Source organism: Corapipo altera, unplaced genomic scaffold (assembly GCF_003945725.1).
Source record: "Corapipo altera isolate COAL_440 unplaced genomic scaffold, ASM394572v1 64, whole genome shotgun sequence".
NCBI lineage: Eukaryota > Metazoa > Chordata > Aves > Passeriformes > Pipridae > Corapipo > Corapipo altera.
The window spans coordinates 1,676,990-1,961,667 of NW_020884893.1; the positions used below are offsets into that span (position 1 = coordinate 1,676,990).

Consider the following 284,678-nt stretch of genomic DNA (forward strand, 5'->3'; position numbering starts at 1 on the left):
ACCTTGAAACTCTAGGACAATGTAAGTAATGGTGACAACACTGATCCTGTCTGAATGAGCTCTCTATAATGCACAGCACCTCTCCAAGGAGACCCTCTAAAAAGCAGTTCATTCATGGAAATGGGAACAAATGATCACTGAAGAGTGTGAACATGAGCCCTCAGCCCTGACTCAGAGAATGAGACAGCACCAGGTTTGTGTGAATCCTCTGGTTTTCTAGGAAAAAAGAAACCACCTGCAAATGCACAGCCTGATGTGCCTGGGACCTGGGGCATGCAAAGAGGGGGGAGTGAAAATTAGGGGAATTTGTAAGGTCCTTTATGAGCCCCTTCTGAAGCTTGTCTGCATGTGATGGTCTCCAGGGAGACCAAGTTATTATTAAACCAGAGTGTGGCCTCCTTCCTCCAGAATGCCCATGCTGCTTTCAGCTGGTTTAGCAGTGCTGCACAAAGCCAGGCTCTGGATATCACCACACATCCCACAGGGAACCAGGTCCCTGAGCCCAGAGTTTCCCCAGCTCCCAGACAGGGGCAAACAGGGAGAAGTACCAGGAGGCACAAGCTGGAAGGAGGAACAGCTATGAGAAGTCTTTAACAAATAACAAATAACTTGTGTCTGCAGAGGGTTGTGTTTCCCAGATTTAATGTGCCTTGTACCCAGACAATTGCTGTGAGTTCCTCTGTCAGGCAGTGCAGAGGACATCAACGTGGCAATCACAAATTGGGAGCCATGGAAGCTCCATCCTTAACCAGTAAGAGATGGAGAGAACACTGAAGCTTTCTGGGCTGGCACCTTCCAAATTTGTCAACTCCCTTACAGGATGGGGACAGATTCCTGCCAGCCAGACCTACCTGATCCAGCCTCCCTGAGGAGAGACTGGCTGGATCCTTCCTGGGACCTCCTTCACTCCACATTTCTATACTTGCTAATTCATTTATATTTTCCAGTAGTTTTCAGTTGGCAATAGCAGATATTCAGCTGTCTCATCCAGACCTTTACTCAGGAGGTGAACAGAATATCAGGCACTTATGAATGTGGGTAGGAAATTACAACTCTGGCTACTCCTGAAGGCTAATTTGGGGGGTTGCTAAAAGCTGGTCGAGAGATGTGGTTCTCTGACAGAGAGTTTCTGGGGCAACCACAATGATTAATCAGCAGCTAGGAAAGAATTGGCCAAGTCCTTCAGGTGAGCTACATCCCTGCAATGCCTTAGGGAGACCTGTACTAGGGAGGCTGAGGTGTCTTCTGATTGTGTGTGGAAGGGCTGGAACTGGAGAAGTGCAGGAGATCTGTGGGATCATGGAGGAAAGGCTGTAAGGCAGGAGTTGCCCTTGACATCACACAGATGGAGGATGATGGGCACTGGTGGAGTGGTGGGACTCAGGGGAGATGCAATGGATGCTCCATGAGAGATGTGTCTCTCCCCAGGAGTGACAGATGGACAGAGGCTTTCATCCAGCAGCTCTTCCCCCCAGATGACTGTTCTGCCCCATCTGCCTGGATCTGCTGGAGCACAAGGAGGAAAAGGTCCACCTTCTCCTCCTGGCTGCTCCCACTGCCTGGGCAGGGGTCGTATGCATGAAGAGGAGGAGAAGAAGGGCTAATTTCAGTCCAAAAACAAGTTAGAAAGCACTGGAATGGCATTTTCTGAAAATGCTCATGTTATTATTTAGCAAATGCAGAAGCAATGAAATCAAGAAAACCAAAAGCTCCAATTAAAACAGGCTTTGATGTTGAAATGAGATTTTCTGAGTGGCAGCAAAAAGGTACTGCGGGAAGGGGCACATGGCAGTGTCAGCCTCTGCTGCCCCTTCCCCTCCTCAGGATTCCTGCTTTTACCCCTGCCTGGCTACTGCAAAGGGCTCCAGCTTTACTCAGAGCTCGCTGTCAAAGTGCTTCTTGTGGTGGCTCAGCTCTGCTTCATCTTCATTATTGTTTTTCCCTCTTCCTTCCCCATTCCCCGCTTTGCCTCTCCCCGTTTCATATCATTCTTTCATACAATTCTTCATATAATTCTTCCCCCTATTTTCTAAAAAATGCATGAGCCTAATTTCCCTCAGATGCCCTCTTTGTATCACTTCAACATCTCCTATTAGGCATTCAGCATCATGTGTGCCTCAGGTTTGCTCCAGAGCTGCCCTCCCCTGGCATTCCCAGCAGCTGCTCTGTCTAGATACCTGTTTCCAAGGCGAGACACTTGCTGGGTGGGCTGGTCTTCTGTCTGTTGTGGTGTTGGGGTTTTTTATCACAGTTTATGAAACATCTGCTGTTTATAAATTATTTCTTTTGAATGCTGTAATTTCTCCGGGTGTGTGAGCCAACAGGCCGCTCTGAGCAGCAGAAGGGAGTTGCCAGCACTTGGAATTGGCTGTTACTGCAGACGGACGAGATGTGCAGATCCCTGTCCTCAAGCACACGTGTGCAGGCACATGTAGAGGGTTGTGAGGCCCTGGCACAGGTTGACCAGAGAAGCTGTGGATGCCCCATCCTTGGAAATGTTCAAGGCCAGGGTTGGACAGGGCTGGGCTAGTGGTGCCATCCCTGCCTGCTGTGAGGGTGGTGCGAAGAGATGAGTCCTTTCCAACCTTTCCAACCCAAACCATTCCATGGTTCTATGTACACACACAGCCCTTATCTATGCCATGGGGAACTTTTCAGAGTTACCTCCAAACCATAAGAAGCCCCAGAGGCAACCATCATGTGGGCACGAACTCCAGCCTTCACCAACCCTGACACCCAAGTCCAGCATGGCCACACACAATGAGCCAAGGTGCAAACACACACCTGTATTTTGGGAATTCATCAAAATACAGCTAAAACCTTATCAGACAGACTTGTCCCAGAAGAATGACCCCCAAAGCAGACCCCCAAAAGCCTCTGAGACAAAACCCACCCATGCCCAGCCTGGCATGAGCTCCACCGTGCAGGGCTAGAGATGCTGATGGACTGTGGTGCTGAAATCCTGCTTATGAAAAGTTAGGAAAGTACAGGAAAATCACAGGGAAAAGAACCAAACCAAGTAACTGATGCATTTGAACATCAAAGTGCTCTCAGCCAGCTCTACCCCGTTATTTATGGTTTACTCAAGGGTTTAATTTTTCTGCTTTGTTTTTTGTTCATTTGTTGTTATTTCCTTGAGAGAACATGAGAACCCTCTGGGGGATCAGAAGATTTTCTTGTTCTGCTTAGTGAAAATTCTCAAATGATTGTAAAAACAAGGCAAAATCAATAGAGGATTATTATCTGCAGGGATTCAGCTGCTTTCTGCCTGAGTGATGGCAGAGCTTTGCCAGACTGTCCCACTGACATTGGCTCCCCCTCTAGTACCAAAGTGGAGAGAAAAGAGCACACGCTCCTTTTTCACCAAGGAAGGCATATTTTAGCTCTCTTTTAACTCTGGACATAACCAGGGGTATTTCAGCCCCCAAACAAAATCTAGGCCAGCTCCCTGAACATCATTGCAGGTGAAAGATGTAAAAGCCAGGTGGAGCTTACCTGGAGCTAACTGGTTGGAGCTTACACCAGCTAGTAAGACCAGGGCATGAAAGTCCTGCAGAGGACTCAGCAATTTGTCTCCTTCTTTAAAGGACCTAAGTCCCCCTGCAAAGGCAGCTGGAATAGGGGAAGGAGAATCCACCCCTGCACTTCCAAATATATCCATTCACAGTCACAAAAGGCTGCTCTGGGGGTGATTTTGGTTTGGGTTTTTGTTTTGAAAAGGGTGGGGTTGGGGGTGACCCTTTGTCCCCTGTAAATAAAGACCAAGGTGTTGACACACAATCACTTCCTGGAGGCAGGAGCAGATCCTGCACATACAGGGAGATTCTTTGGAGGCAAGGACAAACTCAATGAGTTAAATACCCATTGACAGAGAAAATCACATTTGTCCCCTAACCCTAAAGCTCCTGTCAAGGTGTTCTAGTCCAGCAGCTTCTCCAGAGTCACATTCCTTCTGTGTGTGACATTGTCTCAGAAGCCAGTCAGGCAAGGTGAACACAAGGACAAAAATGGATTAGAGGCCTTTCATGTAGACAGGGGGGAGGTGACCCACCCTAAGTGCCAAACCTCCTAGTTTTTCCTCTCAGGGAGGCTGAGGAGAGGTTTGGCTCAGGAAGGACTTTTCAGAAATGAAATGCAGGGGAAAAAAATACACCACAAAATAAATTTCTTGAATGTCTTCAAATAAAAGAGACTAAAGATATTTTACAAATAAAGAAACCAAGCAATGAATGAGGAGAGGGAGGAAAGGCAGTGTAACAAATAATTAGACAATTAGGTTAATCCTCAGGAAATTAGCTAATTCCCAGGTAGACAGCAGCCAGAGACTGATTAATTGTTCTGCCCCAGGAGGTACCATGCAGGGGACAAGACCTACTTTGGATCTTCAGGAAATGAGCAGGGAAAAATACGTTCTGGGGGCTTCTTCTCTCCTCTCCCTCCTTGTTCTGGGTCCTGCCAGGGCTCAGTCCCTCCATCAGCATAGGGATGATGCTGCAGGAGGTCACTGTTTTGGAGACAACAGGAGCAGGAACTTGGCTTCTATTAATATTCCATACAGGAGGGGTGAGCTGAGCTTTGGCTGAGTGCAGTAGAAGCTTTAGGGACAGAAAGCAGGGATGAGGCAGTGCTTCCCATGGACCAACAGCCAGGAGAAACAGCAGGAGCACCATTGTGCCTACAGGCATTATTTTTATCTCCTCAAGATTAAGATGAAATATTATAAACATATTTATCTTGCTTCAATGGAGATATATTAGGGATATAACAAAAGTGGAGTCTGACATTCAGATATGAATTCCCCACGTCAGGTCTGTGTCGTGTTATTCTTTATCAGCTGCTTGTATGACATGATTAAGAAACATTATTTTAGTCTTTTACCCTGAACATCCTGTCTGGGATGGACTCTTTGAGCTCTGGTGATGTTTTTCAGCTAATTTCTGTGGGTCAGCACAGGCACACAAGGAACAGGCTGCCCCAGTCTCTGGGAGTTCTGGCAGCCGGGTCTTTTTCTCAATTAGCCAGGTCATGAAGGTACTGATTAAGGTCCCAGCCACCCAGTCAGTTATCTTGGATAAACAAAGAGATGGCCAAGCATCTAGAACAATTCCTGCTGGAGCTGACAGAACTACTCTTTTCCCAAGGGGAGGTACCAAAGCACATGAGGAAACAGCAAAATGTATAGTACGAGCACCAGGATGAGGTTTTCTGTCCCTTCAGGTAACCAACAGCTGCCAGTTGATGTGGCTCCCCATTAAATCCCTCATTAACACACCAGGTCTGGGCACTGCTCTGACTCCTGCTCATACTGGGGCTGTACCAGCCTCTGTTCCTGCTCCAGCGAGACCACCTGACTCTGCACACCTGGACAGCAAAGTTTAACCTGTTTTTAACTTACCCCGTGCTACTTTTCTCAGCAGATGAATTTGCCTGTAAGCAAATTGAAGTTCCTGACGGTGATTCTGCTTTGCTGTAGCCCTCAGCACGCTCAGGTCAGAGAAGGAGCTCTAAACCAAAGCTCAGGAGCCATGGTGATGGTTTGTTGGGACACTGATGCCTGATGCCACCACGATGTCCCCATGTCAAAAGACACAGCCAACAGCTTGGCCAAGGCTGATCCTGCAGCTGCAGCAGACAAACCCCAGTGTGGCAAGATGTGCTCATTGCAAACTCATCCCCTACAGGAGCTGCCAACACTTCAGCTCCTCACTGATGCTCAGGAGAAAGGGATAACATTTCTTTGCCTGATTGTGAGGCTGAGGATTAATCCTAACTCTGATATAAACTACCAAAACAAATGTAAATCGGCATTTGGAAGAGGGGAAAGGATAAGGCCAAAGACAGATTTTCTTAGTGCACCTGCTCTGGGTGTCTGGCCACGGGCACAAGCACCCCAGAGTGAGCTCTTGTGTTTGATACAGCGATCTGAGAGGTAACGAACACATCTCTGCCAGGAAACAGGTTCCTACATATTTGATAGTGATGTTGTAACATTGCTTGTTCTCCATTTTTTCCCCTCTCTCCCATTTGAACAGTTTTGCCCTGCACAGCTGCAGAAAGAAACTTTGGACATTTTTGTTTTGGAAATCTGCAGACATTGTGTGTCGAGAGGAGCGATGGAAATGTTTGAGCTGACGCCCAGCAGAGCAACCAACCCCTTCATTATGTTGGTGGGGTGGGTCCTGTTGTATTTACACCCATTTGCACAATGCTGAGTGTGGGGAAGTGTTTTGTCACCCCCCAAACGCAGCAGCAGCCAGCTGGAAGCCCCCAAACGCAGGTACCACACTGTGGATGTTTTGGGAGCTGCATGAGCAAGGCTGCCCTGGATCAGCGAGCAGGAGGCCAAAATGCTCCCTGTGCCACCACTGCAGGGTCACACCACTGCAGGGTCACACCACTGCAGGGTCACACCACTGCAGGGTCACACCTCTGTGAAAACCACTATGGTGGCTGCTGATGGGTGAGGAGCTGATGCAGGGAGGGTGTTCACAGACTCAGCCAGCTTTGGGAAGGAGCTGGGATGGAAGGATGCCGGACTGGGAGAAGGATCTGGGATTTTGACACGCTCGCTGGTGGAACTTTCACTGTAGGCAGCTCTTCCACTTTGCATTCAAGTCCAGAAATAGTCTTTGCTGAGCTTTTCTGCCTCAAATCAAACTACATCCAGGCTCATGACACAAACAAGGCATTTCCGAGCCCTTCAGCGGGATCCAGGGACCCCCAAACTCACCTGTGTGTGGTCTCAGCTTGACAAGAGCCAACACAGTGCTGAGAAGGGAACATCAGTTTGTTCTTTAGATATGCAAAGGCACCAACATGTGCTCTCCAGCAGCACCAGCTGTACCACTTGGGGCCATTATAGGTAACACTTTGATTAAGAATTTATATGTGGTTTACTTTGTTTCTATTGCTACTGCAGCAGCAGCCCTCAGCTGAAAGCTGAAGCCTCACAGCAGAGAGAATTCAGGTTTTAGCTAAAAGTAAACTCACTTTTGTTGGAAATCCCTTCAGGACAAAGTTTCTGGATTGCCTTTCCAACGGAAAGTGAGGCCCATGGTGTAGGCTATGAGAACACCTTGATCTATCACACTGGTGTGGGGACAGAAAAGCCTCTCATAGGACATTTGCTTTAGTGTTCCAGGTGGGCAGCAGAGGTGAAATGTCCCTCTTGAAGGGCTGTTTGGGATCCAAGAGGTCAAAACCTCCCTGTTTTCCTCCCCAGACAAGAGAAAACCTGACCTAACCTGTGCCTGGATGCAGCAAGGATTCAACTGGAGAGTCAAGAAGCCAAAGAGGAGGTTTGACAGTGCACTTTGTCTTGCCAAAATGAAAAATAAAAATAACAACAACAAACACCAAAAAAAACCCCAACAACAAACCCAGATACATGCATAAGAAAATTCAATATTTTTTTTTCTAATGAACGCCGGTGGGGTTGCTCTTTTTTGGTACTTTGGGCATTAACATATAAATTGCTCTGTAATGGCTCTGCCCTCCTTCTCTTCAGTCTGTTGTTAATGAGCTGTAGGAAAGGTCAGGGGGCTGAGCGAATGCTGTTGCGGTGAGGGGGTGGTGTGATCCCGTCCTCCTTTCCCTACCACGCTTCCCGCTGGCCTCCCAGCCTCCCAGGCACCCAAAAAAACAAGCAGTGACCTCAAAGATGCGAGAGGAGTGCTGTCCCAGTAGCGATGCACTTTGCATCCCATTCCCAGTGAGATTCGGTCCATCATGAAGATGACGGTGGGTTACGGTGGCGCTGCTGGCAAAGGGTGACAGGGGGAGTGACAGGGGATTAACTCAGTTTCTAACAAGCCCCGTCCAGCTCAGCGTGGTCGTGGCTGTCAGCCTGGTGAACCCCATCCTGACAGCGTGGCAAGAGCCCAGTGTCACCCCAAATGAGGACGTTTGTCCCAAAACATCCTGGGGACACCCTGAGATAAAAGGGAAAGAGCCTCCAGTGGGGTTCAGTGCAGGAGGGTGCAGGAGGCAGCAAGGGCAGGCTGCTGAGTGGAGGACAGGCTGCTCACCTGGCAGGAGGGCTGGGGGCACCCGGGTGCCTTCAAGCACAGCTCTGGCCCGGGGGGTCCCTGAAGGCAGGAGGAGGGCAGACAGCAGCACCCCACGGCAGGGGAGGCAGGAGGAGCCCAGTGTGCCCAAGTGTCACTGAGCTGACCTAATTCCTGTCATTCCCGGGATGCACTTGTCTCTGGGACTGGATAAGGCTTCCTCTTATCAAAGGAGACCTGTGCTAAAGTCAGCTTTTGTCCATAAAGAACGGCGGGTGCAGAAGGAAGGGGACCACACCCAACGGGAGAGACAGGCAGGAACTGGCTGGAGAGAAATGCCATTGTGGGCAACAGGATCTGAAGGGACAGAGCCAGAAGGCCCATGACACTCCCCAGATTGCCTCTGAGGTCAAGGAAAAAAGAAATAAAAGGGAAAGAAATAAAAAGCAGAGGAACTTCATCCTGAAGTCTAAGCTGGGGTGTGGCTGCATCTGCAGGAGTAGGGTCCCTGCTTCACTGGCATCTCCTCAGCGAAGATGAGCTGGTGTCTGCAGCACGTGAAAGCACCACATGTGTGCTTTCCACATCTTTTAAACCTGTCCAGGGATGGTGACTCCACCACTCCCATGGGCAGCCTGTTCTAGGGCTTGACAACCCTTTTGGTGAAGAGATTTTTCCTAATGTGCAGTGTAAATCTGCCCTGGCACAACTCGAGGATGTTTCCTCTCATCCCGCCACTGGTTACTTGAGAGAAGAGACCCACCCCCGTCTGGCTGCACCCTCCTGTCAGGTAGAGAGCAATGAGGTCCCCCCTGAACCTCCTTTTCTCCAGGCTGAGCCCCCCCAGTTCCCTCAGCCTCTCCTCATGTGACTTGTTCTTTAGGACCTTCCCCAGCTCCGTGGCTCTTCTTCGGACAAAAATCTAGTCATCTTTATCTTTTTTTTTATCTTTTACCCAACAAGTCCATGAAATGAGTCAACCAGGAGGTTGGTTAAAAAGTCTGAAAAAGTTAATTGCTGCAGTATTTAAACCAAGTGGCGCCAAGATGTATCTCAGAGCCGTGGTGCTTCCTGCAGTGCTCATGGAGCACTTTGGTAACCCAACTATGGGTAATTATGAGTTTAGAAAAATAGAACAAGCACGTAGCAAAAGTAAGATAACTTTAGAGAGATACCTGCTCCTCCTTCCTTGCAAATAAACTGGAGGTGACAGAAGCAGCAGTTCCTCCAGACTTGCCAAGGATCTGAAGGCACTAGGAAGGAACAAAGGGACAGTGGAGGTCCCAGGAGCCACCTCGGGGTGCAGAGCTGTGGCTCTGGGGTTGCCCTGGTCCCTTCAGGACTGCTCAGACACCGAGCTGAGCACCCTCAAAAGTGATTTCTGTCAGGACAATCTGTAAAGAGCGAATCACTATTGTGTGAAGGAAAAAAAAATTACATAAATTACCACTAATTTAGTATAATTTAGAGGACAACCTTGTCCAAGGAGACAATTAAATATTTCTCAGAACAAAAAGGGAGGTAAACAGCCTGAACAATGGATTTCTAAAGCCGGAGAGAGTGTGAAATCCCTCTTTTTATTAGTAGTATCACAGTGCTGCAATTAAAATAGTTGCCTGAAGGAAGGAAAGGGAAGTTTTAACCCAGCCTGTCAGATGATCCCACTGCAGTGCTGTCAGGGCATGGTTCCACTGCAAATCCAGACCCTCAGAAAGGCACTGAGGGACACAAGTGATGGTTATTTCTGTGGTGACCACAGCAACCTGGCCAAGGTGGCTACAGAGAACCCCGGGAGAAGCAGCCTCTGATGGCCACGGACACCTCAGCCCTTCCCAGCAGGGTTAAGGGCCAGCTGTGGGCCATGAGTATGAACCAGAGCAGAAGCACCCAAGAAAAAGGGATGTTCCTGGGTGACTGAAGATGTGCAAGTTCCAGGCTGAGGAGGGAAGGTCACGCCCCACTCACTACCAGTCCCTGGAGCCCTCCCATCCCAGCTGATCAGCAGAAAGATCCTTTAGAGGATCAGGGCTTCTCCCTGCCTCACCTTCCCCTGTCATCCTTGCAGGAAGCAAACCCTCTTTGCTAAAATTGATGGACACAATTCACTGCAATTAGTACTTCAGCAGCAGGTGGTTAACCCTCAGGGCAGAGCTGGTTGTCTCTATTTGGCTTGCTCTGCCTGGACATGAATTTAGAGAAGGTTCTTCAGATTCCTGTTTGCTTGCTGACCCACCAGAGCAGGCAGCATCCATCCAAAGAAAGTTCATTGCTCAGGGCAGCAACATGGTCCCTCAATCCCTCATGGATGCAGAACCCATCCCAAAAGAACCCCTGAGCCACAACAACAGCCTGCTCCAGTTGCAAGGCTGAGGTCCCTTTCCTGCTGGAGTGAACTAGTACAGGTCATAAATGCAGACACTAGTGTAAAATGATCCCAGAAGCCAGGCTGATATTTAGACAAAAAGTGATTTTTTTTTTGTCCATTTCATTCCAATTAATCTGCATTTATTGTAATTGGCACCCATGACAAGAGCATTTACAGGCAGCAGCTGGGAAGGTGTAATTATGTTACTGTCACAGGCACACACACAGCCTAAGGGGGTTCTGCTCACGGGCAAAAAGGGCAAAAGAAAACAAAACCAAAGAAAAGAAACAGCCATGAAGACATGGAACTGGTTGCCCAGAGAGGCTGTGGACTCCTTATCCCTGGAAGTGTCCAAAACCATGTGAACACTGTTCTTGTGGCAAAGCAAAACTACCCCCAGGGAACATCAGCTCACAGACACTGCACCTGCCACCACCACACTCTCCTCCCTGCAGGGGTATGCTGAGGGTTTTTTCCGGTTATTTGCCTGGAAAATAAAACTTCAAGCTTTCCAACTCATACTTTCTAAGACCTTCTGCACTGGGTGGATAGGGGTTGGACTTTTGGAGGTCTTTTCCAACCCAATCTATTCTATGATTCTATGATACCTGACAGCGTGCAAACACTTTACAGCCTTTCAGTGGGCTGCTCTTCATCAGTGGAATTCTCACTCTAAGTACAAGGTAAAATGTGTTGACTTTAAACTTCAGGGAAGGCAATTTAAGCCAACACCTTGAGTTTGCAGTTGGGTTGGTCTAGGAGGGTGCACAGACCCCATGGAGCTGCCGTTCCCCAAACCACATTCAATCATGTTCACACCTCCCATATTGTAATAAAAGCTTGGTTTTCTCTTCCCCTCTCAGGAAATAAATGGACAGTCTTTACCAGCTCAACTCTGTCCTAGAAAAATTTTGCCTGTGAATAATAGTTTATCTTCAGATTGTTTTGAGCAATATCACAACAGGACTCAACAGCTGTCTTAAGTCCTCTCTGTCCTGGGTATATTATCAAAACATCTGACAGCCAGCCTGGCCAGGATACTTGAAACTCAAATGGAAAAAAAAAAAGCCCAGGTTAACCATCAGTAAAATAATGACCACACTGGACCAAAAATAAACCACCACTTATCCAAATAAAGAGAAGCAAGTGCCAGAACACAAATGTGGGGGGGGATTACCTGCATGAATTTCCTCAGCCCCAGCATTATAAGGCAGAGGCAGCCCTGAGCTTGGGGCTGGCACAGAGCTGCACCAAATATTGGGGAGTCAAAGGTGATGCCCCCACTCCCAGCCTCACCCCCTCCCGGGCTCAGGCACCCTCCTGTCACCATCACACAGGAGCCGACTCCTAAAGTGTAATTTGTTATTCTGTTACGGTCATTCTCTGTATTAATTTTATGCAGCATCAAAAGCCCTTTCATATGTTAAACTCTAATTCATATGCTAATACCCAATTTATGGCAAGTTAATTATTTTTTTGTCCAATTTATTTCTCGGTGTTCACTGAGGAAGGGGGAGGCAGCAGCAGGTGAATTTTGGCACTCGGCTGGGTTGATGAGCAGGACTGAGCCAGGTAACACCCTTCTGCTTCCTGGGTGTGATCCAGAGCAAGCACACTATTGAAACCCACTCCTGTCTGACACAGCCATCCCAGTGCCATCTAGTTGTTTCCTTACTGGTGGCATCTCTGGCAGAGAGGTTGGAAAAGTCTGCTCCAAAGCTTTGCAGGGCACTGCTCAACCCACCAAAGCTGTTCCTCTCAGGGTTTGGGTTTGTCCAACTGCTCCAGAGCAGGTGCCAGGAAAGCAGGGATGGGTGATAACTGAGAGGATGGGATTTTCAAAGGATAAAGTGATGAGTAAGAGAACGATCCAGGCAGAAATCAGACAAAAATGGAACGGGCACCCACCTCTGTTCACAGCAGCCACATTCTGTCATGCCATTCTGTAATTTTTGCCCCATGCTGCTTTGCACAATGACCATGGAATAGTGGCTGCAGTTTCCCACAAACAGGTTCTTTTCTGCCCAGGACAGGCAGGAGGGGATGAGGACAGCCAAGGATGCTCCAGTCCCTGACCTGAGAGCACAACCTGAATGCAGCACATTATTTTACTCTCCCTTCCACGCCAGGAGGAGTTTTTCATGTCAGGAAGAGCACCCCACACCTCCACCACGGGCATATGATCAGGGCTACAATCAGCTGGACACGTGGGAGAGCAGAGCAGTCCCTTGGAGATGTGTTCCCATTCCCCAGCCCTCTGGCACCGTGACCTTCCCAGGCGGCATCACCCACCCGGCACCACGGCCAGGGGCTCACCAGAGCCGAGGGGGAAAACACACAGAGGGGGCACAGAGCAGGGATGGGGAGCATATGCTAGACATAAAAGAACACGAGAACAGTTTAGCCTTCACCATTTTTTTTTTTAACAGCCTATTTTCTGCTTGAGGAAGCAGGTGCATTTCCCATCCTTGCAGCATCACCAGCCGACAGGCTGTCGGAGGTGTGATGGCTCCAGGACAGTTGCACTGCCTCGGATTTCACATTCCTGACACATGCGATAATTATGCCAAATGAGCTCACCTCATCTCCAGCCTTCTGAGCTGCACGGATTAAATGAAGGGAAAGCTGTTACTGTGGCAGATGAGAAAGGCAGGAGGGGAGAGGCACCAGCCCGCCGTGCTGCGGGGATGGGACGGGGCTCGTGGGTCCCCACCACGGCTGCCTTGGCAGATGATGCACCTAAAAGAGTGAGGATCAACCTTCTGCTTCCCCCAGCTCAAACCTGTATCTCCCACCTCACATCTCCCAGCGCTGCCCGCGGGAGAGAACGGTGCAAACGCTGCTCTCCCCCTCCCCCGGAGCCAGGCATCGCTTCTCCCCATCTCCCCAGCTCTCTTTTCAATTAACCCTTTTTCTCAAGTCCTGCACTTAACATCCCTCCCCATCCAGGGGATTTTGCACATATATATTTTTGATTCTTCATCTTACATTTTAGCATTAAAAAAAAACCCCTACGATTTATCCCGACGATATGAAGGAGCTCCAGTAGGCAAAATGAAGCTGTAACTCCCTCAAGCTAAACTCCAAATTCATTTCATAATCCTTAGATAAAAGCTTAGAAGCCAGAATATTCATTACCATCCCGGGCTCCACGAGGAGATGGGGTAGTAATGGAATGAAGCAGACTTGACACAGAGGATGTTGCTACAGAAATTAGCCTGTCATAAGATTATGGGGACTAAGTGTTATTGGGTGATAAGGTGTGATGTGTTAATATTAAATTATCTTGCCAGTTTTAAAAAAAATAAATAAAAAAAGAAGAAGAAGAAGAAAAAAAAAGGCACTGATTAAACTCACATTTATTAAAAGCCCTGAATATGATATTAAAAGATCTCGGATAAACCAGTTTATTTCTGTGCTGGAGAGCAAATTGAAAGAATTATCCAGGAGGGATTCCTTTGAATGGAGCATTACAACAATAAAACAACCAAAAAAAAAGAGACTTTAATAAATGTTGGGACTAAAGAAGCCTTAAATATTCCGGACTAATCTCTCCAGGGAGAGTTCATTAACCCTTCATTCCCTCTCTTGTTGCATCAAAACAGGGATTAACTAGAGAGTGTATCCATCTGAAATAAAGCTCTGTACATCCCAAATTCTCTGGCTACAGCAAGAGGGGATTAACTCCCCTGCTCCATGTGACACGAGGCTGGGACAGGACGCTAACAAAGGTTTCTGGAAAAAAGAAATAATAAACCACAAGCACAAAGCTTAAGTGATTTGTCCAAGTCACCAGGACCAGCAAGATAAAAACAGGGCCATTGAGTATCTGGAGTTTGCTTAAAAATTTGATTTGTTGCCATCAGACAGCAACAAATAACACTGGGAAGGGAGGTGCATTTGTTCAGAGCCGCATGGTCACATCCATCACATCCGTCACACACCGGCCCTGCTCATCCTCTCACTGGTTTAGATCAACACAGAGAAGCCCAGAGCGAATTCATGGCTGAGTTCTTGGGGTGTTGGGAACAGGAGGGATATATGAGGTAGCCATGGAGCAGCTGGGCTGTGGCAGCCAGCCTGGACACACTCCAGAGAGCGCAGCCTTGACCCAGATAACCCATAAACACCCCCTGCAGTGAGAGCTGGGGGGCTCTGCAGGGGGACCCCAGCCCTGCAGGTCATTGCAAGGAGCTCCCCTGGGGGCTGGGGGACACCAGCTTTGCCTTGCTGTGGGGATTCAGCTGGACTAACACCGAGGTCAGAAATTAGAAGAGATTCTCTAATCTCTTGGTGCAATAGAGCAAGAAATATAATTAGCTTTGAAAGGCTGCTAAGTTCATTAAAGTAAAACATGAGCCAGTAGGTTCAAGTAGGAGAGATGGAAGCTCTGCTGGCCCACAGTCCCCATGGGTCTGTCTGTCTCTCTTCCTAACAGCAAGTTGTCATCCCCCAGGGCAATGAGGGATCTCAGTAAAGATGGTCTATAGTTCTAGACCCCCTGGCTTTCTAAAGGGCCATCTATATACTCCTGAAAAAGCACTTGTGGTGTTTTCTCAAATCCCAGCTGTTTCTTCTTTTCCCCTTAAAAAAACCCCAGCACCTTTTCCACTCGGTGCTGGAGGAGGAGGGGGATGGTGCTCAGCAGGGTGGAGGTTTTCCCTGTGAGGGGTGCTGGGAACAGCACCTTGCTTGGCAAGGGCAGAGGTGGGCAGGCAGACCACAGCTCCCTCCCTGCCCACCACAACCTGTTCCCACACAGAGGTGCCCAGAGGAAGCTGGTTTTCACATGTGGGTCCAAATTATTGCACCCACTTTGATTCCTGAACCTGTAAGTATTTTGTCCTGCTGTTCCACCACCACCCCATCCCGTCATGTTGCCCTCTCCTTGTTCAATCCCTTGCTGTTGTACAAACTCAAGGCACAGACTGCTCTGTCCAGAGAGCTAAAACCACCTCTGTGGCACCTCTCCCCTTGCCCACACCCCCTGCAAGTTGGCACTGGGGACCACATGTGCCAGCATCCCTCCACACAGCTCAAGGAAATCCAAGGACCTTCCCCTCCTCCTGCCCTGAGATGAATTGCAGCCCTCAGGCACTGACACAACTTCAGAGGTACCGCAAGTGGCACGTTCTGCCCATGACCCAGCCAACTAAATTATTCAAATCTTTCCATATCCAGCTGCATTACATCTCACTTCTCCTTGCTCTGATGCACTCGGTGCAGCTCCAGCTTCACACAAAGCAGAGGAGCTGCAGAGATGAACCTGCACTGGCCCTGTACTGACTCCTGACCCGCAGATTATGCCGTCCTGAGCTGCCTGAGAGCTGCCCTGAAATCAAACCACGAGGAAAAAAGAAGATAATTTTTCTCTCCCTAGTTACAGCAAATTCTAGAGCGGTGGGATGCCTCTGTTCTCTCTCTACAAAGGATTACACTTTTAAAAATATTCTTTCTTTGAAATCTTTTGTGACCCTTGAGCAGTATAAAAATGCATCTCGGGGGCGCCGAGCGAGGCTGTGGATCCATTGGGGGACTTGGAAGCGAACACAAGTGTCGGCACTTAACAAATAATAAATAACCATCGTTAATTATTGATCACAACCCCAGCTAATCAAGTTTCAATCCCCGTGGTTGCCATGATATCAGCAGCCCCCTTTGATAGAGCCTGAGAGCAGACTCCCCGCCCGGCACGGAGCTCTCCGGGAGCCCCGGGAGCCCAGAGGATGCTGGGCGGGGATTTGGGAAGATGATACCCCACCACACACACACAGCCCGTCCGCCGCCGGGCTCCCAGAGGATGTCTGCTCATCCAGAGCATGCCGAGTTTTTCCAGAGAAGCAGAGCTGCCTGTGATAACATCCCGGGGCACGGCAGGGCTGTGACGGGGTGGGCAAGTCTGGAGTGGGAGCGGAGCTAGGCAAAGAGACAGCATTACTACCACTGGCAGCTTGCAGGGGGTGTGGGCAGGAGAGGTGCCACCGAGGTGGTTTGAGCTCTCTGGACAGAGGGGTCTGTGCCTTGAGTTTGCACAACAGCAAGGGATTGAACAAGGAGAGGGCAACATGATGGGATGGGGTGGTGTTGTGACAGCAGAACAAAATACTTACAGGTTCAGGAATCGAAGTGGGTGCAATAATTTGGACCCACATGTGAAAAGCAGCTTCCTCTGGGAATGTCTGTTTTGTAGTTGTATAGTCTGGAAATGGGTCTGAGAGCAGCCCCAGGAGAGCAGCCCATGACCTCAAGGATGCACAGCCCAGACCCAGCGAGGCTCTGCCTCTTGGCTGGACCATTCCATGGAGCCCCAGCCCCACCAGCCAACACGCTGCTTGTGGGTCAGGGCAACTCCCCACAGTGGGGCCAGACAGGGACTGGGCCCCTCAGTGCCCACCATGCTCCCCTCTTGCTCTCAGCACATCCACAGCAGCGGGTCCCGCTCTGCCCAGGAAGCAGGAAGGGACAGCATCTCACTCCACCACTGCCTGCCCCTATTTCACAAGCAATCTGTGCACGTGCAATACAAGAAAACCCTGTCTTGTGATCCTGACAGGAGCTGCCTTCCTTCACAGGGACATTAAATCCTGCTGTTAAATGCAAGCCATTATTGGGATGTCAGCGGCGCCTCTTGATGAAGCCCTACACCTGTGCAGACAGCTAGCACCTCTTACCTTGTTTACTATTCATTATGAATGCTCTGGATTGATTTTCCTCATCCTAATCCCTCTGTGCCTGGAGGATTTGTTTTCCCTGTGTGAGTTCAGGGCACTAGACCTCGCTCCCTCCTCCTCAGGGATGTGCAGCAATCTGAGGCACATGGTAATGGCAAAGCTCTGCCATTATCAACCTGCCCCAAAACTGCCCAGTATGGGGAGGCAAGAAAAAAGGAAAATCTTGGGGGGGGGTTTTCCTCCTGAATTCTCACATCCATGAGTTTTTCTCTGAGAAGGAGAAAAACCTTGAAAAACATCATAGTTGGAAGTCAGGAGAGCAAACAGGATCTTATCAGGATCCAAACAGGGGACTTGAGCTCTATATTTCTGCAATAAGAGGTGCAGGAAGCACATTTCCTTTTCCTCTGAGCTTCCCAAGCAGGCCAATTACTTAGCAAACAAGAATAAAAGCCAAAAAGATTTGCTGAAGGAATGGTTAAATACATACTGCAAGTCCTAAAAACAATATTTCTGGAAGCTTTGATAACTCTGCAAACAGAAGATTTGTGCAAATATTTTACCCACATTCATATTTCCCAGAAGAAACACCCATCCCCCAGACAATCTGTGAGCCCTCATCCAAACCAAACATTCATCTTTCTTTCAAAGACATTATGACCCTTTCCAAAATCTCTTTGAAATGTGCATTTCAGTGACTCTTTCTTGCTGGAATCAATAATGGCAGTGCCAAGAGCTAAAAACCCACCAAGCCTTCCCAAAGTGCATGGGATGAGGTTAAAAATCAGGAGGCTTTCACATAATTTGCACAGGTCCTTCACTTCAGGACACCCTGGGATTGGCTGCAACCCATTCCCAAGGGAGGATTTAACTTGAAGGGCAGTGCTGGCTGCAGGTGCCCAGCAGGGAGATGGGAATGTGCTGCTCCTCATCCTCCCCCCTTACAGGGAAGGGCAAAGGCATCTTGCAAGCCACATAACCACTCTTTAACTCTCCTCTACTCATTTTTAAGCAGTCACTGCTTCTTCTTGCTCTGGGGAGTCCTCCCCACACAACACCAGCCCTGGGCATGGCCACAGGTTTAAATGTGCTTTTTGCTGGGCATGCTGGGGAAGCTGCTTCAGGGGCACATCCCAGAGAGGGACCCAGGCACTGAAATCAGGACAGCAAGTTCGGCAGCCCCTGGGAGAAGAGCTGCCTCCTGCCTTATGCAAGTTTCCCAATCACATTGTATTCCCTCCTGCTCAGGCAATATGCTTTTGCTAATTTGTGCTGGAAAGGAGGGAATTCAATATTCCTCTCCTTCGCTGCATGGGGAATAGCCCAAATTTTCCAGAAATCTCCCCTGACTTGTCCTTTAAATAAAGCTTAAATAATGCCACACTGTCCTTTAGGCATCTTATGGCAGAACACTGAGAAATGCAACTGTATACTCATACATAGAGAAATAGATATACAATATCCTCTTTCAAGCTGCCCAGCAAGCACAGCAGGCAAACACACGGGTCTTCAAATATGTACAGATGAATATTGTGGGACAGGCCATTAATCCTTCCTTGCCCCCACAGGATCCACAGGATCCCACTTCGGAGAGCTGCTCCACTGCAAGGCACTGGCCCTGAGCAGCCCCATCCCTGCTCTCCCTCTCCCCTTATTATCCACAAGGTCAGACAAAGCACTATGGAAAATGTTCTGATTATTTCCTAGGAGAGAGCATGAGGAGCCTTTCAGCCTGGGTGATGCTGGGGGCTTTATCTTCCATCAGATAAGTAATCCCTCCTGCTTGAGCTGGGGTCAGTTCCACAGGGAAGGGAAGCAGCAAGGGGCTGAGATCCTCCCCTGCCCCAAGGAGGGGCCCGGGCTGACCCCTCTGAGCTCCAGTTATTGCAGCCAATAACTGCAGTAGTCACTGGCTCTTAAAAGTTCCTGGAGCATCCCACACGTCTGGGTCTCTTTATAAAATCATCCCCAGCTTTTAACCCCGTGGTGGGAAAAGCACATCCCCATTCCCACGGGGAGGAGAAGGGTGCAGAGGGCATGGATGCCCCGGGGAGGAGACAGGATGGTGCTGCTCAGGGATCAAGCACCATTTGCACCCCATTCCCACCCAAGCTGGAGCATTTTCTCCTCCACAGGTGGCCAAGAAGGATTAGGAATTTCCCCCTCTCTCCTTCTCATGCCTTTGGTCCACGGAGCATCCTGGAGCTCCACAGATCTCAGGTTGCTCCAGGTTTTAAGGCAGATTCTCGCTGCCTGACTCAAGGGATGTGGAAATGGGCATAAAATGGGATTTAGAGAGCAAAGCTGTTACTGGGCATAACTGAGAGCAGAACAGGTAATGTCTGTCGAACCCAAGGACCCTGCCTGGATCCACACTGTGCTGCTGCCTTCCCACACCAGTGTAACAGGTATGCAGGGAAGGAAGAGAGCATCCAGGAAAGCAATTCCCCCTGCCCATGGAGCTGAGCATCCCTCCTGCTCTTCTCAGCTCACTCCTGGGGCACAGGAACAAGAACCCCGGCTCCTGCAGGAGGAGAGCAGGGAAGAACCTGCCCGGACAGGCTCTTTTCTCTCAATGGCATCGATTATTTCTGTAATCAGCGCCTCGTTGCCGAAACCGAACATCCATTATTACAGGATTCTAAAACAAAAATAACCCCGGGGAGGGAAAAAGATGGAATTCAGAAGCCGCTCCTGAAACGTGCGCGTTGGGTCAGTGCCATCTAGAGGCAGCAAACCACTCCAAAGCACCCAAAAGCACCCACATGCCAGGGTTCTCCCGGGGTCTGGATGCCGTGCGGCCGGGGAAGGGCGGTCAGGAGGGGATGCTGTGTCGCCTGGCGATGCAGAGCCACCAGTCCCACTAGCTGTCCCATGGTGGGAGCCACATCGCAGCCTGGCAGCCCTGGAGAGCAGGCAGCACTGCATCCTGAATCCCGGCACAGCATCCTGCATCCCAGAATGCCAGCGAGGGCAGCCACAGCCCCGTGGGACCGAGGCACAGCTACACGTGGTCCCTTCACAAGCAGCCACTATTAATATGCATGTACTGTATTAATAGATCTGGCTAAACACTGCCTCGGGCCACAGGAACAGTTCAGCCTTTCATTTTCATCCCAAATTAGACTGAAACAGCCAAACAGGAACATTATTTTTTTTTTCACTGATGGAAAGTTCAGGAAAAATATCGAATGATAAAATGAGAGAGGAGCAAGTACCACACCATTCCCGTTGGTGGGATCCAGGCTGGGGGTGTGAGGATGTGTCATCTGCCTGTGCTGCCCTGGCCCATGGGCACTGTTGGCTCCTGCCTTGTGCTCACACACCTTTAGGGCTGGTGCTCTTATTTCAGTGTGACTGATCCGCCCAGGGGACCAAACTGGCTCCCCCAGCCGGGAATCCCCCCGAAATGGGCGCAGCACCCCTGGAGTTTACAGCTGGTCTGTGCATAGGGCCAAGGCAAAGGTTGCACCAAACGCAGCTGCAGCTGGGAGGGGTGACACCAGCTTCCTGAGTGGGACCAAATCCTTGCCACCATCAAGCCCAGACACGCCCCCAGCACGACCCCCATGTCCCTGCCTCAATCCCCTGAGGAGCAGTGAGGGTCTCCAAAACCATCTCCACTGCACAAACCTTTTCTGTTCGCTTTTGTTCACTTCCTTTTTCCAAAACATACGAATTTCTCCTCCACATATTTAAAGGCAAGGAGCCTGCATAATGAAAGAATAAAATTGCCTCCTGTCCCTGGAAACCCTGTCCTATTTTGCAATGATTAACTCACTGTATTTGCATACTGCCCATTCCTGGCTAAAGACTCGGGGGGACAATTTCCAAACACTTTCTAATCTTGCACAGAGCCTGCACGTAGTGTTGTCATTTCCTGACAACCCCCAGCATGGCTGCATCTGGCAAGCTCCACTTTTGCTTCCTTCTATTGATATTATTTCATGTTTCTGCTGCTGGCTTGCCCACCCTGCCGTGCTGGGTGCTGCACTAATGAGAAGGATGATGCTTCCCTCACTGTGGAGCATCACTGCATAAATCAAGAGGTGTTCCCGTGAGCAGTGGGCTATTAAGACCCATGATGAGGACATCAAGGGTTTTACTGAGTTTTCATGCCCATACTCCCAGTTGGAGTACCAGGGTCCCTGGGAATTGCTGTTCCTTTTCTGCCCCTGGGCTTTGCAGGGAATGTTTCCTGGGAAAGGGTTTCCCCAGATCATCTCAACATCCCAAGATGGTATATATCTACTGGTACCTATCGATGAAGCAGCAATGGGTCAGCAAATACAACCCCAAATTATACAATATAAACTCTAGGTTGTCTCCCTGGGGAAACACAGGAACACTAGTGTCTTTGGGGCTGGGAATGCAATTGGAAATCAAAAGGGTTGGGGACTCAGTAATCGCTATAGCAGGGTTTTATTAAGCAAAATATTACTGAGCAAGTAAATAAAGCAGCAGGAGTCAAAGTGGTGATCGATAGCACAGTTTGATCCGGGGCAGCCTGAGCGTGGCCTCGTGCTGATCCCACAGTGCTGCCACAGCCAGTGACACTTCCAAGGGGGACAACCCAATGCACAGGTGCTTGAGGGGGAGCCAAGTGGGAATTAATAAAATAAACACCCCGAAAATGAGCTAGATGGATGCAGGTTGGGATAGGAGCTTTTCAGGGGTCTCCACTTTCTTTTACACCACACTTACACATTGGCCCCACTGCAGCCTTTCCCATTACATATCCCCCATGTCGAGGCAACAACACAGGGCAGCACACACACTGCAGGCCCTTTTTCTGCTCCCCAAAGCACCAGCAGCCCCCTTTAGCTGTCCTCTGCTGCAGCCCCCCTCAGCACAAAGGGAAGGAGCCACACTGAGAGCTTGCAATCTCCTGCAAAAGCTCCCCTGTTGCCCTTTCTCCTCCGTGCAGATGCAACAGCCAGCATGGAGCACTCAGAAAGCCTCCCACCATGGAGAAAAGCACCCTTCCAGCCCTCAGGGGAAAGCTTTTCATCTCTACGCTGAGCCAGTCCTTTTACCAAGTCAAACTGGACCACAGTATCCTTGTGTGGCCAGACTGTTTCATGGGGTCAGGTTCAGTGCTCTGCTCCCCTCCATGACTGGCTGCCCCACGAGCAAAGAGCATCCCACAGTCCCAGCCCAGTCCCAGTGACCTCAGGGCTGACAGAAATCCCCTCTGCTGATGTCAACACCAATGCAGCTCCCCTTGGCATGTATTTATGGGACTGAAGGTGATCAAATCCCTGATATTTGTTAATAAAGCCCAGCAGAAGTGAGAGCCGTCTCTGTGCCCCAGCAGGGATGAATCCCAGGCATCAGAGGGAGTGATTATATATGTGCTGGGTTTGCTCAGGCTGCATCACTCACCAGGGCAGCACAGAAGTCTGGCCAAGCCCAAGCACATCAATCTGCTGGCTCAGGAAGGCTGTATGGGACTGACTCATGCCCATGGGGAGCAGCCCTGGACAGGGACTTTGTCATGGCAGGGGAACGTGAGCGCTGTCTGTGGATGTGTTCACCCTCACAGCCACGTACCCACCATCAGCAGTGCTTTAGTGCTTTCAATCTCTTTTTTTTTTCATTCCTGTCTCCTTTCTCCCCTCACCTCCTTTGGCAAAGGAGACCTGCAGCCATGATCTCAAAGGGAAAGGATCACTATTTGTCCCCCTCCATGCAAACAGGGAGAAGAACCTTCCCGCCCCCAACACGCACAGATGGCCCAGCACAGCTTGATGCTGCTGGAAAGTGTCAGCGTCCAATATGTCCCGAATTTCCCACTGCACCAGCCCAGCTGTAATCAGCTTTGGATTACCATAGTCTTCTAAGATACCAGACTGATAACATCCCTTCTGTTACTGACTCTCTAAATCTCCCCAGTCACGCAGATGGCTTCCCCACAGCAACCCAGCACCAATTACCAGGAAGGGAAAAGGATCCCAAACTAGAAAAAAAAAAAAAAAAAAAAGGAGTTAATAATCAGGTGAAAGCCAGATGCTTTTGCAATGAGCAACTGGGGGCTGGTTTTTTTGCAGCAGCACAAAGACAAGAGGATATAAAGTGAAATCAGACGGCAGTGAATTTAAAAGTGACCACTTCCCACAACGTATCATTAACCTCTGGAAAATGCTGCCTCAAATTATCTCTGAGGTTTCAGCGGTGCAGGACTCAGGTTGATCTGATGCTCAGATTGATGGTGAGGAGAGCCAGGGCCACCTGAAGAACAGGATTAAAAATGCCATGTGGGTTACAAGGGTGTATTCCTCAGGACGTGGTCTGAGTACATGAAGAACTTTCCTTCTATTAACAGTCACCACTTTCTCCCATTCTTCCCTTGAAGCTGCAGGCACAAGGGGCAGCAGGAACATCCTCTGCAGCAGCTGGTCCTGCTCCAGTGTTTTGAGCTGCCTGGTGTGAACTTCTCATTTCTGATTGCCCAGCAAGTCCCCAGAGGCTCCTCATCTGAGCTCCTTCTACATCAGGATGCCCTTTGGTTTCCAGCTTCCAAAGAGGTGCTCTTTTCTAAGCAGGAACATGCTTTGGTGAGGAGCTGCACCCACACCAGCATAGCCCATGCACTGCAGGGTCACAGCACACCAGGGTCTGCTCTTCTCTCCATCACAGATTGGAAAGTGGAGATCCTGAAAATCAATGCTTTCCAACACTTCCCCTCATTCCTCTTAGTTTTGGGTTTAAACAACAATGCAAAAGGGTTTCCATCAACCCCATTGCCTCGAGGGGTAAAACTCAGGTCACATGGGAAAGACATGGGGTCCCAAAACAATTGCAGTAGCCACAAAAAAGAAAAAGGTTGATAAATAATTTTTTTAACTGTCTGTCTCGCTTGGTGCCTGGGGTACATCCCACACCACAGCCACGGGCACAGGGCAGTTCTGTGTGGGACAAACAGCCCCAGCACAGAGTGTCACAAGCAAAGCTGTCTCCTGCTCACTAAGGACAAGGGATGTTGTCCCCAGGGACCATAGTTTGAAGTACTCACTGCTATTTAAAATGCCTGAATCCCAGTGTGAAGAGCTGGGACAGCAGGTGCTCGTGGTGCTGGTACAGAACTGTCCCAGGGGGGCATTTGGTCTGTAAAAAAAGCTTCGTCCCCCACGTCACATCAATCACATCAGTGCCTGTGCAGCTCACAGCAAGCACCACAGGGGCACATGGCAAGGCCGTCACTAACAAAGCACTGCACATCCCAGGAATGCTCCTCTGGTGACCCTGCACTGGCCACTTGGCATCCTGGCTGAGCACCGAGGGCAGCCTGGAGCAAAGGGTTCACAGCCCAGACAGGCACAACGAAATAAAGGAGGAAAAAAGAACTGACAGAGAGTGGTGTGAGAAATTTTATAGGCTTTTGCTTTCATCCCACTGCACGGGGAGTGGGAAAGGACAAAGGGAAAAGCCGGGCTGCTCTGTGGGGACACGGTGCCTGTTCTCACCGTGACACTGGCATTGCTGTGCGCTGCATTTTCCTCCAGCTAAGTCAGCTGGGGGTTTTAAATTCTTTAACATTTTCAAAAGACCGATAAGGTAAATCCTCCAGGCCCTGAGCAAGGCTCCCACTGGACCCCACAGGAGTTTTGCCTGAATACCGCAGGATTATTAAAGCCCAAATGCTTCTGTGGATTCAAATCTGAGCCTTCTCATGCACAGCCTGTAGCTGCAATTTTTGTCAGTGAATGGTCCAAATAAAGCCTTCCTGATTTTCCCTCCATTTTAACATAATTCGTATTTCTCTCCCCATAATCCAGACAACTCCTTTTCTATGCCATTCCACACCAGCATTGAGGATTTACTGTTTGTCCTTCACAAAAGGAAAAAATCAGTTTCTCCACCCTGTGCCCCAAATGTTCCTTTTTCACCTCAGTAAACTGCAGGTGGCCCCTCTGAAGGTGCCAAGATGGACCCAGGAAGCAAAAACTGAGTGGGAAGAGAACAGAAATCTGAGTCCTATGGCATCACACCCACCTGCCTGGCTCCCAGTGGAAAGGGAAATGCAGCCAGAAAGTTTTGTATCCACCATCCATGTGTTAAGATGCCCATCAGAGTCTGACCACGTTGATGGAGGAACAGGGGCAGCCCTGGATGGGTTTGTGAGGCTGAGGTGACCCCAGGAGCTGCAGTGCTGGGTGAAGCACTGCATCCCCCAAGGCTTGGGGCCAGAACAGTGACAGCACTGGGGACAGGGGCTCACTGCAGGCAGTGATCACACTCTGCCCTAGCCGCTGTGGGTTTTCCAGCCAGCAGATTTAAGTCTGTCCATTCAGCTTAGTGCCCTGAGTGCTCAGCAGCTTCACCAGACCCTTCCGCAGGGCAAGGCGTGAGGACTGGGGGAATACCACCTGGAGAGAGATCCTGAAGCAGTGTCTGGAAGAAGGGATTTCTTCTTGGTGGTCTCTTTTAGGCCATCAGCATTCATAACACCTCCTCTTAGTGATGTCCTGAGAGATGCCATCACCTAGCAAAAAGGGGGAACATGGAAGTTTCTTTAAGAAAAGTGCTGCCTGCTCAAAATCCTTGCTTTCTCTGTGTATGACTCCAAGGTGATATTTTGGAGAGGTTTCAGCAGCTGTACTCTGCCTCCTGTGCATCACCACAGCAGAAAATTGAGCCTGAAAGGAGAGAAATTAATTTCCTTGCTGGGACAGTGCTATCCTGCCTGGGGGTCCATCAAGGAGCTTCGCTCTGAAGGTCTGAGCCTGGCCCAGGGGGATCAGGCTGCAGTCACGACTCAACTCCCCGTTCCAGGCAAGAAGGGAGCAGCTCCTGCCAACGTGTGGCAGCAGAGCCCCAAAGCAAATGGGAAGGAAGAGGAGTGAGGCTGCAAACCCCAGGTAATGTCTAAATCAATAGCATGGCAGCCCAACAGAGCTTCCCTCCACATCCAGGCAGCCACGCTTACAAACGCCTCCAGTCTGAGGGCAGGTTTCTCATCAGTTCATCAGCTCCTCAGGCACAGGCCTGTGCTGAATGGCCTCTGCCTGCCTGGGCTGGGAGAGAAATAGCAGCTGCAGAGATGAAGTGTCATCAGTACCCAAAGCCACCCAACACAAAGCTGGAGACAACCCCGACATTCCTGGCCATATGCATTTCGGTGCTTGGCCCTCCCTTCTCCCACATGGCACAGGGACATCTAGAGACCACCTACATCAGGTTTATGAAGAAAAAAGCAGAGTTATCCATAGAGGAATTAGCAGTTTTGCCAGCTGGGTGTTTGAGCCAGGCTGTGGCTCACCAAGGTGTGTCAGCCCAGACCCACGAGGCTGCACAGCATCCAGCCCCCAAACTCGGTTTGAAGCTGGATGAGATTCCACCCAGTATCACACCAAGTGGCACAGTACATCCCAGGGAGGGGAATTAACTGGCTTTGGTCCCTTGTGTGTGAGGCAAAGGGAGTTGTGGCCAATCCCTGCTCCTGGAGGCTGGTTCTCACCTGCTGGGGCAGCTGTCATCCCATCCTATCCCTCTTGGTAACTACTGTCCTTGCCTGCTATTCCCAGCTTGTTAAAAAAAGATGAAGATTCTGGGTTCAATTTAGTTTCAGTCCCTCTGTGCCTAGTGGTAAAAATACAGTGCTCCCCTTCCACCTGTAGAGATCAAACTCCAGCTATCCCTTGAATGTTTATATTCTTCTGCATTTCAGAAATGATATAATACAGCCACTGTGTACCAGTCCTCATGGCTGTGGGTGCCACAGCAGCATTCCTTTGCCCATGAGGGTGGCCATGTGGGTGCCCATGAGGCACCACCCCTCAGAGAGCCAGAGCCACGAACAAAGGCTCCTCAGACACAGCAACACCTTTCAGACTTAGACTTAACTACTCTATACTTTTACAGCAAAGAGGTGCTACAGAAGCAAAGGGTTGTGTGCTCAGGGCCCTGCCTCTCTGCCCAAAATCCCAGATCTCTGGTCTTCACCCAACTCCCACAGGACATCCCTACAGAAAAGCAATTGGAAATTACCAAGGACACTTGTTCCACAGCACTCTGGAGGCTGTACATGACCACCAGACCACAGGGTCCCCCCTCTGTGGACAAGTTTCCACCCTAGAGATGAGCTATGACCACCAAAACAATTGACCACATAATATCTAGAAAGGCTGTTTATTGGATGCAAAAGTACTCCACTCTGGTCCACAGAAGCTACACATAGCTTTGAACTCCTCAGCAGGATGGGAAAACTGTGGTTAATGACACCCTGTAGCAAAAGGTCCTTCCACTGATTCATCCTAAAACTGCCCACTCACTCACTCCGTTGAGGGATTGCACATCTGGAAGGGACCAGCAGGAGCAGCTATGGAGCTCTACCAAATTCTGGCTCCTTCCTGGCAGTTGGACAGGAGGGGAACAGATGCTGGTATTTGCTACACCTGTGAATGCACCTCCTGGCCTTGAAATCAGGGAATCCACACATGGAGCATGGAGCAGTTCTGCTCTGAGCAGCTCACTAGCACATCATCAGCAACCATCTCTGCTGAAGGGAATTAATTTTTTATTTGGTTTTATTAACCTTCACACATCTGGACCTGAGCCCTACACAGGGCTCACACACAGGAAAGTATGAGATCACCACATCTCCCTGTTTAAGGTATTTGCAATCGTGAAGTGTCCTGTTATTAAACACTGGTCCCAAATCCACTGACACGGGGGAATCAAAATCCTAGAAGGTGGGAGAGCCCAGCTAACCCTCCACTCCTGCATCCACCACACCACCCTGGGCCTGTTCCCAGCAGCTCCACACCTCATCCCACATTGCCATCTCCCCAGCCTGGGACAGCGTCTCATTCCTGATACAGGAAGCCATCGCATCTGATTTATTGCATTCAATAAGGAAAAGGAATTCAAAAGAGAAGGTCTATCCAGAGGCAAGTTTTGAAATGTTTTTGTACCTCCACCTTCATCCCATGAGGTAATTTGGGGCAGTTTGCAGCTATCCCTGGGGCACAGCAGAAGCCAAGAAGCTGCACTTAAGTGCACCTTAATGATGTGCCCTCGTGCATCCTTTCATATACCTGCATCTTAATTACTTCTGAGAACAAATTTCTGACGCTGGAAATGCAGCTAAACTAGCTGGGGTGTCTTTCATGCCTTCCTAGCTCATTTTGCCACTGGTTCCTTCAAAGCAAACCATAAAGCCAAAAACATTTCCTTTAATGCTCTTGATGGAGGTTTGATGTGAGTGGTGGGCTCTTTCATCTGCTGCTTCTTCAAAAAAGAGATGCAGATAAAAGGACAAAAGGAAAAGGAATCCTCGTGCACGTACATATTGCTCCCAGAGACTGGCTTGCTTGGCCCTGGCTCCATCAGCACGGCCCTCACACTCCCACATCACTGCTCCAGCTCCCAGCTCCCAGCAGCCTGTCCTGGTAGTCTTTGCCTCTGGGACAGGGATTCTCTGTCACAGCCACCTGGAACATCAAAAGCAAAGGAGTGTGCAGGTCAAGCCAACTTCTCCTGCTGGGACTGGTGCTCGAGCGTCTCTTGTTAATACAGTGGAGCCAGGTTGGGTTTTTTGGGCACTGTGGTCCCACTCCAAGCCAGCTCAGGCATTCCCACAGCCTGCCAGTGTCTCAGCTCACCTGGATGGTACCAGCACAGCCAGCAGGGCAGGACAGGGATGCCCAGTCTGTCATGCCCTCCACCTTTCTCCACAGTCTCCCAGTGACTCTCTCACTGTTTTTCTCCACTTCTGTCCTGGAAGGCTAAAGGCTCAGTCTTCCCAGCAGGAGAGAACAGCTGGGAGGGGAAGGGAGGCTCTTCCTTCCCCCTCCCTCTAAGGAGCTGAGTTAGCTGGGCCAAACAGCACAAGGAGATGGGCCAGGCTAGAGCAGGGCACCCTCCCTATCCCAAAGTCTTCTTGTCTCACACTCTTCATGGCAGCACAGGCTTGGATCATCTCCTTGTGCTTCCCTGAACCCAGGGGCAGCTTCCTCCCACTGCCACCATTCCCACCCTGGGCACCAGGCAGGACTGCAAGCATGCCCAGAGCAAATCCACCCTTGCACGCCTTTTGAACAACTCCCTGGGATGTGTATGTGCTACCTGAGCCCAGCACAGGTCACAGGGAAAAGGGCTGCTTGTTTGTTCTGGCCTGTCTGAGCATCACTCAGCAGCAGAGAGCAGCCACTCTTCCCACTGACCCTTGTGGGTACCACCTGTGCAACGAGAGCATCAGCCAGGGCCAGGTACCCACATTTCCTTCCCAGGAACACCAAGGGAGGGAACAAATAGAAGAGAAAAGATCAGGATGAGAAGATATGGGAGTTGACAGCACTCCCACCTCTCACCACAGGTCTCAGCCTCAGCGCTCATTAAAGCCCTGGGTCTTCAAGTCATGAGCTTAGAAGTGCTAAAAAAACACCCAAAACAACTGCTAATGGAATGGTTACTTGGAGAACAAAGAAGCAGCACTTCCAATGAAAAGTGAAAAAAATCTGGTTTGATTTGAAAATCTTTTGCTGTTTCAAGTGAAACAGAGAGGTAAATATGTTTCATTTAGGTTTTATCACTACAACTCATTCTGACATTTACATTGTATTAAAGTTTTAATATTAATATTGTGCTGCTACATATTATTTAATACAAAAATTAAATATATATCTTTAAGTTAATATTTCATATGCCAAAATCCAAATGGCAAAATCCTTTTGCTCCATCAAAGATAAAAGCACTCAGCACTAATTAAAAGTGATCTGATGCTTCTGAGGCTCAGCACCAAATAAATCCAATGGAAAGAAATAGAAATTATGCCAGTAATGTTTGTGAGAGTATCTCAAGGGCTCCTCACTGACCTGCACTGATGTGGGGACCAGGTAGAAAATGACCCTTGTTGCTCTTCACACCTCTCTGTGCATCACACTGTGGAGGCAGAGCAGGAGCTGTGATGAGCACGTAGAGAAGCAGGACAAGGAGGGATGGCTGACAGTACTTTGCAGGTAAAATGTCAGGTGTGTAAGCAAGTCATGTCCAGCCAAGGCTCAGCAGCTCTGGCCTGTCCACGCAGAGGATTGGGACCCCACTGCTGTCACTCTCTCCATCCTCTCTCCCAGGCTGACACTGAGATGTATTTCTTAACCCTTCCCATGAATAGGGTGAGTGTCCACACAAGAAATCCAGAGGAACTGTGCAATGCCACAGCAAAACCACCACCAGGTGCCCAGTCACCCAGTCTGCCCTGTGCACTGTCATGGACAGCAGAGAAGGAGCCTCGTGCTGGGAGTGGAGTTCTCAAGCACCCACAACACAGCCTCCAGCCACGCCATGCACAGCTCCTTTGGTCCTAGAAGGCAGGTGAGTGTCCCTATTTCCTTGTAATCCACAGTTTGTTGGACACCAAAACCCCTTAGCTCTACCCAGGATTTACCTCCCCATGCACAGAACCACACCACCTGCAGCACAGCCCTTGTTCCTCTCCAGGTCCAAAGACTCCAGATGTTACAGCCCCCAGAAAAAACTGAGGAGGACACAGAAATTCCCCCAATTCCTCAAGCCCCTGATCCAGTCAGAGGTGTTCCCTCAGCCCCCCGTTTTTCCTGTGAGCATCACCTCCAAAGCTCTCCTGAAGCCTCAAGAGCCTCTATCTTGACCAGCCTGGAGACCACCCTAACCACTTTCATGCTGAAGGATCTATTTGGGGTTACCCAGCATGTGCAGGCAGTACCACAAACATCCTGCCCATGGCTGGCCAGAGGCTCCTTCCCAGCAGGGAGGAACTGCAGACACACAGAACTGCTCCACAGGTCCCCCTCTCCCCTCAAGCTCCACATCTCCAACCGCCTCTGCTTAATTAGAGGCCAGCTTTGAACTGCCTGTGTGTAACCAGACCTAATCTTCAAACTGAATATATTTAATGGGGCCTGATCTCCATAATGGCTGTGTCTGAGGCCCCGGATTTCAAAGCAGCTCCACTTAACGGGACTTTGTCTGGAAGCTGCAACCATATAATAGGGCCTGGTTTTAAACCAGGAGTGTTTAATAGGATCTGATGTTTAAAGTGCACGTAACTAATTGCACCTAATCTTCACAATCCTCCTTTCCTCCCCCTTTCCTGGTGTTTCTTCTCCTCCTTTGCTGCTTTTTCTCCCTCTAGCATCAAGATTCCCCCATCCCTGCTGTGGCAGATCCCAGTCTCTGCCAGGAAGCCCACCAGAGGCACAAGCTGCTCTTGCAGGAACCATCCTGAAGCCTTTGAAAACCCTCCAGGGCTTCCCAGTCCAGCTCCTCATTCCCACTGCACTTATTCTGCTCTCACCATCTCCTCAAGAGCTCGCCAGGGACACAGGCCCAAGCCCTTAATTAAAGGCTTATTTTAACAGGAACATGAGGTGAGAAACACCTCAAAGGGGTGCTCTGAGGGGACAAGAACAGGAGGAATTTGTCCTTCATGGCCATGGTCCTGTAGGACCTTTCAGCAATACTCCTCAGGCCCAAGAGAAAAATACTCTTGACCCCAACTGACCAAAGAAGAGAGAAACCAGGGGGTGGTTCTCAGAGAAGCTGTGGCTGCCCCATCCCTGGAAGTATTCAAGGCCAGGCTAGATGGGGCCCTGAGCAACCTGGGCTAGTGAGAGGTGGCCCCATGGCAGGGGGATTGAAATGAAATGATCATTAAGATCCCTTCCAACCCAAATCATTCTATGGTCCAAAGGGCATGGAGTGAGCAGCTCCAGCATATGGCAGCTGTCCCCCAGCACCTGCACAGCCTGAGAGTGAGGACATTTCATATCTCCAGCCCCTTGGATGATGGATGAACCCTTCCCTTGGAACACTCTCCTACCTTCCTGTGCCAGCTCCAGCACCTTCCTGGACAGGACAGCTCAGCTTGAGCCACATCACGGGGTTAGAAATCCACATCTGCCCTGTGCTGCACCTCCACCACCATTCCCATCTCTGGGTACTCCTATGGAATTAATTCACTGTGTTTTATTTGCAGCTCTGGCACTGCCCTGAGATTTATGCTCCACACAAGCATTGACAGACAGCAGGGTTGGGAGGTTAAAGAAGCAGTATTTCCAGAATTTGCATAAAACAAGGGCATTTCATAATTTAGCTGATGCAGATTTGGATAAGATGAAATTGTTGGCCATTTTATAATTAGATGGCTAATCATAAAATAACCTTTGCGAGTCATCAAAAACCATTATTATACAAATGAATTCCTGCTTGGTACTAAACTTACTTTACCCTCGTCCTTGAGGATCAGAGACAGTAAAAGACGACCTTTTTTTGGTGGAATTCATTCTGCAGCAAGCCCCTTGGTTTTACTATGTTTTATGGATCACAACTGCCTAATCAATAATGCAGCGCTTTCGGGAATGATGTTCTTTCTCATGTCTCTCTGTCTGGAATTGTTTGGCTGGCTGCTCACAAATCTTCTGACGTGGATGCATGTTTTGAAGACACCCTTCTCTGCATCTCAGGGCAGATTCATCAGCTGAGATAGAAAGAGTGGGAATGTTTATTGGGGTAAAAAGAGATGTCGTGGCAAGCAGGTAGAATCATTGCTCTGGGTTTGCTGGTCGACTTGTCGGGTTAATGGATGGCCCTGGAAAGCCATTAAGTATGCAGCTGCTGGAAGATCCCTTCTCCAGCGAATAAAAACAAAGCTGAAGTGCCTCTTCCCACATGCCAGTGCTGTTTTTCTCAGAAAACAGGGATAAGAAAGGCAATTGCTTCAAAGGGACCCCCTCCAAGCCCAGGACCCCTGTGCATCTCCGTGCCTGCATGTGAAGGTGATGTTTGCCAGAAATTCAAGTTTGCCTCCCCAGGGGTTTCCCCACATTTGATTTCTGTCCCATTACAGAGGGACAGATGTGCTGCTCCTTGGTTAGAGCTCAAGAGGGGGATGTCCAGACTCCCCAGCACAGACCTCCACACCCATCTCCTCCCATATCACAGTATTTCTCTACCTCATAGTGTTGTTGTGAGATCTCCATTAAGCATCACACAAAAAGACCCTGCACCAGCACTGGGGACTTACCTTCAGGCCAGTTCTGACACAAAACTCCCACGAAGCTTCAGTAGCACCTTGGGCTCCTGCCACTACACTCATCCCTGCAACAACTTCTACAACTCAGACATTGCTGCAGGATCAGATCTTGAGGGAAGGAGGCACCTAGAACAGGCACAACTGCTTGGAGGGGGCAAAATCAACAAAAAAATGCTTGGACATCTGTACACCTGGAAGTAAAGGGGTACAGAACAGCCATGGTCTGCAGGACAGCTCCAGCCCAGCACAGGGGGTAAGAAGCTTCCCTAGGAATAGTTTCTGTAAAATAGAACCACCTAATTCCTGTCCTCTCTGTTTAAATTCCCATGTCCATTGTAAGAGGAATTATCTATTGTAGCTCTCCCTACCTTTTGTGCAGGTGTGCTGACCCTGTTTAACTTTGCCACCTGAGCAAATGTTGGATCTGCTCAGACCCCACGGACAGGCAAGAACAAGAGAAGGGTCTGTCGAGGTCTGGCTCAGTACACAAATCACCTGAGTCCACATTTCTCCTCCCATGATCTCAAAGCACTTTGGCAAACAGTGATTAACCCAAGGCCCACACACCTCCTCATGCAGGTGGGGGTGAGCAAAGCACCAGCTCACAGCAGGTACAGCAGGAGAGGCTCCTTGTCCCCACTGACTCACGCCCTGTCAGTGCTCCCCAAGGCAGGTGGGTCACCCCTAAATAAACAAGCAGCACATTTAGACACCATTTCGGTATAAACTGAACTAAGACCTTATCCCAGGCTTTGCTGCAGCCACTGGGATGAAGCAGGATGCTCAAAGACCACCAGGTCAGGGAGCCCCCAGCAGCAGAGCACCCCCAGGCTTCCATATGTGCAGCACAGAGTTTCTGTCGAGCATTAGCTGTCTCATCAGCTGTGCAAACAGAGCGTTTCAAGGTCCATCACACAAACCCCTTCTCACTGCAGTGCACTTATATTTTAATTAGCAGCTTAGGCACTGATTACCCTATTGTTACCCAGCACACTGCGGGCCGGGGTTGGCTGGCTCCCAGCAGGAAGGTAGGCTCCAGGCTGGCTCCAGGAAGGCAGGTAGGCTCCAGGCTGGCTCCCAGCAGGCAGGTAGGCTCCAGGCTGGCTCCCAGCAGGTAGGTGGGGAGCCCGTGCTCAGTGCCTGGCACTCCTACAGGGTGCTGTAACTGCACCGCTTGTCACCCATCGCTCTTTGCTCTGGGGCAGTTTCCTCAGGGATGAAGGAAAGCTGAGGTGGGAAAGGCAGAAAGGAGCTTTTCTAGCCGGGCTGAGCTGGCCCAGCTCCTGTCTGGAGGATTATCCTGCTGCTGCTGAGGTTAAGGATATTCAGAGGAAGAGGGAAGCGGCTGGGAAGGACAGGGATGATGAAGGGGGTAGGAGAGGTTTAATCATCACGGCAAGGGCTTCATGACACAGCTCTGCAGAGAGGGGCAGGGTCTCCCCATCCCTGTTCTGCCAGCAGGATTGCAGGGCAGCAATACAAGCACACCCACAGCTGCCCTTGCAAACCAGGATTCGTGGGTTTCCTGAACCACAGATCACATGTGGAGTTCCACTGACCTCCCAGTCACAACAACCCTCTGTTGGCCTGTTGGGACATGAGATGTCATCAGCACCTCAGCTGTAATTCACCCCTGCAGCACATCAGGGAGGCAATCCATAAAATAACATGAGGCTTTGGGGGCTGGGCCACCTCATCCAAAAATCAGCAGTTACCTGATCAAGCTAAAGTCTTATTTTTATCCTAAATAAGAGGGATTGAATGAATTGGGCCAGGTGGGGGAAGAAGAGGATTAAGTTCATAACTTTTTTTCTAAAAAAGCAAAAAACCCTACTTTAATATGTGGGTCAGATATCATTTACTGCAACCCACCTGCCTACATCTGTGCATTGCAGCTCAGACATGCACATGATCCTCCTCTAAACCTGGGGCTAATCCTGAAAGCCTAAAAACTGTTGACCCATCATTATTAATTAGCTTGCTGTTACCAAAACACACAGGAAAGATGATCCTGTTATTAATTTCTGTGCTACCTGCTGTGATCCCGTCTTGGGCAGGGGGAGCCTGACAGAAAGGCTATGAAAGGATTTCCCCAGGACTGATTCCCAGGGCAGAATTCCAGGTTGGCTGCAGTCTCCTCCACAGCACAGGATAGTGTGTCACCATAGCAAGTGTGTAATAAACATAATTATAGAAGAAACTTACGATTATTCAGAGGTGCATGTGGGCAGCAGCAAGCACTAAGTGATGTAAAAGGCCTTCAGTAACTGCAGCAGTGCGTTCCAAATCTCCCAGATCCATATTTTATGAGGAGAACAGATGGAGACCTCAGCAGAGGATCCAACAGACCTCCCTCTGTAACCTCAGTACTGCCACCAAAAGCTCAGGCTAAGCAGGGTTTACTCAGACCTTGCGCCATGGACGTGTCTGAGCATCACAGAGTTGGTGGCACTCCCAGGTTTGCTTCCAGAAATTTACTTTTCCCTGAGAAAAAGGTTCACTGATGCCTTCCCACTTTGCTTGGCCTCTCCCACCACCCAACGCGGGCGCCCCAGTGGGGAGCAGGATGAGCAGACCCACTGGCAGCAGCAGATGTGCTAGTAAAGCTCAGCTGGGAGGCTCTCCTGCCTGAGAGGACACCAGGCTCTGTCACACAGCCCCAGCCTTGGCTGGGAGCCCACCTGGGCACACTGGACCACATTTGGGCCCGTGGCCTGAGGCTGCCTACAAGCCCAGGCAGGCTGGTGTTGCATTTGATTCACATTATTTATGGCTTGGGTGACGTGAAGCGGTACCAGACACACTCTGCACCACCAAGAGCTGATGTGAATGCCTGGGGCATGTTTCCTAACAGAGCTATTATGGATTTAAATGATAGCATTTTCCAAGCACTTGCAGCAAGATGCTTTCAAAAGCCCCGTGTGCTAAGCCTTCGCTGAATAGCTGAATGATCTCTTGCAGAGATGGGGACAGAGAAGGGAGGAATTCAGTTGATGCCTTATCAGCAACAACCAAAATGACTTTTTTTTTTTTTTTCCAGGAGGAGGACTTATCCTTGGAAACAGCAGTTTTGCCTTCCTTGCCTTGGCTGGCTAATGCAGAGCTGGAGCTCTTTGTCCTCACTGAGTTATTCCTCGGTGTTCTCACCAGCCTCCCACCCCGACCTGGCTCCTGGTCATCTCCAGCCCCCAAAGTCAATCTGATGTCCTGGCCAAGCCTTGTACTAGGGCAGGAGGGGAAAGCAGCCAGGCCAGAGCCAGACATGCATCAGTATAACCCCCAACTGGAATCTTAAACAAAATGAGAGGGACTGGAAGGTTTTGCATTTCAATGTGACTTGTAATGATAACACAGAAAACTCAGCAGGTCTCCAGCCAGCCACAGAATACTCCAAAACACCCAGGACAGACACTTTTTATCAAACAGAAAAAGAGCTCACCTCCCTTCACCTTATCTCAAAAGACACTTCTTGAGGTCACTTACCCAGAGAATGCAACAGGAGGAATAGCACAAACACTTCATGCTTAAAGGTGCCTTTTCTAACGTAAATACCATGTGTGAGTCCCCTGCCTGACCCAAAACCAGGGCAAGTTGTGTGGGGACAACTGCCAGAGAGCATCCAGAGAGCACCTCCTGAGCCACTGACATTCACAGCCCAACATCTCCCAGCAAATCAAAGCCAGCCCAAGAGCAGTCAGTTGGCAGCTGCCCTGGCTTAAACCATCCTCCCTTGGGTCACAGCCTCTGCTTGGGCACAGGATCCAGCACAACACCAGATCAGGCCTTTCTCCCTGGGATTTCACTTTCCTCCCTCCTATGACCTGTGGGTGGGGAGAAGGAGGACAGGGAAGAAATGGGATCTCACTGCCTTCTCTTGTGCTTCACACAGAATAAATCCAAGATGGATTGGTGACCTGCTTCCTCTGAGAGGCAGTAAATAACACAGAGTGCAACCAAGTGCCTTTCAGACCTGCCAGCCACATGTAACAAACAGATAAATCTACCTGGGCAAAGGAAGGTTTCCCACAGCACAGCACTGCCAGAACACAGGCATGGTCTTGGAAAGCCCTAAAAAATGGACCCATGAGAGGTACATACCATAAAGGTGGAGATGCCCAGCAGGGCTGATGTTGACTGAGAGCTGGGAAAATGGGAAGGTGGGCTGGACAGAGGTATCTGCCACATCTGCCACACAGGCACAGAACCAGCTCACAGAGAAGCTCAGCTCAGCTGGCATTTAATGGCCTGCATAATTTCCTGACGGTTAAATAAGGTCTGTCTACACAAAAGAGCTTTTGATAGAGGGATCAGATCAGTCCCTTGTCATCTGCATGATTCTGCTTGAGCCACAGGACGTCTCTCCCTCCTATGGCCAGGAACTGGGATTATCCCAGCTCCCAGACCTGTGCTTCAGCAGTGCTCTGGTCTCTGGCTGCCTCTCCTGCCTGTCTAGGGCACAGACAGGAGCTGCTGCTTCTCCTCCCCCTCAGATACATCACATCCACGCTGAACTGCAGGTCCTGTCATTTTTTGCAGGGATGTGTGTGCATGGCAGGGGGAGATTTGGGTTCCAAAGCACAACAAACACGATTCAACCAGTTTTACATTCTGGGAAAGGCAGAGGGGCAGGGAGAGCCCTGGGCCCTTGGCAGATCAGCTGAGAGCGTCACTGAGCCCCACAAGCAAGACTTCTGGGGGTGGAGAATGAGAGGGGCTGGGCTACAGGACACTCACCAAGCTGCCAGATAAAATCCTTGTGCATAAACAGGTGTGGGCCCTCACCAAGTAACTTCCACAGACCCTTTCTTTGGCTTAACCTCAAGAGCTGGAGCAGCAGCACCTTCCTAAATAGAACTACATGGACAGGACCAAGGCTGAGGACTTCTCACTGCTGTTCACCATGACAGGGGCGGTTTGGATGCTCAAGTGTGGGATCTGGATGGGTTTGACCTGGAAAATACCAGTAATACCAGTCAGGAGGAAAGTGCTTTATAAGAGTATTTTTGATGTGATGGGATGAAACAAGAGCCATAAACACCCGTCTGGACACAGGTCAAGGGTTGGAAGTGATCAGCCCCAGGCCTTTGGCCAGGGGGTTCCCAGGCACTGTGAAGGGGGAGGCAAGCCAGAGAGCTGTGAAAAAGGCTCTGGGTGCACAGACCCAGGAGCAGATGCAACCAGTTAACCCAGAAACACCAGCAGCTCCAGGGCAAAGCCCAGCACAGAAACCCAACCACTGCTGAGCCCCCCCTTCACACAGAGCAGCAGTGACTTCGTCTTACACCAGCACCAAAGCAGCAGAAGGTTGTGCCTGGAGGCAGCAAGTGATGACAGCTCTTTCTCCCTCCTACTCCTGCTCCCTTCTCCTTCCCCAGGAGCGGGAGGTTTCTGCCGGTGCCACCACTCACATGCCTCAGCTTTGAGACAACCCCTGGCAGAGCTCACCTGTTCACTTTACACGGGGAGGAAGCAGCAGAAACGTGTTTCACAGAGAGCTGGCAGATTTTCCAACCTGCTGAGTTTTCCTGCCCCTGGGCTGTGCTCCCATCTCCCCACTCCCGAGGTGGATCCAGCAGCTCCTCCCCATGCAGACCCCCCGGCACAGTGGGAAGGGTTCTCGATTTCATGGACAAGTATTTATAAGATGCTCGTGCTGGAGCCTGTGCTTCACCTCCCTGTTTTATTTTTAATCTTCATTTCATAGAGCTCAGGCAATTCTTTCAAGGTTCCCATGAATGATCTTTATCCCTTTTGTAGCTCATTCCAATTCTGTGAATAAAATCCCTGGGTGGCCCTGAAAGAAGAAGAGAAAAAAGATGACATTTGAAGTGAAATAAGAAACTGAAAAGGGAACATACTCTTAAAGAAAACTCACAATTCTTACCCCAGCAAGCCATAAACAAGCGTGTTTGGCATCTGTAGATCCCAAAACCCTTTGCAGGTAGAGGTAAAAAAATTAAATGAGTGAGGTTATCTGCAGTTAATAGGCAAAGAAACAGGGGCACGAAGGACACGTACATATCATTCCCTCACAGGGCAGGGGAAGGACCTTGAGGACAAACTAAGCACATAAGTTATGACACAAGCATCAGACCACGTGAAAGCTGCCAAAACCAGAGATCCTGAACTGTCCTACTCCAATGAGTCCCTAAGACCCATTTTTAACTCTCTTCTCCAGGCAAGGAGGGACCCCTTCCATGGGCAGCTTTGGAGCATTTCTTCTCTTCTTGATCCAGTCCTTCCAGAAGCAGGAAAGCCTCCAGTCACCTTCCTTCCATCCTCATCAAGCCCTCCCCACTCTACACCAGCACTGTTATCCCGGAGCCCCAAGGCTCTCCGTGGATCAACAAGTGTCTCAGTCCACGTTGTAAAACCCACGTGGTTGCAAGGGGAGGATGATGCTTGCACTTATTGTCCAAGACAGGTCTGAAATTTGGGTCACTCCCCTCTTTTCTGTCGAACAGGAGGGTATTTGCCCTCCCCTGGGTGATGCTGTGACGAGCTCTCTGTCACTTCTGCCTTTCCCACCGCTCCAGGAGGGAGAAGCGGCTGCGAGGAGGGAAAGGATCTGCTGCCTCGGGCTCCTCCGGTCCCACAGCTGCTCCACCGCGTGGCAACACTCCCCCTTAGTGGCAGGAGCCGAGAACAATCCTTTAAAGCAGAAATAACTCTACAGGGGACAAAATGATCTCCTGGCTCAGCACGGGTCCGGCGTGTAGAGCTGGGTGTTAATCCAGCTGCACTTCCACAGCGTGGGATTTACCTCAGCCTTCTAAAAAAAGATGCCTGACATCCAGAGAGGGGAAAAAGAGTTTCTTCCTCCCAATGGAAGGATGCTGTGTGCTCCCCTGAAGGCACAGCAGGGTGGGCTTTTCAGGAGGGGTTCAGGCTGGGGGTAAGGCAGGGTCCTCACACCTTCCCTCAGCCACAGCAGCCCAGGATCACCAGCTGGGAGGGAGCAACAGGGTAGGATACAGCCCATGGCAGGGAGGGCTCTGGAGAACTGCAGGGATTATTAGGCAGAAATTAATCTGTAAAGAAGACTTAGCAACAGTTAGAACAAATATCGATTTTGTGTTTGTCTGCTTCTGCAGGGCCTGAGAAATGGCAGATTTAGACATTAACTGGGCTGTTTTGGCTTAATTCAAACCTCGATTTACACTGACCCTGGGAACAGGTGAGTACATCAGCAGAATTGAATCTAAAGTTATTATTTTATATTTTTCCTCTTATCTAGTCCCTTTCTGCAGATCTGACAGCAATTTTGGCACCTGTTACCTGCTGCACAATTACAGATAACAAGCTTTATTTTTACAAGGCTGCAGATTCTAATTTGATAACAGGTTTTGGAGCAGTGGCCTCCTCAGGTGGAGGCGTTTGGCAGCACCACAGGCTGTTGTTGAACATCCATGCAACACCCTGGAGCTTCTTCCCATCCAAAGCAAGACACTGCCCTGGGTCTTTGCCCAAAGCACAGCTGGGCACTGGGCTCTCCCTTCTCCAGGGGACAGACTGGGGGCTTTCAGCCCCTGGCTGAATTCAGGACTGGGCACAGCAAAACCCCAAATCACACCTTTAAAGGCATCACTGTTGTGCAAGGCCATCTCCTGGGCTGGCTGCCACACTCACAGTCAAGGCTTTGGGTGAGATTTCCAAAACCAAATCAATTTAAGGCACCTTCAGAGAATCAGGAATGCAATTCCTGTGTACTTTCCTACGACATCTATTTAGCATCTTGAAAAGAAAAACAAACCTATCTGATGCATTTACAAATAAAAACCTGCAATAAAGTATTAGATTTGCCTTTCACAAGCTATTAGGTCAGCAGGTCACATACAATCCAGGTGATGATTTTGGCCACTGCCAGGACACCTGTACATGCCAGGGGCTGCCAGTGGCCAGGAGAGATGTGTCTGTGCTTGTACCCCAGGTGGTTTGTCTGAGTCTTTTCACAACACGGGTTTTAACTCCCTGACATTTCTCATTTCTAACATTCTGAAAATGGAAACACTTCTTTCCTTACCCCAGACCCTTTGGTTTCCACAGCAAAATGCTTTTCCCTGACCCAGTACCATATTTTAATCTTTTATTATTATGTACATGCAGAGATGAAGAACTGTAGTTTCCTCACTCCAGAGACAGGGACAGGCAGGATTTTAAGTTTCCAAAGCACATTTGGTTTCCTGTCCAGCTCTTAACACGAGTTGTCTCCATCTCTTGGAAAACCCAGGAGCTGCTCAGCTAATCCTCAGCATGAATCTGCCCAGCTAAAATCATCCTTTTAAATTTCCTAAACCTCTAAACTCACAGGTTAGACTATCAAAAAAAAGCACATGGGAAATTTTACAAGGTTTTTGCTGAGCAACTACTCAATAAATGCCATAAGCAAAGGCAGGAGAGGAGGCACTTTGCTGTTTTCAGCAACCTCCAGAGTCAAAGCACTTTTTTGACAAAGCAGAACGAAAGTGGGACACCCATCATGACTTCAGCACCCCTTTGCACCCATGACAGGGTCCAACACAGGGCCTAATGGGCTGCATTGGGCTATGATAAAGCTCATGGAACATCACCAAGGTGTAACCAACTAATATGTAGCCACTAACGTGAAATAAATCTTTTTTCACCCCAGTGCAGCATACCCACACCCCAGAGGATGCAGAGTCTGGGCAAACCCCATTGCCCTGTGAGGAAAGGCAGGAGGAGCACAGGGATGGAGCAACACACCTGCACACTGCTGTAACCCAGGATCCCACAGGATCCTCCTGTTCCAGGAAGACAAACCCACTGGACACTTTCCCTGCACACTGCAGCCTCGCCGTGCTTTTGTGGGTACAGGTGATGCTAAAACTCAAACCTCTGTGTCACCACTAAGCAACTACTCATCCTGTCAGCCTCTGCAATTTACTCTGTGCCATCATATCAGTTACCAAGAAACCAGCAAGGTCAGTCTGGGTTGCAGCAGGAATTGCAGCTGGACCAGCAGGCGCCAGCCCAGCCACACACCTCCGGAACAGCTCTGGTGGGGAGCAGCAGAGCCCTGGAACCCAAACCATGGATCCCCTGCCCACAAAGCCATCACTCTGCCAGGGCTGGTGTTGTGGGTGAGCTGAGGAATGAGGTACATCAGTTGTGTGTTTCTTGTATTTCCTTTAATTACAGAAAATACACAGAACATGAAGAATTACTGTGCTCGCTGTTCACATCCCGCTGTGGTCGCACACAGGGATGGCTCTTCCCGTTGGGAGTGGAGCCAAATGGCCCCCTGTGAGCAACCTGCTGTTTGCACAGGCTTGAGCAGAATTAGCTGTGAAAACAAGATAAAAGGGCTGTGAAATCCCTGGGAGCAGCAGGAACAAGGCCAGCAGCAGAGAGCCCTTGGAGGGGCACAGCAGGTCCCACGATGCCAACCATGGAGCTGAGAGCTCAGCACTGCTCAGCCCCACCAGGCTCCATCCCAAAGGAAGTCTGACAATAGAAAACCCTGGATGTCCTTCTGTTTTTCTCCTTACTCTATTAGTTTCTCTCTTCACAGTGTCTCTAGGGGCTTATCCCAGCTGGAAGCTTTGCAGTCAGGGCACTGCCATGACCCAGGAGCTCCAGCTCTACTATTCCCCTCCAATCCCTGATAATAATCAATCCTTTTTCCACATCTGCATTCAAACAAGGAGTCATCTACTCTGTTGAGGAATGCAAAATACCAAAACCAAATACAAACTTTAAAATCAAGCAGCACCACAGGGTTTGTGCAGCTTTCCAGCAAGCATTCCTCTCCCACAACAGCCAAGGCTGCTGGAACTCTTTCAGCCTGGTCTTTCGTTTAAAGCTGAATTAAAGGTCCAGGTTTCTCTCTGTGAATGAAGGTTGTGCAGCCCAAGAGGGCTGTGTGTCTGTAGAGGCTTCAAAGGGACAACAGCCAGGGACATGGAGCCTCAGACTGAGAGGGGTCTCCAGCCCAGGAACTCCACAGCCAGTATGAAGTTCAAACCCCATGAGATTTTTACTGGATATAAAGCAGACCATCCAAACTAACAAGAAAAACAAAACAAGAGCAACCTTGCTTCCCCACCTGTAGAGCAATGCCTATTCCTGAGCCCCAGGACAGCCAAGCCAGGCTGGCAACATCCACACCAGAAAGAGCTCCATTTTCCAATTAAAGGCTAATTATCTTTTTACTCATTAACTGTGCTGGACCTTGCTCATTTTCCTTGGTATTTTTCTGCCCCTCAATCTTTCTCCATTAACACTCTGCAATGCAGGACACCCCTCACTGCCTGGATTTGCAGCATCAGAGCAGCAGTTGATATTCTCAGCCTCATCATTCTGTAATTTAGGAGCAACTCCCAAACACAGGTGCCAGGCCCACACCCTGATTTATTCTCCAGCAGCCCCTGCCAGCTCAGGGCTCCCAGCCCCTGCCAGTTCTAGGCTCGGATTTGTGAAGTCACCCAGCACAGGAACAGCTGAGCTCGCTAAAGCCTGAGCAGAGAGGGATGGTTTTATGACAGTTTCTCTTAAAATAACACCAGGATGGGAGCAGCCAAAGCCAGGCTTCCAGACAAGTGGTCCCAGCCGTCCTTCCAAAGCAAACACTGCAGCACTGAGAGACAGAAATAAAAATTACTTCATGGATTTGCTCTGGCCCCAAGCTTGTAAAAATGAAAAATGGGCTGGGTTTCTAAACCTCCCTTGTTTCCCAGGATCCAAGGTTTTATTAACAAGTTTGTCAGCAAGGATTTTTTTGACTCTGTTTCCAATGTAAGCCACAACCCGAAATGAAATTTATGCAGCTCTGCTCTGGTTTCCCCCCCTGCCAAGGCACTGGGGACAGGGTTAAGAGGCAGTGGGGTGAACAGACTCTCCCCACAATTTTGATGTTCAGTCATGCCCAGCCAGAGGCAGATCTGCCACGATGGCTTTGGCCAAGGCCAGCACAGCACAACTCACCCAAAAAAATCTCTTCCTGTGCACGTGTAACTGGCCAGCTGCTCTTCAGTTTCTTCATCACCCTTCCCAATCACGAAGAGTTAATATATTACTACAGTCCTCACACTTCATCCTTGGCTACATCAAAACAGGACACTGCTATTGTTTCCACACTGGAATAGCTACATGGACGTAGATTTGGCCTCCAAAGGAAGGGGAACAGAAAGAGGCGAGGGTTGCTCAAGCAATGCACAGCTCAGCAAGGGAGTTTAACAAACACCATCAGGGTTTGTGCACAGGGGAAATAAAACTCACTGGTTTTAATAGCCAAGATATCAGTGGAAGTTACTGGCTGGCTACAGCAGTGAGCTTCTTTTATCCTCCCCTATTTATGAATTTATGAGAAGAAGCAGTTTCAGGTGCCTTTTCCTTTGGAGCCCAGCCCCAAACTGGAAACTCTCTCGACTGCTCCTGCGGGAGGCAATTGGAACCGAGCGCTGGCTCACCTGCCCGAGCACCACCTCACTCCCTGCCTTGCATGTTCATATTGTGAGGTCCTGAAGCGTTGGCAATGTATTAAACGTGGCCAAAATCATAGAAAGACTTCTTGTCAAACTGCAAGGAAGCAACTACATGTCTGGCACCACTGAAGCCTGACCGGAATTTGGACTGGGAAGCGGGACTTGAGGTAAGACTGTTGTCTAATCATCTCAGGTCTGAGGAGAAGTAAACAAGGCCCAGGGGGTGGTGGAGGAGAAGGGTTTTGGGGGTGTGATGGTGCTTTCTTAAAGCACCTCCACACCAAACCAAAGGAGTAACACCCCCCCCTTCCAGGAAGGCCACTTACACATGAGACATTCACGTGAGAAGGGTCACAAACCACCAAAGACCCCCCAAAGCATCCCCCCAGCTCGTTTCTGAGGCCTTCATCCACCAGAGGACTGCACGTGATCCAAGGGAGGCAACAAATCCCAACCCTGCCTCAAGACACTGCAAAGCTTCCCTCCCACCCCCAGGGGAGGTGCCTGGAATGTCCTGAACAGATATTTATCCACTGGACTCTGTGTTTTGTGGGAACTTCACCACCAACAAGACCAGAACAGCCAGACCCACGGAACGCTGCCGGGTTCCATGGAGTGATGATCCATTTTCCACTGTAATCTCCCTCTGTCACTTCTTTTCTTCTCCCCCTCTCCTTTTCCTATTTCTCTCCATCTCTCTTTCTCTGCCTCACATTTACCATTAAATAAAACCCGTGCTACTGACTTTGGCATCTGGTCTCGTTTTGTACCTTAATTCGGGCAGAGGCATTTCCAATAATTTTAATAATCGTGTCAGCTCCAGGAAGGAATCGCAATTCTGGGCTCGGATTTTAATAACTTTAATCATTTCTAATAATCGTAACACATATCAATAAAAGAAACCTTGGTTGCGGCACCGCTTTCCGTCAGTAGGTGACACCAGCGAGTCCTTAAAACCAAATTTGCCTCTTTTTCGGGGGAGGGGGGAGACGCGAGTCCCAACCAAAATCTGAGACTTGGCGTGTTACCCTCCGAGGGGCCAGAAAAAACCCCTCCGGATACACAGCACTATTTCTAGTTCCCGCGTGTCGATCATATTTTCTCCCACTTTCAAGCCCCCTTTTATCGTTTAATTTAATTGGATAAAAAGGTTATATTTGTGTTTTCCGACCCTATATATTATATTCAGAATTTCTCCCGCTCCAAGATCCGATATATATAATACGGTTGATACAAGGTTTTATTTAGAAATCAATTTTTATATAATTTAGGATTATATTTCAATATATAGAAAACCGAGAAATGTTAGCATTTTATATTTTTTGCACCGCCCCCCCTATGAATTTTCAGACATTTTTGTGCTGTAACCTCCCTTTTTTGGGAAGACTCCACATCAAGCCCCTTAACGTATCAAGGATATTATGAAGAGGTCAAGAGCGACAACACACATAAAAATAAATTAAAAACATCTGTAAAAGTTTTTTCCCACATATAAAATAATTTTTGTTTTCTTGGGGGGGGGGATTTTCTTTTTTTTTTTTATTTGACGACCTGTAAAAAGATAAACTTTTCGCCAGAAGTTATTTTAAAAAGCTGTTTTTACAAGCAAAACCGGGAAGAACGGGGCAGTTCCGCCCGCTCCCCGCTCAGCCTCCGCTCGGCCCGCCCGCTCACTGCGCATGCGCAGCTTCCCTCGCTGTAGCGCCGCCTATTGACCAGCAGGAGGCGCCAGAGAGTCACCGGCGTCACTGCGCATGTGCAACTCTGTTGCCAAATTGCCCACACTTGACCGTGGGCATCAGTAAAAGTAACTGCGCATGCGTGACTTTGTCGCCGTGTTGCCAATATTTATCATGTGTTTAGCTACTTCGTTTTAGGCAGTGCGCATGCGTGCGTTCGTCGTTTTGTTGCCGTTACTTCCGCTGTGTTTTGCTGTTTGGTTTTTTGCAGTGCAAACAAACAACGCAGAAAGAATCGTGCCTTGCAGAATATACCACCTAAGGAGTCTTTCTGCTGTGCCTTTTGCAACCGGACGTGCCTATGTCGTATTGGCCTTTTTAGCCACCAGCGCGCTTGTAACAAACGTGGGCAGAGCCCTCCCCAAATCTTCGTTCGCGAAGCCTAGCCATGAGATTTTTGCAGTGCGCATAAGAGAGCTCGTCGCCTTGTTGCCAGAACTTCCCATGTGTCTGCTTTATTTTAGGCATCGCGCATGCGCAACTTCGTCGCTGGGTTGCCAGAACATACCACGTGCTCGGCTGCTTCGCTTTTGGCAGTGCGCATGCGCGACTGCTCTCCGCGTTACCAGAACTTCCCACGTGTTTTGCTGCTTCGTTTTAGGCAGTGCGCATGCGTTAGTTCGCCGCCATGTTGCCAGTACTTACCACGTGCTCCACTGTTTTGTTTTCTGGTCGCGCGCATGCGCGGCTGTCCCGGCCGCAGCACTGCTCTGTGCCCGCGCACGCGCAGTTCCCGCGGTCGCCGCCGGGCGGCGGCACCGGAACATCGATAACTCTCCGCTGCTGTTTCCTTCACATCCGTCACCTTCTCTCACGTTTGCCAGCCCTTTATCATTGAATTTATACGTACAAAGCTACAGTTTGTATTTTCAAACCCTAGAGATACACAGTAGGGATTTCCTATGCTCTAAGATGTGTGTATGATACGTAATGTATGTAAAACAAAGGATACCGGGCTGCATTTTGAAATTAATTTATACGTTAATTAACACTCATTTTCAATATATACAAAGATAAGAAGCTTTACAGTCTTTAATATTGTTTTGCACGCCCTCCCATGAATTTTTGGGGCTGTAACCTTTCTCTTTTTTTGGGGGGAGGACCCTCCACGAGCCCCCTTCATCTCCCCACTCACACGCTCCTGCACCGCGTCATCGCTCACCCGGTGACATCGGCGTGTCCCGAATGACATCACCCTCCCACGCCCCCTTTTCCCTTGGCCCCAGGGGAGGCACAGGATGAGTCCAACCGAACGAGACAGACCTTGTTCCAGAGACGCCCCCGGGGAGGCCTGTGGCGGGCCCCGGGACTACAAGTCCCGTGATGCCCCGCGCGCGGAGGCGGCACCGAGGACTACAAATCCCGTGATGCCCCGCGCGCGGAGGGAGGTGGGGCCTGCCCCGCCCCGCGCCGCCGGTGCCTCCGCTCGGGGCCCGATTTAAATCCAGGCAGCGAAGGAAAATGGCGGCGCGGGGCTGAGGGTGGCGGGGACGGCGAGAGGGAGCCGGGCTTTGGCTCCTTTCCCAGGTGAGCGGGGCTTGGAGGGAGGCGGGGAGGGAGTAACGAGTGGAGGGAGGAGGGTTCTCGTTCGTGTTCCCCCCGCTCCTGGCGCCGGGGTGGCAGCGGGATGGCGGAGGGAGCGCTGCCCGCTGGCCGGGGAAGGGAGCGGCTCGGGGCTCGCCCTCGGGGGCGGCTCTTTGCTGCCTCTCGTCCCCCTCCTCCGTACGGACGTGGCTCCCCGAGGGGAGCGGGGCGTCGATGGGCTGTGTGTGAGGAGCGTTCCCAGCGCTGGGGAGTGGGGGGTTCCCCGGGCGCTGCGTGGCCGCCGGTGCCTCGTTCATTGTAACTTTGGCGCCGGCTGAGTTGGGAAGGGGCATTCCCGGGGAAGGGGCATTCCCGGGGCGGTGTCGGGGGCCGGGGGTGTGGGGCGAGGGCTCCCCGTGCCGCCGTGTGATGCAGGTCTGAGCACGGTGATTTTGGGTGGAGGTTCCTCTTGTGGCGCTGGGAGACTGGAGGTCGCTGTGGGTTTGTCTTTGGAATCGCGGGTTTGTCTTTGGAACCGTCTCGCCCGCGGTTTCCCAGCCTGAGCACAGGGATGTGTGGGTGAAGCACTGGGGCTGGAACGGCCCCTCCGCTACCCATCGGGGTTTATCTGATGCCGAGACCTCGCTATCTCCCTCTGGTCATCCCGTAGCCTCGGTGAGTTTCAGAAGTGACTTCTTTTGTCTCCTTATCTCTGGTCATAAGGAAAGAGACGACAAACACTGCAAATGAAGGGTTGATTTCCACGCCTCTTATCCATTTCTGCCCCGTAGCTCTAACGAAACTCTGTTATTGAGGGATGGAGATAAGATTTGTCTCTTTTCCCCCCCCCCCCCCCGAGGTCACATACCATTGTAGGTTTTAGTGACTCTAGGGTATAAATGGGGTGAATACGAGTGGGGATGTTGTCTGAGGCTGACTTAATTCCCAGAATCCTCTTTGGTTCTAAAGTTGGTTCTGTCTGTGGCTTCTGCTCCCACTCATAAGCACAGCCAACTTTGCTTTTGAAAGAGAAGCTTCTCAGTTTGTCACCTCATATTCAGACAGCATCTCCTTCCTCTTTTAGATAAAAGTTAATAGAAGATACTGTGTTGGACTCTTATCTGGAATAATAGGACAAAACTACAGCAAATCTGGAAGTGTGAGGCTTGGTAGTGTCTAGCTGTATGGTATCTGTAATATAGTGATAGCAGACAGAAGAAGCCCAGTATTCAGCCTCACTTTAAGTACCTTTCCTGATTCCAGTGTGCTGTTTCCAGTCTGATTTTATTTGGCATGTGAGTTTTGGGCTTGTTAGTGGCTTTGGGTTTCTTTTGGCTCTTGCTTTGTAGCCCTTTGTACATCCTGGCTTTGGATTTATGAACTGGGAAATTTGCATTGTCTAGTTATCAATTTTTTTTTCCATAGTATCACTGAGACAAAATGCAGAGTAGGAAGGAGAAGCAAATCTGTTTTACAATGGAACCTTATATTTTGATGGTTTTTTTATTAATAACGGACAAGAAATCACAGTCAACCTTCAAGATTAATCTCTGTTACAGTTGCATAGAAAAAGAGGTGTGTGTGGTTTTATTTTTCAAGAACTCTGAGAAAGAAAAGGTGTCTTGATTATGTTTGTCTGCAAAATTAAGCCACTGGTAGCATGTAAAATGATATTGGACACTCCAGTCTGACACTGGAGGCTGCTTCAACTCTGCATTTAAATGAGCCTCCCTTGAAGAGGTGATCTTGAATGACTGTGTGATACAGGATATTCTGCATTTTATGTGCACAGAAGCTTTTTGAGTACTTAGAAATATCTTAAATATTCCCCTGACTTGTTTTTATAATTAAAGAAATGGAGGAGCAAGGGAGGGCAGAAATAATATTCTTTATACCAGGGGTATGAGAGGGTAGTGAAAAATATGTAATGTGAATCCTGGGGCAGCAGGATTTTTGTGGGAGGGTTTTGTTTGTTTTACCCCCCCTCCTCCCCAGCTAAACCTATTAATATTTCTAAAGGTAGTGTCTCAGGGAGGGGCAGTTGTGAAAGGATTTACCTGCTACTGATTGAAGTCTGCTATGAAATATGTTTCCACTCACTCTCATCTTTGTATGCTACATTTAGTTGGAAGAAGGTACATCAAGTTGGGTTTTGCCCCATATAAGTGGGAGGTATACTTGAGATGGGCCCTAATAATTTAATTGGTGACTTTTTTAATTGACAGTTATCAATAAAATGTGGGGTTTTTTTTGTAAAGTGGAACAAAATTACCTTGCTTTCAAACTTAATGCAGCGAGGGATTCTTAGTCTTTTGCATGCAGTGTGTGGCATTTTTGGTGGTGAGGTTTTATGGGTTTAGATGTAGATACACATCTTTCTTTCATGTTGTCTAGAGTCAGCCCTGTTTCTGACATTGTGAACAGGCAAGGAAAAGGTGGTTGCTTAAGAGTCATGAGAGGAAGGACATGGTAAGGTGGCCACCATTGGTTTTACTGCTCATTTTGCTTATATACTGGAAAGTCAGGTTTGTTACTGCAAATAACCTTGGGATATGGTAAAAGGCACTGACTTCTGAGGTTGTGACTGCTTTTGCAACACTAGAACAGTGGAGATGATAAGGTCAGATCTACAGGTGTCTGTCCACCTTTGAGCATTCCCTGACTGTCTGCTGTATGTGTGGGGAGGGTTGCTGCTTGTGTTTTTGTTTGGTTGGTGTTGGGGCTTTTGTTTTTTTTTACTGTGCTTTGGTTTTGGTGGTACACCCACATGCCCCACCTTTGTCACTTTTATCCTTAAATGTGAGCCTGTTCAGGTCAAGCATTCTTTGTTAGGTTATGGGTCATTGCCTTATTGGAAACTTGGTTTTAAAGGGTTGTTTTCCATCAGGTTAAATTCATTTTTGGTGATTAGAACATGGGTAGTGTCTTGACTGGAAGTCTAAAACTATTGTAGGTGCATTTAGTGGGTGAGATTGTTCTAGAAATCTAAAAACATTATAAAAGTTCTCCAGAAACCATTGTAATTGTTAGGAGGGGGTAAACAGTTTTTCATCAAGTTGTTGCACATGTGGAACTACAGAGGAGTTTTGCCCTGACTGACCAGGTGCACCTGAAGATGGGGGGTGAGGGAGAAGGGAGAGGCTGCAGAACAATTAAATTGCTGGATCACTGGCCAAAATGAGCAGCACCTGCAGCAGCCTTGGCTACCCCAGCCTGGGACATTCTGTCACAAAGACTGAACCCTTTACTGGCTCCACTGTTCCTGTGCATGTTGAGATGTGTCAGAGCCATGGAACGAGATAATTCAGTATCACAGGTACACCCAGGAGGCCTTTTAGGAGTGTATTTTCAAGGCAGGTTTGCATGTGTGGAATATTCTGCATGTGGCTGGTGAGTTATGATGATTTCTCCTCTTATCTGCTGCGTGGAAGTGAGAACTTTGCTGCTGTTCTAAACACAGCACTGAAACACATTGAATGGCAAAAAATGTCATCAATATTATGTGTTTCTCTTGGGTAGTTGTGTTGTAGACTAACACTTTGGGTTTTGGTGTGGCTGTATGGGTTTTTTCCTTCCCTTGGCAGTGGGAATAGAGCAGAAAGAAAAGGCAACATTGCCTCTTATCTCCCTGGTCAGGATGCCATTAAATAAAGCTATTTAATGTGTGGATGGAACTTGCTCTTTGAATCTCCAAAGGGCTTCATGTGTTTTTTCCCTATTAACTTGTAGGTGAGGTGGAATAAAATGTGATACCCTTTGTGGATCCAGTGGCTTTCCCTTAATGAAAACAAATGGTAAAGACTAATCTTGCTGGAGTATTTTATCATTAGGCAGCACAAGCATGTCTTTGAACAACACTACAGATAGAAAAGAATTAAGAATGGATGGTGCCCCCCTCAGCAAATACTGTTAGTTCTTAAATTGTTTCTGATGGGAATCCTTTCTAGTGGAGACTTCAGCCTGAGTGTTACTATAGGTAGAAATATGTGCCAAAGAGCAGTTAGTGAATGTGGGAAAGGAAACTAAAATTATTCTTGGGGAAGCTACCCAGGCTAGGAAAAAGCAAGCCAAAATCTGTTGTCTAGAGACTATTTGCCAGTTGTCTTTGCTGAAGGAAACAATTGGCAGAGGTGGTGTTTGTCTGCCACCTTGAGTGTACCAGTGTAGAATAAAGCAGATCAGTGTGTGTGTGTGTTCAAAACAAGTGTCTTAAGACTTTATTGAAGCTTACCCAATTAATTTTAAGCATTTCTTTCCAAATACCAGTGTCTGTCTGGGTCATGTGCTCAACAGAACTGTAATGCAGCACCTCTCTCTTCCTAATGCAACTATAGCAAGACTGTTAATTCACATATTGCACTCTTTAGGAGGATCTTAGAACACCCATTTATCTTTGCAGTTGGTCACAAGCTGGACAAGACCTCAGTTGTCACCATGCTGTGTCCAGGGAAGCATCTCTCTTCCTCTCACTGAACCAAGTCAGGCAGAGCTGTGTTGGTATGATGTGGTGCTGTATTAAATTGAGGTTTTCTTGGAGGTAGGAGGAGAGATGTGCTAAATGTCTTTCCTGCTCTATACTCATTAACAGGTAGTTTGGAACTTTAAAGGAATAATACCTCTGTATTCCAGATCATACAGTATGCTTTTATACACAATTTAAACAGTAACAAATGCTTGTTGTCTTTACCTAATGAAGAACAAGGGCAAGAGCTTTAATTGAGAGGATCTGTCATAATGCTTAATGGGAAACTCTTTCAAGTGATTATTAGTGGTTTTTTCTTCACACTGACAGCTTTATGTTAAATAAGTTAGCTGTTTGATAACATTAACACAACAGTTCCAGGTAATGCATTAAAATACAAACCCTGCTGTCCCTTCCAGGCTTTTGTAATACTAAGTCCTGACACATCAAGCTCCTGAGGAAGAGTTGGTGAAGATTTAAAAAATAACCCATCCCATACCCCTCTCCTTGGTTCTTTGAAAGCCTTGTTTTTCTAGAAATCTCAACTTTCATAACTGTTGTGACAAACTTGAGAATTAGTGCCTGTGAATATAACCTGCTGATAACTTTCCCTGTCTACAAGATGGTGCAATATTGAAACCTGTTTGCCATGGGCTGCATGGTAAAATCCAGCAGACTCTTCCTTATCCCCTGGTCTTCTGAACTACACAAAGTATTATAAATATACATCCTCCTTCCACAGGCACGATGCAGAGCTGGCTCACAGCACCAGCCACTGCAAAATTATTGTTCTAGTTCTCTTATGTGCTGTTTTGGAGACTTGTTTCTTTTTACAAAAAGACATGAAAGAATAAGAGCATAATCTTGGAAAGCAATGTGAAGAATAGCTGAAGTGTTTCTGATACTTCCCTGTGCCAAAGAGTGACTAAGCAATGGAAGCTCACAGCAGAGTTCTGTGTTTGGGGTTGGGGTTTTTTTTTTCCATTTTACTCATCTGAAAGCCTTTGAATTCTTGTTTTTCTGAGTCTTAAGCAGGCCTGTAACTACTCTGAGCTCTAACTGGAGAACAAGATATGAAATGTAGCATCATAAGACTAAGCAGCTATTTCTGCCTTATGTTGGAAACTCAAAGGGAACTATTTTACTATTTACTTTTTATCCAAATGTGTGAAGTGTAACTTTAAAAATCTCATGAGGACAAAAATCTCTGGTAATACAGTGAAGGTGCCTTCTTGACTTGCACAAACAATGGTTCATTTTCATTTAGACATCTTATTGTTGTTCTTAAAAGACAATAACTTAACTTATTGCTGTGGGTCTAGAAAGGAATCTTCCCAGACTGCATGGGTTTAATGTTTTTTAATTCCCATTGCTCAAATATTGATGAGCTGAGTCATTTACATCTAGACAATGGTATGAAGTCAAATCCAATTTCCAGTGCTGATTCAGCATGAAATATTTGGTTATAGAATCACTTATGAACCAACTTGCTCAAATTCCATCAAACAGCTTCTGGTTGACTTTTAGGATTTCCAGGATTGTTCATGTGTCTTTCAAATCACTTCTTAGTTACCATTAATCTGAAGAAATTATTACTCTGGGAAGTGTACAGCTGTGTGTGTGCATACAGCCAGGCTGTGGAAATGCTCTATTGTATTTTTGAAGCTTATGGAAGAAGTAGTAAACGTTCAAAAATTAATTTCCCTTACAACAATGACTTTTAGAAGTGTTTTCCATTCTTAGCAGGTTACATCTTAAGGAGATGACTTGAAACAAAAATTTGCAACTTCTTCATTGCCAGTGACTTGGATAGAGTTTTCAGACCTCTTCTCCTATAACAACTTTTTTCTATCCCCATAAAGGCTGGGCTAGAGAGGTTAGATGGAAATAGGGAATTATGACTTTTTCTTTGCACTTCCCTTTGTGCTCTGTTCATCTTTGCTGCAATGAACTGTAGCAGGCTTAGCAGCATCTTTTGTTGCATTATGCTCTTGGTTTTATCTTCTGTGTTCTATTGGTTTTATCTTCTGTTCTCTTGGTTTTATCTTTTTGATGTTCAGAGTGGAGATTCCTGGCTCAGTGGACAGCCCTCAGCACATGGCCTAACATTCTTAGGCAGTAATTGAGAGAAACTCCCCTTAATCAGAATTACAAGTATTTATCTAGTCATAGATTCATAGACAGGTTCATCATAGAAAGGCAACAAAAGCACAAGTACTTTATCTGCAAACTGTTCACTTGAATAAAATGGAACAAACCCAGCACCTCCTGTTAACCCAGAATGCCCATTTGATCTCCCCATAAAAGGCAGGCAGTTCTTCTCATCAGTGCACAGAAAACTGGAAAAATAAAACACCTGCACTGGGTGAAGAAGCTTTCAAAGGCTCCTGTGTTACACTTGTCAGGTTTGTGTTGGAACTCCTCATCCTTTGGTGCTGTGTGTTGGAGGCTCATCAGTCAGGCTGGAAGAGGGGCAGATCCAGTGCTGCCAAACCTGCCAGGCTTGGATGGGCTGTGCTAGAGAGCACAGGCAGGTAACAGGGATGGTGAGTGGGATCCAGTGCAATGGCAAATGAGTGCAAATCTGAGGAAATGGGAGGAGAGCCATCACTTGAGAGGAACAGAATTGTCATTCACTGTAATTTCTGTTCAGATGAACAGCAGCAAAGTAGCTTTATCCTCAGCTGCTTCATCTTCTCTTGCCCATCTGTCTGAACCTCAAGTGACCTCTACCAAGATTAACACACAGGATGATAATATTTCAGATTGGCCAAGCAGTGCTTTTGGTCCATGAGCAAAGGTTTTTTTCCTTCCCCCTCATCCTAGTTCTGCTTTATATCAATGAAATTTTTGCCTTAAACTAAAGAGTCTGTCTAGGCAGAAGTGGAAGGTTGTTTGAGCAGTACATTTGAGAAAGCTTTTTTAAAATCTTTTAAAAGCAGTGGAAATTTCCAGGCTTCGCAAAAGAAAAAGGAAAAAAAAAAAAGATTTTAAGTTCTGGTCTAATAACTGCTTTGCAAGAAGAGAAATATGGAAAGGAACCGCAGACATTCTGGATGTCAGCCTGCAAAATTTTCCACTATTTCCTTTAATAACATGCAGGCATGCTTATATTGCTGGAATTCCAGTTAGAAGTCCTGTTCTGACTGAGACTTCGAACTATTTGGTGAGCAAATGCTTGCTGAAAATCAACTATTGATTACATTAATCTTGTCTCCAGTTTCCTGTTTTACAGTTTGTGTTAACTGTTCCTATTGCTACGTGATCATTCCTGGGTGACAATCCATATTTTCATCCTTCTGATAGTAATTCTGGGCCAACCTTTCCAATAAAGACTGTTTGCTGCTAAACTAGACATTTTAATTGTCCTGTTTTTATATGTAAGGGAAGAAAGATGTTAGGAAACACACCTTGTTCTGACAGTATTCTTTTGTAAAAACAGTTAACTTTAAAGCCTATGTAATGGTTATTTTAAAAATCAACGTATCTTCAGATACAATGGTGAAAATCAAACTGAATGGTCCACAGGTTCAACCTCATTTGTCTACCTTGAAGCTCTTTTCTGTGTAAGTTCTTCTTGTTTACTAAAAAGCTCCCTGACCTTTCAGAGATTTAAAGAACTCTGTGTCCTGTCTTTCTGTCACTACAGATATTTATTATTAACTTGGGTTGTTTTGGGTTAGGGCCTAAAGAATCCTTCACATATTGGGTTGAGATTTTTTTTTTTTCTGGAATGCTGGGGTAGGAGCTAAGGGAGTGTATTGTGCAAAAAGCAAGCAACATCACAACTGATTGTCATCTTTCTAGTATTAACTGAAAATATAAATCCAGAACCCTTTAAATGCATTTTCATGGAATGCTGTCTGTCTAAGGCAGCACAGTCCACTCCCACAGTTCTCAAGCCAAGTCAGAGCTGTTGTGCTTCCTTTCTGTTCCCTCTCTTGCTCTGCAGTCAGCAAACAGGTTGAAATGCAAAATCATCCGTTCCCTCCCTCCTGCCAACAATAAAACCTGGACCCCAAAATCAGACTGCACCACCCTGACAGCTCCTGGCTGTCAGCTTGCTCCTGGTTGCACAAACACCAGTAGTAGGGCAAGGAAATGGGTGGGGTGGGACTGGAGCAGCCAGAGTGGAAACAAAATGGAACTGGATGGAGTTGCTGTAAGATTCTCTTTCTGAAACAAATGTGTTATAGAAGAGAGGCTCAAATGGTCCCTGGGGGTAGGACAAATTCAGCCCCCTCTACCCACCTGTACGAGGAAGAGTTGGATGAGGTACTCATGGTGTGTTACTGGTAGTTCCTTACCTATTGTATCTGCATTAGAAATGTAATGTTGCTGAAGTCAGGAGGGATGGAGTCGATATATTGTGTGCTGTTCTGAAAACTGATGTTGAGCAATATGAAAACATTTAATGTGTATTTTTTTTTCTACTGTAGCACAAATGTATTGCTAAGCAGAATAACCTGCTGAAAAGGATAAGTACTGCAATCATTTTATTTTGGAGTAGAATCATTCTGTTGAATGCATCACTTCTGTAAAGATTCAGATCAGCAATCCCATGCTATTGGGGTTAGGGTGAAAGATTTTTAACAGGACTGTAGAATAGAAATATATTGGCTTTTGTTATGAAAAACTTATTGCTTTTCTCCTATGGTGTTGTGATCAGTGGTGGTAAGAGACTTCCTGGTTTCTATGTTAAGGTTGAGGACTAAGAATAGTCAAGATCTTTAATAGCTGTGGTGTTTCTAAAGGAACCTGCAGAGCAGATTGACATAGCTGCCAGCACTGATACACTCAGGCCTTAATATTCTAGTGTTACTTAAATTCTAGTTTTCACTTCCACAAGATCAAGGTTAAATTTTTTTGTCTGGAAAGATTTTTTTTTTTATTTTTTTTTTTATATGGAGAAAAACAAAAGGGGAGGGAAGGACAGTACAGAATGTATTCTGTGTACAGCTGTTGTCTTACTATTACACCAAGAGTGCTTTTCATGTCTAGGTCTAGATAGTTTCCAAATTAACCTGTGCAGCTCAGCCAAAATAAACAACTACGTGCACAGCTGAAGACAAATCATTGTAGTTTGTTTATTGTAGGAAGCTATTGCTAAATATTCTATGTTTATATGAACACTTGTAGAAAAAGAATCTATGAGTGCCAGTAACAGAGATTTATAGGACACAGGGCAGTTTGGAGTACAGCCATCTTACCTGGAATTTCACAGGTGATGGAAGTGGGAAGAGTGACACAAAGCAGTAATGGACTTGTTGATAATTGTGCTATAATGCAGTTGCAAAAAATAATTTGATTTTTGGGGTGAGGGGGAGCTGGTTCATCTGCTTAATATTGTCTGTGAAGGTTTTTTTCGGTTTCCATCTCCCTTTTTGTTGCAGTTCTGGATGCAGGAGCTCGCCAGTCAGTTTGCAGGGCAGGTACTTGATTAACTATGGACCAAACTCTTTAGACTGGAGTGTCCAAAACCCTTGTTTTAAGTGTATGACTTGTAAATGGAATTAACTCTTAGCTGATGCACAGGTTTCACTGGTTTGGAAGTTCAACAAATGTTTTCTGTTCTGATAGGGCAAACTCTTGAAGTGAGCTGACTGCAGCAGAGGCAGAACAGTCCTAGCACTTGTTTCTGATTCGAATCCACAACTGTTTTACCTATAATAGGATCTCTTGAGGGTCTTGAAACTGCAGTTTAGTTTCAAAGTAAACTTTAACATCTGACTGCTAATTGCTATAATGAACTACATAAATCTGTTCATTAATCTTTTGTCTTTAAACAGAAGTGGTTCTACTTAATGTTTGTTACCTAGCACTCTTTAATTCTGTTTCATTTTTATTGACATTTCAATAATGAGTCACCTTTTTCATCCTCTCTCAGAGCTCACAAGAACTAGTAGGACACTAGAGATAAACCCTTTAAGGCAACACTATTCCTCAGTGCCAGGTTGGTCTGAAAGATTTTTCAAGGTGATGAAGTTGCACATGTGAGACTGGGAATATTCTGGCATGCAAAAATAATCCATTGTGCTTTCATTTTGCATGAAGTCTGACAGAGCAGGGTTCCAGAAACTTCATAGGTGTTAGAGAATCTGAAAGAAGATAACTAAGAAAATAAGTTCAAGTGCTATTGCAGGGTTTCTTCAGTAGATTCACTTCCTTGGCTGAGGACTCTCCTCTGCAGTAACACACTGAGTACCTTTAACTTTCAGTAGTACATTATTTTAGGGTGCTTTATTTCACACTGTGTGGCCTTGTGTGTATATATAGCCTCAGTCACTTGATATCATACACAGTGTCTACCACAGCACAAGATTTTTTTTTTAAATAATTCTAAAAAAAAAAAAATCCATTAACTTCCTCCTTTAACACTGAGACACTGATAGGGAGTAGATGTACTTATTATGGATCTGTTGCACCAGATTGGCGGTGTCAGCTGAGGATGCACCACATTTGTGGTGCTGTTACTATGGCAACTGCCTTCCAAGAGCTGTCTCAAGGTCACTCATCAGTTGTAGCCTGGAGTGTTTGCTGCTTAAGCAAAATATCTACACCAAACAATTCCGGAAAGGATCACCCTGCTTTGAAAAAGACACAATAGGGATACAGAACAGTATTTTATTTTTGAGTCAAGGGAAAGGAGATTCTCTTTAATTATCCTCTGTTATCATCCATTAGATATTTGAAGACTCTTAGGAACACTGAGGGCTCTATTTTAGTTCTAATGTGAGTCGTAAGTAATTTAGTCTCAATGACGTGAAAACTGTCATATTTAAAAGCAAATCAAAATATAGAACCCTTAGAAACTGAAGAACTTGAATCGATATTGGTGACCAAGCCTGAAGTTTTGGTGCAAAAATGACTGTTTGTGGTGATGAAAATTCAGACAAGACAGTGAAAACCTACATTGTATTGTGAATTCAGACCTTCATATACTTAAGGGCTTTTTTTAGGAGACATGCAGATGCATTCTGGCATCTAAATCCTTGTGTGTGTAGTCAGAGAATGTCAAATCCACTGAGCAGCATTTTCACTCTGATGCACAGTGATTCACAGCAAGGCTAGAGGAGGGGTGGTTCGTCAAGTTGCTCTTGTGTGTGAGGTTACAAGAGATTCTATTACACTGCATCCATAAGGCTGAACCCACTGGACTAAAACTTGGTTAGAATGACATTGAATGACAATTTTTACCTGACTGGTAAAAAACCCACGTGTTTTATGTGGCACTTTGTTTAGTTTTCCTTTTTGGATGTTAAGCTCGCCTTTCTTCTTTCTTGTTTGCTGTTTCATGGACTAAAATAACAGTAGGAGAGCAACAGAAACAGCCATTAGGTTCAGCAGTTGATATTATGGCTGACTACTTCTCAATCTTTTTTAGAAAAAGTGGTAAGCTTTTATTTTGAGTACTTAATGTATTCAGACAGCAGTTTAATCCCTCCTTTTGCTTTCTAGGCTAGGAGCTAGAAGTTATTCTCACTTCCTCTCAAATACATGTATTAATTGGTCTTCTCTCCCATCTGTTGTTTTTTAACTTCTCATTGGTTTGTAGGTTTGGGGATTATTATTTCCCAAGTGCTTGTCTTTTATATCTCCACAAGTAGTTGTCCAAAGAGCCCAGGGAGCTCCATTCTTGGAGTACTACTGGTACTACACAAAGATGATAGATGAGCTGATATTTTTGTTTCTAGATTAACAGGATATACCTAAATGTAAGGAGTGAATGAAAACATGAGAGAAGGATGTCAGGTTAGTAATCCAGTCTCCTTTCACCCCCAGTATAACAAGCCTAGACCTTAGGTAAGAAGGTGGAATCAAGTTGTACATTTAAACTGTTGGTTAAGGGGAGTAAAGACAAATCTCTGCTTTATTAAGGGTGATCTGTAAGAGGCATTAGTGATAAATGTGTCATTCTCACTAAAGTGAGCAGTCAGTTCCAATTTTAACACACATTGTGTATCCACATAACAAGAGAAGAACAATTGTCATCAGTGCCACTTAACAGATGTTTGCAGGGCATTTCCATGGGGTGTGATGTAGTGATATATAAAAGCACTGCCTTGTCTACAAAAAAAGCCTTACACAGGCAACTACAAATGGCACGTGGTGAAAGATGATTTAAGCCACAGAGCTGGGATCTTCATTAATTACTAGAGATGTGGTTATAGCCTGAGGTACAGGCTGATCTCCCAAAGCTCTCTGTGCAGTCCCCCACAGGATTGCTGCCTTCAGCTGGTCTGGGAGCCTGTGCTGACTTCCAGGCTGAGTTCATCCAGATGGTAAAGGAAGTTCTCACTGAATGTGACATCTTTGCTACACTGTGGGTGAAAGGTAACTTCAAAGCTACCCAAGGCACATTCATGCAAATTTTATTAAAATAAATCCTTGTAGAGCAGATGTTATTATCTGCTTAACCACAGAATCAGAGTTGTATTTCACATTATGTGCACTCAATATGGTTTTCCAAGAGCGAACAGGCTACACTTGTGGGTCAGCCTCACACCTGTGTTTTTCAGGGTATTTTACAGTATATTACTTCTACTTAAGAACTGTCCAAGAGTTCATGAGAGAAACAGTCTGGTATTCCACAGCTGTTACAGATTTCTTGAGGATGCAGCTAGTTGATATCTTTTAACAAAAGCAGGTCAGCTAAGATCCTAGACAGTGGCAGTGTTTTATTCCAATATATATGCACTGGCTATAGCCAAAATGGACTCAAGCTTAGGTACACTAATTGCCTTAGCAGCTTCAAAGGTTATTTTTTCTTTGCAGTAGCAAAGCTGGTTCCACTTTCTAATGTAATATTTTGAACAAAAGGTTGGATACTTTTGTGTAGTTGTATTCACTGCCCTGAAAGTTTTGAGTCTTGATATTTAGTAATTCTAATTCGGTCTGGTCTTGGGTTTTTTCTTCTGTAAAACTCTCAGGCTTTTCTTCCTCCCCAAATAGAGTTAGCAAGGCACTTCACCGCAGATTGATTCATTTAGAAAATATTTTCATGTACTGTTATTGTTAAAAACAAACAAACAAAGAAAGGCCTGTACGTGAAACGGAATGTTTCTTTTCTAGACTTACGCTGGCTCCATAGCATCAACAATGGAAAAAAATAAGTAACAGTCCTCCAGAGACTTTAGCTGTATCAGCCAGGGCTGTTGGTTAGTGTAAAACAAAAACAAAACCCCACCCACAAAAGCAAACAGCTGAAAAGGAGTTTAGCTTGCCTAATTTATTAAGGTAGCATTTTTGGCTAAATTAAAGGTCTCACCTCTGAGCCAGGGATTTCAGAAACTGCTCTGACTTTTCTCTGGATGCTTACCTAGGAAGTCCTCGTGCACTTCAGTATTACTTTCAAGAATCTGAGGCAGAGTGGAGCAGAACTAAACATTTCCTTAAGTTCTCATTCAAGATTTGCCACCATCACCGAATCCCTGAGAGGTTCAGCTTGGAAGGGGCCACACTGGGGCATGTGGACCAACCTCCCTGCTCAAGCAGGGTCATCCTAGACCACATGGCACAGGATGGTGTCCAGGCACTTCTTGAGTATCCCTCCAGTGAGGGAGACAATCAGTTAGTTTACAGCTGGTATTTCATAGCTGGAGGAATTTCCATTAAGATTTGCTAAATGAGACAGTGTGGTAGACGTGTTTTGCAGAACAGATGAAGCAGCTTTTAACACTGAAACTTTGTTAACTCTTATGAAAGGATACAGCTTGTTAGGTACAGCTCAGCCAAAATAACAAGTTTTCCAGGAAAGTTGTATCACTGGTATCTTTTTTTTTTGAAGCAAGTCTGGAAAAAGCCTAAGGTATAAAGGTTTTTACCCACATTTCCAATCAACTTAAGTGTCTTCATTGGCAGCTATCTTAGTTCTTTCCTCATTCTAAGTGCAAGAGGAATTTCTCAGCAAAGGCTGCTGGAACTTGGCATTATCTTGAATCTGCTTCACTCCACAAAGTCCCAGATTGTATCTCTAGAGAAACAGAAGGACAAAGCACAGATCAAGAGTCAGATAAAAGAAAGAACATTAAGTTGCTTTCATAATTTTAGATAAGCAGAAAACAGAGCTTCTAGAATTAAGATATTTTGGTGATTTTCCACTTGGGATAATTTATCTTGGGTTTGGTGCCATATATCCAGATGTAACTAAATTGGCTCCAGGCAAAGTTTACCACAACACTTTTCTATTGCTCTGGGTAAAAAGCTGTTACTGTCATCTTGGAAACATTAAGTTCTGTATTGCTTAAAATTTACCACCACAGAGCAGAAGTTACTGATGTCAGAATTGGCAGGAGTTAGTTTAATCCTCTCAGAGAAATGAAGTTATTGCCTACATGCAACAAAATAACATGGAGAGGGCCACTAATTCACTGGTTTGCTAGCAGTCATCTGAAAAGGTTTCAGGATCTCCACAGTATACAGGTGTCCTGATGTCTGCTAGTGCTAAGGCTGTCTCTAGAAAAAACAGGTAGTTCTTATCCCCGAGACTTCTTGCAAGAGTTCTGGCCTCCAAACCAGGCTGTCAGGTGATGAGGGTGCTCACACATCCAGGAGTGCTCAAAACCACTTTGTTTTCTCTTAAAGACTGGCAGATGCTGGTGCCTCTTGCCTGTTTGTAGCCTCCTTGGAGTGCAGCAGTACTGGGGCATTTTCAAAGGGATTGTCTTTTAGTTCCCCGTTAATGTAAACTCTGCTTTCCCAGTAAGTCAGTGATGGGATTGTCGGCGGGGTTGGATCTTGTGCAATGCTTTAGGATGTACCTTCAGCCAGCTCTTAAAGCAGTATCCGAAATTTCACTATCGAAAAAAGACATGCTGAAGGAATTGTTGCATTAGTGTCAAACTACAGGGATGTGAAGATTGTTACTCTGTGAGCTGGAGCAGAGTGGGAGCCCAGAATTTTTTTTTTAATTTTGGAATGAAACAAGCTTATGAAGTACACCATAATTATGAATAAATAGTAAGCAATTAATTACTACTTTCTAAAGCAACTTATCAACCTTAATTTGGTATTCTGGGACAATGAGAGATTGCATTAGTTGGCTGAGTCTAAGAAACTTTATTGGAATTATTTGTTGGGCTAAAATTTTTCCTGAAATATATAAATAAATTTCTATACCGGAATAACTTCCTAGCTGCTCCTAACCCTTTCTCACATATTAAGTTACTGCTAATGAGAAGGCTAATGACTGAAGATAAAAATAGAGCACGTTGAACTTGACATGAACCTTAATATCTTTTCCAGCTTCTGTGAGGATTGTGTTGTGAATTGTGTATTGTTTAGTTGCTTTCTCACTGATTGGAAGTGCTGAAATGAAGCGTGTTGTGAAATAAAGTTGCTGCCCTTGCTCTGTTTACATTTTGGATATTTATCGAAATGTTACTTTACCAATGTGATGCAAAGTTAAAGCTTGGAGATGGGATTTCTAAGTCTTAGTAAGACTTGTTTTTCCTGAAGGCAAAATATGTTGCTGAAGACATAAGACAAATGCATTTATTGTCAAAGCCTCAAACAAACTTGTTCTGTTTCCTTGGGCTTTGGATAAAGCCAGGGTGGCACATCAGATATTTCACTATAGGGGTTGTTACTGGGGCCTTACAGAAGTTCTTTGAGCTTGGTTTTGCATCTCTCTTTATTCTACTTATTGTAAATTCTTTTATTGACTTAAGTGGTAAGTTTGCTGAATACTTTATAGAAATAAGATTGATCTTGACTGAAACAATTCTGCCAAGCATAATGCATGAAGATTTGGTTCACTTGTAAAGAGAAAACTAAGACTTCTTGTTCTGGGAGTAGGTCCTAACGTGGCTTGATTACCTCTGATATTTTATTCTTGTCCCTCTACAAATGGAGATTTGGTAGCTAATAATTACACTGAGGGTGATCATTGAAGAAGAAATTGGTGATTTAAGAGAACTTTCTGTTCAGGGTGAGTGGCTGTATGTATCCCTAGCACTTGATTTAGGAGATCTGTCCTTTTTTCAGTGATGCTTTTGTCTTTATCCTGGTGTTTTACTTAGGGGAGAAGAGGGCACTCTGTAACCAATATCGTTGTCCAGCTTTCTTCCACTCAGTAAAATAAAAAGCAAATCTGAATTAAATCTTCTGGCAAAGCTACAGACCAGTGCTAAGTAGTGTTGTGCAAAGAAAAATTAGAAAACTGAAGATACCACGTCATTATACAGTCATGTTATGCCTTCCTCTTGAATATAAGTATTTCTGCTTTGTGCAGTATCAAAAAGAGTATAATGCACTTCATGTTTCTCTGTATTTTTAATGAGAAACAGAATTTCCAGCAGTGCTCTCTCATCTTTTTTTTTTTCTTCTTTTTTTGGCCTGACAGTACGAGGCGGATCTTTACGAAACCACAAGTGTCATGGAAAATCAACAGGAAGAAAGTGTTTTCCTCTTCAGTCATTTCATGTGTTCTCCTTATTATCAGATGGCAGGGTTAAAAATAAAAAACTGACACTTTCACATAGTGTGGAGCTTAACTACACAACTGAGGGCCACAGAATATTGCAGCAGTATTAATTTTCATGGGTTCAAAAGGGGAAAAACTTATACAGGAGAGAAATCCAGCCACTGGGAAACTCATTCCTTTTGGACCAGGAAATTCCTGAACAGTAGATTGTGAAGTTTGACAGTGTGCTAAAATACATCCATGTGCTTTTTTTTTCTTCCTAGGCATTCCTATGGGCTTCTGTTGGAGAGGACACTGTGCTAGGTAAGTCTCCTGTCAGGACTGCTGTGTTTCCTCTGGATCCATTCTCGTAAACCCTTGATGTTTAGGGGGTTAGGGAAAGGGAGAAAAATAATTTCAATTAGCTTAGAAAAATAAAGGTATTTTCATATGCTCTATATTAATATGGTATATAGTTTGCTCTCTTCCACCTCCCTTAAACTTGAGGGAATGCATGGTAGGACCTGACCTTGATATGTGTCATGGTATCTAATGCTGTCAGGCTTTTGGGGGAATACTTGGACCATTAAAAGATGTTCCTCTTAAAAGTCATGGGATGGAATGGTAGCATCCTTCTGTGTTTATATCTGCCTTTGTTTTTTTCATTCTCTCTACCACTGATACCAGAGTTTTCTTTTTCCTGAAGTCAGTGATGATGTGAATGCTTTGCTCAGAACAGTTCTTTTGAAAGAATGGTGATGAAGTCTGGTTTCTTGGCTCCAGCTGTTCTGGGCCCTGTGCAGACACAATGCTGTTCACTGATGGGTATTGTTTGTTTGAGGGTCTGTCATAACTTCTAGGGTAACCAATTTAGCCTCAAACAGACTGAGATGTCAGCCTCTGTACCTGTTGCTGGAGTGCAGCGAAACTGAAAACCTGTCTGGACATTCCATTCAGTGGGATTTTGCTCTCAAGAAAGGAATATTGTTTTACAAACTCCTTCAGAATAATCTGAATTCAGATCAGCTCTGCAGTTTAGCAGGTGCCCTGAAATAGAATCCAGGTGAGCTGGCTTGGTTAGAATAAGGTAAGGTTAAAGCAAACTGAGGAAAATGAAAGGAGACAGGGGAAGAAAAACCTTTGGAGAATGATCTCTTCAAAGGACAGAAAAGACTGTTTTTTGTTTCCCATAGCTGTGCTCATTAAAACATTGCAGTTCCTAAGCCATGATTTGCAGACAGATGACACACTGAGGTAAATAGTGTGTGGTGGACACAAGGGATAAATAACTTCTGCTCTTGACTGGATGGAGACACTTGTCTGAGCATATTGTCTGTCATAAACCTACCTCCAGTGGGAAAAAAAGCTGAGTCACAGCATTTTTATTCTGTAAGGGGATTAATGATATCAGACTTAAGTTTTGTAAGCTTTTTCCTGTGTTCCCCCCATGGTGTGCTGTGTTTATCCTGTTATTGTTTGTACACCATTACTTGTAGTCATCATCTATATGAGAATCTAACTGAGCTGAAAGCTCAGGTGCTGGTAAGGTTTTGTAGCTTTTTGAACTCCCAGTGGACTGTTAAGTACACTAAAAATTCTTACTGGACTTTGAAAAGAAAAGCTATGCCATGCCTAGAGACAAGTATTAGTAGCTCTTCTCCTAATAATTTTGGCAGGGCCCAAGGATATAAACTTCTGACTGTGGTGTGCCTCAGCATAACTTCCCACAGTGCTGAGGTGGGATGTGCTGTGGGAGAAGGTCATTCCCTGGACAAATGCTGTGGGGCACTTACTGGTAAGAAAACACACTGCAGCAATGACCCTCCCTAGCTGATCTTGTCCAGCTGTATGACAGAAATGCATGACTGGTGCTAATCAGTTAATTATTATGTTGGATTTGCTTATCAGATGCAAATATGACAACTTCCCAGTGCAGAAGTGTGGCTGAATACTAACTTTAAAGCTTAGCATCAAACTAAACTGAATTAAACCAGAATGTCCTGGAAGTCCAGTAAAACAGAATTGTTTAAATCATGGTGGGTGCATCTTGGATGTCTCATTGGCAGACAAATGCTCAAACAATGGTTCTCCAGCTCAGGGTTTTATTGAGTGTAAGATACAATTCAGTTGATCTGCTCTTGTATGGGAACTACAGATAAAATGCATGTAAGAAAGTAATAATAATAAAAAAAAATCAACAGCTCTGTTCTGGCATTTCCATCAGTACACTGTGTAAAAATGCATAAAATTTGCTTCCTGATGATGTGAAACTACCCAACTGCTTAGCCATTCATCTACAAACAAGGAAGTGGCTGGACCTGAAACAAAACATTACCAATGGTTTTGGCACTTGAAGGGGAAGGATATGATCCCTTCTGGTTTTGGCAGTCATTGACCTCTTGTACTGACTTCTAGAATGGCTGCAAATCTTCCTAAAAGTACTTGGAATATCTATGCTAATGTTGGTAGTGTCATTTTGGAAAGTTCTGCAGATAAACATTAGTGTTTGAGGAGTGCCATTTGTATAAAAACTTCAGTGAGTAAAACTGATTTTGTGCCTGCTGCAGGAATCTGAGGGAGCTTACTGTGAGACTTGTTGAAAAATGACTTTTTAATGAAAGAGGAGATAATGCTTCTTTAATAGGACATTAGAAAAACTGGAAGCATAAAGTTTTAAGCAATGGAAATTCCTTGTAAAGAATAGAAAAGTTTTTGAGCAAAAAAAAAAAAAAAAAAAAAAGAAAAATCCAGAGGGCACTGAGAGCCTTATTCAGAGGCATGCTGGTTTTTTCTCATAAATGGGGAGAAAAAAGACCTTGGATTGTAGGAATTAATGTTGTGGTCAGGAATATGGTTTTTGTTGGGTTTTTTTGTTGGTTTTTTTTTTTTTTTTGTCGAGTAATGATGGGAGTGTTAATGGATGTATGCAAAATCTAAAGAGTACATGAGATTAATAAAACATACCTGCTTAAATCACAACCAAAAAGAATGTGGTAATTCATCTTAATTTTAAGACAAAGTAGGATCAACTGTGAGGTGCTCTCTTGTCTTAGTGGCCCATTTTTATAATGGTACCAGTTTATCACTGGGCTGCAGCTCATAATTCTCTGATGACAATGTTTTACTGGAAATCATAGAGAAATTACACATCAATGCAAATACCATGGGCAAAGGTAGTGCTGACTGATCGAGGTTTTGTTCAGTCAAGTTTTGAAGGTATTTTAGGATAGAGATTCCATAGGCTGTCTGAAAGTGGATCCCCTGTTCACTTTCTACTTAAAACCTGAATTTTAACTTACTGCAGGCTGTAGAATTTGCCTGTTGCCCTTTTGTTGTAGGGCTTGGAGGAGACTCTGTGACTTTCCAGTCTATAATATCCCTTTAGGTGGTATTTTTCTGTTTTGTGTAGCACTGAACAAAGCTACTAACCTTTGAGGGTTCTTTTATTCCTCCATTTTGCTTCATTTTACAATAATTGACCCCTCAGATCTAAGATTTCATTCAACCAGTGATGTGCAAAATACTGTTCCAGCTTTAGTTTGCACAGTAAATTTTAGCAGCTGCTCTGTGTTACAACCACTGGTACACAGTGAAAGGGCAATGTTTGAAATACAACCAGATAAGCTGACTGTGCTGGGGAGAGATGAATTAATGGAATTGGGGATTACAAAAAGTTTGAATGGCAAGCATTTTTGTTGAGCTAAATGAACACCTCTTGCAGCCAAATGAGGTGTACCTGCATACACTCAAACTTAATCAGATTTTAATTACAGCATTAAGCTAGAAACACATTTCCATGTTTCAAGGTCAGATTTCATTTTAGAAATGTCACCTTTGTATTAAGCAGCTGTATTTATTCCTTACAATTAAATAAATTATATATAAGCACTAATACTATGCGTGGAAAACTTAAACTATTTTGATTTCCTTTCTTCAGTGCCTTTTTTGTTTTTAATCTCTGATCTTGTACTCTCAAATCTGAGAGTCTAGTGATGCCAGACTCCTAAACTTCATTAACAGGCCTTTAATTATTATGAGACCATAGGATTCCAAGATTAATTTTAAAAGCAAAGAGGATGTGTGTTTTTTCAATAAACTTTAAAAAATAATCTATTTTAGTAGCCTGATGAAAAATGAGACTAAGTAGGATTCTCAAAAACATTCTAAGATACCAGGCATTTAACTCCCACTGATGGTTTGGGTGAGTCTGAACAGACACACTATGGAACCCTGTTATGGAGAGCTGCCTTCTCCCCACAGCACTCAAACACTTCTTCAGAATATGAATCTACCTTTTAAAAAGTGTAGGTGTATCCAGAGCTTTGATTAAAATTAGTTGGTTTAGTGTAAGTTGATATATTTGCTGACATTAATTCTATAACTTGGTCCTTGTGCAAACACCTGAATAAATGTTCATAAGTGCTGCATCTGCTGACTAGCAAAATGTGCCTAGGGCAAGTCAACGTGATTTATGGAGTGTGTTCCTTTCCTGCTCATGGGCCCCTCCTTCTTGATGGGTGTAAATATTTCCAACTGTTAAATCAGTGATTTAAATGCCAGTTTAAAGTCTGCTCTAAAATAATATCCTTAATCAGAAGTTGGTATCTGTCACAACCAAGGCAGTGTATGTCAGTGTTGTTCACTCTCCATTGGGAAAAACCTTTGTGTCCTAATTTGGATATCACAGAAATTCCCTGTGTTGGTCAAAGGCAGCTGAGGATGCAGGCCCTTGACAGACATCAGATCTCCATTTATGACACGATTTTCTGGTACTGGGTAGTAAGGAAAGTGCTTGTAGAAGTAGAGCACTGCACAGGTGACACAACAGACATAGATAAACCTATCCTAGCCTTTTCTGGGAGCTGATGGGTGCCAGTCCCACACAGTGCAGTAAGCAGTTAAACAGCAATCTGCTTAATTAAATATGTGCAACGAGGGTTAAAGAAGTGTTGAGAGTTGGAGCTGACAATACCATTCTGAAGTTTTTCAAGTGACCTCACACCCTTAGTGTTTTCGGTGTGACTTTTTGTACGTCTTTAGAAAGCTTCTGGAAAAAAATGGTATAATTAACCCTAAGGAAAATTTCAGCTGGAATCCCCCAGAGCACATCAACACCCCCTTGGTCACTGGACTGGGCCTTCTCCAAGGGCAGGTCACTGGAGGGGCAGGAGCTTGGGCTTTTGGTGCTCTTGGCTGAACCCTCCGGCTGCGCTTTCCAACGGGCTCCCCAATTAGGAGGGACAGAGGGGAGGCCTTGATCCTGCTGCTGCCTCATGCTTTGTGGGTGCTGTGTATGGGTGGGGCAGCATAACCTGGAAAAATGTCCCTGTTCACTGGCTGCTGTGCTGCCAGGCTCTTGAACTGCTTTGTAGCTGGCAGGTTTCTGGAGGAGCTGCTCTTGGTCTTTGTAACACGGCGATAAAGCGTGTTCTGTCCTGTCAGCACTGCAGCAGCACAGCTACCTTGGTCAAATAAAATACTTGAGGATCTTGGCAAGCATTTAAAACAAAACTGAGCATGTTCAAATACTTTCAATAAGGCAGTTACTGTCTGTGCAGGGATCTTCATTGGAGCAGCAAGACGAAGTTCAGCTTGTTCAGGCATTTAATCTGTTTCTCTTTTAAAGCTTTGACTTCTTGGGCTGAATAAAAGGTTACACTTTGTTCAGCTGAATTCTCCACTCTGCTTTTAATTGCCTGAACCAATTTTATGCGAGTTTTCCACAAAAAGTAGTTCTGAGGGGTGTGTCAGAGACAGTCATTAAAAAATGAGAACAAGCTGCTGTGATGGAAAATGTTGTGCATCCTTAACCACAGATGTAGTTGTGCCTGCATAGGTAATGATATGCTGTAGTGCATTTTTCTATTTCAGGCGAAGATGCCCACCCAAAACCAGCAAGGTTCTTTTCTTTTAAGAGCACCAGTGTGTCAAAATTAACTTTCATTCAGTAGATCATCCTAGCTTCAGCCTAGTATGAAACATCTGTTGCAATGTTGGGTGTATCAAGGCTGTTTTATTAAAGATGAAGTATATTAAATCGAGGGTGAGTGTGTGTCCCCAGATGTCCTTGTGGAAAGGTCTGTTGGTGTATGGTTTTAAATGTTTTTCAGCAATAGATTCCTTCCACCCTGCCCCTGCTGTGGTACTCCAAATTGTAGAATCTTAGTACACACAAAAAGCAAAAATAATGCTCTCTGTTTGGTGTGGGTCTTATTTTCATTACCTGGGAGCTTTAACAGTGTCTGGGAAGGGAAGAAGCTACATCTGTTTCACCTCATGCATAATGCAAATGTGGCACGTTTTTAAAGTAACTTTTAAAATACCTTTACATCTCTTAAAATATCTTTAAACATTACAGGTGAACATGGCTAATTTCTAATTGGTTTTTTAGGCTAGGTGTAGCCTTCAGAAACTGGTGTAGTATTCTGTAAGGAGCTTGAATGCTTTCCTGAAATGCCTTTTTCTTAAATGGCTTCCGAATAGGACACACTGTAGGTTGGGTGGAGCCTCACAGTCTCAGTAGGATGTTAATGCTGTTAATTCAAGGGCAGTCTCTTACCAGCTTCATGAACTGCATAATAAAACATACCTAGTAAAAAAAAAAAAGGTGCATTTTCAAGTAGTTATTCATGCAGTTTAGTAAAGGGTCCTCAGAATTAGTGATTTTTTGCAGGCTTGCTGGTGCATCATTGTGAATCTTTTGCTTGGAACGGTGATTATACAGACTCAGGCTTTAATTATCAGGTTATTTATGTAATAATCTAGTAAAAAAAATTCCAAATATTACTCAGGTTTTGTGATTGGTATATTTTTGGAGACAGTGTTAGAAATTGCTGGTGTGGTCCTCCCATCCCCCAGCTTTTGAGCTCAGAGGAGTCTAGTTTGCTTGCAGCTGCAGTAGTAGGCATCTTTCTTTCAGGAAGTGACCTTGGCTTGTATTAATCAAATTCAGAACACACAGAAAAGCTTCTTGGTAACATGCTGACTTGATGTAAAATTTTATAGCATCCATTTTCTTTTAAAATGAGGCCATCTTATAAAAAGGGAATTTATTTATGATCTCTCAATTTAGAAGAATTTCTCTAAAATGACATGGTATTTAGAGAAGGTAAAACAGCAAAACCAAGCTGCTCTTTTTACTGAGAGGAAAATACTGAGAGCTTTTTGTATATGTAATTAAATCTTAAACTGCTGTTGGCAAAACTGTATTTTAACCTAGCTAAAGTGTGAAAATAGACCAGTTTTGTTGGTGTCTTTCCATTTTTGAACTAGAGTAGAAAAGCTTGGTAGTAGGGCATGAACTCAATCAGCTAAGATTCTCATGATGTCTTCAACTTTCTGACTTTATGTATTTTAATCACTCCCTGCATCTTTTGTTAGCAGCTCTCAAGGCATTAAACTCAACCTCATAGTAGCTGCATTAAGCTGCTATGCCTATTTGCATAGATTAAGAAAGGAATCTACCTGTGTCTGTTCAAGAAATCACTGTTTGACCTTGCCCAACAGCTGGAAGTTGTTGTTTTTCTTTGGCTGCTCTTAAATGGAGTGGCTGACGATTCCTGAAGCAGGTTTTAAGAGTTTTTGCATGGTTATCATATTGCCTAAAACTGGTTTGTGAATTGAGCTACAGAAAGGTGACCATCAGTATTTTCAGCTGGTATAGGTGTTTCTAAGAGTCTTTATCCTTTTTCTGGACCTGTACAGAGGGCTGAGACCAGAGTGTCTTTGATCATTGCAGAGTGCTGTGAAAGCCTTTAAGGACCAATTTTCAAACTGCATCTTGCTGGAAATTTAGTAGTAGCTGCCAACTGACTAATGGGTTTTCCCCCTTGGGTTGTCATATGCATTTTCCTGAACAATCCACCATCTGGTTGGCTTAAGGGTTTGGAAAGCTAAGTTCTGTTTGAACTGGCATCTTTAACATAAGTCTTTTCTGCGTGTCGATGGCATATTTACTCATTTTACACTCTTCACAGTTAGATTCAGATTCTTGCCATTCTTTCTGCCCCGTGCTGGAGATCAGAGTGTTGACATACACGCTCCCAAGTGTTTTGTGATGTCACTGCTGCCTCCTTTGGAATGGTTAGTTCCACGTTGTTTACCCTGCACATGAGTGCAGTGACTTGCCATTCTGCTTGGTATCAAGGCAGAGTTGCTAAGATCTCTGAGTAACCCTCCCCCTTTCTGCTGTGTTGAACCACACTCTTAGATTATGTTGGTACAGAAGCTGCCTGGATTATGTGCTTTTTGTACTTCTCTTCATACTGCCTTGTATCATATTGTCTGTTGCTACACTGAACTGAGAACTCTTCTCAAGTGCTTTAATCCTTTCCTTTTAGTCTGCAAGGCCAATAACAGGGTGATAAATTTGCTGCTCTCCTTGCTTAAGTGCAGTTGACATTGACTTTCCAAGATCAAATGGATGCCAAAACACAATCATAGACTGTGTCATTCAGTATCTGCTGTCATCAACACAGATTTTGGGGTACCCCACCATGGACTGATTCACCGAGTCTGTAGACTCTGAGATGAAACTGCATTGTTAGTGCTGATACAGTGGAACAAGAAGCCTGTTCTATGTTCATCCTCTAGTTCTGTAATAAAATAAGTGGAGATGAAGATTGATATTGTCTTTTTCAGTGCCAAAGCAAGAAACCCATTACAATTGTCTCACGTCCAGATCACTTTTTATGGCTAGCCACTTTTGTGGCTGGGTGTTACTTGTTTGCCTGTGCAACACCAAAAACCTGATGGGTTTTTTTGTACCCAGGAGTCACAAAAATTCGGTGTCCATCCTTCACAGAGCAGATGGAGGATGTCTTGTTTTGAAGTCACGATCATCTAGAATCAGACTATTATTAACCGTAGTGTGGGGACAGAGCAGCAATACTCAGAGTATGCCACGGCACCATGAAGCAAAGTAAATCACTGCAGCTCTGGACTGTGCCTTCAGAATCCTTTCCGACAATTCTGTGCTGGTCCTCTCCCTCCCTCCCTTTCGCAAGGTCACTCTTTCCTGTTTGCAGCGCAAATCCCGCAGCTGTCCCAGCTCCAGAGTTCAGGGCTGCTTTGACGCTGCCTCGCATCACTCCTACCCCTTCCCTCACCCACATCGCTTGCAACTAAAACGGGGGAGAGGGGACCTTGTGCAGCTCTTAACCTGTGACTCGCCTGCACGCTGCTCTACCCAGCTGCCCTCGCCGATAGTTTGTGCGCTGGAAGGTGCACGGGAGGCTCGGGAGAAGGGAGGGCCGGGCAGGGAGGGAAGGGCCGGTCAGGGAGGGAGGCTCTGGAGAAGGGAGGGCAGGGCAGGGAGGGAAGGGCAGGGCAGGGAGGGCCGGGCCGCAAGGAGTTAAAGCCGCCGCCGCCCGCGGTTGTGGCCGCGGCCGCCGCGCGCTCATTGGCTGCAAAAAGGTGAAATTGAAACCACGGTAAACTTTTGACCCTGTAGCAGTTCTTGTGGAACGCCTTCCCCTTGCCAAGAGCTGAGGGTTCTCTCCCTCCCTCCCCCCCTCCCCGCCCCGCTTTTCCTGTATTTTTTTCTCTGCGATCGTGCTGTGCCTCATGCAGCCTCTCCCAGGGAGGGGGAGGACGGCGACGAGCGAGGGGTTTCCGTGCGCTGCTGGCGGCAGAGCTGGAATATATATGCCTTAACCGGCTATCTTCGAAAACTCCCAGCAGTAAACAAGTAGGAGTCCATTTTTTTCAAGTTCCAGCGTGGTTTTTTTCTGTGGTTAAAGAAAAAAAAAACAACCCACCAAAAAACAACCGCCACATTGATGCTGACGATCAGGGCTAATTAGAAAGTGGGGAAGGGAGGATGAGTCACCCCGCACTCTCTCTGTTGCTTAATAAACCTGTTGGGTTTTTTGAAAGATTGAAGTGGTTTCTTCTTACTGAAATCCGACGTAGAAATGCCTCAGTTTTACTACTTAGCTCATACCTCGGTAAATTAAATACATATTTACCTAACGAGCAGTGTTTCAATTCTGCATCTTCCCTAGCTAAAAAAAAACCAAAAACAAACGGCCAACATCTCAGTCTGGGACACAAGTAGTGCCTGCTCGACTTGGTTGCCAACCTGCAAAGTGTTAGAGGCCCATGGTAGGCAATGTTATGAATTTTTATTTAGGGTGGGTGACTCTAGCAAATTCTGGGCCTGATTAGCGTGTGTCACTTGCATGCTATGCGGAGTTTGTCACAAACCAAAAATATCTGTGGCTGAGAAAACTCATCTTTTCTGTGTAGCTTTGCCAAGCCAAACAAATTAAAGCAGCATTACCTTTTGAACGAGGCATGAATACAATATTCAGTTAGTCTGTGTTTCTTTCCCCTTAAACATGCCTGTCTTTTCACTGACAATAAAAAATAGCTGACTTCATTACTTTACTACATCAGCTTCCATTTTCTCCCTCACTGGCTCCCAGGCACAGGTGTTCTTGCTGGAACCCTTAACTTACTGAATGTTAGGTGCCACCTAATCAAGGAGTCACTCAGCACCTCACCTAGAGATAACATTCAGAACTTCCTCAACGAAGAAACCTGATGCTTGACTGCTTCAGGCTCATGTTTTCACATCTCTAGCATCTTGTTCTTGCAAATAGTTTTGTCATATTCATGCAGCGTGTCCATTTTCCTCCTTAGAGATTAGGCTGGGCAGGAACCTTCAGCTGCTATGATTGGGACTATTTTTAAAAATTCAGTTCAATAAGCAGTTTAGTGGTTAAAAACAGTGTTTAGTTTGCAGCAGTATTAATATAGTAGGACAAAATTGTGAAGGTTCAGTGTGGGCTGTTCTTGTAGTGCTGCTTTTCCGATGCCCCTTTCTCCAGGAATTGAAGGAGTCTCCTGAAGCATTGACAGCAACACTTGGGGAACAATGAATATAATATGATTAATGGCAGATCCTCTGCACCCTCTTGTGTGCAATTCTTTTTCCAACTGCAAAAGAAACATGCACTTGTAATGATAGTTTGTGCCCTCCCTGTGTGATCCAGCTCGTGTTCCTAAGCAGCAGCTATCCCATATTTTATTTACCCTCACTCCCTGTGATTCTTTGTTCTGTCCTCCCTGTGTGCTTCTCCTTGTCCACTTCGTGGCAGTTCATCTGCCTTCTCAGTGGAGCTGCAGGGAAGGTGCCTATCACAAGGAAATGGAATAAATGCTCTTCTGAAGGAAAGAAGAGTGAGTAACAACTGCTAGAAACCAAGAATCGCTTCTGAACTCTCTGAAGCATCATTTACTGTGCCTGAAAGGCTTCTCTTGGCCAGTTGTGGGATGGCATTGTGGTAACATTGTTTTAATGTCAGAAATCCCTGACCTCTAAAAACGTTACTGCACGTGCCAGCTGTAGGGTGGGAAACGGGCAAAAAAATAAATGCTGACACTCAAACTCCTGAAACACAAACTTGATCGGCTTCGTAAATCCTGTGACTTCCAAGTGCCCTGCCTGGGGGAGTGTTATTGGAGAGCTGGCTGCTGGCAATGAGAGATCACCTGTGCAGCCACTTCTAATGAATGTGGCAGAAAGAAGGGTATCAGGGACACTGTTGACACATTTTATAACCAAAAAGCATTAGATGCCCAGTTACAAACTGAAAATAAACGTTGGCATTTTATACTGTTTTCTTCTCTGTGTTTATTCAGAGTAGATTTTGAGGTTGGTTTCATCTCCTCAGTTTCCACAGTGGGGAATTGGCAGCTGCTTTGGAGCTGCCCTGGTAGAATTTTCACAATACTGTGAATGAGAAATTTAAGGAGAAGTTCATGCCAAGGTGTTTTCATCTATTCTTTCCCTTATCTAGAGTAAGCAGTTTTACTGAAGGGTAGAAAGGTGACTTAGAGGAAATTCTGGAGCACAGCCTCTCAATTTAGAAAACTATTTTATATTCCAAAAGTCACCAATGCTACTGTTGCACACTTCAAACTTCTTCTGGGTGATTTCCCCTCTGTCTCCTGGATTTGATCGTGGAGTTGCACAGTGATGTGCATTCTGATATCCAGTATTAAGGCTTGGCACTTCCCCCTAAATCAGCTCCTAGCTGTTGTGCTGGCATAAATGATGCAGAAAAAGAGTAGACCTGCAGTAGTTGGACCTTAGATTTTTGTTTGGTTTTAAAACATTACCATTGTATCTGTTCTCTGCTCTTATATCTGTTGCAATTGGTGATGAACCTGCAGTCCAAGCATGATGCAATAAGTGGCTTTTTCTTGGCTTCTTCCTTGATAGGTTTGTCTCAAAACTGTCCTGTCTGCATCCTTGTTGCAGCTCCTCAGTGATGAGTGAACTCTTGGTCTTCTGCAGCAATAATGGATTGTGCTTCTACAACATAAATGCCTTTTGGAAGAGCATATTTATAACAACAACTTCTTATAAGAGAGTTAAAAAAACCCTAATCTATTTATTCTTTTACCTTCTCTGTCAGTATACTGGTTTTTTTTAAGTTCTCTTGCATTACCATCAGGATGCTACATGAATAGATGCAAAACATTTCAACTGATAGCCACGTGAATTCTTTTAAGCGTGTGTGTGCACACACACAGTCTTGTTTATCAGGAATCAGTGTCTGAGAATTTTTTTTTTCTCTTTAGTATACAAACCAGTATGTGGAAAGCAGTGTTTTTCTGATAGGAAAGTGGTGTGATCTTGGGGAAGCAGAGCTCCTGCTGCGAGTTGTGTTTCACCTCCTGCACTGTCTTGAGAAATGTGGTGAATCCAAGGACTGGCTGCTCTGGCTGAAGGACTTTATGCATTTATAATCTCTGTAGGTTGCATTATCTGTGTAACTCTTTGTGGGTTGATATGCCCTGATAATCAGGTTATTCCTAGCTTCTGTTTGAGGCTCAGGTCTTTTCAGGCCACAGGGACTGTCAAACAGTACCTTTCCTTACTCATTTCTGCCATGGGAGCAGACCAGGATATTTACTCTGCCATCTTTTTAGAAGGATCTGCTTTATTTCCAGCACAGTTTAAAACTGGTCTTAGGTTTTTTTGCTTGTGTGGGGGCCACTTGCTGATGTAGGGCCCTGTCTGCCCTTTCCATTGAGCTTTTGTGTGTGTGTGTCTTATATGTCATGTATTCTAGTTCATCATAAACTCTGATTTCTCTAAACTTTCTTTCCTTTTGATGTTTATTGACCATATATATGACATATATGTAGTGGTTGTACTTTAGGGTGATAATCAGTATAACCTATCAGGTAACTTATCAAAGCAGCAAATGAATTGTAAATTCCATTTCTAGCACTACAAGAGACAACTATAAGCATTCTTTAATACCTCAGGATGTGATGTGATAGAGAATTGGAAAATTAGTGATGCCTATCTAATTTTTTTTTTCTGCTGCCAAGCTTTCTCTGTCCTAGGGAAGAAAAAGGGCTGTGTGTACTGAGCATGGACAATTGCAAGAAGTTTATTCTATTTGAGGGAAGAATTTCTAATGTCTTATGGGGGGAAAAAAATCATTCTGCTTTTTATTCAATGCCTGTTTAATCATAAATAGAGGAGGCAAAGCTGAGTTATGCAAATTAAGGAGGAAGGGGAATTGCAAGCTCTGTAATGGTCATGATATCCTTTTTAATTGATCTGAGTGTTGTTCTTAAGAAAAACACCTGCCCAGATGGTGACATTTCTGATAACACTGATTGCAGGAATTTTGAATTAATACATTTAAATCACGTATATTCAATATTTTGATAACTTTAATTATGCTTCTTTTTCTCTTTTCCAGCTTCACGTATAGAATATTCATTAGGTGATTTGTTATTTCAAAAGCTGTCATTCCCCCTCTTTTTGCCACAACACTGTTAAAGTAGGAAAAGCAGTTCTGTCTCTTTGTTTGAGATTTCCTTTGTTTTTCACCTTGATTCTGTACCACCTGTGTAATGTTGTACTCCTGGGTCCTGTGTCAACATCGCTCACAAGTTGCTGTGACAGGATTAGAACTGAGGATTTCACTCAGAACAATCTTATTTTGAAGTAGCCCAAAGTTGAAAATGGAAAAAAAAAATTAGATCAATAAGAAGCAGAGAGAACATTTGGAGAGAGAACAAATGACTGAGATTTTCAGAAGCTGAATAATAGAGGATGATGCACAGGAACAGAGTGGAGTGTTGTGGGTTTTTGTAGGGGGGACAAGCAAGGCATCCTGTTAATGAAAAGCAAAACCACTTAAAATTGATATAAAAAATTTCACTCATACACTTAACATGCTCATGATGTCAGGCAAGTTATTAGAATACTAAAATGCATTTGGTATTTTTTCGTTGGAGAATATTGATGGTTCTGGTTAGTGGAGTTTATATTTATAAGGATATTCTGTGGTATATGGTAGAGTCCTACTGATTTCTGGAAACTAAACCTCCCTTTGGTAGGTTCACCCCTTTTCAATACTGAGTCAAGTGAGGCTCTGATATGACATGACCTGGTGATTTCTGTGCTTTTGTGGCAAACACAAAATGATAATGAACACATTAGTGCCAGACCTTTAAACAATGTTTATTTGAAGGAAATACCCCATCTCTTTTACTTTCTTGTCTGTTTATGGGTACACAATATAAATGTCAATTATGTGTTTTCACTTTTCTGATCTTTTTAGAAGCAGAGCATTCTAAGCTGCATTTCTCTTTGTTATTTGCTCTATTACAGTGTGCCAGAGCAAGATTAATACTGTTTAGTGACACTGTTTTATGTAGTGTACTGTTCATGCCATCTTCCCAGTGCTCTTCAGTTAATGGTTTCATAAAGTTCTGGGGTAGCTTTAGAGAGCCTTTGAAGGCTGCTGGTCATTCATTGGCTCAGAAAGTTAGGAACATGTGGCCTTGCTGGGCTGTAAAAGCAAAATTAGTCTTTGCTTTCTGGAAGCTGAATTCAGGGTGTTGTTCAAGTGCAGTCATTAAAAAACCCAATCTTGTTTACAGATGTTGTAAAGTTGGAGGGGTTTTGTCCTATACAGCAGCAGAGCTAAGAGTTTTTTAGCTGTGCCTTAGGATCTCTGGTGAGAAATGGAATTTCTGCCGTGCTTACACTGTGTGACAGTTAATGGTCAGTCCTTAACTGCTGTGGTTTGTAGAATGATGTTTTAAGATACCAGTTTCACTTGGCTTCAAAATGCTTTGCTGTGGTGTGTGACATCTGAGTAACCAAGTGAGGGGTTTGGCACTGAGCAGTCACTGAGCAGCCACTGAGCAGCCACTGAGCAGTCACTGAGCAGTCACTGGCCATGGAGCAGGAGCAGGGCTTACCTGGGGAACCCCTTCGACTGCCCAAAGAGAGGGAACAATCCCCCCTTGTCATCCTGAGGTCTGCAAAGATCCCTGACTTGTAAGGAACTCATAGAGCTAGGAAAGAGATGTAAAGCAGTAAAAATAACTGGTGTTTACTGCCAAAGTGCAGGATTTGTGCCTCTTTTGTAATCCAAGGCAGTGTTATCATCCGTGGGTGGTGGCATTTCACTCTTCCATGACAGGTGAAGTTTACCTCTCACCCACACTCCACTCCACTTTGGTTTTAAGTGTGGCAGATTTGGCTTTAGAATGAATGAAATCATCATGCAATCTTCCTGAAAGTTGTGAGAACTGAAGGAAATATGTAATTTTAAGAAAAATAATGGAAGAATTCCTCGATGAAGGACGTCTTCTGTAATGCTTTAAAACTTAAGACTGACTTGAATGAACTGGTTTCCATTTCACAGGATATCTTCCCTGATCAGTAGTGGGTATACTTTGGTCCTTAATTTGGCAGTTTATGTCATTCTCAGTATCTTTTCTTTCCTTTTTTTGTGTCTGCCACACTAATATGGGAAATATGGACTCACGTGGGAAATATTGCCTAATCTGGCTCTTTGAGGGAAAATGTAGGTGTGAAGATTGTGGCATTATGCAATGTTAGATATTTATTTTGAAACAGAACATAAAAATATTACTCTTCAGAACAATACATTTTCTTGATGGCATTGAGAGGTGATTTATTTTAGGTCAGAGCTTTTTCATTAGATTTTTCTGGGTTGATTGTTGAGCTTTAATTTCTCATCACCAATGTTGGTTTCAGAGCAGATGCAACGAATACTGGAATTTAAATGGGCAAGAGGGCTTTTCCATACTTTCTTGTGCCATAAAGGTACAAAAGAGTTCTAATCACTTTTGCAGTTAAAGGATGTTATTTTGAAGTTTATGTTTCTACAAAGACAGTGATTTTTGTAGTAAGTCCAGCAGTTAAGTTGCTGCTGCTTTCAGCAGTTACTGTTTTGGTTTTGCAACACTGGTGTTCAATGTGGTTGATAAAAAATCATATACATTAATTATAATGAAAAATAAGTCGTAGTGTATAAAAAGTGCCTTATTTTATAATAAAACAGTGTGAATGTTGGAGGTTATAATGGACATTTTTAGGAAATGTCAAGTAGACTGGAATAATGATTTTAATTAGAATTGCTTGAATTCAGACACCAGGTTAAACATGGATTATAGTACCAGAACATTCTTAAAAGATGTCTGTGAGCAAACAGATATTTTATCTGGTTTTGTTGGCTCTATGTACAGTGCACACATATGTTTCTAAATAACTTGGGAAATAGTTCTAAATAAAATTTAGATATTCAGATAGGAAAAAACACATTTACTGTATCTTTCTACTTGAGGTTAATAAAAGTATTTGGGTAAAAGTTTTTATTTTTTTTCCGGTCTGAGGATAAAATTTTGAAAGAAATATTACTTTCAGCCTTAGAATTTCTGCTGGAACTGATGATAAAATACTCACTCACTTAACAGAAAAACAGTCTTAGACCAATGCTAAGTGCTTTTGAAAATCCCAGTAGAAGTATATTAACTTCCAGTGGGTCAAATAATTATTACTTAAACACAGAGAGGGAAAGGCATTGACATCACGTGTGTATTTCATCATTTTTTAAACACACTGAGCTTTTAACCTGTTCAGGAAAACTAACTAATACTTCTAATAAAAATTCATGGAATACTGTCATAGTGCTTCAGACTTAACTGTGGAAGAAGAAACCTGCTTGTTCACATGTGACACTTTTAAAGGGCACTTCACTGTTTGGCATGATAACAATAGCACAGTAATAATATTTCCTGTACACAGAATGATAAATTATACGTGGTTTCAAATAGGGGAGCTGGAGAATGAACAGTGTTTAAGTGGACAGCACTGTAGATGGAGTTGATTGTTATATCACATTAAAAAGGAACATTTCTTAATGAAAAGTTTTGCCAACCTGTTCCTGTCCCACTCTCAGTGCACAGGGTGCAAATGTTCCAAGACTTTGCTCAGTTTCTTGGGCTGCAAGATAAAATTCCAGTTTTATGCTGAGTGATTACTACAGCAGAAGAATGTTCAGGTAAAGTTGAGCTGTAAAAATACAGAATTGGAAGTAGGTGTCAGAACAAAAGGTTTCTTTCTCTTTGCCTTGGTTTGAAGCTGAATAGGTCCATTTGGTACAAAGTGTATATTAGAGCAGGTCCCAGTCAGTGGGAGCTGTGCTGGTCACTGCCAGTTCCTGCTGCAGGAGCTTTGGGAGTGACAGCTTGGGCACTTTGTCCAGGAGTTCTGGAGAGGCACCTTTGAACCCCTTCTTGGATGAGGGGTATCCTGGTGACACCTCATGGGTCTGGTTAATTCTCCCTCTTTAATTCTTATGAGTTCATTTGACTTCTCCAGCCAATTCTTTCCAAAGAAATGCTGGAACTGGGAATCTCTCTGGTGCCTTCAGTGGTGAAAGCCAACACGAAGAGATTTTCCAAGCTATGTCTTTATCCCTCTTTGTGCCCAGTTTATGCCTTTGCCCTGAGGAGGTCCACTGTCTCCCTAGCTGCCTTCCTACTTCTGATGTGTTATTTGAACATCTTTTTATTTTCAGTTGAAGTTCAGTGCAAGGTGCACTCTTCTCTTTTTTCAGTCCTGTATTTCCTGTTTGCATTCAGTTCACCGTGTTCTGTGTGGGTTTCAGTTCTTCCCATGTAAACAAGCTTTCCTCTTTTTAAATGCTAAACCTTTTCCCTGTGGCATCCCCCTTAACTGTCTTATAAAGCCATAGAGGTATTTTTTGGATGTTTTTGTTCTCTGCTCCAAAAGCTATGTAGGTGTAGCAGCTATTATCCACAATTCACTTGAGGGCCAGCATCTTTTTTGTCTGTCTCTCTTTTGTTATCACAGTGCAGTCATACATTCTCTAGAGATGTGTAAATTAATATTCCACCCTGCTTCTAAACTGTATGCTGTTTTTTAAACACAACTAACTTTATAGGAGAATAATACCATCTTTCAGCATTTCTTTGATTTGTGTGCACAAGCAGTCACTGATTAAAGTGCTGGCTTCCTTTTGCTTTTTCCTTCCTTGTTAAGACTATTTGAGATACAACTTTGTATTTATTTCCTCACTATATCACGTCATTTGTAGCTGCAATTCAAAGTAATAAAACCAGGTAATATGCTAAAAATTTTAGAATATATGTCTCATGCAATTTGTATGTCTTTGTTTGATGTGGAAAAGTATTTCACAGAGTTCTTAGTAATTTTTCTTCACTCAGTTCATAACTCAAGACTTCAGAGTTTTAAATTTAAAGTTAAATTTTAAATGAAAGTTTTAAATAGCTGGGAATTTGTAGTGATTCTAATACTCGTTCTTTTCAGTCTGCCAGTGCATGTTCCTAGTAAAAAAAAAATCATATTAAAAATGAAGGTTAAGGTTTGAAAGGCCCTTTTGGAACTTACAGTAGATGTATTCCAAACCAATTAATTTAATTTTGTACTCCTGTTGGTCTGATAAAGATCCCTAAATACTATGTCAAATTTGGAATGACATTTAGAAAGTCTACATCTGGTGAGTTCTGGTAAGAATTTGATCTTCTGTGTGTTCTACTGTCTTTGCTTCAGTATTTCTGAGGGGGTCTGATCTCCTCTCTCTGATGACCAGACAATAATGTTTTTTGAGGCATTATTTGTTCCATGGATTTGCCCTTTTGTTGGTTTTTAGAAAATGTGTCCATCATACCCAGCCAGTTACTTTTTCTTCTCCTCCTGCAAAGACTCCTTTCTCTGTTTCTCTGTATCTGAATCTGTTTCCTGACTTCTGCCTGATTCATCTAAAAACTGAATTCAACTGAGAAATCCAGCAAGAAATAGCCTCTAATTTAGTTATGGCACATAAGGCTTCCTGACTGCATTTTACAAAATTATTCACATCTTCATGTTACAAACAAAAAAGGCTTCGGCTCCTTCCTCCCCCACACCCTCCATTCTGGCTGGATAAGGCTCCCATTGTCTCCATTCATATTGAGATGTCACAGATGTGTACACTCCTAGGGCTTCTTTTCTCTCTTGAAGCTCTAATGACCACCACTCCTTTGATTCCTTTTCTCAGGCAAATTGGCCCGGGGCCGTACAAAACGAAATTTAGGTCACAAATAATTTTTAGATTATTCTGCTTGAGCGAGAGGAAGGTTTAGCTGACTGTTGCATTTGTATGTACTGCAAATTCATGGCAAGATAATTTCGTCCCACAAATAATATTTTATCGCCTCAGAGATCATTGGCTGGAAAATCTCACCAAAGGAGTGTGCAGTTTTAGCATGAAACATAAGTGTGCAGTTGGGTTTTAAAGCCATATTTATGCTTTCCTGGGGATGAAAACAGGTGTGTTCACCTCTGCTGTTAAAACAACTGGTCGTCCAGTCATTAGGAATGATTTTGCTGTAGGCAAGCAGGTTCCTTTTTCACATGCTTCTCAGGTTATTCATGGGTAGAAAAAGCAAGCGTTTACAGAAACAGGAAACTATTTTATGTTTTGCATTACGTTTCTGAGCTGCCTTGTACCAGCATCCTTTTGTGGTTGGCTGCTTTATTTTCCAGTTAAAACTAGTACTGTGTTCAAAGTATACCAGCAGGTCACACTCTTTATCACTTCTGGAGGCGGTTTTGCCTGTTGTCTTGTCCTATTTTTTAAGAGCACTCAAAATGTAAAAGAGTCTGCTGAGACAGCATCATTTCTAGTTGTTTTATGGCATACTGTTTTACAGGATTAAATTAAACATTTAGCTAAGTTATTTAATCCTTTTCTCATTGTTTGTCCTGTCGAATTCTGTTCCTTCAAACACTTGTGCCCTTGGAAGTGTTTCAGCTGGCTGCGAATCCACGACAGCACTGCCACCCAATTTTTGGCACTTTTTCTTCAGAGGGTAATCAGTGCTTCTGTCCAGTACTAGAGGCTTGGTAGTGTGGGATGGTATTTTTTGTAAAACTGGCTTTGAGTATTTAGGAAGAGGGACTGAAAGTATTGTGAGTGTGTTTTGGGTGGCTCGTGTCTTAACTCAGCTGCTGTGGACACAGAGCACCGCTGGCGAGGCTTATTTCCTTCTGTTAATTTGTTTGTTTGTAACTCTGCAACTAAGACCAAAATCTGTCTTTGAAGCATCATAAAGATTAGAATGAAAGTATTCCATTAAGCATTATTTTGTGTTGTGTTTTGGTATTTGTGCTGTGGAAGTCTTGAGAGAATGGAGTTCTTCCAAGGTTAATATCAGAAACGAATTTGTTAATTGTGTAACAAACTGTGTTCTTAAAACTGCAGAACAAAAGATTGTTGTTTGGACACTGTCATGAAAGATTCTTGAAACTGGCTTGTATACTTTGCAGAGCTTATTTTGTGTCATTTAGAAAAGTGAAAAGTATGCTTCTTAGTCAGACTAAAACTGCTTTTCCTAGTGATGGCCAGCACATCCCAGTACATTTTGAAGTTGATCTCATGCATTTAATGTTCAAGCACGTTCACTTCAGAGGTCTTTATGCTGGATATAAGAACTTGCCTCTCTTGGTCAGGTTGGCTGGAAATGGTGTGTTCTGTAGCACACACCCACAAAAGGGGAGCTTCCTTAGAAGTTTGCAGTGTCTGCCAGGAGATTCCACACCAGCACAGAGACAACCAGATTTGATTGTTCCCCAGGACTTCCACAAAGGCAAAATATGACAGAGCCGTGTAGAAATACTTGCAAGCATCACAACTGTTCTTCTTGAGGATTTGGGGGTTCCAGCTGTTGGTAAACTTTGGTGGTTCTTAATAACTTGTGATTCTGCAGGTGCTGGGAAATGAGGAAGTGAACAGGCTGGTAGCTGAACATGAGCATCAACGAGAGGAGCAGTTACCCAGAGTAGAATGGGGGAAACAAAACAGTTAGATAATTGCAAAAATTCTGCAGTACTTAGAGCTTTTAGTCGAGAGGCTTGTTTTTTAATTGAGCAGTTTGCTTTTTAAATGTGCAAGTAAGAAGAATGGTATGAATGTTTTTCCAGCTGTATAATTCTAATTAAAAATATTTTTACTCAACAACTTGACACTTGAAAGTTTACTTCTTCAAATAAACAGTTTTCTTAAAAGTCAGTCTCCATGATGAATACTTGATGAATACTTCCAATTTACATACAGTATTCAAAGACTAAGTTGGAAATACTCAGAAGGAACATCCATTTATAACAATAGCTGTAGAAAATGCAGCCAGTTCATCTGTTTTGAATGCTTTTCTGAGTTCTGCTTGTAGAAGTTGGAAAGCTGGCATTAAACTTGGCATCTGCTTGCTGGAGATGACAGGTCAGAAGCTGATAGTGTGTACAGTGAATGTTTTCTTCTGTCAAAAAAGTTTTTCCCTTTGTCTGAAGGCATTTTGGTCTTGTTAGAGATTTTGATCCAAATGTGAAATGACTTCTGTCTCTAAATTTAGGCTTTCAATGGACAGGCTTTTACAAGGAGATTCCTGATACTTTGCCTGGTTTTTAACTGCTGCTTTGGAAAACTGATTTTGAACTGTTCTGTTTCTAAACATGTGTTATATAAAACTGTCATCTCTGTGAACTGAGTAAGATTTTGGCATGATAGGGTCTGATTCAACAAGTCCATAACACTGAATGAGTTAGTGCTAAACTGTAACACTGTAGTTATGTTAAAGTTGTCTCTCTCTATTAGCAAGCAGTCTTTGCTTCCATGAGGCACTGGTAGGGTAGAATGGCAGAACAAAACCATTGCAGGAGTGTAATATATAAAAATGTGTGTCAGCTCTGATTCAGAGCATCAGGAAGGAGAATGGACTTGCTGATGGCACATTCTGAGCTTCAGGAAAGAGAATGGAATTGTTGATGTCTTGGACAGGGATCGTTTATTTAGTTGATTACATTTCCTGTTTTCACCAAGAACTTTTGAAGTACACTCAGCCTGTGAAGTGGCAGACACTGCATAGCTGCCTCCAGGAAAATTATGGTTGTTGCTGCAAATTGAATTCCTCCTGTATTGAAACTGTGTTTGGGAAGTTGCTTTCACCCTTGTAAGGGAAAACTAATTTCTTACTGATTGTTAAATTAAGATAAGAGCTCCTGTATCTTTATTAGATCATGTTGGAAGATGCCTCTGTCACTCAATTATCTTACAGGAGTTACTCTCTTCTGTAAGAAAAAACACCACATATTTGTGTCTAGGGTTCTTTCCCCATAAAATATAGTTGTCCTGATTTTGTAAGTTGTGCCATGAATCCCATCTGATTTCTGGAAGCAGTTTTTGCTCTGTATTTGCATTTGATATGATGATGTGATAGTTACTTGGTTCCTGACAATCATCCCTTTGCATTGGACTTTATCATGGCAGTGCTTAAAGTTGAACTGAAAAGGTGATCCCATTATTGTGATGTCTGGGGGTCAAAACTGTGTAAGAATCAAAGTCTTGTATTGATTGGCATGAAACAAGCTTTCATTAGTTAATATTCCCACTTAGAAACAAAACAAGGTTAGAAGTGATTAAAATATAGATAAGCAATGTTTTCAGACTTATATGGTCACACTGAGAGTTTTGTATTCTAAAGGTTTTAGTTGATGCCCTTTACTAATTTAGAGAGATTTTATACTTTGGACTAATCTTTAAATAATTTAGGATTACATAATTCCATTTTAAGAGATTATATTAATTGATGCAAAATGAATTCCTAATTAAGATGACATTGAAATATGTAGAGATGAATTGTCCAGCTTGCATTCTTACCTGCAAATTATATTGTGTGTCATATGGCCTGGAGTCACTTATGAGTCAGATGTATACAGAGCTGGAAAGTGACTTTTCAATACTGTTATGTTGGCATTCTCCTTTGAGTTCTGGCCAAGGGGATTTTGTCTTTTTATATAAATATTCTATTTTTTTGAGTTTTATTGGTGTTAGTAATAGAAGAGAGGTTCATGCACTGGTCACAGGACAGTCTCTTTCCATAGTACTCACTGTTTTTGGCAAGGATCACTGGAAGAAATGTTTTCCACTTTTAGAACTTCATTAAATATTGACATAAAATCTAAGTAGATCTAGTATTTCAGTCAGCTGCTCGCTCAGTGACTTGCCTGAGTTTCTCCTGCTGGAAAGTGGCTGCAGGTACAGAAGAGTGTGTTCTGTCATTTCCTACCACTGAGGTAGTTACAAGTCCCACTGTAGTAGCCCAGACATCACATCCTGTTTCTTTTTTTGTGATATTTGAGCTAGAGCTTTTCTCTCTATATATATATATATAAATGTGTGTATTTATTAAATTTTAAGTTGTTTTTTAAAACAACTGTTTACTAATTCCTTTCTGATTCAAGTCTTTAAGGACTTAATGTTAAAAGCTCACAGGTGAAAAATTCTTTCAAATGTTCACAAGTGTGTAAGGATGAAAAATAGTTCTTTTTGTAATAGGGTATTCACTGCAGCCTCCCTTATCTATTGCTCTGGCTGGCAAACAGGGATGCACAGGAAACAAATTAACAAGTAATGACATTCTAAAAATAGAGCACACACACATTATTTAGCAGAGGAACAGGACACCAACTCCCAGTGTGCTCCACCTCTGACCATCCTTTAACTGAAAGTGTCCTGTCATTTTAATAAATGCAAAGTGAACAAGGCTCAAGTTAATTGTCACGTGTGAAAAATAGTCCAGAAATACAAAGTGCTTACTGAACACTGCAGGGGAATTGGTGAATGAAACCTGACAGGGCCTGAAGCATTAGTCTGCCTAGGGTGGAATGTGTCATATGAAAAGGAGGTGTGCTGAGTTAAGGTTATTTAACATGTTGCAACAAGGTGTGCTTAACTGGCTACCACTTTAGAGGTGGCACCTTTTTGTGTTTGTTTGGGTTTTTTTAACTGAAAGTCCTGGTTCAGTGTCTGAGTCAGGTGTTTGGCTGGGTGGGGGAAGGGAGGGGAAGAGTGGAGAATGATTAAAAAGTGTATGTTCTGGAATAGTATTTTATTAGTTTTTATACTAGATTAGCATAGTGATGTACCAATACAATTAATACAATCTCCTGTTTGCTTCATAATATAAGTATAGGTGCTTTAATCTTAAAAGGTAATGAAAGGCTCTTTAGTACAAACTGGTTACAGTACACAAAAAGCTCTTTATTAGCTCAGTGTACGTGAGTCTCGTTATCTGTTTCAGTAGTTTCTTCATTGCACTTTCAGATTCACAAAGCTGTAGTTAAAGTTCAGTGGCATTTTTTATCTACTGCATTTCCCCCCTCCCTCAGAGGTTTAACAATATGCTGGTCTTATGCACTGTAATTTAAAGTGTAGTATCTTGCATTTGATTCCTTTTTTAAACAGGCACATGAATTATCTCTGAAACATTTAAGGAAGAGTGCAAATGCTACCCTTTTTATGTCTTTTAAAAAATAACCATTGTGTTTACCATCTCTGGCACATTTGTCTATGAATATATATGTATATTTTTAACCTGAAAACAGCATGGCTTTAACTGTCTATCATTTTATTGCTGTCTGTGCCACAGATAACAATATGGCCTGTCCCTTAGCCAACCCATCAAGACTCCAGTGCTGTACCATGTGTGAACTTAAATTTGGTAACAGGCTGTGATGGATGCACAGTTTCTATATGGTGTGAATTGAGTATCTTTGCAGCTCCTGAGGGTGTGGAAATCAGTGGAAGGTCGGTATGTTGAGCTCCCTGAGGTCAAAACATGCCAAATGATGTTTTTGTTTTGAGCACTCTGGGGTTTTGGTTGAGTTTTTAGACAGGAAATATGTTCGTGTGTTGAAAGTTGTGTGTGTGTGTGCTTTTTTCAAAGGGATGATTAAAAAGCAGATGAATGCTTATGCAACCAGTTGATGTGAAAAGCTTCAGTTTAATTTCTTAAGGAATTAACTGCTCAAATAAAATTCATTTACCTGCCTGCTAGTGATTATCTATTAAGTAGTCTGGGTGTAAGTGTCAGTTTTTTAACTCTTGATTTTGAGTAGGACTGTGGTGTGAATGTCTCATAAATATTTCCCAAGAGCAGTTTATTTTTCTAATGAGCTTGAACAGCCTCTGCCTCGTGTAGCACTTTAAAGGGTTTTCAGAAAATCAGTTCAATCACAGAACTGTCATTTCAAACTTTTCCTTAGTTACTGTAATTCTGGATATTCTCAGTATCTCACTAATTAGTACACTTAATCATACCTTGTATAAAATGCATGATAATATGGGTTAATGAGTCCTAGAATTTCACAGGGAAACAGGAACATGAGTGTTCACAGCCCTGAAAACAGTTTGATGTTCTCCTGTAGAATTATGTACAAGCACTTTGTACAGACTGACACAGAGTGGCTGCACACTTAATTTTACTTGCCAGTCACGTCTTTACAGAGTAATTACTTTGGGAGTGTGGCTTTTCATATTAAGATTTAAAAGTTACTAATATCAAACATCAGTAACAGTTTCATTATTTCTTCCAAAGTAACAAAAAAAAAATACATTTAACATAAATACTCTTAGTTCTCATGTAAAAGAAAATCTGCCTTACTGGTTGGCACTTGTGATGTTGATATTTTGAGCTATTTAGGATATGGCAGAGATGACAGTTAGTTGCAGTTATGTACTGTATGTTATTTTTGTTTTTCAGGATGTGACTTAAAATGACTTCTGATTCTGAAGGTCCTCTGAAAAACCTGCTGTGCTTGAATGTTTGCTAAGGACAAGTAAGTGACTCATCTCATAGGTGGAATATATATATATATATACACCTGGAGAGTTATTCCCTTACTGGTTTTAAAGCTGCAATTTAATATATAAGAAGCATATTCTTAGAAAAAAAAAAAAGAGGTTGGGGAAAGGAATAAAAACCCAAACCAAATGAAAAACGTTATTGCACTACTGCCAGAAAGTGAATTTTCTGTTTATTTTCTTGTGGCTTCTTATCTGTGTAAGTGAAAACATCATTTGTTTCTATGATCAGTCTTATAACAAAGGAATCTTTGCATAGTATCAGGAATATTTTGACTCAGAAGTTTCACTGAAAAGCTGTGATAGTTTTTACATATGTTTATTTGAGGGAAATATAAGTTTGAAATAATGAATTTCCACCTAGAATACAGAGTTGTGGAATGGAGTGTCCTCTAGTTTTATTTATATCAAATAAAATTTAAATATTTGGTGCTTCTCTTAGCATAAAACAGTTAGTTTATTGCAATTTGCATCTTACAAAAATATGTGACTTACAGCTTGGTTTTTAGGAGAGAGGATTATATTTAATATTTTAACATATAAAATAAAAAAAATTCCAGGCCATCTTCATAGTTCATTGAAGAGAACTTGTTTAATTCTTTGTAATTGGCTTATTTTGAGTAATGCTAAGAGCCAATTTATGCTTTTTTACCAAGTGCATTTTCCAAACAAGAAATCATCTCAGACAGAAGAACTTCCAAGCATGTAAGATTCCACAAGTACATATATTTAATTTAGGAAAAACTTCATGGTTTCATAGGGCCAGCAAAGTGTTAAAAATGCTTTCATGCAAAAAATATTATTTTAAAAAGTATTTTTAAACGTTTTAAATTAGTATTATATAGTTGTTTGTGGTCAACTGTTTCAGCTAAACAAACATAAAAACTAAATCTGAAGCATCTAATTGTATTTTTGGGCTCCTGTTAGGACAAAACCTTCCCAGTTGCCATGTCCTTTTTGGTGAATAGTAGTAGAATACTAAATTCTTTTGGTTTTAGTAGTAAAAAGGCATAAAAAATTTTCACTTTTGAAAGCTGTGTGTCAGAGCTGTCTATTGAAATAATTATTCACTTCAGGAATACTCCTCAGAACTTCCAAAATTGGGTTTCTATTTGGAAAAACATTTAGCCCCTTAGAAAGCTACAGGCTCATCTTCAATGAATAAATATAACACCTGGTACTTTTAAACTGGGGATTTCTTCCACTGTTAACTCAGTGAATAATAGCTTCTTCTTTGGCAAATATTTCCTGTAGCTGGGAAATTCGTTTGACTGTTAACAATTTGTACTGTAAATCCATCTGTGCTGGGAAGCAGCTTCTGTCATTTCCTTAGCTAAACAGTTACAGAGTTGTTCTGGGCATGACAGGCCTGCCCAGCTTGGAATGATATTCTGAGGAAAAGGGAAATACATGGGCAGGAACTCTGCAGCTTCAGGCCTGAATAAACCACCACCAGGTTTTAGAGCAGGGAAACAGCCTGTGCAGATCACCTAATTTTCCCTTCCGTGTCCAAGCTCTTATATCTGGGGACTGAACAGTTTTCTTAAATAGAAGGGTTGTACTCTTTGATATGTATCATGTTTCTGAGTCAAAATGTGGTAATTTATGGGTTTCTATTTACTCATATTATCTCTTGGTACAAGTAAATGCTAAAACAAAAATGACATTTCCAACATAAATCATTTAATGCAACCCTGTAACCTTCAAAATTACGTTATCATGAAATGTCTGTCCCAGCTCAAATTTTCAGCTGTTTGCTCCTCTTAAACAGAATTTACTCTTGGCTTCAGACACACTTGCTATGCCCACACCCTTCCTGAGCTTGCCTCAAGACTTATATTTTAAGCTCTTCCTTTCACTTTCCACGACAGCTCTTAGCTCTGCTCTCTGTCTATACTCAGATGCAGTTACATATATATATATATGTGTATATATATATATATATATATATATATATATATTTATGTGCTAATGCAGTGGCAGGGAGGGAAGCAGCAGCCCTGGGAGGGGGTGTGTGTCACCCCCAGCGTGACTGAGGCTCCAGCCTTAGCTGGGAGCTCTGTGAGCATAAGACCTCATGAGTCATCTGTTCTGTTGAGTGTCACCTTCAGATAATCAGCTGCTTTTTGCCTGATGTTTCTATAATCTGGTTTTTTTGCAACTGCTCACTTACTCAGATGAGTAAGTTGAGCTGCTTAATTGAAGGAAAAGTGATCCCTGCAGTTTTCAGTGCTGTACCGTCATCTAGTGGCACAACAGTGTATTTTTTCCTGGGCCCTAATACGTGTATTGGAGAGGTTTTTGCCCTGCAGGAATATGTGAATGAATAAAGGTCTTCAGACTTGCTCTTCCATCTCTCTGTATGTTGGGTTTGTCTTATTCATCCTGGTTTTGTATCAAATATTTAGATGTAAGACCAACTTCTTACCTCTGCAGTTCATGCCCCCAGTACAGAGTGAGGCATCTTCTGTAATTCTTTATTTCAAATGTGAGATTGTGTTTTACTTTTATTTTAATTTTAATTTTATTGTGATATAAAAAATATATTACCCTTCCTTTCCTAATGCATATCTCTGAAACAAATTTTTAACCTTTATTTTTGCTTACATTGACTCAAAGCTTTATAAACCGGTGTTTTGGATAAATAGAAGTTAGATTTTAAAGAAACGGTAAACAAACATTATTTTTAATAGCAAAAAGGTAATATTGATTTCCAGGAGGAATGCTGACTTGTAAATCTGATAAAAAGAAATGACTTAGCTGAAAGTTCTCTGTATTTTTGAATTTGGTAGTGGATCAAGGGTTGGACTTGATGATCTCGGAGGTCCTTTCCAACCCATCTGATTCTATGATTCTATGATTCTATGATTCTATGAATTAGTATTTTGAGAGGTTCATTCACTGTTCACTATTTTTTTGCTTTTAGTTGCTGATGCATGGTCAAAATGAGTGGATTAGGAGAAAACTCCTTGGATAGCTTGACCAACGAGTCAAGGAAGCGCAAGCCATTGCCCTGTGATACACCAGGTGCAAGGTAGGTTTATGTGGAACTTCCTCAGTTTCAAATGAGTTTTTAAAAAAAACATTTTTCAAGCTTTCGTTGCAGTTTAGAGTTATTTCTATCTGAGGAATTTGTTCAGTTGAAAACTTCTTCTGCTGTGAAGGTAGGTCACTTCACTGTTGTGTGGAGGTGGGCCAGGGCTGATGAACTATGCTTTATAATTAGACAATTGTGGAAATTTTAAGAGTGAACATTTCTTAGAATGGCTCATACATCATCTAGTTCCAGTCCCCCTGCCATAGGCAGGGACACTTTCCACTAGAAAAGGAATCGCTGTTCGAAGCTGTGATTGCAAGGAAAAAAAAAAGAAAAACTTCTCACTTCACAGGAATTTTAAAGGCATCATTTTGTATCTGGTAATGGGTTTGACAGGCCTTATTTCAGGTGGTTACATTCAGCACAGAGTTCTGCAAGAGGCTGAGCTCTTTTTTTCTTTCTTTGTACTTGTGTTTCTTTGCAAGTTCATCTCAAATTCTGGCATTCTGTGTTACCTTCTGGCCCCCCACCCCGCTCTGGCAGACACTGTTGGCTGAGGGACACAGTTTTCTGTTCCCCTCAAACCTCGTTGCTCTCCACCACGTTAAGTGTTCTGTGTTATCCTCTCATGTTCTTCTTCCCACAGAGTATTAACTCAAATTTGTCTTCAGTTTCTGCAAGGTCCCAGGCATTGTGTGTACTCGGATTTGTCCCTTATAGATACATCCCCACTGTCCCAGGCCATTTACCTTCATCATGAAACAAATCGTGTGTGAGATCCTCAGATTCTTCCACCATATCCCAGTGTCTCGTTATGAGAATCCTCCATTCCAGTTTCTCTTTCCCTTTCCCCAGTGTCTGTCTGTCCCCATTCAGGAATTCTCTTTTTCAGATTGTCACCCTTCATTAGCTTTCTTTATCTTTCCAGCTCCTGCTTTGTCACGTATTTGTTTTCTCCAGTATTGGTCCATGAATACTTTCCTAACTCTTTCACTTGGTTTCTTCTCAAAGAACATTCACTCTCTTTTGATTACCTTGGTGTGTCCATTCTTGCTCCTTCCCCTTCCTTCTTTTCCTGCTCCTGCTGTACTGTGTGTGTAACATTTCTCCCTGTTGATTTAGGCTGGAGACAGTGTCTTTGCTCAGCACATTAACCCGTGTAGGAAAAGGAATTTCAAAGAGACTTTATCCAGCAACATTAGGTTGTCTGGGATTCTGCTTTTCCTGGATGCTGAGATGGCATTTTTGTCCTGATGCCTAGAAATTTCTGAGGTATCACCTTCTGTAGTCATCTCTTTGCAAGCAAACTGCAGGGATTTAATAGAATATTAAAATTCTGTTTCATTTGTCTAAAAATTATTAAGCATCTCTAAAGTAGCTTCTAAGATTAAAATACACTTTCTGCATGAGTGCTACAATTTTATAACAGGTAATTGCTCTTTTCATTTAATTTGACAATAGAGTAAACACAGGAGGATTTTTTTTTTTTTGGAGGGGGGTTAATAGCTTTCTTATATCTTCTTAAGGTAAATTTGTGCTTAAAATTCTGTAAAAAAAAAGCAAACCGAATACAAAACCCAAACCAAACAACAATGTAACAAAACACACACACAGACCTTTCACAATTCCTGTTTGCTGGAAGAATAAGAACTGCCTGGGTTTAAGGGGTGGGTGTGACATGGAGTACTTTAAAGTTCACAGAGTGAGCCCAGGTTTTGTTTGGGGGGTTATGTAAACACGTGAAACAATGTTTTTGATTCCTAGTCTGACCTGCAGTGGTGAGAAGCGTCGCCGTGAGCAGGAAAGCAAATACATTGAAGAACTGGCTGAGCTGATCTCTGCTAATCTGAGCGACATCGACAATTTCAATGTCAAACCAGACAAATGTGCTATTTTAAAAGAAACCGTGAGGCAGATTCGACAGATAAAAGACCAAGGTACAGTCCTCTGCTCAGTCAAAATAAACAGTTCAATGTTCTTGTGATTCTTTTCTCGAAGTTGTTGTTATTTGGGAAGTTGAGCAGTGGTCTTCACAATGGCATGTAACTGAGCAAGTCTTCGGACTTTGACTCGAAACAAACCTTAAATATGTCCGAAATGATTTTCAGGTTAAGAGTACTCAAGTATTTATCATCACTTTTTCTTATGAATCAGGTTTTAAAACTTTGTATGGCCTTTCTTACCAGTTTCCTGGAAATACTAGAAAAGTTAAGCTAGTGCACAGACAAGGTAAAAAAAAGCAGATGGTACTGTAACCATCTGCTTGTACAATATCCCAAATACCCACTGGTATGAAGAACACATGCTGTTGCCTTTCACTTCAAGGAAATTTATGCTTTTCTTATGGGGTAAGCCTCCAACCAGAGCTAGTGACTTTTATTGCTATCTTTTATTATGATGATTTCTCGTGCTGTTTATGGCACCTTTCCTAAATGATAAGTATTGGACGCCTCTATATATTTAAAACACACCTAGATTGAGATCAGATAATTAATTAGTGTGATTGACTGTGTTCAGTATAGAGTCAAGTCAACAAAGGAGGAAGTAGCAGTGCATCATATCTTGGTAACTTCTCTCAGCTGGGGTAAACCTGAGTGCTATAATACTTTTATTTTAATGAACAGGTGTACACAAAACCTGTGTTTTGAAATGTAGAGTGAGGGTATGTGTAATTTTGTTGGGTTTTTTTTTAAACACCACCCCACCCACGACACTATCCCCAGTGTCTGCAGCCTCCCAACCTCCCCTATGCCATTTGGGCAGTAAAGTATTAAAAAAATCGAGTATCCTACAGTGTATATTTTACCTTGCCACATCTTAAAAAGACATGTTAGAACAATTATAAAAATTCATCTTCTGTTTTTAAGGATTTTGTAGTGTCATCTAGTGTGTTCTAATGCTTCATTACAGAGTTGAGTACATGATAATCTTCCCATAGGATGTTGCACTCTTGTGGCCTGCTTAGCCAGCCAGCAAGTACCACAAAACAAAACTTACTTTTTATTTTCTGTAATTCTGCTGGATTCCCATTCCACCTTCCCCTGCAGTCAATTAATTTAGGATATTTTGATTCTTAAAATATTGGTTTATTACATGTACACACATAGGTACACATAACACACACATCTATTAACATGAGTCAAAGCCTTTTAGTAGAACAATGGGGTGGCATCTAAAGACTGTGACCACTGCTGATGAGATGATAAAATCTGCCTTGTAATATTAAAATTGGAACCTTCCTGTGAAATGTTCCTTTACTGAAATGTCTCCTTTGGGTTTCAGGAAAAGCAGTTTCTAATGATGATGATGTTCAGAAAGCTGATGTATCTTCTACTGGTCAAGGAGTTATTGACAAGGATTCACTGGGGCCTCTTTTGTTACAGGCAAGTACAAATTAAGCCCTCCTAAATCCCTGTGGAACCAAACTCTTAAGGAAGGTGAAAATGCTCCAATAAAACATGCAGTCCTTTAGTAAGAAATAGTATGCCAGAACTATACAGACTTGTATTTGAAAGGGTCAGGAATAAAATCTACAATGTTTTCTTCATTTTGCTGGAATTCTCTATAGAAGGAAACAGAAGAATAGTCTTTGGCTTTGTCTTATATTCTTGTGCTTTGCTTTCTCCAGCAGTCATTAACAAATTACTGCTGAAACAGTGATTGTTAATACAAGGAGTATTTTACTTTTTTTAGGGGAAAGACATTAAATGGATGGAGTTTTGGGGAGGTTTGTTGTGTGTATTGGTGTTTGTGTTACTAAATTATGAAGCATTTTAAATTAATATTGCCATCAAGTAAAATAAGCTAAGAATCATTGTAAACAAAGGTATAGAGCAGACACCCTTTCTCTATGCCTAGAAAACCAATCCTGTATTTACAAATTCAATAAAAAGCACTTTTGAAACTTAATTGTTCCACATAGACATTGAATTTTTCTTTCAGTTAAGAAAATACAGTATTTTAATATATGGTTAGACCCTCCTCTGTTATCACTTGCTGGTGGAAATGTCTTCATATTAATGACTTACTGCTTGCTTCTACTGACTTTCTGCTTTTTCCAACTTGCTAGTTATTGAAGTAATATTATGAATTCATAATCTGCTGTTCATATGGATCTAGAATGAAGCAAGAAGGCTGGTTATCACTGTGAAAGAGCTGAATGGAATAACAAATGAACAGATTAATTTTTAATATTAGAATTATTCCTTACTAGACACACTTTTCCTCAGAGAATTTAAAACTTCAGCTCTAGCCTTGAAAATAAATGAATCTATTGTAACTTGACATTTCTCACCCGTGTAGTTTTTAAACTAATTTATGTTCAGAATTAGGCAGTGTGTCTTAAATGATGTGCTGTCATATTAATATTTAGGCATTGGATGGCTTCCTGTTTGTTGTAAATCGAGATGGGAACATAGTGTTTGTATCAGAAAATGTCACCCAGTATCTGCAGTACAAGCAAGAGGATTTGGTTAATACAAGTGTCTATGGGATCTTGCATGAAGAGGACCGGAAAGACTTTCTTAAAAACTTACCTAAATCTTCAGGTAATAAAAGTTGATTTAGAGTACACTAGTAAGCTATATGAAAACAATCAGAGAAGAAAAAAAGACCTTCTAATAGATAACCTTTCAAAACAGATCACTGTGCAAAGAATATTTGACTGCAAAAATACCTTAATCTTGATAAACATTGCTGTGTTTTTACAACAGCATACCACCACAAATAAATGTGCTGGAAATTCACACTGTACTTTAGCCTTTGCATTTTGTTTACCTGTAACTTCAAAAACAGGAACACGTTTCCTAATGTCACAAGGTTAGCTGAAGGAACTGCTTGTTTTTAAAATATATAAACGACTTTTCAGCTCTCCCTCAAGTGACTGAAAGTGTCCCGTGAAAGAGTATTTTTTGCTTAGTTCTCAATACTACTATTTTATACCTGTAATCTGGGAACAGGGTACCAAAATTAAGAAGCATCAGTTTGGGTTTTCTCTGAAAATCTCTCTAAATTCTTCCTGTATTCTTTGAAGTCAATGGAGTGGCTTGGAGCAGTGAAACCCCCAGACAGAAGAGTCACACATTCAACTGCCGGATGATGGTGAAAAGCCCCCATGAGCTGTTGGAAGACGTGGGCAGCCAGCAGGATGGACGGCAGAGATATGAAACCATGCAGTGCTTTGCTTTGTCACAGCCAAGAGCTATGATGGAAGAGGGGGAAGGTGGGAAATTTTGTGGAATTACTGTGCATAGAAGAAATTTCTGTGCAAAGCTCTTCCGTGTCTGGGATGTGTTATGAAATCTGTAGCTTTTGCAGTTCATCTTTAAGAATGCAATGACTTTAATTCTTACTGTCTGTACTTCCATTTTAACAACAAACAATGCTTCAGCTATTTTATTAGATGCTTCAGTAGAGTAAAACAGGTGAGAAATGAAAGAAGAAAAAAACCCATTCTTTTTTCAATACAGATTTGCAGTCCTGCATGATTTGTGTGGCGCGTCGTATCACAACTGCTGAAAGGGTGTTTCCAACAAATCCAGAGAGCTTTATTACCAGACATGATCTCTCAGGTAGGAAGTGTACCCAGGATGAAGGTATGAAGGGGTCTTCTTTGTCAGTGTGCTCTTGTTTTAAATAAATGGAGTATGTAGGTAAATTGTGTCTCTGTAATGGCAGAATTCATATTGAGAATTCCCAACTGGTTTTTCAATATACCATTGTTGGCAGTGGGATGTAATAAAAACTGTGGGATGCATTTTTTTTCCTGTACTGTTGTTTGGTAGCTTGGTAAAAAGCATTATTTATGTTTTAACTTGGCAGCATTTCACATGGTTGCCATTGTACTTCCCTTTGCACATTAGAAATATTTTAAATCATAACTGAAACAAATGGAAGTTCTTTAGAATGTCTGTATTTTTATACAGTACATGAACTAGTGTTTAAAGTGGTTTATGTGGTTTAAATTGAAGTGGTTACATAATCTAGTTGGGGCTTTTTCAGATGCCAGTTTGTGTTTATGATGTTCATTTGTGGGTGTAGGTGGTCAGTATTTTTGAAAATTTTACTTTTTGTGCATCCCTTCGGTGCCTGTAACCAGAGACTAAGTTTACTGTTTTCCAAAGCTCTGGCACTGACCTGTGTGGATTAACTTCCTTTTATTCAGTTACATAAATCCCCTTGAATATTGATGTTTTCCAACAAGCAGCATCATATTCTCCTGTGACAGATAACTCATAAATTTAAATTCCACAGGCTCAGAACTCGGTGATTTAAAGGGGGATTTTGGAGCCTTACGGAAGGCACCACATTTATACAAAAGTCATAAAGAGTTTAACTTGTGTATTTTCTTTCCTGTTAAGGCAAACTTGTCAACATTGATACAAACTCCTTACGATCTTCCATGAGACCTGGCTTTGAAGATATAATTCGTCGCTGTATCCAGAGGTTTTTGTGCCACAATGACGGGCAGTCGTGGTCAAACAAACGCCACTATCACGAAGGTAAAAAGCAATTTACCTACAATGTGTGGTTGTACTGCTTCCCCTGGGGGCTGCATCTTTTCCAGCAAAACAAAAATGCTGAATTCTGCCTGTGTTCTTTTTTTTTTTCGTAGCTTTGGTTAGTGTTAATTGCAATGATTCATTTACAAGCTGAAGGAGGGGGACCTTTTGAGAACTAGAAATTCTGATTGATGCAAGTTATTTTGGTTTTTTAATGTGTTTGTCTCATGGAAAATATCAGACACATAATCTGTTTTTCCACAGATTGACACAGCAATGACAGGGACAGCTATATTTCTGTGATAATATACCATCTTCAATTATCATTAGCTTGTTTTTTTTTTTTTGCCTAATGTTAATTTGACTTCGTTTTAGTTCACCCTTTCTTTTGTTAAACAGTCCCTCTCTAAAAGCGATAACAGTTGTGTTGGTGCCTTTTTCTTATTCAAGACAAAAGGGTTTAAAATATTTTCAGTGTTCCAGTGTTACATATTTTGTAATGCTAATTTGATAACCTTGACAGGTAAGTGAAGTACAGCCACGGTCTTCAGTAAGAAAGATGGTGTTTTCTAAGCATTCTGAACTCTGGTCTTTTTGAAGGATATACAAAGGCATTCAAGTACAGGGGATATTAAATAAAGAGAAACTCACACTGGCAAAAACTGGAGTTGCCATTCCATTGGAAGTACTTCAACATAACTGATTAAATAAATCCTAAATTAAAAAGAGATCTGGAGCCCAGTTAAAAGCAGTGCTTTCCACAATTTTTTGACAGAAACAAAATTTTTAAACTTAGAAATACTTCCCCAAGCAGGAGCCATGGAAACCTATAACCTAGCCTTGAAAGTCTGTTAACAAATAGAGAACTTTGCCAGTTGTGTCTGGTGAGCACGAAATACTTCAGCACCAAAATAATCTTGTTTGCTTTTATCTTACCTCTACTAATTTAGGAGAAATTGTGGAATGCTTCCTTTTTCTTAATATGTGTTTTTAGTCTGTTTATTTATTTGTTTGTTTGTTTTTAAAGTTTCATGTTATGGGTTTTTTTTTTAATCTTCCGCAAATGAAGGATATTGTGTTAAAAATATGTTAGAAGGCAAATTAGAAGGCAAATTCTTGGGGCTTTAAATACGAGCTAAATTTGTATATTCCCTTTACAGCTTATACACAGGGTCATGCTGAAACCCCGTTGTATCGGTTTTCTTTAGCTGATGGGACCATAGTGACAGCACAAACCAAGAGTAAACTGTTCCGAAATCCTGTAACCAATGACCGCCATGGATTTGTCTCTACCCACTTCCTCCAAAGGTGAAATCAGTGCTATCTGTTTATCATTTAAGTGTTGTGTTTTTTAAAAATATGTCTGATGTTGAAGGTACCTGAGAAAAATAGCATGCTAAAATATTGTGTCTGATTAAAACTCAAACAGAGGGGGAATAACCTGGAAAACAGAGTTGCACAGCATAGAAATAAATGTGCAAACCTGACACAGTCCCAACTTAACTATGTGCCAGAAAGGCAGTCAGTCAGAAGAGAAGGGTTTTTTTCTCAATACCCACATGTAACCTGAATCATGTATCCATTATTCTTTTGGGATAACATACTGATGGAACACTGAAAACAGAAATGCTTAGTCGTGCTTTATCTTACTCTTTTTAATTGCAGGCCAATTAAAAAGACAACAAAACACCTTCAGGTGCATTATTCATGACTCAAAGTTAAATGTAACTTAAATAGCACTTCCTGTGACCTGTTCTTGCTGATTACAGGAATGATTGAAGTGTCACTCTGGAGGGAATCTCTCTGCCTCTGACATTAGAGTACCTCCAGATGCTGAAAAATTAGTACCTGAAGTGGTTCAGGACATCATTAGTGTGCACAGTAGAATGGTGTCAGGCATTGACTCAGGAAGGGAGTAAAAGAAAGAAGATCTTTAAGTTGATAAATCTGACTAATGACTGTTGATTAAAGCCTTTCAAAGTAGTGATACTATATGTACTTAAAACTCAAATCACCTAAAGGACCAAGCATTTCTGTAATAAATAAGTGAGTGGCACAGCTTAGTTCTGCTTTTGTGGAAGCTCAAATTCTCACTGCTCTTTTTGAAAAAAATACTTGGAAGATTATTTAATAATGTCTTTGTAGCACTTGATTCCAAATAAGGTTTTAATTTGTTTTCTTGGGATTTCTGGGGGTGTTGTTGAATTTACAGAGAACAAAATGGATATCGGCCAAATCCCAGTTCTGTTGGGCAAAACATCAGAACACCTGTGGCTGGAAACACAAATTCTGTTGGTGGTCTTATGAACATGTCACCTGGTCAAGGCATGCCAGTGCAGAACAGGAACTATGGTATGGGAGATCCCAGTGCAGTGGGTCAGCTCAGCAGCACTCGATATGGAGGCCCTGGGAATATGGGGCCAGTGAGCTCTGGACCTGGAATGCAATCCTCTGCTTATCAGAACAACAGCTATGGGTTAAACATAAATAGCCCACCACATGGTAGTCCTGGTTTAACTTCCAACCAACAGAATCTGATGATATCTCCTAGGAATCGAGGGAGTCCAAAAATGAGCTCACACCAGTATTCACCAGTTACAGGTATTTTATTTTTGCTATAAGCTCTTCTTTTTTAAGCTGTCTTTTCTCGCTGAGTCTCATCATTCATCCTTTTTAACAGTTCTTTATGACCCTATATGTGTTACTTCAATGTGGTTTACCTGATTTCGTGGTAAAAACGTATTTTAAAATTATTAACTCAGTGTGACAGTCATATGTAGTCCAAAGGAAAAGTAGATCTGGGCAATACTGTAACGTAATGAGTGTGATCTCTGTCATGTGATACAGGTATGCACTCACCAATGGGATCTGCCAGCAACACAAGCAACAGCACTTTCTCTAGCAGCTCTCTCAGTGCTCTGCAAGCCATTAGTGAGGGTGTTGGAAATTCCCTTTTATCAACACTTTCTTCACCGGGTCCAAAATTGGATAATTCCCCAAACATGAGCGTAACTCCGCCAAGTAAAACAAGTACCCAGGACTCCAAAAGCCCTTCTGCTTTGTATTGTGAACAAAACCAAGTGGAAAGTTCTGTCTGCCAGTCAAACAGCAGGGATCTCCTTAGTGAAAAAGAGAGTAAAGAGGGAAATCTGGAGGCATCTGAAAGTCAGAGAGGACCGTCTGAGAGCAAGGGGCATAAAAAACTCCTTCAGCTGCTCACGTGCTCCTCAGACGAAAGGGGACATTCTACAGCATCAAACTCACCTTTAGACTCAAACTGTAAAGAGCCTTCTACCAGTGTTACCAGTCCTTCAGGAGTTTCCTCATCAACATCTGGAGGGGTGTCTTCCTCCTCAAACGTGCATGGCTCACTCCTGCAAGAGAAGCACAGGATTTTACATAAATTGCTGCAGAATGGCAATTCTCCAGCAGAGGTGGCCAAGATCACAGCTGAAGCTACTGGCAAAGACACGTATCATGATGCTGGTAACTCAACCTCCTGTGGAGAAGGCCCTGTCAAACAGGAACAACTGAGCCCAAAGAAGAAGGAGAACAATGCTTTACTGAGATACCTGTTAGATAAAGATGATGTTAAGGACCCGCTTTCCAAAGAGTTGAAGCCTAAAGTAGAAAGTGTGGATAATAAGATGGGACAGTGCACTAGTTCTACAATTCCTACTTCTAGTCAAGAAAAAGAGATGAAAATAAAAATGGAACCAGCAGAGGAGGTACAGTATAATGTAAAATGATGGCAGTGAGCTAACTGATATTTAATTATTACAATGAATGGCTAAATATAGAACACTTCTCATGTAAACATTACTAATAAAGTTGTGTACAAATGAAACAGTGCACTCAGGTTTCATTGTAAATAAGAAAGCACAAACAAAGAGAACTACAGGATATATGTATATAAACACATCTGGTGTACTGAAGTCCTGGATTAATGTTATCTTTAAGGTACAGTATGATTAACATTAATTAATTATTATTTATTAATTATTAACAAATTATTCCTTCAAAATCAGATCTCTAACATTGCTATTTCACATTGCTATTTCACATAGCACATGTTTGGTTTTATGGCTTGTTTTATTAAATGGAGCTGTAACTGCCTGTGTAATTAGTTGGCAATACAACAGGAAAAGGTAAAATGTGATTTCGTTTTGAAAATATAAACAGTACACAAAAATATGTAATACTTAAAATAGCTATGATTTGGTTTAGTTTATTCATTGGTTTTAGCACTCTTTTTTTCCCCTTAAGTGAGGAAATATGTTGTCCCAAATACTTACATATATTCAGCATTCAAATAAATATATGCCTGTTAATTTGTTTCAGTGTTTCTAGAGTCAGAATTCCAAGAAGTGTCATGATACAGAAAACTGTAGCACCATCCAACAACTATTCTGAAACTACAAGTGTGACTAAGAAGTCAGTTAGAGACAGCTGTTCTTAAAATTATAATCTGTGTATAATATTTTTGTATTTAAACCCTGAGTCAGATTTGGAACCTCTTCAAAGTGAGCAGTACTGGTCAGTGTGGCAGAGTTTACTGAAAACATGCTGGTGTCTTATAACTTTGAATTTCCCAAGTGATAATAAATATGTAAATAAAAAAAATGAGGCACAGTTTTTATATTAGCTAATGGCTGACTATAAGTGGAACACCTTGTAACATTTTTTTGAATACCACTTCTGGAAAAGTCACTAACAACTGTGCAATAGTACCCAATATGTAGTTTCAGTCCTTGCTCCTGAGATCTAATTAAGGTATTCAGAGAAGCTGTTTTTGTAAAGATGTGAATCCACTATATATGAATTCTTTTTCTATGACCAGAAAAACCTGTGGGTAATTTCCATGTGTTGTCATGTTTGCCATTAATCAAATTAGGCTTTTTGTGTGTGACAGATACTTTATTTATCACTGAATAATACACATTCTGGATGCTGTTGGCTGTCATTAGTGTTTTTATCTTTGTAGTTTCTGATGGCTGAAATGTTTATATTCAGAGGGGCTTTTCATTTTAGTTATGTGGTCCTCCAGTTTCTCCTAATTCTCAAAATTAGCTGAGCAAAATACTCTAAAAAAAAATGCAGCTAAATGGTATCTGAAGCTCTCTGGAAATTGAGATCTAACTCAAGATAACATCAGTGAATTAAAACATTTGTCTCCCAGTTACATCTTTTAGGATTAGCAAGGAGCTGAATAAAACCTGAAAGATGGCCATATAACAGTAAATAACCTTGGTGTTTTACTGCATCATTTTCAGATGAATGGAGACTTGGATAATTTGGATGCAATTCTAGGTGATCTGACTAGTTCAGAGTTTTACAATAATGCTATGTCTGCCAATGGAAATAACCTTGGAACAAAGCAAGCATTATTTCAAGGAAATGCCTTATTGGGTAAGGAATTTCATATCACTTTGGTTTTAAAGTTAGAGTTTTCTTCTTACCTGATGTAAAGATCCTCAAGTCCTTAGAGAATACTTTCTTCATCTCCTATATCTTCAAGGAGAAACATAATGCAAAATGTCTAATTATGCTTTCACAGGCTATTTTGTGCACTATTAGCTGACTTGGCAGCACTCACCTGCTATATACACAAGGAGTAACATTCAGTTCCTTGTTTTATGGTTTATTCTGGGTTTGTCTAATGTGGATTTCTCAGAGACAAGTCATCAGGAAAAATGTTTTGCAAGTTGTAAATTAAAATGGAGAATTTTTATCCCTTGTAGATGTCTAGAGATATAATATGAAATTGATGGCAAGCTTCTAATTTCCCTCATATCCTTTGTGAAAATTCTAGTTGTGGGTTAATTGTCCACTGTGCTCTGAACACACCACCTCTGGATTCAAGCTGTTCCAAACAGAACCATTTGTTTCTATCTTCATGTCAGAGTTGCCCAAAGCCTGGGTGTATATGTATATATATCAAGGAGTCTGTGATATTAGTGTGTTTCAAAGTGTTAAAAACATGGTTCATTACAGAACTTAAATTAAAACGATCTCTTTTTTTGTCTAGGGCCAAAGGGAACTGCTATAAAATATCCTAACTATGTATTCAAAATGTGATTTTTGTAGTGAGAACATAAGCAAAATAACTCTTCCTGGCTTGCTTAAGATCAAATATATGTGCCCATAAATAGATCAGACTAATTTATTGAAGTCATTAATGGCACTTTCTATTTAAAATTACAGTTTCATCTTCTAATTCTTTAACAGGTGTGAAGAGTTCCCAGTCTGTGCAGGCTGCTCACCCTCCTTTTAACAGAGCCATGTCTTTAGACAGCCCTGTGGGCTCAAACTCTTCAGTGAGGAATGTCAATGCATTCTCCATGTTACAAAAGCAAAACTTGATGGGTGGAAGTCCAAGAATGATTGAAAACCAAGAAAATTTTGGAGCAAATCTGGGTTCGTTGATTATCTACTAGTAGATCTCATTGTAAAGGAAAAAGCTTTTATGTCTAAAAAGGTTTCAAGATTACAATATGAATTTTGGTTAGAAGAAATCTTAATGTTAAAGAATGTTAATTTTACCATCAACATATTAATAATTCTTAATTATTATCCTAGCTTAAATCATAAGAAAATAACTGTTTACTACCTGGGTATCATTAACTTTACTTTTATTAAGTAGTTGAACTGTTTTTTACTATTTGGAGTCTTTAACGTATGTTTTTGATGTATAGAAGCAGGTACAGGTCACAATGGTAAGTTAAGTCATCATCATCCTCATCCATCATCATCATGACCAGGCTTCATGAAGGAAGATTTGGGAAGGGCTTTGCCCACATTTGTCACAAACACGCTGGTGGCTAAAAAGGCCAATATGAGACAGGCACGACTGTTTGCAAAAGGCACAGCAGAAAGGCTCCTTAGGTGGTAAATTCTGCAAGGCACGATTCTTTCTGCCTTGTCTTTTCTCCTCAAGGGTGATCCTGCTGCATTCTCAAAGACGTCAGCAGCGTTATAGCTGGTGTGTCCCCAGACCTGACTGGAGGCCAGAGTAGACCAGTTATGATGGTCAATATGGCCAAGGCTGAGATGTTGTTTCAGGGAGTCCTTGTATATGTTATTATGACCTTTAAATATAGGTCACAGGTCATTTAAATAGACTCATATAGGGTTTTGATGATTTAAAACTTGGCATGGTAAGCTTTAGATGCACTTGTTGCTGAAATAACAATTCCTAACCCAAAATACGCCTAGATGACAAATCACTGCATTTCCCGCTCTCCATTACAGCAACTGCTCCCAACAGGAACGTGGCCATGAATCACCATCAGCCCGACTGGGGTTTGCCAAACTCCAAGGGGAGCAGGTTGGACCCCGGGGGCTCTGCCGGGCTGTTGAGGGCAGGCCCCGAGTTCAGCCCCGCGGCGCTGCCCCGGCCTGCGGGCGGCTCTGGGGCTCTGCCCCTGCGCTCCCACAGCCTGCCCGCCTCCAGGCCAGGCCTGCAGCAACCCATGATCCACATGAGTAAGTTCTGCACTTCTTATTGTCCTGCTCAGCACTGCCTCACTGCTTTCTTAGTTAGCATTCATCATAAGAATCTTCTCAGTTTTGGTAGAATGCTGTATTTTCATCGAAAGGCTTTTGAAGGTAAAGGCTGTTGTTGTTCCCTGACTGTGACGTTCAATGACGTTTTGGTGGGTTTGTTATCTTCTGGTGTTGTCTATGTGAGTCTCCAGATTTTGGGGAGATGATTTCTGTGTATTTTTTTCAGTACAGTGCTTCTCTGCTAAATTCCAAGAACTAAATGACATCTGCGATTCTATATTAATTGAATTCAAGATATTGAATTGATTAATTGAATTGAAGATATTAATTGAATTCATCATACTTGACATAGATGCCTTTTTTTTTTTTGCTGTCAACTTCTTGGTAGTCAGTGGTTTTTAAAGTTTTTTTCTCAAGTATTTCAAAATTCTTCTCACATGGAGTAGCCAAATTTCACATGAAACCGCATCGCAAATACAGTTTCTCTTCAAAGTATTCAAATTTGCATGAGAGAAAACAAGCTGTGTGTCTAAAATGTGAACAGAACCTTGAAGCTTGTGTGGTTTTTTTGTTCTGTATCTCTAACAAAGGTTTACTCTAGAGCTGAAATTTTTCAGTCTACTGTACCAATACTGGTATGCCCCAAAATGGCCAAAATAGCATTCCTTCCTTTCCATTTTTATCATGGAAGGCTGCCAGGACTGCTACCAGTTCTCTTACTGTTTCAATGCAACATGTGGTTATAAGGTTAAATCAGGAAGAAATTTGTGCAGTGCTGACTGAGTCAGAATTCTTCAGCTCAGCTTCCTAGAAATTCTTATTGCCAGGTGATTCCTACAGATATTGGGAAATAATGGGTTGACATAAACTCTCCTATGTAGTGCTGTGTGTGTAGGTAGAGGGAAAGCAAAGAGCAAAATGTTATGTACTTACTGTTTCTTTTGATTTTCACTTTGTATTGGAATTTAAAATGCCAGATATTGATGTCAGTATGACAATGTATATTTACTGGTACCCAGATGTCATTGGCCAGAAATTTCTAATGTTTTTTTCATGCTATGTGCTGTATCTATAAGATTCTGATTTTAGGGGCTAAAGGACTAGAAACAGGAGTTCTGCTCTGACAGGGCAGCAGCTTTAGATCACTGTGTGTCATATTTAAATCTGTAGTCTGTTATATTTCTGAAATGATGCTGACTGTGAGTTTGTGTGTGTATACACTGTAAAACATGCTCAGGGACAGCTCGTGAAGCTGCTTGACAATCTGCATGATCATCCTCAATGCTTTCTCTGAACACCAGGAGAGCAAGATGACACCCTCAGTTTTTAAAAAACCCACAAATGTTTTACCTCACAGGGCCAAATGAGATAAACATTGGCATGGCAGGGAATCCCTATGGACAGCCTGGACCTTCTAACCAGCCTGGATTGTGGCCTGACAACGTGCTGTCCGTGGAGCAGGCGTCCCGGGGGTCACAGAACAGGTAGATTTGGGGAAGGTTTTAAGATAAATTCTAAATACAGCTGTTCACTGTTTGTCAGAAGAATTTAAGACCTGGAAAAAAATTTGTGTAACCTACACAGTGGGAATAACAGATTGGAGTGAGAATCTGTTTCCATTTCTGCTGCTGATACAAAACTGGGTATCTTTTACTCCAGCTCCACAAAAGGCATTGTTAACAAAAATCAATCAATCCCTGAGAAGGGAGTCACAGAGAAAAGAGAAAATCTGAAATTATGTCTCTGTGGCACATGGCAGAAACCAGGAGAAAACACAATTTACCTGTATTCAAGGATACCTGGAAGGTGACTGGACATTTTAGAACCTAAATTTGGGACTGAAGCTGATAAGTCTTACTTCAGTCTTCTGGTGGTTATAGTACTTAAATCATCTCCAGGTCAATATGTTATATAAAAACTGTGGGTTTGGTTGCAGTAGGTGTAATGAATTTCTTCACTGAAAGGGTGGTCAGGCATTGGAAGGGGCTGCCCTGGGAAGTGGTGGAGTCCCATCCCTGGAGGTGTCCAAGGAAAGACTGGACGTGGCACTCAGTGCTCTGGGCTGGGGGACAAGGTGGGGATTGGGCACAGCTTGGACTCAGTGATCTTGAAGGTCTTTTCCAGTCTTAATGATTCTATGATTTTAATGTTTTTATATTTATAGACAGCTAGTTAGAAACTCTTTGGATGACCTCTTATGTTCAGCTCCAAATATGGAAGGCCAGAATGATGAAAGGGCACTTCTGGATCAGCTGCACACATTGCTGAGTAACACAGATGTCACAGGGCTGGAAGAAATCGACAGAGCATTAGGAATTCCTGATCTTGTAAGCCAAGTAAGTAAACAGAGATTTTGGCCATTTATTTTCCAAAATCCTGTATTTTTTTGTTACTTGAAAAGAAAGTGAAGGGGGCCTTCTCACTCCCTCTCCTCGCTTCCTCATCCTCATTTTCCTACATCTGCCTTTGGAAACCTCTACACTGAGTGGTAATTTTCATTGGAGAAGCTCAGTATGGATTAAACTTCTTGTGCATTCCAAGGAAGATAAAATGGAATATTCGTGTAGAAGTTTATTGTATCATGCCTTGGTGTAAAGAGGTGTTTTTTGGGTGTAATTCATTATAATTCTATAAGCTGGGAATTGTGTTGGGTTTTTTTAGTAACCTGTTGTCAGCTGAGCTTATGTTTTGAAATATTTGACTGGCAGTGACGTGTGTGCTTCCATCTCCTTCAGTTCCAGCTTGAATTTGCATGGCTAGCAAATAGGAAAAAAATTATGAATAATTTGGAACTTGCTAACACACACAAAATCATTTGTACAAATAGCATTTAAAAGTGTGGAAGGGCTTGACCAATGACACTGATCTGCCTGTGTACACACTGTACAGCAGAGCTGGTTTAAAAGAAAAGTTATAAATTATCACTTTTGCTGTTTCATTAGTTTGGAGAGAAAACTAACAGTCCCTGTCCATGCTGTGTTCTACCCAAGAAACTACTGGTTGTTGTAATATGCTGTGTTAGTTTTATTGCTTCTTTAGGAATTCCTACTTAAAGAATATACTTCTAGTGAAAGCACTTTTGTATCTGTTGAAGGGACAAGCTTTGGAACCCAAACAGGATTCGTTTCAAGGTCAGGAATCTTCCGTCATGATTGACCAGAAGCCTTCGTTATATGGCCAGCCCTATCAAGGGCAAGGGGCAACAATGCCAGGAGGTTTTAGTAACATCCAGGGACAACAGCCATCTTTTAATTCAGTGATGAATCAGATGGGCCAACCAAGCAACTTCCCACTGCAGAGTGTGCATCCCAGGGCCAACGTGATGAGGCCTCGGACCAACACCCCCAAGCAGCTCCGCATGCAGCTCCAGCAGAGGCTTCAGGGCCAGCAGGTAATTCTTTGCTCCTCCATTCACAATTCCTTCGTGTTTCAGAGAGGGATCAGTTGCACATGGAATTGTGTTGCTTCACAAGTATGACAATGGCCATGACAACAGATGATTGAGAGGACAGATCTCTCATTTTTCCAGTGCTTCTCCCCAAGTGCCTGATGGCTGTAGGAGTGAAAGAACCTTTTTCAGGACCTTTATTTCTCCATCAGCCTCCCCAGCTACACATTGGATTGGTTCCTGCAGCACACAAAGTGTTGTGACTTTGAACAGTGCTCTTGAGCAATGTAGCTCTGGATGGTCTCTTTGTCCATGTTCACTTAGGTATTTTCTTTTGGATGAAAGGTGAGAGAATAGACACAGCTACATAGATGGCAACAGTAGTTTGAAAGCACTGCTTACAAAATTGGTGCATGATTTCAACAGTGAATTCCCCATGTGGAAATGCAGGCCTGGTATCAAATACAATGTACAAAGAAAACTTGGAAAACTGAGCTACTGCTGTGTGATGTGGAATGGTGGTGTTTGATCGTGTTCTCTCTGCTTTTCTGTGACAGTAGTTCAGTCTGTGTGGCTTTGCCCTTATGTCAGGGAGAGGGAGGGAGACAGAATTTTATTATTTTAAGCAAAGGTAGTAGTTATATCCTTTTGCCCAAAACATGATTTGGAACAAATAAATAGTCTACTCTTTATTCTTAAAGAGTGCTAATTTCAAGGGAAATAAAAACCCAAAGCCCAGTAGTAGTGCACTGTTTGGAGGGTTTTTCTTTTTGTGTGTGTTGGAGCTGCTTAGCCAAATGGTTTGGTTCTTTGGGTACATCAGACAAGGCAAAAATTAACCATTGCACTTCATGGATTCAAGAAGTCTGTAAGTAAATTTTTTTTGCAGGAGTTGCCATTACTTTGTTGAGATACTGTTATTTTCAGGCTAATTCTGCTAAAATGTGTTTTTCCAAGTTTATGAATCAGACCCGTCAGACGCTTGAAATGAAAATGGAGAGTCCAGTCAGTGGAAATACCTCAGCAATGAGACCAGTTATGCAGCCACAGGTGGGATCACAGGTAAGTAATTATTACACTGTTTGGAATTTTGCCATTCTTTCATGATTCCACAGCATTCCTCTTTGGTTTTGTCCCCCTGCACAATTAAAAAAAAGGTGGTTTTTTTACCTCCCTTGTTCCCAAGATTGCAGAGGATTTGTTCATTAGGTCATGTTATCAGTTCAGTTTGCCAATAGTTTTCCTATGTAGAATATATCTAATCGACTTTATAATTTGTTTAGCACTAATGACAATTTAATGAAAACCTTCATTTAATATTTTGATGACTTTTTTTTGTACTGGCTGTGGGGTTTTCTTAACTTCCTGTTCTGGTAATGGATATGCTGGGTCTTAGAAGGAGTGTAGGTGCTTTGATTGACTCTGTCGTGATTTCATGTGTAAAAACATTTTCTAATATGATTTTTCTTTTCTTTGGGGGATAGCAGCAAGGTTTTCTTAATGCTCAAATGGTGGCTCAGCGTAACAGGGAACTAATAAGTCACCATTTTAGACAACAGAGGATGGCAATGATGATGCAGCAGCAACAGCAACCTCAGGCCTTCAGTCCACCACCAAATGTGACTGCCACAGGAAGCATGGATAGTGCTTTGACAGGCCCTCCAATGGCTCAAGTTCCTCCACAGCAATTCCCCTATCCACCTAATTATGGTACTAGTACTAACATGGTTTGGTTTTTTTTTTCATCTGTCTGGTTTTCTTTTCCCTGTCTTTTATTAACCCCAAACTACCTAAATACCAGTCATTCTGAAAAATGGAATATACTGCTACAAAAAAAGGATGACATTTCCCTTTCCAATCGCTGCAAGAAGATAAACTAAAAGTACAAGGTGATGGCAACTGAAGTGTATTGTGTCTCCTTTGTTTTAAGGTTTAAGCCAACAACCTGATCCTGCATTTAGCAGAGTATCAAGCCCTCCCAACCCAATGATATCATCAAGAATTGGACCCTCCCAGAATGCTGTGATGCAGCATCCTCAGCCAGCAGCAATGTACCAGTCCTCAGAGATGAAGGGCTGGCCATCGGGAAGCATGGCCAGGAACAGGTGAACTTCCCAGTTACAACCTGCTTCTCAGAAAGTGTCTTTCCTTTTGTTCAAAGTAGAAACTACGTTAAACAGCTTGTAGTAGGAAAAGGATTTAGAAGAGGAAAAAAATCACTGTCTTTCTGGTGCCTGTATTATCCTTGATCCTGCTCTGGTTAAAGAAATAGAGTGATTAAGTGTATTTTATGCTTAGCTGCACTGATTAATATTGGACCTCTGCAGTCTTAGTAACCAGGAGCAACACTCAGTCTTTAAATATTGAAAAAATAACTTGTGGGGAAATACTAAAGGTCAGAATAGTATTACAGTGGATGATACAGCCCTAACAGGAGCCTCCAGAAAGGTTTCACCCAGCATGCAGATACTTCTCTGTGTTTCTAAAAATTCAAAATTCCTTTGGGGAGGGAAATTTGTTTCCACATGAAACAGATATTGGGTAGAAACAAGTAAATGTGAAAACAGTTTTATCTTTCATGTGTTGCCAGCTGGTGCAGGGAAGACAATGTATCAGTGTGTAAACTTTTCAGAAGGTAATTTTATTTGTCCTTTTGTGCCTCAGTTCTTTCCCCCAGCAGCAGTTCAGCCATCAGGGCAATCCAGCAGCCTACAGTATGATGCACATGAATGGCAGCAGTGGCCACATGGGACAGATGAGTATTAATGCCATGCCTATGTCAGGAATGCCCATGGGCCCAGACCAGGTGAGTTGTTCCTACAGACTGGCAAAAAGATGTTGACTCTTTCCACTGGGGTAGGGGCTGCTTCCATCCGTTCCTCTGGCACAGTCCTGCTCTCAGTTATCCTGTTCATACTTATATGTGTGGGACCTGCCAGTTTTATGTGCAAAGAGACACCTTATTATTGATGATATTTAATCCACGATGCACCTAAGCTGGATGCTTTGAGTAGCTGCTGACTTTTAAATATCATAGGTAGGATCAAGGCTTAGACTGCACAAAGGATGATGAAATAACTTCTGAACCTGGAGAAACCCCAGAAAGCCACCCCTGGACACTGTGAAAACCATCTTCAGCAGATGTTGAAAATGATATGTAATAGCTCTTATGAGTCAAGAATCCTGATAGTGTGGGATCCTTCTGGCAGCTGCTGCTGCTGGTAGTTACCTTAGAATAGCTTGTGGATGCATAGCCAGAAACTATGGGAAATACAGGCCCCTCATTTAGGGGGAAAACATGCTAATAATAGGCCCTGAAAAGAAAGATTAATTACAAAATATTGCTGCACTCTTAACACAAAATACCAAGGGATGAGCAACATAATACTGACAGAAGCTAAATCTGTCCAAGGAAAATGTACCTCATGAAATTTTGTCCAAGGTACCTGAGGAAAATAATCTGAGGACTTCTGGGCAGTAAGTAAGGGTTTGGAAGACTTTGATACAACAAATGCCTTTCATAAAGGGGAAAATGAAGGGGAAATGTCAGATTTTCCAAACCTACATGAAGATACCCAAATAGTGTGTTTAGGAGATTCTGGGAGAGCATTTCTCTTCTAGATATTTATTTTCAAAGAAGTGGAGCACTGAAAAGCTACTCTTCTGCTTACAGACATTGATTATCAGTAGTTTCCTCTTCCAAATGCAGTATGTGGACTATTTATTTTTTTAAGCAAAGGTGTTTTTTATTTTCTCTGATGATTATTTCTTCTTTTCTTTAACAGAAGTACTGCTGACACCAGAACCACATCTTCAAGCAAGAAAGGATGTATTACTGATGCACTAGTGTTGGAAAGGAAGATGACTCAGACTGGGCTTGCAGAAGTTACTTCATTCAGAGGAAAAAATAAGCCAAAAAAAACAAACAACCTATCCCAAAAAAAAAAAAAAAATAGTAGAAGTCTCTGTATTACTGTATATTGTGGAGTACAACAAAAGTTTGTTAATATTTTTGGCACTCTTCCTCTAGAACTGTGAATTTGGTAATGGCATTTTAGTAGATTGGGTGGGTAGGCTCCTGGTGTACCTGATCTGTTTACTGTATCCAAAGCCCTTCAACTACAGGCAGACAAAAGTGCCTGGAGAAGTCACAGTGGTAAGAATTTTTGATTTCTCTAGTAACAGTACCTGACAGAGAATGTAGTCTTAGCCTTGACTCTTTTATATTAACTCCTGAATATAAATGCTGCTTTTAGTCTCTTACCCCCAAGAGTCAGGGATTTCCCAAGCAAAGTAGCAGTGCAAAATGAATTGGCACATTCTAGTCCAAAATCCTGTCCACTGAAGCCAAGGGTTAAAAAGAGAGGATAAACAGTTTAAATTATTTAAACACAGTTGTGACTAATATTTACATATTGCTGTGCAGCTGAGTGCACTTTATAGAAGACTATATAATGGATTAATGCAATATCTGTGATAAGGACTTAATATGAAGGTAGGGGTGTACTCATGTTCCTTCTCAAACACAATCTCTTAAGAATTATTTGAAAAGACTGCATAATGTAATGTGTTCTGTGTATGGAAATTAGAGCAATAATCTTTCATCTTTTTTGGAAAATAACTTCAGAAAAGGCAAGGCACTGCAGTCAGAATCAGAATTTTGCAGTCTTTTTGTGAATAAATTTTGTAAATATGATCTTTAAGATAATGTATTATATATATGACTTTTGTAGGTCACTAACTCATTTTTGCAGAGTTTGTGAAGCTAAATATTTAACAAAATTGATTTCTGTAAACTCAGTGTAGTTGAGGTCCAAATAGAATTTTTCTTTAATTAGATTTAATGACTTTAAAGCTGGGTGACTTTGGCCCACATATTTCTCTTTTTTGGTCTTCAACACTTCATTTATTTTTACATCTTTAACATATAGCTTTTTATAAAAAAGACCGGTTGTAAAATGCTTTCTCCACCTGTGAGCACTTTTGTTACATGTCTTTTTTTACAGAAGGCAATTTGACACAAAGGCTCTGCATTGTGAGATGTCCCAGCTTTGTCAGGACAGTCGTGTCTTTCTGTAATAGGTCACCTTTTCAGCTGATGAATCTGGATTGTGTCTTTCTTGGTCAATTTTAATGAGCTCTAAGTGTTATCTTTGGAAATGTTCGTCTGTTGCAAAATGTTTGTTGTTACATGACATCCAGAAATCTTTAAGGATATTAAGCCACACTTTACCCAAATGTCTGCACCTCCATTGGATTGGTCTAATAGGAAGGAATGTATTTTCTAAGCAGGTTTCTCTGATATCAGTATTTAAGTCTGGTTACATATTATTTGCTGATAATGTGGGGGTTTTTTTCCCCTCCATTTTGGGGCCTTGGAATGAAGATCCCTTTGCAGTTTTTAAAGTTACAACAAGTCAAACCTCTAAACTTCCCTAAGTGATGACCCAGAAATGTGTTAAGATGTGTGGTGCTCCTGTTCTGTTGTTCACTGTGTAATGGAAGACTGATTTCTCCCAAGTGAGTACAAAAAACCCAACCCTGATCTGTGTTCTTTATTGCTTGTTCTTGGTACCTTAGCAAGAGGTGGTTTTATTGTTCAGAATATTCAGTGATCTTCCATTTTAATAGAGATAACTCTAAATAGAAATAGTCTCAAAACATTCATCCTTAGCATCCAGTTGTATTCCAAAGGGAATGCAGATCAGTCAATCTCTGCCATTAGCACTGAGTAAACAGATTAGGTGACAGCATTTATTTGAAATCTTCTGTCCAAGCCACGTGTGTTTTTTAATGCAAAACTTTTAAAAGCCTGAGGAACTTTTTTTTTCCCCTTTTTTACATTTCTTAGAACATATCTATTTAAGTGCTGCCTACTGAAGCTGAAAGGCAACAATCCCATGCTTTTTATATCAGATCAGAGCAGAACAATCTTTATATTTTGTAGTTGTTCATTATATTGATGGAAACTACAAACCCTGGTTGCTTTCATTAGTGAGCTCTTAGGACTATGGACTGCTTTATACATCCTGCCCTACAATTTTTGTAAAGTGATTCTGTTTATACATCTGTGTTTAACTGGTACCTGACTGATGTTTTAAGGATCATCATTTTCTCATCTGTGTTTAGATTGTACCTTTTTTTTTTTTTTTTTTTTGCTGAATCCAAAGATTTTTAGCTTAAACTTGATTAAGGGGGAGGGGGCATTTTTAAAAAGCATTGATGATGACATCTTTCTTGGCAGCACTAATCCTGCATAGTACATCTAGTTTGAAATCTGCTGACATTTAGTTATTGCCATCAATTTTGCTTTGGTTCTGTAGCAGCAGATTTTTCTGAATGTTTTTAAAAAACAACCTGTATAATGTTATTCAACAGTAGGAGATCAATTAGCTAGTACAGCCACCTCTGATCACTGCTGCATAAATGTGTTGTTTTATTACGTGTCTCTTTTGATCACAGAAACCATGTGGTTATTAATAAAACTCATATGTAATCCTTTTTTTTCTTGGCCTAAAATACTGCTTTCAAAGTTAGAAAATCCAGACCACGTTTCAGTCACAAGACAAAAACTTATTTGAATGTTGCACCAATTAGCACACCTTTTATTTTAGAATTTATGTGCAGACTACCAGATGACAGAATGATACAGCAAGTATGAAACCATGTAATTCTGAGAGCAATATTTAAAAAAATTCTCAGGAGAAGGCATACAGTATTGAGAACTGCATTTAAGTTTAGTTTACATTGTAAGTATTGCTTGAAATATCTGTATCTTTATTTTGCAAAACAGAAAAATCACGGGGACTGATTTATAAAAGAGTTGGTTGTAAGGTATTACCGCCCTTCTGGCTTTTGTGTTTGGATGTTAATAATAATGTAAATAAAGGTTTCTATTTAAAATCAGAACTTGATTAGCTGTCTAATACTTTAAGGTTCATGACTGTATCCTGCAAAGGTCAGAGAAAATTCAGTGCTGCCACTGAGGAAAACTGTGCAGAGAATGATTTCCATCTTCTCCTAATTGGCTGCAAAAGCTGAGGGAGCAACAACTGCGACCTTTCCCTGCTGGGACCCACTGAGCATCGAGAGCACCCGGGATGTGTTGCCTTTGTCAACTCAAACTGCAGTTTGTACAAGAGCTGAAAGGTGAAGAGGTGGCAGCTTTCCCCAGTTGGGCAACAACTTACCTTTCACAAAACAGCAGCTGCTTCTTGTGTCCCAAAGAACCCCACAGCTCAGGGGTCTGTGTAAAGGAACAAGGTAACTTTTTTCAACAGGAGCAGGAACACTGGGCCCTGCAGGATTTTCACCATCACGCCCTCAGCTGGCCAAGGACTAAAGGCTGAACACACAAAAAAAGGTAAGTGCCAATTTTTTTACATCTAACCTCAGATTCTTTCTGTAAAGTTTAGGAGATGGCTAAAATTTTTCTCTGGGAAGCAGCCAAAATGTGTTTTGTTTTTTACTTATTTGTATTGATTCAGGATCTCATCACCTAGTAGATATTTCTAATAATCCATGAAAGCTGTAACAAGTTGCAAAGAAAATCTATGGCTAGATTAAGACAGACAATCATATTTTACTTCCATAATTAAAAAAAGCTTGCAAGAAAACTTTGGGAAGTATATTTGACTTACCACATGTAATACAAATACTCAAGCCCAGTCTTGCTGTATATCACATTTACAAAGACTCCACTTCTGCTTTTTGAGCAGGTTTTTGTTTTATGAGGGGTTTTTTGTTTGTTTGTTTTTTCCTTAGTTCCTAAATCCAAGTCTAATTTTTGAGTAGGGGGGTGTGGTACCAGAGATCTACATGCCTGGATATGATTCCACTTGATTTTCCTTATGTGCAAAAACCAGGAAGAATAATTTCCATGCTGTATTTTTTCTTTTACACTGCATTTCTAAAAGAGCAAGTTAAGTTTCTGTTTTAAAAGAAAAAGTACCTCTTTGTTAGGATTGAAGGCCACAGTTGGTCAAGTCCTGCCCCGTGAGCACCCTCGGGCACGTGCCTTTAAAACAGGTAGCAGAGTAACATGGATTATAAATACAAATCTCACCACTAGTGCCTGTGCTACAATGGCCTGTACTACAATGTATTTAATAATGTCCTTATGAAAATACTCAAATAACTCTGTACACTGTGCTTCTTTAGTAAAATGATAGGGGTTTTTTTTTTCCCTTTAAAAGCCTTTAAACAGTAACTGTCATTCAGAACTTCAACTTTTTTTGTAGACTAAACTATTAACTAGGTTATTCTTTATTGACTACAAGTATTGAACTTCTCAGAGCTGCCTTTTTTAAAAAATAAATGTAGAAGTTACACTGCTGAGCAAACGCCGCTTTCTCAAAGGATTTGTTTTGGTTTTGAACACACAATAAGCTATTACCACAAAAAAAAACCTTCATACAAATCTGATTTTGTTAAAATTTGAGATGTACATTTACTGAAATTTTTCAGTACTTCTAAAAATGGATGAATTCTGACATGTCCTAAGCCACAGTAAGTAACATTTTGAGAAACGGGGCGTGGGCATTACACTCTTTTTATTAACAAAATTCTTTACAACCTGAAGGAATTGCTTTGCAAACAGTATATTGAGCAATATTTTACACAACCCCTCCAAAGATCTGTTAGTGAAGATTTTCTCTGATCTTCATAGAGGTGGCAGTAGGATGGACAGACAGACGTGGAACTAAAATGTATCCTCAGAGGAGACTGGAGAAATGTCGTGGTGTTGAGAACACTCAGTGCTGCTCAAAGTTCTGTTCGACCCCTGCCTTCACCCCAGTGAGAAGCAAAAGCATCCATGATTCTAAATCTTGCTTTAGAGTTGGACTTGGCTTTGAAGTGTTTCTGGTGACAACTGAAGAGGAAGTTGAACTGACAATTGTTTGGAGTTTCCCTCAGCTGTCTATAAACGCTGCCGCTGGAATGGCTCCCTTTGGGATGGGGCTGTGCTTCCTCTTCTCTCAGTTCCTGGCTCAGCGTTACTTGTGTCTTCTTGGAAGTAAAATGCCTCGTGAAGCAGGTGAGGTATAATCCAAAGCAAAAAGCAGGTACAATAGTGGAGTTCAGAGACCTGTATTTCTGACAGCATTTCCCACAGTTTCACTGCATCTATTCAACTCACTCACCAGTGCAAACGTTCTACCTATTTCAGCCTCAAAGTTTATCCAGTCCTTCAGGCTAATGTTACAATTCATTTAGTCTGTACACGGATTCAAGTTCTGGCCAGTTTGTATCCTCATGGAGGTGCAGCAGTTGGGGAGATTAGCCCTCCCAGCCTTCCCACAGTTGTCCTCTTTAAAATAAAACAAACACAGTTTTAGTGCATAACATTCCAGTAGAAAGCAGTTAAATCTTTTTAATGATTCCATGCAGTAAAAAACAATGGAAACACTGTGCACCACCTATAAAACCATAGCAGGTGTATGACAGAAACAATCCAACTCTGAAACTTCAACCTGTACAAAGCTTGTTAATTCAAGATTCATTCTGGTTCTAAAGCCAGTCTTAGATCTCTTCAACCAGAAATAAAAATACTCTGTATTACATGAGCAAATCCTCTTGGGCGAGTGAGAAGGCCAGACTCTGTCTAGGAAGGGACTTGTGCATATTTTTTCCACTGCACAGTTTGAGAGCACTTTATGATTTTTAATGAACTGAAATCTCTGCCTTCTTTTTAAGGGGAGATTCCGAGACAGTAACTTTTTAAGTACTTAAATTTGTATCTCGCCTTTGAGCTCTGGCAGGTTGAGAACTGAATATCATTGTCAAGTTTTAAAGGGCAGCTCAGTAAGAAAAAAAGTACTCTCAGATACAAATCTGTCTTGTAGTCTACTTTCTGTTTTAACTTCCTTTTTTTGCTCACAACAGAAGGCTGTGGTCGGATAAAGAGCAAGAAAGTACAAGGTACTGTCTCCCTGCTCGCGAGAAATTACAGTCGGTTTTGTTCTTTCTGGATTGGGTGAAAAACCACAAGGTAGCTGCTACTAATTTAAATTTAGGCAGAACCAACATCCTGGTCTTTAAATTTAATTGGCAGTTGACCATAACTGGTTTCTTCAGCTGAGCATCCACCTTTACTCGTTTGAAATTGCCTTGACCTTAACGCTCCTGGAGTGCCAGAAAACACGGACCAAGAGGTTTTGTGCAGCTGTTGTCAGTAATGATGTGCAAGTATCATATTTCTTGCATAATTTAGAGGACTTCCCACTTAAGCATTCCATGAGAATGGATGATGATGTTATAAAAGGTGCTGCATGCAAAAAGAAAAGGAAAAAGCTAAAGCAAAAGCAAATGCTTTTGGTGAACTGCTCCCAACTCACAGTGACTTGGCAGATGATGGTCTCTTCACATCTGGCCATTTTCGACGCTGAAACTGCCTAATTTTCAAGCAGCAAAAGGAGAAAAAGGTTAACCATCACCAAGAAAACCAGCAGCACTACAGTCTGAAAGATGAGGAAGGAGAAGAGTTCAGCCTGAGTTTTGACTACCGAAGTTAGAACGTGAAACAAAGAAGTTTCAAAGCAACTGGGGTGGAAGGGCCTTTCAAATGCCCTTCCAGGCCATGCCTGTCCATGTGGTTCCCAATCCCACACTTGTTTTTTCAGCATGAAAGTAGCATTTAACAATAATAATGTAACTTTTTTTTTAAAATGTACCTGTACTGCTCGTAGCTTCCATCTTTAAGTCCTAGGTAAAGAAAAATTAACAATGTTACCTGGGATTGCCTGTATCAGGTAAGACAGTTTTAAAAAAGACAATAACTTAACAGATCACCCACTGCCCTGAGTAACCTGGCATGCCCTCACATCTGACCCTGCACTTGAGCATAAGTTTGGAGCAGAACTCCACAAGTCTCTTCCAACTTGAACTGGCCTCTGAGCTTGATAGTGGCTATCAGGGTATTCTTTCCCTCTTTCACCAGTATCTTTCTTTCCTCATCATCCTCTGCATCTCTGTAACACTCATCACTAGGCTATTTAAATATCATTCTTAATTTTAAAACCATCACATAACACAAACTGAACACCTACAAAAATCTAAGCATGCAGTTACCAGCCTCAGCAGGACATTGCCAGTATTAAGAAATACTAAAATCCTTTTGACTGATTCAAGTTTCATAACGGTAAGAGCGAGCCCCATTTCCTTTTTGGGGGGTTTGTGAGTGCAACAGGAGAGGCACTTACCTAGATCCATGTTCCTAGTTCTTGGATTGCATTGCTTATACCCTTTGCAGCTCCTGAGTTCCATGAGCTGGACGTGCAGTTGATTGAGAACATCTCTGTCGAGCGTATTCACTGCATTAATTAGCTGCAATAAACAGGGGGTTCTTGTTAGTAACTACTGCTCTGTAGTTTGATAGCTTGCATATATGGAATACAGGTGCTTTATTTGTAACAGGAAAGAGCCAAATTATACTGGTTTAAGTGATAGAGGCCTTAAATTACATCCTGCAGCAATACTGGGCAATTTCAGTTGATCATCAATGAGGAAAAATGGTGTATTTCTTCAGCTGTGATCTTGGTCTGTGATCAGATACCTGATATGGATCAGTATTGAGATCAAAATACTCCAGAAATCCAGTAGCAAATTCACAGAACAGGAAGTTGTGGGTCTCATTGATTGTCCTCAAACACCAGTACGTGTTGTTGTTGGCACTGGTACAGGCACAGAAAGGGCCCACTGCAAATGGAAGAGTTATAAAGGCATCAGCTATAGTCTTTAGCACTGCTAATTATTTCTGTTTATAAGCATTACTTGATTCACAGAGGGTAACTCTCACTCCTGAGCTCTAAAGCAGAGAATGCCTTCCAGCATCAGCCTCTTGCTCTGTGCACACCTAACCCACACCACACGGCTCATTAAAGCAATGTCTTGTCCAGTTGGGAAACATTCCAGATGGTGAGGTACCACACCCATCACTGTACACTGTGCACTGTCTGTTGGTTACTTGCAGTTGTTTTTACCTCCCTTGCCTTTTGTGCAGCACTGGAACAGATTCCTTCCTTTGGGGCAGCCTTGGCTACACAGGCACTGAAACCCCAAACTCGGAACCCAACAGCCCGGCCCGGGCCAGCCAGAACCCACCTCCCTGTTCCCGAGTTTCCAGTATCCTTACGTGTCCAGAGGGGAGCAGTTTGCCAGTGCTGGTTGTCGTGGGTGAAGCAGGTGAGCCCGGGCATGCTGCACGTGTCGTTGTTTTTGATTCTCTTCAGCAGCTTGCGCAGCTTCTTCTTCCTCCTCTGCTCCCGCAGCAGCCACAGCCTGTCCTTCTCCTGGAGGGCTTTCCTGCACACACGAAACATCAGGGTCATGCAAACTCTGTTACACTTGAATGCACCTAAAAAACCCCAAAAAGCTTGTAAAATAAGCTGCTCTGAGGGAAAGAATCAACATCTTTTTAATTAAATGGCTTCTCCTCCAGATGGAGATGACTCTGTAATTCAACAGCACTGGAAAATGAAAATGCAGCCAAAGGGGCTTACAGGGCATGCCTGAGGTCTGTGATATGACATTTCCCAAAGCAGGAACCTTATCTCAGAATTTACTAGCATTAGTTCCTTGCCCAGTGTCTCTGTGTTTATGCTTTTTAATACAGGATAAATGAAGCACTAGTACTTCTGCTTAGTTTGTGTGGACCAAATGTTATAATGACTTGGCACATCCTCTTTCAAAGGAACAGCCCTTCACTTACTTGAAAGGATGAAGACTGGATCCCTTGTGCCTCAGCTTGGTTTTGTGTTTTGAATGATAACTGGAAAATAAAACCAGCATTGTTGGTGAACAAAGACAACCACTCCTGTTTGTGCCACACTATCAGACTGGGTCTGAAGCAGATTTAATCCAGTGTCACTTCTCCGTTCGTTAGTGGACAGTGAATAAAGAGCCTCACTGGACCGTGCCGGGCCCTTCCCAGCTCCCTGTGCCCTTCCCTCGGCTCCTGTGCCCACAGTGACCCCCGGTGTGCTCCCACCGCACTGCAGGCTCGAGCCATACACTGCCCCAGCTACAGGTTACTAGGATTTCAGTTTTAACTGCTTGTTTCCCTACACGGGGCAGATAAAGCAAACAGATTGATAATTAAATTACAACATTTCTTCCACTGGATAGTCACCCATTTGTTCAGCTGATAAGATGACCAGCTTATACCACCTTCCTGTTATTTTCCTTCTGAATGGAAGAATTTCAATGCCAGCTGTACTATAGGGTTGGGGGAAGGGGGTTTCCTTCCTCCTTTGTTAGTAGCTGGAAGTTCCAGGAAAGCTAACAAGATGGACTGAACTGTCCCAGCAAGAGCAGTGACTAATATATTCTGAGATATGAGGGTGTAAGCAGACACACACACCCTTGCTCACTGCTTTGCCTCTGTCTCCAGAAACCCTTTCATGATTTTGCAGAAGCCTCCTTTCTATGGAATTACCAAATGTAAAAAAAAAAAAAAGACAAGACAGCCTCAGCCAATGGCAGTGTTTTCTGACTAATAAAGTTACTACCCAAAAAAATTGTCAAACCCAAACGAAGTTTAATAAATGTTGTTGTTCTGAATTCAGTTAGTTAGCAGATTAAAATTCCCTTCAAAACAAATCTTTTAAATTCTTAATGCTATTGAGAGCTTTCCTAAATTTAATCCTTATAACAAATTAACAAAGTAAGATTAATAAGGAACTATCTCCTTCAGGTTTTTTTAACCTTGCACAGATTAAATAATTCTAGAGCAATGCAGTTCTGCAAACACATGAACATTTATAACTCGGATGATAAAACTTCATTGATTAGGATTGAGTAGGATTAGTCATCTTAAAAATGCTGTGCACAAATACAAGTAAGTGTAACCTATATTAGTCTGAAAAACTGGATGATCTTCGAGGTCCCTTTCAAACCTTAATGTTCTGTGATTCTATGAACCTCCTTTCCATGTAATCAGTGGGCTGACCCTGTGGCCACTTTGCAAATATTTGACTGTATAAGAACCAACTATGCAGAGACCTTAACACCTGATCACTACTCCAGTGCCTCCTGCACTTAATGCACAAGTGATCTGGAGTAGGGAAAGAAGTCTCTGTTGCCCTGAGCCAGTGGTGGTTACAAATACAGGTAACTCTGCACCAGCTGTTAAATTCCTGCATCTCCCAACAGATGTAGCTGCTAAATAGTGCAGTGATTTCATCTTAGCAGATAATACATCCAGCCTTGAAAAAAACTGAATGGGAAGAAATCCTCTCATCTTCCCACTGTTTTTTAACAGATTTGTGTAACACTGCACCATAACCACAATTTGCCCGTGTCAAAGCTGCCAGAAAGAACCCTGCAGCTTAAAATATTCATCTCTGATATTTAACAGCAGCAGCTTCAGTGCAAGAGCAGAACTAACTGGTTTACAAGCCACGTTACATCATCACCACTTGACACAGGCAATTAAACTCCTGCCTGGGAGAAGGTGTGTCATGTACTTGGGCAGCAGCCCAACTCCCCTGAAAGCACATTCAAGGGCAGAGTAAGCAAGCAACCACTGAACAAACCAGATCCTGATCCCTCCTGTGAGGAGATAAATCAGTTACAGTTTCACACTACAAATAATTATTCTGAAGTACACAAGAAATACCTTATCTTGTTACAATCACACTCCTCAGGCCGTTTCTTCTTTAGATGACCTCTCACCTCCCTCAGGTTTTTTATTTTATTTTGCAAGGTTTCAATCTAAGGGGAAAAAAAATGGAAAAGATAGAGGTTAAAAAAATACAGCATGATTTAGTCTTACTCTAACCTTCTCAAACCCATTCTGCTGTCACCAAATGCTTCCTCTTCACTCCCAGCCATGACTCTCACCACTAACAAGTGTTTTTGAACTCTCTGACTTTCCAGAAGGAAACTCCAGCAGGAGGAAGCCTCGCTGGTTTGCCAGCTCTCACTCTTGACTGTGAGAGGGAATGAGGGGCACACAAACACTCCTGCTTCCACTGGGATTTTTCCTCTTTGGCTCACATTTGCAAGGGGAGAAAGGTTGCTCCAAGAAAAATGAAACCTTTAAATTTCAGCCTGTTCTGACACCACAAAGGGGATGGGGAGGGAGTGCTCTGAAATCCCTCTTGAGAGGCTCTGTAAGCAAGGTCCTGTTTGCATGGCAGGCTTTAGCAGTGTCTGCCCACATGGCACAGCCACCAGCAGTCAACTGTGCCACCCACAGGGCTTTACTGTGAACTGCTTGGCTTTTTCACTAAATGGAACTCCTGCTTTTGTTCAGCCTGGTTATACACAGTGGGTGGTATTGCAGTGCCCTCAGGTATTGCAGGCCTCCACCTCAGTTCTCTCCACAGCATAAAAAACCAGTGTAATCCACTGTGAACAACAGTGCAGAACTACCACGAGCCATCAGTGACCAGAAGCCACTGATGTGGAAGCTCATGGCTGTTGGAGCAGAGACAGGACAGGGTGTTCAAGGAAAATACACAGAGAGTCCAGCCCCGTGACCCTAAATCAGGAACACAACAGGACAGAGGCGAGCTCTCATGTCCTTTGACACTCCACACTGCCCAAGTTTTCTGAAGAAAAAACAATCACCAGAACATGGTGAGATTGAAATTGCCCTTTTAAATCTTTGCAGACTAGTAAATTTTTCAGTATCTGCCTTGTGTGTCAACTGTACCATAAAAGGGGATCAAGAAGTTCCTACACAGAACTTTGCTGTGAATTTATGTAATTTGGTAAGAGATTACAGGAGGTCTGTCCTTTATGCTCCTCTCTGGCATTTGTTCCACCACTGCCTGGTCCTTGGAAGAGGATCCCTAGACCCTCTTTTGTACACAACACATGTGAAAGGTTTGAGCTTGCATTCTTAAATATTAGTGACAAAAATATCAGATGATGTTTTACAGGCAAATTTCATAGGGCTTCTTCATATACATAAGCCTATGAAAAAATTCAATTCCAAAGTGCAAGGGTTAAGAAAAGCACAAGCAAGCAAAAGAAATTAATCCTGGAAGCACCAAACTAATGGACCTCACTTTTCCTTGGTCTTATATTTGATGTTGAAATCCTGTTTGTGAGAGGTACACTGGCAGAGCAGGGCTATTAAAAGGTTAGAAAGATCCAGATTCATTTTTTCCCAGGATGGGGACACTTACAAGTCTTATTTATCTCATATGACACCTCTCAGCTGTGCCTTCAGTCACAGTTCTCTCCTTCGCTCAGCATCCTGTCTTCACAACTTGTACTAACTCAATTATCTCTGAAATGTCTGTTCAGAAATCAGCCAGCAAGTTCAAAAGGTTCCAGAGAGGGACAAAGACACCCAGAGGCAGACAGACAGACACACACAGTCAGCATGATCCTATCAGCCCACAGAAAACCCTGCTGAAAACACACTCTGAAAGCAGCACTGACCTCGTGGTCAATATGAAGTTTATGGTCCTTCCAAGCCTGCAGTGACCTGTACAGATCTGTGTCACACTGAACAGTGTCATTCTCCAGGATGTAACACCTTGGCACGGAAAAGCAAACAGTGTTTGTTACAGGGGATACACACACAGAGCAAGGCAAACAGCAGCTTTTAATAACACAGCTCCAGGACAAATGGGACCATGGATTGCAAATGACATGCAGAATTCCAAAACCAATATCCACTCCAGAGAATACAAGCATGTTCTGAGCCAGGAAAGAAGTCTGGCTTTGAGTTGCCATGGAAATTTTAAAGCAGCAGAAGAATTCAAGGAGACTATTTCTATCAAGCAGAACCTGTTGACTGCTTAATTTCTGTATGTAAATTGTGCTGTACAGAGTTCTTGCTTATTCATTAGACTGCCTAAATAAATCTCTACTAACCAGCAAGCACTGAAGGCATTACTCAGAAGCAGTTTCCCAGTGCATAACTAAGTGATGCAGGGGTAGGGGCAACGATAAAGTACCTCAATATAAGATGTATTACCACACCATAAAGAAAAGGGAAAAAAACCCCAAAAGAACAAAGCAGATACAAAGAAGTTTTGCTGTTTTCTACAAGAGGGATACAATTTTGAGCCCATCTCCCTGACTTCGAAGGCAAAATACCCTCTGACAATATTAAGTCCTTATGTTTCACTGACTTCTAGTAAAATCCAGTTTTTAAAATTCTTTAATAAACAAGCAAACAAAAATCACCACCTGACAGATTTACCTGAGAAGGTCAAATACCACACAGTCATTTCTGAATGCTTGTTTAAATTAAAGTTCCTTTATTTACTCCTTTATTTTCTTTAAACCACCTCATGCATGTTGTCCCACTGCCTTCTTTTCTGCTAGTGTTCCTGGGGACTCCTCATGAATTAATGCACAGCCTTCCTGACAGTTCCTTGTATGAATTTGGGATTCACCCAGTAAGGCAGCAAAAAGTCAATTAAATTTGTTCCAGAAGAAAAGCACAAATGGTGATTTATGAGTCCTGAACATTCATGAGAGCTGGGTTAAGAGGACAGTTCTCTGATGCCAACCTGGATACCTTTCCTCCTACTGGCAAGTCTCTAACTCAGTTCTGTGGACAGAAGTCAAATGGAAAACCCAGATACCAAGAGCAGCTAACTGGCTCCTGCATGTTTACATGAGTTAGTCATTAAACAGTTTAATGACAATTTAATGACAGTCAATAATGATTGGTGGCTTTCCTGATAATTCACAAGCGGAAATGGTGATTAAACTCATTAAAGTACAGATGAAAAGACACCATCAGTCCCCCTAGGAAATTTCCCTGAGGAAATTATTTTTAGCCACTGGAGTACTCAGACAATTCCCTTCCCTCTCTACCACTATGTTCCATTTCCCAATGGAACAAGGCTCCTGGTGCCTCCAACTTCATTCATAAAACAGGTTTCCCTTTCCTAGCACTGGTTATAGAAAGCTTGCACAAAGCAACCAGAGACCCAAAACCAGTTCATACTCCAGTCAGAGCCTCTGACCTCCAGCCAGGCCAGGTCACACTGATTTCCAGGGGTGAGGCCTCTCCTGTTTTCACACAGGTGTCACATAACTGTGGCAAACTGTTGCATCTCTGGAAAAAGCCCTGATCTGTGACTGTGGTCTGTCCCCAGTACAGGACACACAAAAGCACTGCTGCAGCTCTTCAGCCTCTGCACTGACAAAACTACAGCAGAACCAAAGGCTGTTGTACTGGCTGGAATATGAATTTTAGAGAAGCTAGACTGGGTGTCCAACAGGGGCACAATATGCTTTAGCACACTTTAACCCACCCATTTATGTAAAGCAGCCACTTAAGCAGCAAAATCTTTTCCAGCTCTACCCCGAGCACTCACCTGTGGGTCACTTTGATCAGGTTAGGGGCTGTGTACTCTGCAATGCCACCAGTGCCACTGTACTCCCCCATGTCCCTGTCCTCCTCCTCACGGAGAACAGCCCTCTGCACCTTGTGACGCTTGGAGATGTTCCTTGGGAAGATGGGCTGGTATCCATCCTCTAATCCCAGGTTATAAACAGCTCCATCCAGCTCCACAGACACGGAACGGACGGAGCGATTCCGGACGTAGCTTGGTTTGAATTCTGCACGGAAAAAGAAGTGACAGAAGGGCAGAAGCAGCATGTTACAATTCACTCCTCTCTGCGGTTCTTGGGAGGGAAAACAACCAGCCCACACTGTGCTGTTTGGAATTAAGTGGATGACAAACAGCGTTTGTTGCAGTTGTTCCTCTGAGCTGCTGCTTCCTCACCTTTGGCATGGGCAGAGGGATGGACGGACACCCCACAGCAGGGAGAGGGAAGGTACAATGCAGACACAAACGAACGGCAGAGGGGAAAGAAAACGTTCTAGTCTGGCATCACTTAGAACAAAGAGCTCGTTCGCACGGGCGCTGCTCTGCCCACGGTCACCAGGTGGCAGCCGCGCCGCGGGCACCGACCCCACAGTCACACCGGGTACCCCACAGTCACCCCGGGTACCCCCACAGTCACCCCGGGTACCCCACAGTCACCCCGGGTACCCCCACAGTCACCCCGGGTACCCCCACAGTCATCCCGGGTACCCCCACAGTCACCCCGGGTACCCCCACAGTCATCCCGGGTACCCCCGCCCACCAGGCTCTGCCCTTCTGCTGCCCTCCTGACAACGCTCCTCTGCCAGGATCCCCCAACACTTCCAGGAACTTGTCCCAGTATCATCCCCCGTGTTCAGCCTGAGCCTTTTCTCAATTCTGTGTTCATCTTCAAGGTTGGATGTTTGATTTTTTTCAGGAGGGATTAATATCCGAATCTGTACTTTTATCCACGTCTGATTCTTTGCTTCACAGTTATTTTCCTGACGTGCATCCCAATCAATGAGTTTCTCCACGAAGCACCACCCTCCAGTGCTCTCCACTCCCTCAGACTTTGCTTCTGAATTTGCAGCCCAAAAGCAAAATGAAACATTTGCTATGAATTGCCACTGTGCACTATGAGATTCTCATTGATCTTTTCACCATGACTGCTTTCCAAAGTTCTCTGTTCAAGCCCAAATCCCCAGAACTCCTCTTCTGTTTGGTCTGGAATGGTACAAATACAACCTAGCCATGGAACCTAAATGTATATCTGAACTTCCCTGCTGCACAGTGGGTCCATCTCTGACTGAATTTCCTGCTCACTACCAGTGACTGCTGAGAATCACTCACTGGACTCGGCACAATCACCTCATTCCTTGGGGAAAAAAGTACAACCTAAGCACCACAGACCCCCTTCTGCTCCCTGCCCCAGGGAGCCTGAGGTTCTGCTCTGTGTATGAGGCTTGGAGTTACCTCAGACATTACTGGAAAACTGAGCCCCTCCTTCAGTCACTTCTCCTTCACACAGACAAACAACACATCTCCTGAGATGGGACTTCCCTCTGCAACCTGCTCACGGGAAAACTCAACCAATGTGCCAAATGAGATCTGACTGATCTTTCCTGCATTCCCAAGCCCCATAGAAAAACCAGCTTTCTCTATGGGTTAATCTCCCCAGCAAAGCAAGTGGGGGGGGGGGGGGGGGGGGGAAAGAGGGGAATTTGAGGTAGAACAACCAAAACTGACAAAAGAAATACTTGTCATGCTTTGGCATTGAGGCAGTGATTTCTTTTCAAGAAGCCTTACGTTCACTTCAGATAGACTGCAAAGTCTCAAAAGGCATTTTGCAGACTGTGGGAAGTGAAATAAACATCTCCTCTCACCTGAAACTGGGCCAAGCACTGTATTTTTGTCAGCACCACACACGGAAAGTAGAATAGCAGCTGGATTGCTGGCTTTGCACATTTTCCACCTGTGGTTCAAAGTTTATTGCTGATATTAAGCCAGGTGAGTCACCGCTGAAGGGATAAAAAAAGCCACAAAAGACCAGCCTCACTTCAGGCACCCATTCAGGAAATGTTTGACTAAATGAGAAGGAAACTCCCATCTTTTCAGATGTAGGAGAAAGTTCCAAAAAGCTACACCCTAGCAATTAGATTCAAAGTATAAACTCCCATTTCTTTAATCACTCCCTCGTTTCATCTTGTTCAGCTCACCCCAACTAAGCATTTATCTTCCTTCCAAGTCTAATGTGCCAAATCCAGCACGCTGGACCTCCACAGTCAGTCATCCACACACATCCCTGAGGAGCTGGGAGCCAGCAGCTCCTCCTCCCTCTGCAGCCAAACCAAGAGCCTTGCAGGGAACAAGCAGGGCTGCAGTGAGGCAGTTCCTCCAGGACTGCTTGTAGGGCTTTATCCCACCCCCAGCGCTGACTCCGTGCTGGGATCAGCACCAAACTCTACCATTTTCTGAGGAAGTGGTTAAAATATTTCATGAGATCAATATTCGTCTGTGCTGTGCTCTCCCACCTGCAAAGTGCACTGCAGGCATAAATACCAATGTTTAATTACTTACTAGTCAATCCTCTCCCAGGTTCATGTTTTACTCTCCAATCAATTTACCTCTGTACACAGCCCAAAAACAGGAGATCCAGGGCTGTTAAATCTTTGGCCCAAAACATCTATACTCCCTTCTTCAAGTTATTAAAGTTCAGCTTTGCTAAGCTGAGTCCCAATGCCTCTCTTCCTCAGCTAGTCCAGAAACCACCTGCCTTAAAGATGGTACTGCTAAGAGGCTGCAACCCCCAAACTGAGCCAAACCCCAAAATGGAGCCCTGAAATATTGAAGCCAGGAAAGCCAACTGAATTCAGTGCCCCATCCATCCAGCTGGGTCTTCCTGGATCACACAGCCAGCAGGGTTGTCTTCACTGGAACCTCAAAGGAACATTTCCCACTAACATCTATATATTTTGCATGTGGTAGACAAAAAAGCATTCTTTTTCCATGACACAAAGTAAAATTAGGCACTTTAAAGACTTTTTTTTTTTTTAAGTATCTCCAGTGTCCAGAAATATCAATAAAGTTTAGAAGTGTTTTTTCTTGGGCACTGTGTGCCACAGGAATTCTAGAAATCATGTTTTGAACCTGTCCCTAGGTATTTCAAAGAGGAAAAAACATCTAACCCACAAAATTTTCTTGTATCCCATTTCTCACAACTGCTATGAAAAACCATACTTCAAAATGCATTATCTGTAAAGTAACTGATTATTTTTTTTTAACAACAAAGAATGCCATTTTGCTCCAGCACTGAGACTACCTCAAAAGAAAAATGAATGACAGGAAAATTGGAATAATGATGCACTAAGCCCTTTGTACACACTTCTGTTTGTTTACAAACCTGTGTGGCCTATCATCATTTCCCTACATGCAGCTTGAGAATTCCTTTAATCACACAAACTTGCCCATCACAGGAGGAGGAGATCAAATCCACAGCAGTAAGAACACAGCAGACCACAAAACAGCCAAAGATTTTAAGAGCTCACTGGTACTTTAAACTTTCTACCTACTGCAGAGCTCTGTCTCATCTTTCTTATAAGAATAAAAACACACTAAAGAAAACGTATGCAACAATTCAAACATTCCTGACACCAAACTCAGACACACCAAATATTAATGCTTATGTGGTTTTGGCACTTAAAAGTTTTGTGTGCAAATTATACATTTTTTAGGCAGCCCAAATGGCACATACATGACATGATCCCATTTTAAAACTGACCTGACTCAATTTAAAAAACACTTGATGCCTGCTAAAAGCACTGGTGCACCTGAAAATGAGTAATTAGAATTATTTTATCAAAACAGTTGGTGCTCCAGCCCCTCTATCAGCCATTTAGTCTGGCCTTTCAGACCACTTGTTCTCACTATACCTAAGTGGGTTTAATCTTTCTGAAAGGCCAATCCTTGTACCCCATTAGAGTTTGCAACATGCTTGAGGCACCACACGTGCAAGGCATCCAACCTGGATTTCTGCAAGTGTCTGTAGATTAGAATCCTTCCAAACTGCCCTCTGCAAATCTCTGCTGCACACAACAGGAGGCAGGGGTTGGTCAGGGCATCTCCTTCAAAACCACACCACTGCTGGGAACTGCAGCATTCATGAGGACATGACCCCAGTCCAGTCTGAAATGTCTATTTTCTATTTAGCAGTTGTTCAGCCTGATGAATTTACTGGCATTCAAACAGGGCTGCAGGATAATCTCACACACTCACCAAATTCTGAGTAACCAACCCCAAAGGTTCCCTAAGAACTAAACAACCCAGTACAGACTGCACTTTACCCCAAAGTCTCACAAAACAGAACATAAAAATCCAAATACACATCAGGAGTGTCCAGGTCCCCCTCTTACTATACACAATCCAGCCTTCCATACAAGATGTTTGGAAAACCTTGACTTGCACTGCTTTGTGCTCATTTGCATTTGGGGTGTGCTAGATTAGATGAGTGAATGGGAAAGAACAGCCAACAGCAAACCAGAGTCTCTGCCAACAGGTCCAAGTTCACCTCTGCCCTGCAGAGCACAGGATGTGGGCAGAGGGAGAGACAAAGCATCTGTGCAGGCAATTATTTTACTTAAGACACAGGCAATGGCAACGGAATTGGCAAGATCCTATCTTGAGCTGCTGAAGTTTATGCCTTAAGGTCCAACGAGGCGAGGGAGCTGAAGTGTAAAAACTCTGCCTCCTCTGAGCAGAACACAGGAAAAAACACCATTCTGATGCCTCTGCTGGAGGGAGCAACTTTCACTTCTTTTACCTCAACCTCTCTACACACATAAACTAAAGGTAATTATGCACTTAACCACCTCCTTTGGATGTTGTGGAAATTAGGTAATGTTTAGAAAAGCACTGAGGAAAAGTACTTAAGCGAGTGTTAAGTGCTATCAGATAGCATTATGTTGCCTTCACTTAAATTGTTTTCCTCTTCTCATTTAAGTGCCTTCAATCTTCACCTGTTATTTGAATCCCCAGGACTGAACTTTCTTCTCTGGGACTTTAAAAAAGGAAGTAGTCAATTAAGTACAAGTTCCAGTGTTTAAATAACACTAGATAATCTCCTGTGCCACATATTTAAACATCAAGTATAGTTGAGTAATTTCACCCTGGAACCAGTAATTTTTTTTCAACCAAAAATTAGCTTAGTAGCTACTAATCAGCTTGCAAAGCAAATATAATGGGAGAAAATCAATTTAAACTCTCTGTTTGAAGTTTGTGCCAGGTCATTATATAGAAAGACTAATCTGCTAAATAATTAAGGCTCTGTATTTGTGGAGTGAGACGAAAGAAACATTACAAGTCACTAATAATTCTATGCTTCCATTTGCCTCTAATCTATAATTAGGCTATATACTTCAAATATATGTGTTAGTCTGAGTAAGGTCAGTAAAATGGACTTTCTAAAGAAAGCACCTGATCTGTGCCAAGGGAACTAGAAACAGAGTCATCCCCTTCAGTCGTTATCTCTGGTTAAAAGTCAGCCTTGTCTCTGCTGACTGAGCACAAGGAAAGGATGTTAGAAGCAAGCAGCTTCTGTAACAAAGCACACACATCCTTATTAAAAATAAATTACTGCAGCAGCACCTCCAAACATTGCAGCAGCTACTGAAAACTGGAGTATTTGCTGCAGAACACTGTTCACGTTCCACGGCCTAAATAACCACGTGCAATTTGCCCCTTCGGTGTGTGCACTGCATTTCCCAGAACAAAACATTCTTCCTACAGACAGAAATATTTTCAAGTCTGATTGTCCAACATGAGGTCCACTGTTCCAAGACAGGATGCACAGCAAACACACTGACAGAATGCCCAGGAAAGCGAGGACGACTGTGCCCGTCAGGGAACAAACCTGTAACAGCTTCCTGAGGCAGAGACAGAACATGCAGTGGGTTCACTTACTTTTCTTGGAGAAGAGTTTCTTTCTTTGTCCAACGTGGCTCAGCTTGTATTCATTCTCCTCACAGTTGCAGTCCTCCCTGTTCCTGCTGTAATACTTGGGCAGAAGGTTGGAGGTGCCTTTGCGGTTTCCTGCAGCTGCCAAGTTGGCCATTCCCTTGCACTTGTGCAGCTTGAGCTTTCCACTGGCATCTTCCACACACTGCCATTTCTGGAAGAAAAATTTGGTCATTGAAACTCTGTCCCAGCTGTGCTCTGTCTAATGGCCAACTCCAGCAATCTATCAGATATTCCTCGTTGTAGCAAACTGGGGCTCAGCTGTCACCTACTACCAAACCAGAGCTTTTGTAATCTTCCATTTTCAGACAGACCAGGAACTCTTTGGAATACCCTCACATTTGTTTCTCATTTTGTTTCTTGGAGGCAGAACAATGGAAATTTCATAACAAAATCAATACTACAGCTAAAGACACGGAGGTGACAAGCGACAACTTTCAGAAGCACAACTGTGGCATAAACCAAGAATCCTGATAATCTCATTATATTTATAACCCACAACTCAGTGGGACCAAAACCTTCAACTTTGTGGAAGCTCTCCAGATAGAATCATGGAATGATTTGGGTTGGAAGGGACCTTAAAGACCATCTCATTCCAACTCCATTGCCATGGGCAGGGACACCTTTCACCAGACCAGGTTGCTCAGAGCCCCATCCAGCCTGGGTCTGAACACCTCCAGGCATGGAGTGTTCTCCAGGATTGCCTTGCAAAAGTTCCTGTTTCTCTTAACTGACCTTTAAAAGGCTCAGAGCATCTGTGGAAGTCTGTAGTTGGACAAGTTTATCTCCCTCTTGGGTGTTTCTCATAATAGCTTTTCCCATTCAACAGCCTTGGGCTAGACTGGCAATGCTGAGCTGCACTAGATGCCTCTGAAGTTGAGAATCCTCTCCCTCTTGCACTCAAACTAGAGGAAAATCTCATCTCTTATCTCCAACACCCTTTGTTACTCAAAACCTGAAGTAACTTGCTCACAGTTCCCTCTGTGCTGCTGTCAGAGCTGCACCCAGGGCAAGGCAGCTCAGCTGCCTTCAACCTGGCACAGAAATTCTACCCACTTCCCAAAATGATTTCACCCACTCCTTAATTTACCAACACTCTACCAAATACAGAGGCTTCAAGATACAAAAAAAACCCAAACCCTTCTAGGAGCAGCTGCTACTGCTTTAAATGGAGCCTCTCCAAAACATTTCAGCTTCTTGCTGCGTCTTGAGAAGAGTTCCTCCTTTTTCCTATTACAAAATCCCAAGTCTGTGCCTCCAGGACTCACTGCAATATTGAGAATTTTCCAAATAAAAGGACAGAAGGAAAAACAGCTCCCAAGCCTTGCACTGATGCATATAAACCTGGCTTCACTTTCAGCACAAGGAATCACAGGAAATCAAGGAGAGACATTGAGAATAAGACATTTGAATCAGACACCTCTGCATGACTGTCCCCAACTAGAGCTCTACACATTTACCCACTGCTCTCTTAATTTTATAAATGCCTAACATTGATTGATGCACAGACTGAGGTTTGAACTAAAAGTTATTTCACTAGAATAAGCAGAGGTTCCTTTCACAACAAAGAGAGATGTAAAAATGTTTGTTCCTGTTTCCCACTTCAATTAATCTCAACTTTATTTTTGAAAATATACACACAAACTGCATTTTCTGCTCAGTAGAGCTCTGTGCCATAGGTGTCTAATACATGAAAAATGAGGATTCAACAGAAGGCAAGTCAAATGCCATGATGAGAATTACTGCAAGTAAGTGCTCTGATGTGTGGCCCAAAAATATTTTTTCTTTATTTCTTTCATCTCTTGTCAAGAAAGTGATGCTCATTTCTCCCCTCCAGGTGAACCAGAAAAAAAAAATCTCCTTTAATTTTTGGTGCAGTTTAAATCTTTCCAATGCAGCTTTATGCTACTGTGAAAACATCTTAAAGGTTTTGCTGGAAGGGTACATTGTATGCATGAACAGGCCCACTGCTGAATGACTGCAGTGCAGAGCTACATAAATTACTTTAGAAGAAAAACACTGAACACATGCAGGGGAGGAAAAAGAAAAAAAGAAAGTCTCAAGCTTTTACTTTTTTCCCCCAAAATAGATCTGGGCATATGTGAGAATGTGTCTGAGATTCAACAGTGTGGTCCCTTCCAACCTGAACCATCCTGATTCTGTGATGAAACCCTGGCAACAACTAAAATATTTCTTAAGAAATAATCACTTAAATAATAAAATCTCTATATGAAGAACTTCAGAGTGCCCCAGAGATACTTTGGCTCACAGGTACACATGGTAACTATCCAGCAGCAAAACACAATTATTTATAAATAGTGGATTAACTCAACCAGTCAAGAAAACAAAGTCCCCTCAGTTCACTACCTGCACCAAACTGTTCAGGTGTTTTCTTCATTAGGGCAAATGATGTGTTCCTAAATTAAGTTCTATAGTTCATAACACTTGAAAGAGAGGGGAGTTTAACACCAGCCAAGAGTCAGTGGAAAACCCAGACTGCCCTACAATCTTCACCCCAGCTCATATCAAAATTCCAAAGGAAGAGCCTTTCTTTCCTCCTGCAAGGTCTGTCAGAACAGCCACCAAATAAATGGCTTTTGCAATATGTCCTGAAGTCCATCAAGCTCACATTGTGTAAAACGTTCTGGACACCTCATTTAAACACTGAGGCTGTTCCAGCTGGAGGTTTCCCCCCACCCCCAGGCAGGCCAAGTTCCTTGCTGAGCTCCTGCTTTCTGCCACCAGCTGTGCTGGGCTTCTTCTGACACTTCTGCTCCATCCCCTACCCCACTGATGCTGCCCAGCCCTTTGCTTGCAAAGCAGAAGAGTCTGGGCTTTAGTTCAATGGAGAAGTTGGTGGTGGTGAACAGAAATCTTGTTCAAATGTACACTACAAAGGCAAAAAAAAATCCCCCAAACCCACAGTTTGTAACTTGTGTTCTCCCCTCCAGCCCAAATTACCTGCTACATGTACCCAAGGTAAATTAGGACTCCACTATGTATGAAATGTGAATCTTAATGGCAGCAGTTGTAGATTGAGCAGGTGCCTTGTTCCCTTGTTCCCCTCATTCACCTTGAACATGCACATGACCCCTTAGCAGAAGAAGACATGTTGTATTTTATTATGTGTTAAAAACCTGTTATTTCCTTCCCAGCCTTCAATGCCATGAAGTGGTTTTTGCACTACTGTGCATCAGTGTCTTCTTACCACTACAGCAATCACAGCTGTTAATTCAAAGTCATTATCAGAGGCCCAAATCAGAAATAAATAGCCATGACTACAGGAGTTTTTTTTCCTACAATTCACTCGTTTCCCTCAGTGAGTCTCTCTCAATTGACACTGCTTTCTGGGGGGGAAAAGGGCTGATCACACAAGCCTTGCTAAGAAAATATCCCATTGAAACACCCAGCTTCCAGAGCTGAGCCCTAATTCCTCATGCTGTGTCTCATCAGCTCCTCTTTTTGTTAAGTGAAAGAGATTCCATTCCTTTTCACAGAGAAGTAAAAAGTGAAACAGTCTGATCAGTGCCAGCAAGGCTCCCTAACAGTTTTACCAATATGGGCTCTAGGAATCAACATTTGTACAGGATAATGAAATCTTCTGTCTTTGCCAGCAACCTGAGAAAAACACTTCAGTAATATCTGTCGTGTTTAATTTATGCAGAAGCTTTCTGAACCCAACGTTGCTGCCACACTAGATGGTGAGTTACAGACAAACTGCTTTAATGGCTAGAAATATTCTAACCTGCAGTCTAAACTGATTCATCAGTAGTCAGGATACGTTTTTTTCCTTGTCTGAAAGAGCACAGTGACAGTTTAGTTAGCTCTTCTGCTTTGCTGTGGTTTGCTCCTTGTGTTATTTTTCACTGGGGTAATGAGGACAAAACAGCAAAATCTAGAGAGACATCCCCACTGTACAAGAGCTAGTTCTGCTTTTGCTGGTAGCTTGTCCTGCTGCTCAGGTGGGACAGGGTTCAGGGAACAGACAACTTGAATTTCCCTTTGTTTGTCTCACACACATCACTGCTCTGCTCTTGTTGACTTAAAATAATTAGCTCATATCTTCTCTACATCTCTCAGATTCAAGCAGAAAGACTCCTCTCTTCTCAACTGTTTTTTTGTCTGAATATGCCCAGTTCCTCAATTCTTCCCAAATGGTATTATTTTCTAATTATTTTAAACTTTTTTGTTGGGTTCCCCCTGACTCCCAGTACCTCCTCCCCATTCATCCACTGGCAAAGGATGAGTGTGGCTTCCTCCATTTCATGTCATCAGGACATAAATAGCACTGCCTGGTCTTCATTCCAACAGGACCTTATTTCATTACACTGACTCATGATTTTTGGAGATTTGGACCTCTGAACTCCCAGCTCAATTTCAGTTGTCACACACCACATATCCCTCAAACCTTGGAATTATAAGATGGATGAACAATTTATTGACAGAATATTTTGAGGGCTTTTTAGTGCCACAAACTGTAGCTGAAGTGAGGCAGGTGGGACAATTACAACTAGCTGGCAAATGAAAAAAAAGTAGGTATCCAGCTAATTTTAAGATTACAATTATGTCATTCATTTATTATTAATATAATAATTGGACTGTGGTATCAAATGGTCCCAGCTGCTGTGTGAGGCACTGCAGAAGCTGAGGAGTGGGTGCAGCCTTAGCAGAAATTACATTAGTGGTGGAGGAAAAAGCAGCATCAAAAGGGGAATTGATTTGTCTGAGGTCCCACAATGAGTCTGTAGCCAATCTCCTGACCTCCAGCTCATTTTCTTTTGAACTAAAGTACATTGCTACTCCTATCAGGATATCTGAAAATTTGGGGGGTTTTATTAAATGTTGGTATTGATTTTAGCAAGCTACTTACAACAACCACCACTGCAATGACAAGGAGTTAAAAAAAATCTCCTTTAATAAGAAACACAAATTTCTTGGGTTTGTGAAGCAACAAGCAAAAAAATCCTGTAAGCAAAATAGCCTCTGGAAGTCATTACATGCTATTTCTAGCTGAAGGAGGAAAACAGTTTTGTTAATTACTGTTCCTGATGAGGAATACAATCCTCAGATAACAGCCTTAATAAATCACCATTATTTTAATTTTCATGGTTTGTTGCCTCCTAATTTTATCAGTTTGAGGGCTGATAAAATTTTTAGCGTATGAAGTTATCAGCAAGTCATTTCTTGTTGCAATCACAGATTAAGAGCTTGATCCTGAAAGCTGCTGATCTCGTGCAACTTGTGCTGATATTCAGGAACTCCAGTGATCTGCCAAAAGAGCTATTAAAGTTATCTGGGCTCGAGCTGGTTTGATACACTTCTCTTATCAACAGAACCTAAATTCTTTACTAACCTCAGGATATCTCTGCTAGCTACGAAAGAACCAGACAACCACAAAAGACAGACAGATCAAAAGTTTTCTTCCCAGTTTTTAAAGAAATTCCTTATAAAACCTGACACTGTGTCCTAGGCCAGGTTGATGTAAGTCCAAGTGGTCTCAGGAAAAGGAGAATACAGAGAATATACAAGCAATTTTTTTATCTTGCTCCTCCCTTGGCACTAAACAATGGCCAGCCATGATTGTGGTGGCAGGAATATGGATCTAGAGGTGCCACTTGTGAGCTGCTGAGGAAGGCACACCCCAAATCACAAGAGTTTTCCCCACTGGGATGTGAGAGAACTGGGGGGACCAAGCACATAAGTGACCTGCTTTTGGTATCTTCAGGCCAGTTACAAAAGAGAATATCCCTTGAGGGTCCTGGCAAAGCACAGAGTGACTGGAGGGAAGACTGTGAACCAAAGCTTTCACTTGCAGAACATCTGAAGGAAACAAAGTGCCCATGTTTGTGTTTTGAATGTTCTCCTGTGAAAACTGCCACAGAAAATGATATTTTTATGCTATTTAAAGGCAAATTCTACTTGTATCAGATTTGCACGTAAATAAAGCTCTGAAAATAAAAAGTATTTGAAAAGGAAATGATGTCAATTCACACAACTATTTTTCTTTATGAGTTGGCAATATTACTCTACTATGCCAGGTCCAGCTAAAGACACAATCACTATCTTTTAATTTTGGGGTTTTTTTACAAGCACAACATAGATTCCCTACAGCAACCAGCCCTGCTGCAGGTATTGCATGTTTATCAAATGTGCACAAAGTTGGCAAATTACTTGGAGGAAGATTTTGTGCAGCTGTTGTTATGATACTGTGGAGTTGCTGGGAGTACTCTACTGAGCAATGGTGATATCATAATTGGCTCCCACAAAAGCACATTAATGCAGACTGCCAGATAAAAGTGGGTCAGCTTCCACTCACCAATCAGTTCAGAATGAAAGGCCAAACTAGGCTGAAGAGAAAAATTTGTGTGGAAGCCGTTAGGTACCAGGATAAATGTTTTTTATTTCATGTGGGAAGAGCTCATCTCTTTTAAATCCTTGAATATAAATGCTGAACTGCTCTTTCATCTGAGTCTACAGTCACCCTTTGTTGGATGCAAATAACTAACACAGACCAAACCCCACCAAGGGAAAAAGAAAACATGGCAACACACAGATTCCCATTGCACTCAGGAGAATTTACATACATTAGTGTTGCCAAAAAAGTTCCACATAATGGACTGTGAAACAAGGTTTTAAACAGTCTGAATAGCCTCCTCTCCATGATGCTGGTGCTCTCTTACCAAAACGATTATAAGTTAAGGAGGGTGACAGAGATTTGCAAAGGAAGATCATTTTGTGGCAACAGAACTGTATTCACAACCTTGCACACTCACAAAGCAGAATTTCAAATTCTCCACCTCACATTCAAAGCTTTCTTTACCTCTCCTTTACTTTAAACTCTGTCCTTTTCTCTTGTCCTTCACTCTCCTCCTGAGTCTTTGTCCTCCGTTTGCACTTCTTGTCTCCTGCTCACACTTCACGTTCCCTGGGGCTGCTCAGGTTTCTCTGTGCACCAAACAGCAGGTCCCCCAATCTTGTTTAAACCAAAAGAAAGAATCCCAATGACTTCAGCAAGCTTTCAACTAATTCTGACCCAGACTTCTCTTCATCTTTGCATCAGGATGTGAAAATTCCCTTTTTTTACCGAACACTCCAGATACTACTAAACAGAGTGTGCTGCAGGATGAGGAGACATCTGCTAAATAACCACTGTATCTGCATACCATGAACTCCCCCAAGGCAGTGGCATGTTATTAATTTGGGCTTGTTCTACTTACTATGCAGAGCTGTGAGCAGCACCAGCAAACAGACAACACCCATTTGTCATTTGAGAGGTTAGTCTTGCTTCACTCCGAAAAGATTTTTGGGTGCACCCATCTTTAGGCACAGTTTATCCTCAAATAAGCACATTCATCTCCCACTATTCCTATTGTCTAGACAGACTACAAGGACATACTCTCTAGAGTAGGGGTGAGATGGATTGAGACTCCCTTGAGAGCCCTTCACAGACTTTAATCGACCTGATTGTTTGGCAATTTTTCCTGATGTCCAACGTAAATTTCTTTTTTGCTCAATTTCATCCCATCACTTCCAATTACGTCTGACTGAACTGCTCAAAACAACTCTTCTCCCCTCTGCCTCCTGACAACGAGGATGCAGCACACACATCTCTTATTAGCACATCTTTACTTCAGAATTTATTGGCAACTCCGACTGCAGAGTTGACGTTTTATACCCTCTTCTTAAAGAGGTCAAAGATATTTTATCGCCCATGAAAGAAAATATAAGCCTGTGAATGTGTGTAGACATTACAGGGCCTTCCCCCTTTCTTCCACAACTGAGACATGTGGTAATTAGAGTAAGAAAGCCTGAGCATAGCTAAGTTACCTTATGCAAAGTGACAGATTCAGTGACAACACGGATTTGGAAAGTGTCTCTTCCCCTCTGTTCTTACAATAACGTTCAAAATATTTAGGAAGATAAAGACAAAAGGAAGAAGTTGAAACAGCTTTCAAAAAGACAGCACTGATGGAAAAAGAAAAGCTGTATTTCCCCATACTATTTACTGAATGATGTTGTAGCAGAAACAGTAACTTCTCCTCCAGTTCCTCAAAAAACATTTCAAATTCATAAAACAATGGAGTGCTCCCACACAGCTAAAACTGCAGCTTGAGACATCTGATGACAATAAACTATTGCATGTAATATTCAAGTTTAGTATTTTTAGGAAGAATAGGACATTGTAGTTTCTCAGTATACTACATCTGACAAAGAAGCCATAGGAAGAAAAGAGCATCTGGAAAATTCTTATACATATGAATTGGATCCAAACACCTAAGTAACAACGGAGTCATTTCACAGGTACACTGAACTACATGATCAGTAGAGCCAGAAGAAGAAAGTCTGGTCTCTGACAGTAAAAAATGAACTACTGTAGCCTCAGCAGTCCATTACTGACTGTAGTGCTGGTGAACCATTCAGATTGTGCCTGCATGGACAGATGTTCCACAGCCTGACTTATCCTGGGAGCCCTCTGAGCTGCCAGGAGATGAGGCAATGCCAGTCTAAGAACTGACAGGGTAACGTGGACCCACTGAGCTTCCCCACTCTGTCCACAGCAGAATGTGTCACAGTCCTTGGAAGGGGCACTGGGACCCACACCTGGATGAGAGCAATGGCACAGAGTCAATTCTGCCATGTTTCCAGAGGATGAGAATTCCCCCAGGAGTGAGGAACTCTATCTATGGAGCCAGCTGTGCTTTGCCTTTGCACTGCTCCTGTAATTTCCAAAATCCTCTCCTGTGCATTTCAAGACCACGTATTGATACCACTCCAGAGCTTTTTCCCCTGAATTTCTTCTGTGCAACTTGGATCTAAAGTGAACATATTTTCCTATCCGCCCAGAACAGTTATGCAACAAGAGAAATGACACAAAATCAATGAGCTTTATGCCCATATCCCAGACTGCCTCCAGTCATAATTGCATGTGTGTTTTCCCAGTCTATTTTTGCTCAGAGGAGGAATATATTGAGTTAACAGAATGTCAGTTTCCCATTATTACATGTAATTCCAAATAACAACATCAACAAAATGAATTAAATAGAGAATTCAAAGCAAAGCAAACTATATGTATTTGGAGAAGGCCAATCTGTTAGGTACACTGTAGCTCCTCATCACTAATGAAGCCCAAACCACATTCTATTTGGGGAACAGAATGTTAGAACAGCCTAGGTGGTTCTCTTGACCACCTGAAATCAATGCAGAACACCTGAATCAGAATTTCCTGACTGACAGTCAGTCTCAGAAATGCAGTAATATGGTTTTGAGCAAAGGCCCCAGAGCCATGTGATTCATAAGCTGGCACGGACGATGTGGTGAAGGACATTGCCACAGTGAAGGTGTTAAGCTTGGCCTAACTACAACTGCTTACTTTCAGTCAGGGGGACAATGCCCTACCTGGCCAAGCTGTTCACAAGCTGTTTGATACTCAGCTCGCTGACAGAGGTCTTTCACACGCTGGTATTTGGGTAGGAAGTTTTCTTCTTGGGCATCTACCTTCTCATTCTCCCTCTTGTGCAGCAGTTTACTGGGGGAAAAGAATAACATTCATTTTTACATTAATTTTACATTAATTCCAAGATATAAATGCAGTTTGTTGAAAAGACTCAGAGGAGCATGTTATTTTCCAAGTCCATAGCAACACTGGTAGCCAAAACTTCATAGTCCAGTAGAAACCAGCACTCAGCCTCTCTGATAACACACGAGTTACTCATGTCATGCTCTTGGGGAGTGTACAAAACCACACAAAATCAAGACTGTGTTCCATGTCTGACTGGCAGGCAGTGACAACAGTCAGTCTAAGGAGACCACATCCTCCTCATCCTACAGAGCTGCACTCTGCAAACCCCTCGTGCCCCCACGGATGTATTAAGGCAGGGGCACAGATGAACACGCAGAGAAGGAGGGTTGTTCATACTCCCATGGTACAAGCAGGAGGGTGGGGAGGGCAGCAGCTGAAAGCAAAATGGGATGCCTTTCCATCTCTCAATGCAAGCAAACTCCCTTCCCCCACCCCAAGAGCACATTTATGCAGGCTGTAGGCAAAGGCCATACATCCCCTCCAATCAGTGCCATTAGGCAACGCTGCAGCCGTGTCCCTGCTGGCACAGCTAAATGGCTTTAGACTGTGGCAGAGTGCTGCTTTGGCTTTAGCTATTCAGTGTCCTTCTATTTAAAAAACTGAGCTTTGTGATTAACACTTTCCTTACCCTCTTTCCACAAGGAATGAGTCTCTCCACACCTTCATCTTTTTCTTTAAGTGGAACCTAGGAGGAAACGAGGAGAGGAAGAAGCAACTCCCACAAACCCAGTAACCAAGTCGTGCCCCAGTTTTCTCTCCCATCCCCAATTCCAAAGAGAAACATGTCATGTCACTGCACAAGGGGACATCCAGCTCTGGGAAGCAGGTACAAACACCTCTCCAGTGCAAACCAAGAGCAAACACAGGACAGATTTTTCTCACAGGGACAAAAATCCACAACAGGTTCAGAGAGTGCAATTCCTTCAACATAAACACGTTTAAGGCACAGTGGATTAACTGAATCATCCTCCATCACAAAGGATCACAAATTAAATCCGGATTTCATGACTCAAGTTTGGGCTCTCAACCTTCACACTACCCACCAAGTAGCCTATTCTAAAGCAGCTGCTCCTTTTCCCCTTCTCACTCCACCCACCTACTTATAAAGCAAATAAATCTCCTTCCCTTTCTCTGCTGATCTTCTCTAGCAAGCATCCAGTCTAATCCTCTTCCTCAGCCTTTTTCCAATGAAACTATTGATGGAAAGTCTTAAATAATAACTGCAATTTTGAGTTCTAGCCTGTCTTTATATTACAGTCTGATATGCAACCAACCCTTTCAATTCAATTATTCTACAATTCATTCAAAGTGAAGTTTGTAGCTCTGCTACAAATGATGCCCCAGAGACGAATAAAATCTATAACTCACATAGGTAAAGATTTCACACGTATCCCTCTCTTCTACACAGACTATATTTAGTATATAGAGATGCCATATATGCCATACATCTACTATATGAAAATGAAAATATGCCAAAATGAAAATAACTGAAGTGGGTCAGCTGGTCTCCAGACTTCCCAGTGAATGATGTAATCCTACAGGTGGTAATTTTATTATATTTTCCTTTAAATTTGGTGCATGCTGCTGAACACCTGTTCAGCCTGTTGCACAAACACATACATGTTTCCACACACATTTCCAGTTCTTACCTATTTACTGGTCTCTCCGAATCCAGCAGCTTTAGAATGGATTTACCATCCATGTCAGAGGGAATATCCAACCCAGCAATATCCAGAATCGTAGGTGCGAGATCAATATTCAACACGATGTGAGGATTCCTGTAAAACACATAAAGGAGAACCCAGTTTAAAGTCCATGTAATGACACCAAGCAACTCCAGCTCTGTTCAAACAAAGGCAGGATGGGACCAGATGGGCTGCTATACATGGCAGTGCAGAACACGAGCTCAAAAAATTCAGGACAGAAGGAAGCTGCTAAATTCACACTAATTAATGAGACACTATTTAAAAATTACTACATTTTTGAGTGAGTGAGCAAACAGGCACTGACAAGAGCACGGATGATGAATTAAATTGATGTACCTAATTTGATTTTAATTACTAATAATTATGATGTAGTATATTTGGTATTAGAAACGAGAGCTTAGTAATGACTTGCTACAGTGACTGCCATTAAAATTTTGTTGGTATCAAAAGGGAGTCATGACAATTACTCTGTAGGAAAACATAAGGTTCACACAAAACACGGATGATTGATGTTCCACCATTTAGAGAAAAAAATCAGGCTGAGAGGGAAGATCAATTTATTTTCTGAAATACTCTCCCCTCCAAGCTATTTTATCCTGTTCTTCCTATTCTTTCATCTTCAGAAGTCTCTGAAAAATGAAATTCAGTGGGAAGATTTCACAGCTTTTATGGGTGTCTGGGTGTAAAGATCCTTGAACTAGAGCAGACATAATGTGGCTGGTCTCTGGTATTACATGTTGCAGAAACACCAGCTCAGTCCACTCGGGCCATAAGAGCATTCCCTCTCCAGGAAGGCCAAGAACTGCAGTCAAAGGGAAAGAGAGCCTGTTCTTAGAAGGTTGTTTCAGCTCACTTGAAATTCTGGGGCTGCTGCAGACAAAACTCCTTCAGTGCTGAGGTCACATGTTTAATTCCAACTGAGGAATTCCTCCCTGCTTTTTAGGGAAGTAATGTTGCTTTTTTTTCATATGCATAACTGCTGAAAACAAACTAGGGACATGGTGCAATATCTACAGAATTTAACATTTTTGTGCCTACAGATATTATGAACCAATGAATTTAACCAGTATATGGAATGAGATTTTTTTTAATAATTATTTGTTATTGTTTTACACACTAGATCCATCTGCAGCAAAAAAAGAATTTTGTGTGGAAGACTGTGTGTTAATTATGCTAAAACATGCACACTGATATAAAGACAAGGTAGTAAATCATGGCACTGTCCAAAATCATTACTTAAGTGCAAATATTTGCTATTTGAAATAATTGCTTAGAAAGTGTATTTACATAATTTCTTAGTTGATCAAAGCTACCATTTTAATTAACAGGCACAGTCTGCACACTGCATCCAACAGCCCTAACCATGTAGTCTCAAAGAATGAACCAAAAAGAACCTTTTGTGCATGATAACATATGAACTATTCTTTATAAGCTGGAACAAGTGATTCCAACATTCAGCAATAATTATCTACTGTGGCAGTGAACATGACACAACATTTTTTTTTTAACTTGAAAACTACACAGTTACATGTATAATTTTGTATAATTTGTATAGTCTTTCCATAAAAGAATGGACATATTTCAAAAGAGGAGAACTTACAAGGACCCGGCCTCGACGTTGGGACCTCGGACGTAGAAAGGAACTCTGATGTCGAACTCGTAGGGCATGGACTTCCCTTTCACCAGCCCAAACTGCCCAATATGGTAACCATGGTCTGCTGTATATATCAGATACGTGTTGTCCAGTTCTCCTGTTTCGACCAATGTGTTGTAAATCTAGGGGAAAAAAAAAAAAAAAGGCAAAACAAAACATGAAATTCGTGTCCACGTGGAATACTGGCTATCATTTTCTGCCTGTGAGTAATAAATTACAACAGCCCAGGTTGGCACTGAGTTATCACAATGAACCACTACTCTGAATAATCCATAATCACATCTTAATTTTACTAGTTGAATATCATGGCTATTGCAAGGCACACTTCTGTTTTCTCTTTTAAGGTAGAACACATTAGTGTGCCTACCTCAAGTGTCTGGGTTCAGCATTTTGCATAGGAGCTGGCAAGATAGTGCTAAATACACACAGTAACAGAGATAAGAGTTTCAAGGTGCCATTTTTGAAATTTTCTCTCGACCTTTATTTTTTTCCTGCAGAAAACAATTTTAATAAAATGACAGCATTTGAAATCTCACACGTGTTTAAGCAACACTCAGTGATCTTGCCTTCGGACAAATGAGTCCCCATTATGCAGAATATTTGCACAATACCTTCCAGATAAATAACATTCAGTCATACTCTCTCAATATGGAGAATTAAGATGAGATTTAACTCTGTGGTTGCTTCTATAGATTTACAGAAGCATCTTTGTGTGAAATGTATCCACTTGAGCACCAAAGGTCAATTTTTATGTGATGCTTTGCCTTGCAAAGGTACAAAGGTGGTGAGGTACCACCAAAGCAGTGCCTCACACACACCCAGAACCCATCAGCACAGAAGAAAACAAACTCTGATGTCCTTGGTTTGGGGATTTATTTTTGCTTCTTTTACGAGTTGTTCTGTTTGCGGTTTTTTGTTTGTTTGTGTGTGTTTGTGGTGGTTTTATTGTTTTGTGTGAGGTACTTGGTTGTTTTTTCTTTTTAGTTTTGAAAGACTATTAGACACATATAATTCAGTGGAAAAGGTCAGGCTAACTTGGTAACTAGAACTAAAAATCAACCTAACTGATTTTGCCTGCAGTTAATCACCCAGAGTGAAACCATTTTACTGAACAGAAAATCCGAACACCGCAGTAAAATCACCAATCTCCCCTAATGCTGGTAATCTGAACCATCTGAACAGGCTCATTAACATGAGACAGAGATCATACTTGCCTGAATCAGTAATTATAAGACATTAGTAACAAATTTATGCAATACCACCCATATAATCTCATCTTTGCTTTACAGCACTCCACTTATTTTATGTTCTACCTTTTTTGAATAAGAATGCCAAGAGATAAGCAGTAAATTGCAACTCCTTTAAATCTGCCTTTTTAGATCTGGAAAACCACTCTTAGCTTTTAGTGAATTCAGATGTTTCTGTTGAAGACACTCAGTCTGCATTAAGAGATCTCACTGTTACCTAATGCAGACTTAATTAAATTTTTTTAATGTACCAACTTATTTATTTATTTATTTATTTCCAACATTTAACATCCTGGGCTGGGTTTACCATGAGATCATTCCATCATTACAGAGTTAGGACTTCTGTAACATCACTTTTTGTTGCTGTTGTTTTCTTCTCTCAGAAACTCAGTGTTAGGGGATCAGAACAAGCACACATTTAGGTATTTACTTCCAACAGATTGTAGGATGACTTTTCTCTATCAGAGGGTACATTTTTAGGACATATGATATATATATTTTTTTAAGGGGATCCCTCCCTCTTCCCCTCACTCAGCAGTGGCTCTGTGGCAACAAATCAGCTCACACCAACCACCTCATGGTACCTGTCTTTAGGAGATGAGGATCCTGATACACGGAATAAAGAGCCAAAATGATCCGAGGTGAGAGGATGACACACTATTAGAAAACTGATGCAGTCCTCCTCCTCCTTTCTCCCTTACCTTCATCTACAGGACAAGGTAGAGCTTAACTCAAGAAACAAGCACCTGTTTAGCAAAAAAACCAAAAAAGGGCAGTGCTGATCTTACCATCTCCATCGAGTCATCCACAGACATGAGTGTTTGCAGGCGCTTTCTCTGCAGCATGTTAGTGAACTCCATGTGTATGGGCTTCATGGGGCCAGTGTACCTCATGATCCAGTGCTTGTCTGGGTTTGGAGCATAGTTATAACTGGGAGTGCTAAGGAACAGAGAGAAAACCACAACGCTTTAGCCAAGTAGAAAAAAAAGCCATAGCAACAAATATTAGTAATTTCTATTTGATCAACACCATAGGACTTAATCTCCGAGGTGCACAAGAAAATATTAGATTTATTTTGCAAATGTCTTATACTTTCATGTTATGAAACATGGGAAGAAAATGAAAACAACTCTGGGGGGAATAAAATCTATGAAAAGAGTAAATATACCTTGTTTTTGCAGTGACTTCAGACTAATATGGATACATCTCAAAGCCAAGAGACTAGCCTCAGGAGTCTGAAGCCCACAAGTATGATCAGGATGAAGCACGTGTTACAGAGCTCCTCCTCAGGTAATTGCTTTGCTTTCACTCTGTCCACATCAGCACCAAATACTATGGCTTGTGCAAGCTGTTTAAAGATAACTATAGAACTTGCTGAAAAGGTTCTACTATGTTTTAACAGCTTTCTGGAATTTAGCATGACTGGCTACTTGAGTATTTTCACACTCATGCACCAGAGAGGCACAGGCACTCTGCCTACTGGTATCCAACTGCTTGTGAGCAGCAGAAGTGGATGCACATGGATGTTAAAGACCTGCCAAGAAAAGCAGGAGTGAAGGGAAACAGGGTTGTATTTTGAAGACACATTACAGCCACCAAATCCCTTGTGATAGTCAGAAACTTCAATTAAAGTCCCTGCAAAATCCCAAGAACTGGATTCAATGTCCCCCTGAAATATCACTGCCCCTTCAAGTTCTCATGGTCCTGGGACACCATTAAAGTGATAAGGAAAAATATAACTGATTGTCCATAGTTTCACACTGTTGGGAGTCCCAGCTACCGCTTTTCTCTGCACAATTATATTGCTCTAGGTCAGCTGAACCTAAATAAGGGTTTATTACCAGGATGTCAACTCTCTGCATCACCAACTCCCTAAGAAGTTATATTATAGCTTACATTTGCAAGAAATATTATTCCTTTAAAGTTTGCTATTATTTAAGGTTGAAAAACACCTTTTACAATTTCTTCACACCCTGGCTCAAACACATCGCCTGCAGAGCCTAAAATATTAAAGATTACTTTTCCTAAGTAATTTGGTTAGGCTTCCTTCTTTCATTCAGAGCAATAAAGTCAGTCTATGCAAATGCACAAGCCCAGAGGGTGACACAGTAACACAGGAAAAAACAGCAGATGCTAAGAGGAAAGTGATGGAGTAACAACAGAATTTCCTGATACATTCAGCTCCTATTTGGCAAAATTCTACCCTTGATTCTGTGTATGCAACAGAGCAGCAGGGTAAGTTATGAAGATAAACAGTAAGTTGAAACTTATCAAAATGCTGTGTTTCTAATATATCTTTCAATGTGACAGGTAGTCTTAAGAGATTTAATATAAATATGAAACTAATAATCTGACAGTGAAATGCTTTATGCTGAAAGCCTCTGTTAGATGCTATCTGAAAAATGTGCATACATGGCAAGTGGAGGCTTCTTCATACAGGGAGGAAAGGGCTGGTGTTTATTGTCTCTGCAATGTTAATAGTCTCTTGAATTTCAGAATGTTATTGTGGTCGAAATAATGACATTGCTTCTTTGAAAATGCTGACAGTTATGGAAACTGTTGCTATGTGATGCCCAGAATGAATCAAAAATGCTTTGCAAATTCCTTTTCAGCTTACTTCGTGATTTCCTGGCTGATTTGAAACCTCCCACTACATAATCCAACCAAAGCCTGTGATTTTCTTTGATTACTACAAATGTAACCCTCTTACACTTAACAGATTTGTCTGTCTTATGGGGAAAATACACAGATGTAACATTCCTAGAAGTCGGTTAAGATGACTCCTTCAAATGCACCCAGAAGATAAGTCCCAGTCAGATGGCATTTGACCTTGAAAAAGATGGGTGGGAAAATGTTGTAGTAACATTTCTGATCACTGTTCAGCTGCCCAGCTGTTGTGTTCTCTGCAGCTCATAGCATAAGCAGGAATAAAGGAAAACCAGCCCTGCAGCCCAGGGATTTGCTCTGGGAATAATTTTCAAACACGATGAGACCACAGACACACCCAGAGAGGAGCTCTCCAGAACGAGGAGGAGAGGGACTGCAGTGCAGGGCACAATGGTCATACCAGCCACAATATGGAACAAAAGAAGCAAGAGAACAGCATGTAAATTAGCCACAGGAGTAGATCCCAGGGCTCCCAAGCAAAGCAGCACCCTGACTGCCTATGTTAAACCCCACAGCACTGGCTTTGAAGCACTGCCAGCAGTGCCCCAGGGTGCAGTGTGGATGCCAGGCACTGCAGTCCCACCTCCACCTGGCTCTGGATGCAGCTCCAGAATCCACCTGTAGGCTTGGGCAGGAGAGGCACAGAGCCATGCCCAGGGTGTCCTGCCTCCTGAGCCTGGCACTGGGCAAACACTGTCCAGGGGATTTCTTACTGCTTTAGGGCAATTCCTAAGTGTTCCTTCCCCCCGTGTTCTGATCCTGCCCTACCATGTCCATATGTAGCAAGAACAGCCTACAACCCTTTTTTAATTGACAGATTACCTGAGGGATTCCTTGGAATTTGGGAACAAGAGGAAAAAAACAAAGAGGACAATTTGCATCGTTTCCCTCACCCTATGTACATGTTCTGCATATTTTACATTTACTCCTAAACTCAGGTCAATGAAAGCCCTTAGAAATTATTATCATTTGTAGTATCATGTATCATTGCAGTGCTGGAAAAATTGTTTAGAAGATGACTGGCAGTTTGTCTGTGCAAGATGCACATAAAATTCATATCCAAAAGAAAAACATAGTTCCCTTAATCTACCAAGATAATTTGTTTTTTTACAAACAAAACTTCTTTCCATGAAGCAACACTTCCTATGTAATTGTTATCATTTTAAGAAAAGTCACCTAAAATTAAAAAGGAAATAAAAATGTGTAATTACTTTATAATCAGGAGGATAAGCCTAGTTTGTGTGAACAATAAGACTTAAACCAGGAGCAAAAGCAAAACAGATGTAGCCTGTATTTCTCACTGCTGGGCCTCCTCAAATCCTTCCACCCTTTTTCATTCAACTAGCAAGTAAATCAGTACAGACTGTTGCATGATAGATGATTATCATCTCCCAGATCCAAATGCCTTCTAAAGGAACCTAATAATATAAGCCATGAGAAGTTGCTCACTGGTCATTTCTGTAATTTGCATTTAAGACCATAAATGAGCACAATATGGCAAACAAACATGAAATACTTCACTGTTGCAGATCTATGCCACAGATTCTCTTTGGGCACAGTAGAAAACAATGAAATATGTAATTCTAAGTTATGCAATAACCAGACAATAGAACAAAGGAGGTTTTTTCCCTCAGGTTCTTTTTTTAAATTAAGCAAAAAAGCTCAAATGGATTTCACTGGACTCTGGACTAGGCTTGAGCAGCTTTGGCCACCAACTGATTATTATTTCCATCAGTTCCCAGCTCCTTCACAAATCCAAAATAAGACAGAATTCCCCTTAAAAAGGGAGGCAGCAGCACTCAGGGAGAAAGTTACAAATGCTGAACATCAATGAAGGCATGAAGCCAGGAATTAGAAAACTGTTGGAATGTTTTCAGTCGTGTCAAGAAGAGATTGGGGAGAACCACTCATTTTATCTGCATGCAAGGAGACACCTGCAATGCAGCATTCCAGAGCTGTCCCTGTGCTAGAAACCAGAGCCATCTCAAGGTGGAGCTTGAGAACATGTTAACTCAGGAACCAGGTGATAGTGCCTTTGGGATCCATTCAAGACACTGCCCAGGGTCATGGACAGACAGACCAGCTCGTTCCCAAACAGCCTGTCTGATCTGGTGCTGCAGTTGCTTTCTTTCCATATATGAAACAGGAGTAGTAAATACTGTATAATATGTGATTTCTGCTAATACTCATAAAATAATATAATTTATACATAAGAACAGGAGTTTCTTCCCCAAAGAGTTTACAGCCCAAGAACCAGATTTTGATCTCCCTGCTCAAAATAAAAACAGTGCCTTAATTCCCAAAGAAGCTGTAACAACATCCAATTAATTCTGTAGCCATTATCAAAATACTTGTACCGGTCTGAAGAGACACAAACAAACAAACAAACAAACAAAAAAGTCTGGAAACTCTTATATATTTGTGACAAGGTTATGCCAAGAGTATTACAAAGAAAAACATTGTTACCCAGCATTTCCATACTGCAGAACCTGAAAATCAAAGGGTTGTTTTTTTTTTTTCCTTACATGTGTTGTGAGGCATTAGGAAAGAGATGTGAGTACTGAGGGGCTGAATCTTCAGGGCCATGAGGAGCAGCGTGGCTTATAACCATCAGCACGGGCCTGTGAGGATACATCTTCTTGGAGAGTCTGAAGAAGGTAATACTGTCATTGGTAATCAGATCAGTTAGATAATCCTGCAAGTAGAAGTAAAAGTGTAATGAGACACTTGAAAAGGAATTTCAAATTGGGGGGGGTGAGGTGGGATGGGGAGGTCTGAGGTATTATAAGAAACAGGGGAAAAAAAAGGAGCTACTTCACTCAGAAAGACAGGAGGAAGGAGTAAAAAAAAAAAATAAAAGCAAATCCTTCTTTCTTCACTGCCTAGAAATATAAAAAGTAACAGCTTCTAGCTTTTCCTCAGAAATGAATGGCATTAAAGAAGATCAAATGGTATTCTTTCTTTCCAAAGTGGGTAATTACATTATGAAGATCACAATACTAAATACAATGACCAGGTATTAATAAAATAAATGAAAAGAAAATCAGAGTCAGTATCTTCAAGGTGTGTAGTCCGACCATGCATCATAAAAGTGTTTTGAAAATATAAATGGCTTGATGTTCTTTTTTTTAACCTCCCTCTGAACCAGAAGTCAGGAAAAGATGGTGGGTTAATTGGGCCAAAAATTTCATTCAATATTACAGTGACAATCTGATAGAGATATAGTTCTGTATTGTTGAGAACTTAGAAAAGTTCCTTTAGAAGAGCTGGACTACCTATTTTCTGAGAAGTACCATTATTATTTTTTTGATATCTGCAAAAGCTACAGGGATTGAAGACAGCATTTTTAATGACAAGCCACATTGTCCTGCTTCACAGGAAAAATACAAATGCTACAAATATAAATACCCTTTAAACACGAGTAGGATATGAAACTTCACCTTTAAAAAACCTAAATAACTGCCAAGTCACCGCAGAATGTAAAATCAGACATAACATCTGCCTCTGGTTAAGCCAGCAGTCCAAGGTGTGGTACACACTGGACTGCATCTCCTTTTCAGCACAGCTTTCTGTCCGTGGTTCAGACACTTGGTCCTCTCCCACCACTGCCAACGTCCTTGAGCTGAGAACTCAGCTCATCATTCATCCAAAGCAGCCTTTTCCATGGCCTGGACTTACTTTCCCCAGGTTATTTCCTGTCTATCCCAGAACAAGGCCAGCAAAGTCTCCATTTATAATTTTGCACACTGGTCCCAACACCAGCCATGTCTGTCATGGAATTGCCACGATCAGGACTGATACTGAGATGATCTTTTCACTCATGAAAGGAGGTACAAACAGGCATCAGTTGGAGGACTTCCAGTCATAAGAATAAGCAGGGGAAGGGAGAATGTACAATAAGCCAGACCAAAGCAAAACTGACTTCTGAACATGCTTTCAATACCTGAGACAATACTCAGAGCTGACAGGGAACACTGAAGTGCTCTCAAAAAGCACTGTTTGTCTTAAACGTGCCACCTCTTTAACCTGGTCACTCACTTTAAGTGTGTAACTCATCTTTGATTTAGCCATTTGGAGAGCACAGTTTTTCAACTTCATTTTGAAGATTAAGGTTTCCACGTGGTCAAAGTGAAAATCACTGCAAACCCACTTGTTTAACAGGTCAAAAGACCAAACAGAAACATTTCAATTTGCTGATTTCTCACAGTTTTTTCTTTAAAGTTCCTTTAAAAAGCTCTTTTAGAGGATGTAGATGTACAAAATTAAAATTCATGTAAAAAAAGTTGACAGCAACTGAAAAAGAAAAATCAAAGCAGAATATACCCTGTAAGAAAATCTAAAAGAATTTTATTTTCAGAGCATAAGTGCTTAACAGTCACTTTGTAGAGCCCAATAATCAGTAACGTTTTTTTCTAGTTTTCCACTGGCACATAATTAACTATATTAAGTAGACAGGACTAAAATATAATCTGATTATATTGTTCACTGTTAGAAAATTAAGTTTGCAGTAAAAAATATGACAGGAAAGAAAGACAAACAGTTTTGTTTCAACTTCTGTTTGTTCATTTGAACTCCAGTGTTAACATCAACCAGTGCTGTTGCTCTGCACACTATCATTTGTTTACTACTGTAGCTATTATGCATGAACATGAAGATTATAAAAACATCTCTACTTTCATCAGCCTTTTTTTTTTTTACTAAACTTGGTAAGAAAAACTACAACAAGTGAAGTCCTAAACACTTTCAAGTGTTGCACACACAAAACAGAGCTGAGGATACTGGAACATAAAGCTTCCTGGTGACTCCTTGGTACAATGGATGGAGATGGAGAACAGTGCCTATGGAATCACCTGCCTCACACCATTGCACATAAGATAAATTCCCACCATAACATTTTTGGTACACAGCTGTAAAGATTAGCGCTCTCTCTCTCATTCTTCATAGATCAGAAAGAAAATAAAAGATAAATAATTCTGTACAGAGTTGCCCCTTCCCCTCAGCAGCTGGTGCTGGAAAAGGAAACCCTAGAAGGCTGTGAAATTTTATCTTTCAACACAAAGTACATTCAATTAAAAAAGGCAAATAGGGCAGAGGAAAGGGGAAATCACAGACAGGAAATCACAGATATCAACCATTTAAAGGAAATACTGACTGGGAACACAATGCTAATGAAACACAAACACGGAGACAGGATCTATGCCCCAGAAGAGAAAGCAAATCAAATCCCTGCTAAACAAATACACATTACAAATCTCTTCAGAGTGAGCCTACTTCCTGTGTTATACCCTAAAACCAGAGCAGTTTACAGATAGATTTATTTACCTTCATACTTCAGAGTCACTTCAGCCCTTTTTAGGGCTCCATTAAAGGTGGTTCCTATGGGGAGGAACACTTCTGGCTGAAATAAATGTACTCCTGACTGCAAACAGGTACTGAGCTGCAACGTGGTAGATGAGATAAAAAATGATACTGCACTTGACAATGACTATCAAGCCTTTCTGTAAGTTTGGTCAGGGTATACCATCCTTGAGAGGATATCAGGAAACATACGCACAGAAATATAAACATAACAGTTCAATTCTCCACTCATTCAGAATTATCCTAAGTTGTAGCAAGATCCTAGGAATTCTCCATTGTATTGTGGCTGTGAAACAAGTTCCTTAAACTAAAAAGATGGATCTAGCTGGAGGGAACTGGATTCTTATCTTATTAATGCTTGTGTAACTCCACTAAAGACAGTTCTATACCAAGGGGACAGATGAAAATCCGAGTCACAAAATAATTAAAGTACAAAGCACAGAAATAGCTATGATGCAGCATTTAAATCCATTTTCACATCTTCAGCTCATAACACCTAATACGGTCTCAGGATATTTTGTTTGTTCCCATTGCTGGTAATGATGTTTTCAGTACCATGACCCTCCCAGAATGAAGATAACATAACATCCAAACACTACTGCTGTTGGGGGTTGTAGATAATGTCACACATCCCAGCTTTCAAGCACAAAAAGAATTCTTTGGTTAGACAGAAACCATAAAGTGCAGCTTTCCTGTGGTCATGTCCAAATGTGAATAGAAAGAAATCAACAGGACCTACCCTGGAGTAGTCATATCCATGCTTCTCCTTCACTCCATTTCTACAGAGTGTGTAGTTGTAAAATCGAGAGTTTTTAAGTAATCCAACCCATTCTTTCCAACCAGGAGGCACATAGGAGCCATTGTATTCATTTAGGTACTTTCCAAAGAAAGCTAGGGGTAGAGAAAGCAGAAGTGTAGTAAGAAGGCATAACAGAAACACTTCAGAGACACCATATTTAACCAGATTGTTTCCTTTCTGTTTCTTCTTAGAACAACTTTATTCTCTCCATGACAATAGATTTAGGGTAAGAGGTAAGTTCGCCTGTGGGGGTTTTTTATTTATATCTCCATAATGCAGATCTTTCCATTTACAACCTGACTATGGACAGGAGAGACTGGACCACAATTACCACTGTACTTTCTTTAGTGCCTGATACATTTGGAGTGAGATGAACAAAACAGAGAATGCTTAAAATAGTGCCAGTTACCACATTATCTCATCCTACTCTGAACCCCCCGATTTAACTCCATTTCTCATTTTGGTTCCACCCACTCCAGCCATCTCCACCTCTGGAACTGGGAGAAGCAGTGAAGTCACTGACAGGAGGTTTGCTGGGGAGAAATGATGGTAAATGAGGACTGTAAATATGATGGCATTTTAAACTTGCTGCACAGAAGAAACGAAGCCTGTCTGGCAGAACAAGCACCAGGATTCTTACAGAACACAGGGCTGGGGTCTGAGCCATTCTCCCAGAAGAGCTTTGCTCTTTAAGCCACAAGCGTACAGACACAAATTATTTTCCAGAAAAGGGTTAAGGAAAGTCAAAAGCATCAGATTACTTTGGAAAGAACACAAGCTCTCCAAAGAACGTGATGCTTTCACAGTCTTCAGAAAAAAATCAGTAATTTATAGGAACATATCTTTCAGTATTAATTTGTTATTATGATATTATGCAATAACTAGACAATTACAGGATAAATTATACTGGAAGACTCCATTCACCTACCCAGTTTTTTTAAAGCTTAAAGGTAAAATTCTGCTCCTGGGTCTTCAGACTGCACCACAAGGCAGCACTGAAGTTGCTCAGATCTCAATTTTTGAATGGTCTGGCAACACAAGTTGGAATTATCATAGTGATCTTCGCACTTGTTCCACTTGTCATTACAAACATTTTTAATCCAGAGGCACACACTGTCTGCAGCATCTCACACTGGCCACCTCTCACTGAACCTTCTATAAGGACAACACAAATCTAAGATTAAACCTCATCATATAATCTATGGGATTTTAGCATATAATTCACAGTTCCCAGGTACTTAAATAGTATTTTTTAAGCTTGTAGCCTACAATATATGACACTGCACCTTCTAGTATGTATATAAATGCAAGGAGCAATACTGTGCATAGAGTAGCACAGATTTTCAGCCAGAGAAAAAAGGGCCTGCCTCACTGAAGTAAACAGATTTATGTCTAGTTGTACCAGGCTGAATATCTGTCCAAAGACAGACTCAGTGAGAAATAGTGATAAAAACAGTATGTGAGAGAGCTCTGTATCATTACCTGACAGTGGGGCTTTTTGTAAAAAAAAAAAGTGAGAAACATGATATTAGCAACATTTCAATACAGGGGAATGAAATTAAATAAATTTACAGGTAGTAAGTACACTGTGCACTGAATATCCATAAGATCCAAAGAGTGCCTAGGCAGAAGGCAAAATCTATTTTAAAGTATCCTTCTCAACAAATTTCAACATATTCAATTAATGTGTAAGGTGAGGCATGAAAAAGTGAACGTTTCAGATTGTTTGAAGTGTTTTAAAGTGATGAAAGTGCTGACAAAATTAAGATCTGTATCACAGCAGATGAGGAGGGCACATCTATTGGTACATAATCAACAAATTCTTTGAAATTACATTGTGCTTTAAAAATATTTTGCAGATGAGTCACTTACAAAAGGGTTCTCTGACCAAGCAAACTAATCTAGCAGCAATGAACACAACAAGATCTACTCCACTCTAGATGAAAACTGTCACATTACTCAAGGGCTGCATTCATACAAGATATACACTTGTTGCTAAAGATTTTGCTTTATGAACAGCTTCTAATTTTTAAAGAATGACAGGTAACTCACAGGGCTTATGGGTAAAAAACCAACACAGATGATGCACATTTCTTTTCTTGTCTAGTGACACGGAACCCAGGATTGAAACACTGCCCACTGTGTCAGAGCAGGGGTGCACAAGGCAGCCCAAAGCCACCTGTGCCCCACCCAACACATGACAGCCAAACTGACAGATATTTGCCCTTTCTGCTCACAAGAACCAATCCACTCTCCAAAAAAGCATGGGAGCTGTGGCTGAGCTAGCTGAAGCCCTCAGGAAACAGGCATTCTGTAAAGAATTCCTTTTCACTGTTGTTCTGCACAGGCATTAAAGGAAAGCCTGGTGGAAGTTCCTCCCCACACCTTTCACACACCCCTCCCCACTGTACACCCAGCGTGTCTTTATACCCTTGCATGGATGTCACAGCGCTTTAAATAATTTCCTCTGCTATTTCCAATCTTTCATTTCAAATCTTTTTCTTCTCTCCCTCCTCCTCTGTTATTAAAAAAAAATTTAAATGCCATTCCTCTGCAGTACAAAATATTGGGTTACAACAAAGCTCTCTTGATGCTGAGCCAAGATTTTCATTTTGTATTATAACGTTCTCTGTAACACAATTTTTCCCCCTCATCAGATTAGCTGACCAGAGACAGCTGCTCTCTGGAGTACACATGCCTTTGGTACATCCAGTTTCAAACTGCTCCAAGATTTCATTAACAAACATTCACAGAGGCTGCTGTTTGATATGCTCAGCTGTGTTCCTATAGCCAGCTGATCGTTAAAAAACATGCAGCTATTTTGAATAAACCCATTAGGAACACGATTTACTTTAAATGCCATGCAACACAGTTTTTCCTACGACTACAAAAAACAGGATACACACAAATGGAGTCCTTTGTACACTGTTACCACTTCCTCAGGGGTTCATAACCCTCCAAGATCCTTTTTCTCAGGGTCCTGCCCTTCGGTGATAAGCACCTACAAAACCTTCTGGTATGAAGTGGAATTTTTACAAGAGGTTTTCTTTTTTTAAACTATTCCTGTAAGGAAAAAAAAAATGGAACACAAAAGAATTTTCCCCATGCTTTCAATTAACACAAAGGTCTGCTCTGGATGGAACACAACCACAGAAATATCAAGACCATAGCTCGTTGCTTAAAAAGCAGATCTAGCAGAGTGTCAAATGTAGTGTAAAAGCACAATCAAAGGGGACACCAAGGCATCATTTATCATCACTGGAAATGTCCAAGCTGGTTCTACTGTCTGTCTATATCATCTACTAAACTACAGGTTTGTTTGGTTTTTTTTAAACACTAATTCATTTCCTAATATCTACCTAAAAATACTTAACACAACTAAAATGCCTCTAACAAAGGATACTCACAAAGCTCTCCATTAAACTGAAAACCAAGATCATTTGTGATGCATCAATAAAATGCAGGTCATCCCTCTTTGTTCCCTACAGACTGTCCAGCACTGGGAGATGGATACAACAGACCATTTTCAGTTCTCAAACTAGAAACAGGAACGCAGTGGAAGTCAGAGATTCACCAGTGCAAAACTGCCAGATCAGACTCAGACACAGAACTTCAGTCTTTCGTTGTTTCCTTGATGTGGCAGCTCTGATTCTGACCACAGTTAGCCCTCCACAGATAATTTGTGTGACAGTATTTACATTCAGAGCATTTACGTTCTTTTTAAATAAAATAAAAAGGAAATTAAGAAAGGAACGTGTGAGAGGAGTACTGGCACCCTCTTCCTGACAGCAACGTGTTACCTTTGGTTGGGAGGCAGAGAAAGACACAGCTCTTGCTCTAGTAAAGCCAAGGCAAGGTATGTACTAGAAAAACAAACTCCACAGAGCAAGGTTAGCCTGGTTTCTGGGAGATCCAGTCACCCTCTCACCTGTGAGATCACTGAGAAGACAAAGTCAGGCCCTTTGTGGTGGTGCATTCTTGGAGGACAAGAAAAAAGCAGCACAGACTGAAACAAGTGAGAGTCAGCCTGGATGAAAAGAAAAACTTCTTCACAAAGAGGAGTCGAAGAGTGAAAGGGGTTCTCAGAAACACTCAGCAACTCCAATCCTTGGTCTTTTCCAGGCTAGACTGCGTAAAGCCCTCGTGGCCTGGGGCACCCTTTGAGCAGCTGGGAGAAAAGAGACTTTTCCAACCTGAATTAGCCTGTGACCAGATGATTCACAAGGCCCATCTTCAGTTGAATATACACAGTACCAGGATTTTAGTATTTAGGAATGTATTTGTGAACATCCATGCTCTCATAACAAATCCTGAGGCTGAGAAAAAGTAAAATTCAGCTTTTTGTTACTCCTGGACAGTAAGCTCAGTATTTTTACCACACATTCCTCCTTCCCAGACTCATCTCTTCATACCCTTCACACTGCATCCACCTATTAGCTCCCCATGAAATTGCACTTACCACCACGGCTGTGAAGTTAAACTCATTTTAAGCTATTAACCCACCATATTTAAACATGAATGCTGTGCATTAAGTACTTTAAAAATATATTTAGAGCACTGCTTTTCTGACCTATTTCAACAGCCAACTTTCCAGGTTCTGAGTATTAACCTTAAGTTACTGATACAGATTTGTTCACCCCTCTAAAATCTTTTTTCTTCTGTATCTGATACCAGTTTTTCCCAGCTCAAAGTTGAGCAACTAGCTACATCTGAGCAATCCTTTAGTTTTGCACTTGGGAAAGGTGAATGGGGGGGAATTTCTGACCTTATTTCTGCTGTATATCTATACACTTTCAGTACTTTCTGTCCTCTGACAGACAATCAGAGGAAAGCAGATGAGAAAGTACTCTCAGATTGCTTAGTATGCATGGAACAAGCAGTAAGCTCAAAGGTCAACTCTGTTTTGCATTCACATCATGGTCAGATACACTCTTAAACTGACAGTGTACAATGGAATAAACCCAGTGAAATAATGTATTTACAGCAGAAATATAGGGGTTCTGAGAGAAAATTCTATAACTTAGTATTAAATTAGGTTCCATGGGAAAGATTACACATCAGTTCTTAGTAGGTATCAAAGTCATTGACTAGATTTTCCAAAAATCACTAACTCCTAACTGCTGAAGTCTCCCCTGAACAAAACCATCCCAGCTGACATCTTTTGTGACAAAGGAAATACGACACTCCTGCAAGGATTAGAAGATACAGCATTAGTATTATTACCTCAGTAATTGCAGTAATCTAATTAACGGGTTGCATAAAACACACAGTGATTTTCCTAAATATGAGAGTATTTTTAAGACTACATTTTGTTCTCAGATCCCTTTAGTTCCATCAGTTTCAGGATGCTAAGGAAGACTGGGTTTCAAGTACTTTTCATTATTTCTTGTCTTTTGTATGCCTGCAGTAGTTCTTGAAATGATGATTTCACTGAAATATTTCACCAGGTAGACTAAAAGGAGTACAGGTGTATATACACACACACACTTTAGTCTACTGCACACTGACAGCCAATTTTTCTCTAACCTATAATACACTGAGGGCACAAAATTTTCTTAAAAGATCACATATTCCATCCATCATCACAGGGACATAAAAGGAGTAGTACTAAAGGCAAGAGCCTTTACATGCACAGCCCTTCTCTGTAACTGCAGTAAAAAATACCACTCAATTCATGAAGCATAATAGCTGCAAAACCCATATTGTACAGTGACTTGTAAGCACTGCAGTTAGAGTTGCCTACAGGTTGTGATGCCAGGGGACTGGGTTGATATCTAGCAGGACAAAGGCAATGCACAGTAATCTTTGTGACACTTTTGTTCCTCTTCCTGAGTTTGTATTGCACATTGCTCAGCTGTGGCCAGGGATCAGTGCCAAGATCTATTTAATGAATCGTGGGGATTGGCTGGAGGGGAGCAGATGAAGCCAAATAAAACAAAAGTACTCAAACCAAATATCTTGAAATGGTCAAGAAGGACTCAAACTGAAGAAAGCTGATGGTGAGCCAAGTCTTGCTTGTCCTTCTCAGGTAAGAAAATTCCCAGTGGAAGTGGGGCCAAAGCCCCCTTTCACTAATGCCAATGGCACAGCTCACAGAAGTTTAAACACAACTAGAACTGTAAGGCAGAAATATTCTTCTGAACATCCCTCTCACACATCCTTTGAAAGTTAAAGGAAAAAAAAAAATCTAGAAATGGCAATTTTGACATCACCAATCTTTATTACAACTCAAGATATGATGTCCTGGTGTATCACCAGAGCATCACTTCCTACAGGAGATGGGCAGAGGTGGGTGACAGCACAGCTTCACAGCACAGCTCACTGGCACTGCTCAGTCTGCTCAGATTCCTTGGAAGCCAGTCCTGACCACTCAGATTTTCCACAAAACGTTCCTCAATGTCAAAATCACAACAATAAGACATTTCAAAAAATATTTACCATCGGTGTCACTCGCCCCTTCTATGTACCACGGTCACAGAAGAATCTTAACATTTAGATTTATCCTCCTCTTAGCACACGGAACATTTCCTCCTCCTCCACACATAAAACCCAAAGACGTCTCCAACAGTGGATTGTCAGACATTTTTAATAACAAATAGCTAAGCAAAAGTTTATGCAGCTTAACACTGAATCTTTACTAAAATACCAAAGTCTGCACTATGCTATTTGGGTCACCCCCAAAAGAATTTCATTTAGAGCCATTCTGCCCATAGGATTTGAAGAAAACCCAATTGCCAAGTTTAAGGGATATTGAGATACTGAGATATGCTGTGCAAGAAGAATTATTTGCTGTATTTTAACAAAGCAAATAACATCTAATGGATATAATTTGACAGACCTTTGTAAAGGCAATATCTTGTCTCAGTCTAAAATTTCCTTGTGAGGGGCAGAGGAGGGGCAGGCACTGATCTCTTCTCTGTGGGGACCAGGGACAGGACCAGGGGGAATGGCCTGAAGTTGTGTCAGGGGAGGCTGAGGTTGGGTTCTTCCCCCAGAGGGTGGTTGGGCACTGAACAGGCTCCCCAGGGCAATGGGCACAGCACCAAGGCTGCCAGAGCTCCAGGAGGGTTTGGATGCTGCTCTCAGGTACAGGGTGTGACCCTTGGGGATGGGCCTGTGCAGGGCCAGGAGTTGGACTCAGTGGTCCTTGTGGGTCCCTTCCAACTCAGCATATTCCATGATTCTGTGAATATTTCTGTGTAGAGAGCAAAAGATCTATGGAAACTAATCTACCTTCAAGATAAATAGTTCAGAAACCTGTTACCCAGTTTTGAAAAGTCACTTAGATATCTTGGAGGTGAACATCACACCACTTCAGTTCCTAGTCAAGCAAATCACTTCTAAAAACTAAGTCTAGCTTTTAAATCACTTGGTTATGACTTTCAACAATGGCCTTCAGTCCTCCCTCAACTACAAAAGCTACCTTCCTGCATACAGGGTGTTACTCTGATTTGGATAATGTTTTCTCTTCATGCACATAACATGACAGAAGTGCAGCACAGTGGACAGGGCACTGGAGTGTGGACGAAAACTTGCATCTCTTCTTAATGTTGCTTTTCACTTGCCCAGAGCCTTGTAGAAAGTACTTCACTATTGTGTCTCTGCTTCTGTCTACCCTTTGACTCTCCAGGTCACCAGTTATTCCCTACCAAGCTGTTATACCCAGAGATCAACTTCAGTTAAGTTTGTAACTATTTCTGTAATAAAAAATATCAAGCAGCAACTATTGAGTAGAGCAAAATCTACAGCAGAAAACAGATAACCTAAGAATTTGACTCCTGGCCTTTATCTAGATACTAAAAAATGGTCACATTAAAAGGAGAGGAATGAACCTGAAAAATATTTACCAGTAGCCTTTCTCCTTTTTTGTACAATTTGTTAAAATCACTTTAAAATGTCAAAGGCTCAGACAGTGAAGTGCAAAATAATTACATGAATGCAGTCAGCCACTCTTATCTTCTTACTCTAATATTAATGGATGGAAATGGAAAACTGCCACTGAATTTTAATTAATTCATTAGTTAATTATTGTAAAGCCCCATGAAAGTGCTAAGAATTATTATTACTTTTACTCCCAATAAATATTTTATAATGGCAGAGATGGACCTCCCACAATGACTTCTCTCTAGGTTCAAAATACAAAATTGGTGCGAAATGGCATTTATTAATTCTCTGTGTAATTCAAGCATGGACTCACCACCATGAGATACTGACACATTACCACAAAAGCAGCAGCTTTTCCCTTTGCTAACAGGTCCATTTCAGTGAATAGGGTTAGCTCTACTACTTCCTAAAAGGAGCAAGGAGGGGAAGTGAGCCAAAATGTGGACAGCATTTGCTGCATACTGAGCCACACTAAGCCCTAACATAAATTAACAGAACTCTCCCAGAAGAATCACTGAAGCAAAAGTGTCCTTCTGCCAGGCTGCATTTGACCCACCGTCCCTAGTTCTGTTGAATTTAATAAGATAAACATGTCTTTGCACTTCCTGGCTGCAGATAAAGCTGACAAAATATTCTGGAATCAGTCACCAATTTTAAGACTTAATCATTCAGCCAGCCAGACAAGTGGAAAAGAGAAGCTTTTCTCATTAAGTAATGTCTAAGGGAAAGTTTAAATCTGTATTCCAATACAACATCCTGATATTTGCTGCTGCAGGCCCAAAGCATGCAACGATGCATTGTGCATTTTAAAAGCTGTCTCAGGGAAAGAGATGTGCATGTTGACAGAAAACAGATCCTTTTTTTGATAGATGTTTACACAGGAACCTTTGGCAGAGAACTGACATTCAGAAGTGTTTGCCACAGGACCTCTTTGTTTCTTTTCCATTCTTACCATGCCCTGCTCCAAGCTGCAGTACCAGCATCCACTATTTTAAGTTGGCATGATTTAGATGTTGCTTGCAGTGGCTTTTCTAAAGATCAATTCATCAGCTGAACTGGTTTATTTACATAAACTGTCCTTCTTGCCTAATTTCCCACATTGTGCAATAGGACAGTAGGCTGAGATTGGGGTCTGGTGTTGAGGGGCTACATAACAGGAACACCTGATGCTATTCATGACACTGGCAGTTTTCAAACTGAGAGACAGGTTAATGGAGAAGGAACATGCCTGTAACACCTACTGCCTCAGTGGCTTCCACTGGAGAAGGAAATTTCCCCCCTTCTTTGCCAGGATATTTAACTGATCCACATCAAGGGACTGCAAGCCCGTGCATGTTGGGCAAAATCCTGTTACAGTCAAAGACTGAACTTTCCTTGAGCTCAGCCTCTCTATCCTTTCAAGTACAGTGCCTAAAAAAGTTGGTCAAACTTTTTAAAGTGTCAGAAATACAAAACTGACAACCAAGGCTGAAACTGAGGACCAATTACGGGAAAGATGCACTTTTTCCATCTCCTTTCCTATTTTTGATTTGCAACTTGTGCAAGAGAAACCTGCACCACCACTGCGCTGCTCCCTCAAGAGACTGGCACATCCCAAAGATGTCAGCAGCAGCACAAGCCTGCAGAGATCCCAGCCACAAATGCCACTACCCCAGAGAACATAAGACACGGGGAGGCCACAGTGAACAGAGAAGAGGGCAGGGAGATGTGAAACCAGTAGCAGAAAATAAAACCAGAGGGAAGTTCAATTGGAGTAGAAGAGTAGAATTTCTTCCTTCAAGATTAAACAAAAGAGAAAAGAGAAGAGAAAAAGCACAGGGAGAGAAGGCCTGGCTTACGAATTAAGAAAAAACAAACTCCCTTCCAAAATAATAGCTGTCTCATTCCAAGGTTGTGAACTTAAAGTATAAAAGCCAGCCTCAAAAGGCTTTATTCCTCACGGCGTCTTTTTCTACTCCTTCAAAAAACCAACCAGCAAACAACAGCAAAACACACAAGAAAACTAACAAACAAATACACAAAAAAACCCAACAAACACAAAAAACCAAACACCATAAAACCAAAAACCCAAGGGATCAGGAAGCTAAACTGTACGTTTGCAGGGCAAACCAATACTAGCACAAGACTTCAAAAATAAAAAAAATAACCCTACAAATGAACTCCAGTGCTTTCCACATCTTCCTTTGTTCACTGTAGTCATGTTCAAGGAGGACTCCCCATTTCAGAGAAACTGTGTTCATAACCTTCAAAATATTCCCCTTAGCAGGTTACTTTTGAAACCTGAGAAACTGAGCAGACAAGGTGCTCAAGTGCAGTCTCCTGCTGTTTCTGGAGTAGGTAGATAGATCTGATCAGATCTTTGGGAGGGGTGGGGGAAAGAAAAGAAAAAAAAGTTTAAAAAATCCTTTCTTACTGCTGACATCCTTCGAAGTGAACAACTCAAGACTCATACTGGGGGACAGAAATGAACACCAGCCTCCAACGATGGCAATTTCCATTTCAATCTGTATAATAACACGTCACATTTAACTACAGGAATGAGGATCTCTCACTGACACCTTATGATGGCTTTGTACCTGTAAAAGCACTATTTCTGTGTGTTCCAATAAGTTTAGTTTGCAAATTAAGAGAGGTAGAGTGATAATGTAATATGGATTCATTAAGATCTTGGGTCTAAATTGAAATATTAAGTTAATGTAAAAATGTAAACCAGATGCCCACCAGGACACTTGCAATGGCTATTCAAGTGAGTAGAAACTGCAGGTTCTTGAAATACAGTCACTAAATATAAAAATTATTACAATAGACAAACATGAGTAAACACAAATCAAATAATCTATGAAGAATAAAACATTAACCTTGGTGTGGTATTAATATGATCACTGGTATTAGTGCCAGGGATGACAAATGGGAGGGAAACAACAACCAATTAATAAGGTACATGCCCTTCCCCTAATTTATTTCTTTCCAGATGAATTCAGGTCTTCATTTTAGAAAAACAAAACAAGGAAATTACTTATTATTTGTTTTAAGACCAAGACTTTAAAGCAATAACATGTAAAACTCATGTGAATAGTTAGAAAGGAAATAATTTTTTGTAATAAGTAATCAAATTTAGTTTGATTTTGTTACAATTATTATTCAAGATTTATACTAGTTTCTGGAAGCCTCAAATACTACAAATTCAAGAAAAAATTGTGTATTATTATTAACAACTGCAATACAATACTACAATTAACAACAACTATAATAAAATACTACAGTATATATACACCATAAATAACACAAGTAGAACAAGGTTTATGCCTATTTCTCATTGTGACAAAAGGCATCAGAAAGAAAAGTAACAAAACCACTGTCACAGCCAAGAACCTAAATCTAATGTCTGGGGGAAGAAAGAAGGAATTAGGTGTGAAACACAGGCTACATGTTTTCTGAAATCCTTTCTACAGCATGTTTGTTCCTAAGGAGCCCTGCATGCAAAGAAGATCATTTGTTTCTCAGGAGCACACTTGATCTTGCCAATTATTCCTCAGTTGTTATTTATCCTAAACACCTTTCTGGGAATCGATCGTCTAGAGAAATCAAACCAGCTGATTGTCCCAAAGCACAAAAGGAGCAGTCCCTTCTCTTCCACTCTTAAGTTGTTTATTATATCCACTTTATTGAAAAAAAAAAATCAAAACACTGATTCCTTTTTACAGCATCTTTCTTGGTCGTTCTGTTCACTTCAGGTAATTGCAGGGCATATTCTACACGTGCTATGCCTTCAGCTCAAGCAGGCACCTTGTTTCATTCCCACCTTCTGAAAAGAAGTCTTGGGATTTTTGTTGTTTGTTTGTAAGTAAACATTTCCTCCAGCACAACTCTGAGGAAGCTAAACCAACACACGAGACTGAAGCTCTGGCATTATGCACTGCTGCAGTCCAGGACGAGAATAAACGAAAATATTCCACGAACGAGCCTCTGCACCGGCCAGGTGGAGCCAGCCTGGAGCTTACCTGTCCTGTAGCCTGTGTTGTTGAGGTACACTGCAAACGTCCTTATTTCGTGCTGAGCCTGCCAGGAGGGAGAGGAGCAGTTCTCGTTGTTGGTGTAGGTGTTGTGGTTGTGGACGTACTTGCCCGTCAGGACGGAGGAGCGCGACGGGCAGCACATGGGCGTCGTCACGAAGGCGTTGATGAAATGGGCCCCTCCCTGCTCCATGATCCGTCTGGTTTTATTCATCACCTGCATAGAACCTGGAAGAAGAAAAACATTTTGGGAATTGTTTTCTTGTTTTGGTCAGAAACAGCCACATAAGAGCTCCCGTCACGTCAGAGACCAGAATGAAGCACCAGCACTGTGATCTCAGAGTGAATCCAGATCCAAAGAGATCATTCTCCTGCCTCAGTGAAGTTCTCCCATTGTTCCAGTAAGGACTAAATACTGAAGTCCTAAGTTATGACTTAAACCTGCTGGCATGGACCATGATGCTTCTTTCATTTCTCTCTCTCTCTAAGTTCAAGATTTACTGCTGTAACTTTCTGCTCCTTCTCTGCAGCCCTTCTGGAGCCACCAGGACTGTTCCAGCAGCTGAGGGTGAAACGCACTTTGTGCAGCAACCCTGACCACAGCTTGCATGCTCCTGAAGTGTTATTTAATCTTTGGGTTTAAAATCAACCTGATGCACCGGCCTTTTGTGACAACCTTCTGCAAAAGCCTGAGGGCTGTAACCACAGAATCACTGAGGCTGGAAGACTATTTAGTCCAACCTACTGCTCAAGCAGGGTGTGCTAGAGTTGTTCTCTAAATAAATTGTTCTCTCCCTGTTGTGAGGTATTAGGAGATATTGATTTCTGTACTTGTCACTGAATCAAAGACAACATAAAGCCCTCAGAATAATTTCCATAACCAGCCCACTGTGTTCTATCCATCTGCTTCACCCCTTCTGGCAACAGTATTACCTAAAATTATCTACATTTTCTTAGGCTTTGTTCTGCAGAATCAGATCTTCAGATGACTGCTGGGGACAGATAGCCATGTATTTCACAACCACCATCTAAAAACAAACAAGCAAGTTTAACTGGCAGGGACTTGGAAAAATTGGGATAACAGGAGTAAAAGTCTTTTTGCCAGCAATTACTGCTGCCAAATGGTTGTTCTGTTTATTTAAGACAAGGCTTTGGTTGAAGCCTTGCATCTTTACACCACCTAGCTAAATCTGGATCCATACCAGAGCTCTTCTTAAACCCATAAAAATCAAGGATCAGAGAAAAAATAAATTTAATTTCTCATGTCTATCAGTGTCTGATCATTAAAAAACTGCATCAGAGCGAGCCATGAAAAATTTTCCTGATCTAGGAAGAATTTCCATTTGCCAAAGAATTTGTAATGGTACCTGCCATCAGCACAACCTTGCAAAGGAGAGGAAACCTGTCCATCACCAACCCTGTTCTGAGCAGGGAAAGCCAAGAGCCAACATGGAGATGAAGGGGTGGTTTCAGGCTAGAGTAGGGTTGGGGGAGAATTTACCCAAGCTTGACTTGGATTAACAGTTCAGCTTTAATCAATGCATCCTGCAACCATCTGGCACAAACTATGTTGTTTCTGTCAATACTGGGGTTAGGTTTCTCTTAAGCTCTTTAGGCAGGGATTTCATTATGAAATGGCAACAGTAAGTCAATTCATACAGGGCACATTGATAAAACCAGGAGTCAAAACCTAGAGGGAAAATGGTCATAAGCCACATAGGAAATCCGGCTCTCTGGTACCATGAAGGAAGGCTAATTGCTATTGTGGGTCATTTTACCTAAAAACTGCCATGGTATTAGTTTACTTGAGACAATTCTGTTGGAATGAGTTTTAAAAAAAAAAAAATAAAAAAATTAAAAATGTTTGTGCATTTCCCAGGTCAGAGTACACCCCTGTCACATCACTTTGTGACAAGAGAACCAAGGCAGGTTATTGCACTGCCCCCTTAGAACTTGCTAAACTTCACATACCAAAAAGGAGTTTCTGAAGGAAGCCAGATTTATTTATTTTTTTGTTTCCCTAGTTGTGGGATAAGTGTTAGTGCTTAAAAGTACTAACAACACAGTTAACAATTATAACAGCCAATTATACACTCTGTGAGCCTGAAAACCGTGGATGTTTCCTCTGTGTTGTCTTATGAGATACAGCCCAAGCATAAACAGGCAGTCCCAAAGAATGTTTTGTCTCGCCAATACTGAAATACAATTTAACAACCCCTTTAAAAGACAGAGGCATCTGTGCATAAATAACAGTACATGTTAAGACTCCCCTTGGGGACAGTAACCTCCTTTAATAAAACTGCTGTAATGACAAAGCCCTATATATCAACAGTCTTTAGCACAAAAACATATGATCTAATCTGCTTCCCCAGCCTGAGAACTAATACAGAGTGACAGACCAGTGGAAGGTAAAAATCCAGCATACTCTTCTGTATAATCTTAAATAGGCCAGCTTTAAATATTTTAAACAGCATTAAACCAGTCAACCAAAACTTATTTTTTTCCGCTTGCCTCCGATACAAACATAAAATTGTGAGAAAAAGTAGAAACTGTCCTTTCTGTGGCAGATTAGTTATGTGTTGATCAGCAACAGGAACCTCATCACATCACCTTCTGAGCTGGGAAGCCTTCTCAGGTTTCATTAGTGGATGTACCATGAGAAGCAGCAGTTTGAAGTGTCAATATTTAATTCAGAAAATGTTCTGTTACCCATCTAAACCCACTGATAGCAAACAAAAATTTAGCAGTTAAAAGTGAAATTTCTAAGCTATTTAAAAAAAAAAAACAACCATTAGACTACTGTGAAAATATGAAAGTTTGATCAATTTGATGCATTAAAGTTGCTCACTGAACAAAGCTAAGTAGAAAGTATGTTAAAATTCCACTGGAAATTTGCATGCTATCCATAACTTTGCTTACTGTATCTTCACAGTTCACTTCAGGGATAAAGCTGATATTTTGACTAATATTAACCAATTATATATTCATTCATGGCTAGGCTTTGTGAACGAAGATTTGGGAACGCACTATCCACATTTGCTAAGCCAATTATATATAATTGAGAAAATATACCAATTATTTATGAAATAACACTGAAGTCCTTATTAGTTGGGTTTTGCTGTCAGAGGAAATAATTTACATGTTTTAGAAAGCTCCAACTGTTGAAGAACTTGTATTAAGTACCAAGTGACTTGTGTACTCTGAAGCACAACTTATGAAGTGGTATCCACACACAGATAAGCTAACTGAACCTCAGAACGTTAATTAATTCTCTTTTTTATCCTATTTGAACCTCATTAGACACAGCTGTCACATCATTTCCTTTTTTCCTCATATTTAACAAAGCTCCAAAGTCCCAATTTGCCACGTATGATAACCAAGAAAAATTATCTTCCAAGTCACTTTTATAGTTTACAGAGGGAGACCTAGGAACATACAAATCACCTCTCACTCACATTTCTCTACAGTGGTTGAAACACCCTCTAAATAACCAGATCTTTCTTCGACTTTGAGATCATGAAATAAGATGTTTTTTCAAACCCACAGCAATATGGTAGATAAACCTAATTAAACTGGAGTTGCTGAGTCCATCACACAGGGGACATCAGCATCATACTAACTTGGATTTAAAGGGCTCTAATAGCAAAAAAGGAAGTCTTTATGTCTAATTAATTCTTCCTCCTTGTCCCTTATTCCTCTTCTTTATATTATGCCTGTCAATACAACTCTTTTGATTGGACAGTCTACCAGGTGTAGATGCTTCAGTGGTTCTTGGTGTTCTCATTTGTCTTCTCCCAATTGTATCCATTACAATTTACACTCATTCTCCTTTAATCTACAGATTCTGCATCCTATTCATCAGCCCCTCATCGGTCTCCTCCTTTTTCCAACACAACGCTGAGGTTTGGCTTCCCAAGTAAAACTCCTGGTTAACAGTAATGGGAATGTAAAGAGTTGTACTCCTTTCCTGAAAGGACAACATTCTCTTGCTGGTAAACTCCACCTGCTGCTGGTACATTGTTAAATCTATCTGTAAATAAATAAAGGAAAGCCTGTCAAAGGCACTTGAGATCACGTTGTATTCCCTTTCACCTCAAAAGTAGCTACAAAAGAACAATGGAAGCTACAACATCCATCAGCTACAGAATATCCTTATAAACAGATGAAATCTTAGGTATTCACAGCTTTCCCTGCTACGCTTTCATAGCTTCCAACTTTTCCTTAGCTTTTATTTGTAATTCATGTCTTGTTTTCATCTTTCATAAATGCACTAACCACAGTCGCCACAAATGGCAATTCTGATTAACTTGGACAGCTCACCAGACAACAGACAAGAATAAAAATTAATTCCAACAAATATTGGGTCTCCCAAAGCCATTAGTGTCAAACGAGGAATATCACATCTTAGCTTCATCAAATGGATTTTCCTTGGTGAGATCCTAATTTGTGTGGACACATGCCCATTATCCTTGAAACTGGAAAGCATCCGGTTATCAGAGAAGAGAAATATCCTGCCCAATGGACTCAGCCAATTGCATCACAAACACACAGGTCAGCAGAAAACAGAAGATGATAAATTTTTTAGGACCACCTTCTGAGCCTGCAAGATAATGTACTTAGGTTCTTTGATACTTTATTGGAATTGCTTCACTTGTGATCCAAATAACCATTAAAAAAAACAGTGACAACAACAAAAACCTCTTCTGGTCCTACTACCTGGAATTGCATTTATATTTGTTGAGGCTTTCTCACCACCTTGGAGAAGAATGTGACACCTATGATACTGCAGACATGCAGTAATATTGGTGCAAAGGAAGCATCTGTAAAAATACTGCCATGATGCTGTGATCAACTTCTCAACAAGATAAGTATATAAGTAATACAAGTTGATTAATTTTATGTTCTGTTTCCTCTGTGAGGTCCGTTTTCCAATTTTTCCTACCCATACCAGAAATCTGATGCAGTAAAATTTGGTGTCAAAAAACCCCCACCAGACCACACACACACACGAGTTCTCATTTTCCAGATGATCCAGGTTTTGTACACACTTAAAGGCATAATTCTAATGCAAAACCATTAACATAAACTGGTTTGTGTTAATCACTTCTCATAACTACAGACAACATTTGGTAAGTACAAGCTTGTTCAGGTAACAGAACAAACCCCAAACTCTGTCAGTTAATTCATTATTCCAAATCATTAAGCAAAGCATGTGTTTAATCTTCATCTCCTTTCTTCAACAATTAATACAGTGTTGAATAACACAGTAGAACCTTTTCATTCTTTGACACTTTGGTCAGTAATTAACTACACATCTAAATGGACAACAAGAAGAATAGTATGACTGTGTTACGTGGCATTTAAGTAAATAAAGATTGTATATGTAATGAATGTCTGCAATTACACAAAAACCCCTGAGTCATTACATGATATAATAATCAGTTATGAATTTAAACCCACTGCCTTGGCATGCAGCTTCCCAGACTATACTTGCCATTGCCAGCAGCAGAGTTTAGGGGTTTAGATGAAGACAGATAGGTAGAAACCTTGTATATCCAAAAAACATGAAGTTTAGCATTTCGAGACTGACTTTTGCTGCCCTTGAATCGCATCCAGACAAAAAGCACGTTCTACACAAAGGCACGTTTCAACTTGTGCTTCCTATCATTTTTCAAACTGGAAAAAAAAATAAATAAAAATTCTCATTTTGACCACGAGAATCCAGCTCCAAGGAAAAGCAGTGCCACCCCTGTTAGCTGAAATTTTCTTAACACTGGGCTCTTACCAAGTTCTACATCCTGATCATCAGTAAGAACAAGGATGATGTTTGGGCGGATGTTTCTACGGTCTCTTTGAAATCTTCCCTTCAGACGCTGATTTAACAGGAAAGCTGAACTTCCATCCAACAGTGATAAAACAGTCATCATGAATAATCCAAGGACAACACTATGCTGGGCCATGTTGTGCTGAGTTAATGTTCTCTCTGAACAAGGTAGGTTTAATGGCTTCTATTTCTTTTTCGTTTGCAGGTCTCCTATAAGGGAGAGGGAAACAAGTTTTTATCTATACTTTGACCCCTCTGCTCCCCCCAAAAAGGAACAGCAAGGTTCTCTCCAAAGAAGCAAAAAGCAGCATACTTGAAATAATCTAACTCCAAAGGAAAAAAAACCAACAAAACCAAACCCACAAACAACAACAAAGCAAACAAATGTTTTCTAGTGCCAGCTAGAAGTAGAAACTTGGAAAAAATCAGTTCATAAGCTGTTACCAGTGCAGGCAACAAAGTTTCACTCTAAGCTCAGATCTGGCAGCAAGTTTTCCCAGGGTATCAAACTCTTTTTTGCTTTGATACATATAAAGAGCAACCTTCTTCCTTATGGGATGGTTTCAAATGACATTTTTGTTTACTGCATCAAAAGCTGAAGAGAAAAAAACCCTGTATCTATCAATATCTTAAACAGGACTGTAGTAAAATTTACTGAGTTAACAAACAACACACTTGCAAAATCAGAGAATCCTCAGATAGAAAACTTGTTATACACTGATTTATCTTACACATTTCATTAGAGAGCAGAGCTGCCCAGATCTTGGAGCTATGGTGTGATGCTGTTTGAAGTCTACTACAGCTTTGATGTTACTGCAATAATATCCCTTCAGCATTTCTGTTGGTTTCCAAGATTATATATATATTTTTAATACCATTATTATTAATGAACACATTTGAAAGCCCCATTACCGTTTGGGAATGGATGCACCAAAGTGATTTGCATTGTCTGTGACTTCTCTTCGTGATAAATACAATGCCCCAAAATTGACTTGATTGCAAAGCAGAGCACATCTAACTGGTACTGCTCCTGTTAACAAGTCAATAAAAAATTCTTAGCAATTCCTACAAGGAGATTACAAGAAATGAATAAGCATGCTGAAGAATTTTTGAAATCACAGTTTTGCTTAGTGATCTCTTGGTATAAAGGGATTTTCTCTTGCTTTCAGAAGTCAAAACAGTATGAAAATGTACTGAAAGTATCAAGTACTAATTATTTCATCACATCCAGCAATCAAGGATTCAGTTTTTGATGAATTCCCTACTTGCTCCTTGGCTTTTCCTGGACTGGTGCCAATGATCTCTTGTAAGAGAAGGGAAAAATCAATTAAAACTGACACAAGAAAGATAATTTGCTTTTTGTAAAGACCAGAAATGCCTGAGTAGAAAGAACCTAGTACAATGTGTTTCAGCCAAAGAAAAATGTTGGCTCTTTTGTCCCTAGAGCCACGTGGGAAAACAGTTTTTACTCCAGCAGATTATTTCATAGCCACATTATTACTTCATCTCCATCAGCGACCGTTCTTTGAGATAAACTCTGATTAAGGAAGTTCTCATGCAACAGCAAAACCACTGTTCTGAAAATGTTTCTGTGCTTATATAAGAAATGCATATTCAATTTTCATATAAGTCAACAGATATGTAGCTATAGTGTGATGGAATATTTATTAAGGCTGCTTTCCAAAACTGTACACCAGTGGGTTTTTTGAGGAAATGAAAAATCCTCCTTCCTTAGTAGTCTGTCCAGTGAGCTTCACAGGGAAGTGAAATTAACTTTTTTCATAGAAACTAAAAATTGATTTTGAATATCCCAGCTCTTGTTCCAACAGGTAGGGAAAGAACTTTCAAAGTTTACAGCTACAGCTTCAGTATTTCCACTGCTGCCCAGAGATTTGCCAGGCTATTGCAGCACAAACACTGACAAGTCCAATCAATTTTTACTCCTGGCACTCAGAATTCCATCTGCAGCACTACAACTGGGAAGAATCGTGTCAATGTGTTGCTACTGTCCAGAGTAGTCAAAAGCAGCTTGAGAGAGAAACTTGGACCTGTTTCAAAAGGAGAGGACAGAAAGCAAGCTTGTTTAGCAGGCACATATTCCTGGATATGGATATATGAGCTTTTTAGGGGAGGAAGTAGAGAAATGGTTTCTGCTCTTCAGAAATTACTACATATACACTTTGGTTAAAAAAATTAAACTGACAGTAGATATGTTTTCATCACACACATTTTTCTGAAGGTCTAAAAGTTAAGGTGGGGTTTTATCTGTCTATTACTAGCCAATAGCTTCTCAAAATAACAGCATTTGCTGACTTTTCTTGCAGCATTTGGAGGGCTGCCCGTTTTTGTTATACCTGCTCAGAACCACCTTCACTACAGCACTGTGCATTTAACCTTCTTCTTGCATTTTTCTCACTTCTTTTAACCCAATGCACGAAATAACCTCATGACCCCCTCAGCCTATCTTTTCCTCACAGTTTATTGCCCCTCACTCACTCACTCCACTGTAACTAAAAACAGAAGCTGTCCCATCTCAGAGAGCTGCTTGGCTCTCTATAAAATACTTAACACATTTGGGGATGTACACAAACTGCTATTCCACAGCTATTTCATCCACACTTGTATATTTATGGTTAATTAGTTATCTCTGAGAGGTTACTGCAAGTGGAAGAGAGAATTTTCATGTCAAGCACAACAGGCATCTTCCCCCAAACCTGTTATCTTTTTCTTGCCCCCTCCCTCCCACCACCTTGATGAATATTTTTCAGCTATTCTGACGTGTTATGTTCCTATTATTATCAGAGTAAGTACTGCTGGGAACCAATTCAAAGTATGTAATTATGTGCAAAACTCATACCAGTAACTAGGTAAGAAAATTAAAGTAATTTTAGAAAATAACCTATTTCTTAAAGTATGTTTTCATAAAAGACAGACATGTCACAACTAACAGCATATATGCAGTACAATCTAAAAGGCAGCTTTTAGACAGCTCTCAGAATAGCAACAGAAGAGTCTCTCTCATGGATTGCCAGTGGTCAAATACAGATTGGTTTTTTTAACCCCTGGTCTTTGGTGAACTTCAGGGAAGAAATATGACAAAGTTTCTATTAACAGTTCTTTTCCCATTTCTGTCAACAAGTTTAATCTGCTACTCACAGATAAAGCCAGAAGAGCTCCACAGCAGTCCCCAATCTGCCTTCACTTTTAATATAGCACCTCTCCAACGATGCATTTTGATCTGAGTGGTACAGATGGTCCACTGCTTTCTGTGCCTCTGCAGGCCATCCTCCAGTATTAAAGATGCTTAATCTGTAGTGCCTCTCATGAGAATTAGCTATGCCTCTTCTTTTTTCCTAGATTACACATATGAACTTGACAAGTCTGGTCACTCCTGGTTTATATTTAGGAAAGTGCTATCAGAGATTTATGAAATGTTCTTTAGCTATGGCATCTTGCTTTATTAAGTCTATGAAACCTCCTAGCAGGCTGCTTTAGAGAAAGTCTGGTCCTCTTATCAATTCTAATGTGACACTAAGTCACATTACAAATGTTGAAGAGATAAAGCCAGACTTCAGTACATTTACTCTATTTATAAAAGAACTTAGCTGAGGGCTGTTCCCAAGCAGCATTTACACCAAGGAAAGGCTTATTTATAACACTGCCCTCAGTAACTAATGTCAGTTCTACAGCAGCACAGGCAGAATGCACAGGGATGACTGATGACAGTTCCACCCCAGATGGTATTTTTAACATGGTATTGATTAGTATTGCTTGGCACAGATGTAACAGGCACTGTGTGTGCAAAATTAGTAACTGACAGTGGCTTGCACAGATTGGTGCTCCCAACTTCACTAATGCAAGTCCCAGCACAACTGTCCCTTGCATAAGCCCAGTAGTGCAACTTCACTGAAATCAGGGAATCCAGTTACTACAACATAACCCACAGCAGCATCTGACTCTTCCTATAAACAGAAAAGGTACAATCCCGTAACTAATTAATTCTGTACCTTAAGTTAATCCTGCTCCGAGTCTACTTCTAGGAAACTGCTTCTAGTTACGTTTACATTAAGTGGTTTGGGGTTTTTTTAAATAAGCATGCTGCAAACCATTACACACACAATTGGCATGACAAGTTCAACTCGCCCAGCAGCCACCACAGAGCAGGGTAAGTGCCCGTGAGCCACACACTGGAAGGGCACAGTAGGGGCCAAGAGGCCTTGAGAAGCAACACAGACCTGCTCTCAGCGTGGCTGGAGCCAATGCCAGGTGTATTATTTAAGCAGACCTAGGTGTGTCATTTGTCCAAGGTTGAAATTCACTGGAATACACGGTGCTGGAGCCATTCCCTAGCAACCAACCCAATTAAAACCACTCTGCCAGTTAAATGGATTCAGCTGTGCTGCTGTTCTTTTAACTCCTCGGTCACTCCTATGCATCCAGCTCTGGTTATGATGCTCATTCCTCTTGCACTGAAGCTGTCAACCATCGTTTCAAATCATCACATTAGGTTTGTAAGAGACAAAACACATTTTTATATGTGGATTGGGAAGAACCTTGTTTGCAATCAAACAAGGTTCTCAGGGGAAGGTTGGTATCAACACTACTGCTGTAATGTAACAACATGCTGTGTTTGCTTATAGGTTTCTACTTTCTGAATTTTTTTCCCCCAGGTAGTCAAAAATTTAAGAGAAAGTATAAAAATCAAATTCCCAGTGCTAAATGTGACTCTTGAAAATTGCAGTTGTGCTGATTTACCTAAGAAAACTATGGATAAAGCATTTTTATTGGCAAGTATCTACAATTTTTTTTAGAAGTCAGGAACAAAGCTTCCAGACTTACTGGTGCACTGAATTACTATTCAGACACATTCTTCTGTTTCGCTTGCCTTATGCTGGTGAACTCTATACCAAAACTAAATATTTATCACAGAGAAGCTTACTCACATTACAAAATCTCATTCCTATTCTGTAACTTTATTTTAAATAAAACAATTATAAATTAGTTACAATTTTCCCTAGGACTTGATATTTTAAAAAGTGTTTTAAGCAGCCCGATATACTTTCCATCAATCCATACTATTCTTTCTGTTCACTGCTTGCATGTTACTGTTAGAGCTTCCCAGTGACACACACAGAATTAATTAGTCGTTTGATAGGTTAAATTGCTATTTGGATCCCCTAAATCCACAATAATAAACATGCTGTTCTGCACCACATGCAATAACCAGTAACAACTTCAAAGAAACGAAGAATTATTTTGCTATTTCACTTATTATCATCACGTAATTATATGTAATAGAGATACTGCCCTCGACTTTAAAGGTAATTATGTTAACTTGTATTAAGCACAGTAATAACCACAGACTTTCACTTCTGAAGATACCACAGGGGAATGAACGCAAGTGTTTTAGGACAGAACAAGTAGGTAAAAACAGCTACCATTACACAAATACATTCTAGCGAGTAAAGAGATCGGGGTTTTTTGCAGGAAAAAAGAAAGTCTCACTGCGTTCACAGAGATGCAAACACACGCAGGGGTTCAGACACGGCCCGGTCCGGTGATGTGCCAGCCGCGGGGCCGAGCGCTCCGGCACCAGCGGGTCTCTGGGGACCGCTCCCCGCACAGCCCCGGCTCAGCACGGCTCCCTCTGCCCGCACGGCCGGGGCCGGGTCCCCTCCTCCCCCCCTGCCCCCGTTCACAGCCACCGGCGGCACCGGGGCCGGCAGGGCCGCAGCGGGGCGGGGAGGCTCCAGGGCAGCTCCCGGCATCGCCTCCGCCCGCGCCCAGCTCCGCACAGAGCTCCCCGCTCAGCCCGTGTGCCCGGGGCTCCCCGCGATGGCAGCCCGGCCGTGCCCAGCCCGGGGGCTCCAGCCCTGCCCCGCAGCGCCCCGCACTCACCGCGGAGCCGGCGTTCAGCCGTGCCGGGCCCCGGCCCCCGCCGCTCCCCGCGCCCGCCCGCCGAGCCCGGGCAAGCGCATCCTCCGGCCCCGCTGCCGGGCAGCGCCCGCAGCCGCTCCGCCAAGAGGAGCCTTCAGAGGAAGCGCTCGGGCGGGTGCGGCCCCCGCTTCTTCTTCCTCCTCCTCTCCCTTCTTTCTCCTTTTCCCGTTTAAAAAGTTCATTTACCTCGAGGATCCTCCTCCCGGGATTGACGCAATGCCCGGCGGCGCGCAGGGAGGAAACCTGTTCCACCAGCCCCCGGCTCGTTCAAAGTCCAGCGGCAGCACCGCGGCAAAGGCGCAGCCCCGCAGCCGGGGGGGCCCAGAGCCAGCCCCCTCCGAGGGGAAGGGGCCGACGCCGAGCTCCCGCCGGAGGCACAGAGCCTTCACCAGCGAAGGGGACAGTCCACGGACGGCTGGGGACGGGGAACTGCCCCTCGTCTTCTCAGCTCTTCGAGTCTCCCATCGTTTGCCGAGCGCTGCCCTCCCCGCAGCGCTGCCGGGCTGAGGGGGGACGTGACAGACCCCGACGGGGCTGAGGGGCTGTGTCTGTGTCTGCCCGGAGCCCTGCACCGAGACCCTGCGAGGGAGAGCCCGATCACTTCCTCAGGTGTCGGTAACACAGACCCCGCGGCACCTGTGCAGCTGAAATTAAAGGCCCGATATTCATTAGCAACTAAGAAAAGCCAAAGCTCTTAGAGACAGGGGCTGCAGGTGCTGTCTACACTACAGTTACCATTTTACTTTTGGAACTTGTCGGAGTAACTAACTAAATAGGTAATATCTTCAGTGTATTCTTTAAAGACCTCTTAAATATGTATCTTTAGGATATACTAGTACATTAACTTGTTAAGAAAACCATAAGAAACAAACACTTTCTGGCAGTATTCCCACGCTGACAGTGTCACATGCAGCACAGGTTGCCTCAGAACTTCCTGACTCTTCATACTGTATTTAATATTCTGTTCCATCTATGATTTATCTGGATTTTTGCTTTAACACAAGCACTGCCTCCAATGACTCCATCCGGACTCTGCTGGAGAAGGTTAATAGTCTGGAACAATTTTTTATTGCTGGCTCTATTCTCGGCTACACACAGACAGACCCTAAATGAGCAAAAAATGAAATGGCACAATTCCTCCAAACGGAGGTACCAAGTGGGCAGGAACGAGCAATACGAGTGAAACACTCCGTGTCAGTACAACCGTGTCCACACTAGGGGCTGCAACAGCACAACTGTATTGGGATAAATAAGCCACTCCCTAACAGGGAGTTGCGCTAATCACAGATCCACGAGCTGTGCATAAAACAGGAGCTACATCTTGCTAACATTCTGATAAAATCCTTTTATTGCTTTCCGAGATAACATTTGACCTTTTGCTAACAACTTTCGACTCACAATGAACCAATTTACAGGCAATTAATTTTACAACACACCTGTGAGCTACGATGCTCTGACTCTGCACATCTGAGACATGAATTAGTGTCAGATAAGGCAGCTGAGTCACCCTGAGCCAAACAGCCTCTCGGGCCAGGAACAGGACGAGGAATCCAGCACTCCCGTGTCTTAATCACGAGCCAACAGTTTGCCACCTGCAACACACCACCTCTACAAACTACCTCTACAGGGACTGCAAACAGCAACTACCAAGCCAAAGAAAACACAAAGCCATACAGTGGTCTGCATTTTCTAGCAGAGAAGAAGACTGACAAGGTCCCTGTATTTCTGGAGCACTGTAAATGGGATTTTCCATTACAAGAAACACATGACCTAACATAAAGCTCCATTGTGAGTTTTCATTATTATAAACTACAAGCAACAACAGATTATAAAACTAGCATTAGTGACATTGGTATAGCAATCTAAATTTAACTTAACATCAGTGGAAAATCTGTCGCAATGGATCGCTCATTTCAACAAAAGGGTCTGTTCACCTCACAGGGAGTGCATGTAATTGCCATTACTGTTAATGGGAGTTATGTAAGTGCATTAAGAGGACAATATACCCCCTGGTCTGAGACAACCCTGCAAAGTGAAAGGTATTTCCTCTTCTAGAGAATGGGGTTTACATCTCATGCATTTCGAAAGAACTTGTTCTGGCACCGTTACAAAACAGGATGTGTAACAACTATTTGCATACTCAGTGAATGTTAAGTTAAAGCAGTAACTGATATCAAAGTTAAAGCAGTTTAGTGATTTCAGCTAGTTTGAGGGATATTTGCGGGTTTATTTGAAGTCTAGGGCAATAAAATCATGTGAAATTACTGGTAAAACAAGAAGGTCTGATAGCTTCCTCATGCAATGGGGAAGAAATTTTTTAGGTATCTACTTTTTAAACAGAACAAACTCATTTAATTCACTACCTGGTAAAGGATTCCATTGGTGTCTAAGGATCATCACAACTGATAGGGAGTTCAAAGACAAGATGAAAAAGCAAGATCATTCCCTTTTGCTGCCACACCATCAGACCTTTTTCACCAAATAAATTTCAGATCTCTCTCACAGCATACCATTGAACAGCTTGAATTTATTTTACCTGAAATAACAAATGTTGCTTATTATCTAACTAATTTGTCTAAGCAAACATCCTCAGATATATCTATTAAAGTTATGAGAAAACAGACGTGGTCATTTCTTTAAATTCCATCACACATCCATCTACATTGTCAGCCACATAAATCCCTCCAACAATTTAATCTGCAGTTTCTGTGTCCACTTCACTCTGAAGTAGTGTGGCACAGGGTAATAAACAGAACAGTGCATGTAGGGCTATTAACTAAACTATGGAGTGGCATGTAGGGGAGAACTACTTTGATGCAGTTGGCACATACTGGGGGTCCACAGCTTAAGCTTTCATCAGTTTTGAGACAACAGCTAAAACTCAGGGGTGTAACAAGCACTCATGGGGAACTGTCATGAGGGAAGGGCAGCACGTCAGTGATACAGAGAAGCAAGTTCTGGGAAACAAGGAGACAGAGAGTCCACAAGTCATTAAAAAACCCACCCCAAAAATAGAAGCTAGGCAACATGCTGTGTGAAGCATGTCTTCTTTACTGTTGCCAGATACACTGTGCTTTCAGAGCTCAAATATTGTTCTCATGTTATGTGCAATAGAAAAGAAGGGCTGGCTTTCACACTTCTCCATACTTCAGTCAATGCCTTCTAATCCTCCTTCGGACTTGCTAAGCTTTAGCTTTAGAGGAGCTCATCCCATGTAAACTTCTCACACCATTGGTCATATTGATTTCTCCTCTCTGCTTTCATATTTTTTAATGCATGCATACATACATTCTCCGAGTCATCTTTAAAGACCTAAATATAAAACCAGCAACAGAACATAAGTCTGATTTCCCTTGCTTTTCCTCAGTGTAAAGTATTACAGTAATCAGTCCACCGTTACACTCATTACACTGGTCAGAGCCCTTATATTACAGAATCACAGAATACGCTGAGTTGGAAGGGACCCACAAGGATCAGAAAGTCCAATTATTATGGCAATATAGAGCTGAATTTTTTATTACTTTAAACAACTGCATTTCAGCTGCATAAATTGTGTAAATACTGGTTCAACAACAAACCAGAACACTGCCAGGAAGGCACGAACAGCACAATATGCTCCACTCCTCGATCCCTCACATGGCACATGTTTTATACGACAGACTCCAGCTCAATATGATTTTATGGGTAATTGCTTGACTCTTAAAGTCAAGTTGCACTTTCTATAAATGTGCTGTCACATTATGGGGAAAAACTACAAAAATATTAAAAAGGGGAACACAGATGGGAAAAGCAAAGGAGAAAGGAAAAAAAAAAACCCACCCTTGCTCGCTTGAGCTGAATGCTAAGCATGGTACTCTTCTGTGTGGATGTATAGTATACTCTATGATTTTGGTTACAACTATAAGCTTACCAGGCTTAATATAATTCTAGTTTAAGATTAATCAATTCTAGTTTCTAATTAATTTTGATCAGAACTCATAACAGTGAAAGCAAGTTACTCAGCAAAATATTGAAGTAGCAGAGAAGATGGAGAAGATGTAACAGTAACAAAAGTAACACCTCTGTGCACTGACAAAAGTGACAGCCTTTTTTGGACAAGCTCAAAAAAAAAATCTTTCCTGGAATGCCAAACAGAAAATTATCAAACACTATTAGAATGATCCTGAAGTTCACATACAAAATTAATACATGTGTTCTGAGTCCTACTATTATTATTAAGACTCAAGGATGTATCTTAAGCACAGAGGATGTTAACCACTGTTGGTCGTTGAGCCCATAAAAAGAAACAAGAACAGTAGAAAAACACCCTTTACCCCATTTATAAATTATCCTTAAAACAGCTGCTTGTAAACCAGTAATTCTTTAATAATTTATTTTAATAAAGGATTTCTCTATAAAGAGCTCAGATTTTTCTTTTGTACATCCTGATCTAATTTTCCTTTGTAGGCTTTCAACACAGTGCTCAGTGCTCCTGTTCCAATACCTGAATGTTGTATGGATTGGAGCAACAGGACAATGAACACCTTGTTTAAAATGATGATTAGCTGCAGTCTCAGCACAACTTGGCATGTGATGCAAAATGTGAAAGACTATTATTTTTTTACTAAAAAAAAAAATCTCTTAGAGAAGGCAACAGCCACTCCCCTTATCTAAATAACATTTCCTAAGAAAATAGTGAGGAATGTAATGATAAAATAGTCTGGGTCTATCTAAAAACAACTATGCTCCGATTTCAAAAATATTTTAAAGCAGAACAATGTCTAATCAACTGACACAGGATGGATAGAGCAGCAGGGCTCACCCAAACACCACAGCATTCACTCTGCTCGGTGGCCCCTGTGCATTTAACGTTGGGGGAGGATGGATCTGTGTGACCACACCACCTCCAGCAAAGCAGCCCTGGCACCCCCCAAGGTCACCTTCACGTCCTGCCTCCAAATGGCTCACAAATTAGCACAGGTGTCCAGTCTGTGTTATGTCTTTTTTTGCCAAATAAAAGTTTGGGTTGCAGTTTTTAGGTTCAGGTGAACGTGATGAACCTACAGCAGAAGTACTTTCATTCACAAAGACCTCTCCTGTTGCAGGCACAGAGTCCAAAAGGATGCACCTGTACTTCACCTCCCTCAGGAAACCTAAGAGTTTATTTACTCTGCTTTTTGTTATTTCTTCTAATCACTACTGCTTAGCAAATCTGCCCCTCCACCTCAAATACTTTAAACAGTAATACAGATATCTAGATCTGACTGAATATTTACCTGGGCTTCAAATATACCATTGCAAGAAATATAAAAAGAGCAAATTACACAATTGCCAGCATTTCACACACACAGAAAGTAATTTTCTCGTTTTCTTGCCTCAATAGCACAAGTGAAGCAATGCTCATGGTGAGATGTGATACCTGTTATTAGATCAGCTGCTTCATATGGGAAGGAACAGACAGAGCCTCAGGCATATCAAGCACTTCTTCAGATCTGAAACAGAAGCAGCCACCTTCAAAGCTGAACTGCTCTGAATTTAACTATGGTGTTAATCAACCATCTGCAAGAAAAGTAGCTCCTATCTCTGATACAGGAAGGCTTGCTAACAAAGAAAGAGGAGACACAGTTTGGTCTGTTAAAATAACATAATAACTCATCTCCTGAAAAAAGCAGACTTATTACAGAGTGGGAATACAGGAGAAATGAGAAGATAACTACTCTACCTATAAACACAGTGTCTCTAACAAGTCTATAATTTTTACCTTTTAACAGAGTCATGAATTTTAATATTAAAGCTCATCTTTTGAAGGTGCTTTGTGGATGTCCCTTGAGGGTCAGGATTGTTTCATCAGAAATAAGAGCAGTTACTTTATGAGAAATGTTCACCTACCAGTCATTGGCATCTCTCTTACTGATCATCTGCAAGGATCTTGGGGATTTCTTGATGTACTTTGTGAAAGGTCATTTAGTGCATTTGGATATGCAGGTTATTTTCTCTGGAGAATACAGAGAAATATGAGCAAGTAGACAAGCAGTTTTGATAGTGTCATGGTAGGTTCATTACTCTCAGTACGGGTAATGTACTGAGAGTAAAGAGAGACTTAATCCATACTTTGTGCATTCTTAAAATACAAATTATTATACTTTTAGAGAAGCTGCTCTTTAATAACAAATCAACAATTCCATTTTTTCCTCCTAGGTCCCAAGGGCAGAGGCAGATATCTGGGCTTCACAACACTGTTGCATTTACTGGCCTAACAGTTTCCAGCTTGAAGCCCGCGGATCTCTGGGGCTCCGCAGATTAAATTTTTAGGCTACACTGTATGTAATCATTTCCTTTGCTTTGCTTCCCATAGTTTCTGTGCATGCACCAGAGCATCACAACTACCCTGTGCTGCAGCTCCAGCTCTTACTGCACTGGGCAATACAGACACATTTCTGGGGTCCAGGACGAGGGGGAGATGGGGTCCAGAGAAAGGGGGAGAGCGAAAAGGACAAGAGCACAGGTGGGGTACAATGTCCAAGGAGACAGAAAACCTTCCCATACACATACAACACACAGACCTCTACACCAACCACTAAAATTAAAACAAAGACAGTCCTGCTTAGTAAAGCAGTTTATTCTTTCCATATCTGGTGTTCTGGGCCATCTGACAACCCAGGCAGACACATCCATATTGATGGCACAATGGCCAAGTGCTCACGAAACATGGCATAAAACAGTCATAAGAGGAAGTTTCAAAACTAGTAAATCCTAGTAAATATCTAGGATTCTGATATAATCACATAAATGCAGGTACTTATAACTTATTCAAGTCCTGTCCATTTTGTGGGGCGAAAAAGGCAAGTAGGGAAATATCACTGTATTTATGATGGAAAGCCGTGATTCGGGATCTTGCTACAACATTCAACAGGCAGTCCATTTACTCTGATCCCTTAAGGATCTGGACTGGTTTTGCTGGGACAGAGTTAATTTTCTTCACAGTAGCCAATACGGTGCTATATTTTAGATTTGTGATGAAAACAAGTGTTGACAACACGCTGATGTTTTAGTTGCTGCTGAACAGTGCTGACTCAGCACCGAGGCCTTTTCTGCTCCTCACACTGCCCCGACAGCAAGTGGGCTGGGGGTGCACAAAGAAACTGGGGCGGGGGGAAAATGGGACACACACAGCTGGGATGGATGATCCCAACTGACCAGAGGGATATTCCACACCATATGGCATCATGCTCAGCAATAAAAAGCTGGGAGAAGAAGAGGGAAGGGAGGACATTTGGAATTATGGCGTCCAGCATTCCAGCCAAGTGCTCAAGATCCAGAAGAAAACATCACATTTCAACTGAGTCCCTTTCATCAGTGCTTAACTGTAAGAGATCTTGAGAGACTAGAATGTTGATTAAAATTCAAGCACAATGCAGATTTATCTGTTGCAGAGTTGATAATAGGCAAGGTGATAACTCACTAAATTTGCATAGCTATACCAGTTTGTACCTAATTACAGCCTGCCTTGACGATGCTGACATATTTGTGTCGTGTACACTCTCCTCAAACCATTGAGACACTCCACTGCTGCTAACAGCATCTGAAGTCAGAAAGCACTGCTCATCAGTTTTTACTCTCTGATCAAATCTGAACACCAGAGAAACCTCAAGGGCTTGTTCTGACTTTTGAAAACACTCCTTCCTTAGACTAGAACTTTTCAAGCAGTACGTCTTTTCTCTCCTTTCCTTCTCTACAATTTCTGAAAGTTCTAATTTTTTCCCCACACATTCCTAACTGTGAGCATGTGGCTGATGAACCTAGAGGTACAAATCATAAGTTGAGTGTGAGAATACTGCTGAAAATATGATTAAAAAACAAAATTCTACCGAATTTTAGGATGGCCTGAAAGGATCCAAGCAATAACAAAAGGGCTGACTTTCAGCCATTCTGCTAGTTCAGACATGTTCAAAAATGTTGCTGGGGTAACTTCATCCCAAGAAGCTCTGTGCTCCATCAGGTATCCCTTCTCCTCCCATAGTTCACCAGAATAAATCATGAGCTTCTTTCAATCTGGCAGAAAGACAGATCTAAATCTAGTTTATACTTCCAGAAAATCCAGTCATGCACAGATCTAATCTTAATGATTACAAATGCAATCTACAAGTGCCTTTTTTTTTTTTTTTGCTTTAAAACAAAGCTGGGGAGTGGGAGTATTTGCTTATCACACCTAAATATAAGGTAAAGAGACTGGAACCATTTAGAGGCAGTGTCACAATAGACCTTTTACAACTGTAACTCCATAGCAAGCCTTCTCAAAAAGTTACTGGCACATTTTTCTTCATTCAGTTTGCAATGTGCTGATCTCCTTATCCTCTCACTGTTAAGCCTGACAAAAATGAATGCAGAGAGAAGTTCATTAGACCTGCCTCAGTGACTGTAATAGCAATGAACTGTGGTGAGTTAGAAGCTGAAGTTTTAGTACCTTGGATCAGTTTAGTGGAAAGGAGCAACAAAATAATGTGGCAAATGATTACAGAACAGTTATAGGCAGTATTAACTGAAGATGGATTTTTAAATCTTATGTTGTCTAAATGTTTCTGACTTAAGATACGCACCAGCCCCCACTTGGCCCCTTTTCTGTGTCAGCCCTGGGACATAAACAATGTTATTTCCATGCCTTTCCCCACACTACTTTTAAATGAGACACACAACCTGACAGAAAAGGCCCAACTGCACTGCCCTGAGGCAGCACACAGGAAATTGCAGGTTATGCTTAGCAACACCATTACGTAAGATTAGGATAACCAACCTCTCTAATTTTTACAACCTGAAGCATGCTGCATTTCAAAATAGTCCAACAGCTCACTCTACACACGTGATGATGAATCCTTCTGTAATTTAGGCCTCGGAACATTTTGCACCCTGTCTGACACATTATTGTAGCCTAAGGGTTTCAGGAAGGATGGCTATTCCTGGGGGCACAATATCAGCTGCATATGAGATGGATGTTGGGAGCTACAATGAAGCATAATCCCACCATCTCTACCAGAATAGAGCATTACACGTTCCCTCCCTGACCTACAGCTCTAAAAATAAATGCTGAGTGACTTGAATAGCTCTGCAGCAGTTCCTAAGTTTAAAAGACTGAACTACAATAGACAAATTAAATACACCATTGTGAATTCTTCAAGTGCAATTAAAATGTGAATAATATGCAGCTTTCATTTTCACATGCTTTTGTACATACCAATACTCAGACAATGCTGCAATTCAATATTAAATGCACATATGAAGCTACATGACAAACAGGTAATACTCAGGTGTCACACTGTCTTGATCTCAATGAAAAAAAAACGCTCTTTGAAAATTTGGACAATGTTCCCATGCACTTAGAAACTATTAAATTTTCACAACTCCATAAATTAACAGTGATGCATCCTCAAAAACTTGTAAATACTCTCCAGCACCTTTGATATTTACAGTTTTAGTAATACTTCTTTTTACCTTTTCTGATGTAGCAGTACATACAAGAACAGTTTTACCACAACCTACCAGACAGATCAAGCAGATTATCAAACACCTAATTCTAGGGACCTTGGCTGAAGTCTGAGTGGGTGCCTCAGTGAGCACTTTCAAGCAGAAAGTTAATTATCATTTTAAATTATTGTTTCAGAAAAACCAGGCCAAAAAAAAGAAATAAATATTGCTAGACAGAGGAGTCAATTAAAAAATATTAATAGGAAGAACAGACAGCTAGATCTAGATAAGTGAGTAGAGAAAGTAGTTGGTAGCCTGGGCTTCCTCCCTCCAGTTAGCCATTAAAGATTTTCTGTGAAAGGAAGAGGTCAGGAAAATAGACAGTATCACATATACACACAGGGTTTTAGACTACATAGAATGTACTTAAGAATGGAATAGTGTCATCTTAGTTCTTCTGGTTTTTAAAGAAGCACTGCTATACATTAGAAAGTTATGCATAAGGTTCAGTGTCTTTATCAAAAGTTTCAGAGGCAAACAGCAAAAAAATAATCAGGCAAGATTTCAGAATTTTGTAATTCTAAAGCTCTGGTCCCCAACAAACCAGTTTAAGCATAAAAAGAAACAAGAGGCAGTACAGACTGAGGCTCTCAATTCTCTGCAGTTACACAGTTCTGCTAATTTACCAAAGAACCCTCCTCATCAGTCCTGCTATTCTTGTGGCTGATAACTCTTACCCATTTTTTCAAGGGAGGTCAGAATAAGAAAAAGGTGGTTCCCTGTTCAAAATCCCAGCACGATCCATTAGAAAGAAGCAGTACCTAAACACTACTTTGAACAGCTAAGAAGAAGGTGCAAAATATTTGCATGTAATGCTATCCACCTCATTTCACATCCATACCAACACAAACAATGACACACATGCAGAGCAATGGGGAATGAGGATCAAGAATGCCTGATCCCTCTACTTCTTCTAACCAAACTTCTCCCTGGTCAGAAAAATTCACACCTCACCTCCATTAAAAACAAAGGGCATGTCAAACTTCTGTTTTATAATAAAATCTCATCCAATATATCCCTAAATAAATAATAAATAACCTACTGAAACCAAGAACTGCGTTGCACATCCACCTCTCCACCTAAAGAGAGAGGATGAATAAGAGAATCCAAGCTAAAAGGACAACTACTTATGTGAGAGCACACTGAAAGGTGCTAAGACATCATCCTGATCTGAATGGTGTAAGAACAGCAACAGAATGGCTTCAACACTTAAGAAAAAAACTTCTAAAATCTGAGTCACTGAAGTTCAGCAAAGCTGATGGCCACCAGGCCTGCTGTACTCTGGGACATGACAAACTGAGTCATCTTTCCAACACACTTGCTCCAGGTTCCTACACAAGTAACCCATTTCCAGAACACCCAAAAACGGTGCACTGTCTGTTTCCAGCACAAAGCTCATATCAGCTCTACTTCCCTGATGTTCTCTCATTTTTATCTGCCAAAGCAAAGGCCTTATCAGAATGCCCTGACAAGCCTTTATCCATATTCAAGTCCAATATTTTCACATTTTTCCCCTCTATTTTTATTCTTCAGTTCTGTTCACCTTTCATTGTTCTCCAGCACATTTGTATGCTCAGAGTATGCTAAATCCATGAACTTTCACCTTAAAAAAAGATGAAGAAAAAGAAGTATTCTACACAGAACCCACATTGTGTAAGCTCATATTGTTCCAGTTAGACCTTAATTCAAATTACAGCTTTTTAGGAGACACTAGCTCAGAGATTTCTGAATTGTCTAATAGGAAAAACTGTGTGTGTGAGCACCTTTGCCCTTTAGAAAAATACATTTCTTTAGAATTATGTATGAATATAAAACATAAATGAACTACAGACCTAATTCCTAGAATACAAGATTTCATCCTCACTCATTGCATTATACTTCAAAACTGAGCAAATTTCAAGCCTTTGATGCTGCTTGCTCTATTTCTTGGGAAAAAAAAAAAAAGGTCCAAACTCTTAATTTCCAAACTAAGAAGCCCCTGGAAAGCAAAAAACCATAGCAGAAGGTACTTTCAACACATCACAAAACTCAAGCAGTAATGTTGCAATTAGTATTTTATTCTGAGCTCTGCACACCAGGTCTGACTGCACACAGGGACCTGCTCACCTAAATATTTGCAGGGAGATGTTAAAATGAGAGTCCTGCTAACACTTATGGCAGCAGCTTATATTCATCACAGCAATGTACTCTCCTCAGCATCACTTCAGAAAGACCAAATAATGGTTTATTGACAATTCTAAGAATAAAAAAACCTTTGAAGTTTTATTTCTGCTTGCATGTTTTCCATTTCTGCCCTAAATCCAATCGAGTTTGTCCATGGAAGCTCCGTGGACAAACCTAACTGAACAGTGTGACTGAGCAGAGAGGGTTATACTATTATATGGTATATGTATGTTACAGGGTGTTTGAACTGATGCAAACCTAGGAATTAAAAAAAATCTTCTTGAAATCCTGTACATCTAGTGAAATTAAAAAGAAAACAAACAACCCAAACAAAGTGAATCACACAGTCTGCCCTGTGAACCTCTCCAGGAACAAATATCATCACATGCTGCACTGTCCAAGGAAAATAAGGCATCTCCAAGACTGCTTTGAGCTTTCAAAGGAAACATACACTGACAAGATCAATAAATGAGCTGAAGTTTATAGGTAAGATATTCTGCGAAACTCTAGCTTGGAAAATTCCAGCACAGAAGAAACGAACCCCCCCTTGGCAAAACCACTAATTTCTAAAACAAATTAATAGGAAAAAAAAAAAAAAGACGAAAGGGACAAATCACAGAACAGCAAGGTACATGTATTTAAGAAACTGCTATTAAAAATAAATAAATAAACAAATAAAAAGGAAGGTTTGGGCATCATCTTTTTCTTAAACAGCTTAAGCCAGAAAGCTTTTTACTTCAAAGCAGCACCACGTGCCAATGCTTCTTTAAATAAATGAACCTGATACTGCATATTTATCAGGCACTCTAGGGATTTGTAGGGCAAACACATGGCAGATATTTTAGAGAAAATATCCTAATCTGTTTATACTCCTAGAAACCCTGTTGCAGTGAGCAGGCCTTGCAGCAGACAGATGACACACACTGGCCTTACACAGCAGCTGTGGAGCCCTCCATGACAGATTATTGTTCACACTCTTACACTGAAAATTCATCTTATAGATTTCCTTATTTTCTTGGAATGCCTACAACCAGGAGTCTTCTCATCTTAAAAGAGAAAAGGAAACGCAGCAGAAGCCTTGCTGGGGGGGCTGGTTTGTGCAGAAAGCCACACAGAAAGGAGATAATTCAAACTATATTGTTTGTCCTCCAGCCTCGTTTGTAATCAAATTACACAAGAGCAGAGGCTCCATCTTTTTATGCATTTCTGTGGGACTCAGAATCCTGAAGCCTTGAATAAAATACAGTCTCTTTTGGCTCTTCTGATTTATAAATTAATCATTTAGAAGAGAAAACACTACCAAAAAATTCTAACAGATGTGCAGTGTAATGCACCTGCAAACAAAGCAAACCATTTCAAAAGCCCTTTGAAATGTACTCCTATTCGTTAGAATGGAGTCTGATATGCCAGGATTGCATTTTTTGCACATACCTGTCATTTCCAGCAGCATTCAGCACCACCCTGGCTGAATCAACTCCTGCATTCCTCATCAATGCACACGTTTGCCTGTGAAGTGTCAGACTGTTTTCATGATTTATTTATTTCAAGTCATTTGGTAGTAGCTAGAAAGTCAATAGGTGAATGTTAAAATGATTTTTTTCTTAATTATTTAAGGCTTCAGAAGATTAAAAAAAAGTCTTAACATGAATTGAGCATTCACTAAATAATGCTCCAAGAATAAGAACCCCTGCAGTCTCTTTAAAAATAAATAAGCGACCTGACAAGTTCACTTTGAGAATAACCATCAGGATAGCCAAGATTCCGAGGAAAACACTGCCTCTTCTGATATAGGTTCCTACTGTTACACATTGACTAAAAACCATTGATATTGGTGCCCCAACACTGACAGACAAGCAACAATAAAGACATCTGGCCACCCTCTAGGAGCCTTCGGCGTTGAAACAACGTCCACGGTGTGATTAATGGACACTGCACTTGTGAAAAAGTGCTGCCACCATTAGGGATTTCTGAAACAACATCTGTTCCAACATGGTTTTAATGCCACTGAGGTCAGCATTGAAATATGTCACCTGACCACCAGGAACTCCTGAAGCAGCTCCTGAGAGACAAACAGTCATGAAGATGCAGTTGACATTCAACAGCAAAAGGCATCCAGCTTGGAACTGCCCTGGGTTTGAAGGTTTGGGCCAACCAGTAAAACAGTGTAATGAACTGCAATGCAGTTGGCTCATAAAGAGCACATGGAGTGAGTCTCTCCTAGTAAGATGAGCTAAATAAATTGTTATTGAGCACATAAAATGTCATTGCCTGAGAGGACAGAACAGCATAAATCGATCGAACGCTCATTCTACTCTACAGAGAAGTACATTAGCACAAACCCTTGTCAATCAGAAGTTCTGCAAGTTTAATTCCAGATGAGCTGATCAACAATGTTTACAGAAGGAGAAATCTCTTACCTAACACAGTGTTAGAACTTTCTCTTGAGAATAGCAATACCTTTAATATTAAACAGAGGTTTAGAAAGTTTAGAACAATGCCAGAACTGATCCAGCAGCAATTTCCCACATAAACAAGGCCAGCAGAGACAAATTTTAACTTGCTTTCCCAATCACCACCTGTGTCTCATGTTTTCTCCAGGAATGTCAGTAGGGGACTTCAAGGAAGGAAATTCATTTCATATTTTGTCAGAGATTTCCAGAATGTCCTGTATACCAGCTGCTGAGTGATTTTAGTACCTTGCTTGCAGCTATTTTGAGACCATAAGTCATTTTGAAAGGAGCAGCATGAAGAGGATATAATTGGCATGGTTACCATGTTGTTCAAGATTTCATGAAGCCAAGCCTTTCAAATAAGCAATAAGGGTTCTAATATGATGTAGAAACTATTTCCCATTGTGCACAGAAAGAACTTGCCTTGAGGAGAGACAAGATATAACACACTTTATGTGCACAGGGGAAAGAATCAAATTCAACTTTCACAGGCGATGACAACCACAAGTTTGGTGTAGTTTATCTAGGACTGAACTTCCCTGTGCCCCTCTGAATCCAGATACATAACAAAGGGGTAGAAGAAGCCTCAAGATAAAGGTGAAAAAGGTCTCCTTCCCTCTCAGTGCATTACAACAGACACATGCTCCCACAACATGGAACTGCTGGCAGGGATGAGCACATTATCCTTCATGGAGTGTCACAGGCTCTCTCCAGCTCCCCACAACCCGACATTCAGAGTCAGAGGGTTAAAGAAAACCTGTGATGCTGTACTAAAAACACAGAAATACCAGCATCACAGAGTAGGAATGGGAGTTAAGAAGGTAAAAGTCCTCTATCCTGATCTTTTCCTACCTGTCTCAAGTCTGTAAACTGGTGATTGTTATTCAGTGTCTGTGAGAGAAAGGGCAGTTTGCACACAATCAGTGTGTGACCTCAGGAAAGGTAAATCTCTATTTTTCCTGCTTCTCAAACTCTGAAAGTCAAATATAATGTTTGTGGGGGTTTTTTTAAAATAAAACTGTTTTTTAACTATAAACTTACATTTTAGCTACTGCAAGATCCTCCAAGGGAGTCTGAATAAGAAACCTTTTCTTTTATAATGCTTGAGGGAAGAGATTCTGCATTTTAAGGAGTTTCTCAAGCAGTGACAGCCTGAACTGGGGTGTACACCCCAGTGGCAACATGCTATTCACCTAAGCCCAGAGTTACTTGGAAACCTAAAATATGTTTTCCTGTTTATATGCCTAATCCCCTGATGATTCAGCTGCACAGGGAATGAAGAGTTCATATACCTTTCATTTGGTCACAGATTGCCTGAAGCACTCACTCTTTATACTTTAATACAGAGCAAGCCCATAGAGAGGAAAGACAGACACATTCCTTTTGCCTGGTCAGACTCCAAACCCCCAAAGCAAGGGCCTGTGGAGTACAACTTGGATTGTTCTGTTACTTCCCAATACTGGGTTTCACAGGTGGTTGAAGCACTTCTGCAAAGTGATATTTGTGGCAGATCCTAAGGCAGAACACTTTGAGAGCTGCTGTGAGAAGAAAAGCCACAAAAAAAACTTTCCTCACAACAGGAAGGCAGAACCTGCTGTCCAATTCTGATGTCCCTTGCCTGGCAGCTTTGGTCTGTCTTTGCAGGGCCCAGTGCCATGAGATGTATCTCTGCTTTAGAGAAATCCTTCTGTGAGATTTTCACATGCAGGTTGAGCCTCCCAGAGTGGAGCTGCAGCCCTCGGGACACGTGAGGAATTCCACATGCCCAACTCAAAAGTCCATTTCTAAGCACCCAGAGCCCTCTGACTCAGCTCCAGGCTTTGTCATCTTCTCTGCTGCTGCAGTGAGGCACAGAGATGAGGTACCAGTGGAATGGGGAGCAAGAGTTCTCTAGACCCTTTTCACCTGGGAAGAAAACTGGTGGAAGCTTATACAAGAAGTCAGTGCTCAGTAAAATGAATGAATGTTAAAAGACAGAATGAGTGAGAAAAGCTCAGTGGGCAACATACTCCATTGCTGGAGGCAGAAAATCTGATGCCCTGAGCTGCAGTATGGGCAGAAAACAGTCCCAAACTCTTACATCAGGAGTATTGGTGGTGTTAGTTCACTGACTGAGAAAAGATCAACTCAAGAATCTGTCTGCCAGAACATACTCGTCCCAGCTACATTCCAAACTGGCAGAGAGACAGCAATAATTAAGAGGGATCACATAAATCTAAACTGTGGGTATAGACAGTAAATAGCAATAAATCCATGTGTTTAGATCCCTTCCCTTAAAACAGCTCCAAAATGCAGTAAAAGCCAGAAAATGGAAGAGAGTATCAGGCACAGAATGAGAGCCAGCAAGAAACAACAGACTGCACGTAATAAAATTGAATATGGTGCAGTTCCCATTCAAATGGACCTCAGAGTTTAATGATGCGACCTGACTGATCATATCAAACATAAATGAACTGCCCAGGAACATGGATATCACCCTACTCAGCAGAATTAGCAAGCAAGTCAATCACAGCCTTTGTTTGTGCCATCTTCCTTCTCCTCACTGGCAGAACACCCTTTCTGACAGTGCTTTTGCAAGCTCTTTAAGAAAGCTTCTTTTTATTTCTTGCACTGTATTTCAGTCAAGAATGGAAAAGAAATGAAAGGGGGATTAACTACTTGGAGTAATTGGGAAACACCCCAGGCAGGATACAAGTTCTGCTCTTCCAAGGAAAAAGGGTTAAAATTAAAATAGTTGATTTTAAAATTAAAATAGCTGATTTTAATGTGACTGAAAGATCAACACCAGACTCCATGGCAAATTAACAATATGTGTAACGATGAGATTGCTGCAAGAATGCTGAGGCTGGGCAAGAGATCTGGGGATCCAAGGTGGCTGCAGGCCATTCTACACCAGCTCCCTGACCTCACTGCCAAAGTGAATTAAGTATCAGAATCACCAGATGAAATTAAATGTACAGCACTCTCAAGTTTCATAGAGAAGATATAAATCCTTCAGAACAGATCTGTGTAAGGTAAGTGGATTCCATATAATTATGGCAGACATACATATGTATAAGGTAAGTGGATTCCAAGTACTGGGGGTAAGGAGAGTACAAACGAGGAATAGATCAGAATTTCTCTGAAGAGCTAACAGGTCATGTGAAACACAAGGAGCAAAGAGATCTCAAAGTTAAAGGGATTTTTTTTTTTTATAGGGAAGAAGCAAGGAAGCACAGAAGAGACATGATGGTGAGAATAAAACCCAGAAGAGTGATGACACATCTCATTAAAAACCACAGGATGAATTTGAGCATCTAGAATGTAACTGTGCAAGAAGTTGGTACTGAAAACTAAGATAATGATGAGTTCCTGAACTCAGAATAGCTGAAGTTACCCAAGACTTCTCATACTAAAGAGAGAACAAGTTCTAACACCAACCTTTCCTTTATTCAAAGACAGAAAGAAAAAACAAACTTCACCACTGCTCTATTTTTCATACTGAATGAAGAGCCTTTTTTGTTTGCCAAAAAATGCTTCTTTACAGAAAGAGGTGGCTGTAGCCCCACATCTATGGAGATGTTGCTCTGTGCTGCAACACAGTCTGTCAGGACTCCCTCTATTACATCTGCCCCAGGGAAAGATTTCCATGCTTCTCTGAGCTGGTTCCCACCCACACACTATTAGAAATTGAGACATATTTTGCTGTGGAGGAATGGCTTTGAGATACCTTAGGTATTGCTCTTTTTCAGGCTGCAAATTTAGAACTCTTAAAACAGAGAATTTCAACTGAAATGCACAGCACTGCTTCCTGCAGAAGCTGGGCTGTCCTAGGTTTTCTTCTCTGACATGGACAACTTTTAACTGCAAGAGGCTACAGCTACAAACAGCCAACAAAACTCTCCTAGTTATATAATAATGGCACACTCTCCATTGCTGTGGATTTTCATCTTTGGTGAACAAGTAAGGAAAATGGTCCTGTCTCTAGCTTGTCTTCTCCACTGTCATTAGCCAAACACTAGGCATTGTTAAGCATCCAGCATTAAATTTTTCCCATCATCCCATAAAAGCTCTAGCTTTTAAATTATCTCCTTTGCCTTATATCCTTGACAAGTTCCTCTTTTCACCCCTTTAGCAACATTCCTTCCCCCCCCCCCCCGTTTCAGTTAGTGTAATCACCATCTTACAAAACCATTTGAACAGTGGCATCTTTGTACACACATTCAGAGTAATCAATACTGGCTATTTTTTCTTCTCTGCCAACACTCTTGACAACTTGAAACTTCTACAAGAAGCACCAAATTTTAACTACAAAGTTTACATACTGATCTCTTTATGCAGCATGTATTTTATACTCAGAATAACTGGACCACAGCAGACAGTGATGAGGAGGTAAAGATTTCTTTCACTGCATTTTAAACTGGCTGCAGCAGATGCCTTTTTTTAGTCCTTGGAAGATTGATGATTCCATTATTTGTAGTACTCAGCAATAAATCTCCGAGTTTAGGCTAAAGTGAGCACTTTTCCCTACTTTGTGTCTTCCATTACACTGTTATTCATCATGTTTAATCATTCATTTACCTCTGACTGCTACTGCACTTCGGGAGGACTGGTACATTATTGATTTTTGACTTTTACCCTTTAGAAGCTGGGTAAAGGGCTTTGCAGCTGCTTAATCAAAAGTGACACGACCAGGGCAGGGGAGCTGCAGACCTCAGGAAACAGCAGCTAAACAACATGTCAAGTTATGATAAAATGAAATTAAGAGTCAACAAAGAAAGCAAATTATAATCAACTGAAAATTGTAGCAGATAACCTCGAGAGACCACAGAGTACAAAGCACTCCTCTGCCTCGCAAAATACATTGCTGAGAAAGAGGAGACTGAGATTAAGCAGGAAGTTACAACTTCATATTCCCACAAAAAGAAAAATGCAAAGCCATGTCCTGTTACAGACGTGCCAGACAATGTAATTTGGTTCAAGTTGATTCTCAGTTACTTATAAAGTTTGTCCCTCAAACAGAGGGAGCATCATTTCAGCACCCCACGAGCAACCATAGCAAGGATAACACTGTAATATTTTGACAGCTGGCTTCTTTTCTGCTTAGCAAAAACAGATTTTTCAGAAAGTCAAAAAACTCCATCCAGATCTTGAAAAAAGCACATACAAACCCTTAATTTCTGCAACAATATCTAGCAAATTATGCAATAAACAATAGATGTAAGTAGTTATCAACTCCATGTCAACAGCATGGTAATGGTGGTTTCATATTTTTGAAGAGAGGTAAAAAAATAAAAGCATAAGATAGTGCTTAAAATTGTCCATCTCCTTGTATAACCCAGCTATATGTATGTTCTCCCTTTAGAGAGGAGCAACCAGAAGTGTGAGGTTTTGTGGCCTTAAAAATAGAAGAGCTCAAGCTCCTTTTGCTCTTCCATGGAACCCTCAGCATCTTTTTTTGTGACCCTTGACATCATGTTTTGTCCTGCTTGTTCTAAGTTATGCAACCCCAATTCCGCCACCCTCAGTGCAGAATACGAGAACCAGAGGAAATCAAATTAAATTATCAAGAGATAGGTTTCATTAATATAACATTTATTTTTTTCCACATATCAAACTATGAAAATGTGTAACACACTGGCAAAAGATATTCTCGAGAGCAAACTACATGGACCAGGAAAACTCCCCTCTTTTTTGAGAACCTCACTAGCTCAGATCTTGCATTTCTTCTGCAATAAATGGAGAGGAGAAAGGGGGAATGGGACTGTAACTAGCGTCAGTATATGAAAGTATATTAAAAAATTCCCATTACTAAAGCTAAAAATTAGTTCTAATTACAGGGGAGAAGTGGAAGTCATTGCTTTGCACCCATAAAGTCTCAGTGTGCACCCTGCATCCACACCACTGACCTGCCAGTAACTGTTTGTGCCACGGTTACCCTGCACAAGTAGGTCAGGTCACGTGCCAGTGACCACTAATATCTCCAGCAGGTGAATTAAAATCATATAATTTGGCAAAGGCCACCTCAAACATCCCAGTATAACTTATTTTATTGTAAGTGAAACAGAAGTGTGGAAAGTGTGTGACCCACAGCACGACTTTAACGTGGCTCAAAGAATGCAGGTGGAGGAGTTCTGACCTGCAAGGTGGCACTGCTGCAGGGGAACTGCTGTCCCCTGGCTATTTACCTCAGAGATCACAGAAAAACTGGTTATTAAAGTCAGGTTGAACTCTTGGAAGGTGATAAATGACACAAGAAGCTCAAGAAAGGAAAATCAATGCTGATGCATCTTTAAACATAGTACACACAAGCCTCCATGTGTACAAACTGTGTGGGGTAACTTGCCTGGCCAGATTTCCACCTGTCTGGCAAAAGATACTCTCAAGAAAAAGAGGGTCCTTTGGAAGAAATTTGAAATGGAGTATTTCAAGACTGTACCACAGACACAAATTACTGTATTTTGTTCGGATTTTCAAAGCCTTGCCCTGTCATACCAACGGGTTCTCTGCACTGCCAGTTTCTCACAGTCTGCTGCATCATCATGGATATACAACTGTAACACGGGAAAACAAAATTACAGTCTTGCTAAACCAGTACGGTTTACCAGCTCTTCTATCAAAACCCTTTCAAAAAGGTAAGTAAAAATATAAAGTGAAATCAACCAAATTCAGAAAATGCTACTGCTCATACACTGTAACTCATGTATAGCACACTTACTTTCACTGTATAATTAAAAATATTTTCACAAATGCTTCAGTGTAGAAAACGCAATAACAAAATAAAAGGTTTGTATTTCTGCAGGTGTTCAGTGCCTTGGCAGATCAGAAGAACAATTGGTGGAAAGGCCTTCTGAACCCTGATAAATCACGTCCAGTCACTCTAAAGGACAGCACATGCAAAAACTAACTGGTCAGGAAGTAAAAAAGGAGAGAAAACGACATCACAAAAGAAATGGGGTTGGTTTGTTGTGGTTTTTTTTTCCTCCCAAGAGAGCTGCCAGACATGCAAATGAAACTATAGATCATATAATCAACATTTTTTTTAGTTTTCATGATTGAGCAAGAGTGTTAAATCAGAAAGACCATTCCCACAAACTCCTCAAGCCAACCTGATCCATATGAAAGCAGTTCTTAACACACTAAAAAAAAAAAAGGAAATTACTATTTTTCCTTCACATTTTTTCTCCTTTTCCTAGAAAGGTATTGTATAGTCTTTTCCCAAAATTCAAGTGTCAAACTGCCAGAAAAAGCCCAAAGAGACCTCAGTACATTGCAAAGCTCTTGCAAGCCGAGGGAGAGCAAGCAATGCAATCACAGGAGACATTACCTGTTCCTTCTGTACCAAGAATGTGCTCTATTTCCTGTGGTCTGTTGTCCAGAGAACTGTAAGACAGCATTCTGTAATTGTTACCAGAACTGTGCTTTCAAATAATTTTAAATGAAATAGCACAAAGGCCTCATTTGACATCTCTTTCTTCTTCAGTATTACCATTATTTACAGCAATTCTGAGCAGTAGGGCCTCCTGTTTACTCGAACACAAACAGATGGTGCTTCATATCTGCAACAAGCAACAATTCTGACAGGCATCCAAAAAGTTCAGCATCACCTTCCAACCTCCCTTCAATCAAGTCATTCCATGAACTCTTTTGATTGGCCTGGATAGTCAGCCAGGCTCGTGGTAATGCTGTGCCCAACTTCCATAAAGGGTTTTGAGGAAATGGCAGGGAAGCAACAACCAGCCCCACAGCTGCACACAACCTGAGGGACAGGTTCCTGCTCACCCAGTGGTGACTGAGAGAAGACAAACTTCTCTATAATTTTTCACTATTCCTTCCCCATCCCCGGCTAAAAAAAGAATATAAATAATATAAATGTTTCTCACTAATCACTGCAGTACGTTTGTAACCTTTATATGTTTCATTTTTAAAACAGAAGTGTCTTCATCTTAATAATCCTATCAGTTCATGTCGTGCATGATTTTCAGATTCCTACTAACAGAAAAAACAGCCCTGGAAGCAGATAATAACTACTTTTCTGATATTATGTGACAAAGCAGTGCCATTCTACTGCAGTCAGACACTGTTGAGTACACTACACTGTGATAACAACTCAATTATTTCCCTGTTATATTTCATAATTCAAATAAATTAAAGCAAAATGCTCAGTGCTCACATCAATCAGCAGCAGTAAACGCCAGTAAAACCAGTTTAATCTGGACTGCTATTTTGTATAAAATATGCTAATTTTTAATATACAAGTAATAAAGCATTTGATTGGTTGGTTTTTGTGCAGCTGATTTAATTTTGTGTTGCACTGCAGGAAATCTGAACCAAAGGAGCAGGGTGGAACACAGCTGAGATGGTGGGCACACACCTCCTCTTTGAAGGGGTGACTGCTTTTGCACTAACACCAGACCACTGCTGTCCCAGTGACATACAGGATGGCCACATGTGACTCATCAAATGCCAGTCAGGAACCTCATCTATGCAAAGCTGTCAACAGGCTCCTGAGCACAGCCAAGGCATCTGACAATGGCTTTGTGATTACACTTGCAGAACTTGGCTCACAGGACCTGCCCACCACTCAAACTGCTGCCAACAGGATGTTCTGCACAGCACTGGTTGTTTTCCCAGTGCCAAGACAGCACCTCGAGTTTCCAAAATTGCTCACTTCTGCCTGCTAGAGGCAAAGGTGGTAAATTCACATCTAACGTGAATTTACAGCAATGTGCTTCTTCAAGAAACATAACCACTTGGGTTTATGGCTTGTTGCTCGCTGTTCTAGGGCAAGTAATGTGCTGCCACCACTTAAACATCATTATCCTACAATGCTGATCCCTACACAGTGGCTGAACACACAGACAGCATTTTCACTGAGCCTCCAGAACTTCTACACTCCAGATAAACTCACTTCAGAATTGCCTGACTTAATTCATTGTTTCCCTGTTTCTTATGTCCTCAGCTCCTGTCATTCAACATCAAACATGGTTTGAATACACAAGCCAAACCTATTTACCTATATGACTTAAAATGTATATTCACCATTCTGGTTCAAGTCTAATGATTGACATGATTACAGCTCCAGGCAACAAGTTCCCCACACAGCCTAAAAGCCTGAAAAGAGCAGCAGCAAAATTAATGGAAGACAGGAATGGAATAATGGAAGCTTGTTAGTTACTCAGCCCCCAGAGACCTCAAATTCCAGTTTCTGGTTGGCATCATGCATTGAATCATAGAAACATCCAGAGAGAACAAAACCAATGATAAAATACACTGCAGCATAAGATATCTGCTTTGACTACCCAACAGTTAATTCAAACCAGGGCAGAGTTTTGAGGATGCAACAGCAAAGTATCTAAAGCCAAAATCCTACAGTGCTGGATATAACAAAGCAGACATTTCAGAGTGATAGGGCTAAATCACGAAACTTGGAACGAGCAAACTCTTGTACTGCACTGAACAGAGATAACCTCTGAGACAGCAAGAGTAAGGCTGGCTTTACATGACAGATTTTAAGCACTGGTCAGAGGCTAAACAGAGTCCTGGCATCCCTGGTTCTTGGTGCCCAGAAGGATCCTAACTGGTCAAAACCATTCACTTGGGCAAACAGGTACATATCTAATACAGGCAAGCAGGGAGCCCCCCTTACCTTGCTACCAGAGTAACTAATGTGTGGGTGGCTTAGGGAAGATGTAGCTGCACATTTGTATTGCTCTTTCAGTGGCTATACATACATGCTTTTCTTGGGTCCAGACTCTGGCATGCAGCTTGGAAAGAGAAAAAAGAAAGCTCATTTTGGCAACAGGAGGCCTTCCTGAAAGCACAGTAACTGAACTCTGACACTCCTCAGATTCCCTGAATCAACAGAGGCCATTCAATTCGACATCTGCTCAGCAAAACTAATCACATTCAGTGTTTAAACTTTGGGACAGACAGTGAGACGAATTCCAAATCTGAATTCTTAGCAAGTAGAATAGGAAAGCATTGGTAAGTTTCTAAAAGCCAAAAATTCCCAAGGTTCCCTTAGATGAGAAAAACCTGAGATGTCTGGAGTTTTAACTCTCCACCCAGCAGACATACATTCTCCCACTAGTTGTCAAAACAAGTAAATTGCTGTTCTAACACCTCCAGTATTTGAAGTCTAGTCTGCTTTGCAAATCAATTACTGAAACTGCTCTCTCATGAAAGACAGATCCTTTTCAGCATTGGTTCCTCATTTATAGCACTATAAATGAACTATTTTACAAAACAAGCATTATTTCCAATAAAGCAAATTAGCTGAGGTAGGTAAATCACTGAAATTCACTGACAAGAAATTTTATGAAAAATTAAGTAGCTGATATACAGCTACATTACCATTACCCTCTTACTCAGATTGCCATATTTCTCAGCATGACACAGGCGAGACTTTGTTTCTGTTGTATAAAGAGACTCTTAATTAAATCTTCATTCTTCAGTGTACCAGGATTTATTCTTCTTTGTATGAGCTCAGACTATTACATTTAGTGTTGAAAAATGTTAATTTTCTGTTTAAATTCACCGAATTACTGATGGGATTTCCTTACAATTCTTCGTTGGTCTCAACTTTATTTTAATAAAGTGCTACACCTTCTTTAGGTAGAAATTAATTGCATGACTCCAGTCTTCAGAGCAGTCATCTGAACATTACCATTCTTGAAAAACTCCCTTTTTAACATATTGTTAGTATGTTGGAGTGATCTTACCCACAGTCATAAAATTCCACATAATTGCCTGTGTCTTAATGACCTTAAGCTTTGAATAAAACCAACGGTCTTTGCAGGCTGCCTGTCACTTTTAGTACTTGAGTATTGACATTGTATCTCTTTTAGGTTCTTTTCAGCCCTTTAATGACTATGCCAATTAATAATGCATCATTCTCTCTCCTCTAGCTAATTTTAATTGCTGTAATTTATGTCCCTAGACAATTTCTGCACTACAAATGGAATCCATACCACTGTGACTGAGTTAGAAGATCACACTCTCAAGGTCTCTGGCAGATAAACAACACATTTTCAAGTTCATAGACATCATCTCCAATCGACACCAATTACTGTTCAAGGAAACAAGTCATGACATTACAGATAACAAATAGATCATTTTTATGTTCTGGAGCAGTGTGGACTTCACCAGCAGGGCTTTGACAACTGCTTACAGCTTCACAGACAGTGCTTTATGGAGATATTCAGATACCTTGAAAGGGAAACACCAACCTAAAATTAGCAAATATAGGGGTTACACATTTCTTCAACAGGGCGAGGCCTGTACCTTTACACAGATATTCTCAGAAATATATAAACACCACCTTTGAGGTAGAATTAGAATGCAGCATAAGCACTCAGGCCTAAAGCCTGAGACAATGCATAAGATGAACTCCAGCTTTTGATTAAAACACACTTGCAAAGCTCAGGGGCACAAAGAAAATCAAGCAATAAAAAAAAATGTTATCACTAATCTCTACTCAGCTCTACAGACAGCCCAAAACAAAGGGCATAACCATGAACTGTGTTTGCTCCATAGTAAAATATCAGTTCATCCCCTTGCCAGTGTTAGGGAAATATGATTGGAAAAATCATATTCCAATGTTTCCCCAAGTACAGAGTCGTAGAATCATGGAATCAGCCGGGTTGGAAAAGCCCTCTGAGATCATCAAGTCCAACCCTGGATCCAACCCCACTGTGGTTCCCAGCCCATGGCACTGATGCCACATTCAGTCTCACCTTAAACACCTCCAGGGATGGTGAATCCACCCCCTCCCTGGGCAGCCCATTCCAATGCCTGTTTACCCTCTCTGGAAAGAATTTCTTCCTAATATCCAACCTTACTATATAAGCTTACATTGATCCACAGCCCTGGGAAGTTCAGTCCCTCTGTTTTAATTGTCACCTCTTATTACCTTCAATCCACCTCGTCAAAACCATAAAAGCTTCTTGGGCCAGTTGTTTCCACTTCTCTTCCAAAGACAAACATCTTTCTAGCCCAGCACACCACACCCCATCTCCCTAATCATCCTATAATCACATGGGCCTGGACACAGAAGCATTAGGACACCTACAACCCGTGTGTTCTTCTAACTGCCCACACCAGGATCCACTCAACTGACCCAGCAGAGTCTCACACTGCACTACAACCCTTTCTCTTCCTGAGTCAAAACCCATTAAGGATGTATTACAAGCGTCAGTTTTGGACCAAACTGTATTTCCCTTTTCCAAAGATGAAAGGTTCAACATCAACAAGGTTAGAAATCCACGAAAAAAAAGTCAATGGTTAACTTGCCTGCTATCTCAGCAGACTATATATACCAGATATAACTTTTACTTGCAGTTCACCATAACATTATTGCAGATTACTTTAAGATTATTCAACCCTCCCTAGGTTTAGTGTCGTAACTGAACAGGACTAAAGATCAAGGACATAATTCGGTATTTCTTTCTGTTATTAAGTATTCTATTTCATAGGGTACAAAAACGTTAAAGTGATTGCCCTCAAGCACAGTAATAACCATAATTCTTACACAACAAACATGCAACCTGTTAAACAATCAAATAAATTTACTTGTACAAGTGTCACAGACAGTGCAATTTGTCCCAGTCATCTTTAATGGATCCTTTCCCTTTAAACACAGTGTTTTTTAATACATGAGATGACTAAATGAAAGGCTGAAAAGCAGAACTTAGTGTGGTTTGCAACGTATATATCATCATTCAACTTCCAAGTGCCTCCTAATGAATCTCTGAAACAGCACACATCTTTAACTAGTCTCTAGTGAACTATATTCTCATGTGATATCCTCAGAACTCATCTAAAACACGCCATAAATTTACTGGCACGGAGCCAACCTGTCACAGGTCTTTAACCTGTTTCTCTCCTCTATTACAGCCCAGGCACCCATTAGCTGTTAATTACTCCTAACAGCCACAAAGGTGAAAGGCCGACAGTACAGCCAAGGAGGGCGAAACAGAATTCAGGGTCCTTTTAACTACACCTGCAAACCTCCCTCTGGAACCTGAAAGTAAACCTAGAAGCCCACAGTTGCTGAAGCCCTCCTGCTGTTGCCAAAAAGCTATTTAGGTTGCTGGCAAGATGCACCTCCGTGCTCTTCCCACAGCTGGCTCACACACAGAGGAGAACAAGTGTTACTACAGCATTTACTGCACTCATTAGCTACAACACAATGGTTTGAACCTGAAGGCTCCTATCCACCCCTCTCACAGGCTGGCCTGTAGCAATCCAAAAGCAAACAAAGCAAAACCAAAACCAGACATCTAAAACCAATTCTAAAAGTGTGTCAATAATACTTACTGTTATCCATGGGGAAAATCATCACCAACTTGAAATGCAAACAGCTTTTAGATAGGCATTTAAAAAAGCATCATCTCAATGGTAACATCATCATCTAATCCTGCTGTTGTCCTACTCCTTCCAGGTGCCAAGATGCAGTATTTCAGAAAACAGTGAAACCCTTTAATCACCCCCATAATACTTGTTCAGCCAAAGCACTCCAGCTTACACAGATGACATCCATCATTCTGATTTCCAGAAATTATCAATTTACATCTGCAAATGAGGTTTGCATCAAATGACTTCGGCATTCTTGTCAAACACACTTTGAATTTTTTTTTTTTTTAAGCAATTGTGCCATACATCTGACAAACTTCCTACTGTTGTGAACTGTCACAGCAGATGAGTCAGTCAGGAGGTATATACTTTACAGACATATCTAATTTAGCATTTCTTTTTAAGGTCATGTACTTTATCTTATTCTCAAGCTGGGGGAAAGCGCAGCTCCACATTCACATCTGCTCACAGTTCTGACAACTCCCTCTAGTTTTCCCTCTGAGGATGTACAGATGCACCTTCTCTCACGTTTTTCTGGAGGAGGATCCTATTCCAATCTCTGCTACCTTCCTTTAACCTCACATGCTCACCCCTTCTCAGTCTCTAATCACAAATGCATGGCTGACAGCCACCTTTCTGTCAGTTCTGCATCTGTGGATAGTCAACGTGTCAGACCCACAAAATGAACTCATGCTTTTTTCCCTCTGACTACAAACAACTCCCCTTCTCTCAAGCTGACAAATTAGCATCTTTTCTTCACATGGTTACAGTCTCTGCAAACTGCTGACATCTCAATGAGAGCCCAACTAAATAAATCATTCAAAACGAAAGAGCTGCTTAAGCTGTAAGTGACCTGAAACAGCTGCTAAATTTTTAAATGCCCACATCCTCCCCTCAAAGCAATGAAATATTCTGTATAAACAAACACTGGCTCTCCAAACCTGCTGGGCTATCAGAAAACAGTTTTAAGGAGGCACAAGAATCAGGAATCAGCAGGGACAATTAATTTTTCTTGGAGGACTGCAACACTGCCATTAATTGCCTTGAAGTGTCCAGAATGTAGGAACAGCCTCAATTAAAACTGATGCTCAAATGCCAACTGTGCTCATCTTTTAACCACATGCCTTGCATGCTGATTTTGACCTGTGTATTATGTGTAAATGTGTGTTATGGAGTATGATATTTTTATTGTGAAAATCCCTTAAGAAAAAAGGTACATTTGGGAAAAAATGTCAGCATTATATTGTGGACATTAAGAAATGTTTATTGTATTTTCCAGAAGTTGTAAGAGCAATTTTTGCTGTTCCCATTTAAGCATCTTTCTTCTGAAATAGAAAGCCAGCTATGGATATTTTTCTGTAGGAAGCCATCTGCTATTTGTCTTTAATTTGTTATTCCAAAGTTTCAGTTTAAACTGAAATGTGCTTATATTGTAAGATCAAGTGTAGAGCTCCCAAAAGCTTGATGCTAAATTATTTACACAGTTATTTTATTCTATGGCCTAGATAATGTAACATTTGAAGAAAATGAAACAGTGAAATTTGTTACCAGTCATATTTTGCTAAACACTTTGGGGTACAGTATTCTCTGCAACAAACTGTCAGTGAAAGGCAGCAACATTCAAAACTAATGGTGGTAGCAAGAAACTGTAACAGAGAACACAAAAAAATGACAGGGAGGGAAAAAAAAAAGGAATTTAGCTTCAAAAATGCTAATACCAGGCAGATTTTTGATGGTAACAATGAAAAACAATAAACAATGACCATTCTATTTGAATTCAAGCAATAAAATAAATCCAAAATACAATGCACAAACTTCTCCCCATCCCACCTTCACACCAATCATCACACCCATTCTATGTGAACAACTGAACAGAAATTCTTGTCTCCTTTAACCTCTTATCCTTTCTAACAATTTCAGCTATAACTCCTTTTTAGCCACCAGCATAAACTATGTTTGATGGCTAAATTAGCTAAGTACAAAACAAATATTGGAACAAATATTGTTCCAATAAGAACAGGCTCCCTCTAAACCCTCTAAAAAGCTGAGGCAACGCTAGTGCAGGGGAAGGGAGCTCCCAATGCAGCAGCCTGGAAGTTCAGGAGAGGACAAAGTGGATAAAATAATCTGCAGGCTCTGGGCAGCCCCGGTGTAGTCACTGCCATGGACTCAGAGCCAGAATCACCCCGGGAATCTTCCTTCCAGCTCCACATGACAGGACGACTCAGTTTGATCCCCTCAACCAGTAAATAACCACCACCCAGCCACAGCAAACCCAAGAGCTCCCAGTACCCCTGGTTTGCACCCTACACAGCCTCCTCTCTCTTTTCAGGCGGGTAACAACTGCCAGAAACTGCCTCTGTCCCACAGGAGGGCACCTCTGCCAGAAATCAGCTGCACCAGCAGAGACCTCCACAGGAGCCACATTGTCTCCTCATTCTCTTTGGCACATGCTTTGCTGAGTGGATGATACCTGCAGCATATTCTAGACTTGCCATGTGGAAAAGAGAGTTGTTATTCAGCAAGTACTCCAGGTTCTCCCCAGTAGGTTCTACAACTTAATTGTAATGAAGACATCCCTCCATAGCAGTAGGGTATTCCTGCTGCAGTCTGCACTAGCAGAGGCATCAGAGATTCCCATCTCCACAACAGAGGCTGACTGGATGGAATGACATATCACTTCAGCTGCACCTCACTTGGAAGGAAGTAGTTCCTATTTAAGCAAGGGACAGCAGTAATAAATCGCAATTTAATTCTGGAGTAATCTCCTGCTCAGAAGGAATTCAACTAAATGACCTCCACAGGCCCCTTCCAGCCTTCATTATTCTGTGATAAAGAAGTACAGCCAAAAAGTACAAGAAAAGATTTCAGTTTACCATAAAATCACCCAAAGTTTGTTGTTATTATTGGTATGTACAGCACAGCACAATAAGCACTAAGCATTTGGTGCATGTAAAGCTACACAGAGCAGAACCTAAAATTTAGTTCTAACATTTTTAATTGTTACTGTTCTTCAAACAGCTGCTCTAACATTACAAGAATGTTCAGAAGAAATTCTGAAGTGATCTGAAGGAGAAGCCTTCTCCAATCTCTTACATTTTTATGCAGTTAATTAAACACATCTTAAATTTGAAGCATAGTTCATTCAGACTCATAATTCATCATACATGACATCACACACATACACATTAAGCAAGGTCTGGAGAAATGTGAAGAATTAGCATTCAAAAAGGACAGAATTCTGACACAGACATGTCACTGCAGCTTCCTTAACTGTAAGAATGCATCACAAATTTACAGACGGAATTAGCTTCAGGCTTTTACTAAGAAATAAATGCTGTTCCTCTTTAGAATTTGGTTTAAAATGGAAACCAGCATGTCACAGCTCCTTACAAAAGATGAGACTCTCTGTATTTCTATATATTCCTTCCAAGTACAGAGCAAGCACACAGATGAACTGAAACTGCCACAGCCTGATCAGATGAAACAAGTGAAAACAAATCTCTGGATGACAGAGAGACATTAAAATTGAAATATTCCTGGTTTTTAGTTGGGGGCTACATTGGCAGCACAAACTTGAATCGCAGCTATTGCTGAAGACTCTCAACCTTCCAGCTACACTTCAAGCAAGCACAGCTTGGTGAACTTTGTGCTCAGACTCAGGGATGAGTAATTGTCACAAACACAGTCACACTCATAGCAACTTTGCAAGACAAAATTTCACATCAAGCAAGCAAAATGTCTCCTGCATGTTGAGCTATAAAGGAGGTAACATCAGCAGCAGAATATGTAAATTTAAGCTAGCATTCATGCCTGCACAAAAATGTTGGTGCTTGCTCCATTTACAGTAACATATTTAAAAAGAATATGCCTTAAAAGCATATTTATGTTTTGGACATTTTAAGCTGCAGCACTCTTGTGCATGTAAGTGCATCTGCAATACTAATTTTTTTTTTTTTTAAAGAAGGTTTAAGAGAAATATGATACAAAACAATAAATAAATAATTAATAAAAAGCTCAGTACAACTCATCCAAGGTGTCTTGTGTATGACAAATAACCTAATTCAGTGCATGCAACTGGACCCTCTGCCAGGCACTTGCCTGGCCACCTGTAGTACAGAAAATAACTTGGACATTTTACTTGTAACAAGCTTTATTCCTTTCTGTCATTTCTCTGTTGATCTGCTTCATCTTTGTTTTTAACCAAATATATGTAGGTATAACCCACAGGAGACAAACAGCTGCAGCACATTTCTAAGTTCAGCATGAAAATACCTTAGATTTCATATTTCTAATGAACATGGATGCTTGATCAAAAGGAAGGCAATCTTTATACAGTTTAAGTATTAAAATTCAAAGTGATCTACCCAGCAACAAAATGAAACTAAATGAATGAAATGAAAACACAGAATGAAAACTATGCATCTGTTATTATATACTGGGGGGGATAGGGAACAGTTGGCATAAAAAAAAAAAAACCCAAACAGCAAAAACATGAAAACCCCACAACAACCCCACACACGTATTCCTAGTGTTATCAGCAAAGTAATAAACAGCAAGAAGTACATTGTCCCAAAGTTCCAAGTTCACCACTTCCTAACATCAAATGCTCAGACTAGACAAATTAAAAAAAAACAAAGCACACAAAACCACCATTTATTTTTCCCTCTGTCTAAAATCCAAGCAAGTACATAAAGGCAATGATTTGTTTCACAGCCAAGCCATACATGCCTGGCCTTTAGCATTATGAACATATCTACTTCAACACTTACTTCCCCACAAGATCCTTTCCCATCTAACATCTGCTAACAGAAGTAACATTAAAATTTATCAGCCACACACCACAGCAGAAAAGAGATCCTTGGTCCTGCAACCCACAGAAGTGAGAGCTGTTATCTACTGTCAAGTTTTCAGCTGATTTACAGAGAACATTTTTCTAAAATAAATGCGCAGCACAACATAAAAAGGCAAAGGAAAAGCTCAAAAAACCAGCCCAAATTAAACAGTAAATAGACAATTTGGATTCTTCAGTTCCACTTTCAGCTCCTCAACCTGAATCTTGTAGGACTATGAGCCAGTTTGATGTCTAAGTCACCAGTCTCTCCAAGCAGCTCCACAGCAGTGGAAGTTGTCTCCTCCTTCCACCTACAGCTCCAGCCCGAGGAGCAGGAGGAAGAGCCAAGTTCCAAAGCAGCAGAAGGCTGCCCCACCACTCCTTCAGGCACACAACCCATGCAGAAGGTCAAACACAACATCTGCACACTCCTATTTGCTCACTGAATAACAAGTGCAGCAAGAAGACCGAATAAGATTATTCACTGACTGTAGTCAAGGTCAACTGGATGCTTGAAAGTAAGAAAATCTTGTTAGTTTACCAGGAATATATTGCTCTGTTTCTAGGATGGGAGAATGAAATCTATTACTTCTGTTCACTAAAAGCAAATACAAAACCAGTTTTCCAAGAACCACTGTTTTTCTTTTTTTCCAACTACTTTTAATTGTAGATTTGTACTTCACAATAAAGAAAACACTGGAGGTTTTTTCCAAATATTTAAATTTAGTAAAACCTACAGACTGTGGCATAAATCTAATTTTTTTTTTAAACTACATTAGACAAATACTGGGCCACTGTCAAACCCAGCTCTAAGTGTGTAAACAGGGGCAGTGTTGCACTGACAGTGTTCCCTGCACAGTAACCCAAACAGAGCACATCAGGTTTCACAGAGCATCATTTATAGGGCTTCCCAGGAAGCATTCTTCCTATCCCATCATATTGCATCACACTGACTTCATGTCAATACACCCAAGATCTTCTGGGTAGGGGAATGGGAGGAGGGCAAGAGCTGTAACAAAAATATACCAATTTTTTATGTGTAATAAGTTTTCACAAACTACTTCACCCATTTTATATTCTTTTCCTGTTGCAGGCAAAATGATGTTGCAAAAATCAAATTTTATTTTCCTAATAAAGATAAATCAGATGTTAATAAGCTATTTTAACTGTTGTTCCCACACAAAACCATGTCAGTAAATAGAACCTGCTCTGTTAGAGTAATGTGGTTTGGGTCTCACACTCAACATTCTCTAAATCATCATGGATACTACCATTATGAAACAAAACATCTAACAAACTAATTCACTTCAAAGGCATTATATACCATCATTATACACCATTTCCTTATCAAAAAGAAACAATTCCTAAAAGCATTTTAAAGCTCAAAGAAGCTGTTTTTAAACCAAGATTTACATGGTATGAACTGTCCACAGTTCCAGCCCTGGAGTGTCTAATTTCTGACTGAAATCAAAACTGTAACAGGATAGATTTCAATACCCTAAACATGCATTCAAATCTTGGGTATAGTAATGGAATCAGCATCCACAAACAGCCAGCACTAACCTCCTGTGGTCCTTCCCCCTCGAGCTGCCTGGCAATTTACATCTTAACTTTTGGGAAGAAGGGGTTTGAAATTATACCCATCAGGCTAAACAAGTAGATTCATGAATGTCGTTACCAAACCACTTACAGTCATGTTTGCAAGATCAAAACCCAGCTCTGTTTTTCACATATTTGCCTTTTAAATACTAATCTAACCCCAAAACAATATACTGATTTTCCATTGGAGCGTTTGCACTTCAAAAAGAAGCATTTTCAAGCACAAATGTGAGATGAGCTTCATATCATACCTATATTACAGAATATTTATGCAAAGTATTTCCAGTCCTTTGAGACAAATTGAGGTGGGATCCAAAGTCTCCTCACGTGCCCACACTGTGGGCAGCAGCATTTAACCTTCCTGCAGGTATCCATGTAAAAGTACAGGGAAGAGGGAAATCAAACACAAGACTGGAAGCTCTGAAGAGTTCAGTTAAGTACTGGAAGTTAAGAACCATTAGGAAGGCAATTTCTTTTCTATAAACAAAAGCATTTCAGAGAGATTATTTACTATGATATTTGTCAAGCATTGTATGAAATCTTTTGTGATAATTCAAAGTATTTTAAAAAAAAAATCTTATCCCTTTTTGCAAATACATGCAATGAGAATCTTATTCAGTGAAGAGCACTTCTGAAATTTTTTGCTGAAATCTTATTCCAAAAATGTTTTAACTTTTTCCTTCATCTTTCTCATGCTTTCATACCTTCATCTTTGAGAGCTGATGACAATTCATTGCATTGTAAGGTATTCAGAAATTACCTGTGATAAATGAATGCATGATGTCAGACTGACCCATCAACAAGAGGGCAAAATTATTTTTACACACAAAACTTAATCTGAACACACACCACATGAGAATATTATCCAGAGCACAGTTTAACACACTCAATATATTTTTCTCACCTGGTCTTGAAGGAATTCAGGTTCAGCTTTCAACCTGAACAAGTGTTGGCTCAACAGCACTGACTGCAGATTTGTACAAATTAATAGAAACATCACATACATCTATGAAGGAACAAATTCTCTCACTGATTTCTTTTTAAACATGAGAGAAGACAAGAAAGAGATATCACTGAGCTTAGGATTCAAAATATCCAAAAAGCATATTCCCACTCTTTCAAAAGCTGGCAATTTGGTTCCTCACCACCACTAACCAAGAGAAGCAATTCCCTTATAAATTTTTAGAATAAGGGAATTACACTGTGTGTAATTCCAATCTTCTCAGTCACAGTTGCTTTTTTTCCTCTAGCAGCAGGAATACTCAGAGGTGAAATAGGGAAAGGACCCATGGAGACCACCACCAAGTCTGAAATCCTGTTAAACCACTAACAATACCAAAACTAACAGACCCTGACAGAATAAGCTCATAAACAGAAAAGCCCAGGGACTAAGCTGTGGGGCACTGTAGCTCCCTTTGTACACAGCATTCCCTGTACTCTCTGATGACTGACAGAAAAAGTTTTCATCTTCAAGACACTCCAGTCAGTAAAGAGAGAGGGATTTCTGCAACTTAAAAATTCCTTTGGTTTGGACTTAATTTGCAAGGAAACCAAAACAAGGCAAAGGTTGATATTTTGCTTCTTCCTCTGCCATAAGAAAACAAACCAAAACAATAATACCAGGAAAATACAGGACACTTTTCCATCATTTAAGTTCAGGCACAAAGCCACATCATAACAACATAACAAACCATAACTTCAGTAGTATTTCTACAGAATCTCAATTTTTTCCCCCCTTAGAATAAGGGTTGCAGTGCCCAGTAGGATATAATGTGGTGGATCCTTTACATACAGGCTCTTAAAAGAGAGGAGAAATTCATTTAACCACCAGGTAGAATATACACAAAGTCCAGTTTGGATGGCAGGAGTTCCACAGCAAGTGAAAAAGGTTGTACAGTCCTATCTCAGGAATGTTCTCTCTGTGTTCAATGTTTTTTTACAGGTAACAAGGAAATGAGGACACATAAAAGAGAACGCCAGCTCTCCCCAGCTGCTGGAGGTAGATGGTCTCCAGCAAAATTGCAGAGCTCAAGGCACACACAGAGCAAAGACACTGCTTATTCCGTGTGGTGCTCCAACCACCTGGATGAATGGGACAAGTTCCCAAGAATCCGCTCACGGAAATTTCTTCTGTCCCTCTCAACATTGCGTATTTTTAACTTACGATCATCAAGAAGTGATTCTTGGGTCATAACAAGTCCCAAAATAAAACAAGTGTCTGAATAGGTGTCCTGAAACAGCCCAAGTGCCCCTCCAAACCCATCTGTCTACACGGAGGAGGGCTCTGCAGAGGGATCTGGATAGACTGGAGAGATGGGCTGACTCCAATGGAATGAAGTTCAACAAGGCCAAGTGCCGGGTCCTGCACTTTGGCCACAACAACCCCCTGCAGTGCTACAGGCTGGGGACAGAGTGGCTGGAGAGCAGCCAGGCAGAAAGGGACCTGGGGGTGCTGATCGACAGGAGGCTGAACATGAGCCAGCAGTGTGCCCAGGTGGCCAAGAAGGCCAATGGCATCCTGGCCTGCATCAAGAACAGTGTGGCCAGCAGGAGCAGGGAAGTGATCCTTCCCCTGTACTCTGCATTGGTGAGGCCACACCTTGAGTATTGTGTTCAGCTCTGGGCCCCTCAGTTCAGGAAGGATATTGAGGTGCTGGAGCGGGTCCAGAGAAGAGCAACGAGGCTGGGGAAGGGACTGGAGCACAAGTCCTACGAGGAGAGGCTGAGGGAGCTGGGGTTGTTTAGTCTGGAGAAGAGAAGGCTTAGAGGCGACCTCATCACTCTCTTCAACTACCTGAAGGGAGGTTATAGCCAGGTGGGGCTTGGTCTCTTCTCCCAGGCAACCAACAATAGGACAAGGGGACATGGGCTCAAGCTCTGCCAGGGGAGGTTTAGGTTGGATGTTAGGAAGAAATTCTTTACAGAGAGGGTTATCAGGCATTGGAACGGCCCTACCCAGAGAGGTGGTGGATTCACCATCCCTGGAGGTTTTTAAAAAGAGACTGGATGTGGCCCTTAGTGCCATGATATAGTAACTGGAGTTGGATCAGAGGTTGGACTTGATGATCTTGGAGGTCTTTTCCAACCCAATCTATTCTATGATTCTATGATTCTACGGCCAAGACAGGACTCAGGATTGCTGTGGAACCGTCTCCATCTGCTCTTTGCAGAGCAGCTCCACTACAGCACGAGGCTGAGCACTCAGGAAGTTGTTTCTACCTGTTGTTGCTGTTTCCATGAGCAAAAGAAAAAACAAGAAAGGATTTCATCTCCAAAGGAAATGTGTGGTAAAAACTTCAAGGAACAGACGGAGCGGAAAGGACTGGCTCTAGAACAGCTGTTTCCCAAAGCCTCACCCTGTAAGCACTGGATGCTCTAAATGTCAGAAAAGGTTCAGGTTGTTTTGGATTATGAATTACTTAATAGGTCTGTGACAGACAATATGAACTGCTACTGCACATGGGTGTGAATAATCATTCCGTCTTTTTTTCCGGATTGTTGTGCAACTTCATTTCCTGAAAAAGAACATATACTTCATAGATGAGCCCACCCAGGTGCCAGAGAATCCCATTTGCATCAGAAAAGTGGTATTCAGCTCTGTTCTTAGATGAGGTCTTCATTATTATTTTATGGTTATATTTGGACTCATTTGCATAACACAGCCATGCAATAACAGAACTGCATCACTTACAAACTTGCCTACCAATATCTGTACTGGTTCTAGTTTAATTTAAAGCATGCAAAAGAGGGGAGCCCCTGGGAAGCTGCCAACAATAATGTCCTCCTGCACGTTAAGCAAATAGTTTGTTTCCTCCACAGGAGACAGATCAATACTCAAGAAACAAAAACGAAATCAAGAAAAGCTAAAAGCTTAGTAATGTAAATCAGGGTGGAGAAAAAAAAGAAAGAAAGCTCCTCATTGGCATTCTACAACTTCTGCAGACCCCCATGGCCCATTAGCTAATTTCTGTTAAAACACACAGCTCTAGAATAATAAATGCCAGTGGCACATTTCTAAAGGTTTGTGGCAACTGAAGTAAACATGTCCCTGTTCCCAGGACACCAAGAGACAGAAAATTAACCAGAGGTTAACTGGGTCATTAGCTAGAGCACAATATAGGTCACTGCAGATTTAATTTAGTTTGTATTCAGCTAAAGAATCAAATACAGCAACCAGTTCTCACAGCAGGAAAACAAGTAACTTATCAGCATGCTAACGTATCTTGGATACCAGGGCACCAAGTCTGTCATTACAATTCATACCTCTTTGAACTAATTTCACATCATTTTGATGTACAAAGTACAGTGTATACACACATATGCATAAAACTTACATGGTTCTGAATGCAAGTATGCAAATACACACACAAATACTGAATATTTAACAAAAAGTCCAATTGGCCACACTTAATAACGAAACAAACTCATTTCTACATCTCTAACTTGTTGTCTCAGATGAGTAAACTAGATTAAGATCAGAGTAAAAAAGGGTCTGAATAATTTCTTGAAAGTTTTGTAGACATTTAGTGGATTGTTTCCTGTATCTTTGCTCTCAACACAAATCACATTAAAATCAGGGGACATTACCAAAGTTCAGCACAGTATAACATGTTCTACTGAAGCTTCCCAAAATCTGAACAGTCCCTCCTTCTTCTACAGTTGGTATTGTTTATAACACATCTAAAGAAACACAAGGTGCACTTCCTGATCAGAGTTCTTGAGCTTCACTAATAGCAGGTGGTTCTTACCGGCAGAACAACGTTAAATGAAGCAACTGTGTACCCCACCACCCTCTGTAAAAAGGATTTTCCCCCCTGTGTTTATCAGCTTTCATAAGTATAAAAAGAGCAATTCAATTTTGTTCCAAAACACTCATAGGAAAAACAAGTGTGATTTATGATTTTGGTATTTTTTTAACCTGTCTTGGCAATATTAAAATAGGTTAAGATGCAGGTTTCCAGCGGCAACACTTGAAATCCTTAAATTAAGGATTAATAATGTATCACACACACTGATGAATGGGTGACTCACGAAGGACACAGACAGCAAGTTCTATTTAAAGCCTGGCATGGGGGGAACAGAACACTAAGATGGAAATGCTGGAAGGTACAGAGCAAAAGGGGCAATTTGTTAGAGGAAAAAACCTGCCTGCAGAGGGACGTGAGAGCACGTTTTGCACAACAGATTAGCTGTGTAGATAATATATTAACAAATTACGGCTCAAACAAAATAAAGGTGTCAAGTACCAGCCCAGTGTCAGACAGCAGCTGTACTCAGAGGTTTGTGTTCCACTGCAAGCACAGACTGGATCTGCTGCTTGGTGATTTTCTGAAAGCTCCACCTGCTAGAAATTAAATGACCTCACGAATCACTTAACTCTTATCTTGCACAGCTGTAGAAAAGCTCAAAAATCCACACCTAAACAGCTCAAAGAAAAAAAGCAAAATAACATTCTCTGGTTTTGCACTGAAGTCTAACAGATTTCAAACCAAAGGTGTTGATTTACTTTTTTTTTCTTTTGAAGCAGGTTGATCTTAAGGCCTTGAAACAGGATTAGATGGAATAAACAACTAAATAAATCTAAAGCAAGAAAAAAAGACTTTTTTTTTTTTAATTCTCTGCAGTAAGTTTTTTTAAAGCTTATTATAAAAGCATGTAGCTTTCCTAGAACTCAGAGACATATAGCGCCTGCATTGGGAACTTGCAAACATAACATTTTTCTTCTCCACTTCTTGCAGAGCTACAGAAATGTGGCTCTTGCCTAAACTCACATTGAGATCACAACTGAAAAAAAAAAAAAATAAAACCAGTGTTTAACTAAACTAAATTCTGTATTGCTATCCAGTGCAGCTCCATAACCACGTGAATGTACAATTTCTGCAGCACAGGGTGTCTAGAGCAGCTGATGGGAAGCATAACAGCATTTAGAGTTCAGAAAAACCACCACCCAAATCATGACCAATACAATGTGGTTTCCACACCACATACTTTAGTGTCCTTGCTTTAGTGTCGTTGTTTGGAGTTTGTTTATCCCCCTCCTCCAGAAGATGATGTGTAATGTTCAACAATATCTCAAATTTATGGCCAGCTAAACGGTGCCACATTCCTGAGACACCTTTTTATAACACAGTAGTAAATCAACCTGCAAAAGGCTTTCTGGGAAATTAGTTTATTAACAGCCTCAGTTCTTTGCCTACTAGGAGTCAAAATAATCCTTATCATATTGCAACTTGAACACAATAACCTTCACAATCTACCAAACACATTCATAGGTCATCAGATAAGCAATTTTAATTGCTGCTTCTTCTGAACACAAAGTTTGCCTGGGACTTGGAACACAGTTTTAAATTAACAAGTATTATTTTTTAAAAAAAAAAACTAAGTCACAGAGAATGGTTAAATTTTTTCTTTCATTGGAACTGTTCTCTTTCAACCTGCCATTTGTCTAACAAAGAATTTCATCTCTTTTTCTGCTGCCTTTTTTCTCCTAAGCAATCTTATTCTAATCACACTTATGCACCTATCCTGAAGTTATTTCCCTTCTCTTCATATCACCTCACTGAAGGGCTCAAAACTACAAATTACCACGTAGAAGAAAGCTTCAGTTATGAAAGAATCCAAACACAAACGGTCAAAAATTGTTAAACCATAAAACACGTTCAAATTTAGTGAAAAGATACATTTACAGGCAAAGAAAATCCATCAAGGCTTATTAATTGTGACACTGCAAGCCCAGTACAACTTGCAGAACTTGCTGAGCCATAGGGACTCCTCAGTATCATATCTCTCTACGTCTGGGTTCTTCTGACATGTTTGGGTGCCTTTTATCAGCTGCAACAAGAGATAAAACACAGGGCTTGACACATCTTTGTGACTGCCCTGGTGTGAGAATGAAAATAATGGACTAGACCAGCGTGTTATTTATCTGCAGTGTCCCAGAACTATTTTTACTTTGGAGATTCTTAAACAGATTTTTTTTTTAAGCAGACCAATAAAATAATTGCCAAGTTATTTTCCAATTTCTGCTGAAACAAACTTTAAATTTAAATTCAAAATATGTTTTCACCACCTTACGCAGCACAGTATTGCTTACAAAAGCACCCCAAAATAGAAGGTCTTGAAACAGCTGTGTAACATCCTTGCCCTATTTAGCAAGGCAGAAATGGATGATGTTCCCCTCTCCCAACTCCATCAGTGTGAACACAGCACACTGCAGTGGCCACTTTCCCAGCTACCTTCTTTTACTGCCATTTAAAGAGAAAAGCTACTTAGATATTGCCACATGAGGTTTTCTGAAGAAGTAAAGGCAAATCAAGTTACTCAAGTAGAAGAGTAACCCCTGACATATCAAAAGAATTTGCAGTGAACTAAAATGTATTGAAAGTGATTTTGATCTCAGTCTTGTGTTTTCCAAAACCTGTGCACCACAAACAGGATTACTGAGATATGGTGATCAAACCAAATAAAATTACAAGTTCCTATCTGCAGTAAATAGCTCCAGCTTGGAACTCCAAGGCTTGTACCACAAAGAACAGTTGACATCTTCTGCAGGGGTTTCCACTTGAAGTGCAATAATTTCTCTATCAGAGGTTTCTGCAGAACACATGATTACAAAGGAGAGAGGATAATACAGAACAACATTAACTTTTATTTCCTTCAACAGGAGGTTATATAATGGAACTACTAAACTTGGACTACTTCCTTCAGAACACAAAGCAGCACTAAAGATACATTAAACTAAGAGAAGTCTGACAGATGCCCTTCCTAAGGCTACTGACTGCAAGGGCAGCCACGGAATCTGGGATCAGGGATTCAAAGAAGTTCCTTCCACAGCTGATGATCTTTCCTTCTGTGTCAGCCAAGTACAGAGGGTGAATACAACAAACAACTTGAACACTGGTTTCCAGTACCAGGGGCTATTGTAGGTTATAACCTTTCTAGAGGTAGCCTGAGTTCACTCAAAAGTAAATGAAGTTTAATTCATACAGGGCATGATTTTTGCCTTTTTTTTTTTCCCCTTCATCTCCCCACAGATGATGATTCATTTCTTCTGATTCCTCTACTGGAAATATTTCTTCAGCTTGTCAGAATAGTGAAGTGCAGGATTACACAACACAGTTTTCTGGGAAGCTGACATATGCTCAAACATTTCATTATAATTGACTTGGACTTAACAAGCTGAGTTCATGTTGTGCAAAATAAATCAAAACTAGACAGATCATTTTCTCACAGCATATAAGGAAAGAATAGGAGAAAGAGTATAGAAACTACCATATTGTGGTGCAGTGTTCTAAAATCCTGATCTGCAAATGGTTTTATCTAATTCTGGGACTATCACATCAGGAAAAAACATTTAAAATAAAAATGTGATCAAGAGTCAAATGAACTAAGTCACTGAGATAAATCCACAGAGCAGATTTTTTTTGAAACAGAGACCCTTTAACTGTCTTTACCTGTGATGCTTTCAAATTTTATTTCAGGTTTGGCTTTGGTATTTTCTTTATAATTCAAAAGCATAACTGAAAAAAATTCATTTAAATACTACACCACAGGACTACACTGCATTCCTCAGGATTTGTGACACATGTGCTAGACACCAGTGTCAACAAGATATTTAAATTCATATTGCTACAAACACATGTCTGTAAGGAAATCAGCACACTGGAAAATTCTGACCTTGCTTTGGGTTTGTTTTAAATCAACATCACTTTGCAACAGTAGTTTCCAATGCTGGTGCTCAGCACCAACCACCTTGCTCTGCAAGGCTGCTCATAGTGTGTCATTTAATAATGCAGAACAGCATCTCACTACACATTAGCTGATGAAGGATGAAGCAGCTGAGCACGTGCTAACACGGAAACCAAGAGCTCAGATTCAGTGTTAATGATTTCTCTGCTGCTGATATAAAATTTCCTTACTACATAGGCAGTCCCCATTAAATTTCTTCACACATGTAATTAAAGCAAGAGAGTAACCTGGTTTATCCACCACAGCAGTCACAGAAAACATCAGAAGCCTTCAAAGTTTTAGGTTTGCCCCTTTTTTCTCTCTGGGTTCTCTACGTAACTTTAAATTTGTAATGCACACACACAGGCACCACCCCCCCACACAGCACCTTTCAGAAATTAAGGTTATGAATAGCCTGCAAATCCTGTTCTCCCTTTCTACAGGCAATGCCTTAAGTTATTAAAACCCATTCTTTCTGTTTTGAGATGTCATTCATCAGAGTAGTTGCTTCAGCTTGGCTTCCACTTGACTGCTCACTCACAGTCAAAAAAATTCCTGTAGTATAAAGCCAGGGCCAACAGTTAGCAACTGCAACACTGAATTATACACCAAAAAATTGTTTACTGTTTCGTTACAATGGCAGAAAATACTTATTTTAACTTTAATTATCTGAAGAAAAATTTAAAAGTAAATCAGGTTCAAATCAATATCCTCACAATGTTTTGTTTCCTTCAGAACACAATGTAAATTATAGTTTTCACCTGGTTATCTTCAGAAGTCTTCATAAACATTGAAGATTTTGGTAGACCAGTTGGTTGGAGAGAAGAAAATAAAAAAGATACTAATCTGAAGGGGCCTTAATCCTGAAATTTCATTTCGACACCTAATCAATGCAATTTGTAGAACTCTGAGCTTCCAGTGAAATCAATACAACTCCACAGCTACTTCAACTCCCCCTCAAAAATTTAAGCACAGATACCCAAATGCATTTATTAAAAGTACAAAACCACATTAACCTGCTGTATAAAAGCTAATTCCAAGAGTGCAGAGACTCTGCAAAATCTGGAGTACCTCTGTGTCCACAGATCAGAGCTCAGTTTAGAGACACCTGAATAAGTTCTAAGTAATTTTCCCACCCTAGAACAAAGGTCTGCCCAACAGGTAGAACCCAGAGCTGATACCCTCCTTCCCATCAGTTGTATTTTTTAGCAGACAGCTTCACCCAAACACACAGTACTTTTGCCCATTCCCCAAGATGCTCCACTACATCTGTGGCAAGAGGAAACAAGATTTGAGGCAGTAGATCCAACGTGGGAATGTTGCATTAGATCTATTCTGGAGACTCTTCTATGCAAGGGAATTCTTTATTTCTTACCTTAAAGCAAAATTGGAATGGCAGGGGACTGGAAATAGCCAAGCATTTGGCCTAGAGGTAATTATTTTAGAAGTATTTGAATAATAGCAAATCCAAGAATCAGACATCTGTCACTCCTAATTCATTTAAATTCTGCTGCTGGCTCTCAACCCACCCTAAAAAAGCCAAGTAAAAGTATCAGTGACAGGAAGAGGAGGAAAATGCCTTGTTGTTCAGCATGAGGTTTAAAATGGTCAGTGCTCAAAAATTACTGCCTTACAGCACAAGTTAAGACTTTAGGCAAGAAAGGCCTACTCCAGAAGTTCTGAGTCCCATTTCCAAACAGAATTCATGCTGATAATTGATGGGCAGAGGTCATCTTGTCTGTAAGCCAGACAGCTGACTGTCCAAGCACAAACATTACCTCCTGCTCATGGATGAAACTCAGAAACCTGGCATTGTGCTGGATTCTTGCAAAGGAACACATCTCACCAAACACAATCTGCAGTTATTCCATTTCTTTGCCTTTGGCAACGTTGGCTTCCTCTGTGGCAAGGGGTTTTTGGAAAGTGGGCAACACTAAATACCTGATATTTCACTGAAAGCAGAATCAAATAACTCCTTCCAAAGAGGGCACTCATGCTTATCCTTCAGGTGTTCGTGCACTGAAGCTCCATTTCATCCTGTGTAAGTCAGTCTTATATGCTGCAATATCTGCATCCAGCTGAACTGGAATCTTTCTGGCAGCAGTTCTGCATCCATAAAAGCAGCAGCCTGAAACTCAGCAGAGCCTTTAAGCACATATTAAGCTTTTCTGTTAATTAAGGGATTTAGAGTTTTCTGCATTAAAGAATTTATTAGCACTAAGAAGAAGGTACTTGGGTATCCAAAAGACTAGATCACAGTGAAAGATGACTATCTGTAAGAATCTCCACAGCAGCACTCTTCCCAAGGTGCACAATGGATGCACACTTGCTCATTAACAAGGCATGTATTTTTAAATCAGTGCAATGGGTGTGAGAATTTCTGAAGTTACTTGGAACTCAGACCCTCTACAGTTCCCCCAAACCACAGCAGAAATGCAAGTTTTAAAGCCTTGAGAAGAACCAGGTAATTTTTCTGCAGGTAAACTTATTAGGTGAAATGGTTTCAGTGGTAGAGCACTGCATTTATAGCATCACACTGCTAATCTTCACATCTAATCAGTTATTCAAGGAATGGAAAAGCATCAGACATCTCCTCTTCAAAGTAATTTCCAATAACCCATCAAGTGATGAAAATGCAACAGCTGATTTTTTTTTTTTCTGCTCTGTGACTATAATGACTTGCAATGAAGTTAGCCCTGTATTCTTGTATCCCATCATTATTTCACAGACAGGTCTGCAATAATTCACATTATAAATGCAATGAAGAGTAAAAACATACCAAAGAAAGGGGCATTTAACACTTTCACTGCAGTGCCCTCCACATCATGCCATTCTCAGTCTGGGAACATTTGCCAGCTACACAGCCACCTAATATAAAAAAACAAAGAATATTTAGGAGAGAGTATAATTTTCACAGTCCTTTTGCAAGTCACTTGAGACTTCTAGGGTATCAGTACAGAGTTTCCAGTTTTCTTTTATACATCATTCTAAGAGCACACTCTCCGAGCTCTTCTGGAAGCTCTCTCTTCCCCATTTTGCAAAGTCCTTGCTTTTGTGCACCAGCTTTAGTAATTCATTGTTTACAGGACAGTCCAGTTGTACAAGTTAAGTGACTGGCCACTGCAGTACCTTCTGGGCAAAATTCAAAACTGAAACAAAATTACATAAACACACTGTGCCAAACACAATCACAACACGACAGAAGTAAGACACGGAGGCAGTTCAACTCAGCAGGCTGACCAGCAACGGGACTGGAAGCAGCCTGCAGTTTGTCACAGAGCTGTTCAGCTTAGGAGGGACCTCTAGAGGTTCCCTGGTCCAACCCCCCTGTTCTAGCAGGGCCATCCCAAGCTTGTTTCCCCAGACCGTGTCCAGGTAGCTTTTCATTATCTGCAAGGAAGGAAACTCCAACATCTCCAGGCAGCCTGGTCCAGTGCTCAGTCACTCTCAGAGTAAAGAAATGTCTCCTCATGCTCAGACAGTGCCTCCTGTGTTTCACTCTCTGCCCATTGCCCCATCTGTCACTGAACACCAGAGAAGAGCCTGACTGCTTTTTACCCCTCCTGCAGGTGTTTAACTTGAAGATATTTCCCCCTCCAAGCCTTATGTTCTGCCAGCTGAGCAGTCCCAGCTCTCTCAGCCTTAAACACCTTGTGGCCTTTTAGGGGATTCTCCCAAGCTTGACCATTTCTCTCCTGTACTGGTGAGCACAGAATGGACACAGAGCACCCAGCACAGCCTTACTGGTGCTGAGTGGAGGGCAAGGACCAGATCCTTTGACCTGCTGGCAACCTGCAGCCCAAGATAACATTACCTGCTTTCACCATAAGGGCATATTACTTTTTTATTACATGTAAAAATCCCCACAAATTCTCAAACTCCCCAACAATAGTGTATTAATATGAAAAAATTCTGGCATGGCTAATAAATTGCTAAACAATTCCAGAACAGCTATTTGTTAAGTATACCTCAAAAGATCTGAATACAGAAATACACACCATAACTTAAGAAGGATCACAGACACAGAGCAGAAATTCATTTTGTGTCCTTTCAGTGATCTGCTTTCAATCTGGATTTTGGATCAAGGTGTGTGGGAGCGGGGAAGAGAAAACAAAAGCAAATGCCACAGATGAAAGAAAACAACTAATTCCAGCATCACTGTAGCAAACTGATGGAAAACTCCAGCTAGCCACTGCCACTGATTTTTGTTCTAACAAATTAGATATCCCCTTGCCCTCTCACAACTCACTCAGCAGTCCTGTCACAGGTAGATTGCTTAGAACTCCACATGCAGACATAACTCCTACTGGCTTTTAAGACCAGGCAGACATTTGGTTCCTAAGCCTCTGTAGCTCCCAGGGAGCATCCTGAATGCTCCAACTGCTGCCTCATCACTGCACATGCAATAAATGCACACATGGAAGACTAAAAAGGGAAGTTATCAATGTGATATTGGGAGCTGAGCCTCTGCCCTGAGGTCAAAGAGAACAGTAAAATTCAGTACCCAGACGATTAAAGAAACACTAAGAGTGCTGCATGAGGAAACCTTATTGAGCATTAAAACTTCAGTGTTTGGCAAGTTGATTTAGTGTTGGTTCAGATAAGAATAAAAATATATTCTTACTTTGCAGTGTAATTGATAGCATTTTATATACATACACGGAAAAAGTCAATTTGAAGTGAGTATTGCAAAGAGTTTATTTTCTATCTTAGACAGGAAATCTGTCTTTGAAATACTCTTTTGTCACAGATTTCTTCTACATACAGACCCATTTCTCTTTCCTTAATACCACAGCAGTGAAAACTACAGGAATTAAACTTAAAATCCTGCATAAAGATGAATATTTACACATTCTGAAAAGTAGGAGTGGTATTAGTGCCTCTTGAAGCCTGACACAACCAGGCAATGGTGCACTTCCAGGTTCTCCCTACTCCTATCACTACCTTGATTTTGGCCCCAGCTGGTTTTAAATCTACTTTCCTTGATGTTATTAGCAGTTTGAAAAGAAGCAAGTGCAATAAACCCAGAGAGGTGAATCTAATCTCACGGGGTTCTGTCACACCCATCTCTGCCACCAGAGCTGCCTTGTCTCCATCCTGTAGAGGGAACATGGAATCAGATACAAAGACAATCCACAGTATGAACACATTCATCCTGCTAGTGATACTCTGAGACTGAGAAATCAGAGTAATTGAATTTGATGAGAAACACAAACCTAAACTAAGTGCTTCACAACTGAAGCAGTTCCATTAATACACATAGCAGAAATACCTTAAAAAAAAAATATCAAAATACTCAAAAGAGTACTTATTCAGAGAACTCTTCACAAAAATTTGATTCAGCAGGTTACTGATAAATGGAGAAAGTCTTGGAACTGTTCCCTCTTCAAGCTTAGTGTTCACTACTACAACTCTGCTAAATATCAACAGAGGGATGGGGGTTCTAATAAGTAACTACACTCTTTAAATAAGAATGTGGGAAGCATTATATACTTATACCTCAGCAACACAGCAACCAAGTACAACCTGATCACAGAGGGCTGATTCCAGAATGAAGGGATCCCTGGAGCTCAGCCAGCCTACACCTTTGCTCCACAGGAGAAGGGAGGTATATAGAGCTCTGATGTCCATCTAACCTGCTAAACTTCTCACAGCTTTCCTGGGTACTCAATTCCTGTTCTTTGAAAGGCAATATGAAATGCAGAAGACCATGTCAGCCCCACCAACACGTACTGCATGTTCACACTGTAAGCTTATTTTCAGGACCCTCTGCCCAAGATGACTGGAAACAAGTCACAGAGCACACCACCTTGTCAGAGGACAGGGGAGAAATCACAGGCTTTCTCAAAGTCTTAGGAAGAAGGAATTCTGTTTGGCTTCTCATCTAATTCCAGGACACTAATTCAGTCTTTGCTTATTGGGGTAGTAATTATTTTAGAGCATAGATCATTTTGCTCCTTTCCTCTAGATTCCTCCTAGGGAGTTCCTGTATTATGTTTTCAGGACAGTTCCTTAAGAGGAAAAAATGCCAGTATTTGACAGCTCCCAGCAATATGGGATGAAAAACAATTCCTCAATCTGTAGAAATGCAGCCAAAGACTTAAATGAGGGAAGTGCTTCATTGCAGGTTCAGCTTTTAAACATTACTGGTGCCAAGGTACTCTTTCTATCTCCTGGTACTAAAATATCATGAGGCATGTATTCTGCTTTGCTATATAAAACTTGCCAAATTCAGGTTCTATTCCTATTCCCTCATCTCCCTTCCCACAGTGCTGCACACAGCTGTTTAAAAATTAAAGCCTTCACTTCTTTGAAGATCCCGTTGCACTGGAGAACATTTTCTTGCTTAAAACACTTGTTTCTGAATCAGACTTCCAAAGTTCAGTATCTGGTGGTTTATCTCAGATGCATCTAAATAACCATGAACATATTAGATTGTGCTTGGCTATTAGTTATCTTGGCATAAATCAAATTACATGCCTCAATAGCTTGGGAGCCATGTCCTAGAAAAGTTTGCAAGAATCCACATTCAAGAGGTATCAGAACGAGTAGAGGCATCAGACCTTCTACTCAGTGGAATGGATCCATTCAATTTTGAAAAAAACTGAATCCTGGGTTTGTGCTGTGTTTAGGTGTTTGGATTTAAGTGGGGTTTTTTAATAGATACAGATCTCTAATAATCCTATAGGGTTGCTATTTGCAAATCTCACTTCCAGAAGAAGGGGAGAAAGATATTTTTGCTAGCTAAACCTTTCAGTCATTTTTACTCTTTTTAGAATTTCATATAACTGTTATTTTAACTGCTTGTAACTTTTCCGTTCTGGCACAGACTGGCAAAAAATTTTTAAGTATCTGAAAATTATGTTTGTAATTTTGAAAATGGCTGTAACTATCAGGGCTGTCTGGTTCTTTTCAAACTGCAGCCATGCTGCAAGATAAAAGCAGGATGAACTCACAATTTAGTTTTACTGTTTGACAGCACAGCAACTTCAGCTGTACCCTTTAAAGAGATGAACAGCAGTGGCTGAAGTACAGTACTCAGTCACACTTTACACCATTGGTGCAGAAGATAGAAAATTTACTTATAAATTGCATTTGGTAATAAACTACTGCAAATACATCATATTGTTGAAGCTTTTATGTTCTGTAGCAAGCACTATTAGCACTCCAATGTGACACTACAAATCCTTACATCGTGAGAGACAGGAAGGGGAAGAAAGTCATGAGGAACATCTGAAACTGGACTGAGCCTTTCCCTAAAGGCCTTCTCTGAAGTTGTGGTCAATGCATGAACCAGTTCAATATGCAAGTGTGTATTATGTACAATTAATGCATGCACCAGTTCAGTGTGCAAGTTTGTATTATGTACAATCATCTGATGGAAAAGGAACTACAGCTGTTAAAAACAAAAACATAAGACAGACTTAAAATTTTCCAGAAGATTATAGGAGGGGTTAATTGAGGCTACAGTACTTTTCTACAGTTCTCTGCTGGACTATTTGCTTAACAAAACCAGGACAAATCCCAATTTAACAGCAGTGCCTGAAAAAAAGGATGAGACACTAACATGTGTTAAGTATGTAAAAAAGTCTCCAGCATTCTTTAAGGATGTGAAAAGGGAGAATGAATCCTTCATTGCTTAGAGGGGAACATTTTTGTCTTGCCAGAGGACAGATTCCCAAGGAATGACATTTTCCTACAACCTGTAATTTTCTCATTTATCATCTGTCAGGGCCCAAAGACCTTTTACTGCACGTAGAATGTTTGCACATGTTTAATCATCCTTGTACCAAACAAATGTCACAGTCTGAATGAGGAAATCAGTTAATACCACTGATGATGCTAATTTAACACCATTAATATCACACTGTGAACAGTTACTGAACCTACAAGGTCTCGTATCACAGCTCAGCTCTGCTGGTTGCAAGTCTCCAGCAGACAGCACCAAGAAGGGAACCCACGCAAATATCACAACCAAGGAAATGTGATAGAATTTTTAAAGACTGCTTTGATTCTACAGTTAGACTATCAAACAAGTGTGACTAAAGACAGACCATTTGACAGAGACTTAGATGCACTAATTAGAACTCATTTATACATACTCTTACAGATGCCTCCACTTTCATCAGTGTGCAGTCAGAAAAGAGTCCAAATGGACCACAAAAACCATTCCACCATGAGACTACGAGATATCCAGCAAGAGTTAAAGATTTACTTAGTGATTTAGAAGGAAGAAGACACTTTGCAGTGTTGTCTTTAATGGCAACTACACCATCTTGCCCTTCTGTATGCACAGCTGAGTCACATTTTGTAAAATAACTTCTCTGCACATACTACCTATGAAAAAAAGCTTTCTAAGAGCAGAACCATATAATTTTATCTCTAAGCCATTCGTGTCTTCTACACACCTCCTCTGAAAAAGAAAGGATGACATAAGGGAGTCAGATTATTTAGAAAGTCCTTCAAATGCTGCTGATACTGTAATACAGGGGAAAACAAAAATCCATTAACTACTAGTCTTTTCTTATCAAGCACCTAACAAGTATTTGGAGTGGGAGAAGAACTGGAACTTTAGGTTTTGGTACCTTAACTTTCCTTAGAAGCAAGCTGCAATTTCTAAGGCTTCATGTTTCAGTCACAGAAGTAAAATGTATTGGCTTAGGATTCTCATATTAAAGCTGTAAAAACAGAGCAACAAAAACTCCACCCTAAAACACACTCCTGTCCTTCTGACCAGCGTTCTCTCCCTCCACTGAACAGTGCTAGCTCTGGGATAACATGCAGGAAATAACACTGCAAAAAAGGATCCACAAAGAACTTCATGTTGTTAGCACTTCAACCACAAAGACAGAATCCAGAAGAAAAATCTAGAAGCAGATCTAAGAGAATCTGTCAAAGGTCAGTTGATCAGGACTTGCAGATACCAAAAACCTCTTTAAGAAGTTTTCCTTATTCAGTTTCCCCGACTGAAAATAAAATCAGCACCAGACACACTTCAGCAGCTTTCAGATGCACAATCGTCCTTTCCCAAATACTACTTGAAACCACAAGTTCTTAAATACAAGGAATTCATCTATTAAGCTGGAGAGTCATAGTCCAGGACACAGTGACAGGGATGATCAAACTGTCAGATCACAGCTGAACCACTGTTTACAGCACTTCCTACCTCGGGGATCAATAATTTCAGCCTTTCACAATGATTGCTGGCTAAAGTCTTCAAATAAGGCAGGCAATTCAATTGCTTTCTTTTCAGGAACTTGAAATAAGGTGCTGCCTCTTCCTAAATGGAACATGTCTTTCAGAAACAATGAGACTTCATCCAATACTTATGTTATTTCTTTTGAGGTATTGATATTTACAGTTGTTTACCCACCACCATAAAGTTGCAACCTTCATTTCAGAATACAATATGCAGATTAGCGACAACTAATAGCCTGACAGTGTCAGAATAAAATTAATCTATCTGCTAACAATCCATTAAATATGGCTAATTAGTACTAGTGATTACTCATCAGACCTTTTATTTCACAACATGCTGCTTAAACTCACTGAACTGCAAGCTGCTATTCTGATTTTACTGTGGAAGGTGAACCAATGCCAGAAAATATACACAGAAATACAAAATAACAACAACAACAAAAACTAGAACACCATTTCTATGGAATTCAGAAATATTACACATCCTTTTTCTTCCCACAGAGGTCAACCACTAATTACCTGAAATCCTCCCTTATCCAGCTTGCACCAATATTTCAGAATTTCTCCCCTGGCACCATTTGTGTGAGGGGTGAGGGAGGGTGGTGGGGACAGGCAGTGGGGGAGGCAGTTGACCAGCAATAAACTATACAGAGAAATCCAGGCAACTTCCAAAAGTTAAACAAATATCCAAATGCATTGGAAACTAACAGGAATGGGAAGAGGGGAGGAAACAGCAAAACAAAACAAGACAAAACAACAAACAAACAAAATAAACCCCACTGAAAAATACACATCTGCCACTACACAGCAGAAGTATTTGCTTTATTCCATCACCTCATCTCTCACTCGCAACAGAGAAGGGTCTTATTCATGTTCATAAATCAAGTTATATTTGCAAATTTAATACCACCGTGTCTCTTTTATTTACTATTTTGTGGATGAGCACCTGTAACTCTTCCCACCTGAGATCCTCATAAGAGAAATGCTTGGAAGAAGTCACAACACTAAAATACACACTTGCTTAAAAACAAAACATAGCCATAGCAAAGTATCATCTACTCCAACTTAACATTTTGTTTAATGAAATAATATTAGCTACTTCAGTAAAAAAAAAAGCTACAGACATTTTCCTATCCATTTAGGAGAAATGACAGAGAAACTAGTAGTGAAAGGCCAAACTAATCAAAATGAGTTTATGTAGCAAGGGCAAACACTTTCAGCTAGAAATTACCCAGAATAAGATTCCTTGTAAGGAGTCTAATGCAGAAAAAAACTCCAATCACAAGGGAACAAACAAGCCCCCCTGTGTTATATAACCAACACATAACTAAGAGTGTCTTTTTTTTAAATATCAAAGTCCAGGAAAAAAAATCCATTAAATGATTTGAGAAAAACACTGTATTTTCTGAATGAGACTAAAACAAACCCATACAACCCTCCACATTCAAATGACAAAACATCTATATTATGAAAACCCCCTGCTACCAGAAACCTTGCCTTGAATTCCATGATTTGTGCTGATGAGTGTCCAGAGTTCACCTAACTCCCTAATACAGATTAAAAATAAACGTGTCATATTTACACTAATATTTTGAGTGTTTCCCTAATCCTCTTGCTGATTCCATTCCCCCACCACCCAAAAACCAAGCAGAGCAGCTAAGGTAAAACTGAGAAAGATGGCAGCAGGAACAGTTTAGCCTTTGAACAGCATGCTGAAACTTTTAAGTTTCACTGCTGCAGGACACGTTATGAAATGCTAGGAATAATCAAATTCTATGAAGAGGATTGACTTGGAGAACTCACATAATACATTTAATCTAAACGACATCCTTGAATGTGTCAGTTTTACTTTCACATAACGAGAAATTCAAAAGAAACCCTGCACATTAGCTACAGAAGAATACATTCACGAAAACTTCTTGAAATTATATTTGGACGAGAGAGGGAAGGAGAGAGAACTGCTGTGCATACAGCTAGCACCAAAACTATTGCTCCACTTGCATCCTTTGGAGAACTCCTAACCACACTATACTCTAATTGCCTAAGTTCTTAAAGCATGGCCCACCATGCTTTACATCTCACCTACACTGAGAAAAAAAGCTATTGCACTGCAGGTTAATTTTGGAATGCAGCCGCCACCTAAGCAATTAAGGGGCTTTTCACAACTGCTGTCTGATGGCATGACATCCACTGTTAATAGCAAAGACAATATTTATTCCCATGATAAAAGTTTAGAAAAAGCCATCATATTTTTACCATTAGTTTCCTATTGAATTTTACCATTAGTCACAGAAAAGTACGATCGCTATGCGCTCATCCACACATGTGCAGCTTGCAGAAAACAAGGCAAATGACACAGATACCGCACCTCGGCAAGGTTTAACATCCATATACAACTCTTAAAAGCATAACGATTAAAAAAAACCAAGTACCTAATTAGAGACCTACCTACAGCTCTCCCAGATTTATGCCTGGAGCCCTGCAGCCTTACAGGGCTGTCGAACAGCCCGGCACACGCCTGGGAAGCAGAAGTTTTTAGCCCAGCACATGTTATTTCCCAGCTCAGCCAATGCCTCCCCGCATGACCTTGGGCGAGTCCCTCCCCGCGCATCTCCGCTCCTCACCTGGCAGCCCCCGGGCCACGGCGCGCCGAGAACCGACACCGGCTAATTAATTAGTCACAGGTGGCTCGGCACCGACGAGGATGGAATAAAGGGGAGGGGAGGTGGGAATTGGCGCGGGGGGTTCCTCACCTACAGGTGATAAAAATCTCCCCGCCATGGGTTCAGGCTCCCGCCCAGGGGGGACAATCTCCCCCACCCCTTCCCGCTTCCCTCCTGCGCGGGTCGGAGCGGAGAAGGAGGCGGCGGCTCCGGCTCGCAGCCGCCGTGAGGGAGCCGCGCCCTCCGGGCCTCCCGCCCCCGCCGGCTGAACCCTCCCGGCGGCCCCGGCCGGCTGCGAGCCCCGCCGGGCGGACACTCACAGGTGGCCCGGAGCCGCGATAGGTGACGGCCGGCCCGGGCTGGGGTGGTCTCGGCGCCACACGGGAGGCGAGCGAGCCGGGTCTGCGGGCGCTGCGCTCCCGCCGCGGGGCCGCGGCCGCCGCCCGCCCTTTCCCCGCCCGGGCCGCGCCGCTGGCCAATGCGGGCCGCGCCAGGAGCCGGCAGCCACCATCTGCTGCGAGGCGCCTCCTCCAGCCCCTCGCCGGGGGCTCCCGCCCAAGCGCCGCCGAGCAGGGGGCACCGCGGGCAGCACCGCGGGGAGCCCGCGGCCCCTCCGAGGAGCCTCCCCCGCCTCCCCCCGCCGGCATCGCCGCCCCTCGGCGCTGCGGGGACAGCGAGCGGGGCGGGGTGGGGGTGGCGGAGCAGCGGCTGCGGGAGGGTCTGATCCCCCTGGGGTTGGGGGAGATAAAACCCCGACCTCATAAAACTTATGCTCTCCCCACCTATTCCCCGGCGTTCCCCGTACGGGGTGCCAGGAGGCCGGCGGTGGAGTCGCACGGAGGAATGTGCCTTGTCCTGCTGAAGGGCCAGATCTGTGCGTGTTTAGGCGCGGACATCTCCTGTGACCGAGCTATCCCAAACGAGTCAGATTTCCCCTTCACTCTTTCGGGTCCCTTTCGCCCTCTTCGGGTGCCTTTCGCCCCTTCCCGGGTGCCTTTCGCCCCTTCCCGGGTGCCTTTCGCCCCTTCCCGGGTCCCTTTCCCTGTTTCGAGTTTTACCCCTTCACGTTCCCAATTGAAGGGTTTTTCCACCAACACGAGGGCCACCTTTTGTGCCTGGTCCCTTATTTTTGGGTCCCTGTCACCCCAGGCAACAGTAGCTCAGGTGTTCGCAGTGCAGCTGTAAACTTTCACGAAAGCAGAGCCATAGTTCCTGTTTTACCTCTCTTTTTGTATTAATCATTTCCTTGTTACGGACCTCCCTGATCGTACTTTTTAATCAGGTTGCTGCGTTTTCTGTTGCTTCTGCACAGAAAATCCAAGGAATAAGAAGCTAGCTTTGTTCCAACAGCTCCTAGGGTAATATTTTTGTGAAGATGTGTCAAGAAAATTATGCAAATTCTTCTCAACTTTCAACAACTTAAAATATTCTTGAGGTTCACGCTGTGGAAAGAAAGAAAATGTACATTTTTTTCATGGGTTCACATTTTTTTGAAACTGTCAGGTCCTTATTTCTCAACAGAACAGGGTCATTAAATTACAGATTTAAAACCAGAGTATGGACCAGATACAATTCGCAGGACTTGTAGGATTTGAGATATATCATTTTTAAGGTGGGGTGAATGTCAAAGAGTCAAAATAAGTCTTGTAATTAAATTAATAATAGGTCCTTTTACTACTAAAAAATATGATTTCTGGAAATAAAGCCGACCACCTGTATTCCATACCAATGCTCTTACAAATTGGCTCGTGAATGGTTCAGTGTGTTACTCCAAACAGACACTTTCGAAGATGGGATCTGTTCCTTGCCCACTGGGAAAGTTTTATCTTTGCATTAAAGGTGCTCGAGACAGCTGAGCTTTACCTTATTATTACAAAAAAAAGTCTCAAAAATACTCTAAATGATTGGGATCTTTCTTCTGAGACTCCAAATGGATAAAATTTTCTCCTCAGTATGCACGTGAAATGCCTCTAAATCTGAAGGAGTGATTTGTCATTACAAGATACTTTTAAGGAATGATTTCTATACAGTCATAATTACCAGAATGAGAAATTATCTGGTGAATCTTCCATTAATCTTACAAAGCTATTCTCAAGCCTAAGTTATTTCCATCTATATTCTAATCAAGACTCATCATCATAATTCTGTGAGAGAGTTTCTAACATTAATGCAAGGTTTTGTCTTACTACTTTAAGAATGTTATTATTGTTAATTTTATTAATACATAGAAATTCCTTCTAACGTCTTAAATAAATTGACCTGGGTAACAATATATGCATAAAAAAAGATTCTCTTCACTTAAGAGCATGGCATCATCATATATGAAAGACAAAGGATGGCTGGAAATAAATCTATAGGCAAACAACTGACCTCTGAAAAAGTGAAAATATAAATAGCTTGTTCAATTGTGCAAGAAATCTTGGCAAAATCCAAAAGCATGTGGAGGTAAGTGCTGTCTCAGTCCATTGTAATAAACACTGCTGTTAAATATGAAAAACTGTGCCTTAAGTCTCAAAGTAATATTTCTCAATTAAGTGGCTTATTTCACAAGCAAAAGGAGTACTGCAAAAGCAGTTGTTTACCTTTTTTAAAAATATGGATTCTTTCCCATGGTTCATTACTCTCTCTATTACTTTTTCTTATAGATTAAAAATATGTCAAATTCTGCATGCATACATCATCAGTATTGTGTATGTCATGGATGTGAATAGGGCAAGATCAATTCAGGGGTTTTCTTCTGTATTTTTACTTGTTGCTATCTTGGGATGTGACCTTGGGCAATTTACTGAGCTTGCCTGTGATAGTTCTTTCATCTGTGAGATCTGGGATAGTCACATTTGAAGAGGGGCAGTTTATTAGTAATAATATTGTGTGAATTTATCTATAACAACTGAAGTAGTAAATAGCACCTTTGAATACAGGCCTCCAGTCCTTATCCATCATAACAGCTGGCAATGTGCTCTGCAGGCCGGGAAGCCAGCGATGTCCTGGGCTGCTCCAAAGGCAGGGTGAGCAACAGGGCAAGGGAGGTGATTCTGCCCCTCCACTCTGCTCTCGTGGGACCCCACCTGCAGTGCTGTGTTCAGCTCTGAGGCCCCCAACACAATGAGGGTGTGGACAGGTTGGAGCAAGTCCAGAGGAGGCCACGAAGATGCTCCCAGGGCTGGAGCTCCTCTGCTCTGGAGCCGGGCTGGGAGAGATGGGAGCGTTCAGCCTGGAGAAGAGAAGGCTCTGGGAGAACTGAGAGCCCCTTCCAGTGCCTAAAGGGGCTCTGAGAGAGCTGGAGAGGGATTTTTGACAAGGATCTGGAGTGACAGGATGAGGGGAAATGGCTTCAAACTGACAGAGGGCGGGGTTAGATTGATATTAGGAAGAAATCCCTCCCTGTGAGGGTGGGGAGGCTCTGGCACAGGTTGCCCAGAGAAGCTGTGGCTGCCCCATCCCTGGAAGTGTCCAAGGTCAGGTTGGACGAGGCTTGGAGCAGCCTGGAAGGTGTCCCTGCCCATGGCAGGGAGGCTGAAAATAAGTGATCCTTAAGGTTCCTTCCAACACAAACGATTCTATGATTCTATGGTGTCAGTATTGTCTCCTCTTTCATTCTAGGCAGCATATACTTGGCAGTCTATAGTGCTTAAAACAAGGTTTAAAAACTAGGCAGAATTTTTTGTCCAAGAGAGCAAGCATCTTAAAATCATCAAAGATCCCATGTGAAAGTCTTCTAGAGAATAAGCCTAATTTTTTAATTGGTTAAGCAGTGCATTAACAGTGTGTGCAGAGGTAAAGCTGCAAGCAATTATAGTTCAGGAGACGAAAGACAGGGAGAATGATCAGTTTTCCACAAAATTCATGATGAAGAGCACTGTATCCCTGAAAAGCTTTATGTTTCCTTCACGATAAAATGATTGATTAATTGTAGGAGTTCAATAAGATTACGGTCTGATGCCACCAACAAAACCATTCAAACCCTATTTTGGTGTGTTTTCCACGTGCAGCAGGTGTTCATCAGTGCAGTAAGCTCAGAAACATCTCTTGCCATTCCCACACTACGTGTTTGCACTAAGAATTTTGGTTTTAGTGGTTGTGTGCATGTTGCATATAGTTGCCCTGTAACTTTCTTCCCTCATCTTTTCTTTATGCAAAATTGAGTGAAATGTGATCTGTGAGGGTGATGCTCTCAGCAGAGTTAAAAATATTGATATGCACTAGCAGCAATAATAATTTTTTTTAATCCCTAATGTCTTTGAAGATCCATTAACCCTAATCAATCCAACACATCTGATTGTTCTTGCCAACTGTCCCTTTCCAAATAAAGATATATCAAGTTACATTAATAGCATCAGTAATTAAGTATTAGCGTGGATGTAAAAGCAAACTCTGAGATCCAAATAGTGCAAATTTGGGCCACTGATTTAGTTTCAAGTCTTGCAGCAGGCTGTTCTCTGAAGTGAACCAGCCAAAAGTGTGAGAGTGGAACTCAGCATATGAGTGCAAAGACAAGGTTTGATTTTTAACGACCCCCTCCCTTGTTTTTTTGTGTGAAATATGTTAAATTCCCAGTGGGAAAAAAAAACAACTCAGGATTGAAGAAACTAATCAGCAACATACATTAGAGCCTTAGTCATAAAGAAGTTGCTTTGTTTTAAAGACAAAGCAGATTTGTGGTAATGTTGCCACTTTTTATAAACTGTCAAAAAACTAGGGATTGTTTTATTTTGGTTATGTACCAGTCATGACTCAGGAACTGTTAAGAAAATGAATGTGCTATTTCAAATGTGGCAAGACTTAGCCTAGATTTAGGGTAATCTGTTTACCTAGACAAACAAATTCATCTCAGAAGCTGCAAGACTGAAACCGGTTGAAATGTCGTGTAGCTGCTGACACTCCTGAGAAAACAAAAACATGGATGAGCAGTGCTAATCACTGGAAATGCCAGCGGATGGCAAGTGAAATGTTATGTCCTTGTCCCGGAGACCGTATCTTCTGCTGTTAGGGGAAGGGGGAAAACAGTAAAGCAACAATAGCAACAAGAGGCACAAGAAGCACGTAAGGAAACAGATGTCTGAACTTCAGCAGATAAGATAGTTGTCTGTTGGACTCCAGGATTAGTCTCTGTGTGTAAAGAGAGCAATCAGGACTGAGAGTTTTTGCATGTTCTTTCATAACTGTGGAGCTGGTAACTGCAATCTCGTGTTTCCTATCCCCTTGCTGAGAACGCATTAAGGGAAATGGATTATAACTCCAGTGCTAACAGGGAAGTGTTCAGCAATAACAATCTGTAGCTTCTCGAGCACTTTTCTGTTTTAAAGGGCTTTGCCTCCGCTGATTAATTAATCTGTTCTGTGTTTAGTTCTGGGGAAGCACGCAATCCTTCCACTGAACAGTTGGGCTTTGTTGTGGCTCTTAAAGGCTGAGCTGTGCTGTGGGTGGGATGAGTGAGCACATGCAGAGGGGCAGTGCTGGAGTGATAGCTGCTCTTTATGCTACAGGGAACGTGCTTAAATCTTTACATGGCTGTAAATCTTTTCCTTTCTCGAGGTGCTGGCTGATACACAGAGGTAAAAAAAAAGTCTCATTATCTCCTTCCACAAGTTAGATTTTCCCTTTGATGTGTGACATATAAAGGCAGGGTACTGTGCTGACAGAAGGATCACAGCCATCAAGTTCCTTCTGCCACTCACACATGCTCAGAAATTACTTTTCTGACTTTCCACATCGTTAGAAGCAAAACTTACTGTATTGGTTTCTATATTTAACCTAAAATGGATTTAATTTTAGACACAATCCCATATAAAGTATGGAGTTTGCCTTTTCAGTCCCATTCATCAAGATACACCTGTCTGGGTGCATTCACTTACACTGAGTGCCTTGGCTTTAGTTAAGAACAGGACTCCTTGGCTTTGTACCTTCTACAGCTCCTGCCTGAGAACACTGATCCTGCCTTTTTCAGCTGGTAGCCTGAGGGAGATCTGAATGACATCTATCCAAAAGTTCCCCTTTTAAGGGCCTGTTTACAACATCAGCTGTTGGTAACTACACGGAATTTCTTCATTTGAAGTGCGTGGCACAGTCATGGACAGTTCTGATGGAGCCCTGCCCATGAGGCTGGCTGAGCCACTGCATGGATGGCACAGCTGCTTTGGTACAGTTGGGGAATTTGGCACTGGATGTTACAAAGCAGACTTTTTTCACAGTTTGGGTGGAAGACAGAGCGTGATACACTTTAGTTAGACCATAAAAGAATTTTTATCCCTATCTCCGATATGCTAAGGAAAAAGATCTCAAGGAGGACAATTACATGAAGTCATTTCACTGGGGGAAAAGAGACAGAGGGAGAAAGAGCTGAATATAGTTTAGAATCCTCTGCCAAGTTACTTGCTGTAGAAGCTTCTGCAGACACACTTTGTAAGCAAAGACTCCTTAGACTCTAGCAGGGGACTGAATATTTTTTAAAAGATGTACAGCTTTACGCTGCAGGACAGAGGTCACATTACTTACTGGGAAATGGCTGGCTGGCTGCCAAGCTGAAAAACACTCCCTTGCTAGGGTTTCAGCTGAAGAAAAAAACAAAGTAAAATAAATACTTCAATATCGCTCTATTACAGTGTTTAGACTCTACCCTTCAGACAGAAAAAATGAAACTTATTACAGCAATAAATGACCCCCTAAAGATCTGAAAACTGCCAGGGCTCTCTGTCTCTTCCTTTCTAATGAAGCTTTGCAATTTCACCAAAGTCAGAAAATTGTGATTGTGCCAATATATCATGCATGTGCTTACATATGCAATGTGTATGGAGGAGTGACATGCTTTAATTGTGTTTTTAATGGGAAAGATCAAATAATTCCATAAAATATAGTTCAGGTCTCATGATTGATGATTTCATTTTGAGTGAGGCAAATTAAAAACGAGACTGAGAGCACAGGGAATCTGTGAAATTACTGTTGCATATACAGATTGTGCGTAGATCTAATCCTTACAGTTTGTGTGGGTTGAATGTGCATGTGGCCTATTTCTGGTTACAAGTTCATGGATTTTTCTTATTATTTGTATATTTCTAAAGTAATGCCAATTGCCAAAAATGCGATTTCTTCATTTTTAAAAAGTGCTTGATGAATTAAACAGAGTTATCACTGGGAAATATTTCTTGTGGTATCTGGAGGTTGTATTTCACATATATAACAGTGCTGCAGGTACACTGGTGTATTAACCAGTGCATCTGTAATTTGCAGATGAAGAACAGTAAGGTCTGTACTCTTCAAGACTTTAGGTCAGCTCTTGAGTTTCACTCTTCACCAGCAACAAACACTCACTGGTCGTCTGCTGTTTTCAGTCACATAGATTAATTCACCCTCTCTTTAAACACTTCCTTCATGCTTCCTGTTCCAGATCTAAGATCTAATAAAGTAAGAGGTGTAGCTATAGGCCAGGCCCCACAAATACACATTTGTAGATATTAAGAGAAGCAGGAACCATTGTGACAGCTTAACTTGATCTTCTGGCATCTTGGTTTTCTGGTTATGCAGCAAATCTTTCAAGCTTCACAGATTACACTGTCTCTGCTGTGCTAACTAGTCCATACCACAGATATTCTTATGCAGTATCTTACTGACATGTGCCATGTGTGCTTCTATGTTTGGAGCTTTAAAATCAAACACTCTCTGACCTTTGGGACATGCAGTTTGAACCACAGTCACATCTGGATGTAGCTGCTAGCCTTTACCACTTAAAAATCTCTAACAGAACTGCCATTTTCCTTTTTTGACTTCATACCTGGACTCAAACGAGACCTGCACCTGTGAGATACATGTCAGCATGTATGAAGCCATATTTTGAATATTTAGGGTCTCAAGGATAGTTGACTTGAAGGTTTTTGCCTGTGTTAGGGAACAGAGAATATATATGCAAAAGCAAAATTTCTTTTGGATTTTATTCTTCTCAAATACAAGCACTGAATGTATACCTATATATATATATATATATATATAGGTATACAAATATATATATATATATATACACCTATATATACTGTCTTTATGTTGTAAAGATTTTTCCTGAGACAATATGCATCTGTATAATTATGTCTTTTATTGAAGGATGGGCAAGTGTTGAGCTAAAGTCAAACAGCTTTAGGTATAAATTGGATTGTGAAGCGTAAAACAGGTATTTGTCACAAATGAGACATCACAATAAGACATCCTTTTTTGCACTGACCCTTTCTTTACACAGAAAGCAAATGTACAGTCCCATGCTCTGCTCTTCTTGCTGCTTGGCGTGTTGATACAAAGCATAGAAATAATAAACAGTTTCAACAGTTTTCTTGTTACATAAAGAAACTCTGATTAAAGAAGTATCTGCTCCCGTGACAGCGACATCACACGTTGCTACCCCTAATTGTTAGAATCCTCAGGTTTTGCATTTTAATTTTGTTTTGCCAGAGCAGAGAAACCCAGCTGTGTGTATGAAGGGGGAGGGACTGAGCTGTGCAGCTCCTTGGAAGCAAGAGCAGCAGATGAGAATCCCACACAGACATTTTCATTGTATGGTTCTGTGAGGGAAACTACATTGTGGAATAAGTGCCCAGGTCGTTGTCTGGGTTTTAACCCATTAATCACTAAGATGAAATCCTACCAAAGTAGGCTGACATTTCACACAGTGAAAAAGTGGGTTCTGTTTTTTGCAAAAGGATCTGAGTTTTCTCTGGAAAATCCATTGGAGCAGAGGTCTTTTATATTAAACAGATTTTACCAGATAGGGTCTTTTTTCAATATATGCTGTCCTACAGTATACTAAATTATCCCCCAAAAGTTCTATAGCAAAAGTTAGTTTAACATGCCTGAGCAGCAGCTGTAAGGATCGTGATCTTTACAGGCAGAATGTAAACTTAAATATTTGTAAATATTTGTAATAATATTTATTTCTATACTGCCATGGTATAACAAAGAATAACTGCAGGAAATATAAAACAATTGCATGTTGTTTGCAACCTAACAGCTGGGATCTTCTGCTGGAGAACTTGTGTATGTTCTTTTATCTTAGAAGAATAAAATTCTGTGTAGAATTTTTATTTCTTTCTCCTCCCTCCCCAAGTTTTTGTTTAGCCCCAGTATGCAACAGGATCCTGTCATTGTTCACAAATTTATGCTGCTGTATAAACAATAAACATGTAGACTAGCACCATAATTAGAGAAACCCACATGTGTTTTATTTGTTACCTCTAAAAATCATCAGACTTCTTTAGGTCTTCCCTGGAGGCATCACTTTCAAATGCTTTACAACAGTTTAGACACATTTTCCTCTGGAATAGGGATGATGTGATTCTCAATGGATATATTTGGACATTGCATGTTCCATTTTACTCCTTCATTCTAACCTTAATAGGCACCTGTTGATTTGAGAGACAGTGAAAAGCACAGAATTCAAAAATGCCTATGAAAAGAATGGCATGGGAGGACAAAAGAAGGGTAAAATATGAATAAGAGGACAAAAAAATAAGGAAGCCTGCTAAAAAGAAATAGACTCCTTGAATTTGGTTATTCTTTCCCTACCATTAACTAGATTTATGCAAGGTCACTGCAAACTGTGAATAAAGAGCTAAATGATAACATTTCTGCTTACATTGAATTGGTGGTGGAAAATTAAACTCCAGGTTAATTGCTGAGTATGGGACTCAGCCTTTTACCAGTCTTTTTTTTGGCAAGCATCTTCTTTATGTACATACTGCCAAAAACTGTACTTTAGTGGGGAAAAAAATATTAAGCCATGGAGTGTGTGCTGGCTCCTTTGCACTGAAAGGATCTGTAAAGCTTTCCATGGCTGGCAGCTGGGATTTCTCCTGCCAGAGGGAATCCCTGGCTGAGGTAGAGCTGGCAAACAGCCACACTGGCTGCCACCTGTGCCAAGTGGTTTTAAGAAAGACATCTGGAATATTGTCCTTCAAAGCTGAACCTCCCATAGGAACACAGAGGCTTGCACGATGTTTTTTTTAACTGTGTATGAATTTTCATGGCTCATCTTCTTCCTGCGTGTGTCCTAAGCACGAATTTATATGCTGTGCACATAAAAGGGCTCTTTCAGCAGGAAATTTGTGACTTTGCATCGTTTAATAAGTGAAATTTCTTTAGAGTATTTATCTTTTCTTTTTTTAAAAGAGCTGTTTCTCCCTTTATGGGAATGTTTGACTATTACTGAGAAGAAACTGGGTACATTTCCTTTGAGAAACTTATGCTGATTCCAGTTCCTTTTCCAAGACCTATTTATCTTACTATTTTATATGTAACATCTGTAGTTTATTACAAAATGTTGATTCAGGCACAATGAAGAGTAAGTAGGTCTCGCGTTTTTTATTAAAGTAGGGATTTAATGACAAATTCAAATCCATTTTTTTTTGAAACCAAAATACGATATCTGAGCTCACAAAGATAGAAAATAATAATATTAACATCTTTAGGTTAGGTATAGGATCCAGAAATACATAAAACTGGCCAAAAACCCAGAGGATTTTGTTTGAAAAATGCACATACCAAAGCTTCCACTTGTATTATTAATATTTTATGTAAGGAGGTGAAAGCACGTTGGAGTTTGTGAGTTTACAGTTGTATATGTAAAGGGAGGTATCATTCCAACAGATAACGTGCAAAGGATTGCAACAACTAGTTACCTCATAGTGTGTAATTCATCCTTTACAATTGCTTCCTCTTCTGACATAAAGAACTTAATTGTTTGTTGTCTTTGCAATACATATGGTTTTGTTTTAAAGCTGCTTCGAAATTTTGGACCTGACAAACACGGAGCCCTCACTTCTGTTTTACCAGCATCAGCCAACCTGAGTATGTGCAGGCAAACTGTTGTGTGACTGGAAAGTTTCTGCAGGTACCAAGTGTTTCTGTGTGTTTATCACTGAGATTCAGAAGGCATTTTGGAGGTGGCATCTTCACATACCAAATGTGGTGAAAGATATCTCCTGTGTAAGTATAAACCTGTGTCCCTCCAGCGAGGAGAGAATTCTTAGAGCAACCCCAAATACAAGCTCTCTTAACCAATTTTCTAAACTATACTTATTTACTAGACTGCTGCATTCCTCAAGAAAAACCCCATATAGATGAGTCTCCAGGTTACATGATGGTCACACCCCATCTCCTGATGTCATATCAAAAGCCCCTTCCCCTCCATGGGAGTATTAGAACCCCACTAAGAGTTTTCCTGGCAGTACAGCCCTGGCACTGTCGTAGCCATAGTTTAGTCAGTGCAGGTATGGTAGAGATAAAATTCAGTGCAAGTAATTTAACTTGGAATTACCAGCTTTTCCTTTCAGAGTAGAGCCCCTGGCATTATGAACTCTTATCCTGGCTCGTGGGTTAGTGGTGTACCACTAATCTCAGAATCCCCAGCTGAGCTGTTTAATTACACTTCTTGCTCCCTGATGGCCAGTCTGGCCAGACTCTACTGACATGGACTTGTGTTAGTGTCTTATGCTCTATAAATATCTTATGATGTTGTTACATTCTACCCTGGATAAACTAGTTGGTTCTGGAGATGTATCTCCTCTGAAAGGTAGAAGGGTTGTGGCACGTTATAACCAGCAGATATTTGGGCAGGATTCTCAGCTTCTAAATGTTGATCTGCTCCAGTTACACAACGTGCCTTTTCCTGGCCTATGTTGTATTTCGTTTCTATTCCACCTTAAATTTGGAAACCAGTGACGTTCTTGCTTATTATTTGGTCTTGGATGTGTTCTGGTAACAGAGGTGACAAATTTCTTCACTTCTTGCCAAACCCTGAGGCATTTTATCCTTAATGGCATGTTATATGAAACCCAAAGTGCCAAGGACCCAATCTGGGTATTGTGGAAGATAAAAATCTTCGAGATATCAGTCTAGAATAATTTTATAGCAGAGTGGTAGGGCAGGGAAAAGGAGTGCTCCTGTATAGAAATATTAATTCTAACATTAGCAAGAAAAAAAGGAAGAAATTGGGACTTCTTTATTGTAGTGGTTTAGAACTGTCTACACAGGAACAAACATTCTACCATTAGCCTGGGCAGTGCTTTATGCAGAGAAGTCCAGGTAACCCAAGCTAAAGCCAATACAGCCCATTTCCAGCTACTTCAAAGGCTTCTTAGGTTCACTCCATAGTATGGTTCACTTCTTAGATATGTTTGCAGTTTAGCTTTGCTGGTATTTTTACTGGTGCAAGTTTTTAAAATAATTACAGCTTAATTTTGGGTATAGATAATTCCTGCTTAGCCAGTCAAAACCTGTAGAATCTCATAGAAAATAAAAGGGGGCAGTGGTAAGTTTTTGTCTTTATACTGCCCTGTGTCATTCACATAAAGACATGACCTACTCTTTAATGTCTCCTGCCAGTCTTTTGAATTAAAGATGTCATTGTTGTTTTAAGGTGATTTGAAATGTTCCAATCCATTAAAACATTTATCATTAACATTCCAGCCAAACAGTCCTTTCTGTGATTAAAATAGTTTAAAATGTTGTCTGATAGACCCAGAAGGGTAACTTCACTGTGCATTTCATCTTTGTCAAGTTTTTATATTCTCTGTATTATTCTTCACAATTACACAGCCAGAAGCCTGGTCTATCCCCTTTGCAGAGCTGTTTGATTGAAAAGAAATCAAAATGAAAGGGAGAGACTGAATCTTTGGATTAGTACTAGATACAGATCATCTGTGTTGGATTAAAAAATAATCCCAAATTCTGGGTCAAGAGGTTGGGAATGAGATGTGGAATTGTTCATATGAGGCTGTAGAAACAAATCAGTTTGACCCAAGTTGGTTGCATCTGAGGATTGTTACTCTTGGGGAACCTTTGGGAAACAAGCTAATGGGAAAATGGCTACACACTAAAAAGAGCTGAACCAAGATATCCCTGCCCTTCTCATGCGGATAAAAAAGTGTGGCTGGGATGTAGCTAAAGCTCACTGAACTCCAGTGTTCACAATGGCCAGAATGTTGTTGAGCAAACAACATATATGCTGACTGGATTTTGCATCTGGAATATGAACCTGTTTCTGAAAAAGTACATGTTTAAATAGAGTAATAAATTCGATTTTAAAAATAATGAAAGTATGTATTTGGAATGCTTGATACAGAGGAATGCAGGAATATTTATTTGTTGATCAAATAGCAGTGTTTTTGTACAAATAAATATTTACATTTGTAGTTACTTTGATGTGTTTGTCCAAAACAGGTCCAAGATGTATTTTCAGTTTCTCCAAATATTTAGATTTATAGGATTCGTTTGCAGATTGTCCACTGACGTCATAATAGGAGTGATACAAACCATGAATGAAATTTGGTGTGCACACCATGTGGTGTATCCTCTGTCAAAAACTCTGTAAGTTTAAAAAGCAGCTGATGCAGTGCAGGAGCTTCGAGAGAAGTGGATGACATCATTGTGCTGGAAAAGATTTTGAGAAATGAGACTTTGTACCTCTGCACAAAAACATCAAAGGACGGAGAAGATGATGAATGCTGAACAGGTTTCAGGTTTATTTGATTATATTTGTGACTTTTTCAAATTTCTTTCAAGATGTGCTGAGTTCTGCTGTTTTACTGGCAGCTCAAGATCAAATAATCGTGGTTTAATTGTAAGCTTTGTTGTTGGCGTTCTACTGACTTAGTGCTGAGGCATTTGTCAATCTAAGTTTTGAAATTAACTTCAAAATGCAAAAAAATACAGTTTAACTCAGGGAAAAGAAGCCTGTAAGCATATTTTCTAACATAAAAGAAGTATAAGGATCTGAATCATATTGGGAAGATGGTTAAATGTCTAGAAAGAAATTGCCAGATACGATGTCATGCAGTTTGAAACTCTTCTGGAATTTATTTCAAAGGCTTCATTTTCTGTAGCATTAAGTTGTTTAGAGTTTCTTTATGCCAGCTAATTTACTTCAATTTATAACATTAAATTACAATTTAACACTTTAGTAACATAAGTAGAAATATTATCACTGAAACTAGCTTATAACATAAAAAGTTTAATCAGTATTGCAAAAAAACCATGAATTATTATCCTTGATCTGTTGTTTACTCCTCATTCCTTTCACTGGCCTTTAAATCAAATCCCTCAGATCCAACCTCTTTATCTCCCATCCCCCAGACCATGACAGTATGTTCCAGCAATCATCCCAGATGTGAGCATTACTCCCAAATTAAACCGTAAGATTTTGGATCATGGCCATAAACGAATGTCAGATTTTAGGATGATGATTCTTTATCATTTTGAAAACAAAGCAAACCTGAGAACTTCGTGATTGCATCTTCCAATTTGGCCCGAACAGCTGAGTAAGTTACCACATATTCAAACTATATTGTTATATCTCTACTTGATTGTTATCTTCCTGGAGCAAGAATCTTGTGTTGTTCTCTGCCTGTACAATAATCAGTGTGATGCCAGCTGCTAAGATAAGGGGATGAATTTTATTTTTTTATCTGTTGATCATTTTCTGTGTGAAACGTGGAGACATGGATCATAACGTGTATCCACCAGCAAAAAAAGAAACCCCTAAACCCTCCACAGAATTATCTTGTTTATAACTTCACATGGCCCAGAGCACAAAAGTCGAGATTGCAGTGGTATAGTTTAAGGCAAGAAGAAATTGGATCTTGGCTGATGACAACAAAAGCCCTGGCATGCCAAGCTGCAGCCTTACTAAAAACCTGCGTGATACACCCCTACATCCATGCACACAAACACGTGCTCTGCCAGTTTGCTGATATTTTTCTGCTTTTCAGGAATCTGTGAGTGACTGTAAGGCACTACCTTTGTAGAATACATTCCCAGCAGGATACCAGTGCTCTCCCCGTTACAGCTTCTTCTTTAATATTTTAATTGTTTGAAAGGTTTACCCATACTCAGAATTTTCTTGTCTGTGTATTGCCACAAAGGCTGTGTTGCCTGCTGGCAGGTGTCCCCCACAAAACTGTGTTTTGGATTGATTGATGTCATTCACCTCTTTGCAATGATTCCCTGTGACTGCTGAGATTTGTCCTGTTGTATTGTATGCTGTTAAATCACGTTGAAACCCGTAGCAAAAAATAAATAATAGGAATGAAAATGGATGTCTGCTTCTGCAGCTGAGATTTCAGTGTCTTTAACAGTTGTGTTTATCATCAAGTTTATAGACAATGCTGTGTATGTATGCAGTATATTGGACAGATTAATTGCCTAAATCAATAGGTAAATTGAAAAACTCAGGGTAATACTGTCAAGCTATTCCTCATACTACAGCTTCATTGGTTATGATGTATGATCAGAAGAATAAGCTTTGAAGAACTGCTTGGCTTTTGCTGTTGTTAACTGCTAAGGATTAAGCCAATGAAGTTGAATATTTTGCCCTATTCAGAAGCAATTGCTGGTGTTTCTGACCCTTTCTGTTTTGGTGACTGAACTGTAGCTGTCTCACCTGAATTCCTTATCTTTCTGCTAAATAGTTGGAAAAGAATAGATGATCTTTCCCTCATACATTATCTGCTGTTGTAAGTTTGTGTAGTTTAATAAAGAACAGTAACTATTTTTTTACTGGTATTTTCACTGTATCAGTGGCACATCACATTACGTGATTTGAAAATGTGTGGCATCTGAAAGTCTTGCACAAGTTTATTATTTTCCTGTCAAAAAGGCTGTGTTGCTTTTTGTTTTGTTCTCAGAGATTTTTACTTCTAGTTTATAGTCTTAATGGCTTTCAAATGTCTTCTGAAGTAGCAGGCTCTTTTATGGCCTCACCCTTAAGCTGTTGTACATTAGATTTGCTTTATAGGCTTATACAGCAAACTCTGATACAGTGCTGTTACACATAGCCCAAACTCTAAAGAAATATATGTTGCTGTTAAAATATAATTAATTTTACATTTTGCATTCATCATTGGCTACCTCATTGCAATGAAGTGATTTAAATCACCTGTGTAATTTACAATATTCTCCTTGCTCAGTGCTTGGATTTTTCACTTGATGTGTCTGGGAACAGTTGACATATCAGAGCCTGCTGTCATATTTGGCTGATATTGGATAAATCAGATATTTAAGTGAAGTAAATGAGAGATCAGTGTCTATTTGCTGCATCAGCCTGTGTGTGATTACCAAGAAGAGGTAATGCATGATTTCCTTTTCCCTATAGGTTGCCAATGATCTGTGTTTCACATAAGTGTGCTCTGAGGATTATTGCTTTTTAAACCACAGGCTTGGTTTCTTGCTTGGAAAAGTGACAAGGGAATGTACAGGAGCTCTACTTTTTGTTTCCAAAGGGCACGGTTGTCACCATTAAGGCTGCCAAATTTATGCCTTTTTCTCTCAGAATTCTGTTCATAACCACAACATTCGCTCTCCGTTTGCCTGAATTTTTAGTGTTTGAGGGGAACACAGAAGCTGTAGAAAGTCGTGCAATTACTGTGTGCCAAAAGTCAGTTTAAGATATAGAGTCTGAATTTTAAAGTCGCTGAGCAGATTATTTGCTAAATGAGCTGGGTTCTTAATTAAAGTCTGAGCAAATCTACGTGTTGGTGCCAAGGACTTGCTTCAACATGGGCTCCAGTTGTGATGTGTGGAAAGATAACCCTACATATTTGGGGTGGTGCTTCCATCTGTGTTTTAGAGGGTAAGAGATGGTGATTGCTACTCTAGCTTTGGAAGATCTGCATTTGTAACCAGCAAAATTTGTTCTACAGGTGATCCACAATTGATCAGATTTATTTGCTATATCCCACTGAGACTGTAAGCTCTGCCTAAGCACAGTAAGAAACCAGTGATTAAACATGTGCAAATCCTGCTTGTCATCATCCTTTAGGAAAAAAAATCAGACTTCATCTCTCTTTCATGACCATAACCTCTATCTAGCATGTCCCAAAGGGATCCAAATTAGAATGGTAAAGGTTTTGTGCAAAGCTTCAGTATTTAAGAAGGCACTTCTAAGATGAATTATATTCCATAAGTGATTTTTTCTAGGGAATAAAATAACTATTTAAAGCATAATAGCTTTACAGGTGATAAGGTATTTAATGGTCTTCAACATGACATTAAATGCTGCTGCAGTGTTAGCCTTTTGTGGGCAGTGGAAAGAATTCTCTTTCTCTTAAAGCCCCCTCAGCAGAGAATGCTGTTTGCAGGGCACTGCTCACTGCCAAAGGCTGTGTCATGGGAAGCACCGTGTGTGTGTGTTTGCTGAAGGATCTGAATACTCCCTTTATTTCCTAAAGAATGCTGGGCTGTGTTTTAGCTCTTCCTTGCGGGTGGTCTGTGCAAAGTTTTCTGAGCACTGATATCGAGTCCTGCCCTGCTGCTTCTGGAGTGACTGTTGTATCCTCTGCCTAACCTTGTCCCAGTCTCCTGCTTTTCCAGATGTTTTAGTCCCTGGTGTTGTTAAGTTTGACCTTTGAATGTCAGGTTTGCTGCTCAGGAGAAGTCTGGAAGAGCTGCAAAACTGACTTCAGTGGGTGCCGAAAAATCTATGGTTTTTCACTTGCTTCTGATCATTCAGAAGCTTAATTCCATTCAGTTCCACTGCTTTTTGTCAGAATGGATCCTGGGAATTGTCAGCTCATATACAGGCATTTGAGGACCAACTCTCTTGCTCGTGTTTCCCCTGTAAGTAGGTGGGATGTTCAGCTCTTGCAGAAGTAGTTTTTATTGATCCGTGTTCTCAGCCCCTCCTGTGCTGCAGTGCTCCTGATGCTCACGTGCTGTGCCTGTGCCACACGAGGGATACCCAAAGGGCATTTGGAACACAGGATATTACATTGCTTGGAAAAAATTTTCACTAGGAAATTTCACTTGAGTGAAGCCTGTTGAGATGATCATACTGAGATCTCAATAAATACCTTCTGGTGCTGTCTCCAGGCTTGCATTTCATCTCTGAGCACACACTACTAGATGGGAGCTTTGCCTTTAATGTCCTGAGGTTAAACACTTAATTTTGCTTTTGCTATTTTCAGAATGGATTATTGAACTTCTTTTCATTTAATGGGCTCCCAGACAGGAACTGTGCAGAGATCACAGTCAAGTCAAAATGACATTGCCAGAGGGTTTTATAGAAATTAAATCTACTCAAAATGGACCAAGCTCTGGCATGTCAAAACAGACAAAAAAGCCAAATAACCCCAGACCCGATCCATGTCTACAAAAGCACTCTGCTATTCCTGGTCTGGCATAACTGAACAATAACTCTTGTGCTTTGGACTCTTGATTTGCAGCTCTCCTGGCACTTCCAATATAGTCACCCTTACTCATGCTTGTATTGATGCCTGATATGGTGCTTGTACTGATATCTTGATTTATGACTGTTACAACATGGTAGACCTGTCTTTTCCTTCTAAGTACTGGGTTTTTTTCCCCCAAACTTGAAACTGGCATTTGAGAAAACATTGTAAAGTCTTGGAAATAAACAGGAAAAAAATATTTATGGCTAGCCCAAATGCTGAAGATTTATGGGTCTTTTAAGGAAATAGATTTAAAATTTGTATGACCTTACACCTACATCATTACTATTATTATTATCATCATTATCATTATTATCCTTATTTTTATCTTTATAATTCTTTGACCTTATTTGAAGGAACTAGACTTCCTTCTGCCATGCAGTGTTTACTAATTTGATGACAGATGAACCTCAGCCTATGCTTTGTTTGTTATTCAAGCAGAATTCCCAGCAAACTGCAGTTTAAAGTAAGCTTTTTTCTGTTGTCCAAACCTGTGTGCTGGAGGGAAACCACCATCCACGGTTGTCTTGATTTTCTTCCCCACTGCTTTACAGGCTGGCACAGAACTTCCTCCTGTCTCTCCAAGGCATGATGTCCTCCAACTCTTCCTTTAGCATACCAGCTGCAAAATTCATGCAGAAATATGTGATTCTTGCAGGCTTACTGTAAATTGATTTAGACTTGGAGTTTTCAGGTGGGGCAGCTGCACTTTAACTAGAAAGTTAGTTCAGGATGTGTGAATGTGTGCAATGTTTGTATGTGTGTGTGTGTGTTCAAAGATGAATTCTTTGATATTGATGGAATTTACAAAATTGCTGTAAACATTTGGAGTGGGAACATTTGCAGAAGGTGTAACTGTGCCTCCTGATGGTTTTGCTTTTAGTAAATTAGCAGGTCTTTTTTTTTTCTTTTGTGAAACACTGTTACATAATATAGTACATTAATATGCCTGGGACTGATGGGGGTTGAGCAGTGGATTACAGCAAATATGATTTGATGTCTTTGTATCATCATGTTCTGTGTGCTTGCCATGTACTGTGAATTTAACCACCATCTATATTCTAACTTGTATTTACATACAAGGACAATGAATAAGTCAAACTCAATAACATGCTCTGGCTGACTACACACAGGCAGCTTAGTCCATAACAAGGAGCTATCCCAGTTTTATGTCTGGTGATGAAGACTCTGCAGTGTTAGGAAAAAGATCTGGTCTTCAAAATCACTGGAGAATAATTTACATTAGCTCATTCATGGCATGCTTACAGTGACTGCACTGGATGAGAGTGTCTCTTAAAAAACCTAGTGAGCACAGAATTTACCCAACATGCCATGTAATGTCACCAAAATGATGTGAAGAAAATTGTCTCCGGTACAGATCTTAACATATTCCATTCATTCCTCCGTGACAGCTGTCAGATGGAAAACAAGAGGAAGGAGATATTATCAAAGGCCTGGTATTCTAGATGAAAAAACCTTAATGAGGCTAGCAAGATAACCAGATTGGGATGCTCTCAAAGACCCACTTCATAATTCATTAAATGTCCATGACCCTACTGAAGGCTTCAATTTTTTTTTTTTTAAGTGCAAAGCTAGTTATTGAAATGGTTCTAAAATGTTAATGTATTATTATAAAATTCTACTACCTTTTTTGTTACCAAATAGGAGGAAGAAATTTTGTGAGGGAACAGAATTTTCTCCTGAAAGAAGGCACATTTAAGTGTGCAGATTTGCTCATGTTTCAGGCCTTTTACTCTTCCAGGTGTAAGGCAGGGGTAAGATGATGATAAGATCAGTCTCTAGTAAATCCAAGTTTTTGTCGTTTCAGTTATTTTTAACAAATGACAACAAAATTAAACAACTACTTCGGGCAGTGTTTCTTTCATTTTGCTTTTCACTTTGTTTAATAAAAGCTACCTACACTGACTGAGGTGCAGCAAAACCATCCCTACTCCAGCTTGCTTTGCTGTCTTGGGAACACTGCACCTCCAGAAACCCAGTGGTTGGTGTCCTTCAACCTGTCCCTCTTGTGGCTGTCTGGACCTGTGAACTTGAAGGCAACATCTGAATAAAAGATCAGCTCTCTCTGTCCAGACATGGAAAGACATTTTTAACAGAAAGGTGTTTTTACAGAGCTCAGTTTTATGAACTCTGCCCTGTGGGACCACTTGTCTCCAATTTAGACACAACCAGCTGAGCTTCCTCACCTGGACATCTCGATTCAGCAAGTTCCTGTGCCCTGCCTTTTACAGCTCTATCATGGATACTTCTTTTTTATTGTAACTCTGTCCTTCACCTGAAGACTTTGCATTCTTCTTATACTTTGCAACTTATTTAATATTTTCCTTTCCACATGAAGTGGCAAATTCCTTCCCTGTTTCTTTTAAAAAAGCAGCCATAAAGACTGCATTCTTTTCCATGTGAAAAATTCTCACCTGTTGATGAATGTCAAGCAGCTGAGGGGAGAGATATTGTAATCCTTGGAGCTCACTTTCATCTAAGTTTGTTGGCTGAGTGGCTTTTCATGCAGCTTTGGAATTTTTCTTAATCTCCAAATTCCTCCTCATTGTGATGTATTATTTTTAATTTAATTTTCATTACCACTTTCAGATTTGTAGCTGACTGTGGTTTTCAGCTGGCATTTTTATGCATTTCTTTACAATAATGTCAATACAATTAAATGTCAATACAATTAAAACACAGTAATGTATTTTAAGCTGCTAACCAGTCAGCCCACCCACTCTCTACCCAAAGCCATAAGATTTAAAAAGCAAAGCTGGAATTTTTCGTTTGCTTTTTAGGAATTAAATATTTGGAGTCTCCCTCGTTGTGCTTTTTTCTCCAACTCTGCAGGAAGGAAAATTTTAAAAATATGAAGGCTTTCAGTAATTGCATGATTCAAAGAACTGAGATGGTGTTAGAGGCTGACAGCACTGTGGAAGGGTGTGGAACAGGCGGGCAGAGGAGTCTGACTTGTCTTGGTGTTGCCATTTAAAGGCACAAGGGGAAGGAAAAGGGAGTTGCTCCCACAGCTCTTCCTTCCAACAGGACCCTGCAGGACCTCGGGGACAGGCTTAGAGTAGGAGAACAGTCCCTCATAGTTCCTGCTTTTCCCAGTCTATGGCAGCTCTTGAACTAAAATGGTGTTTATATCTGGTCAAATTAATTGATATTTTGTTAACAAGAGCTACAAAAATCACGTTCCATGAGAGTTATTTTCAGTATCTGGCACTGGAGGCAGAATTTGAATCCTGTGGCATTTTCTATATGTTTCTATATATTTTAGCAAATGACCTTCCTTTCTCTGCCTTTCCCCCAAATTTGCCCAATAGCCTTTTTAGCAATAAAAGATCAAGGACATTCAACATTGAAATCAGGCTTTATCTCTTCCTTTCTTTTGCAGTCAGCCCCTGGATGGTTTTTGGTTCTACATTTAAACAGATGCAGACTGCTGATCATGTGCTTCACAACAGAAAAGGAATAATGTAGTATTAATGCACTGCAAAAATATTTTCAAAATCTAGTTGGTCTTGTTTAAGATTTATATTCTCAAGGTCCTTTTCTTTTGCATAAGCCAGAATAGGAAAATAATTGGCTCAAAAAATATATGCAGTGACATATTGATCTTTAAAGGAAATGAAGCAGTATTCTTGAATAGTAAGTACTAATTCATTATTGCTGTTAGTGGGTGGCTCTGGCTACAACTTGTCACCTTTTCTTTTTGCCAAAGATACACCTTTCCTATTGATTTTCCCTTTTGAAACCTGTCAAGTCTTCCTGAAGGTTATTCCTCTCTGTACTCCTTAGTCCTGAAGCTGGCCCTCTATCTTAATCCAACTATTTTGTTATTTACTGGTTCTTCATAGGTCTTGCAACATTAACACCAGAAAGATACAAACTGTTGCTGTGGATGTTTTAATTCTGAATTATGAATATTCAGAAAAATACAATTTTCTACGAGGATATTTAAAGTATAAGCATAGCATCTAAAAATGCTTACTGGTGGAGTTTGGTATAGGCCAGGCTTTAGTGTCAAGAAATACAGGATTATACTGTTTTCCCTTGAAAAACTGAGCAACATGTTGTTAAAGATGGATTAAGGAGCTGCTGCTGTTTTTCAAAATGAAAGTCTGGTACGGGGGTGGGGGCAGTCTTAATTTTCATTCCACAACATGAGAAACCTTCAGACTGTTTGAGAGACTTATCCTAGAATTCATAATACATTTTTAAAATGTGCTTTACAGACAGACGTGGATATTAGGGGTATTTATTAAGAAAATGTGAACATAGACCTCTAAACTTGTAGAAAAGATGGAGGTTAAAAATGAACATAGTGGCAGTTTATCTCTGTCTGTCTCCACTTGCTTTTTATGACCTTCTGGTGCTGGAAAGGGCACTTTGTGCAAACTATTTCAGATTTCTGAGCACTCCAGCACTGATGGAAGATTACCATGTCACTCAGGTGGACATCCTCAAACAGCACCTGTAGCTGTATTGTGCGAGTCATACAATAAAAGTATGGCCTCTAAAAATGTTCAGTATTTCAATTTTTTTGTGCAGCTATCCCACTGTCACCTGCTTTAGGGTATATTTTAATGACAAGCTTCTTGTGCCATTAGAGTGTGTTATATCCCATCTCTTGTAATTAGTTAGTCACGTGTGACACTTTACTGAATTATTAATGTTACTTATTGCTTCCCACAACAGTCTCCAAATCCAGCCACATGAGTAGTAGCTGCTGTTTGGTCGATTTTGGTGACAGAAATAACAAATTGGAACCATAATATTTGTTTACTCAACGTTAGGCTGGTAGTTATCAAATAAGAGCTGTGTTCCCACCTTAAATTACCTTGAAAATAAAATCAATAGCTTATTTAGGCAGACCAGACGAGAAAAAAAATTAATTGCCCCCAGGAAGACAAATAAGAAGTTTCATTTAGAATGAAACAACACTGATAAACTAGCAGAAGGGATTGCAAGACAGGATTGGGATATGCTGGTCACCAGAGGGAATAAGAACAAAAAGATAAAAAAAACCCAACCATTTCTTTATTTCTATCCTGCTACAAATACTTCAACAACATTTTTCAAATTTAAGGTACATTATGACAGAAATAATAGGAATAAACACAGCCTTGACTCAGCTGTGAATTCAAAGTGGATTTTAAGTGTTTCCATTTGAGAAGCTATTTTGGGAAATAAATTCTCCTGCTGGTGGAATGACAGCTCATCTATACTTATGCTGAAAGGGTAAAAGCAGGGTGATTTAATTCAGGTCCTCTGTTACCTGTGATCAGCCTGTTTCAGAATTCTGAAGTAGCCCATACCTGGTTGCTGTCTTCTCTTGACGCCTTCACACCTACCTTGTTTAAGTGAACATTTAATCTGAGCTAAAAACCAATGTCCAATTAGAAAAAATGTGTTCTAGAAATTGATCTGCAGCTTCTCACTTCTAGGGATTTTTTCCATCTGGGACCAACACTTGTATCCTGATGCTGCACTTATTTTAAATGGAATCATGGTGAGATGTTAAAAGTGGCACCATTTGCCAACAGCACGTGGCAGCAGCAGATTATGTGCTCTCTGCTGTTTGGGACAAAGAATTCTAGTTTGAATGTGTCCTATTTGTTATCTGGTAAATACAGGGAGACAAACATTTTATTGACTCATCTATAACCTTCATGCATTCGGGTCTTAGGGTGTTTGTGAGGAAGAAAGAGCAGAGTCCTGCTGTCATCTCCACCCTCTTCCCAGTTAAGCACTGAATGTCCACTGGAGTTATTTGAATTGATGCCCATTTTTCTGGTCTTTGCTAATCAGGCTCTAATGAAGTTCCTCAGCTACCTCTCCACAGTGTTCTTGCTTTGTGAAGCAAGGAGCTTAAAGGGATTATCTAGGAGGTATCAAGTGCTAAAATCGCCTTGAAATAAAAAAGAAACCTACAGTGCTGCAAGTCAGCTGGGACAGGTTAGTGGGTCAGACTCACCTCTGCCTAAAGGGCATCTTCTAAAGTGAGTTCCACCTGCTATGGCTGAAATAATGTACTTTTTCTAACTTACTGTGCTGCACAACAGCTTAACGTTAATACACAGAAACTTCTTGGAGCAGGGAGGGAAGTTCTGATCCTGTTCTTGGAGAGATCATAGTAAAGCTTTCAGAATGAAGAATTTTGCTTAAAGCTTCAAATTAATCTAAAAGCAAAAAAAGCTATTCTTAACTTTAAATTTAAAAAAGCACATAGTTATTAAGCTTTGCATCTCCTTTGCAACAGAATAGGTATGAATATTATAATTTAAGTTATTGTACAGAAAGCATTCTGCATCTTATTTTACCCCTCCAGAAGATATTGTTAAAGTGAAAACATGTCTGTGAATGTGTGGAAGTTCTCATTTCTCCATATATTTGGCATGGAAATTCTGGATCAGTGTACAAACAAAAATTATTCTGGAGGTACCAAAAATACTTTATAAATAAAGTTGCTCAGTTTCAGGTGCATTTTTTCACAAAGTTTTTGCTTTGGGATCTTTAGAAACTGGTTGAAGCTCTTATTAAGGTGTTAAATAATGTTTTTACCTGGTCAGGTACTGCACTTTCATAATCATGATTTTAACTCACTTCTTACAATAGTCTTTTGTTTTTCCTCAATGACTTTATATTTTGATGACTGTTAGTTAAGAAAGTAAACAGATTCCAAGAAGAATGTTCTTCCTTTCTGGAGATGTTTGAAACATTTTTGGATTTGTTTTCATCTTTGTGTCCCAGCCCTAAATCGATATTGATTTTGATATGAAGGATAAATGTTAAAGATCTGACTGTTAAAACTGTGCTGAGAAAATTTGCTCTCTCTTACCTGCAGGCTGAAGGGAAATACATCATTTAGGTCCTGACCTTCCTGAATTCCTGTTCTTTAAAGACCTCAGTGATGCACACAGCACTTTTGATACAGAGAGGCAATCTGAAGAGGTTACATAAAGGATATTACCCTTGTCAGGGACATGATAGCTTAAAGTTAACTTTTTACCCCTTGAGGAATAATTTACTGCTGGGAAAGGAATGAGGACTAATGACTTGATGACTTAGGTCACCAAGAAGTCACTTAGGAGTTTTCCATTGACTTACTTTGATTTTATATTAACTGCTTCTCTGTGCCTTGGTTAATCCAAAGGGAATAGAGCTGGGGACCTGGGGACCTGATGGCACCTGATTGCAGCCATCCCCTGTGCAAACTGAGAAGCTGCTCCCCCCCAGCTACAGTGTCGTGCCCCCAACAGCACCGATATTATCCTCAGCCCAGAGAATTCACCATGATCAGGATGGAGCCCCAGGAGCCGTGGGGGGAAGCAGGATGGATCTGCCACCCTCCCATCCTGCCATGGCAGAGAGGCAGGGGGAGAAGCAGGGGAACAGCACCTTGCCAAAGCCACCCAGCAAGGGCAGGGCTCTTGCAGCACTGGGGTGGCAGGGGGGCATCAGCCCCACTGCAGGGATGCTGTGGGGATGGGGGCAGTGGGCCTTGCTTACACAGCAGGGATTCCACCACCCTCCTATTCCCAGGAGGTGGTTTTCCCATCCCTGTCTCATGTTTGCTTTCACAGACAACTGCCTGCCAGTGACCATCCCTGCCCTCAGAGTCCAGCTTGCAGTGCCCTCTGAGCTTGTATGCATTCCCTTCCCTTCTCTGTCCTGTTTCCTGGACTAAAGGTCTGTGAATTCTGCTTGGAATATTTCTTACACATTTGCTCCTTATTAAAAGACCAAGGGTACATATCATAGCACAAGATGTTGGTGGCTCTGACAGAGATAATGACGTGAATTGGTATTTAGAAAAGCAGGAGAAATAAATTTATGTTCATTTCATTCATAACATCAATACCATTCACCAGTTCTGGATGGAAGCACAATTAAAATCAATGCCCTGCATTATACAGTGCATGGCAAACAGCTTATATGCAACTAAATGACTTCTTTATTGCATTATTGTAGTCACACATTATCCTCAGAAAAATAGACTCAACTACTCTTCTATTGAGGTATTTCTGCCCATTAAACCTTCTGTTTCAGGCCTGGATTATCGGGGCTACATACTCATTTTGTCTAAAATCCAGGCTTTATTGTTTAGTACCTTTTTTCTTCAAAACATCCAAGAGATTTTCGTGTTCATTACCTATCAACATTGTGGAGAGACAACCACCCAGTTTATAGATTACTGTAGCACTTTATGTTTAGATCTCTTTTTTTACTTACGACAGATTCCCACTCTTCCAACACTATTTTCTTTTTTAATCCAAATATCCCTTTTCTTACTGTATCTTTTGCAAGGCTCACTAAATGACATGAAGGATAGGGAGCCTTTATAAATACCCAAGTTAATTCTTAAGCAATTACTTTTACTGGCAGCAAGATTAATGTATTGTGAATGATGTGAATGTGTAACAAGATCTCTGGGGTCACTCACCCAATCCAGATGCTGCTGGCTCTAGAAGGATTATTGCATGTAATTATTTTTCTAATTTATTTGTGTGGGAGTTGGAAGTGTCAGGGTGATGTTTGTAGGAGCAAGAGTGAGCAACCAGTGTTGAAGCCCAGGCTGTGCCCCTCGAGGTGTGTAACAGATACTGCCAGAGGACTTCATTCCTTTGCTGGTTTATGTCAGCTGAAGGAGCAATTTGCTGGTGCCAGTGCCCTCCCCCCAACTCCAGCCTTCAGCCACAGCTTCCCATCTTCAGGACACTTGGCAAACATCAGCCTGCTGCTCTTGCCAGCCTTGGTCAGTCCCCAGTGTTGACACTCCATGGAATCATGAAAATAGTTCTTTTCTTACAGTGGCTGTACCACTCAATGAGTCTTCCTGTACTTCTGAATTCTTGTTACTGCCCTTTCACTGTGTGTTCCATTAAGAGGTGCTGCATATCAACTGAGGGTCTGCTGTAGCCTGGAAGTCAAAGCAGTTATGTTATCATTTTAATGCAATTTTGCCACCCAAAGTTCTTTGACTATTAATCATGTGTCAGGCTGCTTTTTCTAAATTTGTTGTGTCCATCAGACTCATCAGAAAGTCTGTTTGTTTTGCTTCCACAACCTTTTCCCTCCCCTTCATGTTTTGTCCTCTCTTTTTTTTTTTTTAATGACAAAACCAATTCTGATTGTGATCTGATTCATGTTTAGAGAAGGGTAAATTCTGGTATTTATACAGAACTGTTTAAAGTAGTTAGTTGGGTAAATGAGTTATCTTGGATTTTAACTTTTATTTTTTAATTTTTTAAGTCAAGGATATTTTGATGTGTCATTCCAATTCTCCCAATATTTTGTGTCTGTTATCTTTCCTGCTAAATCGTTAAGCACCAGCTCTGTGCATGGTATTGTGTTTAGTGTCAAAAATACTTAGCACCAGCGTACAACCTCCCAGGAATCTGAAAGAGATTTATAACTGTTACTCAGTGGAGGCTGTAAAAAATGCTGTGATTTTGTTTAAATTGAAACTTAGGCAGAGAAGGGGGAAATGAACAGGCTGAAGTCACTCAACCGCTCTCTGGCAGGATCGAGAACAAGATTTTGGATTCCCAGTCTTGCACATGAATTTGCTTTGGGAGCCCTTTCCAGCTCAGTGAAGAGACTCCTGTAGCTGCACAGGGCTGTGGGTCTGAGCCTGTGAGGGGTCACTCAGCAGTGCTGAACTCAGGGCTCTGACCCTCAGTGCTTTACACTTCTGTTAAGCTGTGAAAAAAAAAGTCTTTCCTGCTGCTCTCGCCTTGTAAACCTCTGGTGTCCCTGTCAATCTAATTCCACCAGCAGCTTTGTAATTGTTGTGTTGTTGGTGTGCTGTGCACTGAGATGATCCACAGGGTGGCTGGATGTCTTTGGGCTCTGAGTTTTATAGCTGACTTGGCTGTAAAGAATGACAGAAAAGATTTGGATGAGTTGGTGCTGCATGATGTGCCCTATCTAGGATATAACTAATGTTTCTGCTGAAATACTGCGTCGTGGGCCCAGGTTATTTCCATTCATCTCGTACTGTGAAAAAGGAAAAGAAGAATAAAAAAGACAAAGCCAGAGTGTACTGAGGTTATGTGCATTTTAGGGATCTGTTGCACTGTGGGGTTTTTTGTGTGCTGAAAACATACAAGTGCTGTCATCTTGTACAGGATCCATACAGTTTTCAGTCACCAATCTTCCACCCTACTGATGAGCAGAAATTTCAGTACCAGTTTGGCCCTTTGCATTTAATTCTAGTATTATTAAGAGCCTTGGACATACACCAGTATTCTGCTCTACCTGCCCAGTTGCAGGAGATGAGGAAATTACCTGGAACTGAGGGAATCCTCTTTGTTGTGATGGTAAAGGAAGAGACATATTCATTCACATCTTCTAAAACTACCGAGCTGGTTCTTGTATCCATTTCACCTGAACTGCTACTGCTATTGCTCTCATTTGGGCTTTTTATATCTGGGTGGCTGTGCAGGGAGTCTGTGTGCTGGGATTTGTGTTCTTGGATACATAGTTCCTCAAGGCCTTTGTCCCACAAACTGCACTGTGACAACTGCCTCAGAACCCCACTCTGTGTGATATCACTGAATGTTTCCTTGGTGCATGTGGGAAACATTTGCAGGTGTTTCCTGCCTTTTTTTTTTTGCTGTGCAGAAAGCAAATAGCAAGCATGTCATGCTGCAAATTCCCTATCCTGGTTCTTTTGTAAAAGAAAGGAGAGAAAGATTATGTGAGAAGTGAACTGTTGCAAATCTGTTTTAAAATCAAGCTGAGTACATTTACACCATGGATTTGCAAAACAGAAATTAATTTACTGCTTTGTATTCTGCCAGGATGGGCAAGGCTTTTTTTCTTTTCTTTTTGCTAAAAAAAAAGAGGAAGAACGAAAACCTCTGTTCTTGATCTTGTTCACTGTTAGCCTCTGCAAAGTATAATCAAACTAGGTCATACATGGAGCTGTGTCCCAGTGTTTTGTTTGTGTGCCTTGTTGTTAAACACATCCTTGTATTTGAGTTAAAATAAATCAACAACATAAAGATAAAAATCACCAGCTTAAAGCTTGTGTGAACCCTGATGTCCTGAGTGCAACAAGAGCCAAATGCTGTTTGCAGAAAACCAATGAAGCACAAAATATGGCAGCATGTGTCCCTCCCTGTGTGCATTATTATCTCTCACACATTATCTGAGGCACCCCATCTTGCACAGTGTGTGGCTGAATAACCCCCTGCTGCTGAGTGGATTCATGCCTGCTGTTCATTTTTGAAAAGTAATTTCATACAATTATCCTGCTAAATATTGATAGCTTTCACCACTCCAGCCATGGCTAATTAAAAGACACACTGTGTAAAATTTTAATTAGGATTCATGTCAAGGTGAATAATGATTAAAAAAAGAAAAAAAAAAAAAGAAAAGAAAGAGAGAAAAGAAAAACAAAACCGCTTGGTGTTTGTGGGGGTTTTATTTATGACCTGCTGGTTTGTTGCTGAAGCTCTTTGTATCCTCAGATTTATTTCCCCTCCCAGGTTGTTCTCAACTCCTGATCTGAGGGTATGGAAGAAAAGAGTTCCTCAGTGTGAGCCTGTACTTCATACAGTGTGAGCCTGTACTTCATACAGTCTGCTTAGAAGGCTGTATGTTTTCTACTGTGTTGGTTGCTTTCCTTTCAATTAAGCAATAATGATTCCAGAAACCAGGCACTTCCTGGGGATTGATGGCCACTGAGCTGAGACCATGGCCCCAGAAAAGAGAAAGCAGTCATTAACTTCAACTGGGCTTTAATTCATACTCTGTACATTGTTTTCTGTTGCACATAAGTCAGTCGTAGAAGGGGTGATATGTGTGAGAGAGGGAATTAACCTTTATTTTAACTTACATGCCTCACATTATTCTCTTTGCATGAAAGTGGGAAAAATGACGTAAAATCTGCGTGCAGAGACTTCTCATGAAGCAATGTGTAAAATTCTAGACTTCTGATTGTTACATGTCAGCTGCATGAGAGCTTTGGAAGTGTTTTCAGACCTCTCTGATACTGAAATTTAATGCATGCAAGTTTTAATTGAAAATTAATAGAAAAGGAGTGAACAAGTATCCATCAGAAGTAATTTAAAGTCAAAAAGCCACTTACCTTGGGCAGATCATGTAGTGAGATTTATTTCTACTTGGTGGCTGACTTTGTCTCCTTCACCACTCTCCATATTAGAGGGGTTTGCATTTGGGCATTAGACAATTAGAAGCTTGTCCCTCATACAAGTAATTTTCTCCTGTGCCCTGAAATAACATTACAGAGTGTTATCAGCCTAAGACTGCCCCTTATAAAGGCACTGCTAATTTATTTTTTTGCAGCCACTGATTAACAGACTTAGATTAGGGGCTTTCTTCAATGAGAAAGGCAAAACCTGGGAGGATTCTAATTCACAGACAAAACTTTGGGATCTTACAATATTAATGAAAACAACAGTTGGCTATAGCTGAGCCTTTCTGGAGAGCCTCTTTTTAAAACGTGATATTTACAGAAGGGTCAAAGACAAATATTTCAAAGGACCTTTTGTTACACTTATGCTGCCAATTTATATTTGTATATTTGTTCTATTCTCCCCAAACGGAGGGAAGAACATAAATCCTAAGTATTGCTGGCTGGAGTGTATGAATGATCTAGAGTATGTAATGTGAATGAATGAAGACACTTCATCATTGTTTAGAGACAAAATTAACTGAGTATGGAGAAAAGGCAATTTGCATTCATAAAACACTGAAATTAGTATCTTAATAATATTGGAAGAAGGTGTATGGGAAAGAAAGCTCCCATGTTAAATATTTACCAATTAAGCCTTTATTATTTGTTGGTATATAATTTATTTATTGGTAATTTATCTTTATTGCTGATTTTAGGGGTTTATTCTCTGTAATTCTCAGCTTGTTGTATCCAACACCTCCTGAAGTTGCTGGTCTCTTTGAGCTGAGAGTCCAACACTGAATCATTTGATCCATGCTTTGCCTAACTATTAATGGAATGTGATCACACTATATATTTCAGCTCTTGTATTTATTTATTGGGTCAAAATATAACCAGTAGGGACAAGAAATTACCTCGGGTTATGTGAAGGCTCTGAATGCACCAATTTATGTATTCGAAACCAGTGATTGCAGACTGACTGTTAGCTTAATTTCATATTCTATTGTGGTTTGAATTTTTCTTTAGACAATATAAACAAGATGACAGTTTCCTAACTAACTCATTTGCAGCTATTCTGGAAGAAATGATAATTAATATTCATAAATATTTGCAACATGTAAACAGATGTAGAAGCCTGATGTGACAAAAACGTGTACTAATTTGGAGATCTAAAAAAGCAAAATGCTGCTGTGGTTCTTAGTCTGCCAGCATGAAGAATTCTGCTTTTGAAGGGCTTGTCTTCCCTGGCAAAGCAGCAACCTCTGCTAATGAGCACATTTGTCACCGTGGTACATCTGGTAATTTGCTCCTGCCGTGTTGTTGTGGGGCAGGAGGGGCCTGAGCCATCAAACTCCTGATCAGAAGGTTGCAGTTCATTTCAGCCCATCGAAGTTGGAGGTAATTTTGTGTCACCCACCTTTTGTCCATCAGCCCATTCAGTGGCAGTTGAAGAAACATTGGGGGCTATTAATGCAAAATAAGAAGAGATGGACTCAGCCTCGGGAGCCACTGGCTCAGTCTGGAACTGAACAGGTTTGGGTTTGGCACTTTGATCTGTGCAGAGTTAACTTCTTACCTGCTGGAGAGCAGGATCCCCCCCAGGTATGGAAAAGTCTGGATAGTTTGGCTGCCACAGGGTGTGGAGGGAGGTGCAATGTAAATACACCCCATGCCATGGAATCACCTCTGAACCTTTGGGATTTAGCTCTGGGATGACTCGTGGAGCTTCCACAAGTTCCAGCTCCTGCAAAGCCATCCCAGCTCAGCTCAGCATGAGGCTGAGCTGCCTGCACATTCACACCATGCTGGTGGGGAGTTAAGAAGCTGCCAGAACTGCAAGGCAGGATGTTAACTGCCCTCTAGCAAACAGCCCTGAGCGTTTGCACACTGCAAACGTGATCCTGTTGCCCTCAAATGTAACCCATGGATTTCCCGGGGCTGTCAATGATGTTAGATGGCTTGTCCATGGGAAAAATATTGCATAAATTAATATAAGGCACTGGAGTTTCTGCCAAATCCAGATAGATAGGAGCTATTGTCATTGGAAGAATCAAAAGAGAAGCTTTCCTACTCACACTACAATTTGTCTGGAACAGAATATACAGCAGGCATTGCAGCATGACCATAAGGAACAGCTGTAAAAAGTCATTTTTAGAATCCCTTTTCTCTTGGTGCTGATTTACATATTCATTAATTGTATGTATGGCATGCATAATCTCCCAGTAAACTCAGGGAAAATCTGTTGTTGCCATAATTTCATTAACATATGTGTCACAGCAAGATTAAATCATATTAACTTCATTACTCACTTCATCTTGCTCCACTATTCTACCATTAAAATCACTATTTCTTCACAACATTTTGTCTATTACAAATTCCATACTCCTTTAACTGGTCAGTCTTGTCATAACACACTTCATTTTATATATTGTAAAAATAAACCAAAAATGTTCCACATATTTTCCTGGGAACTCTTACCCTGGACACCAATTAGTAAAACCAGACAATACCTATTTTACAAGTCAATCTCTTTTCCCATGTATTTGCTAACACAGCTATAGTTAAATAAGCTTCTCCCTGACAACCCAAAGTCTGTCTCAACTTACAAGAATCCTTTACAGTCAAGCAGTCACCCCCTTGAGAGAAATATTAATAAACAATTATCCTTGCCTCCTGTCTAAGATAACTGGAATAAACTTATCCATTTAGATCTACTATGGTAAGCCTTAAAAAATCCTGTTTTGTTGTTTTATAAAACCACACTAATTACAACAATTCCTTTATCTGTTACCCATTTTTGTGTCACCCTCAAGCCATGTAGATATTGCAAGTTCAAGTCTTTCATAAAAATGTGGGTTAATACATACCTTGGGTTTTTTTTTTTGGTAAGAGTTGCAAGTAACTTTCTAATTTTACTTTCTTAGTTTAAGTGATTAGTATTATTTATCAGATATGTAGGTGAGGGTGAGCATGCTTTGCTTACCCTCAAAAGGTGGTTTCCTTTCAGAAGCAGTTAGAGGGGCCCAATGTGCCACTAGAAGAGAAGGAACTGATAAATCTTTCAGCATGCACTAGCTTCCACAGCATTTAAATGCTAGTTTTAATTGTTCAATTTAGAAGACCTAGTATATCCAAAGAATGGAACTGAGAGGGTATATGCTATTTTTCTGAACTCCCCGGTGTTTTAAAGCACTCTTAAAATACTTTGTAAAATATAATTACTTGGTACATTGGATCTTAGTTGATGGAAAGAAGATCAACTTGTCCTGCCATTACTATGAGTTGTAGTGACTACAGTGTGACATCAGTGGCCACTACTACATTAATTTTCAAGCAAATGCTTCTGCCCATTTAAAGAAAACACAAGCAATTAAAAGCAGGTATCGATCCCTTCCTTTAACGGTGTGCTTGGTGTGTTTGCAATAAAGACCTTTTGGTTCCTCGCCCTTAAGGGTAACAAATTGGCTTTGATTACAACCTGACCTGTCAACATGAATAATTAAATCATTTTCCCTTACGTGAGAATGGGAGTTGTTAATCATTGTTAAACTAATGTAAAGGGAGTCAAAAGGGATACCAGACATGCATTTGCTAATGCAAGGGTTGCTAAATCTCCTGTCGAGCTTCAGGCACACTCATCTTTAACTCATATTAATGAGTAGAGCAGTACCTGATCAATCTATTTTGCTTTTTTTACAGAGTCATCAGATGATTTAAATATTCCACAATGATCAGCTGGGAAACAATTCCATAAATTTTCATCAACACTCAAACGGAACAATTTAAGAATATTACTGACAGCAGTCTTGCTGCTACTGTTTTTTAACATACGTTTTGTAAGGATGTTTCTTTTTCCTCATAAAGCATTTCTTGGCATTGTCATCCAAATACAAATGTCAGGTGCAACTGCAATAGGAAAACTGGAAAGCAGTGGCAGGAGAGAAATGAGTTACCATTTTTTAACTTGGAGTAATTTCCAGGAGCAAACTTCCTGTGAGGGAAAGTCTTTCAGTCTTGAGAGATAGATAGGACTGTTCTGAAATTGTAACTCTGGTAAATTCCTGGTTTGTTGTCTTCTGAAAAGCTGCATTATCTTAGGAGGGTTTCTGTAAGGTTGTGTTACCTGTCCTGGCATGGCTCAGTAGCCACACAAAAATCCTGCAAAGAGTCTGTTACAGTAGGGGTTGGTTGGAGTCCTTCTCTTGGGGGCAGGTTAAACTGTGTCCTGGTGTGGGCTCTGCCGTGGGATGTGAGAGAGCTCCCCCTCCTCATCTAAGGGTGAGTGACTGCAGCACAGGAGGGCCCCAATTACACTGTGCCAGGGCCAGTTTTTCAGTTCTAGCATCACTGCTACTGAGCTGTGTTGGAAACCATAAATTGAATTACTCCCTGCAGGTAAAATTATGGCATATATCAAGTCTGAGTTAAGATGTTTTATCTGTTAGTTAAGTAAAATCTAGAAGCATTCTATCCACTGTAGAGCAATGTAAGGTACTATATCTTTAATGCCTATTTAATAAATTGTGGTAACTAATGAATTTTATTGGTGAGCTCAGTTTCAGGAAATGCAAGGGTTTGGAGGTGAACTTCAAAATCGGATTTGATTTTCTGACCTTCAGTTCCTTCCTTCTGAATATTACAAAGTTTACTGGGGGAACAATGGATCAGATTTAAATTTCAAGGCCTGTTAGTACAAACCATCTATGTCTTTATGTTGTAAAACTGGAGTTGTCATACTCAGTATGACAATCAACTTGGCAAGTTTAGGACACTCTAAACGTGAATTAATAGCAAAGTCTGCGAAGACACTCTCTGAGAGACCAAAACTGGCAGTTAGAGAAGAGCACAACTTATACCTCACTTGTTAACTCAGATAACATAGGAAGAAAAATGTTACTCTCATGAGAAAAAGAAAAAAAAAAGGCAGAATTATTTTGATATTTTTTGGAGTTCAGACAATGCCACTACTAAAGAGTCAAAATCCAGTTTATAAGTGTGCATCCCATTATTATCATGCCATTCTCAAAGAGGACTCTAACCAAGTTTTAAAAATAAAAGACAGTGTAAGAAAAAAAGTCCCTGTTGTAATGAACAAAACACACTTTAGCCAGGTTGCTGGCTTGCAACTTTTTAGCAAAAACCTAATTAACATATTTGTTTAGTTGGTTAGTCTGCCAGATTTAAGTATGTCCCTCTGAACAATTACAAAATCATTGAAAGAATCAGTTTACACCAGAAGTCAAGAGTTCTCCTACTCTCACCCTGTCCTGCTGGAAACAATGAGCTGCAGGTGTTGCAAGGTGAAGTTGGAAAACAGCTCTGAAGCATCATTGTTTAGCACCCATTCATGAATTGCATGTATTAGTTTAAGTCATGAGTACTATTTCTTACATGTGTGACATATATATCTCAGGGTAGTTATCAAACTATTACTAAGCTATTTACTTGACCTCACATTGATATTCTCTCTATAAAAATGAAACTGTTTTGTCTCGGCAAAAGACACTCCAATAATTAACATGTTGGCCCACCATTAAGAAAAAAGAATCAAAGACATTTCAGGTTCCTGACTTAAGAGGATTTCTTCTGCTGTTCCTCGTTTATCGAAGACAGACACCGGCCAAGTCAAGGGTAAATCAGCTTTCCCACATATTTGCCATCAAAGCTCTAGTTTAATAGAGCTTTTTTTCCTCTAAACTATCACCCAGCTTTTATACCATCACTGTGAAATAGCAAAGTAGCAACTTAATTGTAGGGACAGTCTGAAATCAGTATCAGAAGCATTAATCAGTCGAGTATTCCTAGATCTCAAACCAGTGGAGTGGGCTGGCAGCAATTTGGTGCACTGGAATGCTAATTGCATGTTTTACATAGCAATTGTGAGAAATATAATTTGCTTATCAGGCAGCAACAGGATCAGTAACATGGGAAAAAAGGAAAGAGCTGGCTCTGCACACCAGAAAAATTACATTCAGTTCAGCCCTGTCTGCCAGCTCACAGCCTGCTGCATGTTTTTGTAGGAGACATTTACATAGAGGTTAGCAAGGTGTGTGAGGGTTCCATTTTAATTCAGTTAAAGATGTGTTTAGGGCACATCCACTTATTGATCAACAGTTTCTGATTCCTACATGGCTCTGGAATAATTTATCTTGTGGGTATTTGTTTTACGTAAAGAGGGTTTTTTTCATGGGCAGGAATATATCAAAGGCTTTAGAGGGCAACCTGATTAATCTTGGAGGCTTGGGAATGAATCTCAGCAGAGCATATTTTCACCTTTTTTTTTTTTTAATTTTAAAATATGCAAATCAAATAAGACATCCACGGAGGCCATTTATATTCCATATCTTAGCTCTGATCGTTGTTTGTGATGTTTCATCTGAGGTACAATCATTCATAATTTATAATATATTATAATGGTTGAACTTGATGATCCTAAAGTTCTTTTCCAACCTAGATGATTTTATGATTCTTTAATTAGATAAAACTCTAACCCTAATCAAGAGAGAACTTTCAGTTGCATCTCATGTTACTTCAGATCATTAATGGCAGAAGCAGAAAAGATCACATGGATCAATTGCCTTCCTTCATAATTCTTCAGTGACTTCTCTGCATTATCATTCCTACTAATAATTAAACTCTTCTTGTAAATCTACAGTAATAATGTGTTAAATGCTTTTCCAGGGAAAAGTATTTTATAGTTGTTCTTGAGTGTTCCCAATGTTTTCCCTTGTCTCCTGTTCTGAAGGTTTGTTTTATATTTGCAACGGGCTGTCACAGAACTACATCTTCATGTCAAGCGTGTTACATCTGGATTTCAAAGCCCATGGCTCTGTGTGCCTGACACCCAAATACTATCCTTGAAACCTAATTTATCAGCTCAAAGAAAAACACCTTACAGGCTTCTGCATTTTTGAGGTACATAACTGCCTCTTTGAATCCCTGTTGTGTAGGAGCCCAGATATCCACTTCTGGCCATGTACTGATTTCACTCCTTCCAAATCAGAGCAGAGGTCACATTTCTTTGAGCAATTAAAATATTTTTGTTCTAATTTGCCATCAAGACAGTTTTTATTTTTTAGATATTACAATAGCAGTCCGTGGTTCCCACTTGGCATTTTCTGTCAGTGTTTCTCATTCCCTCGCCTTTGGTCCTTCAGCCTGTGCACAAGTGCCAATTATCTCTGCAGCAGCATCACTGAGCACCCAGTCCTGTCCACAGCCAAATAGCCTGACATGCTCAATGCTTTGTCCTTTATTGTTTGGAGCCCGTTTAAAACAGCAGGGAATTAATGATACCTTTGCTGCTATTTCCTGTCTTGTTAGTCAACAAGCATGCATTGTCTGCTTATCCCTATGAATCTAAACCCAAACTGTCCCACAAGGCAAGATAGGATATGTTCCCATTTAGTACTGCAAACATGCACTGAATGGCAGGCAGGTCTCTTGTCAGATGACAAAACTTTACGTGCTCCGTGTAGGTTTGCATTTGAAAGAAAGTATTCCTTATTCCCCTGTGTTTGTGTTCTGCTGCCATACCTGAGCTAAATGCTGTGAAGTTGTTTCTTGCCACTTCAGATTTGATGGATTTGGCATCCAAATATAACCCTGACAATATTTCAGTGGCGCTGAAGTTTTAGCCAGAACCAAGTCAGTTCTTGCTATGTAAAAACCAAGCAAACAAAAAAATCCCTGTCTTTTCCCCATCTCAAAACCAAATGTAGAAGAAACCACTTTAGCAGAGTTGCTATCAGTCCTGTGTTAGTGCTGGTGGGTGTTATGAATGTTTTAACTTTGAGTTGGAATACACAATAGAGAGGTTACAAAAAATTCCTGCATTTTTGAGGCTTTGCTCCTGTCCATGCATCACTATATTCTAAACATTCTTATTGCCTGACAGCTTGGTTTATCTGAGTCAGTCAATACATTTGGTATTAACAGAGGTTTTCCCCCCCATCTCTGAAAAGTTGGGATTCAAAAGCATTTTGCTCCCATCTGTCATTGGAGAGTTCTGTAATGCAGTTGCCCCGTGCTCCGTGGTTGTTCCTGGCCCCACAGCTCCTCATTGCAGAGAACACGCCTGGGCACAGGGGCAGCAGCAGGAACGTGCGTAGGGTGGAGAATTTTGCCATGTGCAGAGTGTGTAGGCAGGAAATGTACAAATTCAAGCATGGAAATGAAAGTGAATAAATGTCAAAAGGGCAAAGAATGTAGACTCAAAAGTTCTTCAGAAGGAGGTCAAACAAGGGAGGGGAGGTGATGGAGTACGAGGGGAGAAACCGAATCAAGAGATTCAGCTTGAAACAAGGCGAAGGCAACGATGATCGTGTTCTTGTTTGTCAGAAAGGAACCAGGAAAAAGAGCACTGAAAACCTCTGGGCTGGACCCTCTGTGAGCCCTTCTGGAAGGAAATGCTGCAGCACATCCACATGGAATAGTTAGCAATGTGATAATAATATATCCATGCTTAATAGAGAATCACTGAGTATGAACATGTTTTCAGATTACTGTGTGTTTGCTCTAATCCAAGAGGTAAAGTCACATATTCTTAAAATACCACCATCTAACTCTGAATTCCTATTTGAACATCACTGTCAGTCGGTTTGGTTTGGGATTTTTTTCAAGAGAGATTGATACTTTATTTACTGCTGTGTAGAATAGGTATGCATGAATGGATAGTCCTAACATATTTTCAGGATTTGGCACCCTTGCCTAAAAATTCTGTGCCAAATCAAAACTGCTTTTTATTTTTATTTTTTTTTTTTTGTGAGAGGTGGTGTCAGATAATTCTCTGCACTCGAGTTCAAATGAGAATTACACAAACTGTTAAAACTAATCTACACACTGATTTGTATTAGTTTAGTTTAAACAGTATAATTATTTTCTTAGCGACTCTAACTTCAGATTTCTTTGATTAATATGCTTACTTTAAACATGTTTCTAATTAACTCTGAATTAATAGTCACAGTAAGATGTGGACAGCTGTGAGATAGCTCTGTTCACATTCTAGAGTGGTTTGCTCTTTGTGACTGTACTCAAACTGGCAAATCCTATGGTTTTAAAGCACCGGGGTTGTGTTGAATCTTAAACTAAGCTTTTACAACATTGTCTGTGAACAAATTCTTTTCTGCTTTTGGTAAATCTGGAGCTATTCTGCCTGCACCTTAATAATGGAATGATTCTGAATTTAGTAGGGCACTCAAGAGCTCACCAGAGTAGAATGTGCTTGATTGTAGTAGCTTAAATTGTACAAAAAATATCTGAGCAACGTGAATATCTGGCATCCATGAATTTATTGGCTTATGTCTATTTGCTGTTCTTTAAACTCTTATCACACTATTAACTGTGTGTTTGTTTCGTAGTCTATTCACCTTGAAGAAAAGGTTCTTGAAAAGATAACATGATAAAATGAAAAATACTGACGCTTGCTTCAGAGAAAAACATTGAGAGCCTTCTACTGAGTTCATCCTTTACTGTGTGAAGAATCTTAAAGGATCTCACAGGCTTGTGTGAAGAAATTGTAAGAAATAGTGTGTTCAGAGTATTTTTCCTCCTCATTTTCTCTCAGGGATATTTCTCATTCAAGACTATTCCATTAGATTGACAGAAGTGTTCCATTTGGTGAGGTTCTACCTATTAAACAGGAGGGTTTGTTGCACTGGTTGTTTCTGCTCCGTGCCAGGTTTATGCTGTTAGATATGTAGTATCTCTGCATGCTGGGGAGGTGAAATTTAGATATACTTGTCTATTTTAGTGAAATTCTTGCTATTGATTTGCCCTTAGTTGCTTGATAGAAGTTCTTGCTACTAAATATTCTATTTAGTCAAATTAGTGGCAAGTAATCAAGAGAGGAGGCACCAATATATGAAATAACAGTGAATTCATATGAACAGGGACACCTTGGCTGTTGCAGATTTGAGTCTTTTCCTTCTCTAGCATATGTAATTTTATGAATTTTATAGAAAACATTAATTGTTTCAGCAACTGTCTCTGTATTTGAGTTTCCACATTTGCATGTGAATAAACAGAATAAATCACAACTAAATTTGTTATTACAACAATCCACAGCAGGAGTTACTCCCACGTTGATTCTGGAATTTTACCTATGGCAGAGCATGAGTTTTAACTCAGGATTATTACATATAAAAGGATGTGTATTTTGGTGTTTAAAAGAGAAAGAGTGGGCAAGAGGATGGTTTATTTTTTAAGTAGATTTCCAGAAATCAAATATCAGTGTGAAATGGAGGTTATTGTGCTGCATTGGCAGCACTCCATCCTCCCCACACAGAATCACGTACTTCACCTGAACCTGCAAGAGCCATCATCTTTGAGACGCCAGCAACTATAATTCAGGGGTTTTGTTATTACTACAGGGGCAGGCATTTTCTGCTAAACAGTGCTGAGTGATGTGTGGTGATTTTATGATCTTATCTGGGGATTAGGGAGTTGGAGCTAAACTCATTTACCTTAGAGTCACATATTGGCCTCAAACCACGGTTCATGGACCATGCTGATTAAAAGCAAATGATTTTATTCAGTTCACATTAAATTCAAACTTCAGGCCCCGGAGACCTGCAGAAAGAATGTATTAACACTTATCTTACAGAGCTGAAATCTTCCAGGAATAGCAATCCTTCAGCAGCAGAGCAGAGAGAGTGCTAAGGCTTTCAGGAGTCTGGCATTTTGTCCTGAAGGAGCCATTGTGCTATGAATTAAATTTTGAATTCTGGGAGTGCAGTTTTCAGGGGATATTGTGTGTGCTGCTCCCAGAGGATCACAGGAATAATATTTGTACACTCCAAAGTTAATTTAAATCTTTATTATTGAAGATAAAATTGAAAGAGTGAGGTCCATTCCTGTCACCTGAGAGAATCCCTTTAGCTTTTAGTAGGTTATTTTCCCAATGGACAGAATGAGAAGTGGGGATAAGGGTCTCAAGCAGAGGTTTTGATTGATTCTTAATAATTCCACCCCTTCCTACCCCCTTATAGTACAGAGGGTAGCAGGATAATTTATTGTTGATGATGTGCTGATCTGCAGCAAAGAAGCATCTACCTCTCAAATATGATCCTAAGAAAGTAATATTTTTGTTGTATCATCATTCAGTGTCAACAGTGCACTGGAAGACAGTGGAAAATTAGAACCCATATAATGAGACACACAATATGGAAATGGGCTGATGTGTCACAGGGAGAAAGGAAGATACAAAGAACTTCTTTCTAATGGTGAATCATTGTGAAGGAGTATATTCTGGATCCCAGCAATGAAACAGAGCACGTTTTTCTCTGGAATTATATGCTCATAAACATCTCCAATATTTCCTTGGTCAATGTTTGAGTATTGTAAATTCACAGGAAGATTAATAATCCACTTGCAATGGAACAGCAATAACCTATTTTTCTGCTCTCAAAAAATGTGCATCAGCATACACAAATCCCTTTTTCCCCAAGTCTGTGCTAAGTAGAAAGAGCTTTGATTTCAGAGCTGGTCAGCATTACAAACTGAGACATTTCAGTGAGTTCGTTGGCTCTGTTTTGCCTGATGAGGTCCCTGAAATGGCCAAAGCAGGAATGGAATGAAATAAAAAGATAGCTTAATGCCTAACCCCAGTTAATGCAACTGTGAAAATAGACTAGTTTGTCTAGGATTTAAAAAAAAAAAAAGATTAAACTGACCAAATGATAGTAACGTAAGTGACCAGAATATTGGCTTATATAATCTTGCAGAATTTTAAATGTTATCTTTGGGTTTAAGAAGCCTGCTGGCATAACAGTATACTCAGCTAAGCCTGGCATTCCATGTTTATTTAAAAGGGTTTGATGGATCCTCCTGTATCTGTAGGTATCCTTCACAACTAGGCAGGCTCACCAAGGAGGTTTAGGGGCTGCAGTTCTTGCATTCAGTCACTCTGCAGCAGGGACTGTCCCTGTAAGGGGAACTGCAGCCCTGTGCCAGTGCCCACAGAGCCTTCAGCTCCCTCTCTCCCTTGCCTGTCCAAAAGCCAACACAAGGAAAAGCTGGAGGCTGATTTCACCCAGACTGAAGACGTGCTGACCACAGAAAGGGGGGCAAAGCCATTCTCTAAATTACAACAAGGAAAGAATATGTCAGAAAGTTTTGGATAACAGTAACCTTGGGATCATCTCAAATATGAACAGTCCCACTCTTTTTGATTATTAGCAATTAGCTATTACCTCATTCTCTTCTATTAAATTGCCTCCCCTCTGAAAATATTGCAATATGTACTAAACAGGCTTTACAAAGTGTAGGAGTTGTTCCTTCTTCATGGACAGTTTTATTTTTATACTTTTATAAGGGAAAATATTGACTGCCTTTTCCTGAAGTTCAATTAGTTTCTGTGTTAAGTTAAAGTTAGTAACCTTTTATATGCATGGCTGGTTATTGCTCTGCCAGTCTGGATAAAGATCTCCTGATTCTCTGTTCTTAAATAAGATTAATTTCTATTGTGAAACCTCTTTTGCAGGAGCACCTTCTACATAACTCTGGATGCTCTGTGTTATGGGACATTCTAGACAGTCCCATATTAAGTTTCTCTGCCAGTTTTGTGTCCATGTCTCTTGCTAGTCCTGCTCTTTCAGAATCTCTCCAGTTTTTCTACTTTTGTCTTACCTGGTTCCCCAACCTGGAAACACAATCCTAATTTCTCAAACAAGTGCAATATATTGCACTGTGTCTTACATATAATTCCTGTAGCAACGCCTCCCAGAAAGAGATTAGTCTTTTCTATTTGAACATCATGTTATTAATTCACCATAAGCTTTAGATGTTTTTCTGCTGAACTGCTGCCTTTCCAGGTGGTCCCCATTTTGCTTTTGTGCATTTCTTTTGTCCTTCCTAAGTGCAGAGCATTTTACAGTTACCTTCATTGAATTTAACTTTGTTGAGTTTACATTCTCTCCAACCTGTCGAGATCATTTTGAATTCTCATCTTGTCCTCTGAAATGTTTGCAGAACCTCTTAAGTGCGTGTCACAAGCAGATTTTATAACTACCCTCGAATCTTATTAACCAAACTGATAATAGTAAATATATTTTTAATTAAGTTTAGAACACCACCCCCCAGAGGATTCCACTTTAAATATTTCCATTGTTCAACAGAGGACCATTTCTCAGCAGTTTATATATATATATATATATATATATATATATGTTATATATACATTCTTTCTGCAATTTCCATTGAGGACATATACCAGTCCTTTAGCATTTGCCTCTTAATGCAGCAGTGCTTCAGAGCTTGGCAAGGCTTAGTCCCGAGGTGGTTTTGTATTGCTTCCATCTGTGAACCAAAGGTACATCATTGCCTTTATCAGGGCTCTTTTTTTCACATGCTTGTTGTACTATCAGTAGTAATTTGAAGACCCTCCACCTCAGCAAAATTTCTGCATTGACTGGGAACTCTTGGGGCACACAGCAGAAATACTCGTCACTGGAATTAGTAAATCTTTTCTTCACTATTTATGCTATTCTTGGTTCATGCAATGTTATGGTTCCTATTATAGGTGTGCTACTTTCCAACTGAACAATCAGATATTTCACTGGAATAGCCAAATACATTATTTCCTGTTTCATAGATGAAAAATGTCCTTGCAGTTCAGGAGCAGAGTAGGTGTAATGTGTATGTGTGGCTCTCTTCCGTGGCTCTCTTTGCCTTTATACCCTCCTGCCTGGGCTCCCCAAAAGCCAACTCCCCACAGCAGCCCTTTGTATCCTGATTTTCCCATTGCCTGCTTCTTCTACCCTAATACCATATTCCTTCTGACTCTTTTTTTTAATTGTAGTTTACCTATGATGTGCACTACGTCAGTACACTCAAGTGTTTCTGAAGAGATGAGGATAATCCAAGGTGTTTGCACTGCAGGTGAAATCACAAAGCTGGGTTGGTTCCTGTGGCTCCAGTTTCAAGTTTCCAAGCAGCAGGCTTGTGCATTCCTTCTGTGTCAGTATTAGGAAACCAGCCAAGATGTTGGCTCTTACCTGTTGCTCTTCATATCAAAAGTGAGGAGGGTAATAATACATAAATGTTCAATGTAATGAATCACTGGGGCCCAACAGGGTTCAGTACTAAGCAGAAGCAGCATGCAAGGCCTAGCAAACTGAGGAAAACTGCAGATTTCAAATTCAAGGGATGCAACAAAATTCAAAACAAGGGAATTCTTGCTTTATTTCTAGCCTTTAGCTTTTATGAATGAAGAGTTTCTTTCTTGTTGCAGCCCTACTTACTTAATCTCTAATCTAGAAGAAATACTTTGCTGATAAATCCATTTGTCTTTGACTAGAGCCCAATGAGCCTTTAGCCCAGTGAGCAACCTTCTCCCTACCTGTTCTCTGACATGCAAGAGCCCTTAGGTTCAGTTTTTTTCTCTGCTAGGTTTGAATATTGCTTTTCCATATCCTCAGTTAAAGTGACAGATCTTTGGGGGGCAGATGACTTATTTCTGACTTGAGGACCACCTACCAAAAACTCAGGTATAAAACAGAGCATCACATTATTTGGAGACAAAAGAAGAATTTATAGAAAGATCTTAAAGGTTTCTCATTTTTGGTTTTAATATTGTTTCTGGTTTCCAGGTAATGGTTGATCCTGCTGCTATTGGTTTCAGTACTTACTTGGCTTTCTTGCTGGGTGATTTGAATTCTTCTCTGTCCCTCTGTCAGCAGGGCTTCGCTGCACCCCTTGGTCAGCACTGCAAGGGGATGAGACGTGAGTGTCTTGTAAACTGCCTGTGGCTCAAGAGCTGCCAACTGGCCAGCCTTCAGCTCTGAACTCCTTTTGGTCTGTCTGTCTGCTTCTCCTTTTTTCCTTTTTGAAGTTAAAAAGAAAGTTAAATCCCAGATTTTTACAGGGCAGAGGAGCATTTTCTGCACTGCTCTGGAGCCAAGGGATTTGTTCTTTACGAATGCTTAGTCAGCCTGTCATAGAACTTTTCTGAGGCCTGAATTCCCATGTTTAAGTGAGTGCTTTTTTCAGTAGCCCTCTTACCATCTGATCCCCCAAGCCAGTGCTGTCAGTCAGAACAAGGTCATCATTTCTCAGTCCTGTTCATTGTACATCAGCTCACTGAAAACCAATTTTTCCTTAGCACAATGCAGTCTCTACTGACCCACAGCATGTTTTGGTCACTGCCAATTTGGATAGAAAGGGATCTGTGTAGTATGTCAGTGTCCTTTTGTTTCCCACCTTCAGTTAGATTCTCTAGCAGCAGGAAGCACAGATGCAGAGTCATGACTTGTATTACGTGTGTTGCAGCTGGTCTCCCATTGGAAAGGTTCTCTGTCTGTGAGTAGACCCATCTGATTCTTCAGTTTATTTTCCATACAGGCACACAGTTCTGACATCATCTGCTGCAGGCTGAAGCCTGAATTCTGAGATAATTGTTTAGCCTGATCATCATTTCTCCCCTCACTCCCTGCTGCTTATTTGACCGTGATAAAAACTGTTTTCTGGACTGTTGTGGAATGTGGATTCTTCCTTCTCTGAAGGAAGTGAAAGGGGGACTCTTTTCTCTATAAATTGCAAATCCCTGTTGCTCAACTTGCATCAGCAGTTAATTCTGGTTGATGTTACTCAGGTTTATATTTCAGCAGTTAATCAGCTGAATTTGCACTTACCTGGTTTGTATGTATAATTGAGATAAAAGCTCATAAATTAGATAACCAATATTTGAATCCATAGAAGAGCTTTGGTGTACCTCAAAATCCTTAGGACTTCACAATTTCCTTTAAGAAATTCAAGACATTTAAAACGAGGGGTGGAGGAGGTTAGCAGCTGCAAAAACATTGTTGTTCACAGGAAGATGTCAGGGGTATGAAAGGTAGGCCACTGCAAAATGCATTATGCTCTCCTCTCCCCTCCCCTCTCTAAAAAAAAACACATGCCCCAAAACAAACTACAATTTGTGAGAATCTGAAAAAGTAGCTTGATGCATATTAAGAGTTAGGGCTCCTTAGACAGTATGCAGAACACCAAATATTACGAGAATTCATGACCAACAAAATGACCTAAAAAAGATGCAGCAGTAGTTGATTTTATGTGTGTGCTCTAACATGAGTAATATCTTGCTTTATGCAAAGTTTCTTTTAGAAATAATTTCTACAGAACTTTACAACAACAATTAGTTCCGTTAAATTCTTCTATGAGGAACCAGAAGAGTTATTATTACTTTTACTTATTTCGTATGTGAATGATGGAGGTGATGAACGATGTAAGGAGTAAAGGGTGACTTGTAGAATTGGTAGATTAGTTTTGCTATCCCTGTTGCTTGCTCTAACTGACATTTCCTAGAGGTAAGAGCTCTCCTTTTTTTATCTGATTGAATGTCTCCTTCCTGGCTTGTTTTTGGTATTCATGGAGTTTTATTTTTTTAGCTGTTGGAAACAGTTATTTACACAGAATCTTGAGCCTCTCTGAAAAATATTTTAGATATTAGCACTGTTGGGTGGGGTTTTAAAAAGTTCTGAACTCATAAAATAATAATAAAGAATATTAATAATAAATAATAATATAAGAATAAATAATCTAAAATTGATTCACCATTCTAGATTTCTCTTGTACCTTTTTTTCCCTAAAAGGAATTAGCATGTGATTCCTGAAAGCCTGAGGTTCAGATAACTGCTGCATAAGAGCTGGGCATCATTCTCTTACTTCTGAAGTGCTTAGTTAATTACATTATGAATGAGGTTTTATTACACAGTAAACTAAATGTATGTAAAATATGTTTACATATGCAACTAAATATCTAAATCAATCATGTACACAGAAGGCCAAAATTGGTTATTTGTTCACAGTAATTGCATATTGCATTTGATTGCTTAGACCCTGGGTAATGTTCATCATTCAAACATAGATTTAGTATAAGCTAGGACTTTACTTTTCCCAAGGGAAGGTTCCACAGTGTGTATTTCTACAGTGGATTCATCCTGTCCTGGGATCTGTGTTGGTGCTTTGCCAGCAGAGTGGCCCAGGGGCCCCGATGTGCCACAGGAGCCCTTGCTGGGCTGTGCCTGGCCCTGCTGTGCCCTCATGGCCCGGGGACCTCTGCCCTGGCACCTCAACCAGGGCCTGGGGCTTGGCAACAGGGCACATTTGTGTTGTAGCTGAGGCATTTTCACTCCTGTCTTACTGCGCAGAAACTCAAGGGGAAGTTTTCACATCAACTCCAGTGATCGTTTTTTTGGTTTTGTTGAACAGAGAGTTATAATTTCCTTTTTTTTATGCATTATGCACTATGCAGTCAAAAATTTGACATTATAAAATCCAATTCCTTTCATGCTTTGAACTAATTACTGTGCCCTTTTCACTCTAAGTATGGCAATGTCATTAAATTCCTTCTCCAAGTACTCTGAAAGGCATAAAAAATCGCGACCTAGCCGAGGGAGCTGTGAAATGACTGTGAAACGGCTCCGGGTTTAATCATCTGAGCTGTCCTTCCAGAGAACACGACTCAGGCTGCATCTGTATCTAGCTGGCAATTAAACAGCTTGAATCGCGACATGAATGCTAACACCCCTTCCTGATGGGCCTTCTTAGGGCGAGGTAGCCGATAATAAATAAATAAAGTACTGAAAGATGTTTGACAGGGAAAGTGAGGCCCAAGCGCACGAATCCCCCTCAGGGCGGCGGCTCTCGCGAGGGCTCAGGGCCACCAGCACCCTGAGGGAACAAAACGGGCTGTGATGGCCAAGCACAGAGCTGTGTCCGTGTCTTCCACACTGACTTTCTGGGCTGTGGTGTCCCCTCAGCAGAGCCATGTCTGTGTCCTCCACACTGACTTTCTGGGCTGTGGTGTCCCCTCAG

General features: G+C 41.5%; 2 protein-coding genes and 2 long non-coding RNA genes across 15 annotated transcripts in view; 2 read left to right on the plus strand and 2 right to left on the minus strand.

The window, feature by feature from the left end:
* Window positions 1-13,121, minus strand: part of LOC113948630 — a 100,629-nt gene extending 87,508 nt beyond the window's left edge. The window contains exon 1 of the long non-coding RNA XR_003528195.1: window positions 12,952-13,121. This is a non-coding gene — a long non-coding RNA (uncharacterized LOC113948630). The remainder of the gene's footprint in view (window positions 1-12,951) is intronic.
* Window positions 13,122-47,638: 34,517 nt separating this feature from the next.
* On the plus strand, window positions 47,639-117,981 carry NCOA3 (nuclear receptor coactivator 3). Of its 5 annotated transcripts, none has more exons than XM_027646398.1 (24): window positions 47,639-47,767; window positions 64,914-64,953; window positions 90,544-90,619; window positions 93,571-93,678; window positions 95,446-95,618; window positions 96,964-97,064; window positions 98,054-98,228; window positions 98,714-98,902; window positions 99,150-99,251; window positions 100,041-100,181; window positions 101,342-101,489; window positions 102,394-102,782; window positions 103,029-103,909; window positions 105,455-105,590; window positions 106,410-106,598; window positions 107,433-107,666; window positions 109,045-109,171; window positions 109,852-110,023; window positions 110,779-111,078; window positions 112,033-112,137; window positions 112,563-112,785; window positions 113,006-113,180; window positions 113,740-113,881; window positions 114,861-117,981. In XM_027646398.1, exons 4-24 carry the CDS (start codon window positions 93,581-93,583, stop codon window positions 114,870-114,872), a joined length of 4,212 nt encoding a protein of 1,403 aa, XP_027502199.1. In that variant the 5' UTR covers window positions 47,639-47,767; window positions 64,914-64,953; window positions 90,544-90,619; window positions 93,571-93,580; the 3' UTR covers window positions 114,873-117,981. The 5 variants fall into 5 exon arrangements, with proteins under 5 accessions (XP_027502199.1, XP_027502201.1, XP_027502202.1 ...); XM_027646400.1 differs by having other exon boundaries at window positions 110,782-111,078; XM_027646401.1 differs by having other exon boundaries at window positions 95,458-95,618.
* A 952-nt stretch (window positions 117,982-118,933) lies between these two features.
* On the minus strand, window positions 118,934-236,874 carry SULF2 (sulfatase 2). Of its 8 annotated transcripts, none has more exons than XM_027646404.1 (22): window positions 236,828-236,874; window positions 227,426-227,514; window positions 176,065-176,313; window positions 170,268-170,507; window positions 158,323-158,474; window positions 154,751-154,920; window positions 150,347-150,497; window positions 148,258-148,433; window positions 146,601-146,729; window positions 145,580-145,636; window positions 144,768-144,897; window positions 135,318-135,525; window positions 129,369-129,612; window positions 127,471-127,567; window positions 125,693-125,787; window positions 123,785-123,844; window positions 123,209-123,378; window positions 122,630-122,772; window positions 122,277-122,400; window positions 121,749-121,779; window positions 121,413-121,469; window positions 120,191-120,385 (listed from the first exon to the last, which is right to left on the minus strand). In XM_027646404.1, the coding sequence occupies exons 3-22, from the start codon at window positions 176,237-176,239 to the stop codon at window positions 120,355-120,357; spliced, it is 2,640 nt and encodes an 879-aa protein (XP_027502205.1). In that variant the 5' UTR covers window positions 176,240-176,313; window positions 227,426-227,514; window positions 236,828-236,874; the 3' UTR covers window positions 120,191-120,354. The 8 variants fall into 8 exon arrangements, with proteins under 8 accessions (XP_027502211.1, XP_027502210.1, XP_027502205.1 ...); XM_027646403.1 differs by lacking the exon at window positions 236,828-236,874 and adding an exon at window positions 236,469-236,600; XM_027646410.1 differs by lacking the exons at window positions 121,413-121,469; window positions 236,828-236,874 and adding an exon at window positions 236,469-236,602 and having other exon boundaries at window positions 118,934-120,385.
* LOC113948651 lies at window positions 123,374-123,874 on the plus strand. The gene is made up of 2 exons (XR_003528200.1): window positions 123,374-123,589; window positions 123,689-123,874. It is a non-coding gene; the product is annotated as an uncharacterized LOC113948651 (long non-coding RNA).
* Window positions 236,875-284,678: the final 47,804 nt, after the last annotated feature.

What these genes read in the sequence shown, in the direction of transcription:
- NCOA3 (XM_027646398.1), top strand. Translation starts at nt 93,581, where the DNA reads ATGGTCAAAATGAGTGGATTAGGAGAAAACTCCTTGGATAGCTTGACC. An exon ending in TATGATGGAAGAGGGGGAAG is followed by an intron (nt 98,903 to 99,149) that starts GTGGGAAATTTT and finishes TTTTCAATACAG; the next exon opens with ATTTGCAGTCCTGCATGATT. An exon ending in TCCCGGGGGTCACAGAACAG is followed by an intron (nt 109,172 to 109,851) that starts GTAGATTTGGGG and finishes TTATATTTATAG; the next exon opens with ACAGCTAGTTAGAAACTCTT.
- SULF2 (XM_027646409.1), bottom strand. Translation starts at nt 176,239, where the DNA reads ATGGCCCAGCATAGTGTTGTCCTTGGATTATTCATGATGACTGTTTTA. An exon ending in CTTGTGAACAGCTTGGCCAG is followed by an intron (nt 135,526 to 144,767) that starts GTAGGGCATTGT and finishes TTTTTCTTCCAG; the next exon opens with AAATGGCAGTGTGTGGAAGA. An exon ending in GGAAGCTACGAGCAGTACAG is followed by an intron (nt 121,470 to 121,748) that starts GTACATTTTAAA and finishes CTTGAAAATTAG; the next exon opens with GCAGTTTCAGCGTCGAAAAT.